The sequence below is a fragment of the Microcebus murinus genome, chromosome 2 (genome assembly GCF_040939455.1).
Source record: "Microcebus murinus isolate Inina chromosome 2, M.murinus_Inina_mat1.0, whole genome shotgun sequence".
NCBI classification, from domain to species: Eukaryota; Metazoa; Chordata; class Mammalia; order Primates; family Cheirogaleidae; genus Microcebus; species Microcebus murinus.
Window position 1 is genome coordinate 22937868 of NC_134105.1, and position 283602 is coordinate 23221469.

A 283602-nucleotide genomic window follows, 5' to 3' on the forward strand; every position below is an offset into this window, starting at 1 on the left:
CAATTGGCCAATTAATTTCTTTCTATTTATAGTAGAGACGGGGTCTCGCTCTTGCTCAGGCTGGTTTTGAACTCCTGACCTTGAGCAATCCGCCCACCTCGGCCTCCCAAGAGCTAGGATTACAGGCGTGAGCCACAGCGCCCGGCCATCTTCAGCTTTAAAATAGAAAATATATAGGAAGCCGGGGCTGGAGGATCTCTTGAGGCTGGGTGTTCGAGGCCAGACTGAGCAATATAGTGAGACCCCAACCTCTACAAAAAATACAAAAATATTAGCCAGGCATGGTGACACGCACCTGTAGTCCCAGCTGCTCAGGAGGCTGAGGCAGGAGCTCGCTTGAGTCCAAGAGTTTGAGGTTGCTGTGAGCTACAGATGATAGCACTGTACTCCAGCCCAGGAAACAGAGTGAGACCCTGTCTCAAAAAAATAGGCAAATAAAATGGGAAATAGAATAACGTAGTTCTTGAGAGGAATAAATGAGGTCTTGGAGAGCACATTGGAAAGCAACTTGGGAGAAGAGGAGTTTGTTGTAATTCTCACCTTTACTCTGTGAGGGAGCTACCATTTAATTCCTTTTCAGATAAGGATCTTTGGGGGTCCTTTCCCAGGCTCTAGGGCCTCTGTGGGTGTCTCTTTCTCTCTCTCTCTTCCTCCTAGCACAGCCCAGAGGCCAGTCCAGGAGCTCACTCCCTAAACCCTCAGGCAGCAGCTTACCTGGCCTCTCTGCAGTTGCCTATTCAGGTCACCTTCAGACACTCAGGCTCCTCTGGGCACTGTCTCTCCATCCCCAGGTGCAGGCTCCACCAACAAACTTCTAGCAGTTCCCACTACACCCCTCAAACTGAAGCTATATGCCCCCTCTTTATGTCTACCTGCCTCTCCCAAAACCCCATCCAATCACCTTCTCCAGAAAATGTTTCCTGGGTGCCCTTTCTCCAGGTCCACAGCCTTTGCACATGCTGCTCCCTCTATTTGGAACACCCATTCTCCCAGCCCTAAGGACTGAAATATAACTTCTTCCAGGACATCTCCTCCTGTATGGTCCTACAGGCTCTGTGCTGCTTTTATTTATTTGTTTTTGAGTCAGAGCCTCACTCCGTTGCCTGGGCTAGAGTGCCCTGGCGTCAGCCTAGCTCACAGCAACCTCATACCCGGCTCAAGCGATCCTGGATCCTGCTGCCTCAGCCTCCTGAGTAGCTGGGACTACAGGCGTGCACCACCATGCTCGGCTAATTTTTTCTATATGTATTTTTAGTTGGCCAATTTCTTTCTTTCTTTTTTTTCTCTATTTTTTAGTTGGCCAATTAAGTTCTTGCTATTTTTAGTAGAGACAGGGTCTCACTCTTGCTCAGGCTGGTTTCGAACTCCTGACTTTGAGCAATCCGCCTGCCTCAGCCTCCCAGAGTGCTAGGATTACAGGCATGAGCCACTGCGCCCAGCCCCTGTGCTGCTTTTAAACAGGTGGCAGGATAGGAGATTTCTTGTTCAGTGTGTGATCTCCTCCCATTATATAGTGAAGCCCCTGAGAGCAGGAACCTCATCTGTTGGTGGCTCGGGAGGGCTCCGTGTTATGCCCAGGCCCTAGCCTAGGGGCTGGAGCAGAGGGAACACTCAACAAATGCATGTCCAGTGAATGAGTGATTCTTCCCAGCTGGGTCCACTCACTAAGCCTTCTCAGCCTCAGCTTAGAGGCACATGCACAATGACATAAACAGAGAGCCACACAATCGACACAGTCACACACACAGGCACAAATAACGCATGGATGTTCTAGAGGCACATGCACAAAGCTGAATTCATCTGTGCTCATTCCACCTTCTCTGTGTCCTAGGTATGTGTTCACTTTCTCCTTTTGTGACAAAAGTTGTGTCCCTTTTACCAGCCTAGTAGCCCATAAGAGTGGGTGAATTGCTCCCATCAGACTGAGAATCCCAGGGGAAGTTCTATTTTCCCAGCTAGTTTGGGGGCCTGGGCCAGGGGGTGTCTCCCTTACCAGCAGCCCAGGAGCTCTTGGATCAGGCTGTTTCCCACATCAGACTTGAGCCCTTGGGCCATGGCCAAATCTCTCCTACTAACTAGGCTTGGAGCCCCCAAGGACAGAATGGGTCTTCCCTGACTTGGTACTCCAGAATTAGAGCTGAGCTGGACCTCCCCCATCAGGTGGTGGCTCCCTGACCCCTCTCCATCTCTGCCACCTGCCCACCACCCAGACCCTCCTACTGTGATATAGCAGTTAGGGCTAGACTAGGCTGCTGGGGCTTCAGAAGCAGCAACACAGGACCAGTGAAAGCCTGGTCCTGTACGATCCTCTAGAAGGTGGCAGGATCAGAGACTCCAGCAGGGGTGACCTGGCCCATCTCAGTATTCCAGGCAACTCATTCATGGACCAATCTACTCACCAAACCAGTCCAGAGTCCCTGGGCCTGGCCTTGCAGCACTTTCCCTCTATTATGTCATTCAATTCTCTCACCAATCCCGTAAGGTAGATGAGGAAATCGAGGCTCAGAGGAGTGACTTGCTGTAAGTCACATAGCTGGGAAGTAGTGGAGCTGGGCTGCCCACTGCGCAGGTCACCTCGCCCCCCCCCCCCCGAATTTGAGAAAGGAAACGTTTAGGAGATACATTCTGCAGAGAGGGGTGTGAAGGGGGACGCCCAGGTTTCTGGCTTGGAGCCGGTGGTGCTGGCTCCTGAGACAGGGACTGCCAGGGAGAGGGAGTGCCTGTTAGGGAGACTGGGAGCGGTGAGGAGGAGCAGGGTGGCCAGGCAGCCAGCCAGGGCAGGCGGGAGGCGGGCCTGGGACCCAGGCTCCCGCGTTCCTGGCAGAGCATCACCTCCCCACCCACCTCCCCACTCCGCTCTTGGCACTGGAACCCTGGGTTCGAGTCCCATTCATCACCGACGCCTCTCTAGGCCTCACTTTCCCCATCTGAGAAGCAAGGGCACACACCTGGTGAGGTCAGCCCCTCACAGTCCTGCTCCTTTAAGCCCTTCCCAGTGGAAGGTGTGGCCCTGGCCGCAGGTGAGCGGAGTTACCACATCAGCAGGGCGCGCTCCGCCCCCGCCCCTGCCCCTCCAGCTGGGGACGGAGGCCCCGGAGGCCCCAGAGCACGGTGGGAAGTGGGTGGGGAGAGAGGGCGGGGCCTGGTTGGCTGGAGAGGAGGGGAGGGCCCCAGGGGCGGGTGAGAGAGTCTGTGTGTGAGTGCACCTGGCCAGCCTCTGTGTGTTCCACAGTGCACAGAGTGTGCACTAAGTAAATGCGTGCTTTGACTGTGAGCGTACAAGTTTGTGTGCCAGAATGCACGATTGGCTCACGCCCGTAATCCTAGCACTCTGGGAGGCCGAGGCGGGAGGATCACTTGAGCTCAGGAGTTCAAGACCAGCCTGAGCAAGAGTGAGACCCCGCCGTCTCTACTGAAAGTAGAAAAATTAGCTGGCATCATGGCTCACACCTGTATTCCCAGTTAGAGCAGGAGGATCCCTTGAGCCCGAGAGTTTGAGGTTGCTGTGAGCTAGGCTGACGCCAGGGCACTCTAGCCCCAGATGACAGAGCAAGACTCTGTCTCAAAAAAAAAAAAAAAAAAAAAAAAAAAAAAAAAAAAAACCATGAATGTCTGTGAGTACTTCTTGTGTGTGCCTTTGTGTCTGAGGTGGTGTCCACAATGTGCAGGAGTGTGAATGTGTCTGTGTGTCTCCCAGATGCCTTTATGCAGCCAAGTGGATAGTCTGTGTGTGACTCTGTGTGTTCCTAACAGAGTCCTCTCAGAATTAGTCTGAACCTTTGTGAGTCCACATCTAGTAGCGCCCCATCCTTCACAAGCCCAGCCCCTGAGCCCCCTTGCTCCCTTCCTGGTGACTTGCTGCCCTACCTCTTTGTCCCCAACCTCCAGAGCCTCTGCCTCGCTCTCTCCCCACCTGAAGGGAGGCTCTGTGACCAAGGAAAGAGGGACCTCACATTATTAGCTAAGTATCTCCTATCATACCCCCATTTGACAGATGAAAACACAAGGCTCAAAGCACTGCAGTGACCTGCTGCAGGTCACACAGCAGGCACGTATGTTTGATTCCATGATTCCTTTTTTTTCTTAGAGACAGGGTCTCTCTCTGTTGGCCAGCCTGGAGTGCAGTGGTGTGATCGTAGCTCACTGCAGCCTCAAACTCCTGTGCTTAAGCAATCGTCCCAACTCAGCCTCCTGAGTAGCTGGGACTACAGGTACACACCAACTCACCCAGCTAATATTTTTTTTTTTTTTTTTGAGAACAGAGTCTCGCTTTGTTGCCCAGGCTAGAGTGAGTGCCGTGGCGTCAGCCTAGCTCACAGCAACCTCAAACTCCTGGGCTCAAGCAATCCTCCTGCCTCAGCCTCCTGAATAGCTGGGACTACAAGCATGTGCCACCATGCCCGGCTAATTTTTTGTATATATATATTTTAGTTGGTCAATTAATTTCTTTCTATTTTTAGTAGAGACGGGGTCTCGCTCAGGTTGGTTTCGAACTCCTGACCTAGAGCAATCCTCCCGCCTCGACCTCCCAGAGTGTTAGGATTGCAGGCGTGAGCCACCACGCCCGGCACCAGCTAATTTTTTATTTTTATTTTTTGTAGAGACAGGGTTTTGCTATTTTGCCCAGGCTGGAGTGCAATGGCACAATCATAGCTCACTGTGGCCTCCAACTCCTGGCCTCAAGTTTGCCACCTTGGCCTCCGAAGGGCTGGGATTACAGGTATGGGCCCCTGCACCCAGCCTGTTTCCATGACTCTAAGATCCCCGGCCTTGTCCAGCCCCATCAGTGGCCCCAGCCCATGGCTCTGGACCTGGATATAAGAAAGGGAACTGACATTTAGTGAACCCCCAGCCACTTGCTTGGCCCTTCCCATGTCATCATTTCATTCTCTTCAGTCTTGTTCAGAGAGACGAGGCAGCTTGCCTAGACTCACACAGTTAGGAGGCAGGATTTGAACCCAGGCCTGTCTGGCTCTGGAGCTCATGCTACAAGGGGTGGTTGTGGTGGGGTTCCATCCATGGCTGACTGGCCTCTAGTCCAGAGGGAAAGGAGGAAAGCACCATGAGACCCGGGTAGAAATGGGGAGAGGACCCGTGACAGTTCCTATTTGACATCAGGCAGGGCTGAGATGACACAGTCTCATGTGAGCCCCATCAGCTGCCCCCAGCAGAACTTCCTGTTCTAACCAGAGTCGGGCTCCCTGCCATCGTGCCCCTGCCCTAGGGGGAGAGGGCTGGGTTGGGGGAAAACGTGACTAAGTGGGCCCAGGCTTGAGCAACCTGCCCCACAGCTGGTCACAAGTGTTTGAAATTCCACCATCCCACTGACCTCTGTCCCCTGAGGCTCCTCTTTGAGAGCAGAATCCCAGGATCCTGGGGATGTGTCTAGAGTCCCCAACCCAGCCTGGCCTGTCTGGCTGGAGCACAGGACAGCAGGCCTCTGGGGAGGCTGGGACCTGCTCTTCTCACCATACTCCCATTTCATTCTCCCAGCAGCCTCTGGGGCAGCAGATGTTACTCCCATTCTTCTGATGAGGAAACTGAGGCTCGGAGAGGTGGATACACAGCAAAAGCAGGACGTGAATCTCACCTTGAGACTTCAAGTGCAGGGCTCTTGCTAGCATGGGTGGCTTCCTCTGGATCCTAGGGCTGGCTTTGGCTAGTGGAAGAGGCTGGAGAGGCAGGGATGTGAGAAGCAGGGTTTGTTTGGCTATTTTGGGTGACAAGGGCCAGAGAAACGCTCGCCCAAGGGCTTCAGGGGACAAGGCCTTGTCATGAGGCTACATGGGAAGTAAGGCAGACAGGGACGGCGCCCCTCACCTCCAGGCCTCGTGGAATCCTCGTGGACACTCGTGAAGCAGAGCAGCTCCACTGACCTGGGTGTCTCGTCACTGCCTCGGCCGCAGGCGCCCAGGGCTCTCAAGTCTGGGCCTGAGTGGTCACAGAGGCGGGCCTCTGGGGAGGCTGGGACCTGCTGGGGTTTTGCTTCTGTTTGACTCCTGCTGCCCTTGATCCTGGCCCCTCAGCTTTCTCTGGATCACTCCCTTCCTCCCCGAGAGAGGATCCACTTGGTTCTGTGAATCTGATTCCTGCAGGGCAGTTCAAGCCAGACTACTTCATGGGCCACAGGCCAGCTGGGCGAGGGCCAGGCCCTGGGTCAGGCCCACCTCCCGTCCAGTTAGTGGCAGGCCAACAGGGTCACTTGGTGACCTAAGAAACTCTTAGAAAGCACTGTGGGCAAGGCAGGCACTTACAGCGCGAACCACTCCCTTGAATCCAGACCCTGATTTCAGCCACTTCCATGATGTACCTTTTCATCTCTTTGCCCCAGTGCCCAACACTGGGCTGGCAGAGTTAAGTTTCAGTGGCTGTGTCAAAGGACAAGTGATGACGTCAGCCAAGGAGCCCTGAGGCTGTACTGAAGGCCATGGCTGTGCAGTGGGGTCTGTGGTTCCTGTGTCCTTGTCCAGGGCTCTCCGGGGTCTCGTCATCCTGAACCTCCTTGCTTCTGGGCCTGTGGACTTGGATCCCGCACGTGGGTCTGCTTCTCTGTGTCCTGAGGATGCCAGGGGCACTTAGAGCTGTCTGGTGCCAGCCCAGACTCGGGCTGTAAACACAGCCTCTCTGCCTGCAGGTCTGACTGTGTGTCCCTGACCCTGGACCTCTCAGCCTCTCTCCCTCGCTTCTCTGCTGCCTGACTGTCCTTCTGTTTCCGGCCTTCATGGGTGGCCTTGCCTGCCCCTGCCCTGGCCTGAGAGGTGGGGTGGGGGTGAGAGGAGTATGCACAGTGCAGCTCTTGTTCAGGGATCAGGGTGGGGCCGATGCCTGCTCTGTGTTCCAGCCCATGGCTTGTGTCTTGGCAGGGCAGAGGGTGAGTGGCCGCTCTGCCTGCAGCATCATCTCCACCTCCTTCCACTGGCAGCGCGGGCCCAGAGCCACTGTGGAAGCTGCCCAAGAAAGCCCTTAGCTGTGCGCTCCTTCCAGGCTACTATCGATCCTTTTGCCTCTGGCTCTTCTATCGCACAGCCTGTGCCCTGGGCCATGACAAAGACAAAGATGTGGTTGGTATGGCTATAGCCAGACCAGAGACTGGGTGAACCAAACACTGGCCCTGGGCTGCAATTTGAAATGCTTCATCTGGGAACTGGAGGTTGATATTAACAAGGCTTGATGAGGGAGATAGGGTATCAGCGAGGGGACGGGGCTCAGTGAGGGACAGGGCTCAGTGAGGGACGGGGCTCAGTGAGGGATGGGGCTGAGTGAGGGGATGGGGCTGAGTGAGGGATGGGGCTGAGTGAGGGATGGGGCTGAGTGAGGGATGGGGCTGAGTGAGGGACGGGGTTGATTGAGGGGATGGGGCTCAGTGAGGGATGGGGCTCAGTGAGAGACGGGGCTCAGTGAGGGACAGGCTCAGTGAGGGACGGGGCTCAGTGAGGGACAGGCTCAGTGAGGGACGGGGCTCAGTGAGGGTACGGGCTCAGTGAGGGATGGGGCTCAGTGAGGGATGGGGCTCAGTGAGCGATGGGGCTCAGTGTGGGATGGGGCTCAGTGAGGGTACGGGCTCAGTGAGGGACAGGCTCAGTGAGAGTACGGGCTCAGTGAGGGAATGGGCTCAGTGAGGGATGGGGCTCAGTGAGGCATGGGGCTCAGTGTGGGATTGGGCTCAGTGAGGGACAGGCTCAGTGAGGGACAGGCTCAGTGAGGGACAGGGCTCAGTGAGGGATGGGGCTCAGTGAGTGATGGGGCTCAGTGATGGTATGGGCTCAGTGAGAGACAGGCTCAGTGAGGGACAGGGCTCAGTGAGGGATGGGGTTCAGTGAGGATGGGGCTCAGTGAGGGACAGGGCTCAGTGAGGGAATGGGGCTCAGTGAGGGGATGAGCTCAGTGAGGGAATGGGGCTCAGTGAGGGAATGGGGCTCAGTGAGGGGATGGGCTAATGAGGGGATGGGGCTCAGTGAGGGATGGGGCTCAGTGAGGGACAGGGCTCAGTGAGGGAATGGGGCTCAGTGAGGGGATGAGTTCAGTGAGGGAATGGGGCTCAGTGAGGTGATGGGCTAAGTGAGGGGATGGGGCTCAGTGAGGGGATGGGGCTCAGTGAGGGATGGGGCTCAGTGAGGGACAGGGCTTAGTGAGGGAATGGGGCTCAGTGAGGGGATGAGTTCAGTGAGGGAATGGGGCTCAGTGAGGGGATGGGCTAAGTGAGGGGATGGGGCTCAGTGAGGGGATGGGGCTCAGTGAGGGAATGGGGCTCAGTGAGGGAATGGGGCTCAGTGAGGGGATGGGCTAAGTGAGGGGATGGGGCTCAGTGAGGGGATGGGCTAAGTGAGGGGACGGGGCTCAGTGAGGGACGGGGCTCAGGGAAGGGGATGGGGCTCAGTGAGGGATGGGGCTCAGTGAGGGAATGGGGCTCAGTGAGGGAATGGGGCTCAGTGAGGGGATGGAGCTCAGTGACGGAATGGGGCTCAGTGAGGGGATGAGCTCAGTGAGGGAATGGGCTAAGTGAGGGGACGGGGCTCAGTGAGGGATGGGGCTCAAGGAAGGCTTGATGTTACAGAAATGGGTAGACAAGACTATGGGTCACATTAACTTAATGGTCCTTTCCTACCCCAGCTCTGGTCCCAGAGTCTACTCCTGGTCTACTCTCAGTTTAACTGTGAGGGGCATGGCTGGGTACCTTGGCATCAGGCAACCTGTGTCTGCTGGAGAGGGACCCAGACAGGCAACAACAAACAGTCCTAAGTGGAAACTGGGAGGCCTTAGAGGGTAGGGGCCAGGGCTAGGACTGAGCCGCTGGAAGCCAGGGAGAGGGAGGCCTGGCCTGGGCCCTGGAGGGCAGGGGAGCCATTATTTCCCTAGAGGTTCCTGGAGGCTTTCTGGAGGCTGGGGGCAGCTTCCAGAAAGGCATTCGGAATCCTGGGAAAAGAGGTGGCCCTATCCAGGGACATCAGGGATGCTCCTTCCCCTCCTTATCACTAAGCCCCATTTCTTTTAGCAATGACCTCCCTCTTGACTGAGCCCACTCTCAACCTCCGAGTCCCAGCTCTCTCTGAGTCTCTGTCCCTTTACTGAGCCCAGATCCCCCTTGAAGAGCCCTCACTCCAGTACTGGGGCCATCGTTCAGTTGAATTGTTCAGCACCTCCCTGTCTCACCTGTGAGAAGGGCTGTCTTAACACAGGTCCCATCCACTCTGGCTGGGCTGAGGCCCTATTGTCCAAAGAACTACTCATTTTCATTCATTTACATAAGATATTTAATATTCAAATGTCCAAGGCTGGGCTGGTGAGGAATGGCTGCATGTATGCATGCTGTTTGCATACTTTCCTTTTAGTGAGAAAATACCCAACCCTCTCTCCTCCCTACTCCTCAAGGGCACCCTGTTCTGAGTCTGACTTGAGGAGAGCCTTGGTCAGGCCCTGCAAAGAAGGTCCAACAATGCGGAATGTTAAATAGGAGCTCGTGTGGGTACTGGATCCCAGCAGCATGCTGACAACACAGTGGCTACGCAGCATATACACACTACCACTACTCATCTCTGCCTCCACGCCAACATGATTAACTGATCATGGCACTCTCTCCCTCTGAGCTCAGAGCCACTTCATTTGGGGCATGAATTGGCATGTGACATTAAATCTATTTGTCTTCCCTTATTAGTTAAACCCTTTCCTTTCCAGATAGGGAAACAGAGGCCCAGAGAGAATGCAGAAAATAAAGATTATATCCACCATGAACACCACTTCCCCCGCCTGGAAGCACATGGGACATTCCTGTGGAGGGTGGAGGAGGGCCATTCTACTCTGGGTAAGAAAATCATCACAGAAAGGTACTTCTGGGTGCAATTACAGGTGATTTTTTTTTTTTTTTTTTTTTTTTTTTTTGAGACAGAGTCTCCCTTTGTTGCCCAGGCTAGAGTGAGTGCCGTGGCGTCAGCCTAGCTCACAGCAACCTCAAACTCCTGGGCTCAAGCGATCCTGCCTCAGCCTCCCGGGTAGCTGGGACTACAGGCATGTGCCACCATGCCCGGCTAATTTTTTGCATATATATCAGTTGGCCAATTAATTTCTTTCTATTTATAGTAGACACGGGGTCTCGCTCTTGTTCAGGCTGGTTTTGAACTCCTGACCTTGAGCAATCCGCCCGCCTCGGCCTCCCAAGAGCTAGGATTACAGGCGTGAGCCACAGCGCCCGGCCTTACAGGTGATTTTTATTCACAACTGTGCTTTTCTGCCTTTCCCAAATATTCTTTGAGCATGAATTCATTTTGTAACCAGACATCCCTCAATAAATGGCTGGAAAAAATAAAAAATAAACGGCTGGGTGCAGTGGCTCATGCCTGTAATCCCACCATTTTGAGAGGCTGAGGCAGGAGGATGGCTTGAGCCTAGCAGTTTGAGGTTGCTGTGAGCTGTGATCGTGCCACTGCACTCCAGCCTGGGTGACAGCGAGACCCTATCACCCAAAAAAGGAAATCTCTCAATAACAATACTAGCTATCTTTTATTTTCTCTCTCTTTCTTTCTTTTTTTTTTCTTCCTACAAGCAGTAAGGTGAAAAATAGTAGCTATCTTTTAAAACAACACCACCACTATGTGGTACTTGCTTTAGGCATTATCTGATCAACACTGACAACCACTCAGGGAGGGAAGTGTTGTTGTTATTTCCATTTTATCTTTTTTATTTTTATTTTTTACTAACCTCCAGAAAGAATATTATTTCCATTTTAAAGAAGAACTCAAGACTCAGGGAATTCTAACAAATTTGTCTCAAGGTCACACAGCAAGTGGCACAGCTGTGATTTTGGCCACATTCTGTACAATGAAATCAGTCAAAAGTTAATGCCAGGAACTGGGCATGGAGGCCAAGTTGGGAGGAAAGCTTGAGGCCAGGAATTTGAGTCCACCTTGGGCAGCACAGTGAGACCTTGTCTCTAAAATACATAAATAAAGTTAATATCAGAGATGGTTGGGTCTGTGGAAGGATGCTGATTTGCATGCTCTTGTCTATGATATTTGTGGATGCCCCATTCTGGGGGGAGCAAAGTGACTTGCCCAAAGTCACCCTGCACATTGTGTGAAAAAAGCAGCTAGGGTCCCAGGAATGGCTGCTGAGCAGCCTAGGGAGAGATCAGAAGCCCAGGTATGATCTGACCCCCCCACCCCCAAGGACCTGGACACCTCTCTCAGCTCAGGACAATGGGAACACTATGCCCCAGCAGAGTGCAGGGTGGCAGGAGGGCCTGCCAAGGCCCCAGCTATTCCTCTCAGCAGGAGGGGTGGGGAGAGGCTGAAAGATGCTGAGGAATGAGGCGGAAGATTCAGAGCACAGGCAGCCACAGAGGGGCAGTGGGTGGGGGCGGAAGGACGGCCTCCCTCCACTGGGACTTTGGGAAGGGGCCATGTTGGCAGGAGCATGGGCCTGTCCTCCCACCACCCAGCTTTGGCAGTCATTGCCCACTGGCATACCTGAGCCCCTGGGCACCTTCGTTCACTATCTTGACACACCACTCCCTCCTGTGTGCCCAGAGCATGGCATGGGGACACCAGTGGACCAGCTCTCCAAATCTGTGTGAACTCGCACAAGCCACTTAATCTCCCTGAGTTTCCTCACCTGTGAAATGAGGTGATCAGTCCTATTTCCCAGGGCTGTTTGAGCGTTAAAGGCAGTCACAAAAGCAAAGGACTCCAGCCTGAGTGCGTGAGGCAGCCTGGCAAAGACTGGCCATTAATGACAGAGGCTCTTGTCCCCTAGCCTGCCCTGCACAGCTGGCAATGGCAGGACTGGGCCGGAGAGAGCCAGTGGGGGAGGAGCCCTCTTCCTTCCTGCCCCTTCCAGCTGGGTATCAAGATCTGAGACCAGATGTGCCGCTGAGTGACTCAGCGCTTTCCTGCCTGGAAACTCCTCCCTGCCTGCCTCGCCAGGCTGGGCCGGGCAGGGTGAGACAGTAGATCAGATCGCTGGTGGGGGCGGGGGTCCTCAGGGCAGCCTTGGAGGGAGTGGGAGAGGGAGGGAGGAATGAGGATAGTGTGTCTCTCGGCCTGTAAAGATGGGGATGGGATGGAGGAGGTGGGACACTTCCAAGGCTGTCACAGTCAAGGAAGAGGTTAAGGGTGTCCTTGTCTGTCTAGTCGACCTAAAATATTCCAATCCTCCCCCTTTCCTCCTCCCCCCAGCTCACATCCCATCCCCGGTATTTCCAGGCCAGCCCAGACCCATTCCTCCAGCTCCCCCTGGGCCCGCACACCTACAGGACACCCCCTTCCTTCCCTTTTCTCTCTTCCTCTTCCCAGCCAACCACCTCCACTTCCTCACCTCCCACTCTGCAGGCCCGGTTACTAGCATGTGCAGACAGCTCTCTGGAAAGTTGCCTTCTAACTGCCAACCCCCTCACCTAACCTAGCTTCATCTCTCAGAGGCAGTGGGCACTGCTGACCTGGCCCCTCTTGGAGCTCTTTTCTTGGCCTCAAATGTCACCCTGCTGGTTTCCCTTCTATCTCTTGAACAGTTCCTTCTCTAATCTCTTCTTCCCACTCTCACTCTTAAAGGTGTGTGTTCTCTAAGTTTGGTCCTTTCTTGTCTACCATATGGAGGAGGGATTAAGTGCATGGACTTTGGCTTCATGTGGTCCTGTGTTCAAATACTGGCTCTGCCTTCTACCAGCTGTGTAATCTTGGGTGAGTTAGTTTGCTTCTCTGAGCCTCAGCTTCCTCCTCCATTGAATGGGTTGATATTACTCACCTCCTGGGATCTAATGGGATAATGCACATAAAGTATTCAGCACTGGGAGTGGCACATAGTAAGGATTCAGTTAATGGCTCTTGCAGTTAATATCCTTTCTTCCTAGTCAGTTTCTGCCCCCAACTCCTAACTACTGGGCATGCCATGTTTAGCTGGATGTCCTAGGTGCACTTCAGATTCCAAATGGTGGAAAGCAAAATTCCATCCCTTCTTTTTCCTCCCCAGACACCAACTTCTCTTCCTGCCCCCACTTCTGTTAATGCCCCACCATCTTCCACCAGGCCCAGCCCTCAGGGATGTGGTGCATTTATCCAACAAGTACCAAAGCTATGCGCACGGAAGACAGACTTGAAAAATCATTGTCGTTGCCCTTAAGAAGCTCACAGTCTGGTGAGAGAGACAGACAGACAAACAATTAAATATAATAAGATATCAGCGTGGGCAACATAGCAAGACCATGTCGCTGCAAAAAATAAAAAAAAAATTAGCCAAGTGTAGTGTTGCACACCTGTAGTCCCAGCTATTCAGGATGGCTTGAGCCCAGGAGTTTGAGCTTACAGTGAGCTATGATGCTACTACACTCCAGCCTGGACAAGAGTGAGATGCAATTTCTAAGAAAGAAAGAAAGAGAGAGAGAAAGAGAGAAAAAAAGAGAGAAAGAAAGAAAGAGAGAAAGAGAAAGGAAGAGAGAAAGAAAAGAGAGAGAGAGAGAGAAAGAGAGAGAGAGAGAGAGAGAGAGAGAGAGAAAGAAAGAAAGAAAGAAAGAAAGAAAGAAAGAAAGAAAGAAAGAAAGAAAGAATAAATATAATAAGATAATTGGTCTACAATAGGTTTGTATGGAGGACATTGTCTGCTTAGGAGTGCTTAAGTCTGGCTGGATAAATCCAGGAAGGCTTCCTAGAGATGGAAGCATTTGGGTTGGCACCTGTAGGCTAAGTAGGAGCTTGAAAGGTGGACAAGTCAGGGACAGCTGAAAAATTAGCCATAGGCAGAAGGGTGGCAGTGTGAGGTATGAGAAGGCTGGGACTGGAAGGTCACATCTGTGTTTTAGAGAGCTCCCTTGGGGCAGCATGGAGGATGCTGGAGGAGACAGAAATGGAGACAGCAGAGAGGCCCAGGAAGAAGATTCAGGATACAAAAGTTTACTCTTGCTCTGCTGTGCACAGGCTGTGCACTCTTAGGAAAGTTACTTGAGCTCACTGAGCCTCCATCCCTCATCTGTCAAATGGAGATAATAATAGGCACCGTGGGGAGGCTGGGGAGGGCTGAATGAGCTAATGGAAGGGAAAGTGCTGGATGAAGGCGAGCTGTTATTATTATAGAGAATCCACCAGGGCGGGCTGTGTTCCAGCCACAGCCCCACCTCAAAAATGGCCTCCCTGAGCCTCCTCTGAGTGGGACCCATGTCCTCCCCAGCTGAGGGGTGAGTGCAGGATGCAAGGAGGGACGTGCACACACCTGCCTCTGGATCCTGGCTCACTAGCTATGTGACCTGGGACCAGTGTCTTCCCCCTCTGAGCCTCATTTCATAGAGCTGAGAACCCAACCTTTAGGGTTTCTGTGAATTCCGTGGTACCTGGCAAGTGATCATTAACTGTAGACAGTTCCCTGTCTCCTGCTCTCCAGAACCCTCCTCCAGGGCCTGGCACCAAGCTAAGCAGAGTGGGAAACAGTAAATATTTAATAACAGATGGGCAGAGAGCTCCTAACTGAAGGGGGATGTGAAGGAGCCAGAGGACACCTGCTTTCCCAGCAGGGACCGCTGTGCAGACAGGCCATCCCTGGGCTCCAGGGGCAGCGACAGCCAGATCCTGAGGGAATTCTTGCTTTTGGTGACTTCCTGGGGGAGTCACAGCTAGCAGGGCCCTCCCAGGATACCCCAGCTCCCCAACATGTCTCTCCGACCCTCTCTCACTCTACCACTCAGAGAAACAGCAAATGGATGGGGACCCACTCAACAACCATTCACTGGGCCCCTCCCCACTGTGCCAGGCCTGTGCTGGCCCCGTGGATTCAGGGAGGAAGAAGGCCAGCCCTTGCTCTTCAGGGCTTCCTGCCTAGCAGGGAGAGTGATGGAAAACATGTTTGCTCAAATGGGATTGTATGTGGCTTGGCTAAGGTCTGACTTTATCTTGAGGGACTTAAACTCTCCAGGCCTTCACTTAGCCACCTGTAAAATGGGAACAGTAGTTCTTGCCTCCAGCAGGCTGTTGTGAAGATTAAGGGAGGTGATTATGTAATGTAGTTGGGCAGGAGTCAGTCCCTCAGCGGGTATGCTGTGATGGGGACCGTAAGTCCTATGGTGACCACTGCAGCGCAGACTCAGGCCAGGGAGGGGTGGGAGGATTCTACATAGGGAAGTCTGTCACCAAGAGGGGCATGTGAGCTGGTACTAGAGGATGAGAAATGCTTTGTCAATGACAACATGGGGAGAGGCGGGTTGGGGGCAGACAGGGAAGGACCCTGCATGCCCAAGAGACTGGGATTTACCTAGAGACACAGAGGGGGGTTCTGCAGTGGAGGGACAAGGTCCAGATTTAGCCTTAGGAAAGGTCCCTCTGGGGCAGTGTGGAGAATGGAGAGGAAGGGAGTGGGCAGGACACTGGGGCAAGCTGGTGTGATGGTGCTGGGGTTTGGAACCGTGCATGTCATCACTTAGTCACCTGCTTGGTATCACCTACGAGTCAATGATTTGTCAAAGGTTTCCGTCCTAGTCCTAGGAAATACATCTGCCCCTTAACAGGAATTTACAAGGACAACGCCTTTGACCAGAAGAGCCACACAAGGGACTGAGAATTGGGCCCCAGAGTGATCAGGCAGAGAGACTGGCCTTTTCTTTCCTTCCCAGCCCAGAGGTGCTGTCCCTCCTTCTGGTCCTGCGCCTCCCCTTTGTGCATTTGCGTCTCTGGGGTTGTCTGTGGGCTGAGGCAGCAGCAAGAGTATTTAGGAGTGAGCCATGACTAAATCCAAACCCTGGTTCTGCTACTAACTAGCTATGTGACCTTGGTCCCATTTTTTTCTCCTCTGTGAGTCAGTTTTGTGGGAAATGTTCACATTTGCAGTATTTTTATATTCTTGTATGTAAATGTACAGAAAAAGGCCGGAAGGGTATACCCTGCCCACTCAGGTTAACAAGGGTTGGGTGGGGCGGGGAAGGTGTGAGTAAAGGGGAATGTTCACATTTTACCCTATTTACTTCCGTATCATTTGGGCCTTTTATAATCATGTACATTTTTACATTATTGCATTTGTAAAAAGTGGGGATGATCCTAACAACTTTGGATATTATTGGAAGGATTTTAAAAAGATCCTACAGATAAAACTCCTTTCATGCTGCCTGCTGCAGAATTGGCTCTCACCAAGTCTTAGTTTCCTTTTCTTCTCTTCCCTTGCATGGATCTGTGTTTCTACTTGCAACTGTTTGTCCCTTTGTATCTGTGTGTAACAGGTCTGTGTATATCTCTGTCTGTGGTTTATGAGCTGCTCTGTTTTCATATGGGTGAATGTCTGTGCATCTGGGAGTGTGTGTGCGTTTGTGTTTGTATGTTTGTCTGCACAGCAGTGTGTCACTGTACAAGTGGGTATGTATTTGGGCGTGTTAGCAGCATGTATGTGTGGGGGTGCATCTGTGTATCTGAGCTTGTGTTTCTGTGTCTGTTTATATGTGTTTAGATGTCAGTCTGCCTTAGCATCCGTGAGCATTTACTGGTATCTAGATGGCTCAGTGTGTATCTGTGCATCTGGATATGCCAGTGTGACCCGGTGCATATATGGGTGTGTCAACCTGTGCGTGTCTCAGTGTGTTTGTGTTTGTCCCCGTGCAGATGGGGGATGAGGGCACGGGTCTCTGACAGTCCACATCCAGTTGTTTCCCTCTCTTTGCGGGCAGGCAGCTCTGCCCACACATCTCAATCCCTCCTCCAGCTTCCAGAAGGCCCTGAGTGTGGGTGTTTCCCTTCTAGCCCTGCCCTTGGGCACAGGGCCAGGCTTGCTGCCCAGGACTGGTGGAGTGGGTGTCTGCAAACACCTAGAGAGGGGCCTCAGCTAGCAGGCCCCCGCATGAAGCCTTACCAGCCGACAGGGCAGGCTGGTAGTCTTCCTGTTTCAGAGAACTGAGCCCCCTGTCCTTGGAGAGCAGTGAGTCCTCTGAATCTCAGGGTCAGGAAATCCCTGCTCTCTCGTCCTAGGTCAGTGTCCATCTGGCTGAGCTGAGCTTTTTGTGTTTGTTAGATTCAGCCAGACAGTTGGGGAAACAAAGCATGTCTCCATGGCAACCCACCTCTGCCTTCGGACTTGGGCAGTTCAGTGGTTTTACGGGGCCCTCTTTGGGCCGAGCACTGGGATGGGGGTGGGTGGTAAGGATGAGTCAAGGCTTCTGCAAGTGTGTATGGCATCCTCAAACCCCAATGTACTCAAATGCCTCTACACACACTCCTTTCCTAAGTAAAGCTGGATGTTTAGGTTGGGGGAACTGGTGCCCAGAGAGGGCAAGCATCTTGCCCAAAAATACCCAGCAAGTTAGTGGCAGGACTGAGAGAAGAACCAGGTTAGCTGCCAGGCTCCTTTTTGCACCCTGTGGTTTTCTCATTGTAGGATTCAATAATCATTTATACTGTATATTTATCTATAAAAACCTTTTTTCTTTTTAGAGACAGAGTCTCACTCTATTGCCCAGGCCAGAGTGCAGTGGCCTGATCAGAGCTCACTACAGCCCCCAACTCCTGGCCTCAAGTGATCCTCCCACCTCAGCCTCCCAAGTAGCTAGGACTACAGGCACAGACCACCATGCCTGGCTAATTAAAAAAATTTTTTTGTAAGGGGCAGTGTCTCACAATGTTGCTCTCAAACTTCTGGCCTCAAGTGATCCTGCTGTCTCAGCCTCCCAAAGCGCTGGGATTCCAGGTGTGAGCCTCCTCGCCTGGCCTACAGACATTTTTTTAAGTAATGAAAAGCATGTCTGTAGGTACACATGTGCATTTGGGGTTCTGTGCTAACTTTTGACAGGCCATTACACTGGGCTGGCCGGATAACTTGTTTCTGTGCAGACCTCAGAATAAAGCTTCTCCTGACATGTCTGCCAAGTTGCTAAAACTCTTACCGTGTGCCCCTGCTTACCATGAAACTCACTATTTTTTACTTACCCACTAACTAAAACAGACTGCTGCAGGAATAAACCGAATGCTGGCACTCAGATAAAACCATAACCATCTCCTGTAACTCAGGGTTTCAGATTCGTAGTCCATCAAAATATCATCGCTGTTCCCACTGATTTACTTTATGGTAAGTAAAGGTTATACGTTTTCATTTATAAAATAAACTTATAAAATATTGCTTTAATCTATTTTATCCATCTGAATTTGGGGGATTTTGTTTGAGGGAGAAAAAAGTTTCTATTACTGAAAGAAAAAGTTTGAAAACCACTTTTTTCTTTTTCTGAGACAGAGTCTCACTCTGTTGCCCCAGGTACAGTGGAGTGCAGTGGCATCATAGTAGCTCACAGCAACCTCAAACTCCTGGGCTCCAGCGATCCTCCTGCCTTGGCCTCCCAGAGCGCTGGGATTACAGGTGTGAGCCACTGTGCTTGGTGAAAACCACTTTTCTACACTGTGGGTACACAGCTAAGAGAGTGACAATCTAATCATTGAATATCTGTGGTCAATGTCTCAAGCTAGAACACAGAGCTGGTGCCTGGGAGACGTTTGTTGAAAGAATGAAGGGAAACAACCTGTTGCACACGAGAGACCTGGAGTTGGGGAAGTGGCCACAATCACCTCTCTGCTCCTTCCTTTCTCCCTTCTCTCCTCCCATGGCTCCCTCTCCTCTTCCCCCTCCTCTTTCCTTCTGTCCCACAGCCTCCCAGAAGCTGGCACCAACTCAGAGCTGGGGGCTCATAAGATTGTGAGCTCCGGGCCACCACTAACACCTTGAGTTATTTCTTCTCTCAACCCAGTGGGGGGGGGGGGGGAAGAATGGGTTGAATTAGGTTTGGGGCCTGATTCTAAGAAAAGCTGGGAGGATCAAAGAAGACCTCAGCGGGGAGGTTGTTTGAAATGTTAACACGGCTGCCCAGAGCCCAGGATTAGGGGACTCAAGAATGCTGGCTGGGACCTGCAAACTCGCCCACCAAACCTGAGGGTCTTCAACTTTGGAGGACTGCTCTGCCTTCTGCTCTACTTCTGGCCCCTCCAATTGGTCTAAGAACTGAGAGAAGCCACAGGTGCTCCCATACCCAGGCTCTCTGGCCCTTCCTGGTCTTTCTCATAAAAAGAAGGAGACTCAGCCACACTTTGGCCTGACTGCCCAGGCTGCAATGAGGAGCCTGTGCTGGAAGAGGCCAGGCCCTGCAGGGGACAAAGCTGGCTCCTGTGGAAGCAGGTCTCCCAAGGAGGTGGTTGGGGAGTGTGGGAGGGCGACATTGAGGTGGTCCTGGGCTTTCCAAGAACAGAGGGGCAAAGCTGGAGGGCCCTTGGACTGCTGCCTCAAGCCTGCTTATTGCTGGTTCCTCCCTGGGGACAGGTTGGCAGTTTCCTGCCTGGTCAGGTGACAGCCTGGCTCCAGGTTGGACTTTGGGCCCTGTCAGTCGGACTGCATGGAAGCCAGCTCCCTCAGCTGCCTGCAAGGCCAGTGGAGAAATGTGGCTGAGCTGAGCAATCATTAATCCAGGGGCAGGATTCAGCTGCCACTGGGACGCAGGCTGGCCCTTCCCAGGCTAGCAGGCCCTCCCTAGGTGTCTCTTGTAGGTCAGAGGGCAAGAAGGAAGGCTGGGGCTGCCAGTCTGAGGGTGGTACAGGCTGGGGGGTGAGAATGTCTGAGTGCTGGAGTTAGGAGCAGGGAAGGTAATACAGCCCTGACTTACTCATTCGCCTCTTTCCTCTCCCTATCTCTAAATCAGGGGCTCCAATGTGTGGGTTGACTCCTGGGGAGTCTAGTTTGAGGGGAGCCTTCCCTGAGGTATTAGGAACCACTGGCAGGGCCAAGTTCTTCACAGGCATGTGCATTGTACAGTCCCACATGGCCCTGTGCTCAGAAAGGCCCTGTGATTGAATGCTTGGCTGTTGCCTCTTGAAATTCTTAATACTTTTTGAACAAAGGACCCTGTAGTTGCATTTTGCAATGGGCCCTGCAAATTATTTAGCCAGTCCTGGCCACTGGGGAAAAGGAGGTGCTGCAAGGGTTGATGGGGGGTGAGATTAACCAACATCCCTCTCCTGACCACCCCTTCCAAAGGCCAAGGTATGTTTGCTTTCCTCCCTTCTCTGTGCATCCAGAGCCTTCTGTCTCACAGCCTCCCAGAAGCTGGGAGGTTGGCCTGATACTCAGGCCAAGGCCCTGAGTATCACTCTCTCTCTGCAAGTCTCAGCCCTGCCTGTAACACCGTTCCTTCAATGCTTACCAACTAACAGAGGAAGAGGTGGGTCTTCCCTCTAACCATCCTACAGTGTGACAGTGAGTGCTGTCTACAGTGTGTCAGGGCTGGCTGGGCTGGGAGCGCCAGACAAATGAGCCCTGCCCCCATGGAGGCCAGAAGAAAGCTGTGTGACCAGGGTCAGGTTGGGTGACAAACTATAACCAATGGGATAATCACAAGGCCCTTCTGGGGACAGAGGAGAGGGTCCAAGGGTGCTGATCCCACAGCTGCCCCTTGGGCAATGTCTAGTGCTTGAAGCCTCGGATCTAGGGCTTGAAGCCTCGGATCAGAGACAAGACCCAGATGCTCCTCTTGGCTCTTCTGCTGCTAACCACCTCTGTGCTCTTGGGTAACCCCTGTCCCCTCTTGGCCTCAATTTCCCTCCTGTACTAGGGGTAAGGCTCCCTGCTCTGCCTCCATCTTAGCTTGTTGTGGGATCAGGTGATATGGAAGGGCTTGGTCAGCTATAATAAAGAGCCAGAGGCCTGGAGGAAATGAGCACAGCATTTTCAAGATTCCTGAAGGCTTCCTTTCCCACCAGCCTCCCCAGTCACACTTCTCACCTGCCCAGAGATCTGCCCTCATCAGGGTCCAGGAGTATCTCGGTGTGAAATCCCTGACCCACGCAGGGTAAACTGAGGAAGGACTATCCCCAGCCACCAAAAGGTGAAGCAGGGACCCAGCAGGCCTGGGTTCCAGCAGTACACTGAGGCTTGTTGCAACCTGGGGGAAGGCTTGGTAAAGAGCCAGGGGCGACTCCCAGTCCCAGAACGGAGGGAGAAGCCCCTGTAGGTCACAGGTCCTACCTGAGGCCTCTGTTCCTCCAGTAAGCCCCCCAGTGCCGAATGGGTCCTGGAAGGAATTCTCCGAATTCCCTTATTCCAGCAAAAGAATTCCAGAATCCCCCATCTCTTCCCAAACTCTCCTGGGGTCCCACCCCAGCCTTTCTCCTTCCCTTCGCGGAGCCCTTCCCCTTGCCACCCCCACCCCCGTGCCACCCTCTTCCGAACCCCACTCTCCGTGGTGCCCCCTCCGGGACCGGCCTCGCGACCCCGCCCCCTCGGGGCCCGGCCGCCGCACGCCGCCGCCCCCGGCTCCCGGGACCCCCTTCTCCGCGGACCGGACCTCGCCCTCGCCGGGCCGGGGAGGCGGGGAGGGGCAGCAGGCAGCGCCGCTCCCGCCCCGCGGCCGCTCCCGCCCCGGCTCCTTCCCTCCGGGCCGGCCTCCGCGCCCCGCCCGCCCGGCCCCTCCCGCGCCGCTCCCGCCGCGCTCGCTCGGCCTCCGCCGCCCAAACTTTTCTCCCCGCGCGTCTCGCCGCGGCGGCCGCCCCCGGGCATGGGCGCCGCGCCGCAGGGGGCCTGACCCCGCGCCCGTCGCCCGCCGCGCCATGGCGGCCCGCGCGCCCCCAGCCGCACCTGCGGCCGAGGAGCCGGGGGGCCCGGGCGGCCCCCAGCGCAGGAAGAAGTCCCGCTCCGGCCTCCGCCGCGTCTTCAGCTGGCTGCGGGTCAAGCGGCGCAAGAAGAAGGCGGCGGGGGCCGAGGGCGCCGAAACGGCCGCCCCCCGCGCCAAGAAGGCGGACGACAAGGCCAGGAGGGCCAAGGGCAAAGGCCGAGGTAAGGCGCCCGGGCACCTGGGCTGAGCGCCGGGCGGCGCCCGGGGTGCGGCCGGGGTGGCTACGCCGGGGGTCCGCGGCATGTTGGAGAGGGGTGACTCCCTAGGCGCCGGTGCTGGGGGAGCCCTGGACTCAGCCCGAGCACCCCCATCCTGCACCGCCCCCTCGCACTCAGCCCCGCCCCACTCTGAGCAGAGGGACCCCTGGCTGGGGCACGGATCCCCCGGCTTAGGCAGGAAGTGCTGGCAGTCTGGCTCTGGGGCGGTGAGGCAATTCCCCCTCCCCCAGGCTCACCCTGGTTCTGCCCTCTGCTGAGTCAGGGGGTGAGAGACTTGACTCTGGCCAGGGGCCAATGGGAGAGGCAGGTGGCCTTGGGTGGAGGGGGGGGTCCCTCTGGGTCTGGAAGGTCAACTGCACTCGGAAGGAGTTGCAGCCCTTTAGGTGGCTGAGTTTCCAGCCCCACAAAGAACCCAGCGCGGAGCGTAGCATGCCTTAGGTTCTCAGCAGTGTTAGCTTTTCCCACCTGGCCCCCCTCACCGCTCACCTGGGCCAAACCACAAGCATCCACCCCTGGGGTGGTGAGCTCACCATGGTGAACCAACCACCCGTCCCCCTCTCTCTTTCCCCCAGCCCTGGTAGAGGGGACATGCCAGAGTCAGGAGTGTGCTTACGGAAAGGGGAAACTGAGGCCCAAGCTAAACGGAGAGGCTGTACCTGAGCTGTGGTGGGTACTTAAAACACAACAGTTAGTTCCCCGTCTTTCTGAATTTGAGCACCTGGGCTTCCCCTGATAGATTGGGCAGCAGGAAAGGAGGGGACGCTGACCTGGCCTATCCGTACTGGGGTCATTTTACTTTTGGCCACTTGCTTGGGTCTTCCTCGTTTCCCCATTTCTGTCTTCTTTTTGGTGGGGAGGGCGTCAGTTTCTGCATGAAGGTGGGGCTCAGAAGTCTACCTTTCCTATACTCCTGCTGCAGTTGCTGGAGGTGAGGAAATGGCGGGGTGTGTGGGCCCATCCCATTCCGCCTGTGTTTACCCTCCCAGTGTCCTTTAACCACCTCCTCTGGAGGAGAATTAGAAGGAACACTTTAAGGGTCAGGAAGAGGGTGGAAAGCCTCTTGTGTGATTGCATCCGGCCTGATCTTCCTTTTGGATAAGGGCCCTGCTCCCCTGCGGCCCAGCCACAAATAGAAGTCAGGGCACTGGGGTTGGGATGGCCGGGCCAAGCTCTGAGGGAAGGTTTGGGTGAGGGGTATTTCCAAGGGCTTTGCAATCCTAACAGGACATGGAGTCTGTACCAGGGCTGCTCCAACTGGGATTCAGTCTAAAGTCATTTCCATCTCTCTCAAGTAGACATGGGTCAGAATTGCAGCAGTCTGGATTGTGGTCAGACTGTCAGGATTGGCAGGCAGAAGGCTAGTGGACTAGTGTTGTACCCCAGGGCAGATGGGTCTGGAGGCAGGGGGCTGGAAAAGCTGAGCCTGTAGGTCCCAGCTACAACAGCCTGGCTTTGGGGTCATTGGGTCATTGGCCAGGCCTCCCCCAGCCTTGTGTTTGGTATTTGGTGGCACTGGGCTTTCTGGGCAGCAGGTCGGCCTTATGTGAGCCCACGTGCATGGGAGACACCTCCCTGCCCCTGGCTGTTGTTTCCCCAGGGCTGGAGGTGGCCCCAGGTACCACTGGAGGAAGTCCTGTTCCCTTTTGCTCCAGTCTCCTATTATTGCAATTGTTTCCTTGTCACCTGCCTGGCCCACCTTCTTTTCTGTTTATTAAGAGAAATAAATCTGATCCTTCTAATCTCCACTGGACTGCTGGCAAGGAAGGAGAAGCCTGAAGAAGGCTTAACTCTTTCAGGGAGAATGTTCAGAATGGAGACAGGGTGGGGGGTGGGGGGAGGAAGACTACATGGAAAATTCCTTGGGGGGGAGTTGTCAGGGGCCTTTATCTCCTCTATTCCAATCTCTGAGCCAAAGACATAAGAGATGCGGTCTTGACTGCTCTAATCTGACTCTCCTACTATGAGATGGGAAAACTGAGCTAGTAATAGAATGTTGAGCACCAATCTTCTGGGATCTCCTGTTTCCCCCACTGCCCTGCATAGTCTTAGAAAAAAAGAGGAAATCTGACATTTATTAATTATTCTGAATGTGTCAGGAGCCCTGTATCCATTGCCTCATTTGATCTTGTTTGCAGATGTAAAAAACTGAGGCTCAGGAACAGTGAGTGAGTGATTTGACCAAACTGGGATTTAAATTCAAATCACCTGCTGCCTCCAAAACTGGTGCTATTTTCATGACTCTCCCAAGGACATAGAGCAGGGTGTAAAGCTTAAAGATCTTCTCATTCAACCCACTTTACAGATGAGAAATGACCCAGAGTGATGTGAGGAGCTTGACAGAGGGGGGAGAGTATCAGAGTCAGGCAAATGAGAGTTTAAATCCCGGCTCAGCTACTAGCAAGCCCCATAACGTTGGACAGCAACTTCTCTGGGGCCTCACTGATTCCATTATTGTCTCAAAGGGGAGAAGAAGGGTGTCACAGGGGTGGTCCTCTGGCTGGACATTGCCTTGATAGGTCTATGACCTTTCTGTTTCACCAAGATTCTCATGAGAGACGATATGAAAATTTTAATTTTTAAATTTTATATTTTTTGTAGAGCTAGGGTCTCACCATGTTGCCCAAGCTGGTCTTGAACTCCTGACTTCAAGTGATCCTCTTACCTTGGTTTCCTGGCCAGATATGAATATTATATGAAAGAGAAGTCACCATAGAAATGAAAGGGGTTTCTATTGTTGTGTTTGTTAGTTTAGTCATCTGAGCTCTAAGAGCCCCGTCTGGAAGGAATGGGCTCTGGCTGATGGGAACAACTCTGCTGCCCTCTCAAGCTATGTGAAGCTGGCAGGTTATTCACCCCTTTAAGCCTCAGTTTCCTTATCTGTAAAATAGGGATAATAAATCTTGGCTTTACAGGGGTAGTTCAAGGATCAAATTAGATAGCAGACATGCAAGTGCTTTGTGAATTGAAGAGCGTGATGCACAAGGTAGCAGGTTTCTGCTGTCGTGATGCCGAGGACTTGGGCATTGGCTACGTTCCTCCTGCTCCATGTTTGGAAAACAACTCACTTGGTTACCCCATGATGATGATTACTGCGGGGGATTCACAGAAGGTGGAGTCTCACCTTTGTGCCACGGGAAGACTCAGATGTAAGATAAAGTTAAAAAAACAAAAACAGGGATCCATATTTTCCAGAAATATCACCTGGACTCTAGACAAGTGTGTGGGAAGGAAGTGTTTCTGGGACAGGTGCCAGGACTGGAGCCCAGCAGATAATCAGGGGAGGCTTTCTGGAGGAGGCGGGCAGACTGTGGAATGAGAGCAGGGTGCTGGCTGATCTGCAGAAGAGAAGTAACAGGAAGGCTATCTGCCAGACCCTGCCCATGCTTTTTTTTTTTTTTTTTAATTAAAAAATTTTTTTTGGAGACAGGGTCTCACTCTGTTACCTGAGCTAGAGTATAATGGCATGATCATAGCTCACAGCAACCTCAAGCTCCTGGGCTCAAGCAATCCTCCTGCCTCAGCCTCTTGAGTAGCTGTGACTACAGGTGCGGGCCACCACGCCTGGCTGATTTTTCTATTTTTTGTAGAGACAGGGTCTCGGTATGTTGCTCAGGCTGGTCTTGAACTCCTGGCCTCAAGCCATCTTACTGCCTCAGCCTCCCAAAGTGCTTGGATTACAGGCAGGAGCCACCATGTTGGCCTAGCCAAGCATTTTCATGAAAGTCTTCCCTTGTGCTCCAGACAACTCGTGAGGTGGGCAGTTATCACCATTTGTGTGAAAAAAGGCCCTTTCAGAAGGTAAAAGTAAGTTGCTCAAGGTCACTCAGATTCATTCATTTGAAAAAGACATATTCTTTACTGTGTAGTGTCAGGCATTGTTCAAGGTGATGAGAATGCCTGAGGACAGACAGGCAAGGTCCCCACCTGTGTGGAAGTGATATTCACAGGGCAGTAATGACAGAGCCACTCAGTCTGCCTCCACACTCCACACGCAATATGATGTTGGATGTGTTTCTGGCTCTGGAGGGGGGTACCCTCCGTAGAGTCTTAGGACCAGCTCTGGAGAAAGGAGGATGTAGCTCTTCTGAGGGTTTCTCTCAGGCAGTGGGCAGTGGCTGAGGGGTAGGAGTGGGGATGGCTCTCATTCTGAGGATTTGGGAGCCGCTCTGCCAGGCCCGGCTGACTTAACCCTGTGAACTCACTGCAGCCTCCCCAAGTTCCTTCTGGCCACCCTTCAGGGACGACTGTGCTCGGTGCGGAGTTGTGGAGGGACCCCTGAGTTTGAGTTCTGCTCTGCTGCATAGCAGGACTTGGGTAAGTCCTGCTCCCCTTTGGGCCAGACATGCCTTATCTTGTGGGCTTTAATGGCCTCTGAGATCCTTGCTAGTTCTGAGATTCTGTGGGTTTGAGGATAGGCTGCAGGAGCAAGCCTGCCTTTGGACAGCTAGATAAGACACTGAGACCTGGATGTCATAGGAAGGTGGGTAAGGAGAGTCCAGTATGAATAATGCCATTTCTCCCTGCTGAGGAAGAGGGTAGGTAGTGCTAAAGCAAAGGGTCTCCTGGGGTAGTGGGCACTTTGTGTCTCTGAGGTCAAAGTGGTGTCTGTTTGCCTTTCAACAAACACTCCATTTAGGCAGGGCGTGGTGGCTCAGGCCTGCAATCCTAGCACTCTGGGAGGCCGAGGTGGGCAGATTGCTCCAGGTCGGGAGTTCAAAACCAGCCTGAGACCCCATCGCTAATAAAAATAGAAAGAAATTAATTGACCAACTAAAAATATATATACAAAAAATTAGCCAGGCATGGTGGCGCATGCCTGTAGTCCCAGCTACTCGGGAGGCTGAAGCAGCAGGATTGCTTGAGCCAGGAGTTTGAGGTTGCTGTGAGCTAGGCTGAGGCCATGGCACTCACTCTAGCCTGGGCAACAAAGTGAGACTCTGTCTCCAAAAAAAAAAACAAAAAAAAACAACACTCCATGTATTTTCACGTTCTGTGTCATCACATGTGCTGTTTTCCCTGCCTAGAATGTGCTTCCTTTCACTTTCCTTTTTTTTTTTTTTTTGAGACAGAGTCTCACTTTGTTGCCCAGGCTAGAGTGAGTGCCATGGCGTCAGCATAGCTCACAGCAACCTCAAACTCCTGGACTCAAGCGATCCTCCTGCCTCAGCCTTCCGAGTAGCTGGGACTACAGGCATGAGCCACCATGCCCGGCTAGTTTTTTTTATATATATTAGTTGGCCAATTAATTTCTTTCTATTTATAGTAGAGATGGGGTCTCGCTCTTGTTCAGGCTGGTTTCGAACTCCTGACCTCGAGCAGTCCACCCACCTTGACCTCCCAGAGTGCTAGGATTACAGGCATGAGCCACCGCACCCAGTCTCTTTCACTTTTCTATCCAGTGAACTCCTATTCATCCTTCAAGGCCTGGGAATCATCATCTCTGTGATACTCCCAGGAAAAATTATTGCCCCCAGACTCTAGAGCAGGGTGCTTAAGAGATTTGGAGTTGGGCTGTATATGCTTTCCTGGCCACCACCTTCTTGTGTAGGGGCATATCAGTGTCCTCAGCCTGTGGCCTGGACCAGTGTAATGGGGCAGAGTTCCTCTGCTATGGGATACATCCAAAAGGGGAGTGGGGGAACTTGGGGTTCCTCAGTAAGAATGTGACAGGGTGGCTGCTCTGTCTAGCTCTCCCAGGCTCCTATGTAAGGATGGGCAATACTTGGCTAGGGTCTAGATGGGACAGGGAGCCTGACTCATGTATTTCACAAACATTTCCTAAGTACCTGCTACGTGCCAGGCACTCAGCATGAACAAGAGAGACAACGTCTGGTCCTCACGAGCAATTTCAGTATATGTGGAGGGGGATCAGACATTGAACAAGGAATTATGGGTCAAAAAGTGTGACAAAGGAGAAAGCCCCATGATCCCTGGGGGTGAGCAGGGATGGCTTTCCCAGGGAGGTGACACTGTAGCTGAAATTGAAGGATGAGGGGAAGCTGGGGTTGAGGGACTTGGCGCTGGAGTCAGGCAAGGCACCTGCGAGGGCCTGGGACCAGCCGGCCATCTGGGGTTCTGTGGGCACAGATATGGCCATACCTCACTATTCTGAGTACCCTGAGGGCAGAGGCTGGGTTGACTGCCACTTCCTTCTGCCTTGCCCAGCACAGGGCCTGGCACTAAGTGGCTTTGGGAAAGGTGGTGATCTGATATGGGCCCCCAGACATGGGCATCTCTGGGTCCTAGATGCTCAGAGTTGATGGCCTGAGATGTCATAGGGAGCCCTCATGGCACACATAGACGGGCAGCTGAGGCCCAGAGGAGGAAGTGACTTGCTCAAGGTCATACTTTGGCAGACCAGGAGCCCACACCTGCCAGGCAGACTGCAGCTTCCCTACTCCTTTGTTCAGACTTTAAAAGGAAGATCCTGTCCCCAGGAGGTGCCTCTACCAGGGGTGGGAAGAACTGAGAAGGAAGTGAAGGCTAAGGGTACCTCCCCTTCCCTCCCCTACCTTTGACACCTTCAGGGGCTGGTTCCAACTGTCTCTCCCTCACCCTTCTGGAAATTCCCCTCAGGCCTGGGAGGGGCACTAGATCAGTGTATCCTCCCCCCACCATTGGATCCCTGCAGTTCCTGAAGCAGGGCTGCCAGCAAGGTCTGCCAGACTGGGGTGGCTGAGCCCTGTGGCCTCCAAAATCTACACTGTTGTCAGCAGAGGCAGATTGAGAGCCTCCCCTCCCCGCCTGCCCCTTGGAAATCCCTCTCTCTCCAGACCCTCAAAGCTGTTTCAGCTGCTCACGGCCTCTCACATGCTGAAGAAATCTAATGAGAGGAGGCATTGTATATTGTTCGGGCCACGGTGAACATGGTGGGGCTGGCAGAGCAGGGACACACACACCTTCCATGTTTATACCCCAAGGCCACCTCCAGCCCCTTAGCTGACTTGGAGAAGTCAGCCAAATCCCTGCAGCTTCCTTGGGCAGGCGGGGTGAAATCTCAGTTCGGCTCCCCAGAATCGTACCGCACTGTACTCTATGCCCGTGTGCTCCACCGTCCTAGGGGAGAGCTTCAACAAAGGATTGTGAGCCCCACTCACAGGGTGCCCGGCTGTGTGTGGGCCATGGAAGGGGAGATAGAGACAGCTCAGCCCACAGAGGGTTTAAACCCAGAATCTTGTTGCAAAGTGCATGATTCCCTCCAGGCTTCTGGTAGGAAGATTACTAAGTAGGGCCTCCTTTCTGCTTGGGATACTCTCCTCCAAGTCTCTAGTCTGCGGAGGCCTTCATCACCATTCTCCGAGAGAGTCAGGAGGCACTCAGGCCCAGTCCTGAGGTTCCTGGGGTTTTGGTCCATATGCCTCCTTCACTGTGCAACACCACCTCTGCCACCACCAGCAGCAAACAAGTGCCATCATCACTACTACAATAGTACACGGTACCCAAGCCCACCATCTCCACCAGTTTCTTTCTTTTTTTTTTTTTTTCTGTTGCCCAGGTTGGAGTGCCGTGGTATCAGCCTAGCTCACAGCAACCTCAAATTCCTGGGCTCAAGTGATCCTCCTGCCTCAGCCTCCCAAGCAGCTGGGACTACAGGCGTGCACCATTACCTCCAGCTAGTTTTTTCTTTTTTTTTTTTTTTCTTTTTTTTTTTTTTGAGACAGAGTCTCGCTTTGTTGCCCAGGCTAGAGTGAGTGCCGTGGCGTCAGCCTAGCTCACAGCAACCTCAAACTCCTGGGCTCAAGGGATCCTCCTGCCTCAGCCTCCCAAGTAGCTGGGACCACAGGCATGTGCCACCATGCCCGGCTAATTTTTTGTATATATTAGTTGGCCAATTAATTTCTTTCTATTTATAGTAGAGACAGGGTCTCGCTCTTGCTCAGGCTGGTTTCGAACTCCTGACCTCGAGCAATCCGCCCGCCTCGGCCTCCCAGAGAGCTAGGATTACAGGCGTGAGCCACCGCGCCCGGCCAGTTTTTTCTATTTTCAGTAGAGACAGTGTCTCGCTCTTGCTCAGGGCTCAGGCTGGTCTTAAAGTCCGGAGCTCAGGCGATCTCTCTTCTGCCTCCCAGAGTGCTAGGATTACAGGTGTGAGCCGTTGCGCCCAGTCTACCACCAGTTTCTATTCCACACATATGGTACACCTGCTCTGTGCTGAGCTTGGGGTTGCTAAGAGGAGTGAGACAGTTACTGCCCTTGAGGAAACTGTTCTGGTTGAAAAGGCAAGTGCTGTTGTCTAAAGGAAAGTGCTGGGATGAGCCAGCAGGGAGGTGGATCACTTCTGTAATCTCAGCACTTTGGGAGGCCAAGGTAGGAGGATTGCTTGAAGGCAGGATTTTGAGACCAGCCTGGGCAACATAGTGAGACCCTGTCTCTACAAAAAATAAGAAAAATTAGGCACAGTGGCACACAATTGCTTGAGCCCAGAAGTTGGAGGTTGCAGTGAGGTATGATTGAGCTACTGTACTCCAGTTTGGGTGACAAGAGTGAGACCCTGTCTCTCTAAAAAATAAAAATAAAATAAAGTGCTGGAATAGTGTTACCCAGGTGCTGGGGAGCGCTGAGGTGTGATCAGTACTGTATCAGAGGGCAGCACTAATGGCTGTGGGAGCACAGAGAACTGAGCCAAGGGAGGAGGTGATGCAAGGAAGACTTCTAGAGGAGCAGCCTGTCGAGCAGGGTCTTGAGTATGAAAAGGCATCTGCCAGCAAGAGTGGAAGAGGAGATAGTAGGTGTGGAGGCCCAAAGGTGTGCACTGGGGAGTGGCAAAAAGCTTTGTGTGGCTGGGCTCTGAGAATGAGAAGGGTATGGTTGGAGATGAGGCTGAACTGATGTGCGGGGGCAGCTTCTGCAAGGCCTCCTGTGAAGGCCAAGGCACCTGCTACACTCCAGACATCCTTTGAGGTTCTTCGCATACCTGTCCTCAGTCAATGCATGCCAAGAAATTTAGACTTTACCCTTGGGTGTTCCCTCTGCTTCCCTGTACCAGCTGTCCTCTTTATGGGCCTGCGTTTTCCTGGCTGTAAATCCAGGGTATCGGGCTAGCAGATCTCTGAGGTCTTTTTCAGCTTCCATACGAAGACCCTCTTCTCTATGCAAAGTGGGGAGACTGGTGCACACAGCTTGGTACACAGTATATGCTCAATGTGTATTTTCTATGGATGAATAAAATGCCAGCCCTTCAAGGACTGCACTGTTATCAACCTCAGACTCTGAGCAAGAGATGGGCCTGGGAGAGGGTTGGGATGAGCTCTGATGCTTCCATTTTACAGGGAGGGAACAGGGTGTCCTAGAGCCAACAGGAAGAAGAGGCAGCATGGTGTAGTGGAGGGGTTTGCCCAGGTGGCAGAAAGGATGAGCCACATGGGTACTAGAACTTAGGGCTCTGGACTCCCAGCCCAGTGCTCTGCCCAGCATGCTGCCCAGAGTTGGAGAGATGGGACAGAGTGATGGTAAAGGAGAGTCACTGCCCAGGCAGTGGGGTCCTGGTCAGGTTCCTGGGCCCAAGAGCGCCTGTGATGAGACAGAGGTGGGAGCCTTGGGTAGCCTTGAAGGCTTTCACAAGAGGTAAGGGGTGGCCTGGGTTTTGAAAAACAAAGACTCGTCTAAGAGGAGATGGGTAAGAGGCACACAACTTCACCGGCACACAGACACGGGGGGTTTCACATATGTTTACCTACAAGTTCCATTATTTACACACAAACTGTAGATATAGGCATACACTCAACAAACACAGTTGCAGTCATACCGACACACAAAAAGCAGAGGTAATTTACACAGTCTTATAGACAAACTTATTTACACATACATGCATATCGGCAAACTGTTATACACTTAAATACACAAAATCAGTGATATTCAGCCACTCTGAGATAGTCACAATTACATAGGCAAATACATAAAAGCACACACCTAGACATGAAAACAGAATCAATTTTTTTTTTTTTTTTGAGACAGCATCTCACTGTGTTCCCCAGGATAGAGTGCTGTGGCATCAACCTAACTCACAGCAACCTCAAACTCCTGGGCTTAAGTGAACCTCTTGCCTCAGCCTCCCAAGTAGATGGGACTACAGGTGTGCACCACCACGCCTTGCTAAATTTTTTCTATTTTTAGTAGAGACAGGGGTCTTGCTCTTGCTCAGGGCTCAGGCTGATCTTGAACTCCTGACCTCAAGCTATCCTCCTGCCTTGGCCTCCCAGAGTGTTAGGATTACAGGCGTGAGCCACCTCGCCTGGCCTAGACTCAATTATATCGATACAGTCACACACAGTTGATTATACACAGAGGAACCCAGATGTTTAAGGTCACAGATACATACATAGGTTTACAATTACACAGCCACATTTAAGCACAGTTATACACAGGTGTCCAATTACATGTCTTCAAGGTCATGCAGAGACACATGAGCTGGAGAGGTGGTAGCATGGAGCAGTAGGTATCAGAGTCAGTCTGGGTTTGAGTCTTGGCTCTTAATGCTATTTGACTTTGAATCAGTTGACTTCAAGCAACCTCAATTTCCCTGTCTGTAAAATGGATATGATTTCCACAGTTGTCTTGTGGATGAAATGATATGTAATGAATGAAAGCAATTAGCATAGCGCCTGGCACATACCTGGCACATAGTAAGCACAAAATAAAAGGGTTCTACTATGATTTTGAACACCATAACTACAGAAATAGTTCAACATATTTGTACACACAGGCACGTGACACTCACGGGGTGGTGGCTGGTGGGGCTTAGCAGCAGCCGGGCTTCGAACTTACCTGTGTGGAGCCTGGTCCCTAGTTCTCCCAGCTCCACTGCACTCTTCAGAGGCAAGCCCTGGGCTGAGAGAGCGGGCGACCCGCTTGCCCCACCTGGACCCGCCCGGCCTTTCCCTGAGCGCTCTGGGCTGGGCAGCTCAGCCTGTCTCCCAGGTCCGGGGAGGGGCGGAGCCGACGGGACGCGCGCCAGGCCCCGCCCCTGGTCCGGCCCCGCCCCCAGCCCGGCCATTGGCCGCAGAGCTCGGGGGTGTGGCTGAGCTGGGGCTGGGGGCGCCTGCGGTGTCCGCCCGCGCGTCGCGCTGCCTCCCTACCGGGGCTGCGGGCCCGGCGGCCGGGCTGGCTGGGCCGCGCTTGGGCTCCCCGCCGGCTCCCGCGCCAGCCATGGGCAACTCACACCACAAGAGGAAGGCCCCCAGCGGTCCCCGGGTCCGCAGCTTCTGGCGGTTCGGGCGGTCGGCGAAGCGGCCGGCAGGTAGGGGCCGGGGGTGGGGGCGGGGCAGGCATGGAGGAGGGTCTCTGGGCTGCAGCCGTCGCTACCGCTGCTGCCCCCTCCCGGGGCCTGGTGGGTGTGAGTGTGGGGGGCCGGGAATCCCCGCGCAGACCCCACCCCTCACGTGTACACAGAGACACACATACACAGTAATACCCACGGGCGGGCACGCGTACACGGTCGCAGTTTACAGTCACACACCTAACACCCACTCGGATGTACGGACTTGCAGACACAAAATACATCCACACCATTGCAGTAGGTTCCACAGATCCTGAGACCCAGGTACATACATACCTGTGCCTGCGGTTTACACAGCCACACGAACTGCACCCACGCACGGATTCAGACGCACGGGCAGACACAGTCCTTCACACACATCAGTCATGTAGGTACGGTTGCCCAGCGTCTTAGGCACACATGTGTACACAGTTTCTCAACTGCACGACCAACCAGACTCACGCAGGCTCACAGGCAGACCCTCAGGCACTAGTACACACACACACTTGTTCCCTAGGTCTTAGCCCCCAACAGGATGAAAGTTTGCAGGAGGGAGGGGAGACCAAGGTGGAGGGGAGAAGCAGGAAACCCGGGGCTAGTGGCTCGGGACCGCCTCCATCTGGCGCGATCGGGAGTCGGACTGGTTTTTTTGGCTCCCTCTCTACCCCTACCCGCGCCACCGCGGCCTCTCCCCTTCCCCCCTCCACCCCTCGTTGTCCCCGCGATCGCCTCCGCATCTCCCCCCTTTCAATGCAGCCACCGAGCTGGAACGCAGCCCTTCCCGGCTGCTGCGGGATCCCTCCGCGGGTCACATTCCAGCCTCCAAGGGGGAGGGGAGGGAATAGGGAAGGCCTCCAACCCCAGGGCTGGGAGATGGGATTCTTGGTTTCCCCCTACATGTGTTGCAGTTCAGTGGAAAAGGGTGCTGGAGGAGGGGCCATTGAGGGTGCCCAGTTTTCTCACCTGGTGAATCCAGAGATGGGGGAGGGGCGGGGTGATGGAGCCAACCCTCCCCTCCCCAAGATAGGGGGTCTCCGGAGGCAGGTACCCTGGGAGTACCTGCTGGTCCGGGGTGGAGGGGTCGGGGGTGGAGGGGCCCCGCAGTGTGGGGAGAATCCACCAGTGTTTCCCAGGATGGCCCACATTCCTAGAGGTTCAGAACCGCAGCCTGATGATCTCATGCTCCGTGTAGGGGGTGATGGAAAGAGCCAGGGCTGGGAAGTAGGGGCCTGTGTTTTTGTGTGGCTCTGGCACAGACTCTGGCGACCTTGAGCGATTCCTTCTGCTTTTCTGGACCACCCTGGCTCCTACAGGGGACATGGCTGTGAAATCTGGAGGGCTTAGCTTTGGTGACTTCTTGGGACCTTCACAGTTCCTAGCTATTTCCTGGATGAAGAGATTGAGGTCCAGGGAAGGGGGTGTGGGGTCTCGTACAAGGTCATTAGGCACAGTTTGAGGAACAGTAATGATAATCAAAATAACAATAGGAAAAGGTTAATTAAGTTCAGATTGGCTCTTTGAGGACTCCTCAAAAGGTGGATGATGATGAGAGACTCTAGGACCTTCCAGTACTCTCCCTGCCCCCACAACCCTGAAGTCCTGGCTGTGCCCAACTCTCCCTCCTAGAATCTGCAGGGAGCAGGCAGGGCTGGGGCCCTTCATCTCTCCTCTGATGGTCACTCTGATCTGATGGTTTCCTGAGAACCAACTGTGGGCCCAGACTTGTCACCATTTGTGATGGAGGAGAAGATAAAGCTGTGTTTACAGTGTCCTGTCCACTGGTCCTTGCGAAAGAGGCCTGGGGCTTCTAGTAGCCTTTGTGCACTTCTAGTCCCTGCTGCAACTCAAGGGTCAACCAAGCTTTACTGTGTTCCTAAAAAACTAGAAAGCAATGTCAGGGCAACACAGAAGTATGTGTAGGGGCTGGGAAATATTCTAGGCTGTATATCAAAAAGCTTCTGGGTTAGGATCAGCTTTAGAAAACTGAGGACTTGGTCCTAACTTGGTCTTTGAAGTCGCTGCAGGATTGGAATTCATCCTGAATTGTTGATCACATGAGAGAATATGAGCACGGATTTGTTTCAGCTGTGGGGCATGGTTGTGAGCAAAGGCATGGAGTGGAGACTGAGTATGGAGATTGGAGAGAAAAGTAGTTAAGGGTCCTTCCTTAACTGGGCCTGCTGTCACAGGCCCAGGTGAGGATTGGAACTTGAGTACTTACCCATTTGATTTGTCTGTGAGAGGAAAAGGGAGAGAGTGCAAGGCAGGCAGAGAAGGTTGGGGGTCTATGGACCATAGGGAGCCAGAGAGGGTGTTTAAGTAAGGGAGGAGCCTACAAAAGTGGTATATTAGGCAAATGGCTCCAGGGTGGGGACAGGTGCAGACAGGACAAGTTGGGGGATGGGGTGATGAGAGTGGAAGCTCAGCGGCTATTGCAGTAATCCAGGGGAGAGGTGATGAGGTGAGGGCTGGGGACAGGGTAGAGGCTGGGAGCTAGGATTAATCAATTTTGGGGAGTAAGGGCCAGAGAGGGCTGTGAAGGCTGCTGTGCTTGAGGTTGCTTGGCTGGGATGGTAGCAGAGATAAAAATAAGGCCCTGTGCTGGCCCTTTATATCGATTAATTCATTTGTCCTTTGCCTGCCCTTCAGCAGTCCAATGGTGAGAAGATTTTGTGCTTCCCATTTTACAGATGAAGAAGCTGGAGCTCAGAAAAGTGAAGTCAGTTGCCCAAGGCCACACAGAGGCTGCATCTCGATTCAAACTCAAGCCTGTCAGATTACACAGCCTGTGCTCCTAATCAGTTTATGGATAGATGGGTGTCACTTTATGATTGAGGGGCCTGCGAGTCCTCTGGGCAAAGAAAGCCGAGGCCTGGGGGATCTGGACTGTGTGGAGAGCACAAGTGGGGGAATGGCTATGGGGAGGGGCGAGGGTTGAAGACTAAGCATTGAAGGCTTGCCTGCCCCCCAGCTCAGAGCAAGAGCAGGTGAGAAATGGGGAACTGGGAAGGGAAATGAAGACACCAGGAAGGATTGGTCCAGCAGATCAAATACCCCTGGAGGGTAGAGATGGGTGGAGGTAGGCCAGGCATGGCGTCCCCACTGCTGGAAAGACATTGTAACCTGCTGGGATTGTTTGGCCTTGGCACACAGGCATCCAACCCAACCCTCCCGTCCCCGTTCCCTCCCCAGGCAGCTGGGTACCTGGTTCTGGGCAGGTTGGGTGGAGGATGTGAATTGGGAGCCAGGGAGACCCGCCCACCGTACCTCCCTCCTCCTGTTCCCATGCATGTGCTGTCAGGTTTACACAGAGGGGCTGCCTTCAGTGTGGATTTATTGTTCCCATCTTTCAGATGGGGAGACTGAGGGAAGGGCCCAGTGGATGACTTTTCTTTACTTCCCTCCCCTTGCCTCTAGACCTCCTAGAGGGGTCTTTGGTAGGTTCCACAGCTGGGAGAAGGCCCTTTCCCCTACCCCACTGTGTCTTCTCTCCTTTCTTGGGGCGGGGGACTTGCTTATGGAAGCCCTGTAAGGGTCTGACCCAGCTCTCTCTGATCTGAGGGATCTGAGATAAGCTGAACCCCCTTGCTGCCCCAGTCCGTGACCTAAACTGGGGAGCCACTGCCCTCCTTCCTTCTAGTGGCAGAGTCACACATGCTGAGGGCTCTTTAGAGATCATCTCTCCAACCCTCCCACATCACAGATAGAGAAACTGAGGCCCAGAAAAGGGCAGTGCCTGGCTCAGGACCAGGCTGTAATGAAGGGGTAATGAGAGCTCAAACCTGGGAGTCCTGACTCCCTGGGCAGTGAGATATCTGGTCTGGGCCTGGAATTCCCTTCCTTCCCAAGCCCGGAAGCTGGATGGGGGCTGGTCGGGGAGAGAGATAGGGAGCTGATGTTAAGTGTTCCTTATCTGACCTTATCTTAATGGTTCTTAACTCCACTTGAGGCTTGGAGTGAGCTCTGGAAGGGGGTGGGGTGGAGGACCTCTGGTGGCCTGGTAAGAACATGGTTTTGCAGCCAGTCAGAGCTGGGCTTGTATCCTGACTCTGCCATTACTGGCATTGTGACCTTGGGCAAGTCACTGACTGACCTTTGAGGAGTGCATTTGTATGATGAGGGGGATTTAGTGAGACCCAGGATTTCTCATTCCATTGGCATTCAAGAAATGCTAGTTTGGGTCTGGCCAGGTGGCTCATGCATGTTATCCTAGTGTTCTGGGAGGCCAAGGTGGGCTGATCACTTGAGCTCAGGAGTTTGAGACCAGCCTGAGCAAGAGTGAGACCCTGTCTCTACTAAAAATAGAAAAATTAGCCCGGCATGGTGGCGCATGCCTGTAATCCCAGCTTTTCGGGAGGCTGAGGCAGGAGGATCACTTGAGCCCAGGAGTTTGAGGTTGCTTCGAGCTACATGACATCATTGCACTCTACCCAGGGTGATGGAGTGAGACTCTGTCTCAAAGAAAATCCAATGAAGTTGAGTCCCCTTCCTCACTCCCCCCTACTTTAAAAAAAATTATAAAGAAAAAAATAAATGCTAGTTTGTTGTTTTTGCATTGATTGTATGTTGGGAAGGCAGAGGGCCCTTTCCTCGCCCTCACACCCTGGAGAGGCAGAGGCTTCCCTGATTGCAACACTTTGTGTCCACTCTTGGTTGTGTGGCTTTCTTTAACTTTCTTTTTTTTTTTTTTTTTGAGACAGTCTCACTCTGTTGCCCAGGCTAGAGTGCTGTGGTGTCAGCCTAGCTCACAGCAACCTCAAACTCCTGGGCTTGAGCAATCCTACTGCCTCAGCCTCCCAAGTAGCTGGGACTACAGGCATGCGCCACCATGCCTGGCTAATTTTTTCTATATATTTTTAGTTGTCCGGCTAATTTCTTTCTATTTTTTTTTAGCAGAGACAGGGTCTCGCTCTTGCTCAGGCTGGTCTTGAACTCCTGAGCTTAAATGATCCGTCCGCCTTGCCTCCCAGAGTTCTAGGATTACAGGAGTGAGCCTCCACACCTGGCTGTTTCTTTAACTTTTCCAAGCACTCTGTGAAGTGGGTATTAGTCCCACCTTACAGATGAGGAGACTGAGTCCCAGAGAGGCCCCAGGAATTCAGATCTTCTGATTCCCAGCCCTTTCTTCTCCAACTTCATGGTGGCTGCCTCTCTGGCATCCATAAAATGGGGATAATCATGCCTGGAAGGAACAAAGGAAAGGGTTTTGGAAAGTCAGAATTGTGCCCTGGCCGAAAGGGATTATTATGTCATTGTTGAGAGCAAATACTGGCCCAGAAACTCATTATGACATTTATTATTATTGTAGCTAATTCCTCCCTGCATTATTGCCTCTTCTTCCCCCAGGGCACCCTGTGGGATGGGATCTCCCCTCCCTGCTCCAGGCACTACCTGGCCCCCAATATTTACCTTAGAACCTGCCAGTCAGCTCTGGCAGGTCAGCTCTGTCCCAGGTGGGGTGGGGTCTAGGGTGGGGCCTGGGGTGGGGCCGGACGCTTAGGGAAGGAAGGAGCAGATTCCCTTTCTGCAGAGGTGGGGTGCAGAGCTCCTCATTCTGTGGGCAGAGATTGAGGCTGTGGCCCCTCCTTACACATTAACTTTCTCAGACTTAGGATCACTAAGGCTTTTGTATCCAGGTTCAAATCTGGGATTTGCCACTTCCGGGTTGGGTGACCTTGAACAAGTCAGTCACTTTCCCTTGAGCCTCCTAGTGCTCATTTGTGAAAAGGAAACTTCATTCCTGCCTTCCAGGTTTCTTGTTAGGTGTGTTCTGGGAGACTGGAGAAAGTGTTTTGACAACTATAAAGCGCTTCTGCTTCTGCCTGAAAGTTTATGTTCATTTCCCTTTGTCTTGCCTCTGTGGGAATAAAATCTGCAAATGCTCTAGGCTCCTGCCTCCTGGGGAAGGCCCTGGTCCCCCTGGGCCTCCTTTTGTCCACCTGTGGAGGGCCTCTGAATATCCTGAGTCCTGGCTCATGGGCTGGCCAGGGGCAGTTAAGACAGGAACAGGGGGTGGGAGGTACCTGAGCAAGGCCACCTGGACAGCTGTGCCCTCCCCCCTCATTCTTCTCCCCTGAGTCAGGCCTGCCTGGCTGTGGGTGCGCCACCTCCCCCACCCCTTGCTCTGTAATGGGCAGGTTGAGGCCTCACCCTGTGGAGGATGTTGCCAAGACAGCAGTGTGCGCATGCACCTGGCTTTGGGAGGCAGGGGGTTCCTCCCCCATTCCTCCCTGTCCCCAGGCTCAGGAAAGCCCCTGAGTGGTCGGTACATGCACCTGCCTTTCTGTACACGCAGCCTCTTGGCTGTGTGAGTCTCTGCAGTCACTCGTGCATGAGGAGGGCATAGACTAGGGTGGCCTAGGTGTGCTTTGTGGGTGTGTTCCTGAGAGCGCCCACCTGTAGAGTGGCCCCAGTGGGACGTTCTGGAGGTGCATGCCTCCTGAGTATCTAAGCTCTGGTGGACTGTATCTAAGCTCAGGAGCTTGCATGTCTGCTTCCTGGTGTGCCCTGCATGTTGGGGGGTGAGGGAGTGGTCATGAGCTAGGTGTCTTCTCAAATCTGGGAAGCTTCCTCTCTCAGTCAGGTGGGGGAGGCCAAGGCTGTCTACTACGCTTCCTTCATGGCCTCAGCCCCTGGCTGTACCTCTGTACTTCCGGGGCAGAAAGCTCTGGAACAGGGACTCTAAGTTGGGCCTTGGGCAAGGTCCTTCCACTCTTTAGACCTCAGTTTCTTTTCGAGGTGTCCCTCCCCTTCTCCACCTGAGACCAGGTTGCTGAGCCCCTCCCCAAGCAAGCCACAGGTGTGTAGACCTGGGGTAGCTTAGTGAGGCTGCAGGCTCTGGGTAGGTAGGGGGAGGGGTGTTGCTGGGGCAACCAGATGTTATCAAATATGAGAGACTTGGGTCGTTAGAGAATTTGCAGCTGTGACCCTGATTGCCAGCTGTGGGCCTGGGACCTTGATGAGCTGATGTTCCCTCACCCCTAACTTGGCAGGAGCTCAACCCTTAGTTCCCCTGGTTAGGGGGAAGCTGAAAATGACTGTCCTGTGTGGTTAAAGGCTCCAGTTTTGGAGCTTGCCAGAGCTAGGGAAGTCACCTAGCTCTCTGGGCCTCACAGGTCTGTGATTAGTTACTAGGAGAGTACCTTTGAGTACATGCCTTGAAGAGCTGTTCTAAGATCCATGAGGACAGAAACGAAGTTTTGCCTCCACCAGGACCTGGCATGATGCCTGGCATGAAATAATCACCCTGCAAGTGTCGGTCTACTGCTCTTTTCTGTTTGTGTGGGACTGATAAGAAGAGGGGTGGATGGGTCTGGCCTAAGAGGCAGAGGAGAAGGCCACTGGGTGGCCCAGCTACCTCCAATTTGTAGGGATGATGAGGTCCCTGACCCTTGTTCAGAAGGGAGATCAGGTTTGCGGCTGGCACAGCGGACAGAGCGTGGCTTTTGGATTCAAGCTGTTCTGAGTTGGAATGCTGCTCTGTCATCTATTCAGTGGAGGCCAGAGGGGGCAGCTGTATAATGTTTGCCCTCTATTTCCTCATCTGTAAAATGGGAATAAGAGCATCTACTTTTTAGTATTGTTGTCCAGATTTCAATGGTTTGTTGGTGTGTGCTATCCAGCTCCACAAATGTCTGTTCCAGAGAGCAAGGGCTCTGCCTTGTGCTTGAGTGGCTCTGAGAGGCCAGTGCTGGGCGGGAGGCAAATGCAAATGCGGAAGGAGCTGCAGAGGAGTCTTGTAGCTCCGGAGCCACTGGGAGTTCTTAGATCTCTAGGACTCATAGAGAAAGGTGCTAAGGGGCGGGGTGTCTTTCGGGTACAGCAGGGTATATAGTTCACAGACTCTTACACAGTTTCTGCTATACTTTTTAGAGTTGCCAGGGGGGATTTTTTTTTTTAACAGTGCCACTCCCCAGCTGAAACCCTCAAAGGCTATGTGGCCGGGACCTGATCTGTTTCCTGCCCATTTCTGATCCCATCTCCTGCCATTCCCTTGCTGGAAACTCTAGCCACACCAGCCTCCTCTCTGTCCCTGGAAACCCACCACCCCTGCTTCGGGCCTTTACACATGCTGCTGTCTGTCTACAAGGCTCTGCTCCGTACCTGCCCGGCTGGCTTCTTATCATTCAAGCCTCAGTTCCAATGTCCTTTTCTTAGGGGGGCTTTCCTTCACCACCTGTCTAAAGGCCTCCCCTTCCTGCTGCAGCTTCTTAGTCTTCACTACCTAAAATTGCATTGTTAGTTTACCTCATCTGTGTATTCATCAAATATTTATTGAACTTGTAGCATGTGCCAGGCACTGATTTAGGTGCTGGGTATACACCAGTGAACAAGATAAAGTTCTTTTCCATGAACTGTAGCCCCTAGGACTAGCTTACTAGATGTTTGCTGATCAAACGAATGGATACAACAATCTTATAAAGAGGAATTATTGACCTTGTTCTCATAGGAAGTCATGACTTTTGCATGATGGAGTTGGAATTGGACCTGGACCTGACTTCCCTCCCAGTACTTCTCCCTTCCCCTCCCCTCCCCTCCCCCTCCTGACTTTTACTGCCCTGGCCTGTGGGCTGTTTCTTGGCTAATTCTGTTCTGCCTGCTCTGGTGATTGATCCAGCACAGGATCGAGCACAGAATCACCGAGTCACAGAGTAGGGCCAATGGGCAGAATCCCATGCTGGGAGAGCAAGAAGTCTGCTTTGAAGTCCTGCCTCTGCTGTGTGACCTTGGAGAGTTCACTGTGCTTCTCTGGGCTTCTGATGTCACATTGTCAAAGTGGGAAGAAAGTCCTTTGGAACATATGGGGCTGAACATACACATGTGGGGTTGTTGCCACCAGCCACTGTGATTCTGCTCTGGGCATCTCCCTGGCTTCCTGGTACTGTGTTCCAGCCGGTGCTGGCTCTCCAGGAGCCTCTGCCCACAGCCCGACTGCTCCGTGCTCTGAGCTCTTTCCCAAGGGAATTGAGCTCTTTCCCCAGGGAATTACCCTCACTGGCCAGGAGAGCTTGGGGTGGGCACCATGCCAAGTCAGTCTAGCCTAGGATCCCTTCCACCTACCATCTGGCGCTGGGACCCCTGCCTTAGCTCTGGCTCCTGAGTATTTTGATGAGGACGTTGGGGCAGGTTAGTGATCTGCCCCTGAAATTGAGTGTCTTCGTCCCCCCCTAGTCATACTCTCCGCCGGAGCGGAGCACACACAGACTCCGGGCCTCAGTTTCCACTTGAGGGCGGGGTCCGCAGATGGGCGGGATCAGTGGCGAGGTTGGGAGGAGGACCCGGAGAGCTGCCCCTCCTCCTCTGCCTGAAGCCAGCGCTCTGCGGCGGGGCTGGAGGGCCCTCGTCCCCTTAGTGCCGGGTTACGGTGGGAGCGCTCAGCGCTCAGCGCTCGGGGAAGGTTGGGGTGAGGGACGATCCCGAGTGGCGCCTGCAGTCATGGTGGTGTTCCTGGGCCGCCACCTCCCGGTGCTCCTCGGGCTCTTTAAGAAGAAGGGTGAGTGGGTGTGGCTGGGGGGGAGGGGAGGGGTCCTTGACACCTCTCTTTGCCAGACCTTTTTGTAGAATGGGAGATCAGGGCTGGGAAAGAGTGATGGGGTGGGGCGCAGGGGCTAATAACGAGGCCAGAGTCGCCAGTGCTGTGCTTTTTGTCCAGCTGCTTTGTTGCAGCTGCCTTTGTCCGGGCCCTGCTTGTGCTTGGGAGGGTGGATGCAGGTGTTTCTGACCTTGAAGCCTGCAGCCCTCCGGAAAGACTGCCTCCCTGCAGGGTTACCCACACTTTACTGGGTACAGCCCAATACCCCCGTTCAGAGAGAGAGCAGCAGCATCCTGGGGCATCCCAGTGTGCAGGGGGGATGGGACATGGGGCACAGAGAAGAGAGGAAAGTAGTACTGCTGGCAGTGGGGAGCTTGGCCAGGGACTTCAGGTTTAGAGACCTGGGAGTGGAGAAGTTTTGGAGGGAGGGGCTTGTGCCCACTCCCTTCTCCTAGTCTGGTGTGATCCAGGACTCCCCTCTGAAAACCCAGAGTTTAGTCCTGGCTCTTTCTGACTCCTGTTTGCTGGGTGATGTTAGGCAAGGCCTTTCCCCTTTGAACCTGTTTCCTCACTTGTAAAATCTGGGGATTGGGAGAGGTGATCCGATCAGATCTGCTGGGGAACCTTCCCACTCTGACCAGTGGGATTCCTGTGGGTTCCCTAGGGCAGGAGCTCTGGCTGTTGAAGAATGGGCTGAGGAGGGAGGAAAGGCCAGTTTCTGAACTAAAGACCCTGTCCCTGCCGCATGGCCCTTTAAAGGGCTTGTTTTGTTCCTGTCCCTTTATAAGGTGCTACCAAGGTCATGTGACCCTTCCAGCGCTTTTGCTTATGTTGTGGGTTTCATTTAAAGGGGGGCTGGGGCTGCAAAATGCTGACACAGGCCCCCATCCCCAGGATTAGGTGACCAGCCCCTCCATGGGCGGGGCTTGTAACAGGATCCTTTGTAATGGATCCCTGACTCCTGCACCAGGGGCCAGGGCCAGGGCCTCCCTGAGAGGGGGATACCTGGGACTGTTCCCTTGGGAGAGACTGGCGCTCCCTTGGCTAGGTTGGAGGGGTCTGGGTCCCTCTGCCCATCCTTTTACTAAGGGGCAGCCACATGGGTGAGTAGGGGACCCAAGAGGCCATATCCCTCCCTAGTCTGGCCCTCTTCTGCCACAGGATCTTCTGGGAATCTGGTTCTGACCCCTCTGCTCCCTCTCCCTTCCTAATTTCTCATGGTGTCTTCCTCCTGGACCTGGGCCAAGGGTTTGTATGAAAAGGGTGGTTTGCTTTCCTGTGAAGTGGGTTTGAGGTATGGAGACAAGAGATACGTATTTGCTATGGACTGGGGCCCTGAGTGACATGTGGCTACATAGTTGTGTACGTACTTGGGCATTGTTTGCATACGTACTGATTGGGGACTGTGGGTGTTGTGTGTATGTGTGGGGGCTGGGTGTGCGCAGTGTGTGTACCTATGGGTATTTATACTTGGATGCCCCGTGTTTGCGTCCGTCACTGATGCCTGGGGGGGTTGTGTGCATGTACAGTAGACCTGTGTGCCATGTGTGTGTGTGGGTACCCAGATATATGTACAGTGTGTATTGAGTGTGTATCCCAGAGCTGTGGTTGTGTCCAGATTGGGGCAAGTGGGCATTGCATGTGTGCCATGTGCAGTCTGGGGACTAGGGGTGCCCTGTTGGGTGCCTGTGCATCGCCAGGGCCCAGATGCCTTTGGGCCTCACTTCCCTTCCTCCTCCATCCCACTAGGCTCTGCCAAGGCTGAGAGCGACAAACGTCTAAGCGTAGGGCCCGGCCAGGGGCCAGGGTCTGTAGTGGATGAGCACCAGGACAATGTCTTCTTCCCCAGTGGGCGACCGCCTCACCTGGAAGAGCTGCACACACAGGCACAGGAGGGGCTCCGCTCCCTGCAGCACCAGGGTAACCTCGCCGTCCCCTTCCCACCCTCCCCGCACCTCCCCACACCTCCCATGCTACTCTCTCAGCTCTCAAGTTCAGGGGCCTAACCCAATACACCTGTCTGGTGTCTTCCAGAAAAACAGAAACTGAACAAGGGTGGCTGGGACCATGGAGACACCCAGAGCATCCAGGTGAGCCCTGCCCCCGAGCTCAGTCCTGACTCTACTCTTCCCTCCCTGCTTGACCTCTGGCAAGTGTCTTTGAAGCTTTCTGGGTCTCAGGTGCCTAAGACCCAGGGCTAGACTAAATGAACCCTGGGGGCGAGTCCAGGGTTGCTGCAGCTGATGCCTGCTCAGTGCTAGGTGATGCTGGGGGCACTCTGTGAGTCAGAAGTTCCAGTGGGGAGCCCTGAGGAGGCTGCCTCACTTGGGCCAGGGTCTGATCTCTTTCTTCCCCCATAGTTGTCCCGGACGGGGCCGGATGAAGACAGCATCTCCTTCTGCAGCCAGTCCACGTCCTACACGGCGGAGAGCTCCACCGCAGAGGACGCTCTCTCCATCCGCTCAGAGATGATCCAGCGCAAAGGTGTCTGCTCACCAGACGGTTTCATGGGCAGGGGAGAGGGGATCGTAGGTGCCACTGGGTCTCCGTACCTGTAGCCCCTTTTCCTCCTAATCCAGTGTTTCCTTAGTCTTTGTGATTCAGTGAATTCAGGAAACACCTGGAGATTCTTGATGCACATTAACTATAAAGCAGGACAGTTAAGAGTTGGAAAATCTGGGGTTGAGGCCTGGTGTTGCTGTTTACCAGCTGTGTGACCTTGGGCAAACCCTTAACCTCTCTGAGCTTCTGTTCGATATTCCATAAAAATGAAGATAATGAGTAATTACCTTATTGGAATGAATGCCAAATGTTTAGCATGCTGACTAACACATAATAATATGTTCACTAAATAATAATAAGCTGTCACTAAATGGAAATTATCACTGTTGACTTAGTGGCCTTCCAGAAGTGTTACAGAATAGAAGGTTCTAGTTTGTTTAACCTAGCTTTGCCCATACTAGTTGCTTGTGGAAATTGATTCTTGCAGAGCTATATTAATATTCTATAAAAGTAGTGCTCTGCAGAATGTGACCCAAGTCCTTCTGCTGTAACAGTTTTTCTCCCCTGGTCTGGTCCCCAGGCTCCACCTTCCGACCCCATGACTCATTTCCCAAATCATCTGGAAAGTCAGGGCGGCGGCGGCGGGAGCGGCGGAGCACGGTGCTGGGGCTGCCACAGCACGTGCAGAAGGAGCTCGGTGAGCCCTGGGTTAGCGCAGGGGTGGTGGGTGGGGTTAGGGCAGGGGTGGAGGGTGGGGAGCCCTGGCCAAGCCATCTCTGCTGACCCCACCTCCTCCCTGTCCATTCCAGGCCTACGGAGCGAGCGTGAGGCGCCAGGCACTCCTCGGCCTCCTGGCCCTCGGGATGCTGTGCGCATCCCCACGGTGGACGGCCACCCGGCAGGCCTGGCCTCAGGGATCGGGGCCCGGGTGTCCCTGCAGGCGCTGGAGGCAGAGGTGGAGGCTGGCACTGAGACCGAAGCCATGCTGCAGCGTCACATTGACCGTGTCTACCATGATGACACCCTCATTGGCCGGTCCACAGGGGCCCGGCCCCCACTACTGAACCGGCCCATGTCCCTCGCAGTGCCTGGACTGACAGGAGGGGCAGGGCCACCAGAGCCCCTGAGCCCAGCCATGTCTATCTCGCCCCAGGCCACCTACTTGTCCAAGCTGATCCCACATGCTGTGCTGCCACCCACAGTGGACGTGGTGGCCCTGGGCCGCTGCAGCCTGCGCACGCTGAGCCGCTGCAGCCTGCTCTCAGCTAGCCCGGCTTCCGTCCGCTCCCTGGGGCGCTTCTCCTCAGCCTCGAGCCCACGGCCCCGCAGCCGCCACCCTTCCTCCTCCAGTGACACCTGGAGCCACTCTCAGTCCTCTGAGACCATCGTGTCTGACGGTTCCACCCTCTCCTCTAAGGGGGGCTCTGAGGGCCAGCCAGAAGGCTCTGTGGCTAGCAATAGTGTGGCAGCCCCTCCGCAGGGGGGGAGCGGGAGGGGTTCCCCCAGTGGGGGCAGCACTGCGGAGGCCTCAGACACAGCCAGCATTCGGAGCAGCGGGCAGCTGTCTGGCCGGAGCGTGTCCTTTCGGAAGCTGAAGCGGCCCCCACCCCCTCCCCGCCGGACCTACTCCCTCCATCAGCGGGGCTCGGCAGCACCTGATGGGCCCCTGGGGTTGCCTCCCAAGCCTGAGCGCAAGCAGCAGCCACAGCCGCCTCGGCCTCCCACCACCGGGGGGTCCGAAGGGGTGGGGGCAGCACCCTGTCCACCCAGCTCTGCAGGCAGCTGGGTGCCTGGCTTGTCTCCAAGTGGCTCCCGGCGCCCCCCACGCTCCCCAGAACGGACACTTTCACCCTCCAGTGGATACTCGAGCCAAAGTGGCACCCCTACCCTCCCTCCCAAGGGTCTGGCAGGTGCCCCTGCTTCCCCAGGCAAGGCCCAGCCCCCTAAGCCAGAGCGTGTCACTTCCCTCCGATCTCCTGGGGCCTCCGTCTCCTCCTCCCTTACGTCTCTGTGTTCCTCCTCCTCTGACCCAGCCCCCACGGACCGCTCTGGGCCACAGATGTCAACCCCCCTGGGTGATAGGTTTGTCATACCTCCTCATCCCAAGGTGCCTGCCCCCTTCTCCCCTCCTCCCTCCAAGCCCAAAAACCCTAACCAAGCTGTCCCTGCTCCAGCTGCCCCTGCTGTGGTCCCTGGGCCTGTCTCCACCTCTGATGCCACTTCTGAGTGCCCTCCCACTCCCCAGACATCCCTGACCCCACCACAGAAGTCTCCCGTTGTCTCCAAAGAACAGTCACCCCCACCATCCCCACCTCCATCTTATCATCCACCCCCACCACCTACTAAGAAGCCAGAGGTGGTTGTGGAGGCACCATCTGCCCCAGAGGCTGCTGAGGAGCCCCTCCAAGATCCCAACTGGCCCCCACCCCCGCCTCCCGCGCCTGAGGAGCAGGACCTATCCATGGCTGACTTCCCCCCACCCGAGGAGGCCTTCTTTGTGGCTGGCCCAGAGCCTCCAGGCCCCCCAGAGCCTGCCAGCTCCCTGGCTGCTTCACCTTCCTTGGCTGCTGCCCCTTCCCAGAGCCAGCCCCATGACACCCCAGACCCTCCTCCAGCTCCCCCCGCCCCACCTCCTGCTAGCTCTGTTTCAGGGCTTCTGGCCAAGCTCCCTCAAAAGGAACCCGCAGGCTGCAGCAAGAGCAGCGGGGTTCCCAGGGAGGATGCTGCTGCACCCCTGGTCACGCCCTCACTCCTGCAGATGGTGCGGCTGCGCTCGGTGGGCGCTCCCACAGGGACTCCCACTCCAGCACTGGGGCCGTCTGCCCCCCAGAAGCCACTACGAAGGGCCCTGTCAGGGCGGGCCAGCCCAGCATCCTCCCCCTCAGGGCTCCATGCTGCTGTCCGACTCAAGGCCTCCAGCCGGGCTGCCAACGAGGGCCTGGCAAATGCCCAGCCCAATGGACCACCAGAGGCAGAGCCACGGTGTCCCCAGTCCCCTGCCTCTACAGCCAGCTTCATCTTCTCCAAGGGCACTAAGAAGCTGCAGCTCGAGCGGCCCGTGTCCCCTGAAGCCCAGGCTGACCTCCAGCGGAACCTAGTGGCAGAACTTCGGAGCATCTCAGAGCAACGGCCACCCCAGGCCCCAAAGAAGTCACCTAAGACTCCTCCACCTGTGGCCCGCAAACCCTCTGTGGGAGTCCCTTCACCCATGTCCCCCAGTTTTCCTCGGGCTGAGCCCCTTACTGCTCCTCCCACCAATGGGCTCCCTCATGCTGAAGACAGGACTAAGGGGGAGCTGGCAGAGAATGGAAGTGTCGTGCAGCTGGCGGGCCCGGAGGGGAAGATGGGGCCCTCAGGCTCAGGTACTGTGGCAGTGGTGGGTGTGGGGCCCCTCACTGATGGTGGGAAGTAACTGCTGTCCCACCATTAGGGATTTGCTCTTGGATCTCTAGGATTTCTCTGGTCTTGGGATGCCGGGGAAGGAGCATGGCTTGTGGGCTTGGGCGGCTTTCTCTAGCCTTCCTAGGTGTGTGCGGCAGTGACACCTATATTATGGTGTCAGAATGTTTGGGAGGGGTCCAGCCCAGTGCTGTGGTCAGTAGATTGAAGGGGCAGGAAAGGTTGGGCAAGGGTGTGCATTGGGCTCTTAGTGCCAGAATCAAGCGGGAGGCCCTTGGCTAAGTGTGCCTCCCTTTTGCCCACAGACCCACAGAAAGAGCTGGTCTGACCACCAGGCACCTGACCGGCACTGCTGACCCATCCCAGGAATCCAATCTCTCAGGGACCTGAGCAGCTCCAAGGACGAGAGGATACGGCAGACACAACCTAATAGAGAGGGCGCCTGCAGCCTTAATCTCCACGGCCTTCGATATTTATGCAAGCCTGGTGTTGCTCCTGTCCTGTCATCTGCTCTCACGTCTTTCCCAATGGATTCACCTCTGGCAGCTGCTGCTTCCGTCTCGGCCTTAGCCTCACCTGGAAGGAGGTAGCTGTGGGAGTGGGTGGCTGCGCCCCCTGCTGGCCCTGCGGCCACAGTGTTGGAAGCAGAACACCTCACTTTTGTTTTCATTTTTTTCATGTCTAAATCATGCACATACTGTAGTTCAGAATCAAAGCACTTTTGAAAAGTGGCTGCATGTCCATCCTCCAGGGCTCATGAAGCCACATTCCAAGGGCCTGTTTACATGGCAGCAGTATCATTCCCCTGTAACCAGTCCATAGCTTGGAACCTATCTGTCCCCTCCCCTAATCCAGTTTGCTCCTTTTCTTAGTTCTTGGAGGTGGGGAAGTCATTGCATTCCCACAGGCTCCCCCAAGCTGGGGGCAGGAGTGGGGCTGTGGAATTCCAAAGCACAAAAGGTGCAGTGGGGGCAGCCCTCCTGTGCCTCAACTCACCAGCCACCCTCCTGCCTTCCGGCTCTGCCAGGTGCTCCATGCAGGGGACAAGTAGGAGACTGCCAGGGCCTAAAGGGCTTGGGGAGGAAGACCCAGAGGAGAGGTCTGCAGGCTCTCTGTCCACAGGAAGCAGAACAGAGTAGGGAGTCATCCTGGCGGGCACTGGCAGTGCCAAGCGCCTGCCTCTTGTTTCACTTGATCAGGCTGGCGTGGGTGGGCATGACCCTTGACACTGCAGGGGCGGGAGTCCGTGAGGAAGCACCGAGACGAAACGGCGGGGGATGGGGAGCCTCTGGCAGGAGAGAGCTTACTTGGGCAGTGGGCCCAGACCCGGCCATGTGGACATCATTCTTTGACCTTTCTCTTTACTCTTTGCGGTGCATGTCCTTTCTGCAGCTGCCTTTTGGCACAGGTGGTTCCACTGGGGGGAGCTGACGCTGAGTGACAAGGATGGGAAGCCAAAGGTGCATTTTACTCAACTCTTCCTGGCACACCCTGTGGTCCTAGAGTAGGCTGGGTGGTTGTCCCCTAGGTGTCAGCCTCTGCCACTGCTGTCTCCTCCAGGCATTTTAACCTTTCTGTTTGCAGCCTGTGTCGCCTATCTAGGTAAAGCTGGCTTCCCACAGGCCTCTATGGCTCCAGAGGCGGCCTAGTGCCTCCCTCCACAGCAGTGTATCTGCCACCCCTTCTTGATCCTCTTTCCTCAGCAGTGACTTGGGCTGGAGCCTGGCAAGGAACCTCGCCTTTAGTTTCTCCACCACCAAGGAGAGAGGTTGACATACTGCCCCCGCCCACCCGAGCTGGAAACATAGGGTATGTGGTGTGAGGGCCCAGGCTCCTTTGGCCTCCGCCAGGGGTTCTTAAGCTTGTCACTGTCTTCTCCCTGTAGCTATAAACCAATGTCCTTCCCTTGCCCTGTGGGTCATGGAGAGCTGCTGCTGGGTGTTCGCTGCGCCTGCCTGGTGAGCTGGGGAGAGGATGATCAGTAAGCACTGCTCTGCTCAGAGCTCCCGGTCTCCTGCTGCCAGCAGCCAGGACCCAGGACCCAGTCAAAGCTCCATGAAACCAGGCCCTGGCAGCAGCCTGGGAGCTGCTGGGTGTGGGAGCCTGACTTCTGTCTCTTTCTCTCCCCTCTCCTCCAACGTTACTGGAGCTCTTGTTTCCCCACTGGGTGGGACGAGTACAAAGGAGAAGGGAGGATCTGGGAGAGGCAACCCTTTGTCCTCTGGGGTAAATGAGCTTGACCTAGAGCAAATGGAGAGACCAAAAGCCTCTGATTTTTAATTTCCATAAAAATGTTAGAGACATATATATATATATTTCTTTAAATTTTTGAGTCTTTGATATGTCTATACAAACAACCCATTCCCTCTGCCCTAAAGCCTGAGTGAGACACATGAAAAAGCTTTGTGTTTCATTGAAAGGTGTTAAATAATTAAATGATTGAAACTTGGCTGTGGCTGCTGCTTCTTAATGGGGGAGGGACAGGGCAATGGTATGGGCCCACATTTAGAAGGGGAGAAGTTCTGTCTGTTGCAAGCATTGCACTCAAGAATGGGCCTCTTCTGCTTAGTACTGCCAAAGGCAAAGTCAAGGTGTCTGTCATCCATTCCCCCCACCCCCGTTACAGGGTCAAAATTCCAAGATACATGCATCCCCAGGTTGGGTGAGGGGCCCAGCAGCTGCTTCACGCTTGTGTTCCCTCCTGCTATAGTCCAGCTCACAGACAGGCCCCGTCCAGACACCCTTGTTCAGACACTTTATTTAAGTTTATGACAGTGATGGTTAGTGATTTGACTGAGATGCCTTATGGAGAAGTACCCCACCCTCTGTGAAAAAAGAACCACTCTGTGCCATCCATTCCACCCCTGATGTTGTTAAACACACAGCTGGTTTAGAGAGTGTCCCAACCCAGCCAGATCAAGAGAAATTCCAGGAGCCGTGGGGCAGGCCCTGCAGCCCAATGCCAAGCCTCAGGGCAGGCAGGCACCGGGAAAGCTGCCAACCACTTGGTAGGCCACTGGGTTCTGTTTTCCCTTCCTTTTCCTTTTCAAATCCCACAATTTCCTGTTGGGGAGAAGCTGTAATTAGCCCAGTCCAGCTAGATCCCAGCTAGAGGCAACAGCTGCTGGGTAACTCCAAGAAAACCTGGGAACCAATATTTTTCCAATTACAAGGACTGTGGCATAAATGTTTTCTGTAAATTGTATTGAAACCAGATTTCTCAAGTCAGCAGCCAAGGGAACAAGGCAGAGCTGGACTGCTTGCTGCTGCCCACCCCTCGTCGTTACTACCCGAGGGGGTCAGTCTCACTGCAGCCAGCCAGGATGATCCCAGATTCTGGGAAGGGGGAGCTGCCCCTTACTGAGTTCTGCACCTAAGCAAGAGCTCGAACCTGCTGCTTCAGTGTCCTGAGAGGTGGATAAACGGGTGATGGATGGAGCAAATTGAAGAGACAGCAGATGACGCGGGATGGTGGGAGAAGGGAGAAAGATGCCGGGCGGGCTAGCTTATGTTCCCCCCTTTCAGCGATTTACAGGAAATGTGCCCCAGCTTGGTCATGAAGTTAACTTGCTTCCACTGTGCGATGCACTCCTCAGAAATTTTAAAGTCAGCCTGGACAAGATAGACAGACAAAAGAGATTACAGTGATGGAGGGACTGTAAGAAAACTCTTATACCACCAGTAGTGTAATCTGCCTCAGCTTTTCTAAGAGAGCAGTTAGTTAAGAGCTACCATGTTGATATCTTTTCACCTAGTTAAGTTCATTTTAGGGATTTAGTTTAAGATAACACTAAATAAGTGCAAAGAGCTATATACCAAGGCATCCATGACAGCATTCTAATAGTGAAAATCTGAGAACAATGTTTGATAAGGTTTTAGTTACATTATGATAATTATGATAGAATGTTATACAATATGATCTACCTTAATGTTTAAGAAGGGGAAATTTTTCAGGAATAAATTTAAGAAGCAGAATAAACATTGAGTATGAATCAAATTATAAATATATTATCTATGCATAGCAAAAGACCAGAAGGAAATAACCACTAATGACATTTTTTAGTATCTTTAACTGGAAGGTCCCATACTCCTGCCACTTAGAGATACTTCCTTCATTCCCCCTCACCTTGATATTTTAGACATTTTCTACAAAGAGAACTTATTTTATAGCCAGAAAAAAATTAAGTGATTCATAAAGTCAGCCTAGAAAACCAGGACAGGAGGGAGTGAGCAAAGCCATCTGCCTTGTGCAGGAAGATGGAAAGGCAGACACCACTGTCAGTGTCCTCCAAAGGCACTTTGTCTAAGTGAGGACACAAAGTATTAACTATGTCAATGTCTAGAAGACAGGAGACAATGAGTGCTCTAAGTTCAATCTGGGTAGGAGGGACCCTGGATTGATGCTGGTTCCATCACTTTTGGTGGCCCTGTATGGCCTTGTCAGGTATCCTACCAGGTAAAATGGGGATAATCTCCTATCACAGACTGAAGATCAAAGGAGGAAATGTCTCAAGTCCCTCACACAGGGCCTCAACTAGTCTGTCAGTGCTCAATACAGGCCAGGCCCTTCTAAGACCGCCACGTATCTCGGGCACCTTGCTTTTAGAAAGGTCTGGAATGAAGGAAGAGAGGGGTTCAGAAGCAGGGAGTCTCAACTGGGAAAGGGTCAGCTGTGGATTCTGTAACAGATCACTCGGGACACAGTCCAGGCAGCCCCGGTAAGAGGGGGAGCAACTGCAGCCTTTTACCTGCAACTTCTCAAAGACTTTCTTCTTGGGCTTGAGCTCCTCATCTGGTTGGCCCTTCTCATAGCCCTTCACAAACACTCGCTCCCCAGGAGCAGAGCCTGCAGGAGGGTCCAGAGGTTCAACCTGGCGGTTCAGCCCTTCTCTGGGAAGACACACAGGACAAGGAGAGGGTGAGGCTGTGGAGGCCAAAGCAATGTGGGCCTTAACACAGGGGCCCTGATGGGATCTAGGGCATTCTCAACACTAGAGCCCCCAGAGGTCCTCATTGCTTTCCTACATCTCTGGATATTACCAGGGTTACATTCACCAGGGCTCTACCAAAATCCCCTGTCAGGAGAGATACCAAAATCTGAGTTTCTAGGGGAGGAGGTATGAAATAACACAGCAAGGACTTTAAAGCCATCAGGGTCTGAATCCTCTCTCTACCTCTTACTAGTAGTGAGACTTGGGCATGTACACATTGCTTTGACTCCTCCATTTCTATTTTAACAAAATTAACTGCAGGTAAGGTGCTTTCACAGTACTTGTGCGATAACCTTTACACATCATCTTTTGGTATCAGTGAGGAAGAGGCACGTATTCTCAGGGCTCCCACCTGGCATGTGGAAGGGCATCGAATGGGCCAATTCCCCATCTTCTTGGCCTCCCCAGGTCCTGTGTCCCACCCCAAGCCCTCACTCACATAGAAGCACACAGAAGCATGCCTTGGGACTCAACTCCTCGCATCTTCTGGGGCTTCAGATTGCACAGCACCACCACTAGCCTGTCCTGCAGTTCCTCTTTCGGCACAAACTGCACGAGGCCGCTCACCACAGTCCGGGGTTCAGCTTCCCCTACGTCAATCTTCTCCACGTACAGGCTGTCTGCATCTGGGTGCTGCCAGCAGGAGATGTCAGGTGGGAGAATATCATAACAGAGTAGATCAGGGGCCTGCTGAACTCTCTAAACTCCAGAAAGGGGCACCCACTCCTCACAGAGCCCCCTGGAAGGACCCCCTAGAGCTAACCCTCTTTCTGGGTCTCAGACAGCAGACAGGAGAATGGGCATTGAAGGTATATTCTACTCTCAACCAAAAGGCCAAATGTGAGTAAAATGAACCTAAATGCTGGTGTAAGAGATGGAAGAATCTCTAACAGAGATTAAACGACCCGGACTGTCTAGGTGGCTACCATCATGGCACATGGGCTAGGTGGGCTAGGAGATGGGATGAAGACAACTGTTGACTTCACCTTCTGATGTGAGAGCATCAACAGCTATCTGGAGGTAGTTTTGGTGGCTGGGTATATATAGTGAAAAACAAATCGATGCTGAGGGGGAAAAGAGCCCAGAACAATGGTCCCAGGCCACTGGATGCATAACCTTCTGTCCAGGGGAAAAGGAAGTCCACCACCTTTTACCACTTTCTGAGGGGGGCAAACAAAGTGGCTGATCCAAGATAAGGCCTGTAGCTAGTCCAGGCAAGCTGGTGGAGACCAGGTGAGTGAATCAGACCAGATTTAACAGATAAATAAGTTCCCTCTGACTAACATCCTCCCCCTACTCTGAGTTCCTGACTGTGTTTGGTCGCATAAGGTCCAAAGGCAGCAATTGCTACGGAAAGCCTGATGCCTGGAATTGGATGCCTGGGTTCTGACCTGCAACATGACCTCAGGCATGCTGCTTCCCATCTCCAGGCCAGGTTTCCTCCACATGGAAAGAGACAAACCTGACCCCCGTCTGCCTCTCTGGGATGTGGTGAAAAATGAGTACCTTCTCCACACTGATGATTTTTCCCACACGGATATCCAGCCGGGATGGGATGACCTCCTCTGGTTCTGAATTCTTGGCAGGGCCTTTGGCAGTTGGCTCTGGGAATGAGAAGAACCCCATGGAGTAGAACCCTCCTCCTCCGTGGCAGGTCAGCTGCTGACCCCACCAAATGAGGACACTGAGATTAGGCAGGACTTAGTGTAGCATTCCCAGAGACTACCCACTGAATTATACCTTCTTTCAATACAGGGCTGGCAACTCTTCTGAAGTGACATACTGGAATTTCAAATATTTTCCAGTGTTCCAAATATATTTCAGTGTTTAGGCTGGAGGAGAGGGAACAGTAGTAGTTTTGCCACCTTTAGGTGTTTCCATTCATGCACTGCATATAGAATTTACTAAGTCTTTTGGGGAGGGTCACACAAAGTTATCAATGCCAATATCTCAGCATCATGGATAAGCAGTTGTACCTTTTATGACATGGTTTTGAGTCTATTCCTGTCATGACATCCTTCCTTTCCCAACATGCTCTAGGTTATCAAATAAACCTCTTAAAGTTCAAGTCTAGGGCTGAAGGTACAACCACACTGCACTCAGAACAGCAGAGAACAGAGTGAACTATCACCTCCCTGATTCTGCACTCTATATGTCTACTTCCATAAGCACATGGAAGGGAATTGGGAGAATCTAAAGATAAGCTTCTCTAAGAAGCTCTGCAGGCTCTGTGCAAGCAGTTGTGTAAGAGACTATCACCCTATATACTGACTGGGTATAACAGGTCTAACTCCATCGCTCTCCTTAACGGAGAGGCAGATTTAGTGCACAGACTAGAAGGATCAAAGTACATGTCTCACACCAGCATCTCTCAACAGTGTGGACACAACAGGATGTAATCACTTCCTGTTATCAACCAACACCCATATCAAAATGACTCAGGTTCTATTCCAGGAGTCAGTGGGACATGTCATGACTGCACTTCAGACCCCCTGGGTTCTTGGGCCCTCAATTTAAGACAGACGTTTTTCTGAGGCCCACTGACAGGCTCTCCCTCCTGACAATGTCACCCTTTCCCTGGCCGGCCTTACTCTGCTTCGAGGGATCTGGGTAGGCAGCGCTGGTCAGTTTCTTCAGTGCAGGGGTATTAAACTTTTCCCGGATGGGATCCAGCAGCTTATTTAAGGCGACTTCAACAGAATTCTTTAGGTCTCCAGGGTGTACAACCTGCAGAGGACAACAAGACCTGGTGAGATGAGGTCTGGAACAGTGCACAGGACACCTGAATCTAAGAATGCGCATACGGATTGCAGGGAGTTTTTCCCAGCAGAGTTTTACAATCTTGCGAGGAAGGTAGAGCATAGAAGGGAAAATTGATTCAGAAGGCTAACTTGTCAGAATCCAGGTCTTTTGACTCTGAATATCACACTTCAGAGGGTGTGTAGAGGCTGAATGTATTTTTTAGTCTAATTCTTATAGTCCCCTCATTTATGTTTAGAGTAGTGGCATAAACTCAGTGCTATTTGCAGGCAGAGCAACATCCCATAGGTAAGCCAAGACCACCTGAGGGAGAGAGCGGCATGAGAGAGAGGAAAGAAGGGCTCTGGACTTCGACAAACCTGGATGAGATTCCCAGCTATCCCCAAACTAGGCCCTTAACTCCTTTAAGCTTTGTCTTCTTTGCTTATAAAATGATTATAACAACAGCTCTATCTCACAGAGTCAGAGTGAGGATTCAGACACCTAATGTGGGTGAAAATGGTAACAGCAGTGTTGGTACATAAAAATAATTCAGTAATTCAATTTTTCTTATTGAGTCCTGTGACTACCTTTTCTTATATCCCAAACTTGGCCTGAAAGAATCTTCTAGATATTCTGAGGGGATTTGTTTGGGATATTATTTCATCATTTCCTTAGAAATGTTTAATTTTCAATACAAGCTCTAGGCTTGCTGTTATCCAATATGGTAGCCACTAGCCTCGTGTAGGTATTTAAATGTGGATTAAAATTCAGTGCTTCAGTGGCACTAGCCATACTGCAACTGTTCAACAGCCACCTGTAGCCAGTGGCTTCTGTATCAGGCAGTACAGACAGAACATATAAATTGCCACAGAAAGTACTATTGGATAACGTGGGTGTAGACCTTTTTTCTGAGGCATTTAATCTATTCCATTTCATTATTCCTACTGTGATTGTGGTTGAGAAGTGCAGTGTGGGTTCTGTACCCCGCCTCAGATGGCAGAGAGGTTTCTGAGCACTGGCTGTAAAACGTCCAAAAATGGGCCTTAAGCGCCTTCAGAACTCAGAGGTCAGAGTCTTTTCCTCCATTTGACGCTCAAACCCACATATGCCATTGCCTCTAAGTGCTCCGCTAGCCTCCGCCTGAACAACTTCAATGACGGGTGATGCAAGGTTATGTGAGGCAGCCCTGTCCACAGCCAAACAATTGAGGTCATTAGACCTCATTAGAAAGGTCTTTCTAGGATACAGTGTACGCTATTCTGGTGACAGGCACACCAAAAGCCGACTTCAACATTATACAATTAACCTACGTAACAAAAACACTTGTACCCCTTTAATATTTTGAAATAAAAATTATAAAATAAATAAATAATCTGGTGAGAAACAAAAAAAGGTCTTTCTAATGCTGAACTCAAACATGCCTCCCTGGGGTCCCTACCCTCTAGTCCTACTTCAGCCCTCTGGTGCCAAGAGGAGAAACCTGATCCCCATAAAAGTCCTCCTCATATTTAAGGACAACTGAACACATACTTGCTCTCCTGCTAAAAAGCCCCAGTTCTTTCAATTGCGCCTTTTGTGACATGGTTTTGAGTCTATTCCTGTCATGACATCCTTCCTTTCCCAACATGCTCTAGGTTATCAAATAAACCTCTTAAAGTTCAAGTGTAGGGCTGAAGGTACAACCACATTGCACTCAGAACAGCAGAGAACAGAGTGGACTATCACCTCCTTGATTCTGCACTCTACATGTCTACTAAACCCAAGATTTCAATAATATTTCTTTTTCTTTTTTTTTGAGACAGGGTCTCACTCTGTCATCCTGGCTAGAGTGCAGTGCTGCAATCATAACTCATTGCAGCTTCAAACTCCTGGGCTCAAGTGATCCTCCCACCTCAGCCTCCTGAGAGCTAGGATCGTAGCTAGGACTGCATGCACATGCCACAACCCAGCTCATTTTTCTTAATTTTTTGTGTGTGGAGATGGGGTCTTGCTATGTTGCCCAGGCTAATCTAGAATTCATGGCCTCAAGCAATCCTTCCACCTTGGCCTCCCAAAGTGCTGGGATTTCAGGCATGAGACACTATACCTGGCCTATATTTCTAAGAGCCCCATCAAATTGCTGATTCAACCTGAATTCAGAGTCAATCAGAATCTCCCACTTTATTCCATATATATACTATCACCGTCTTCCCTTAGCGACCTGGCCCTACCTTGTCTTTCCCACAATGCCCCATCTCACTTTTTAGACTCTAGTCAGGCCAAACTACTGTGAGTCCTCATATACCATCCTATTTCTTCTTCCTATGTCTTTGCATAGTTTATTCCCTCACAGATTTCTCATGAACTCCTATTCCTCAAGCAAAACAGTGCTCGGATACTGTCCTCTCCACAGACTTTTCTAGAGAGCTAGTTAATCACTTTCTCCTGTTTTATTTCTGTTCTCTCTCTCTCCACGTATATATTCATTGTGCAGTATAACAGTCAGTGATAGGCTTGTATGTCTGCTCTCCTGCTGGACTGAGCTTCATGAGGATTTAACCCTCTCTGTAGTAGCAGTCTTTAGCATGGTGCCCAATACACAGGCATCCGGTATGTCTTTTGTTAAAGTGTTTGTTGAAATGAAGAGTAGCTTCTATTCTGTCCTTTTATAGTTGTCTCTCTTTTTTGAGCCTCGATTTTGCACTTATCTCTGAAATAGTTCATCTTGCTGGGTTTGGCCCTCTATTCTTACATGTTAAGTCCTTTGGAGAGTGATTAGGTCGTCACTCTTTGTACCATTTGCCCATCTAATCTATAAACCACCAGAATCCTCATCTATGCTATTAACAAAATGTACAGCACTAGAGAGCGTAAAGACAGAGCCTTGTGCCACATAACTACAAACCTGGCTAGGCCAAGATGGAGGGATTTGTCAGAATTCAGCGAGGATTAGTTTTCCTCTAGTATTACCTCATCAGCAAAGTCCTTTTCCAGGTCCATGTAAGCTGTGTAGGTTTTGTTTCCTCCCCATTTCTCATCTCGAAGGATCACAAACTCTGTAAGAAAAAGGATCCATGCCAACAAGCTTATCAACAATGGCAGAGTCAGCATTCCTAGCACAAATGCATGAGTTGTTTCTGCCATATATTTTGAACTTATAATGACGTTTTATTGTCCTTAAAAATTGGATAAGTGGCAATACTGCATACCCAGCTAGCATCTCAGCCCCTTAAGTGAAAAGATCACGGCTTATGTATTTTTTTATATTTCTCTAGTTCAACAAGTCTAGTCCCTGCCCTCATTTCTAACACCCTTGCCTATCCTGACACCCCCACAGAACTGAGCCTGGTTAACGAACATATGGACAATTAAATGATATCCTAACCTCATCCATACATTAATACATGAGAAATCAGAGCACAGAATCAGGGCAGCCAGTCCCTGGAGGAAAGTCTGTGACAAATCACAAGTATGATCACAGCATGAGGTTTGCTATTCTAGCCTGGCCTCTGAGAATAAAACAGGGAGTGTCTTACCAGACTTGAGGGGAAAGAGGACATGCTTGATGAAGGACAGAACCCCATTGTTCTCTACATTTCCTGGCTCACAGAATGCCTTCTTCAATTTTTTCTTCACGTCTTCCTTCCGATCAAGGAGATCAATCTTGGATTCCTAGAAGTCATGAAAGGGAAGAGGACCTCTAGTGGTTGGAAATGTAAATATGTATTAAAAACAAAATATGTATTAAAAACATTTTTTTCCTTTCTTTTTTCTTACTAACAACTATACAAAAGAACATTAAAAAAATTTTTTTAACACAAATTTTAACATGGCTGTGCTCGGCGGCTCATGCCTGTAATCCTAGCACTCTGGGAGGCTGACCGGGGAGGATCACTTGAGGTCAGGAGTTTGAGACCAGCCTGAGCAAGGGCGAGAACCCGTCTCTACTAAAAATAGAAAAATTAACTGGGCATGGTGGTGCAGTCCTGTAATCCCAGCTACTCAGGAGGCTTAGGCAGGAGGATTGCTTGAGCCCAGGAGTTTGAGGTTGCTGTGAGCTAGACTGATGCCATGGCACTCTAGCGCAGGTGACAGAGTAAGACTCTGTTTCAAAAAAAAAAAAAAAAAAAAAAAATAACATTAAACTATCTTAACAAAAGCAGAATTAATCAGAGTAAAGAACCATTCACAATCCTGCCACCCAACAAATTAAACTATTTTAATGTTTCTGTGTTCTTCCCAGGCCTTACCTATAGCATATAGAATTGTTATAAATTTGCAGTTACAGAAAAAATGTCTATCTCATCTTAAGTATTGCTGAGTGGTGACCTAGTCTTCATTTATAATTTTTATGCTACATTATAGTCCCTATTATTAGTAGCACCATAATTTAATAATTTCCGCCGAAATAAAAAAATATTTCCAAACTATTAGATTATATCCCATTTTTAAAAATAAATTATATATAATGCTACATTGAACCTCTTTGCAGAGGCTTTTTTCCCCTTTTTTTGCCATCTCTAGAATTATTTCCTTAAGCTACCCAAAATTGCTAGGAACAGAATTGTTTCCTGAAAGGTATACTAATTGACATTGCCACCAGCAATGTATGAGGATACTTGTTTCACAGCAATCACCACTTTTCCTTTTTAGGTAATAACTCTTTGTTTCTTATTTCGGAGTGACTGAGTTCATGGTCATGTGAGTTCAGTGGTTACAAAATTCTAGCCCACATATGACTGTATATGAATCACCTGGGGTCCTTTTAAAAAATACAAATTACTGTGCTCTACCCCAACCTAAATGAGTCAAAATATCTTGGGGTTGAGCCAGGCATTTGTATATTTAAAAAGCTCTACAAGTGATTCTGATGCACAGTCTTGTTTGGGAACTGCTGCAAGGCCTGATTCTAGAGTTATGTTGAATATCACCAAATAGGATGAGTGATATGATATTAGGAAGAGGAATAATAGACACATGGAGCATTTTAACATGAGTGAAAAAGGAATGAGTATATTTCTTAAAAATAATGACAATAGTATACATGCATATATTCACTAATCCCTAATCAAAGTTCGAGAAGTCAGACTTAAAGAATAGATGAGTTCCCAAATGTGACTGACTTAAGTCAGAATCACCTAGTCGGATTTCAGAGAAAATACAGATTCCTGACTACCTCCCAGAACTACTTTATCAGAATCTCTGTCGATAGGGTCTAATCAATGCTTATTAATTAATGTTTTAAAAATAGGCCGGGCGCGGTGGCTCACGCCTATAATCCTAGCACTCTGGGAGGCTGAGGCAGGTGGATTGCTTGAGGTCAGGAGTTCGAAACCAGCCTAAGCAAGAGCAAGACCCCGTCTCTACATATAAATAAATTAATTGGCCAACTAATATATATATATATATATACACACACACACACACACACACACACACACACACACACACACACACATACATGGTGGCACATGCCTGTAGTCTCCGCTACTTGGGAGGCTAAGGCAGGAGGATTGCTTGAGTCCAGCAGATTGAAGTTGCTGTGAGCTAGGCTGATGCCACGGCACTCATTCTAGCCTGGGCAACAAAGTGGGACTCTGTCTCAAAAATAAATAAATAAATAAAAAAAATAAAATAAAATAAAAATAGGTGATTCCAAAGGTCAGCCATTTTTGGCAACCCAGAACTCAACTTTTTACATCTTTGGATTCCACTAATCCCTCTATTCTGTGCCTCTAATGATCACAACAAAAGTGTACTTTCCCTAAGCAGGACTCTTAGATGTTAAAATATATCATATTTATAATATTAGTTATAACAAACATCCTGGGCTGGGCACAGAGGCTCATGCCTGTAATCCAGCACTTTGGGAGGCTAAGGTAGGAGGATCACTTGAGGTCAGGAGTTTGACATCAGCCTAAGCAACACAGTGAGACGTCTCTACAAAAAAAAATTAGAAAGATTAGCCACGTGCAGTACCTATGTACCAGCTACTCAGGAGGCTAAAACAAAAGGACTACTTGAGCTCAGGAGTTGGAGGGTATAGTGAGCTATGATTGTGCCATTGCATTCCAGCCTGGGCAACACAGTGAGACCCTATTTCAAAAACAAAAACATATTGGACTGAGGAGGTCTTTTGGCAAAATGAATAAAAAAAATATTAAATAAGAATTAAAAGAAAAATCTAAAATTAAACGAGTAAGAAAAATTTAAAAAATTTTTTTCAAAAACAAACAAAAATAAAACCAAAAACATAGCATCCCCCTAAGAATCAAATGCTAATTGGTGAAACAACCATGGTCCTCTCATTAATAAGGCTGATTTTTTTTTTTTTTTTTTTTTGAGACAGAGTCTCACTTTGTTGTCCAGGCTAGAGTGAGTGCCGTGGCGTCAGCCTAGCTCACAGCAACCTCAAACTCCTGGGCTCGAGTGATCCTTCTGCCTCAGCCTCCCGAGTAGCTGGGACTACAGGCATGTGCCACTATGCCCGGCTAATTTTTTATATATATATATCAGTTGGCCAATTAATATCTTTCTGTTTATAGTAGAGACGGGGTCTCGCTCTTGCTCAGGCTGGTTTTGAACTCCTGACCTTGAGCAATCCGCCCGCCTCGGCCTCCCAAGAGCTAGGATTACAGGCGTGAGCCACAGCGCCCGGCCAAGGCTGATTTTTATCAAAGTTGTATGAACAAATTACTTTAGCTTGTGTTTACTGTTAAAATTATAATTGGATCCCATCAGGACTACTTCTGGGTCCTCCAGTCAAGAACCACTGAATTAATTGAATGACATAAGGCCCCTTTATCACTCAAATATTTGAGAATTCTAGTTAGCCAGGTTATTCTTTTTTTGAGTCCTCGATCTCTCCATCTCTTGCTGAAGATTTCTAAACTTAAGTCACAGTTGGTAACTTACCTCTTCTGAAGAGCTCATTTTACTGCCAGTTAATCCTGGAACCATAGGATTCATCAGATGGACCCGTTTTGAGTAGCCAAGTCCAGGGAGGTACTGAGAGATTAGAAAAAAATACACAAAAGCAGGTATTAGTATAAATTCCTCCTAAGTGACCCAATCTCATCTAACTTGGCCAGCAATTTAACAGTTTGACATATTCCTTCCAATCTTTCTTCTGAATATATATAGTTTTCAGTAGTGATCATAATGTAAGCAAAGTGTTTTTTCTTATTGCTTTTCTATGAAGTCTTACATTGTGAGGCTACTGGACTTACCCTCCCATAAACAATTATAAAAGCTGGAAATACATAAAACAACCACTTGCAGGCATCAGATAGCAATCAGTGTAGGGCCACAAATCTTGAGAGAAGGGGAGTGAGGTGACCCCAAACTCACCCTGGCTTTCTCCCTGAGGGCATTTTTTTTCAAACCAGATGTTGAGAAAAAGGGACCAAGCAGACAGCAGCTGACTAAGCAGAGAAGACAGAGATTGGAGTTCAGGGCTGCAGGAGGCTGAGGTTTGGGATGGGTTCTAGAGAAGGAAGTCCCCCCACCAGTAAAAAAAGAAAAAGAGGCCGGGCGCTGTGGCTCACGCCTGTAATCCTAGCTCTTGGGAGGCTGAGGCGGGCGGATTGCTCAAGGTCAGGAGTTCAAAACCAGCCTGAGCAAGAGCGAGACCCCGTCTCTACTATAAACAGAAAGAAATTAATTGGCCAACTGATATATATATATAAAAAATTAGCCGGGCATAGTGGCACATGCCTGTAGTCCCAGCTACTCGGGAGGCTGAGGCAGAAGGATCACTTGAGCCCAGGAGTTTGAGGTTGCTGTGAGCTAGGCTGACGCCACGGCACTCACTCTAGCCTGGACAACAAAGTGAGACTCTGTCTCAAAAAAAAAAAAAAAAAAAAAAAAAAAAGAAAAAGAAAACTATGTCAAAATTCCCCATCAATTTCTTGGCTGACTCATGGCTGTGTGTGTATGTGGTGAGGCTCCAGGAAGCCCGGCAGAGAAGAGGCTCTGGGAGGCTAGAGATCTTAGCAGAGATTTCAGAGGCCACACAGTACTGAGTAGAAAGTTGAAGTTTACAGCCAAAGTACAAAGGGCTTTGTGAACACCCTGAGATTTCAGTTTGAGACCCCAGAGAGGCCACACCCTAGGAATAAGGACCACATTGTAGGGGTAAGGAGATGTGTTCTAACAAAATGTAAAACCAACACCTGACAAGACAAAGGTGATAAATCAGTAATTTAGCAGCCTACAGAAAACAGCACTCTGCAAACATAATCCAGAGCCTCTACAATGTATCTATATTCTCTTTGATACAGCAAATAGGAAGCAGAAAAAAGTGACTGATAGACTTGTGGCCCCAGATACTCAGGAAGCTCAGGTAGGAGGATTGCTTGAGCCCAGGAGCTCGAGGCTGCAGTGAGCTATGATCATGCCAATGCACTCTAGCCTGGGTGACACCCTGTCATTTAAAAAGAAAAGAAAAAGACTGATAGGCAAGAGAAAACAGTCAATAGGGGCTAGGCATGGTGGCTCACATCCATAATCCTAGCACTCTGAAAGGCTAAGGCAGGAGGATCACTTGAGGTCAGGAGTTTGAGACCAGCCTGAGCAAGAGCAAGACCCTGCCTCTACTAAAAATAGAAAAATTAGCCAGGCATGGTGGTGTGCACCTGTAGTCCCAGCTACTCAGGAAGCTTAGACAGGAGGATTGCTTGAGCCCAGGAGATTGAGGTTGCGGTGAGCTATGATCACACTACTGCACACTAGCTAGGGTGACAGACTGAGACTCTGTCTCAAAAACAAAAACAAACAAAACCAATTATTATAAAGTCTTTGAGATTTAAAACATACGCAAAAAGTAAAATATATGGCAACAATAGCACAAGGGCAGGAGGGAGTTAAATGGAATAAAACTGTTGTAGATTCTTGCATTGTAGGGAAGTGGTAAAAATATCTAACTTAAACTCTAATAAATTACAAGCTATAATCTCTATAGCAGGGGATAGCAAAACTTTTCTGTAAAGGTCTAGATAATAAAAATTTTAGGCTCTGTGGGTCATATGTGATCTCTATTGCATATTCTTCTTCACTTTTTTTGGATACAAGGTCTTGCTCTGTTGCTCTAGCTATAGTGCAGTGGCATCATCATAGTTCACAGCAACCTCAAACTCCTGGGCTCAAGTGATCTCCCTGTCTCAGCCTCTCAAGCAGCTGGGACTATAGGTGCACGCCATCATACCCAGCTAAGTTTTCTATGTATTGTAGGAATGGGTTTTGCTATGTTGCTTAGGTTGGTCTTGAACTCTGGGCCTCAAGTGATCGTCCCATCTTGGCCTCCCAAAGTGGCAGGATTATAGGCATGAGCCACTGTCCTTGGCCCACCTTTTTTTTACAGTACTTAAAAAATGTAAAAACCATTCTTAGCTTGTGAATCACACAAAAACAAGGTAGGTATGGGCCAAATCCCTGACGGAATAATAAAAGAAGGTTCAACTAGAAAGTTAATAGAGTAGACAATATGGAATAAGAAATAAACAATTTACATTGTAAGCAATCCCCATTCATAAAATATATCAAAAAACTATTATTTTAATATTGTATTAGGACATTAAATATGAAACATCCAATTTTGAATCAAAAGCGTAGTTTATTAAATCTCAAAGAAGCAGTACAATTAATCAAAGTATGTACCTAAACTATCAACACAGTTTTGCCATCTTAACGATAGCTTATTTATGCTAGCAATGAAGAAACCTGGAGAGCAAGTGGTGATGAAATTGTTAAAGGCATTTTCCACAGCTTGTTGAGAATGGAATATTTTTCCTTGCAAGAAGTAGTCCAGGCTGGGCGTGGTGGCTCACGCCCGTAATCCTAGCACTCTGGGAGGCCAAGGTGGGAGGATTGCTTGAGGTCAGGAGTTCAAAACCAGCCTGAGCAAGAGCGATACCCGTCTCTACCATAAATAGAAAGAAATTCATTGGCCAACTAATATATATAGAAAAAATTAGCCGGGCATGGTGGCACATGCCTGTAGTCCCAGCTACTCAGGAGGCAGAGGCAGCAGGATTGCTTGAGCCCAGGAGTTTGAGGTTGCTGTGAGCTAGGCTGATGCCACAGCACTCACTCTAGCCTGGGCAACAAAGCAAGACTCTGTCTCAAAAAAAAAAAAAAAAAAAAAGTAGTCCAAAGCTTGGAAGAAATGCTAGTCAGTTGGTGCAAGGTCTAGTGAATATGGTGGATGACAGAGAGTTTCCAAGTCCAGCTTCTGTAGTTTGAGCAGCGTTATTTGTGCAACATGTGGTTGAGCGTTGTCTTCCAAAAGGACCGGCCTGTCTCTATTGACCGATCTTGACTGCTTAATCACAAGCATCCTCATCATTTCATCCACTTGGTTGCAGCAGACATCCACTGTAATCAACTGACCAGGTTTCATGAAGCTGTAGTGGATAATACCAGCACTGGACCACCAAACAGACATCATTAGCTTTTTCTGATGAATATTTGGTTTTGGCACTTCATCTTTATCCAACCATTGTGCCAAATGCTTGCAATTGTCCAGAAGAATCCATTTTTTGTCACATACAACAATACAATATAGAAATGGTTCATCTGTACGTAGTGACAGTGAAGAAAGACAAGCTTTGAGATGATTTCTCTTCTGACACTTGTTTAATTCATGTGGAATCCATCTATCTAGCTTCTTTACCTTGTCCATTCATTTCAAATAGTCTAATATTGTTGGAAGGGTAATGTCAAACCTTGCTGCTAATTCACATTTAGGTTGAGATGGATTCACTTCCACTCTAGCTTTCAGGTCATCATTATCTACCTTGGTCTCAGGTCACCCACATGGTTCATCTTCAAGATTAAATTCACTAGAATGGAATTTCTCAAACCATCGATGTCCTGTGTGTTAACTAGCCACATCCTTCCCAAATACTTCATTGATATTTTGAGCTGTCTGCGCTGTATTGGTTCCACCACGGAACTCATAGTTGAAAATAACACATTTTTTTACCTATCCATGGTTTCACAAAAATAAAAACAATTTGAAAGATAATCACAAGCCAAAATGTGCATTTGAAAGACTGAGGATGTACCTTCACAATAAAAATAAAATAAGAAGTCAAAGTGAAATGTTAGAGATACCAACTGTCAAACTTAGTACTTAAGGATATTAGACATTTCATACTTAATAACGTAATATAACATTCCATTGTGAGGCTTATCATAATGCATTTAACCAATACTTTGTCATTGAATATGTTTATATCCAGATTTTTGCTTTAAATTGATAATGTGATAAGTACTCTGGTTTTTTTTTTTTTTTTGAGAAAGAGTCTCATTCTGTTGCCCGGGCTAGAGTGCCGTGGCGTCAGTCTAGCTCACAGCAACCTCAAACTCCTGGGCTCAACCAGTCCTTCTGCCTCAGCCTCCTGAGTAACTGGGGCTACACCATGCCTGGCTAATTTTTTCTATGTATTTTTAGTTGTCTGGCTAATTTCTTTCTATTTTTAGTAGAGACAGGTCTCGCTCTTGCTCAGGCTGGTCTTGAACTTCTGACCTTGAGTGATCCTCCCGCCTCAGCCTCCCAGAGTGCTAGGATTACAGGCATGAGCCACCATGCCCGGTCTGGTAAGTACTCGTATACATAACTCTAGTTGTACTTATTATTTCCTTAGGACAAATGTCTAGAAATAAAATTTTTAGGTCAAAGGGTAGAAATATTTTAGGGCCGTCAAATCATCCCTCAAGAATTTGTATATCCATAAGCAATGTTTTCGCCACATCTTTGCCAATATGAGGTTTTTTAGAAGCTTTCAAAAATACCACACACTTCCTCTTAATCTAGTGATGGCTAAAACAAAACAGAATAAACCACATACTTCTTGGTAGCTCTTTTCAACTTACTCAAGTTCTTTCCCAGAAAATAACTATTATGGTTTTGTGCTAACAGCCTCCTAACTCCTAATAAACCTCATCTCAGAGGTGAGCAGTTTACATAACATGCAGGTCGAAGTGGACCAAATGTTCTTGAAAAGAACAGTGGTTCTGACTAGTAGTGCATCTCCCTGGAAACTGAGCTATTAGGAAAGAAGCGAATCCTACAGGTCCTGGGGCAGTTTCCTCGTGGTAGCAAAAAGCATGGACTTTTGAGTCAGACAGATCTGGGTTCTAATTCCTACTCAGTTATTAACTGTCTGATACTGGACAACCTTCTTATTCTTCTACTTCATTTTTCTCATCTGCAAAACAGGGAGAGTAATTCCTACCATAAAGTATGATTATGACTGGTGGGACTGGCCCATCATAGTTCAATGATCTTCAGTTGCATACCTCCGAGGCCCAAATAAAAACAAGACAGGAGGCCGGGCGCTGTGGCTCACGCCTGTAATCCTAGCTCTTGGGAGGCCGAGGCGGGTGGATTGCTCAAGGTCAGGAGTTCAAAACCAGTCTGAGCAAGAGCGAGACCCCGTCTCTACTATAAATAGAAAGAAATTAATTGGCCAACTGATATATATATTAAAAAATTAGCCGGGCATGGTGGCGCATGCCTGTAGTCCCAGCTACTCGGGAGGCTGAGGCAGGAGGATCGCTTGAGCCCAGGAGTTTGAGGTTGCTGTGAGCTAGGCTGACGCCACGGCACTCACTCTAGCCTGGAAAACAAAGCGAGACTCTGTCTCAAAAAAAAAAAAAAAAACAAGACAGGAGAGAGGACACTCACCTTCTCTGCAAAGGTGAAAATCTTTCTCTGATCAACACCTCCAAATTGGGCATCTACTTTTAAATACTCTTCATCCAAAGCCTGTGGAAAGAAACACAGGAGCATAAACATCTACCGTACTTCTTCTATATGGCTCTGAGATATCAATAACTTCCGAAAACCACTAGATTTTTTTCATTAAGTAGAGACAGGGAGAAAATAAACAGCTTTTAACCTCCCCATTGGCCTCAAGAGCTGTATAAACAGTTCCTGACTGCCTGCATGAACATTATTACACAAGAATAAAAAATAAGAAGAGCTGTGTCTACCCTCGTAGTACTCATAATCTGGTAGGGAGGGAGAGAAAACAAACTATCGTCATGTCAGAGGTACCCTATTGAATAAGGCAGCCTGTGACAAATGTAAAGTAGCATAAAGAATTAAGTTCTGTGAGAGCTCAGAAAAAAGGTAAGACTGAACTAATAAACAGTGACTGTCACCTCTGACATGGCAGGCCTGGTGCCAGCTTTGTGAATGCCGAGATAACTCAGACCTAGACTCTCCCTTCAAGAAGCCCAATTATCCAATTGGGGTCATTTCAATACAGCGAGCTAAGGGCTAACCTAGATGTTCATACAAGGAACAGCACTAACACAAGGAAGAAATTACCTCCTCTATTTAGTAAGATGGGTGTGGGGAAGGCTTCCTAGAATCAGATTGTGGGCTATGCTTGGTTTTAAAGAACATATAGATGTTTTTCACCGTGCAGACAAAACAGAATATGACTAGGCACAGAGGTGTGAAGTGCTTAGGGAAATTATGAGTGATTCAGTCTGCAAAAGCACAAACTTCAAGGAATGTAGGAAACAGTGATGAGGACTGGGCACGGTGGCTCACGCCTGTAATCCTAGCACTCTGGGAGGCCAAGGCGGGTGGATTGCTCGAGGTCAGGAGTTCAAAACCAGCCTGAGCAAGAGCGATACCCGTCTCTACCATAAATAGAAAGAAATTCATTGGCCAACTAATATATATAGAAAAAATGAGCGGGGCATGGTGGCACATGCCTGTAGTCCCAGCTACTCAGGAGGCTGAGGCAGCAGGATTGCTTGAGCCCAGGAGTTTGAGGTTACTGTGAGGGAGGGAGGGAGGGAGGGAGGGAGGGAGGGAGGGAGGGAGGGAGGAAGGAAGGAAGGAAGGAAGGAAGGAAGGAAGGAAGGAAGAGAGAGAGAGAGAGAGAGAGGGAGAGGGAGAGGGAGAGAGAGAGAGAGAGAGAGAAAGAAAGAAAGAAAGAAAGAAAGAAAGAAAGAAAGAAAGAAAGAAAGAAAGAAAGAAAGAAAGAAAGAAAGAAAGAGTGATGAGGTTACCATTTCATGGTAAAGACCATGAAATGCCATGCTAGGGGGCCTAGTGTTATTCTGGCCAGTGAATGGTTTTAAGGAGGAGAGAAATATGACAAGCACTGTAGAAAGATCACACTAGTAACAGGGCAGGGCAGGGACTGAAGGCCTGTGGATTGGAGACAAAGAAAAGAACCAGAAGGTTGTTGAGAGAGTCTGGGTGAGAAATAATCATGAACCAAAAGCAGTAAAGATGCAAAACAATAATAAATGTAAGAAAATTTTTTTTTTAAGACTAGTCAAGTGCAGTGGTGAGGAGGGCGGAAAGTAGTAGAACAAGGAGTTCAATCTGTAACTGACTGTGAACAATCAAGTGAGATAACTCACTACCTTTGGACCAGCCAATTTAAGAGATTTTTAAGAATTAGAATTGATAACATTTAGTGTATGATTGGCTGGGGGGAAGAGGAAGAACAGGTAGAGGAAGAGAAGGTTGAACAAGCAGAACAATCTAGAACAGCATTATTCAACAGAACTTTCTGTGGTGATGAATATGTTCTACGACTGTGCTGTCCAAATAGTGACCAACTGAGAACTTGAAATATAGCCAATGCAGGCTATATTAGTGGCAAGGTTTGAGAGGGTTGACTCTTAATTTTGAAAGAAGTTCTACTGTGTGTAAAATACCATCAAATAGCATTGCATGCTACAGAGAAATCTTTCATGAAAGGAAGAGTCAAATCAGTGTGGCAAACTTCATTGTTGTCTTATTTTATAAAACTGCCACATCTACCAAACCTTCAGCACCCCCTCCCTGATCATGTCTGTAGTCCTAGCACTTTGGGAGGCCAAAGTGGGAGGATCACTCGAGCCCAGGAGTTTGAGGCTGCAATGAGCTATGATTGTGCCACTGCACTCCAGTCAGGGCAACAGAGTGAGAACCTATCTCAAAAGAAAAAGGAATGGCCGGGCGCGGTGGCTCACGCCTGTAATCCTAGCTCTTGGGAGGCCGAGGCGGGCGGATTGCTCAAGGTCAGGAGTTCAAAACCAGCCTTAGCAAGAGCGAGACCCCGTCTCTACTATAAATAGAAAGAAATTAATTGGCCAACTGATATATAAAAAATTAGCTGGGCATGGTGGCTCATGCCTGTAGTCCCAGCTACTCGGGAGGCTGAGGCAGAAGGATCGCTCGAGCCCAGGAGTTTGAGGTTGCTGTGAGCTAGGCTGACGCCACGGCACTCACTCTAGCCTGGACAACAAAGCGAGACTCTGTCTCAAAAAAAAAAAAAAGAAAAAAAGAAAAAGAAAAAGGAAAAGAAAGGAAATAGCCAATGTGGGTAGGGCGTGGTGGCTCACGCCTGTAATCCTAGCACTCTGGGAGGCCGAGGTGGGAAGATCACTTAAGCTCAGGAGTTCGAGACCAGCCTGAGCAAGAGTGAGATCCCATCTTTACTAAAAACAGAAAAAATTAGCCAGGCATCATGGCACACACCTGTAGTCCTAGCTACTTGGGAGGCTAAGGTAGGAGGATTGCTTAAGCCTAGAAGTTTGAGGTTCCAGTGAGCTATGATGATGCCACAGCACTCTAGCCCAGGCAATAGAGCAAGACTCTGTTTTAAAAAAAAAAAAAGCTAACAATCATCTGAACCTCCAGCAAGTCTTAATCTTTTTGCTGGTGGAGAGTCTTGCCTTGATGTTGATGGCTGCTGATGGATCAGGGAGGGGTGCTGAAGGTTGAGTAGATGTAGCAGTTTTGTAAAATAAGACAACAATGAAGTTTGCCACACTGATTTGACTCTTCCTTTCATGAAAGATTTCTCTGTAGCATGCGATGGTGTTTGATGTATTTTACCCACAGTAGAACTTCTTTCAAAATTAAGAACCTTTCCACTTTCAAAGGTCCTTTCAAACATTGCCACTAGTAATAATGTAAATTCTTGGTTGTCATTTCAACAATATTCACAGTATCATCGCCAGGAGTAGATTCCATCTGAAGAAACCAGTTTCTCGGGCCAGGAGCGGTGGCTCCCGCCTGTAATCCTAGCAGGGAGCCCGAGGCGGGAGGATCACTCAAGGTCAGGAGTTCGAAACCAACCTGAGCAAGAGTGAGATCCCAGTCTCTACTAAAAATAAAAATAAATTAATTGGCCAACTAAAAATATATATAGAAAAAAAAAAAAGAAACCAGTTTCACTGCTCATCCTTAAGAAGCAAATCTTTATCTGTCCAAGTTTAAAAAAAAATTTTTGGAGATGGGGTCTTGCTCTGTCACCTAGGCTGGATACAATGGTATGATCCCAGCTCCTGCAGCCTCCAACTCCTGGGCTGAAGTGATTCTCCCATTTCAGCCTCCTCAGTAGCTGGGACTACAGGTGCTTGCTAACACCCAAGGACTATTTTTTCATTTTTTTATAGACAGGGTCTTGGTATGTTAGGCTGGTCTCAAATTCCTGTCCTCAAGTGATCCTTCCACCACAGTCTCCCAAGTTGTTGGGATTACAGGTGTGAACCACTGTCGCTGGCTCCTGTTCAAGTTTTATCATGAGATTGCAGCAATTCAGTCACATCTTCAAGTGCTACTTCTAATTCTATTCTCTTGCTATTTCTATCACATCTGCAGTTACTTCCCTCAGTGAAGTCTTGAACCCCTCAAAGTCACCCATGAGGGTTGGAATCAACTTCTTCCAAACTCTTGCTAATATTGATATTTTGACATCCTCCCATGAATCAGGAACGTTCTTTTTTTTTTTTTTTTTTTTTTTTGAGACAGAGTCTCATTTTGTTGTCCAGGCTAGAGTGAGTGCCGTGGCGTCAGCCTAGCTCACAGCAACCTCAATCTCCTGGGCTTGAGTGATCCTTCTGCCTCAGCCTCCTGAGTAGCTGGGACTACAGGCATGCGCCACCATGCCTGGCTAATTTTTTTTTTTTTATATATATATCAGTTGGCCAATTAATTTCTTTCTATTTATAGTAGAGACGGGGTCTCGCTCTTGCTCAGGCTGGTTTTGAACTCCTGACCTTGAGCAATCCGCCCGCCTCGGGCTCCCAAGAGCTAGGATTACAGGCGTGAGCCACAGCGCCCGGCCAGGAACGTTCTTAATATCATCTAGAATGTTAAATCCTTCCAGAAGGTTTTCAATTTATTTTGCCCAGATCCATCAGAGGAATCACTATTTCTATAATCTTAGGAAATGTATTACTTAAGTAATAAAACTTGAAAGTTGAGATTACTCTTTAATCCATGGGCTGCAGAATGAATGTTGTGTTAGCAGAGATGAAAACATTAACCTCCTTGTACATCTCCATCAGAGCTCTTGGGTGACTAAGTGCATTGTCAATAAGCAGTAATATTTTGAAAGGAATCTGTTTTTCAGAGAAATAGGGCTCAATAGTGGGCTTAAAATATTCAGCAAATCATGCTGCAAACAGATGCGGGGGTCATTCAGATTATGTTGTTTCATTTATATAACATAGGCACAGTAGAGTTAGCATATTTCTTAAGGGCTCTAGTATTTTTGGAAAGGTAAATTAGCATTAGCTTCAGTTTAAAGTCAGGAGCCGCATTAGCCCCTAACAAGAGAGTCAGTCTGTCCTTTGCTGCAGCTTCTACATCAAGTTTTTTTTTTGAGACAGTGTTTTGCTTTTGATGCCCAGGCTAGAGTGAATGCTGTGGCATCAGCCTAGCTTACAGCAACCTCAAACTCCTGGGCTCAAGCAATCCTGCTGCCTCAGCCTCCCAAGTAGCTGGGACTACAGGCATGCGCCACCATGCCTGGCTAATTTTTTCTATATATATTAGTCGGCCAATTAATTTCTTTCTATTTATAGTAGAGGCGGGGTCTTGCTCTTGCTCAGGCTGGTTTGGAACTCCTGACCTTGAGCAATCCGCCTGCTTCAGCCTCCCAGAGTGCTAGGATTACAGGCGTGAGCCACCTCACCCACCCTACATCAAGTTTTGAAGCCAGGCATTGACTTCTCCTCTCTAGCTATGGAAGTCTTAGATGGCTTCTTCTTCCAACAGAAGGCTATTTCATCTACATTGAAAATCTGTTGTTTTAGGCCAAGCACAGTGGCTCATACCTCTAATCCTAGCACTTTGGGAGGCTATCGTGGGAGGGTTGCTTGAGGCCAAGAGTTTGAGACCAGCCTGGGCAACATAGTGAGATCTTGTCTCTACAAAAAAAAAAAAAAAAAAAAAATTTGCCAGGCATGGTGGCTTACACCTACAGTTATAGCTACTCAGGAGGACTGCTTGAGCCTAGGAGTTCAAGGCTACAGCAAGCTATGACTGTACCACTGCACTCCAGCCTGGGTGACAGAGTAAAACCTTGTCTCTTAAAAAAGAAAATGTATTGTTTAGTGTAGCCACCTTCATCAATGAGCTTAGACAGATCTTCTAGATAACTTGCTGCAGCTTCTACATCAGCACTTGCTGCTTCATCTTGTGCTTTTATGTTATGGAGATGGCTTCTTTCCTTAAATCTCATGATATAATCCCTGCTAGTTTCTTTTTTTTTTTTCTTGAGACAGAGTCTCACTTTGTTGCCCAGGCTAGAGTGAGTGCCATAGCGTCAGCCTGGCTCACAGCAACCTCAATCTCCTGGGCCCAGCGATCCTACTGCCTCAGCCTCCTGAGTAGCTGGGACTACAGGCATGGGCCACCATGCCCGGCTAATTTTTTGTATATATATTTTTAGTTGGTCAATTAATTTCTTTCTATTTTTGGTAGAGATGGGGGGGGGTTGTCTCACTCAGGCTGGTTTTGAACTCCTGACCTTGAGCAATCCGCCCGCCTCCCAAAGTGCTAGATTACAGGCGTGAGCCACCTCGCCCCGGCCCCCTGCTAGTTTCATACTTTTGTTCTCCAGTTTTTCTCCTCTCCCAGCCTTCATAGGACTGAAGAGAGTTAGGGTCTTTCTCTGGATTAGGCTTTGGCTTAATGGAATGTTGTGGCTGGTCTGATCTTCTATCCAGACCCCTAACACTTTCTCCATATCAGCAATAAGGCTGTTTCACTTAACATTTGTGTCTTCACTGCAGTGGCACTTTTAACTTCCTTCAAGAACTTTTCCTTTGTATATACAATTTGGCTGTTTGGTTCAAGAAGCCTCACTTTCAGCCCATGTCAGCTTTCAATATGCCTTTCACACTAAGCTTAATCATTTCTAGCTTTTCTGTCACTTGAACACTTAAGAGGCCACTTAGGGTTATCAACTGGCCTAATTTCAATACTGTATTGTCTCAGAAAATAGGGAGGCCAAGGAGAGGGAGAGAGATGAGGAATGGGTGGTCAGTGGAGCAGTCAGAACACACCTAACATTTACTTATTAAATTCCCCATCTTATATGGCCATGGTTTGTGGTGCCCCAAAACAACTATAACAATGACAACAAAGATGACTGATCACACATCACCATAACAGATATAATAATGAAAAAGTTTGAAATATTGCAAGAATTGCCAAAATGTGACACAGACACAAAGTGAGCACACGCAGTTGGAAAAATGGTGCTTATAGACTTGCTTGATACAGGGTTGCCAGAAACTTTCCATTTGTAAAAAACGGATTATCTGAGAAGCACAATAAAAGGAGGTATGCCTGTAGTTAGAAACACAGCAGAAAAGGTAACTGGAGGCCACTCTATTGCTATTAAGTACCTGTAGTCCAGGGTACAACAGACCACTCAGCAAAGGGTGCTCCACCTGCTTTACAACTTCAGCTCCAGCTTTCTTGGCATCATGTTGTGTGACCACGGATGAAAGTCTGTACACATCTAGCGTGTACTCTCTGAAGAGGGAAGGAAGAGGGGACAGTTGTAAGTCAGAGCCTAGGCCTCAGTTTCCTAGGGCAATCCTAACGCACATTAATTGACTCCCCTAATCTTAGAACATTCAATGAGAACACCTGCCTGGCAGATTCTATAATGTAAGAGATCTATCTTTCTATCCAAAATATTACTTTATTTTATGTTTTCCCTTTTATTTTATTATTATTATTATTTTTAGATAGAGTCTCACTTTGTTGCCCAGGCTAGAGTGAGTGCCGTGGCATCAGCCTAGATCACAGCAACCTCAAACTCCTGGGCTCAAGCAATCCTCCTGCCTCAGCCTCCCGAGTAACTGGAACTACACACATGCGCCACCATACTCAGCTAATATATATATATATATTTTTTAGTTGTCCAGCTAATTTCTTTCTATTTTTAGTAGAGACAGGGGTCTCGCTCTTGCTCAGGCTGGTCTTGAACTCCTGACCTTGAGTGATACTCCTGCCTCGGCCCGGCCTATGTTTTTCCTTTTAAAAGATGGCTTTAATTAATATTTTTCTTCATTTCTGGAAAATGTTCTGCTATTATCTCTTGAAATACTGCTTCCATGCCATTCCCCTCCCATGTCTTAATCTACAACACCTATTCAACAAATATCAGAATTTGTTAATCTATTTTCCATGCCTTTTTTTCTCTAAAAACTTAATGCATGCAAGAAATAATGAACAATACAAAGAACAGTGTATCCATTTTGCAGTTTAAGAAAAACGACCTAACAATTATAATATTTGTGAAGCTCCTGAGCACTCCTTCATAATTCTGTCCTACTTCCTCTTCCTTCAGAGTAACCACTATCTTGAACTTTCGTGTTTCTTTCCAGTTTATTATGCTTGTATCTCCAAACAATATGTTGTAAACATCCTCATGCATCTTGGTATACATGTGCACGTTTCTTTATATATGCCAAGAGTAGAATTTCTGGATCATAGGGGATCTGCATCTTGAACTTAAGTGGATAATGCCAAAGTATTTTCCAAAGTGGTTTTTATCATTTTTATTAGTTGATTTTGTCATTATTTTTATTTTTTGACAATTTGGTGAGCATGGAATGGTTTCTCATATGGTTTTTTTTTTGAGACAGAGTCTGGCTTTGTTGCCTAGGCTAGAATGAGTGCCGTGGCATCAGCCTAGCTCACAGCAACCTCAAACTTCTGGGCTCAAGCAATCCTTCTGCCTCAGCCTCCCAAGTGGCTGGGACTACAGGCATGCGCCACCATGCCCGGCTAATTTTTTCTATATATATTATTTGGCCAATTAATTTGTTTCTATTTATAGTAGAGACAGGGGTCTCACTCTTGCTCAGGCTGGTTTCGAACTCCTGACCTCGAGCAATCTGCCCGCCTCGGCCTCCCAAGAGCTAGGATTACAGGCATGAGCCACCGCGCCCGGCCCTCATATGGTTTTAATCTATATTTCTTTGAATAATAACCAAGGAGGTTAAGTATCTTTCCGTATGCTTATTAGTCATTCAGGTTTCTTCTGTGAAATGCCTAGGTAAGTCTTTTTCTACTGGATTGACTTATTTTTTTTTAACAGTTGATTCTTGCTAGGCACGCTGGCTCATGCCTGTAATCCTAGCACTCTGGGAGGCCCACGCAGGTGGATTGTTTGAGCTCAGGAGTTCAAGATTAGCCTGAGCAAGAGTGAGACCCCCATCTCTAAGAAAAATAGAAAGAAATTAGCTGGATGACTAAAAATATATATAGAAAAAATTAGCAGGCATAGTGGCGCATGCTTGTAGTCCCTCTCAACTGCTGGGGAGGCTAAGGCAAGAGGGTTGCTTGATGCCAGGAGTTTGAGACTAACCTGAACAAGAGAATGACCCTGTCCCTACTAAAAATAGCCAGTCTAGCCGGGGTGACAGAGCTACATTCTGTCTCAAAAAAAAAAACAACCCACAAACAAAAAACTTTATTCTTTCTCTGCTGATCTTGAATGCCAGCTCTGTCATAAGCCAAGTTTCCATAGTTGTAAGGATCCATTTCTCAACTCTCAATTCTGTTTCATTGGTTAATTATCTGTCCCCAGGCTAATTCCATATATATAAATGACAAAGAATTTGGTATCCAGAAGACATAAATAAGGAACTCCTAAAAACAATAGAAAAGTGGGCAAAAATGCTTGCATAGATACTTCACAGAAGAGAAAACCCAAATGGCTGATAAAAAATGAAAATAAAATTTTTCAGAGGAATATTTTCAGGTATTTTACCCGCTACTTGTGTGGTAATTTGGCTGGGTATATATTTTTAGGTTGGAAATTTTGTTTCCTTCCGAAGTTTAAAGGCATTGCTTCATTGCCTTTTGGGATTTTAGTGTTCCTTTTAAGAAATGCAAAGGCATTCTGATTCCTGACAATTTTTACGTGGCTTCTTTTGTCCCTTTGGATGTTTGTCCAATACTTTTTGCCCCTAGTATTTTAATATATCAAGAAAACACACTTTAAAGTATGTTTATTTTCATCCATCGTGCTAGGCACTTGATATGCCCTTTCAACCTGGAAATTCGTGCTCTTTAATTGTTCTTATTTTCGTAAATTATTACATTGATAATTTCCTTCCCTCTGATTCTGTTATTTCTCTCTCTCTCTCTTTTTTTTTTTTGAGACAGAGTCTCACTTTGTTGCCCAGGCTACAGTGAGTGCCATGGCGTCAGCCTAGCTCACAGCAACCTCAATCTCGTGGGCTCAAGCAATCCTTCTGCCTCAGCCTCCCAAGTAGCTGGGACTACAGGCATGTGCCACCATGCCTGGCTAATTTTTTCTATATATATTAGTTGGCCAATTAATTTGTTTCTATTTATAGTAGAGATGGGGGTCTCACTCTTGCTCAGGCTGGTTTCAAAATCCTGACCTCGACCAATCCGCTCGCCTCAGCCTCCCAGAGTGCTAGGATTACAGGCGTGAGCCACCACACCCGGCCTCTCTCTCTTTTTTTAAAAACAGAGTCTCACTCTGTTGCCTGGGCTGCAGTGCTGTGGCGTCAGCCTAGCTCACAGCAACCTCAAACTCCTGGGCTCAAGCAATCCTTCTGCCTCAGCCTCCCAGGTAGCTGGGACTACAGGCATATGCCACCATGCCTGGCTAATTATATTCTATATATTTAGTGTTCTGGCTAATTTCTTTCTATTTTTAGTAGAGACGGAGTCTCACTCTTGCTCAGGCTGGTCTCAAACTCCTGAGCTCAAAGGATCCTCCTGCCTTGGCCTCCCAGAGAGCTAGGATTACAGGCAGGCATGTGCCACTGTGCCCACCCTCTGTTCTCTTTTTTGAAATACTTATTATTCAAATATTGGACCTCCTGGCCTACTACTCTAATTTTCTTATGTGTTTTCTCATTTTTTCCCCATTGTGCTCTGTGAGTCTATGAAAACCAAAGTTCAGGAACATACAATTCAATGAGCTCCCTTAAGGTACAAGTCATCTTCAGTGTTCCATTTACAATATTTTACAGATTCTACGATACATATTTTTTAACATTTAACATCTTTAAAATCTAAATGAGTCTTATAAACAATGGCATGTTATAGATTAACAGTATTTTTAAAGGTATCTTAGATCGAATGAAATACAGTATCTCTTTGTATTCTCACTGTCATTCTTTTTTTTTTTTTTTTTTTTTTGAGACAGAGTCTCGCTTTCTTGCCTAGGCTTGAGTGAGTGCCGTGGCGTCAGCCTAGCTCACAGCAACCTCACACTCCTGGGCTCAAGCGATCCTCCTGCCTCAGCCTCCCGAGTAGCTGGGACTACAGGCACAAGCCACCATGCCCGGCTGATTTTTATATTATATATATTAGTTGGCCAATTAATTTCTTTCTATTTTTATGGTAGAGACGGGGTCTCGCTCAGGCTGGTTTTGAACTCCTGACCTTGAGCAATCCGCCCGCCTCGGCCTCCCAGAGTGCTGGGATTACAGGCGTGAGCCACCGCGCCCGGCCTGAGCCACCGCGCCCGGCCCTCACTGTCATTCTGACCACCGAGTATTCTTTTTTTTTTTTTTTGAGACCGAGTCTTGCTCTGTTGCCTGGGCTGGAGTGCTGTGATGTCAGCCTAGCTCACAGCAACCTCAAACTCCTGGGCTCAAGCAATCCTTCTGCCTCAGCCTCCCAGGTAGCTGGGACTACAGGCATGCGCCACCATGCCCGGCTTAATTTTTTTTCTGTATATTTTTAGTTGTCCAGCTAACTGCTTTCTATTTTTAGTAGAGTTGGGGTCTCATTGTAGCTCAGGCTGGTCTTGAACTCCTGACCTTGAGTGATCCTCCCGCCTCGGCCTTGCAGAGTGCTAGGATTACAGGCGTGAGCCACCACGCCGGCCTGACCACTGAGTATTCTTAATTAACTTGTCAATATATCGATACATTTAGTTTAGAAAAACATTTTACCCAGCATATTTAGTTGTTTTCAGCAGGAAGTTAGGTCAGAATACCTAGTCTGCCAGATTGCTGGAAACAAAAGTCCTCATCCATATCTCAATTACTCTTACATTTTTTTTGCCCATCTTTCTAGGCTGCATTCTGGATGAATTTCTTAGTACAGCCTTTCAAATCTCTAATTTTCTCTTCAACTGTGTTCAGTCTAGAGTTGATTAGATCTATTCAAGGTTGGGCTTTTCCCCCCCTTTATTAATGGATTTTTACATTTCTAAGATTTCTATATGATTCTTTTTATTTCTATATATTCATGTTTCATTTCTACCTCTCTGTCCTTTGGTTTTTTTTTTTTTTTTTTTTTTTTTTTTTTTTTTTTTGAGACAGAGTCTCACTTTGTTGTCCAGGCTAGAGTGAGTGCCGTGGCGTCAGCCTAGCTCACAGCAACCTCAAACTCCTGGGCTCAAGCGATCCTCCTGCCTCAGCCTCCCGAGTAGCTGGGACTACAGGCATGCGCCACCATGCCCGGCTAATTTTTTCTATATATATCAGTTGGCCAATTAATTTCTTTCTATTTATAGTAGAGACGGGGTCTCGCTCTTGCTCAGGCTGGTTTTGAACTCCTGACCTTGAGCAATCCGCCCGCCTCGGCCTCCCAAGAGCTAGGATTACAGGCGTGAGCCACAGCGCCCGGCCTGGTTTTTATTTTTATATTTTTTTATCTATTATTGCTGTGTTTAGAACAGAGGGAATGTATCAGTGTGCACGACAAAACCATCTTCCTTTAAAGTCACTTTTGTATATAGAAAAAGATGGAGAGACTTTGAAGAAAGATAGCTTAATTTATCCCACCTTCCTATATCCCAAATTCTGTTAAGTTATAAGAGAAAAGAAACCTTGCCTGTGTTATTCACAGTTATAACTCCAATGCCTAGAACAGTGTCTGGCATACAGTAAGAACTCAATACATGTTTATATGACTCACTCCCTCATCACTTTCAGGTTTTTGCCTAATGACACCTTATGAGAGAGGGCTTCCCTAACCATCCTATTTAAATAGAAACCCCTACTCCCCGAGAACTTTCTCTACCATGGCCTATCTACTTTGTAGCATCTATCACCATCTAACACTCTCTCACACACACTCTCTGTCTCTACACACACACACACTTGTTTATTTGCTTACTGTCTGTTTTCCCTTGGTAGAATGTAAGCATCATTAGGATAGCAACTTTCGTTTTGGTTTACTTTTGTATACCCAGCACCTAGAACAGTGCTTATTTTATAATAGGGGACTCTCTAAATATCTGTAGATTAAATGTTAAAATAAATAAAATCTCAGGCACTCATCAGAGGCTGTAGATTCAAAGACTTGTTTATATAAAGATGTGTATATGCTTTATTTAAAGCTCTAAATGGGCTGGGTGTGGTGGCTCATGCTTGTAATCCTAGGACTCTGGGAGGTCCATGTGGGAGGATTGCTTGAGCTCAAGAGTTTGAGACCAGCCTGAGCAAGAGCAAGAGCAAGAGCAAGAGCAAGACCTCATCTCTACTAAAAACTGAAGAATTAGCCAGGTGCGGTGGCACATGCCTGTAGTTCAAACTACTTGGGAGGCTGAGGCACAAGAATCACTCAAGCCCAGGAATTTGAGGTTGCAGTGAGCTATGATGACGCCACAGCACTCTCCCCAGGGTGACAGAGCAAGACTCTGTCTCCAAAAAAATAAAAATAAATAAATAAATAAATCAGCACTAAATGTCCAATAGTAGGGAATGGTAAAGAAAATTATATTAGATGAAGTAAAAAGCAAGGAATCTGGGTTCACATCCTGACTCATCTAGATGTATGAGTTGGGATACATTACTTAGATGTATGAACTTACTAGATGTATGAACTTGGGAAAGTTAAATCTGAATCAGTTTCATTATCTGTGAAATAGGATAAAGCAACGCTTACCGTAACCCGGCCGATACACCAGCTCCTACATAGTTAACAATGGTCTACGTAGGAGCTGGTATACCAGCCCACGGCACTTTTCACCCTAAATGTAAAGCCGATATTTCGGCCCACCGCACTAAGAGGGTTAAAAAGTTGTTTTTAGGGTTTAAATGTAAAAGTGACTAGTAGAGTGATACATGGTATGTAGTTATAAAGGCTTATCTGAGAGGCTTTAAAAATTTTAAATGCAGAGACTATGAGGCAGCATGGAGAATTACTTAATAGTAAGTTAAAACATTAGAATACAAAATTATATCTATGCTAACATTATAGATATAAATAAAACTAACAAAGAAGCAATAAAAATTGTTAGGGAGGTAAGAAACAAGTGAAATATTTTTATTTCATCATTTGTTTACGTTGGAAGAGAAAAGGAGGCTGAATTGTCCAGCATCACTCTCCCATATGTTGTGTGCTTTGCAAGGCCAAGTACTTCATTAGGATTACATTTATATCTCCAGCAAATAGGACAGTACCTAGGCATTTATTAGTCAATACATTTTTGATGGATAAATTAAAAGGATATAAACTTTTCAGTGGTTCTTAACAGGTAGTGCCAAATAGCTTCTAATCCAAATTTAAATAGTGCCTAGACTCCACAGGCCTGTAATTACTAGAAGTACAAGAGCCACAAGGAGAACAGATGATCAAGCACTTACTTGCTGAGCTGGTAATCAGTGCCTTTGACGAACTTGAGCTTCTCCAAGGGCACACCAATGCTCTCCAGCATTGCCTTGATCACATTCTCATAGTAACTAGCTCGGAGTTCTAGAAGTTCCCATGGGGCTTTCATGTTATCCAGGTATGCATGAAGATCCGCAAATAGAATTGTTACCTGGACATAAGGATAAGGGACCACTAAAATGTGAATTTGTTCAAGTATCTCCAATCTACCTCCCCAAGCTCCCGCCCACTCTTACATCTCTCATCATTATGTCATCTCATTAGTTCTTTTTTTTTTTTTTTTTGAGACAGAGTCTCACTTTGTTGCCCAGGCTAGAGTGAGTGCCATGGCGTCAGCCTAGCTCACAGCAACCTCAAACTCCTGGGCTCGAGTGATCCTTCTGCCTCAGCCTCCCGGGTAGCTGGGACTACAGGCATGCGCCACCATGCCCGGCTAATTTTTTTATATATATATCAGTTGGCCAATTAATTCCTTTCTATTTATAGTAGAGACGGGGTCTCGCTCTTGCTCAGGCTGGCTTCGAACTCCTGACCTTAAGCAATCCGCCCGCCTCGGCCTCCCAAGAGCTAGGATTACAGGCGTGAGCCACAGCGCCCGGCCTCCATCTCATTAGTTCTTACCTCACATCCTGCCTTCAAGAAATCTGCGATCTTCGACATGGGCACAAAGTAAGCCACATGTGGCTTGCCTGTGGTTGCCGTTCCCCAGTAAATTTTAAGTTCCCGCTCCTTCAGTATCTCCTTCAGCTTCTCTTCCCCCAGGACCTCCTGTTGTGGAAGCAGAAGAGTTGGTTTAATGCCAGTGTCCCACCTTGCTCATCCTTTACCCTGTGACAAGGAAAACAAAGGCATGTGTTACTGAGAGTCCAGGCTCAGAGCCAACAGGGAGGTCCAGCCATGCACTCAGTGTTGAGAGCCAATCTAAGTTGGTGCTGTTGCTCGTATCACTCCTGTAAAATGACACTGCTGTTAGGGGAGTGAGGGCATGTCCCTACCTGCATCTTCCCCTCCAGCTGCCTCTAACTCACTAACTCTAACTCTTTACACAGCCAACTTCTTGAAATAATTGCCTTTTCTTCTGGTCTCCTCCTCCTCTCCCATTCCAATTTGAACTTCATACTACATTATACTACTAAGTTCCATACAGCATCACAGATATTCTTGCTAAGATTACAGAGGTACTCCAAGTTGCTAAATTCAATGAATATATTTTAGTCCTCACTTTCTCCCTGTAACACTCTCCTCTTCTGGTCTCCCTTATTTTATTCTCTTAGTTTTCCTCTTTCTTCTCTGATGGCTTACATTTCTTTGCAGCTGCTCCTCTTCTGCCTAATCATTCAATATTAGCAATCCTTGGGGCTCTAGTCTTTCTTCTCATTACTCTACATTCCCCCTAACTGATCCTCTTCAGTTGCTTCAATTACTACTTATGAGCTAGTAACTCCCAAGTCTCCTGCTCACACTCATAAACAGAACTGTGTGTACTTGTTAACAACCAAATAATTCAAACTCAACATGTTCAAAATTAAACTCATGCTCTTGTCTTCTTACCTCACTACCCAACCATCTTTTTCACTTGTAGTTTTATCCCTAGTTCAGTAAATGGCACTATCATTCACTCAGTTGCTCAAGGTACTCCGAAGAAACAGCCCTTAAATCCTCCTATTTCTCTCTGCCTCTACATCACCATCCTAATCCAGGCCCCATCAGATCGCATCAGAATTACTGTAAGTCTCCTAACAGGTATCCCAAATCTACTCTTACTCCCTCCAATCCATGTTCCAAAAGGTGACCAGAGATCTTTAAAACTCAAAGACTTTTTAAAAACTCATTTACCTATTTAAAACCTTTAATGATTTCCTTTTCTTCTATGAAAATATTGGAAAAATTCTTTTTTTTTTTTTTTTTTTTTTGAGACAGAGTCTCAGTCTGTGGCCCAGGCTAGAGTGCCGTGGCGTCAGCCTAGCTCACAGCAACCTCAAACTCCTGGGCTCAAGCAATGCTTCTCCCTCAGCCTCCTGAGTAGCTGGGACTACAGGGATGCACCACCATGTCCGGCTAACTTTTTCTATGTATTTTTAGTTGGCCAATTAATTTCTACCTATTCTTTTGGTAGCGACAGGGTCTCGCTCTTGCTCAGGCTGGTATCTAACTCCTGACCTTAAGCGATCCTCGTGCCTCAGCCTCCCAGAGTGCTAGGATTACAGGTGTGAGCCACCCGTGAGCCACCGTGCCGAGCCTGGAAAAATTCTTAAGGCTGGTATGCCTCTGATTAAAGATTTTAGTATTGCCTTACATTATTGTTTTGGGAGGCTCTTAGAAACCATGATAGATTGTTCTCCTGGTTTGAATCATTTATTAGCAGAACTTATTAAAATCTTGTACTACAAGTCTGTTGGCAGCTGATCCTGCATTCTCCAGAGCTCCTATTGGACACTTGGAGGGAAATTTCCACCCAAGGAAAGGTCACATTACTTAGTCTTTAAAACAAGTGAGTCAATTCCATTAGCTTTGTGTATCCTTTGTCCCCAACCAGTACTATTTTATTAAGAGAGGCTAGGAAACAAAGAATCTGGCTAAGAGGAGCATGCAAAAATCTCTGGTTAAGATCAACCTGAGTGGGCTAGACATGGTGGCTCATACCTGTAATCCTAGGACTCTGGGAGGCCGAGGCGGGAGGATCACTCAAGGTCAGGAGTTCGAAACCAGCCTGAGCAAGAGTGAGACCCCCGTCTCCACTAAAAATAGAAAGAAATTAATTGGCCAACTAAAAAAAAAAAAATATATATATATATAGATATATATATATATATAGATATAGTAGCTGGGCATGGTGACAAGTGCCTATAGTCCCAGCTACTCGGGAGGCTGAGGCAGTAGGATCGCTTGAGCCCAGGGCCACAGCACTCTAGGCCAGGCAACAGAGTGAGACTCTGACTCAAAAAAAAAAAAAAAAAAAAATCAACCTGAGTGGAACAACCCAAAATGTCCATCAACTGATGAATGCATAAACAAAATGTGGTAAATTGATATAATGGAATATGATTCAACCATAAAAATGAATGAAGTTCTGATAGGCCCAACATGGATGAACCTTGAAAATGTTACACTGAGTGCAAAATGTCAGATGCAAAAGGGGACATATTATATCCCATTATATGAAATGTCCAGAATAGGCAAATACCTGGAGACATAAAGTAGACTAGACTGGTGTTTCTGTAGGGCTGGGGATAATGGGTAGTGACTACTAAGAGGTACAAGTTTTTGTGGGGGGATGAAAATGTTCTAGAATTTTAAAAAATAAACCAGGAGATGTGGGGCTCCCCTGCAATCCCAGCTACCTGGGAGGCTGAGGCAGGAGGACCCCTTGAGCCCAGGAGTTTGAAGTTGCAGTGAGCTATAATGACACGGCTGCACTCTAGGCCACTGTACTCTAGCCTGGGCAACAAAGTGAGATGCTGTATATATTAAAAAGTCATTTCTGGAATTAGACAGTGATGATAAGTGGACAACTTTGTGAATATACCAAAACCCACTGAACTGTATAATTTAAAAGGATGAATTTTATAGTATGTAAATTATATCTCAGCCGGCACGGTGGCTCACGCCTGTAATCCTAGCACTCTGGGAGGCAGAGATGGGAGGAATGCTCAAGGTCAGGAGTTTGAAACCAGCCTGAGCAAGAGTGAGACCCCGTCTCTACTATAAATAGAAAGAAATTAATTGGCCAACTAATATATATAGAAAAAATTAGTTGGGCATGGTGGCACATGCCTGTAGTCCCAGCTACTCGGGAGGCTGAGACAGTAGGATTGCTTGAGCCCAGGAGTTTGACGTTGCTGTGAGCTAGGCTGATGCCACAGCACTCACTCTAGCCTTGGCAACAAAGTGAGACTCTGTCTCAAAAAAAAAAAAATATATATATATATACATATATATATATGTATATATATATATATCTCGAAAAAGAAAAGGAAAAAGCTGTGGCCCGACTGATTGCTCAGAGAATAAAGCCTTCAAGGCCCTCATGACTTGGTCCCAGCCTACCTCTCCTAAACAAAGAAACAAGTAAAATGTATATTATATCAGATGGTGATAAGTGCTATGGAGGAACAACAGAAAAAGTGGAGCAAGGGATGAGACAGTTCTGTTGGCAGAGGGTTTGTTATTTAAATAAAGTGGTCAGAAAAGGCCTCCTCCTTGATAAGGTGACAATAGTCTAAAGACTGAAGAAGGGAAGGAAGTCGAACTTTTCCCACTTTACTGCAGCCAAATTTGCCTTCTTTCTCTTTGAACCACGATGTTTTCTGTTCCCCCTATCTGAAATGCTCTCCGCCATCATTCTTCCATTCTTCTCCTCCTGGCCACAGTAGGAACACACACGGAAAGAAGGGGTTATCTGCTACCCTCAGGGCGCAGTTTAGGAGTCACTTCCTCAGGCAAGCACTCCCTTCACTCCTTTTCTTTTAAAGCTAGCTCCACGTACAGTACCTTCCAGTACTTGCTTCACCTGTAATGGTTCGGCTTATGGGTCATTTTAACCTTTGATCCCCTCCAGACAAGCTCTAGGAAGGCAGAGTCCCCACGTTATCTCCAGAGTCTAGCACTGCGCATGGCACATAATAGGGTGGGTGGGGTGGGAGTCCTGGATTCAAAGCCTGGCTTCAAGGTAACTGCACGGAAGAGGTTAGCCCTCTGTGATTTCTCTGGAACCCAGAAATTTCCCTGACTGACTGACCAACCAGCAGTAAGGTATGCACACTCTCGGAGCTGTCCCGGCGCGGAGTCCCCAGCCCCACACACTTAGGACCCCTTAGTGGGGATCAAAATCACTGAACCTAGGGCTCCTGTCTCCAGCGGCGCATTTCCAACCTCAAGGCCTGACCTGTAGGTTTCGGGTGATAAGGTGCAGCTTCTCTTCAGGGCTGGGAGTGTCCCCCATGGCTCTACTACGCCTGCTTCACACACTGAGCCCGGCACTCACGCCCCTTCCTCAGTCGCCGCCGCCGCCGCGTGCGGGGAACTGTCACGCGAGTCCAGCCAGGTTGCATCAGCTGAGCTCGTCGCTCGACTTGCTCGGCCTGGACTCCTCTCCACCCGGCCGTAGCCGGGAAAGAGTCAGGAGCAGCGGAGTGTCGAGCGGGTCGATGAGACAGGAAGGGGTGGAACCAATAGGGAGGGAGGGCGGTGCGGGGGGCGGGGTTGCGGCGCCTGCGGGGGGCGCAACCCACCTAGAGGCGGGGCGGTTTCCTGCCAATCACTGTTTGTTGCCCTCCCCCTGGTGTTGGCCTCGCTGACTCGGGCTGGGGGAGGTCGGGGAGGGGGCGATAAAATGGCGCAGGGGGCACAGTGAGGCGCAGTCGTTCGCCAGGCTTTGGCCCGACTTCCAGAGGTGAAGAGCGGGAGGGATGAGAGGGGGTCGGCGTTCCTCGGCCGGGAGGGGGATGGGGGCGCCTGTTGCTTCTTCCAGGGGGCCGCGCAAGCCGTCAGACCCGTTGAGGGGTTGGAGGCCCACACCCTGCTTGGGAGAAGGGTTTGTTCTCGCTCCTGAGGTGATGATGGGGGAATGTCCCTGCCCCCCACCTCCACGTCCGCGGGGTAGAGATGCCCCTCACGCTGCTGAGGAAGTGGGAAGCTGTCTGGTCATCTGAGAGGCGGGAGCTACGTCTGCCGTCCTTGCCCAGTGGGGGTGGGGGCCATGGATGTGTAGGGGGGGGAGGCCTCTGTCCCCAGCCGCCCGGCTGGAAGGTGTAGCAAGGGGGCTTTCCGCCGCCTCTTGCGGGTGGGGGAGGGAGAGGATGACCCATCCTCCGAGAAAACGGGGATAGTGTGGTCCAGCTGAGGTGTGGCTGTGGGCGGCCATCCTCAGGGAGAGGGATGTGCCGCCCGGGCCTGCTGAGGGGCCGATTTTGCCTCTACTGGGGGAGGGGTGGGAAAAAAAACCCGCGCTTCTCCCACTTTCCGCGGGGAGGCGGGAATTCACGATTTCCCTGCCGGAGGGAGGAGCTAGAAGGGAGGTGCAAAGGCCCTGCCTGGAGGGCTATGCCCCTGGTGGTTGCCTTTTTGAAGGAGGGGGGAGGGCAGGCCGTCTCCTTCGAAGGGTGGGCCTGGGCCACCCTTCCTCCTGCTCCTCCAGGGCTGGGGGCAGCGTCACTTGCCCACATCAGTTACTTCCTGGGCAAGAGAGAAGGCAGTGGGCTCTGCATGGTGGGCTCTGTAGAGGGCCTAAAAGTGATTTAACTGCTCACAGAATGCCCTAACCTGGATCTACAGTGTTTGTGGATCTATTAGGGGATTCAAGCTTTAGCAGACCCGTCTAAATTTTTAAAACACATTTTCTTTTTAAAAAGAAACCTGTTGCTGCAGCTTAGTAAATCTGTTCTCTGTGCCCATGTGGGAGGAGAGTCCTGGCACCCTGATCTAGTGAAATGTTACCCAAAGCAGAGATTTCCAGCCCTAGGTTGTTTTTCGATCGTACAGTGTTTCCAATTACCTCAAAGCATGTTGCATATAATTTCAGTTTGATTTTTTTTTAATGTGCCCATTTTATGGAGTGGCAACAAAGCCTACTCTGTGCCTTTGGTGCTTTGCGCTTCACATGTATTGCATGTGAAGGTTGGAAATCAAAGGCCAATGGGAAGTCCTGTCCTTTGGAAATAATCTTTGCTCTTGGCTGTATCTGTCAGACCTTGCTTGGTAATGGTCTTGATTTTAGAGCCTTGAAAGAGGGTGTAGGGTTGTGCATGGTGTTGGAATTTTAGTGGCCTGAATAAAATAAGGCTTTATGCCCTAAGGCAGGTTTTCTGAGGTAAGATAAAAATAGAAGGGGAACCAGTTTCTGAGGTTGCAACTAGGAGGTTGGAGAACAGAGAGAGGGGGTGGTAAAGTGAAGTGTGAAGAAGGGGGTGGACAGGTGAGAGAGATGTGGAAGGACAGAATAGGGTCACAGAAAGGGTGGGGAGCAGAGAAATTAAGAGAGAATTGGGAGACGGGAAAAATATTCTTACCTTAAAAATAAAGGGGTCTCCACATTTTAAGTGGAGGTTACCAGGCAAGTGCCAAGAAAAGCAGGTAATGGTAGAATGGCAGAGAAGTAACTAAGACTGTCTTGTGGAACTTCACATAAGAATTTCAGTTTTATCTGAGGATTTTCCCCCTTGCAAATTCATTAAATATCAACTTTCATTGGTATAGAGCTTTTAGGTCATGTACATTATCTCATTTGATCTTCATGATAATTTGCTTTTGAAGTTAACTGAATATTTATCCCCCTTTTTTCAGATGAGTGTTCTCATCTATATTGAGGTTCAGAGACTTCAAGTAAATTGCTGTGGTCCAGTGCCCTCTATACAAGATATTTCAGTGAGCATTATTTTGCAGAATTTGTCTGATTTGAATGTCCATCTAATCTGCTGTTTAATTTAGTGACAATATGATTGAATGTTGTTTGAAACTCGAAGAGAATAGAGCATACTGGATAATTCCAAGCAAGGTCTAGGGGAAGTTCCCTACCAGTTTAGCAATCTTTTCCCTACCATTCTTGTGCTTTTCTTAAGACTCTTTAAGAAAGAGTCAGGCCGGGCGCGGAGGCTCACACCTGTAATCCTAGCACTCTGGGAGGCTGAGGCGGGCAGATTGCTTGAGGTCAGGAGTTCGAAACCAGCCTGAGCAAGAGCAAGACCCCCGTCTCTACTATAAAGAGAAAGAAATTAATTGGCCAACTAATATATATATAAAATTAGCCGGGCATGGTGGCGCATGCCTGTAGTCCCAGCTACTCGGGAGGCTGAGGCAGAAGGATTGCCTGAGCCCAGGAGTTTGAGGTTGCTGTGAGCTAGGCTGACACCACGGCACTCACTCTAACCTGGTCAACAAGCGAGACTCTGTCTCAAAAAAAAAAAGAAAGAGTCGGGAAGATTTTTTTTTTTTTTTTAAATTTTTGTAGAGATGGGGTCTTGTTCTTGCTCAGGCTGGTGTCAAACTTCTGGCCTCAAGTGTTCCTTGTGCCTCAGCCTCCTAAAGTGCTAGGATTACAGGCGTGAGCCACTGTGCCTGGCCACTTATGTATATGTTTTAAATTTTCTATAACAAAAAATATTTTTGAAAATGAGGAAATAAATTGTGAAGGGAATGATTTGTGCAAGTTAAAAATTATCCCTCTCTCTCTACATATATAAGCATTGTTTTGCATGCTTTTGCTCTCAGACCTATTGGAACATTCTTTGAGAGAAGCTCAGAAGAGCCAGTTTTATGCATCTGAATGTCATGTCACATAGGAATTGATAATTGCAATGGTTGTGAAGTATATTGGTCCTATGTGTGCAAGTAACGTTTGCAAGTAGTGTTTTTCTTCCAGTGATGTTTGGCCACATTCAGGGGTATTTCTCATGTTCTTCCATTCTACCTGGGAGGCCAAGGGTAGGCTTCCATGCATAATAAGGTAGCTTACATTATTTTTTTGTAAGAGCCCAAAAACCCTCTTTGGTATCTACATCTTCCACAATTTATTAGAGATTGTGCTGAATTTAGAAGGCCTGAGTTTGGATTCTAGCTCTGCCATTTCCTGACCAACCCTGGACAAGCCTGTCACAAGGGTGGTAGGAAAAACGTTGCCTTTGGAATTAGACCTGGGTTTGGATCTTTGCTCTAGCATTATTAGCTATGTGTACTTAGTTAAGTTACTTAATGGCTCTAAACTTAGTTTCCCAAGAGTGAAAACCTGTTGAACTCTCTATTTGGCTAAGCAAGTGCTTAGACTGAACCTTTTGGAAAGAGTTGGGATGAGGGGCTAGTAGCCCAGAAAGGGCTTCTAAGAAATGTAGCTGCTTAACCCCAGTGCTTGTGATATTTGTGCCTGACAACTACAAACTTTCTTTTTTTTTTTGAGACAGAGTCTCGCTTTGTTGTCCAGGCTAGAGTGAGTGCCGTGGCGTCAGCCTAGCTCACAGCAACCTCAAACTCCTGGGCTCGAGCGATCCTTCTGCCTCAGCCTCCCGAGTAGCTGGGACTACAGGCATGCGCCACCATGCCCGGCTAATTTTTTATATATATATCAGTTGGCCAATTAATTTCTTTCTATTTATAGTAGAGATGGGGTCTCGCTCTTGCTCAGGCTGGTTTTGAACTCCTGACCTTGAGCAATCCGCCTGCCTCGGCCTCCCAAGAGCTAGGATTACAGGCGTGAGCCACAGCGCCCGGCCCAAACTTTCTTAAATCAAAGAAAAAAATTTTCAACCTTTTTCTTACTGGTGCCTAAAGAAATAACTTCACTCTATAAAATAAGTCATACACTAGGCAGAGACATTACTTTTCATAGAGGCACCTGCTTCATTGCCTGGAACTGTCTCACAACGATTGGTAGAATACAGTATTGGTAAAATAAAAGGTATTAGTGACTCTAAGTTTAAATATAACAGAAAACTTTGTTTCTTTGAATTCTTTCAGTTTTACAAAGTTGAGTTTGAGGGATTAAATTAGAGTTGTAAAATGTGTCTTACAGTGCCTAGTTTATAACAGATACTTGACAGTTTTTTGTCCCATTTCATTTCTAAGATGAGTAAGTTTAACTAGGTTCCTTCTAATTCTAAAATTCTATAATCCCTTCCCTTTCCTTCTAACTCTTTCTCTAGTACTTTATTGTCCATACAATTTTATATTATCTCATATTGGTGCTTAATTTTCTATGTTGTGTCCCTAGTAGTGTTATACATTCCCTTGAGGGTGGGAACCATATCTTTATCTCAGTGCTGTGTGATGATTGTAGCTCAGAATGTGTTTTCTGAAAGAATGCATGAACTGAAGCTAAAACTCAGGGTGTGGTATGGAGCTATCTTGGAGGTGTAGAGTGGCGGAAATTTTTACAGTTAAAAGGCTACAAGGAATTTTCCAAATTACTTTCATTGTTTAAGCGTTTCATTTTTTCTTTTCTTTTCTTTTTTTTTTTTTTTTTTTTTTGAGACAGAGGCTCACTCTGTTGCCTGGGCTAGAGTGCCATGGCATTAGCCTAGCTCATAGCAACCTCAAACACCTGGGCTCAAGCAGTCCTTCTGCCTCAGCCTCCCGAGTAGCTGGGACTACAGGCATGCACCACCATGCCTGGCTAATTTTTTCTATATATTTTTAGTTGGCCAATTAATTTCTTTCTTTTTTTTTAGTAGACACAGAGTCTCGCTCTTGCTTAGGCTGGTTTCCATCTCCTGACCTCGAGCGATCCTCACGCCTCAGCCTCCCAGAGTACTGGGATTACAGGCGTGAGCCACCGCGCCTGGCCTGAGCATTTCTAATAGCTTCTCAGATATGATATGTGAAATAATCAAGTTTTCTCACCTTTCCCATCTGGAAATATAATTATAGATTAAGCCTGTCATTAGCTACTAAAAAACTAGGTTTTACTTATATAAGTAAAGGCTGAGCATGGTGGCTCAGGCTTGTAATCCTAGCACTCTGGGAGGCCGAGGCGGGCGGATTGCTCAAGGTCAGGAGTTCGAAACCAGCCTGAGCAAGAGCGAGACCCCATCTCTATTATAAATAGAAAGAAATTAATTGGCCAACTAATATATATATAGAAAAAATTAGCTGGGCATGGTGGCACATGCCTGTAGTCCCAGCTAATTGGAAGGCTGAGGTAGAATTGCTTGAGCCCAGGAGTTTGAGGTTGCTGTGAGCTAGGCTGACGCCACGGCACTCACTCTAGCCTGGGCAACAAAGTGAGACTCTGTCTCAAAAAAAAAAATGAGAGTTTTGTGTGTGTGGTCATGATTAATTTTTAGGTTTTGGTGGAATCTTAGATATTCCCTAGTTCCCTTTATCCCTTTCCCTTTTTTATAAATGAAGAAACAAGTCCAAATGGTTGAGTGGCTTGCCCAAGTTACTAGAGCTGGTTAGTGACGCAACCAGGACTACAGCCCAGGACTTTGGGCTCCTCAAGCAAGTATTCATCCTGCTAAAGTAAATAATACTCTTAAGAAAGTACAGATTGTTGGGAGGAACAAAACTAGTTCATTTAGTTGCATAATTTTTTACTGTTAAAGATTTTTCTTTGGTATTCTTGACTCAAAAGAATCCAACTTTGTGGTATTTTAAAAAAATCAAGATCAAAATTAATAGATGGAACACCTTAAAGCATAATACAGTTGACTTCGTAATTAGCAGAGTTGAAAGTGATGAGAAGATCCTTTAATTTTCTTTGTACCTGCAGGAAGGTGGGAGTCAATCATTTTGACAAGTCTCCTGAAAGAACAGCTAGCAGGAGCTGAAATCTTTTTCCACTTGGTCTCGTGGCAAAGGCAGAGATTGCTCCAGCAGCTTCACACAGTATGGAAGACAATTATTTATCTTTTATTCTTGAATTTTTTTTAATTTCGAAAGTAATACATATTTATTTTTTTAAAGTGTAAACTGCGAGCGTCCAAATATTTTACATAGTATATTTGTTTTGTTTGTATGTTATAGATATCATTCCATGATAGTACATACAGATCTTCTTCATTGTGTTTTTAAATAGTTGAAAAATACTCCAGAGCATAAATATACCATGATTTTAATGAACAGTTTTTTGGGTGGGAGAGTATTTAGGTTGCCTCCACTATTTGGCTACTTTGAATAACACTGCTTTGAACATCCTTATATAAGTATCCCTCTTGCTCAGGCTGGTCTCGAACTCCGGAGCTCAAGCAATCTTCCTGCCTCAGCCTCCCAAAGCACTTGGAGTACATGCGGGAGCCACCATTCCTGGCTCCTGTCATCTTAATTATTGCCATTTTGGGCAGGGTGCGGTGGCTCCTGCTTGTACTCCAAGTGCTTTGGGAGGCTGAGGCGGGAGGATTGCTTGAGCTCTGGAGCTGGAGACCATCCTGAGCAAAGTGAGACCCCATCTCTACAAAAAGTAGAAAAATTAGCTGGATGTAGTGGTGGTCACTTGTAGTCTCAGCTACTTGGGAAGCTGAGGCAGGAGGATCACTTGATCCCAGGTCTTTGAGGTTGCTGTGAGCTATGATGATGCTACTGCACTCTAGCCTGGGCAACAGAGCTAGACCCTGTCTTAAAAAATAAACAAAATAAATTATTACCATTTTGATAGGGGAAAAGTATCTGATTGTTCTAATATGTATATCCATGGTTTGGGTAAGGTTAAATATCTTAAAATTATTTCTCATGTTATGAGTCACAGTGCAAAGATTTTGAAATATTAGGATACCACCCCTATAAACAGCAGATTAGAATTGATATAGGGGTATTAACTATTCCTCAGTGAAACTGCCTCTTATTTCTCTAGATATGATGTGCTCACTAGTGCCCTCTGGACAGTCTTCTGGTACCTCTCTCATACCTAAAGACAATGCCCCGTTTTCCTGGGGTTCCTTGGATGAGGATGAATTGGATGACTCTTTGCTGGAGCTGTCTGATGGAGAAGAAGATGATGGCCATTACAGTTACACAGAGGAAGAGATTGAGGAGCTCTTAAAGATTGATGAGCCATCAGATGACCATTCTTCTTGGGAAGGAGAGTTGCGTAAAGATGACAGCGGGCATGTTGAAAAGGAAGAAACAGAGAGTCAAATTCTACTTGATACTCCCCAAGAGAAAAATTCATTATGCAGCTTAGGACCAGTAGCAGAGACCCCTGGCTTCTTTAAACTACCTCAACTAAGTACATCAGTTGGTCATGGACCAGCTCCCACTAAACCATTAAACAGATGCTCTGCACTAGAAAAGAATTTTATAAAAGCAACTGTTGCACCATTTAATCCAACAGTCTGTGATGTTGTGCTTGATAAGGACAAAACTGATTCATCCAAAGATACTGAAAAATCCTCCTTCCTTGGGGAAGAGTTGAGAGAAGATGGTCTTATCCTGAATGAGAGCAAACTTTGCACTGAATCTGAAGGGATCAGCCCCAATAACTCTGCTTGGAATAGGCTACCATACTCTTCTCCTTCAAACAATAAATTTCAGCAAACTGTCTCTGATAAAGATATGCCTGACAGCCAGAAATCTACACCTACGTTTTCTCAGATCTCAGACCATTCAGAAACTCCTAATATGGGGTCATCCTGGAGAAATGGTGGATCACATAAATCAAATTGTGAAATGAAGTTTCCCGTTGTTTCTAGTTCATCAAACAAAGTAAGTATTTTTTTTATGGTGAAGTGAAAAATGAAATTATTTTCACTCAGAAGCTATATAGTAGAGTTTCCATATGTTCCCTGTCCCCACACAGGCACAGCCTCCCCAGCTATGGACATCCTGTACCGCAGTGGTATGTTTATTACAATATAGCAGAGCTTTGTATTCAAATTGGGATTTGAATCCTGATAGCACTGTGATCCTGAATCAATTATTTAGCCTCTATGTTCCCCCATAGTTCTTTTAACAGTTATAGTTGCTGTCTCATTTAAAGCACTACCAGAAGTATCTGATACACAGTAGTGCTCAAGTACATGCCTTTGTAGACTCTAGTTTAAAAATATTTCCATAAATAAAAAAAAATTCCATAAATAATGTTCTCAATGGTTTTCATACAACTAAGAGCCATATTTCCTTTTGCATTCCTTCCACTCTGAAAAAAAGCAGGATGTTCTTGACAAGGATTCTGGGAAGATGAAAGGCCATGAGAGAAGACTAGGCAAAGTCTTTCCTGTTCCACAGACCAAAACCAGGTAACATAACAATATAATTATATATTCTGGTTTCTGTTGGTTTTCTTCAATCTCTTTCTTCCTCTCCCCAGTTCCTCCTTAGTGTGGAAAACCTGCTCCAGGAATCAGCAAGCTTGAGGTACTGGCACTACCAGCTGTGTGACCTTGGGGAAATTAAATAATCTCTCACCTGTGGTCTTTTTGTTTTTGTTTTGTGTGTGTGTTTTTTTCTTTTTTTTTTTTTTGAGACAGAGTCTTGCTCTGTTGCCTGGGCTAGAGTGCTGTGATGTCAGCCTAGCTCACAGCAACCTCAAACTCCTGGGCTCAAGCAATCCTGCCTCAGCCTCCTGAGTAACTGGGACTACAGGTATGCACTACCATGCCTGGCTAATTTTTTCTGTATATTTTTAGCTGTCCAATTAATTTCTTTATATTTTTAGTAGAGACTAGATCTCACTGTTGCTCACGCTGGCCCAGAACTCCTGAGCTCAAACGATCCACTCGCATTGGCCTCCCACAGTGCTAGGATTACAGGCGTGAGCCACTGCTCCCAGCCTTATTTTGTGTTTTTGAGGCAGGGTCTTGTTCTGTCACAGGGGCATTAGTATTAGCATCATCATAGCTCACTGCAACCTCAAACTCCTGGGCTCAAGTGATTCTTCTGCCTCAGCCTCTCAAGTTGCTGGGAGTACAGGCATGCGCCACCATACCTGTCTAATTTTTCTGTTTTTGTACAGACAAGGTCATGCTCTTGCTCAGGATGGTCTTGAACTCCTGGCCTGAAACTCCTGGCCCTCAAGCAGTCCTTCTGCCTTGGCCTCCCAGAGTTGCAAGGATTATAGGTGTGAGCCACTGTGCCTGGCTCACCTCAGTTTTTATGCATAAAATAAGGCTAGTGATGCCTTCTGGTGCCTCACAAGGTTATTTTGAAAATAAAACGGACATACTAATAAAAGTACTGAAAGTTAATGTATAAATGTAAAATTTCTCCTGTGTATGGGGAAACCTGTCCACATATATGATAGGAGGTTAGAATAATTTTAACAAAAATGTTAAAATATAACTGTGGAAAATAATTTAGCCATCTCTCTTAACTTGCATGCACCTATCCTCTGGGAAAAATTCTAGTAGGGGTTGTGGATTTGGGACATCTTTTCAATATATTCTCTTGTTGCCAGGAGATGGCAGTGTCTCTACATGGGCCTTTTCAATTGAATGTACTAGAAACGGTGTTTTTTAGGTTGAATCAGATTGGCTCACTTACAGAGAGATTTAAAAAAAAATTTTTTTTTTTTTTTTTTTTTTTTTAATGAGAGACAGAGTTTTACTCTGGCACCCAGGCTGGAGCTTAGAGGTGTGATCATAGTTCACTGTACTCATAGGCTCAAGAAATCTTCCCCCTTCTGCCTCCCAGGTAGCTAGTACTACAGTGCCACTAATTATAGCCCACTACTTTTTTTTTTCTTTTTTCTGGATAGAGACAAGAGTCTCACTATGTTGCCCAGGCTGGTTTTGAACTCCTGGCCTTATGTAATCCTCCCGCTTCAGCTTCCCAAAGTACTGGGATTATAGGCATGAGCCGGATCACCCAGCCCTAGATTTAAAAAGTTTTTTGATTATACACTAATTACATGTTATATTTATTTTGCTTAAAAGTTTTAATTATTACAAATAAGGCCACCCCAATCCCAATTTTCTGGGTTTTTTTGTTTTATTTGGATAATTGAGGGAAAACTTGTGAATTGTTTATAAAGGAAAGCTTATCAAAAGAACACAAGTGAGCCTACTTTGAACAGTAATAAATTTAAGATCTCAGTATTCTCATCCACTGACTCTTTAGGATAGTCATCCATATCAGCAAGGGCCAGAAATTGCTCTTGCCAAGGTCATCATTGCCAGAGTTGCCAGATCTAGCTGGTTCTATTCAGTCTTTATCTCATTCAACTTTTCAGCTTGGCTCTATGAAGTTAGGTATTTCCTCACTAATCCTGAATTACTCTACAATGCTTTCTTTCTCTCGATACCAGGTAATCCTTTTTCACCTCCCTATTCCTTGTTAGCAGGAGGTTGTATCTATTTCTTCTCTCTTTTTTCTCTCCATATTTGATTTCAGCTTCATATTATGTGACTAAGACTATATGCTGTGTCTGAATCTTAAAGAAAATTTTACCTCTGAAACTTAGTTGTTCTAATCAATCAGCAGTATATGACTTCCAAAGCATTATACTCATGGTTTTAATGGACTGTTTTTCCTCCTCTGGTTTGCTTTGTTTAAGGACTGATGTTCAGACGTTTTCACAATCAAATCTAGAACAGCAGAAGCAAATTTATCTCAGGAGTGTCATTGCTCATATAGAAGACCCAGTGGACTCTAACAAAGGTAACATGGTAACCCAAGAATGGGACATGTGATGGGACTTCTTTCCAGTGTAATGTAGCTTAAACTGGGAGATTTTGAATTTTCTTAAATTGGTGAGAAAGATAACTTCCTTACCTATAGATTTTCACTTCAAGGGATTGCTCCTTACCTATACATTTTCATTTCAAGGGATTGCCTAACTAGATAATCTTTAGTTTGTCTAACCAGTATTATAGAGGGATCTAAGCATATTATACCCGTACATGAAAAGTGCTTACGTATGGTTGAAGGCTGTAACTTAGACCTGTACGTTTTTGCTGGTGATTTTTTTGTTTGAAATATAATAGAAGTGGATGATCAGGTGCTGCTTATTAATCATCATTATTTTTAATTTGAAATTATTTATTTTTCCTGTTGCCATCAACATTTAAATGTAAGAAGCAGACATTATAACACCATCCTGTATTTTGGTTTTTGAATAAAAGCTCTTGAAACATTTGACTTATGTTCCAGATCCTTCAAGCTGCATTCTCCCTACTCCATTAGAAACTGTTGCAAACCCAAGTGGCTAGATTCTTTCTCCAGCCCTCAGGAGACTACAGTCCATGTTATAGTTCAGCCTAAACTATTGGCTGATGGGAAAATTCCTAAAGGGAAACTTGTGGGCAGAGCTAAAAGTGCAGAGGTTAGAAAGGTTTTGTAATGATAAAAGAATTCCTTCTTAGAAAGATAACTCCATTTTCTGTCATCTTTAGCTTTCCATATTCATTAAGCAAACTTTCTTGAGTACTTTCAGTTGTGCTAGAATTGAAGATTAGGAATTGGAAACAAAGAGAAATGAGATAGGGCTTTAGCCCTCTGGGAATTCATAGTCTAGAGAAGGAGAAGATAATTACACCACAATATTGATTAGTGCTCTAATAGAATTACATATAAGTGCAGTAGGAGCAGAGAAGGAGCCCTTCTACTTATGCTTGGGAAGAGTGCAAAATGGAGAAGGAGAATACCTTAGGTAGGTTCCACAGAGAAGATAATTAGTTTAATTACTCTAAGATCTACTGTGAATCACTTTGGTGGCTTTTAGAAATTTTGATCCTTCTGCAGAGGAGACTCCTCTTTCTTTTGATAAATTCTGAATTATTTAGTAGTTTTTTCTTGTTTGTTTTATAAGACTATGAGTGAAAGGTTTAGAACCCTGAGACATCAGTCAGAAGAATTTTTATTCCAGATCCTTTTATTTTTTACTCAGGATTTCATTAAGTAGTCAGATATTACTCTTAGTGGTTTCTCAGCCCTCTGTGAGATCCCTTTGCTTGAACTATTTTAGATCTGGCAGAAGTAGCGACACCCTTCCCTGTGTACACCACCTCCTCCCCCAGGTTTTATTAGAGGGGCAGATTTAAAAGAAATTTATCTGTGTTCAAGCTCTGTGGAAGAGGCCTACTCACTGCTTTTCTTTCCATGAGTGAATTTCCCTTTTTTATATCCTAGGGAGTTGACACTGATGATATCAAGTTAAATGTTTGCTTTCTTATTTGGGGCATTTAAAGAAAATTTCTTTAGAAAAGCAAAGAGTGGCTGTTCACATTACAGCATCTTTTCTAACCTCTTCCCCATTCAGCATTTCTTCTCCCAATATTACCACAACAATCCCTTAAGGAACAACTAGAATAACTACTATGATGGAAAGGCAGCATACTTTAGTGATTGGGAAAATAAAGCCTAGTCTAGATATGGGGTTCATATCTTGGCACTACTGCTTACTTGCTAGGTAAGTCATTAAAAGGTCATTTATAAAATGGGGATAATAATGAAGTTAGCTTACGTGAAAGTTATATATGTAAGTACAAGTATATTATGTAGAATAGTACCTAGCTCTAGCAAGTAACATTTATTGAATACTTACTATTATTAGCAAGAAAGTATATCTTTTCATACTGAAGTTATTTTTTATAGGTAAAATCATGTGATATCTGGTGTTTCTTTTTAAATCGCAAAAAAACCCTGGAAAATTAGATGAAACACCTTTGACAAAATGTTGATAAATGAAGCTGAGTGATGAGTACATGAGGGTTCATTATACTGTTCTGTACTTTTGCATATATTTGAAATTTTCCATAATAAAAGGTTGTTTTTTAAAAAGTGCATCTTTAGGGCATTCCTTTTTTGACAGCTAAGGATTTTTTCTTTTTTGAAGGGACAGAGTCTCACTCTGTTGCCCAACTAGAGCACCGTGGCGTCAGCCTAGCTCACAACAACCTCAAACTCCTGGGCTCAAGTGATCCTCTTGCCTCAGCTCCCGAGTAGCTGGGACTACAGGTGTGTACCACCACACCTGGCTAATTTTTACTATTTTTAATAGAGATGGGTTATCACTCTTGCTCAGGCTATCTCAAACTCCTGAGCTCAAGTGATCCTCGTGCCTCGGCCTCCCAGAGTGCTGGGATTATGGGCATGAGCCATCATACTCGGCTGACAGCTAAGGATTTTCAACATCATCAGTTATTCTAAAAATTTCACAGGCCTCTGCCTTTCTTCTGTCTTCCAGAAATTTAGTGTAATGTTAAGTTTTTGCATTACTTCTCATTGCCTGGTATTGATATATCCAAAATGTTAAGATTTTTATATATCATACTGTAAAGGAGAGAGTGTTGTATTCTTCATCTTTCATTTATATGTGAATTACGATACAGCCAGAAGCAAAAAGGTGAGTGTCACTGGGTGCTGTGGCTCCCACCTGTAGTCCTAGCTTTTTGGGAGGCCGAGGCAGGTGGATAGCTGCAGCTCAGCGGTTCTGCACCAGCCTGAGCACAGTGAGACCCCATCTCTCTCTTAAAAAAAATTTTTGGCCGGGCGCGGTGGCTCATGCCTGTAATCCTAGCTCTCTGGGAGGCTGAGGCGGGCGGATTGCTCGAGGTCAGGAGTTCGAAACCAGCCTGAGCAAGAGTGAGACCCCGTCTCTATTATAAATAGAAAGAAATTAATTGGCCAACTAATATATATAGAAAAAATCAGCCGGGCATGGTAGTGCATGCCTGTAGTCCCAGCTACTTGGGAGGCTGAGGCAGGAGGATTGCTTGAGCCCCGGAGTTTGAGGTTGCTGTGAGCTAGGCTGATGCCACGGCACTCACTCTAGCCTGGGCAATAAAGTGAGACTCTGTCTCAAAAAAAAAAAAAATTTTAGAAGACCAAAAAAAAAATGGGGGGGGGAGCATAGTGCCTTTTATACTCCTTTTTTTTTTGAGATGTTTAGTGTTAATTCACCTTGAAAAAGTGTAATTCCTCAGGTTCTTATTAGAGAAATTAGTAGGGAGTAAATTCAAATGTAGTTCTTGCCGGTTCAGTTTGAATTCTGTCCATTGGGTTAGTCATCTCCTTGCACTTTATCAAAAATGTGTATGTCATTGATATAGGACATAACAAAATAAATCATCCTTCAACTCCCTTATTCTAATATAGGTATCATTTCTTTGGTTTAATGTCACTTGGATTTTTAATAACATTTGCAAAGAAATACCAACCACTTCCTTTCTGGTATCCCAGCAGTGGAAAACTCTGTGGAATTATAAGTTCTTAGAGTAGAAAGGGACCATTAAGCTCTTCTCTTTAATCTCCTAACACGTAAATCTGTCTATATATCTTTGCCAAGTGACCATTTAGCCTTTGCTTAGAGTTCTAATAATGTAAAACTCATTACCTCATGAGGGTGGGTCATTCATTACTTGGAAAATTCTGATTGTTTATAAAGTCATGCCTTACATTGAGCCAATCTTGGCTTCCCTGTAATTCTTAGTTCTGTCCTCTAGGATCTCAAAAAATAATTTTCTCTCTGTTTCATTTTTAATTATTTCAAATATTAGAAATAATGATCCTGTCTCCTATAAAGAAAAAAATGGAAATCAACTATAAATCCACCCTGCCACCTAAAAATAACAATATTAACATTTAGATGATTATCTTTCTTACAAGGTAGAATATAAGCAGGGAAATTACATACTAGTAGTTTGTAATCTGCTTTCTTTTTACTTAATGTATTTTAAGGACCTTTCCATGTTAAATATTTCAAATTAAGATTTTTTAATGATTATGAAGTGTTCTGTTATATAATTTATTCCATCTTGGTTAATTAGGTTATGTCCCTTTTCATTAGTAATGCTTCGGTGAACATTCTGGTCAATAAATATTTATGTGCGACTCTTATTTCTATAGGATGAATCCCTAGAAATGTCATTGCTGGGTAAAGTATATAAATATTTTAAAAACTTTTGTTACATATTACCAGATTGTCCTGCCCAAAGAAATTCTATTAATTTTTATCACCAATTTGATAGGTAAATTTTAATATATGTTGTTGTTGGTTTTTTTTAGGTTGAATTTGCATCCCAATAATATATGTTGTTTTAATAATTAGTGAGGTTAAACATTTTTATGTTTATTGGCAGTTTATATTTAATCATAATTTTAAAAAGTCATCTAATACCTAGTCAATGTTCCAGTTTCTGTAGTTATCCCCAAAATGTCTTTGTAACTTTGTTCCAATAGCATCTAATCAAGATTCACATGTTTAGTTATTGTCTCCTTAATCTCTTTTAATTTAGGTCACTTATTTTATAGATTATCCCATATTCTGAATTTTTTTTGATTGTTTCCTATGGTGTCATCTAATTTGTTCCTCCATTCTGTATATTTCCTGTAAACTGGAAGTTGGGTCTAGAGACAGGATTAGATTCATCTTAAGAATTTTTGGCAGGAATAATTCATAGGTACTATTGTATATTCATCGTGTATCAGATTAGGAGGCATATATGAGACCTAATGATGTGTTGTTCCACTAATAGTGTTACTAAATTTGTTAAGGTTTTAACTGCCATATTTTTCCATTGTAAGGTACATCTTCCTCTTTGTAATTGGTAAATCATCTGTGGGGTGATCCTTTGGTACCATGTGAATATCCTGTTCCCCAACAACTAACTCCTTATATGTTTTCTTATTTTTTTTTATAGAGATATATTGCCCAGGCTGGTCTTGAACTCCTGGGCTAAAGCAATCCTCCTGCCTTGGCCTCCCAAAGTGCTGGGATTATAGGCATGAGCCACCACCACTGGCTGGATTTTTAAAAATCAATATGTTATAATCAATTATAGTTAGTTACTATTCTTTCTGATGCTCAGTTTGTCTCAGATTTGACCAATGGAAGCTCTTTCAAGCTGGCTTGTTCCTTTTGACATGACTGCATTAATCTTTTTTTTTTAAATTGTGGTTAAAAAAACATTAATTTTACTATCTTAATTTTTAAGTACATAGTTCAGTAGTGTTATGTATACATTGTTGTGAAACATAGCTCAGAAATTTTTCATCTTACAAGTCTGAAACTCCATACCCATTAAACAACTCCCCTTTTCTTACTTGCCTAGTCTCTCATAACCACCATTCTACTTGAGTTTTTATGGATTTAACTACTTTAGATACCTCATAGAAGAGGAAGCATAGAGGAATTATCTTTTTGTGACTGGCTTATTTCACTTAGCTTAATGTCTTCAAGGTTCATCCATATTGTAGCATGTGACAGGGTTTCCTTCCTTTTTACGGCTTGTATACTACATTTTGTTTATCCATTCAGCTGCCAATGGATATTTGGGTTGCTTCCACCTCTTGGCTGTTGTGAATAGTGCTGCTATGAATGGGGATCTACAGATACCTCTTTGAGACCCTATTTTCAATTATTTTGGATATATATCCAGAAGTAGGATTGCTGGACCATATGGTGAGTCTATTTTTAATTTTTTGAGGAACCTCCATGCTGTTTTCCACAGCAGTTATACCATTTTACAGTCCCACCAATAGCGCACAGGAGTTCCAATTTCTTCCCATCCTTGCAACATTTGTCACTTCTGGCTTTTTTTCTTATTAGTAGCTATCTTAATGGTTGTTAAATCAGTATTTATTGTTTGTGTTATAACTAAGTAAATATTGTTCACCACAAAGCCAAGTAGTATACTATGGTTTCATTTTCTTTATGAATTATTTGTTTTTCTGGAGTTGTCACTTCTTTTTTTTAACTACAAGCTAATTTATCCTTATTTATTTATTTATGTATTTTTTTACAAATGCAGCTTACATTCTAATTAGTGTTCCCCTCAACCCCTATAAATGCTTAAATGTACCCAGTTATATGTCAGTTCCTTTTAAATTTTTTTCTGGAGACCTTTTTGCTAGAGCCCACTAATCTGCTTCAATCTGTACTGCCTTTTCTTTAACCCTGCTACAGAGCTGTCATCCTAGGATTTCCCCTTGATACTCTCCTGGATTGAATCCTCTCTCTTGGATCCCATTTCTTCCTCTTTCTTCATTTGGTTTTAGTAGAGGACATCCTCTAAGAATTTTGAAGAAAGGAGGTATAGGAGATAAATTTTGGGGGGGTCCCTACATAGCTGAAAATGTCTTTATTCTATTCTTGACTGATAGTTTGGTATAGAATTCTAAATTGAAAATCACTTTTCCTTAGAATTTTGAAGCCATGCATTCAGAGTTGTTAAGAAGTCTGTTATTTTTATTTTTATTTTATTTTATTTTATTTATTTTTTTGACACAGAGTCTCACTTTGTTGCCCAGGCTAGAGTGAGTGCCGTTGCATCAGCCTAGCTCACAGCAACCTCAAACTCCTGGGCTCAAGCAATCCTCCTGCCTCAGCCTCCCAAGTAGCTGGGACTACAAGCATGCACCACCATGCCCGGCTAATTTTTTCTATATATATATTAGTTTGGCCAATTAATTTCTTTCTATTTATAGTAGAGACGGGGTCTCGCCCTTGCTCAGGCTGGTTTTGAACTCCTGACATTGAGCAATCCGCCCGCCTCGGCCTCCCAGAGTGCTAGGATTATAGGCGTGAGCTACTGCGCCCGGCCAAGAAGTCTGTTATTAATTTAATTTTTATTTCTTTGTATGTGACCTGTCTTTTTCTCTCTGGGGAAGTTCTTAGGATTTTCTCTTTATTCATTGTATTCTAAAATTTTTTTTTTTTTTTTTTTTTTTGAGACAGAGTCTCACTTTGTTGCCCAGGCTAGAGTGAGTGCCGTGGCGTCAGCCTAGCTCACAGCAATCTGAAACTCCTGGGCTCAAGCAATCCTCCTGCCTCAGCCTCCCAAGTAGCTGGGACTACAGGCATGTGCCACCATGCCCGGCTAATTTTTTCTATATATGTATTAGTTGGCCAATTAATTTCTTTCTATTTATAGTAGAGACGGGGTCTCACTCTTGCTCAGGCTGGTTTCGAACTCCTGACCTCGAGCAATCCGCCCGCCTCGGCCTCCCAGAGTGCTAGGATTACAGGCGTGAGCCACCGCGCCCGGCCTAAAATTTTGTACTGATTATTGAGATATCTTGGTTTGGGTCTTATTCCCTTCCATTTCTTATACTAGGTACTCAGTGGGCCTTTTAATCTGGGGCATATATCTTTCATACATCTTTAAGAATTTTTTGCATTTTTTTTTCGAAACTGTTTCCTGTCTGTTTTTTCTCTCAGGAATTCTTAATAGTTAGATAGTGATCTTTTGTTTCTCTTTTCTTTCTTTTTATTTTAAGAGACAGGGTCTTGCCACTTTGCCAAAGCTGGCCCAAGTTTCTGGGCTCAAGCAACTCTCCTGCCTTAGCCTGTCCAGTAGCTGGGGTTACAGATGCACACCACTATGCCCATATTCTAACTGCCTTATTTTTTCTTTCCTTGTTCTGCCTCTATCTCTCTTTCTATTTTGGGGGATATTTTCTCAACCTTTTCTTTCTGTCTTTTTAACAACTTCTTTGTTTTTACATTTATGATTTCCAAGAGTTCTTTCCTGTTTTATTTTTCATATCATCTTCTTATTTTATGATTTAATTTCTGTTCTCAGAAGATATTTTTTATTTTTTGAGCTATAATTGATATATAACATGCTATACATATTTTAAGTATACAATTTGTGGAGTTTTGAGATATATATGCATCTATGAAATTATTACCATGATTAAGAAAATAAACATACCAGACCCCAAGGTTTCTTTGTAATTCCTCCCTCCTAACTTTCTTCTGTCCCGTCCAGTCCCCAGGCAACCACTAGTCTACTGTCACTATACATTAGTTTGCATTTTCTAGAGTTTTCTATAAATCGAATCATACAGTCCTTTTTTTGAGCCTGGCTTCTTTTCTCTCAGCATAATTATGTTGAAATTAATCTGTGTTGTTGTATATGTATAAATAGTTTGTTTCTTTTTATTACTGAGTGTTATCCTATTACTATATAGATATATCACATTCATTGTTTATCCATTCACCTATTGATGGGAATTTGGGTTATGTCCAACATTTGGCTACTACAGATAAATCTGTTAGGAACATTCATATGAAAATCTTTTTGTATGGCGGCATGCACCTGTTGTCCCAATTACTTGGGAGGCTGAAGTAGGAGGATTGCTTGAGCCTAGGAGTTTAAGGCTGCAGTGAGCTCTGATTGTACCACTGCACCCCAGCCTGGGCAACAGAGCAAGACTCTGTCTTTAAAAAGAAAAATCTTTGTGCGGATTTGCTTTTATTTCTCTTGAGTAAGTGTCTAGGAGTAAAAATGACTGGGATATATGGTAGGTGTGTGTTTAACTTTTCAAGAAACTGCCAAAGTGGTTATACCATTTTTTTATGTGTTGTTCTTTTATGTTGTTGCTGAGGCAGGGTCTTGCTCTGTTGCCCAGGCTGGATAGAGTACAGTGGCATGATCATGGCTCACTGAATACTGGGCTCAGGAGATCTTCCTGTCTCAGCCTCCTGAATAGGTGGGGCTACAGCACGTACCACCATGCCTACTAATTTTTCTTATATTTTTTAGTGACAGGGGTCTCGCCATATTTCCTAGGCTGGTCTCAAACTCCTGGCCTCAAGCAATCCTTCCAGCTCAACCTCCCAAAGTACTGGGGTTATAGGCATGAGCCACCATGCTCAGCCCCATTTTATATTCTTGCTAGCTGTGTATGAATTGTAGTTGCTTTCATCCTTAGTGGTACTTGATATGGTCAGTATTTTAAATTTCTCTCCCAATTTTTTTTTATTTTGGTAAAATATACATACATATTACCATCTTTTTTTAAACCCCCTCCCCCGCCTTTTCTTAACCATTTGAAAGTATACAGTTCAGTGGTAGAAAGTACATTCATACTGTTGTGCAGCCACATTGCCACCATCCAGTGGAAAAATTTTTGGTCTTCCAGATCTGAAGCTCTATACTCATTAAATAGTAACGGCCATTCCCCTCTGCCCCAAGCCCCTGGGGCAAATATAAAAAAAAAATATATATATATATATATAGAGAGAGAGAGAGACAATGTGTCTGTCACCTGGGCTAGAGTGCAGTGGCACAATCATAGCTGTAACCTTTTTTTTTTTTTTTTTTTTTTTTGAGACAGAGTCTCACTTTGTTGCCTAGGCTAGAGTCAGTGCCATGGCGTCAACCTAGCTCACAGCAACCTCAAACTCCTGGGCTCAAGCAATCCTGCTGCCTCAGCCTCCCAAGTAGCTGGGACTACAGGCATGCGCCACCATGCCTGCCTCTAATTTTTTCTATATATGTTAGTCGGCCAGTTAATTTCTTTCTATTTATAGTAGAGATGTGTTCTCGCTCTTGCTCAGGCTGGTTTCGAACTCCTGACCTCGAGCAATCCACTCACCTTGGCCTCCCAGAGTGCTAGGATTACAGGCATGAGCCACTGCGCCCGCCATAGCTGTAACCTTGAATCCTGTGTTCCAGTGATCCTCCTGTGTCAGCCTCCCACATAGCTAGAACTATAGGCATGCCACCAAGCCCAGCTAATTTTTAAATTTTTTGTAGGGAAGGGGTTTCGATATATTGCCCAGGATGGTCATGAGCTCCCTGCCTCAAACAATCCTCCTGCCTCAGCCTCTCAGAGTGCTGTAATTATAGGCATGAGCCACTGTGCCTGGCCTCTATCTATCACCATTAACTATTATGTTAGTTGTAGGTTTCTCTTGGATATCCTTTATCAGCTTGAGAATATTCCCTCCTTGCCTAGTTACAGTTTGATGAGGGTTTTTATTGGGAATGAATATTGTATTTTGTCAAATACTTATTCTGCATCTATTGAGGTGATCATATAGTTTTTTTGAAAGTCTATTAATATAGATAATTATATTATTTGATTTTCCAATGTTAAACCAATCTTGCATTCCTGGTCTTATTTATTCCCTACTTGGTTTTTGAAGTATTATCCTTGTTATAATATTGTTAAATTTGATTTGCTAAAATTTTGTTAAGAATTTTTACACCTGTATTTATGAAGGATATTGGTCTGTACTTCTCTTGTAATCTTTATCTGGTCTTGGTATCAGAGTGATCCTGACTTGGTATCTCTTTTTGGGTGAGCTTTATAGTTTATGTCTTTCAAGGAATTTGTCCATTTCATCTGAATTGTCAAATTTACTGGCATAAAGTTGATAGCATTCCCTTACTCACCTTTTATTATCTATAAAATCTTAACAATGTCATCTTTCCCTTTCTTGGTGTTGGTTATTTGTACTTTACTCATCTAATCAGTCTGGCTAAAATTTATCAGCATTATTAATCTTCTTTTAAAAACCTCAGCTTTTTTGCTTCCTGATTCTTGGTCAAAAAAAATAAATAAATAAAAACCTCAGCTTTTGTCTTGCTGATTTTCTCTAATTTTTTGTTTTCTTTTTTTTGGGGGGGGCTGCATAGTGAAATAGACTTTGGCTAATTTTTTGTTTTCTATCATTGATTGCTATTCTGATATTTATTAATTTCTTCTTTGGGTTTCATTTGCTAGTTCATTTCTTTTTCTAGTTTCTTTAGATGGTTGCTACAGTCATTGATTTGAAACTTTTCTAATTTATTGAGGGATATTAGGAGCAAGAAAAGATATACTCATGAAGTCAAATTGCTATCTTTATCTGGAAGTATGCCTTGACTTTTTTGTTTAAATCAACATTACTGAGGTATACTTTACATGAAATAAAATGCACCCATTTTAATTTAATTTTCCTTACATTGATATGCTAAAGTTTAGTCACTTGTTCATGGACATTTGGTTTCTAGTTTTTTGCTATATTAATAATAAAACATCTATGAACATTCATATACAGTTTTTTTGTGCATATGTGTGTTTTTATTTATCTAGAGTAAATAATTAGGAGTGGCTCTGGCTAAGGCTGGTCTTGAATTCCTGGCCTCAAGCAATCCTCTCACCTCCCAAAGTGCTAGGATTACAGGTGTGAGCCACCACACCCAGCCAGTTTTCTTGTAATGTTTTCTTCTTGTTTAAATGTCATGGTGGTGCAGGCTTACTAAAAAGAGTTGAAAAAGTATTTTCTTCTCTGTTTTCATAGTTTACATAAGATTGGTATTATTTCTTTCTTAAATAGAATTACCAATGAAGCCATCTGGACCTTTTTTTTTTTTTTTTTTTTTTTGGCAAGTTTTCAAAAAATTACAGATGTAATAGATATAGGGCTTTCAGAATTTCTTTATTGTCTTGGATCCATTTTGATAATTTGTGTCTTTCAAGGAATTTGTCCATTTTGTCTAAGTTGATTAATTTATTGGCATAAAATTATAACATTCCCTTATTATCTTTTAATTACTGTAGGATATATAATGGTATTCACTGTTTCATTCCTAATATTTGTAATTTGTGTCTCTTTTTTTGTCCCCTTAAATAGTATAGCTAGGAGTTATCAATTTTATTGGTTCCTAACGCCCCCACACACCTGTAAGTTTTTAGTTTCACATTTCCATATTGTTTTGGCCATTATGTTTACTGTTTCATTGATTTTTTTTTCACTTATTTCCTTTTATTGCCTTTGGGTTTAATTTCCTCTTGTTTTCTAGCTTTTTAATGTTGGAGCTTAGATCATTGATTTGATTTCCTATTTTCTGTAATCATTTAAAGCCACAGATTTCTCTTTTAAGCACTGCTTAGCCGCATCCCACATATTTTGATATGTTTTCATTTAGTTAAAAGCAACTTCTAATTTACCTTGTGATTTCTTCTTTGGCCTATGAGTTACTTAGAAGTATGCTGTTTAATTTTGAAATAATTGGGAATTTTCAGATTCCCAAATAATATATCCTGTTACCAATTTCTAGTTTCATTCAGTTGTGGTCAGAGCATATCATCTCTATGATTTCAGTCCTTTTAAATAGACTGAGACTTAACTTTATAGCCCATCATATGGTCTTAGTTAATGTTACGGTGCTCTTGAAAAGAATGTATATTCTGGGCCGGGCGTGGTGGCTCACGCCTATAATCCTAGCACTTTGAGAGGTGTAGGCAGGAGATTGCTTGAGTCCCAGAGTTCAAGAACAAAACCCATTCTCTACAGAAATAATGGAAAAATTAACCAAGTATCGTGGCCTGTGCCTGTAGTCCCAGCTACTTGGGAGGTTGAGACAGGAGGATCACTTGAGCACAGGAGTGTAGGTTGCAGTGAGCTTTGAGGAAGCCACTGCACTCTAGCCCTGGTGATAGAGCCAGACCCTGTCTCAAAAAAAAAGGGTATATTCTGATGTTGAGTGGAATGTTCTCTAAATATCATTAAGGTTTTATTGGTTGATGGTGTTCAATTCTAAATCCTTACAGATTTTCTTACTGAAAAGAGGAGTATTCTTATCACCAGTTTTAATTGTATCTTTTTCCTTTTCAGTTCTGTCAGTTTTTGCCTCTTGTATTTTTAAACTCTGCTATTGGATGCATACACATTTAGGAATATTGCATCCTTTTGATAAATTAGCCCCTTTATCATTATGAACTATTTTGTTTTACCCCTAGTCATATTCCTTGTTTTTGAGTCTACTTTGATATAATATAGCCATTCCAGCTTTCTTTTAACCAGTATTTGCACGATATGTTTTTTAATCCTTTTACCTTTGACGTATTTGTGTCTTTATGTTTAAAGTAGATGTCTTGTAGGCAGCATACTGTTGGTAGTTGGATCTTGCTTTTTTTTTTCCAGTCTCACAATCTCAATCTTTTACTTGGAGTGTTAGTCCATTTATATTTAATGTACATCCTATATGGTTAGATTTAAATCTACCATCTTGTTACTTGTTTTCTATTGGTTCTTTGTTTCTTCTGCCATCATTTCCTGGCTATTTATCTGTGAGTTTATTTTAGTATTCCATTTTATCTCCACACTTGAAATAAATATATTACCTATACCCCTTTATCATATTTTCAGTGGTTATCGTAGGGTAGTAGTTCTCAAAGTTTTTGGTCTCAGGACCCATTTAAACTTTTAAAAGTTATTTATGGCCGGATATGGTGGCTCATACCTGTAATCCTAGCACTTTGGAAAGCCAAGGTGGGAGATAGCTTGAGTTCAGGAGTTCGAGACCAGCCTGAGCAAGAGTGAAACCCAGTCTCTATTAAAAATAGAAAAAATTGGCCAGATATGGTTGTGTGGGCCTGTAGTTCCAGCTCCTCAGGAGGCTGAGGCAGAAGGATTGTTTGAGCCCAGGAGTTTGAGGTTGCTGTGAGCTAGGCTGATGCCATGGCACTCTAGCCGAGGCAACATTGTGAGACTCTATCTCAAAAAAAACCCAAAAAGTTATTTATATTTTTAAAAATTATTGAGGACCCCAAAGTGCTTTTGCTTGTGTGGGATATATCTATACTCAACCATATTGAGAGTTAACACTAATAAATTATTAAAGTATTTATTAATACATTTTTAAATCATAATAAATCCACTGCATGTTAACATAAATAATACATTTGTATTAAAAATAACTATTTTCCTAACACAGATGTAAGGAGAAAAATAACCACTGTTTTACATTTGTACAAATCTCTTTAATGTCTAGCTTAATGGGACACTGCTAGATTCTCCTATCGATATCATATGTCACATAGCCTCCGGAAAATTCTACCATACACCTGTGAGAGAATGCAAATGGGAAAAACAAATAACATCTGAGTGTTGTTATGAAAACAATCTTGACCTTGCAAAGCCTTGACAGAGTCTTGGGACTCCCAGGGATCCATAGACACACTTGAGAACTGTTGCTGTATTAACATACAGTATACATCTTGAATTTATCACAGTATACCTTCAAATAATATATCACTTAACATATAATGTAAGGCTCTTAAAAGACACTTCCAAATCTCCCTTCTGTTGTTTTGTGCTATTGTTTTCATACATTTTATATATGTACAGTTAGCCTTCCATATCCATGAGTTTTGCATCTGCAGATTTAACCAAGCATGGGTAGAAAATACTCAGGAAAAAAACAATACAACAATAAAAAATAATTAAAATTTTAAAAAATATAGTATAAGAACTATTGTCATAACATTTACATTGTATTAGATATTTTAAGAAATCTAGAGATGATTTAAAGTATATGAAAGGATGTATATAGTCATATGCAAATACTACAAATATCATTTTATATAAGGGACTTGAGCATCATGGATTTTGGTATCTGTGGGAGGTCCTAGAACCAATTCTCCATGGATACTGAGGGACAACTGTATTATAAACCCTTCAGTACATTATTATTTTAACTTAAATAGTCACCTACCTTTAAAAGAAGTTTTTTAAATGAGAAAAATATTTATATTTACTCACATATTTACCATTTCTATTGCTTTTGATTCCTTCCTATAGATCCAAGTTTCCATCGGGTATTATTTTCCTTTTTCCTGATGAACTTTTAATGTTTCTTGTAGTGCAGGTGTACTGGGGATAAAGTCTCTCTGCTTTGGTTTATTTAGAAATTGTTTATTTTGCCTTCATTTATTTTTATTTTTTTATTTTTTTTCTTTTCTATCTAGAATTGGGGTCTGTGTTCTTGCCTTCATTTAAAAAAAACTATTTATTTTGAAAAATTATAGACTCTTAAGTTTCAAGGCTCACCTTAATTGTTTCCCTTCTCTCAGTATCACAATTCTGAGTAGTCTGAAAGTAGTTGTTTCATATGTTTTGCTCAGTTTCTATTAGTAGTTGCTTACAATGGGAGGTTAAGTCTCACATTCATCTTGGCTAGAAGTGGAAGTCTCTGTTTTGACTTTTATTGATAATCATAAACAGCAATGGTTATATAAATTCTGATTCTGCATTTGCCGAGACTGTTGAGGACATTCATATATCACTTAGTATCCCTGTTATCACTTCAGAAATGAGTTATATAATAATTCCTGTTTCTTTTACTTTTTGCCTTGCCTGCAAGGAAAATCAGTCAAGATTTCTACTAGATCATCGCAGTTTTGTTGACCTAGAGGTGATACATTTGCATTCTTGCTTTCTACTTATTTTTTTCTTTTTATTCCTATTTTGTTAATCTATATAAAAGGCCATGCCCCCTGTAACACATATTTTCTTTCCTTCCCTCTTCATTTCCTCCCCTGTATTAAGTATTTTAGATTGCATGGAATAGAAACATTATTATTTAAGTAACTGAGTTTAAGGATTTACAGGAAAAGATGAAGATTAGATTAGACTCTCAACAAACAACATAGTCAAAAGAATCAGCTGTAGAGCCAAGCTCCATGCCTCCTCATAAATGAGTACTTTTGTTCCTATTCAGGTTTTCCTTAATCTTATCTATCTCTGTGACCTTTTGCTGCTATTAGCTATCTCTTCCCTCCTAGAGCCCTGCCTGTATAATGTGCTGTTTTTTCTCATTCTCATTTTCACATACCAAAGGAGAGTATCTGATTGATTTACTTAATGACCTGTTGGTGCCTGGTCACCTTCTAGGTCATTAGGTAGTTAGCCAGCTGCAAGATTCTCTGTTCTTTGGTCATGTGTCACACTTGTTTGAGTAGGGTCATGTGGTGACTTATAAAACCTGTGAGAGGGTGGATGTGGTGGCTCAGGCCTGTAATCCTAGCACTCTGGGAGGCTGAGGCGGGCGGATTGCTCGAGGTCAGGAGTTCGAAACCAGCCTGAGCAGCAGCGACACCTATCTCTACTAAAAATAGAAAGAAATTAATTGGCCAACTAATATATATAGAAAAAATTAGCCGGGCATGGTGGCACATGCCTGTAGTCCCAGCTACTTGGGAGGAAAACACCTGTGAGAATTGGCATAGCAGGCACTCAACATTATCCATTCTCCTCCATTAGCATATAACAATTGATTCACTTTAAACTTATTAATGACAATTATTAAACTAGATTTTCCCAAAACCAGTCAGTTTAATATTTATAGGTTAAGATTTAGATGAATTATTTATCTCATTCCTGAAATACTGGGATTTTTTTTCCTTCCTAATTTCATTCTTAGATAAATTTCATCTTAGTCACAAAGCAAAGGACAGTCTTTACCACCTTTTAGCCACAATTTAAAATAAATCCATGGTACTGATTGTTGGTCCAAGAGAGCCCATCTGTTAGAGACTACGAAGAGAGGAAAAAATTCAGATGTTTCCATTCTTATTAGCATCTCTAAATTTAGAGGAAGAAGAGGTTGAAGCTATGAGCTAAAATGAAATTTTTGGATTATTAGCCTCACCTGGGTTTGAATCTTGGCTTTCCCATTTACTAGATGATAAATGAGTACTTTTTCTAAGCTTCAGTTTACTTATGAATAAAATTGAGATTGTGGTATTTGCCACCTGTGATTCTTGGAATTAAATGATAGCATCATGTAAAGCAGTTAGCAAAGTGGCACATAAGAAGTGCTTGATAAATGTTAACTTCCATTATCTCTAGATCATTAAATATTTTTGAGACAGAGTCTCACTCTGTTGCCCGGGCTAGAATGCTGTGGCATTAGCCTAGCTCACAGCAACCTGGGCTCAAACTCTTGGGCTTAAGCAATCCTTCTGCCTCAGCCTCCTGAGTAGCTGAGACTATAGGCATGTGCCACCATGCCTGGCTAATTTTTTCTATATTTTTAGTTGGCCAATTAATTTCTTTCTATTTTTAGTAGAGACGGGGCCTTGCTCTTGTTCAGGTTGGTCTCAAATTCCTAACCTCAAGCGATCAATCCTCCCGCCTCTTGGCCTTCCAGAGTGCTAGGATTACAGGTGTGAGCCACCATGCCCAGCCGAAATCTTTTTTTTTTTTTTTGAGATAGAGTCTTGCTTTGTTGCCCAGGCTAGAGTGAGTGGCGTCAGCTTAGCTCACAGCAACCTCAAACTCCTGGGCTCAAGCAATCCTGCTGCCTCAGCCTCCCGAGTAGCTGGGACTACAGGCATGCACCACCATGCCCGGCTAATTTTTTCTATATATATTATTAGTTAGCCAATTAATTTCTTTCTATTTATAGTAGAGATGGGGTCTCACTCTTGCTCAGGCTGGTTTCGAACTCCTGACCTCGAGCAATCCACCCGCCTTGACCTCTCAGAGTGCTAGGATTACAGGCATGAGCCACTCCGCCTGGCCCGAAATCTTATTAATAATAATAAGGGTTATCCTAAGCCAACAATAAGCTCTTAGTGCTAATGAAAACTAACATTTTTTGGTACATGAGCTGAGACCTGATTATTGAGCCCTTGTTACTCATGCTAGTACTAACAATAGAGCTACATGATTCTTACTTTCTAATCTCAACTATGAAATGTCAGTCTCAGAAAAACTTTTAAGGAAACTCAGCCCTATAATAGTTTTATATTTTTGTAATTCTGGCTATATCACTAGCTTTGTGACCTTGGGCAAATATAACTTTTCTGTGCCTCAGTTTCTTTACCATTTTTTATAATTTTGTCTGTAAAATGGGGAAATGCCTTTTAGAATTGTCATAAAGAATAAATGTATTGTTATATGTAAAGCACATAAGATAGTGCTGATACATAGTAAGTGCTTTGTAAATTGCTGCTGCTGGATTTTTTTTTTTTTTTTTTTTTTTTTTTTGAGACAGAGTCTCGCTTGTTGCCCAGGCTAGAGTGAGTGCCATGGCGTCAGCCTAGCTCACAGCAACCTCAAACTCCTGGGCTCAAGCGATCCTTCTGCCTCAGCCTCCCGAGTAGCTGGGACTACAGGCACGCGCCATCATGCCCAGCTAATTTTATATATATATATTAGTTGGCCGATTAATTTCTTTTTCTATTTTTATAGTAGAGACAGGGTCTCGCTCAGGCTGGTTTTGAACTCCTGACCTTGAGCAATCCGCCCGCCTCGGCCTCCCAGTGCTGCTGGATTTTAATTAACTCCTAGCAGTTGAGTATTTGAATATTAGGCTCATTGGGCCTAATTGGCTACTCTTTCTTCTCTTCTTTTAAAATGAATAGAAAACTTTGTAGGAGGTTTATAGTATATTTTTAGTCTCCATTGCCAGGGCAATTTTATAGAATCCAGGTGATGAGATGAGTGAGCTGAAGAACAGATAATCTTGGGGTTCTATTTTGGTGGACACAAAATTTCCATATATTGCCAGCCCTCCTTTGGTGATGCTTTGGTAAGAAAAGTGTATCTTGAAATTTTTACAAAGCTGATTCTCTCCACCCCACCCCTGCTGAGATGTCCTTTTTGAGGAGCTACAGGGAGTGGAGTGCTAGCAATATGAAGGTGTAGGGTATTAGAAAAGCAATTCTAAGGCCCAGGCTGGAGGATGGCTCAAGGTCAGGAGTTCGAAACCAGCCTGAGCAAGAGCGAGACTCCGTCTCTACCAAAAATAGAAAGAAATTAATTGGCCCACTAAAAAATATATATAAAAAATTAGCCAGGCATGGTGGCACATGCCTGTAGTCCCAGCTACTTGGGAGGCTGAGGCAGGAGGATGGCTTGAACCCAGGAGTTTGAGGTTGCTGTGAGCTAGGCTGACACCACGGCACTCTAGCCTGGGCAACAGAGTAAGACTCTGTCTGGAAAAAAAAAGAAAAAGAAAAGCAATTCTATGGCTGGGCGTGGTGGCTCACACCTTGTAATCCTAGCACTCTGGGAGGCCGAGGAATCTGAGACCAAACTGAGCAAGGGAGAGACCCCTGTCTCTACTAAAAGTAGAAAAGATTATCCAAGTGTGGTGGCTCACGCCTGTAGTCCCAGCTGTCAGCTACTCAGGAGGCTGAGGCTACTCAGGAGGCTGAGGCAGGAGGATCACTTTAGCCCAGGAGTTTGAGGTTGCTGTGAGCTAGGCTGACACCATGGCACTCTAACCTGGGCAACAAAGTAAGACTATGTCTCAAAAAAGAAAAGAAGAAAAGCAATTTTAATGATTTTTTATATGTTCCTCTGGTCCCAAGAATGGCCAGAAGGATATCAAGATCACCAAGAATAATTTAGAGGTTGCCAAGGACTTATATAAAAATGTTTGCAATCCGACTAAGAACTCTGACATTTAGAGAAGGAAAAAAAAAATAGAAAAGCAATTTAATTGAGACCTTTGATTTTAGCTTAACAAATCCAGCAGACAAAGGAATTAATCAATAGTTCCCTTAAAGGAGAAATTCATTTCTGATTTATATTTCATTCTCAAGTATAAAAGTAATATGGCTTTTTTTCCATATGAGTGAGACTGAGGATTCTTTTCACATATTTATTGATCATTTGTATTTTATGAATTGCCTGTGCATGTCCTTGACCCCTTTTTTTTAATGAAGAGACTTAAGAGGACATTAAACTTTTGCCAAATGTGTTTCAAATATACTTTTCATTTTGTCAATTATCTTTTACCCTTGGTTGTGCTTTTTTACTTTAAACATATATAAACTTTTAATTTTAATCTAACAAATCTATAAATTTTTCCTGAAAAGTATTATTGTGGTTAGAAAAAAATTTCTGAGTGCCATAAAACATGTCACAGTTTATGTATAGATGAATCCATTTAATAAATGCTTTTCCTTAAAAATAGAAGGTGATTTGTCACAGGATTTGCAGTCTTTGTGAGCTTGAGGCCTGAGGCTATAACACCATTGTAATAGCTACCACTCACTGCACACATGCTGTGTGCCAAGCAATATACTAGGTCTTTTATATACAAAATTCCTAATACTCAACTTCATGCTAAATAATAATATTGTCCACTTTTCATAGATGAGTAATGAGGCTTGATATAGCCTTGTTAGACTGCTCTTGGTTCCTGAAAGCATAGAAGATAAAGTAATGAGAAACTTGTAAATTAGCAGAACAAAAGATCTCCACTGCCCAGGGCAGTGGTTGTTAAAGTGAGGTTTTCAGTAGTGAGGTTTTCAGACCAGTGGCATCAGCATCACTTAGGAATTTGTTAGAAATGCAAATTCTCAGACCTTACCCAGACTGACATAATCAGAAACCTTGGGATCTGGGTCCTGCAGTCTGTTTAATAATACTTCCAGCTGATTATGATACCTGTTAAAATTTGAGAACCATTAGTCTAGGGAAATTATTTCCTAACTAGTGTTCTATTTCTACTGGGTTTCAGCCTAAGTCTCAGCCCTTAAGTGCAAAGTTAGCATTGTTGCATAGTAGCAAGAGTATGGCATCACACAAGAGCTAGTTGAAACCTGGGTTATTAAGCATTTAAGGGAAGTTCACCTCCCTGAGCCACATCTCTGAAATGCTATTAATAACATCTATCTCCATGTAAGATATTTTTTAGAATTAAGTAAGATAACATGTAAAGTACCTGATACATTGCCAGGCTCCCAGGTGTTTGAGAAATTGTCTATAGCAATTTTTCTTGTTAGCAAAGAGCATCCATCTCTACTGTTCTAAACTCCTTTTGTTTCTTGAATGTATTTGCTATCTTTTGTCTCTGGGCCTTTGTATTGACTATTTCTCTTGGACATCCAACCTCCTGCCCCACTTTACCTCACTAACTTTTAGATATCCTTTAGATCTCTTTACTCCTCCTGGAGGGTGCTTTTCCTAACACCCACTAGTCTCTATCACAGCCTGTATTTCTCTATAACTGTATTCATCACACTGTTTGGGAAATATCTGTCTCCTTTATAAACTTCATTGAGGTACAATGTATCGTTCACTGCCATATTCCTAGGGACCAGTAAAGTTCCTCACATGTTTTAAAAGCTAGTAAATGTTGAATGAATGAATCGTGGCTACCATTATTGCTCACCATCATCACTGAAGGGCTGGCTTCCCACTCTGGTTTGTAGTCTTTATGCTGACTGTTTATGCAAATCATAAGTAGATATTATTGAGACCAGTGCCTGTTTTCTCTTTCCCTGAAAGCATACACTTTGAGCTTGGCTGACATAGTTGTTCACTTAGCTGCTTCCTAACCACAAATCCCTCTGTATCACAGGTCCCTGGCAGGAGCTGTATGCCTTGATGGAAGTTCATCATATGCAGAACTCAAAATGGCAGCATCCTTCGGACCTCACTATGAGGTGAGTGGATGATTAAAAGGAGGAAAAAAGATAGAATTTGGCTGTAGGAGCAATGTAGTGGGGAGGTGGGGTTGAAATTGTTTCATCTGAGAGGTGGAAAAAAAGCAATGCATTATAATGGAATAAGAACTGGACTGGGCCGGGCACGGTGGCTCAAGCTTATAATCCTAGCACTCTGGGATGCCGAGGCGGGAGGATCGCTCAAGGTCAGGAGTTTGAAACCAGCCTTAGCAAGAGCGAGACCCCATCTCTACCAAAAAATAGAAAGAAATTAATTGGCCAACAGATAGATAGATAGATAGATAGATAGATAGATAGATAGATAGATAGATAGATAGATAGATAGATAGATAATATATATAGAAAAAATTAGCTGGGCATGGTGGCGCATGCCTGTAGTCCCAGCTACTTGGGAGGCTGAGGCAGAGGGATTGCTTGAACCCAGGTGTTTGAGGTTGCTGTGAGCTAGGCTGACGCCACAGCACTCTAGTCCGGGCAACAGAGTGAGACTGTCTCAAAAAAAAAAAAAAAAGAACTAGACTAAAATTCAGGAAACCTAGGTTCTAATACTAGCTTTACAATTTTTAACCAGCTACGATTTTGATCAAGTCACTTCACTTTTCTCTGGTCCTCACATCAGTACAATGAAGATGTTAGACTACTTGGTGTCAAAGAACCTTTCTAGTTCTAAAACATGGATTTTTGAGGCAATGTGGCTTTACAGATTTATTCAGTTATTTGATTCAGTTACTCAGAAACCTTGGAATCATCTTTGATTCCTTTCTTTCTCACCCCATATTCAGTCCCTCAGCAAATTCTATAGGCTGTTCATATATAGTTGTCCCTGGTATCCGTGGATGATTACTTCCAGGAGCACTTAAGATACCAAAATCCTCAGATGCTCAAGTCCCTTATATAAAATGGTAAAGTATTTGCATATAACCTATACACATCCTCCTGTATGCCTTAAGTCATCTCTAGATTACTTATAATACCCAATACAATAAAATGCTATGTAAATAGTTATTATATTATATTTAGAGAATAATGACAAGAAAAAAAGTTTGTTCATGTTCAGTACAGATGCAACCATCTATTTTTTTCCTGAATATTTTCAATCCACGGTTGGTTGAATCTACGGATATGGAACCCATGGATATGGGGAGGGCCAACTGTATATCCAAAACCTGACCATTTCTCATCATTTCACCTAGATTATTGCAAGTTTTCTAAATGTTCTCCCTGCTTCTGCCCTTGCCTGTCTACTGTTCCCAACTCAGCAGCCAAAGAAATTCTTGTAAAGCATAAGTCATATTTGCTCAATATTTTCCAGTGGCTTCTCAGCTCACATCTTCCCATTGTCACAATCCCCTACAGAAGCCTGTATGCTTTGGCCTGGGCTCACCAAGTTCATTTCCTACTACTCTTCCTCTTGCTCACTCTACTCTAGTCATACTGGCTTCCTTGCTGTTTTTTGAACATGTCAGACATGTTCCCCTCTCCAGGGCCTTTACACTCACATTTCCTCTATAGTTGCCAAGTCAGCAGTTCTCAGAAGGAAAGGCAATGTAGTGTAATTTTTATTAGATAAATTCTGGAGTCAGATGTGAATTCAAATCTAGACTCTTCTACTTACTCTGTGTGACCTTGGGCAGGTTATTTAACCTGAGGCTCAGTTTCTTTACCCCTGTACAAGTAGTTAATGAAACTACTTTTCTAGTAGTTTATTAAGTTGCATTAAGTTCTAGTTGCATTAAGAAAGACAAGGCCTTTTAAGAATTCAGCAAGTATATAGGGATAGATAAATGTCAAATACTGTTAAAACTACTGTCAAGCCTGGCTATTCCTCATAACTACCTGTGCAGATAACCCAAAAATACAGATATTCAGGCCCTGATTCAAGGGATTCTAAGTCATTAAGTCTGGGAGGAGGGAAGGGGCAAGAGTCCATGTCTAAAAGGCTTCCCAGGTTGATATCAGGAGCAGTTCTGGAGTTGAGAATGAGATCAAATTATCTCAGAGCGTTTTGGTCAGAACTCCAGCCTAGCATGACTAAAGGAGACTTAAGAAAATTTACTTTGGCCGGGTGCAGTAGCTCACACCTGTAATCCTAGCACTCTGGGAGGCCGAGGCAGGAGGATTGCTCGAGATCAGGAGTTCGAGATCAGACTGAGCAAGAGTGAGACCCCATCTCTATTAAAAGACAGAAAGAAATTAGTCGGACAACTAAAAATATATTTAAAAAATTACCTGGGCATGGTGGCACATGCCTGTAGTTCCAGCTACTTGGGACACTGAGGCAGAAGAATCGCTTGAGCCCAGGAGTTTGAGGTTGCTGTAAGCTAGGTTGACACCACAGCACTCTAGCCAGGGCAACAGAGTGAGACTCTGTCTCAAAAAATATATATATAGGCCGGGCGCTGTGGCTCACGCCTGTAATCCTAGCTCTTGGGAGGCCGAGGCGGGCGGATTGCTCAAGGTCAGGAGTTCAAAACCAGCCTGAGCAAGAGCGAGACCCCGTCTCTACTATAAATAGAAAGAAATCAATTGGCCAACTGATATATATATATAAAAATTAGCCAGGCATGGTGGCACATGCCTGTAGTCCCAGCTACCAGGGAGGCTGAGGCAGAAGGATCGCTCGAGCCCAGGAGTTTGAGGTTGCTGTGAGCTAGGCTGACGCCACGGCACTCACTCTAGCCTGGGCAACAAAGCGAGACTCTGTCTCAAAAAAAAAAAAAAAAATATATATATATATATATATATGAAATTTACTTTGAGTCTGTGCTATTAATTTTTCAGTCTCTAAACTTGCAATGTGATACTCATATGATGACTTACCTTCTCTGGGAATTTTATTCTAATTCTAACTGCTGTGTCCTGAGCAACCTTGAACCATGTCAGACAGGTATAGGTCTGATGCAAACAATGAAATATAGATCCTGCTGTAAATTCTTCTGGAGGGATAAAATTTTTTCCTACCTAAACATTATTCTACATTAGTTTTCTTTAGAACATTGAGTATGTGGCACATACTACCTTAATACCTATGTGGGAATTAGGTAGCTTTGGGAATCGGAAGGAAATAGCACCTATGATGTGGCTTTCATATAAATAGTATAAAATTTCTAAAATTTGAGAATCAAAATATAAATAAATATCTTTTCCAAAAGAAAAGAGATGCTTAAAATAGTTGTGCTGGCCTTTATTTGTGTACAAATAGCTATTACGGCTGAAACATTCGTTTTGTTTTTACTCTCTCTCTCTCTCTCTTTCTCTATAGAAACTATGCCCGCCGACAGAAAACTCTGCAAAGATACAGTCTCACTCAGTGGGTTGACAGGAACATGCGAAGTCACCATCGATTCCAGCGTCGCCAGGATTTCTCCTAGAATCCATTTATCTCATCCCATCAGCAATGAAGGTCCCTATCCAGGGTCCTGTTCAGAACAGCATCTCCTTTTCCTCCGCTGTTTTGTGCTTCGTAGAATTTAAATTTCATTTTTTATAAGATTTTTATTTAAAGAAATTGTCACCTTTTGGAAATGCCCATTGCTGACTTGAATTTTTTTTGTATGAGCTCTCTCCTGATTTTATGTGTCTGTCTGTGTTTAAGCAGTGTTAAGTTGATACAATTTTTTTGTTTTTATTTAAATTGAAGGTGGCTACTTCCTGAAAGCCAGCATTAAGCCAAAACACCCAGGCTCAAGCATAATACCCACCTCTGTAGAGGTGAAATCTACTTGTGGTGCCCAAAAGAAGTCATCTTTTAATCTCCTGTAAGGAGGAGATTCTTTACCAGGCTATAAGCCAGTGTTAATTATTACTGATGACTTGTGAATGGATATAGGTCACTTTTAACAGCCCCTCTTTTATTTGAATCTCTGAATATCCTTTAGTATTTTAAAGTTGGCAATCCAGGAAATTTGGAGTAGGAGAAAAATCCTGTTGAAAGGACAAATTAAAAGTGTAAGTCCTCTCCTCTCCTTTCTGTACCTACTAGCTGCCATTATTTATTTTTTATTTTTGGCTTTTTTTCATTCCTCATTAAACTTATTTTGCACAGTAGTGTTTACAGATCTTATACATTTTAACTCTGACAGAATACTTATGACTAACCCCTGACCCCTGTTGAATACCTTGTGGTTTTGTGACTGGTTGTCTCCTCTGCCTTTCTTCAAGGATTTTCTCCCCCCACACACACACCTAGTGATCACTCTGTTCCTTAGGTTCTACTGGTAGTACTCCTTTCCTGTATCCTGTGAGACATGGATATGCCCCTTCAGAATGGCCCCCTTGCTGTCTTTATTGAAGAGCTGCCCAGAGTCTTGACTGTAGGACAGGCCAGTACCATTTTGTGGTCAGTTGGTCTTCGGTTTCATCTGCTAAATCCCAACTTTAAGCATGGGTTGATGTGTCAAATATGGGTGTTAGTCAGGGAACCTCTATCCTGTGAGAGAAATTTTGGAGAGGTACTCTTGTCTTCATTATTAGTTAACAAGAGGTGCCTTTAGACCCTGGCTGTTACCATCTCATTTGGTCAAGCCCCTGATGCATAATTTCATATAACTGCTAAAGTGGGTCTAATACAGTTGTGACTAAGCCTATGCACAAAAGCATTACCTAATCTTAAAGTTTGGTATTCTAACTGGAGTTGACAGACTTTGTGCATCTGTCTTAATGGATGTCTTAGGAGTTTGTTATTCTCTCTTTGCAAATAGCTCAACACATCATTTTGAGAAGTTTTGCAGTCTGGCATTTTTGCTACTATTGTTTATTCTCTGAAGTTGTTCATAACTGCTATAGCCCCTATCTTGTTTTATACTTTTATCAACCCCATCTTTGTATATGAGTAACACATCTTAAACATCCAATCCCACTTTAGAAACTGACTTGGGAATACCTTGGTCATTAAGATCACCAGTAAATTCAGATGGATATCCCTAAGTATTTACTGTTTATCCAGTTAAGGATTCTCTTTTCCTTAGACATTGGTTTAGCTTCTAGGACCAAAATGCAAAGAAGAGGTTCTGTTGAAAAGTAGTAGTCAAAAGTCTATTATTTCAGTTGGCACAATTGGCATTTACAATGTTAGTCACTTCTCCAGGCCACCCTAAATTAGCTTGGAGTGAGACGTGCCAAATATCCACCTTTGGGACCATAGCATAGTTAAAATTAAATGAAGCTGGAATAGCTAGCATTGCAGCTGTCAAGTTCCCACAGATAACTCAAGGAGTAAAGGGATAGCATTTTGCTTAGGCCAAATTCTGACTCACGTTCCTGCCCTCTTGGTACAGAGGGGTTTAATGAATGTATAAGGAGAGCACTGCCTTTGCCAAATCAAATGAGTGACAGGTTAACTAGGAAATGTGACAATCACATTTCCTCTTAGCTCAAATAATTGTTTTTCCAAAGCTTTAGCAGCTTAATTAAATCTGTTGGACTGGGGGAGGAGAGAGCTGTTCTCCTAGTGGTTAACATGGTATTCTTTAAGAAGAAAACACAAAGCCAAAGAAAACTCATTATCTGGCATGTTCGCCTTAAAGATGGTAGTGGGTAGAATCTGGAGTTTTAACAACTTTTCAAAGCTGTATATCTCTTGTATTTGATGTGGCCTCTAAGTCTATTATTTCAGGTAGAATTCTTGTTGTATTTTTTATTTTAGTAAGGGTTGTATGCATTTATTTAACTGCCTGCCTAGCTTTCTTCATGACTACATTCCTTCACCACAGGGGTCTTGACAAAGCAGAGTAAAAATGTGCTGTTTACATAGTTTACTTGTAAGTAAGGAGCCTGAAATAACCTGTAGTTTTGCATCTAATACAGGCCCTGATTTACTTGTGTTGTTGTCAGGATCAATTATGAAACCGAAGTTTGGTGCCTCCTCTTTATCATGTTTTTTCCCTTGTAGCAGTTGTGTTTAATGTCATTAAAAAGAAATAAAAGTTCTGTCAGTGGCATATATACTGTGGCAGTCTGTTGTGGGCTTTGAAGGAAGGTTATTTGCCTTCTTCCTTGCGTGGGTAGGCAAACCTTAGTGGGGTATGGGAGGGGGCGGCAGTTAGTAGAATGTGGTACTGGGAAGATGAGGGTGCTTGCTCCCTATTCTTGCGAGGGTAAATTACAGTGTGGAGAAGGGTGTTCTAGCAGTTAAGAAATGTTGAAATTGATTGGGATTTGCAGCTACATATGGTGCATGTCAGGAGCCTGACATAGGGAGAGCCTGAAATACCATTGTGCCACTGTTTGCAGAGGGGAAAGATGGCTCAGCCCTGATCGGGTAGGCATTCCCTTGCATTTCATTCCTCCCTGTGGCTATGTGGTTAGCTTCTGTGTCTCTTCTTCTGCAGAGCTAGCACCAATTAAGGAGGAAGCCATGCTATCCCAGGGCATTTTCCCTTTGAACAGGATGTAAGAAACTAGAATCAATGGTACAAAATTGATAGTTGTTCTTAACCCAACTTCTCCAGAAACTTCTCCTAGAAACTGGGTAAAGGTTGGATAAGTGTGGGTAGATGTGGGAGACACAGCATTCCTTAGATCCCTTTTGTGAACCTAAGCTTCTTAGACTTACCTTCAAGAGCAAGGATAAAAGGGAAGGCGATAATAGTTTGTCACCTATATTAGCCAATGCTTTTAATATCTCAATTCATGCTGAGAAAGTAAGTAGCAGCATGTTTGGATAGGCTCTCTAAGTTTTGTCTAGCATATATATTCTAGATGAAATATATATTCTATGTACAGGCAAAAGGCTCAATATAAGTGTGTTTGTTAAGTACTCAGCAATATTCTGTCTTTTTATTTTAAAATTTTTTTTCCTTTTTAGAAAGCCTTCATATCATGAAGCAATTTGATATTCTGGTCTCAATCTGAGGTACCCTTCTTGACCTATACAGATCTATTTTGTTCCTGTCAGATATAGATACCTGATCCTTTGTTTATGTTAGGGAAAAGTGAGCAGGAAAAGGAGAAATGGTCCTTCTTTAAGATGAATGGGGTCGTTTTCTAACCAGCCCATTTTGAACTTTTATAGGAAGAAAAAAACCCAATTACCTAAAACTAGAAAGCAGAGTTCTCTGCCTCTCTTAGTGTTGTCCTGCTTTTCTAAGGGAAAACAGAATTATTCCTAAGCTGATTCTAGGGTGTGCTTGCTTTGTATGCCAGAGCACCTGTCAGGAAAAAAATTTCCACTTGTCACAGGAAGTGTCAGCTGGTCAGTGATGGAATAACTTAGTGAACAAGCTCCTGCCTTGTCATTCCTCCCCACCTGTCCTCCCCCTAGGACAAATGGAACATGCCATAGACAGAAAATCTGGCCCTCCCCAGCACCCATTGAGAAGGGGGTGGAATGTAATCTTTTAGGTAATCTTTAAAGCAGTCTAAGTGACAGTCCCGAAATGCTGTATCACTAAAGAACTATTTGTACACAAAGATCTCCCTCAACTGAGCTTCAAGCTGCACTTGAGGGTTCGGGACTATTTTGTACTGATGGAGCTTGGTGGGGCTGTAGCTGGCGGGGGAGTGGGGTGGGCAGGGTGTCCCAATTATAGAAGCTGTTTGTTCCTGGAAGCTACTTCTTAAAAGCAAAATCCAAGAAATGTCAAATAGGTTTAAAGAGGGTAAGAAATAAAGTAGACGTCTAAAACATGTGAATGGATTGGTGAGATGTTATATATTTCTATAAAGGGCTGAATTAGAGATCTTAAAAATGGATTCTAAAGGAGATCTATACTAAAAATCTAGGGGTTGAAGGAACAGGAGTAGGAAGAGAAAAGGACTTCTCCAATAGATAACTTACTAATCTGTCTTCCTCCTCTCGGACCCTGGGGTTTCCCTCTTGTTCCCAAGAGCTCTGGGAATCTTCTCTTGTAACCCCTCTGTTTTTGGCAGCTCAGGAAGCCAAGGCCTAGTCTCAGAAGTAACTTGCCTGAGGTGTTAGGTGATTACAAGGCAAGGTCTCCTGCCTCTGAGTCCAACATTTCCTCCCACAGGCCTGCTGTGGTCTGCAAGTAAGTTCTCAGTCTCAAAGACCTGCCTGTTCCCTTCCATGATTATGAGGAATTTCTGTGGATACATGTGAGTGGTGGTAAAAGGACCACACATCTAGCTGCAGACATCCTCAAACTATCAAACTATGGCCCACAGGCCACATGGGGGTGTTATTTTGTTTTTTTACTTCAAAATAAGATATGTGGCCAGGCACAGTGGCTCCCGCCTGTAATCCTAGCACTCTGGGAGGCTGAGGCGGGAGGATTGCTGGAAGTCAGGAGTTTGAAACCAGCCTGAGCAAGAGTGAGACCCCATCTCTACTATAAATAGAAAGAAATTAATTGGCCAACTAATATATATAGAAAAAATTAGCCGGGCATGGTGGTGCATGCCTGTAGTCCCAGCTACTTGGGAGGCTGAGGCAGAAGGATTCCTTAAGCCCAGGAGTTTGAGGTTGCTGTGAGCTAGGCTGACGCCATGGCACTCACTCTAGCCTGGGCAACAAAGCGAGACTCTGTCTCAAAAAAATACATATATATGTGCAGTGTGCATAGGAATTTGTTTATAGTTTTTTTTAAACTATAGTCCAGCCCTCCAACGGTTTGAGGGACAGTGAACTGGCCCCCTGTTTAAAAAGTTTGAGGACCCCTGAGGTATAGGGTTCAACTTTGCAACTACAGTTGATTCAGGAAAAGCTCAATCATTGTCGGACTTGGAGGTTTAAGGAAGCAACTAAAGGGAATGGAGTTTTATCTAAGCCAGGAGTATTATTTGCTTCTCTTCCCTCATACTCTTTATGATGTACCATAGGCACAGATTAAGTTGAAGGCAGGAACCCCCCATTAGCAGAGTTCCCCAAGCCCCAGTGACAGCTATTTATTTACCTAATGCTGACTCTGGGGCTTCATCATTTAGCACCAGGTGGGCACAGAGGCCTTAGAAAATATCTCTCTGAGGTTTGGCTTAGAGTTCTGTGTGCTAATTGGTTTCCCATTTTCCCAACCAGCCTCTAAGCCCTGTTTTTCCCTCTGCTTTCAGAATCTGCTTCTAGAACAGCCAATGCAAACCCCTGCTCACCTGACTTTTTCTCTCCAAGCTCTTCCAAGCCCTGGACAGGAATGTTTGAGGTATCCCATTTACTGGTTTGGTCACTGGCTAATAGCATCATCACTCTACCTTTCAGCCTGCTGTTAAAATCATAATGGTGTTCCTTTAACAGCCCAGAACAGCACACTGTGCATACTGAGCTGTAGAGAGCAACTTTTGCAGTTCTTCTTTATGTCCTTCCTTACCCCGAGGAGAGACAAGAGTGTCTTCCTTTGGCCAGGGAATGCACCCAGTCCCATCCTGAGGGGGAAACCCTTTGTTTTAAAAACTGAGCACCAGCCTGCATACCTATCCAGTGAGGCAGCCCAAGCTTGGTTTGGGAAGCCTCAGTAATAGAATGATGGAGCAGCTATTTTCTTCTCCTACACGTGCACCCCCATCTGTTCGAGATTTCCCTTCCAACTCCAGCTTGGCTGGCAGGCATGTCCCTAAGAAGCTGCAGGCCAAAATGGAGAGAGAGAACTGACTCCCTCCTCCACACATCCTGACTTGCTGCCAATTGCCAGAAAAAGAGGGCAACATTTGGGCATTTACCAGAAGACAAGGATGTGCCTTTTCATTTGTCTTTTTTATTTTACATTTAAAAAGTGGTTATTGCTCTAACTGGATCAGAGGTAAGGACCTCTCCCCTAAGGAGCCTTGGCCTTGCAGCCCCATTCAGCAGGGATGGAAGTCACAAGACAATGAGTGGAGCCTCATGCCCTCCCATGAGGAAGCCCTTAATATTGCTGACATCTGCCCTTTATCCTGTCTCTTCTCCCCTGTGCTGCCACACTTGGGCAAAGCAGAGTGGTGGTGGGCCCAGCCTTGAGAGCTCTTGTAGACCGGAAGGAAGGAGCGGTCATTGGGTGATGGCTTTCGGCTCTCTGGCTTGGGGGCCAATGCTCTTATCATTCAGTTCAACAAATATTTACCAAGTGCCTACCGTGTGCCAGGCTTGTACTAGGTGTGGTACGCCCACACTCCCATCCTTGGCCACCAATAGAAGATTCAGAGGTCCACTTCTTGCCACGCAGGCATTTGGCAGCCATAACTTGTCAGACCTAGGGAGGAGTCTATTTTCCCTCATCAAGCACCATTTTTTTTTTTTAACCAGAAAGGGGCAGTGGAGAGAGAGACCTGTCATCTCATACCACTCAGGCTCTAGGGAAGGACATGAGGACCTTGGGTACCTTTCACAGAACCCTGGATGAGATGGCAAGATATGAGGACCCCAGAGGCCAGTGGTGATAGCCAGGGCTGCTCTGCCTGTCCATGGAGAATGGCTCATGCCTGCCTTCCAGCAGCTTCCATGCCAGAGTGGGTGGTTTATCAGCCCCCAGAGTGCTGAATGTGCCTTTTCAGTTGTCCAAACCCACGTTGCTAAAACTCCAAAAGATGCTTCCTAAAAAAATGAGACCAATGCCTTCTAGGTCTTCTTAAGACCCCAGACTGAAGACAGAGGGTACAGACAACCAGCTCAGTCCTTGTGGGAATCCCTCTACCCTCAGGAGTGGAGCCCTCCAATTTTGTTTTCCAAAAGAAACAAAACAGGTAACATCTTACACACATACAAAGGTGTACATCACACCACAAACAAGTCCTTGATGGCTAGATCCAGAAAAGGCTTGATGGCAGCCATGAATGACCCTGCATGGCAGGCAGCCCCACGGCTTCCCTGATGTTCCTTGGTCTGAAAGACACAGCTTGAGTCAGTCTTAGTGCTTGTCATCTCCCAGAGCTTTGTGCACTTCCTCAAAGAGGAAGCCAGTCCAGAAAAGGTGAGGAGGCAGAAGGCTGTGTCTCATGCAGCTTTGCCTTTCCAGAATGGGGCCAGGCCTTTTAGTTTTGTGGCTTTTTTTTTTTTTTGCAGAATTTGGGTTTGTAGTTCAGCCTCCTTCATCAGACTAGGGCAAGGGGAAGAGGGAGAACTGTGCAGCTAGCTGTGCCTCCTCCCCACTGCTGCAGTCATCCCTTTCCCTGTGCCCATGGAGCTGGGAACCAGCAGAGAAGAAAAATGGAGTCCTCCTCTCTGCAGACAGGCAGTCACGCTTCAATGATGTTCACTGAGGGCTTGTTTGGAAACTGGGAGGAGAAAAATGAGAGAAGCGGCCAGGGCTAATTGAATAGGCTTTTTGCAAGGCTGGAAACAGAGGATAGAAGAAAGGGAGCAGCACGGCTACAGCCTAAAAGCCAGGCTCTTGTCCCTTGTGGAAAGAAAACAGTAGCCCTGCCCGGATGTCTTGTCTCTCTGCCTTTTCAAACCCAGCCTTCGGCCTCTTTCAGCTGAACGGCCAAGACTGGGTCATGGCCCCTGGGCCCATGGCCCCTGGTACCCAGTCTTCCCCCAGCGGTCATCCCTCTGAGCGCAGCCTCAGCCACTGACACTGTTGAGGTGCTTCTGGAGATGGGGGTTAATAAGAGGCTTCAGGAAAATGTGCCAGAGAGAGAGAAGCCACGAGAGAGGACAGTAAGCCAGAGGGTACAAGGAAATGGAGGGAGGAGGAGATGTATAGAGGGCCAGATGTTTGTTGGATAATCATCATCAGAACCATGAGATCCTCTCACATTCTCTACTGTCTTCTGAACTGCTCAGGGCAAGCACTGAAAAGGTTTTCATATCTGTTTTACAGAAGAGGAAATGAAGGTACAGAGGTGAAGCACCTGCCCAAGGTCACATGGCACAGCAGGAGCAGGAATGAGCCCAGAACCCGCCCCCCTCATGCTGTCCCACACTAACCAAGAATTCTGTCCTCCCCACTGGCTACCTTTTAATTTTTTTCCCCAGTGTGGGCCCCTGGCACCCTACAAAAGGAGAGGATCCAAAATCAATTTGCAGAGTTCCCTGTGTCACATAGGCAGCAGCCAAGTCTGGCTCTGCCCAGTTGCAGCCACGCCAGGCCCTGAGCTGACCCCTTCTGCAATCCAGGCACTACCAGTGCACACGGGGCTGCCTCCCCAGGCCCAGGTCTTGCCCTCACCTTGCTGCGGAGAAGACCCCCACCCTGGTGCTCTGGTGTACTGGTTTCTGATGCGCTCTTGGTTTTTTCCTTGTTGTTATTGGGTTCGTTGTCCTTGATAATGTCATACTGGCGGCAGAAGAGGGCAATGACACCTGGGCAGGGGACAAATGGTAGCAATCAGGGGCCAGGGCCTGAGTTCTTGCCTTACCCGCTTCGTTCCCACTTGTACAAAGTCTAGTGGGAACGATGGTTTCTCCAGATGGTCTCTCACCTGCACTACTACAGCAGCCTCCCTCTGGTTGTCCCCACCTGACCTCTCACCAGCCATCCCTTTCCCTGCTGCTAGGCTGACCTTCCCACAACATGCATCTGACCAAGTCTCCTCCCCTCCTTTTCTTTAAACCTCTGACAGCTCCCATTTTCCTTGAGAGAAAAATAGAAACAACAATAGCATTTGTCGACCATGTGCCAGGCCCTGTGCTGTGCACTGACATGTTCTATCTCACTTAATCCTCACAGCTCTAGGAGGGTACCTATTATTATCACTCCCAGGTCACAAATGAGGACACTGACGCAGAGAGTTTAAGCCCAAGGTCACACAGTGGTGGAGCTGGGATATGAACTCCAGGGCCCACAGTCTGTTAAATGTTTCATTTTATCAAACTAAATAATACATGAACATAATATGTTTTGAAAATAAATTATTAAGGCAGCCAACTCCAAAATTCTTTTAAGTGTTTTCCCCATTTTACCTCTATATCTATAGTGTTATTTCTTGATCTGTTTTAGATATCTGTTGACTTCCCACCATGGTAGATAAAGCCTAACAACTTACCCTGCTTCCCTCCTCATCATTCTAACATAATTACATCACAATTTTGGGTTAATTCACTGTTTATATTGTTATGATTATGTAAACATAGTCTGCGTAAAGCAAACCTCTTCTTTGGTACAACCTTTCCCCCCCTGCCTGTTTTTTTGTGTTCCTAAGAAACACTTTTTTCCAAATGCTTCTACAATAGAGCCTGCCTTCTCAACCACCATGCTAATAAAGCTTTAGCATGGTATTCAAATCCCTCAATAGACTCCAGTCTGTAGCCTCACCATCCTTTACTCCCCCACTTTCTACCTTCTTTCTTGGATGGCAGCTGCACTGAATCAGACTGAGCTTGATTTGTATCTTGAACACACCCTGCTCCAAATACCCTTTCTCAGCAGGGCGCAGTGGTTCATGCCTATAATCCTAGCACTCTGGGAGGCCGAGGCAGGAGGATCACTCGAGGTCAGGAGTTCGAAATGTGCCTGAGCAAGAGCGAGACCCCATCTCTACTATAAATAGAAAGAAATTAATTGACCGACTTAAAAAAAAAGAAAAAAAAAAAAATATATATATATATATATATATATATAGAGAGAGAGAGAGAGAGAGAGAGAGAGAGAGAGATAGATAGATAGATAGATAGATAGATAGATAGATGATAGATAGAGATATATAGAGAAAAAATTAGCTGGGCATGGTGGCACATGCCTGTAGTCCCAGCTACTCAGGAGGCTGAGGCAGAAGGATTGCTTGAGCCCAGGAGTTTGAGATTGCTGCACTCTAGCCCAGGCAACAGAGTGAGACTCTGTCTCAAAAAACAAACAAACAAACAAAAACAAATACCCTTCCTCTTTTGGCTGCCTGGTGAACTCCTATTCAACCTTCAAAGCTTGATTCCCATGTTATCTCATGTGTTTTCCCGATTTCTTCTCCTAGCCTCAGAATTAATTCCTTCTCTGCTCCCATACATGGTACAATTAATTATAGCACTCATCACACTGAATTATAGTTAAGTTCAGGCCTGGGTTCTCTCAGACTGAGTTCCTTGCAAGCACAGGGCTCTTCTTGGTCATGATTGTGGCACTACTCTTTGGAAGGGAGTGGTTGTTCAGTAAATGCTGGTTGAGTACAAAGATTAATGAAACTTGGTCTTTATCCTTAGGGAGCTCACAGACTGAGGGGAAGAGAGACATAAGCCCAGCTAACTTATAGAAGGAGGGCTAAAGACAGAGGTAAACAGTGGGAGCACAGAGGCAGGAGGGCCATTCTAATGGATGGATTGGAGGAGTTTTCATGGTGACTGTCTCAGAGCTAGGTCTAAAAGGATGAGTAGGTTAAGAGAGTGTCCCAAGCTTAAGGCCATGCAGTGACTTTCCCTAAACTGCCCAGGTCTAAAGCCTCTGGAGAGGCCGGGCGTGGTGGCTCACGCCTATAATCCTAGCTCTCTGGGAGCCCGAGGCGGGCGGATTGCTCAAGGTCAGGAGTTCAAAACCAGCCTGAGCAAGAGCGAGACCCCGTCTCTACTATAAATAGAAAGAAATTAATTGGCCAACTGATATGTATATAAAAAATTAGCCGGGCATGGTGGCGCATGCCTGTAGTCCCAGCTACTTGGGAGGCTGAGGCAGGAGGATCGCTCGAGCCCAGGAGTTTGAGGTTGCTGTAAGCTAGCCTGACGCCACGGCACTCACTCTAGCCTGGACAACAAAGCGAGACTCTGTCTCAAAAAAAAATAAATAAATAAAAATAAAGCCTCTGGAGGCACAGCACCCCACAGCCATGGCCAGAAGGCAAAGGAACCATGGATGTGTCCACCCCCAGGAGGCTGAACCACTTCTGAGAGAGCGGAAAGGCAAGAACTCATATAATCCTATAAGGTAGCTATTAAGCTACTATTATTTTGATGAGCAGGTTAGAGTAGGGCTCAGATCTGGTCCCCAGTGCTGTCCCAGGTAGGACTTGAAGACTTTTCACCTCTTAGGTATCTCCAGCCCCTTATCCTCTGTTTCTGTGAGAGAGGGGACCTGGTCAGGGTCCTCCATCTCCCAGGGGCGTGGTAAAGAAGAAGGGCTTAGAAGCCAGACTCACCTGCCCACATGAACAGGACCACGACAATGATCAGCACCTCGCCCGTCCGCAGCTGTTGGTTCCTCCCCATCTCCTTCATGGTCACCTCATCTGTGGGGAGAGGAACACTAGGGCTGGGGCTCCTTTCCTCCCCTAGCAATTCCTCTAGGCCAAGCCCAAGACAACAGTGCTTATTTCTATGGGTGCCCACACATCTAACAGAAAGAGATTCTAGAACATACTGATGGCTACTTACGGTGGCAGCAATAGGACTCAATCCAAAGGCAGGAGTTTATATACCCAATGTCTTAAGGGATTAGGGGGAACCTTTTCTCTCTCAGGTACTGCTTTACTTGGTGGTAGGGGGAAGGGGGAGCAATGGGGGAGATAGAGTGTTCCTCAAGCCACCTACTGCCCTGGTCCTGACCACCCCTCACCCACCCCTGTTCCTCCTCACAGTGACCCGGGCCTGCCTTTGTTCTTGGAGGCCATCTTCTCCGCCTCACGTGGAGTCTTGAAGAGCACAGGCTCGCTAGCCGGGCTCTGGCCCTGAATGGAGATGGCCTGCACATGCACGATGTACTCAGTGTCCTCCTCCAGGTCCCAGAGGGCGCATGAGCGCGTGGTGGTGTTCACCTCCTGGATGAAGCGCAGCATCCGCACGTCCTTCTTCTGCAAAGGCAAGCGCCAGCCCGCTGTTGTCAGCGCCCAGTCGTCAGCCCTGCTTCTGCACACCTCCCAGTAGTGACAAATCCTTTACATACACAATCTTAATCATCCTGTCACCTCTGCTCTTTACCTCCATTTTATAGGGAAGGAAACAGGTTCAGAGAAGTTAGGGAAGTTGCCCAAGGCCACACATCTAGTGAGCACTGGAGCCAGATGTGTCTGAGATCAAAGCCATGCCCTCAGGCCGGGCACCGTGGCTCACGCAGGGAGGCCAAGGCAGGAGGATTACTCAAGGTCAGAAGTTCGAAACCAACCTGAGCAAGAGCGAGACCCTGTCTCTACTATAAATAGAAAGAAATTAATTGGCCAACTAATATATATAGAAAAAATTAGCTGGGCATGGTGGCGCATGCCTGTAGTCCCAGCTACTCGGGAGGCTGAGGCAGAAGGATTGCTTGAGCCCAGGAGTTTGAGGTTGCTGTGAGCTAGGCTGATGCCATGGTACTCACTCTAGCCTGGGCAACAAAGTGAGACTTTGTCTCAAAAAAAGAAAAAAAACAAAAAACAGCCATGCTCTCAATTCCTGTGTTCCAGTTGAGAGTTCCTGAACCCTTCCTCACTTACTGATTCTCTTCTGGGACCCCAATTTTAAGCCATGAGTACAACTTGCTGCTTCTCTCTCTTGCCCCAGGCTCCTTTTGCTTTTGATTTCTCCACCACCACCTCCACCAAACCTCCACCTGCATCTGCCACTACTATTTTGATGGGTCTTTCCCTCCCAAGGACCATCGAGGGTTACCTGCTGAGAGATGGCAAATCCGATGACAACCTCATCCTCTAAGACGTCCCAGCTCACCACTGCAGAGTTGGCCTTGAGGTGCCTGACAGTGACGTTCACTGGGGCAGAAGGACTGTCTGGGGGTTGGGGAGAACACCTGAGCCTGAGTATCCCCTGCTGTGAGGCCCAGATCCACTGTCTTACAAGTGAGAAAGGGAAACTTGCGGAAGGCCATGCAGTGGGGGAAGGAAGAAACCAAGTCCTCAAATGGGGTCAGCAACATGGCTCTCAGTTCCTCAGTGGGTTGAAGAGCCAGGCCTAAGAGGCTCCAGGCTCCTGTGAGGATGGAAGCTCCTGCTAGCCACAGCCTGGCCCCACTAGGGGTCCAAGGCTGTAATTGATGGGCTTGGGCCAGGGCTGGATCTAAGGAATGGGTGGTTAGAGTTACAGGGACAGGTATGGAGGGGACTAGGTGATCAGGGTTGCATTGCAGAAGCTGAAGGTTAGCTGATGAAAAGGACTCTCAGTCCAGGGCTCTTTCTATAGTACTGCACTGTCAAATGACCTTGAGAGAAGGAGAAAGACCCAGAGGTCGAGAAGAGCCAGGCGAGCGTGAGCCCTAGGATGGGAGTGAGAAGCAACAGAGGTACCCCTAGAATTGTGGTAACCCAGGCAGAACGAAGCTTGGGGAAGGATCTATGTGAGCCTCTTTTCCACATTCCACCAGCCCCTAGAGGCAGGTGGGGAGGTGGCAGGTGGGGAGGTGGCAGGGGAAGATGGGGTCGCTCAGAGCAGGGCTGCTCAGTGGAGAGTCGAGAGGACAGGGTAGGGCCTTCAGGGGAAAGGGGATGAATGGGGAATCAATCAGTCGGGAAGACACAGGAGGGAAGTAGGAGGGAGAGTGGCGGGGGGAGGTGGTCAGAGAAGAAAGAATCTTCCAGGAGAGGGACAGTGGAGTCACACAAGCCTCTCTACTCCCAAGGGACAGGTGCTGCAAGCGGAAGACCTGAGCCTGAGCAGTATCCCCTCACCCTTCAGACGAGTGAACTCAAGGCCCAAGGGGATGGGCTTGGGGCCTGGGGGGGAGACAGAGCCAGACATGGAGATGGAGACAGACAGGTGGCGTGGTGGCAGATGCGGAGCCAAGGAACAGACAAGTGGGGCATCAGAGACAGACACAGAGACGGAAACAGAGAGAGGGAGCACGCACGCCTGCGAGAGCGCTGAGCCACATATAGACAGATGGGTAGAGTGAGAGATGAGCGAGGCAGTGGCAGCCAGAAGGGACAGAGACAGGGCATCAGGAGAGGCTGGGTGAGGATGAGGCCAGGCCCCATGGGGTAGGCCGGGCACTGCACCAGCTTGGGGTGTCAGGGGTCCACCCCCACCCGCCCTGCACCCTCAGGTGCCAGCCCCCATCCCCTTCACACACGCTGTGCACAACAGGATCCCATCTGCTCCTCCTGCGGAGTTGGCCTGCAGGGCTTTGAGAGGTCTTTGGGGACAGGGAGGGAGGCCCAAGGTGGGGGACTGATGTCCTCAGCTGCTCCCTGGGCCAAAGAGGAGAACTAGGGACCCTGAGGTAAACACTTGGGGTTAAGGGAATGGGTTAGGGGACTGGGGGTCACAAGATCCTACAAAACTCCTGGCTGAGGCGATGGGAAGGGGTTTGGAAGCTGAAGGACGGGTCTGGGGGTCAAGGAGGCAGGGAAGAGGTTGGGGCAGGGAAACAGTGAGCAGAGCGAGACAGGGGGTCCCTAGGGAGCAGGGAAGGGAACCGAGGACTCCCTGGTGGCTGGGGCGGGACAGTGGCCCGCCCGGCGCCCCCCGCCCGGGCCCCCTTACCCGCCTGCACCAGTGCGAAGCAGACGCAGCCCAGCCACAGGCGGAGCGCGGCGCGGGCGCGGGGCGGCCAGGCGCTCGGCGGCCCGGGGTGCATGGCTGCTCCTCCGGCCGGCCGGCCCGGGGCGGCGCAGGGGGACGCGGCTCCGGCGGCCGGCGGCCGCTCGCGCTTGCGCTCCGGCCCGCGGCCCGGCCGCCCCGCGCCGCCCCGCGCCGCCTGCATGTCGGCTCCGCGGACAGCGACTCCCGCGCGGCGGCGGCGGTGGCGGCGGCGGCCGCGTCCACGTCGGGCGCCCTGGGGGCGGGGCGCCCCCGCTGCGGGGAGAGGCGCGGGGGCGGGGTGAGGGCCGGAGGGCGCCCCAGTCCCGCCCCCGCTCCCTACTTGGTCGGAGGCGGGGGGCCGGGGCTTCGCGGACTGGCGGCTGCCACCCTCCGGTCTCCGAGAGCCCCAGCGGGGTTCTCTGCGCCCACCGCGGTCCGCCCCCCGCCTCGCGGCCTCGCAGCCCTGACCCGCCCCGGTCTCTGCCCTTTCCCAAGGGAGGGGTGGACACGTGCCGCCGAGATGCCCATCTGTGCCCCGACCCACCCCAAAGCGGACCTCGCCTCCCCGGGCCTGGGGGTTCCCACCCCTGCCTCCACCCAGACTTGAGGCATTGCGGGCCAGGGCGGAGGGGAGCAGGAGCAGGGCTCGGGTTGTCTAAGGAGTTCTAAGTAGGTGCTCAGTGTTTACAATGGGGCTGAGAGGCGGGGCTCTGACTGGAGGGTCTAGTTCTGTGTCCTCAAGCCAATCCTTTTCCTTCTGTGGACCTTCACTTTCACCTCCGTAATGACAGCAAAAATGAGCATCTGCTAGCTGCCAGATAATGTGCTGAGCTTTATTTGCACTATACGGTCTAACTCTCACAGCGACCCTGTAAGGTCTGCCTTGTGCACACTGCACGCGGGAGGAGACTGCAGCTGGACAGGCCACCGGACATGTCCAAGGGCCCACAGCAGAGCCAGGATTTGAACCCAGGCCGATCTGACTCCCAAAGCTGTGCTTGATCCAACTGTCTCCCCACCCAGAGTGACTTTGCCTGGGGATTCCTGAGTTCTAGAATTGGCCCGGACTGGCTCCTCCCCAGCCAGAGAACAATCTGGAACAATCCCTTTCTAAGAGCAGTGTGAGAGAGGAGCAGCTCTAGCACCCTATGTCCCTACCCCCATGGCTTCTGGCTAATGGCTCTATTCTCACCCTACTTTGCAGCCAGAGAAACAAGGTTGAGAAGAGGCGCATGGACCAGGGTTCCAGGGCCCCTGACATGGAGGGGCTAGCCATCTCTCCAAATGAGCCCCTTCCCCTTTCTATCTAAAATTCCACCATGGGGAGGGGGCGGCATTCCCTAGAGGCTTAAAGGTCTGGCTTTCCAGAGGCCCTGGAAGAACTAATTTTCTTTGGAAAGAAAACACTTTACAAAGTTATCTCACAGAACGTCTTCAAGAACTTCCTGCCCATCCTCTCCAATTTCAGATTAAGAAATGGAGATCCAGCAATGGGAAGAGCTTGTTGCAAATTCACACATCGAGGCAAGAACCCCAATAGAACAAGCCTCATCTCCTGATGCCCATGCCAGGACTCCTTCCACTGGCCCCCACATTTCTTCTTGGTCACCTTGAAAGGGGTGGGCTGGCCGAGAGCTCAGGGGCTCTCTTTGAGCAGCAGAATCTTACTGCCCAGCCCCTCCTCCCTCAGGCCTGCCTCAGTTGGCAGGTGGACACTGCCCGGCCCATTATTTCCTCAGCAACATACCTTGTCTTGGGGGAGCCTCAGCTGCGACCTTGACCTGTTTGGGATAGGAGCCCGGGAGCCAGAGCACCTCTTGTTCTCTCTCCCTTTTCTCTTCTCTCTCTTTCTCTTTCTCTCTCCTTACTATCTTCCCCCTTTCTCCCGGCAGCTGCTGCCTGCCCCACCCCGCCCCGCCCCGCCCCACCAGCTGCGGCTTAGCCCCTGGGGACCCCCCTTCCCCCAACCCATCAGGCAGAAGCAGACAACCCGAAAGCCTGCAGGAGCAACTGGAGCCTCCTCAGGCCTGCATCGCAGGAATCAGCAGGAAGGAGAGGGTTCAGTGAGAGGACACAGCATCCACTTCTGTTCCTGCTATGGAGAAAAGGAGGGAGGGAGAGGGTCTGGTGGGGTCTGGCCTCTAGGCCAGCGCTGGGGAAAGGGGAGCTTCAGCGCCACCTGCTGGCCGCTCCAGGTAAAATCCCACGTAGATGTAGGGCACTGGGAGGAGGGGAGATGGCGGTGCCTGAGGTTGGAGAGGGATGGGGAAAGGTGGCTGGAGGAGGAGGCATGGAGGACTGGGAGGGTTTGGAGAGTTACGGCTGTGGGGATGCAGCCTTCCCAGGCCTTGTGATGCATGGGGTGTTTGGGCACTATCTTAATTCTGGGAAAAGTCCTGGTGCCTGCACCCTGGCAGCCAGTGGGAGCTGGGTTGGCAGTGAGAATTGCTAGGAGCATTTCGAGGTGCCCTGGGTGAACTTGGGGGGCCCTGTCAGGGCCAGTCACTTTATGACACCATTTGTAACCCTCTCTTAGCACAGGGCCTAAGATGCAATAGGTGCTCATTAAATGTTAACTGTATGGAATAATTTGTTCTGCCAACATATATGTATTGAGCACCCGTTATGTACCAGGCTCTGTGCAACATTCAGAAATAAGGCAGTGGCAGAATGAATGAAGCGATAAAGGAGGAGCTGGGTGGGGGCTAAAGGGTAGACCTCTGTCCTCCCAAACTGTACTCACTGGTCCTCATATGGACAACTCCACAGACACCTACTAGGAATCTGGCTGGTCACTTACACATTGGCACCTGGTGGGGTCACCAGCACTGGGACCTTCTGGGTGTCCATGGCTGTCCAGAGTCTCAGCACCTAACTCAGGCTGCAGGTGCTCTAGCCAGATCCCAGGCAACCATTTAGAATTGAAAGGTTCCTCTTCGTGTCTTAGAATGGTCATGGCCCCAGTCTAACAGAAAGATTCAGGAGATGGTTAGGAATTGTTTTGGGGATAACTAATTGAACACCTACCAAGGACTTGGCTCTTTATCCGTGTTACTTTGAGTCTTAGGTTGGTAAGTGTTATTAGTTCCCATTACATATCAGGAAGCTGAGGATCAGAGAGGTAAAGGGGCTTGCTGTGGGTCACACAGCCAGTGAACTATGTCTCAAATTCAGTCATGTGGCTCCAAGTTTATGGTTTGATCCAGTCTGCCTACCACTTCCCCTCACCTCCAGGACCTCTCAGGACAAGAGTCCAGGGCCCAGGGCTTACCAGAGGACATCAATACCCTTCCCTGGAAGGCTCGAGCAGGCTTGTTGCTCACAGAGGAAGTTATTAAGCCCAGGGCCAAGACCACACCAGGGAAGGAATCCACCACTCTCACCCAACACTTTCTATATAGTGGCATGTTACATACAGAACTCTGAGAAGTCAGGATTATTATACCCATTTTACAGATAAGGAAACTAAGGTTCAAAGAGAGAAAGTGGCTTGCCATGGATCATACAGATGGGAGACACTGGTCTGGCCTTTCTAATCTCCAAAATCCCCATTGCAGCAGTGATATGAGGCCAGCCCAGTTCAATGTGTCCTGAGTGCCTATTGCCGGGCCAGCCTGGGGCCGGGTCTTGAGGACACGGTGATGAACCAGACTGCTCATAGTCCTCGAGGAGCGCCCATGGTTGGGGGAGAGGAGAGAGAGATACTCTAAAAATACAGAGAGGGGACTTCCTTCTGGAATAGGAGGGACCTGGGGCCAACAGGAGCAGAAGAGAAGATTAACTTGAGAAGACAGCAGGGAGGGTTCTGGAAGAAGGTGATGCCTGAACTTAATAAAAACTGACAATCAGGTGGAGATCAGTCAAGTGAGGGGAAAAGGACAGAAGGGAAAAAGAATCATTGACCCCGAGGCCTGGGAGAGCAGAGTGTTTGTGTGGGGTGGCAGGGAGGAGTGAGGGGAGGTGGCTATAGGCTCTGGACTGTGACATTGGGATCAGGAAATATAGGACTGCATTTGAAATATTGTTCCGAGCTTGCAAGGGAAGTTGGGGCTTTATTTATTCAACAAATACTTATTAAGCACCTACTAAGTGCCAGAGGCTATGTTAGGTCCTGGTGACACAGCTGTGAACAAGATGACAAATTCCTCTCCAAGGTTCCTGGAGAGACAAGCAATAAACAAGTGAGCTAGTGACTAAATAAATGATCTCCAGAGACTGACCGGGGCCAAGAAAAAAAATGGAGTAACATGGTGGAGAGTGGCTGAGGGAGGCAATGTTGGGTAGTGTGGTCTGAGGGGGCGTCCTCTAAATTAAGACTTGAAGAAGGAACAGGAGGCAGGTGTAACACGGCACAGGAGCAGCAGGTGCAAAGGCCCTGGGGCAGGAGCAAGGTTGGCATGTTCAGAAAACTGAAAGAAGCCATGAGACTGGAGCTTTATGAGCAAGGAGGGGGAAACAAGGGCAGCTGGGATTGGATAGCACAGGGCCTCTGGAGTGGGGAAGAGAGTTTAGATTAATTCCACTCACAATGGGAAGCTTCAAGGAGAGATGTGATATGCTCTGGTTTACATTTTAAAAGGCTCACATTGCCTGCTCCATCCAGTGTGCAGGCTGGACTGCAGAAAACGGGTTGGGGGCCGGGTGACCTGGGAGGAGGCAAGGAGGCTGCTGCAGTCCTGTGGCCAGAAATGATGGGGTCTTGGCCTGGCTGGTGGCAGGGACAGGGAGCAAAGCTGATGGAGGATTCGGGACATTTTCTGTGGAAGGAGCTGAAGAGTGAGAAGCATAGAGGGAGTGAGGAGAGAGGAGGAAAAGAGGAAGCAGGGTGGGGGCAGGATACAGACTTCAAAGTCTGGATTCTGAAGTCAGAAACTCCTGGCTGGGCCCATAATTCCACCTCTCTGAGCCTCACCCGCCTCCTCTTGAAACGGAAGATCACAACAGTATCCAGGAGGGGGTGGGGGTGGAGAGACTAGGAAGAGAAAGGAAGGGAGGAGGAGGGACCAGGAGAGCCTTCTAACTGGGTAAAGGACCCTCCTGGAATCTCTGCAGTTCTGCAGAGTCCACAAAGTCCCATTGACAGTGCTCAGAGAGGTCGAGAATCTTGGCCCGTGTCACACAGCCAGTCGGTAGCAGCTCCATGCCTCAAACTCTGGCCCCCCTCTTTGCCTTTGGAGACAGACTGGCAGCTGCACGCCACAGTGGCCCAGACCCCGCGAGAGCAGCGCGGCCAAAGGCCCTATTTTGGTGGCAGGAAGTAGGGACAGCTGGGGTGAGACCTCTTCCCTAGCAGGGGCGGGCAGCAAGGGGAGGCGGTCCGAAGTGAAGGTCGGAGGCTCACAGTCCGCCCCAGCTCCTGCATCCCGGGTCCCCCGAGGTCTGTCTCCCTCAGCGCGAGGGAGCATGGCCCTGCAGAGCCCGGGCGCGGCCAGCAGGGGGCGCCCGCGTGGGCCAGGGCTGCCCAGAGCAGGAAGAGCCCAGGAAGGAGAGCGGGGCTGGGAGAGGCTGCCCTGCCTGGGGCTTTGCTCCCTGCAGGCCCGGCCCCAGGACTCCGGCTCCCAGGGGGGCAGGCCACAGACTCGGCAGACAGGCAGAGTCCGAATCTTGCAGCCATTGCGTTGTGCACAAGTCACTGCACCTCTCTGGGCCTCAGTTTCCTCATCTACAAATGGGCCTAACAGTAGTGCCTGCCTCAGGGGTTCTGCGAGGAGTCAGTGAAGATCAACCATACTGGGGCTGAAGGCACAGCAGCAGCTGCCATTTGTACCAGCAGCAGTGGCAGTCAGGTCGTGTGTTAACGTGTCTGACACAAAGGCTGTGCAATCAGTGGTAGTTACAGTGATGCCAAGGCTGCCACTGCTGCTGCTGCAGGCACTCAGTCATCATTTGTCCTGCACTTCCTCACCAGGGAGCACGCAGTGCCCACCAACCTGGGATGCTCCAGCGATGGGGAGGTCACTACCCACTGGCCATTTTCACCTCTGAAAGCTGCCTCCTGGAAGACATCCCTGTCCACACAGCTCCCTGCTAGGGTGACCGGCCTGGCCCAGCCTCTGGCCTCAGGTCCCCTCATTTCCCCAAAGTCTACACAAGAGGCCTGGGAGGAGGCCTTTGTTGGAAAGGAAGCGAGCTGACAAGTGAACCCAGGCGGCCTCCCCAGCAGCAGGTTCTCAGTGGATCTTCTTCTTGCTGTTCAGAGTTCCCTCCACAGGGAAGGACTAAGTGCAAGGAAAGTCCCTGGCATCTTCGGGACCTCCCCTTACTCCGTTGTCCTGAGAATGACTGGAGGCTGGAGAGAGAATCTGATGGCCCAGAGTGACAAGTCCAGGAACCCTGGTGTTTTCTGTGGGAAGCCTCGGCTCTGATCCCACCTGCTGCCAGATGCACCCATCTGTGCTCGTGGGCCCTTGGGTCCCAGGGTGAATGCTCGAAGTTCTGGCATTGAGGGGTCTGGTGAGGCAACAAAGAGCTCAAAGCTTGGAGCCAAACAGTCCTGGGCTCGAACCTTGGCTTGGTCTATCTCTGCTGTGTGATCCCAGGCAAATCGCCCTACCTCTCTGAGCCTATTTCCTCAACTGGCATCACTATCCTAGAGAGGCATTGTGGGGGGAGTACAGGAGTTGTTAACATGTGCAAAGAAAAATGCAGGACCTGGCACGTGGTAAGTATCTATAAATGTTGCAGTGAGTATTATAAAGTGGGAGGCCCTTATTTCCCCAAGACCCACTCTGCATCTGAGTGGACCAGGGTGGCTGTGGGAGTGGGTCATATCAAGTACTCCCGGGTCAGTGGGCCAGGGCTTGGAGCATTGTGCACGTGCCTGCATTTACAAGGGGTGTGTGTGTTTGAGGGGCAAGGGTGTGCATGTATGTACAAGGGTGTGCACGTGTGTGCATGCACCAAAGGCTGCCTCATCCCAGGGATTCCTGAGGCAAATGTGTATTTGCAGGTACCAGTGCAGTATCCCTGCAATGATTGGGGAGGCCCCTCTGTGCACTGTTACTATGGCAACAATGAGGCAATCCCCAGTCTCGGGAAGAGCCTAAGGTGCCAGGAATGAGAACAGGCCCGTTCTTCCCTGGGAGAGAGACAGATTGGGAGCATGAGTCCCCTGGGCCCTCAGCCTCTGCAGGTGGAGTTCTGGAACTCTGGGCACCCCTGGGCCCTCTGAGAAGCCCTCACTCTTCCAGCCTGGCTCACTGGAAAGAGCTCAGAGACAGAATTGGGTCCATCTTGGATCTGGCTCTCACTCCATGCACAGTCTTGGGCAGAGAACTTCATTTCTTTGTACCTCAGTTACATCTTCTATAAAATGGGGAAAATAGCAGATGCCAGCAGAAGTCTAGGGCTGGAGTGTGACCTTTCCTCTCCCTGGGGGCACCTGCCCCCAAGGGTATATAGGTGTATGTCCCTGAGCCCTGAAGGGTCACAAAGCAGCCTCCACCATGTGCAGTACCCTCCAGTGTCTTAACCCTTTGCACTTGCTTGCTTTTTTCTCATTATCCACACTCGACATCCGAGTGCAAAGGGTTAAGGGCTCCTCGCAGGCAGCTCTGGAAAGGAGGCATTTCACACAAAGTCTGAGGCTCTGGGAGGACATGGCTGGCCAGTGGTGGGGCTGGGTCTGCTGCCCCCCAAGTCCCCCTGGCCCAGCCACATTCACAGTCCCTCAGCTCGTGAGCCTCATCACAGAGGTGGCTGGGAATTCCAACCACTTTTCTGGGTTGTGAGGAGCAGGGCACAGGTACCCGGTGCAGCATTGGGCCTGGGCAACCCAGGGCAGAGCTTGGCTGCTGGAAGCTTCTGGGAGGCAGAACCCAGTTTAGGAGAAATTTTCTTTTTAAAATCCTGAGTCTTTAGATTTTGATCCAGGTCTCAGATGTCCGGCATGTTTAGGTTATAATACATTCAGATGGAATTGCATATAAAGTCACAAGTGAACACTCAGCCTCCTGCCCTCCATTCTGCTTCCAAGAAGTGACCGTTCCCCTTGCTGTGACCCCAGGAACGATGTTCAAAGGGTCCAGTCCAAGGTAGACCAAGAGGAGCGGTGGTATCCAGCTCTGCAGTGACAGAATTGTGTAAGAAAGATATGAATGTTTATCAGAGAGGCCGTGAAGTGTCACTTCTGATTGGGGGAGGGGCAAAAGCCTGGCCTGCCTGAGTGACCTCAGGCAAGTCACTGTCCCTCTCTGGCCAACCTCTGAAGCCCAACCAGCTAAGGAGTTGCTTTCACCAGCAGAGGCAAGAGCAATGACTGCTGGGCAAGGGTTGTCTGGGATGTGACCCAGCTGTTGGCATTACGGCACCCACCCCCACCTGGCTCAGATCCCACGTGGAGAGATTAGGGGAGGTCATCTGGTCCAGGGGGCTGCACTGGTGGGGAGTCATAGAAGGAAGGACGGTGGAGGAAGAAGGGCCAAGCACGTCATGCCTCAAACGTCCACGTACCCTGGCAGGCAGTGGGGAGCCATGGAAGCGTATTAAGCAGGAGGAAGATAATCAGATTTTGAGAAACTGATCATAGCAGGGGAGCTGTGAGAAGGCCTGAGCCATAAAGCAGGGCAGATCTGACCAGGAAGCGGGGGTTGCAGGGGGAAGAGAGGACAGGCCCCAGAGACCCCCTCTGCTGCAATGGGCTGAACTTGAGAAGGGAGCAGGTGGAGGGGTGAGCAGGGAGGGGTCTGAGGTGGGGTGGAGCCTTGGGCTCGTTTGGATGGACAGAGGGGGACCCAAGGGCAGGCCAGGCTGGAGGTGGAAGGAGTCGGATATTGGCTGGCTTGAGTCCGCGTGTCTGTGGGCTTCTGGCAGCAAGTCCAGGAAGCAGCTGGAAATGCAATAGGGTTTTACAGAGAATGAGCCAGAAGGTCAGAGAGGTTGTTTTTGCCGACTTTCTTCCAAAAAGGAAAAGGCCATGTCAGGATTTGAACTCGGGTCTGTCACCCTCCAAAACAAGTCTGTATTCTCATATTGAGGAAACCTCAGTCCCTGACTCTGGGCTTGGCATAGAGCTCAAATGCCTTTACCCAGGAGTCGGGCTCTTCTTGGGGAACGTTGCAGCCATCCCCTGCTGCAGAGCTCAGCAGCCTCGGGCTCTGCCAGCAGGGTCTTCACACCCTCAGCCTGCTCTGCAGAAGGGCCATCCCCACCCAGCCCCAGCCTTCCTGGTCTCCCAATGCCAGGACTTCCCTTCTAGCCACCTGGAGCCACAGGCTTGTGGCAGCCAGCGCTAACTGGGCGCTGAGGGGGTGCAGGCCCAGCGCCAGGCAGTCACAGGCTTCCTCTCTCCTAATCCTCACAACAGCCCCTCCAGGGAGGCGCTATTATTATTGTTTCCATTTACAGATGAGGGAACCAAGTGAAGCTTCAGGAGGTGAAGGGCCTTGTCCCCGCTCCACCACGTGGTGGGTGGTGGGTCAGAGAGCCAAGGCTGCTATGTGACCTGGGTAGGCATGGCAGCTCTCTGAGCCCCCATGTAAAGTGAGGCTTCTCTTGAGGGACCCAGCCCCCCAAGCCCCCGCAGCCCCGCCCCTGACTTCAGCTCTGCAGTTCCAGCTCCCAGGACTCCCCTCCCCAATTCTGTTCCTGGTGGCCCAGCTCTCTTGGGAACAGCCAGGCCCGCCCCCTCCCCCTCCCAGGCTGTGCTCCTGGCAGCTCTGCCGCCCTGGGCTCTGGTCCGGGGGTGGTCCCTGGCAGAGAGGAGGGTGGGCAGAAGCTGGGATGCTTGGGCTGAGATGCCGGGCATCCGGAGACCCCCAGGCCCCCACCTCAGGGCCCATTGTGCGCCAGGCTGGGGTGGGTAGGGCCTTTTGGAAAGGGGTGGCTTGAGGTTTTAATCACTTTTTCAATGTTTGTTTGTGTAATTCAGCCCCGAGATGCGTTTCCCTCCATCTGTCCCCACCATCTGCTCCCATCAGGATTTTCCAAACCGTTTGGGACCAAAGAGGCAAGGTGGGGGGGATGGGGAGGCTGGGCCTCTGGGGGGGGAGGAGCCCCCTCCACCCACTTCACTGCGAGGCTTCCACGGAGGGGCCGGGCCTCCCAAGGCACACAGAACTGGGTCCGGATGCTGACACTGTCACTCTTGCTGTATTACCTCGGGCAGGTGACTCCACTTCTCTGAGCCTCGGTCTCCGTAGCTGTAAGTGGCAGTGGTGGTGTTGATTCCTCAGGATCATTGAGGATCAAGTGAGGTGCTCGGCAGATACTCTGTCTCTTTCTGGCATCTCGGGAGCTGTTCTGTCCCTCTTTTGTGGTAGACCAAGGCGGCCACCCCTGAGTGCTCTACCCCCCACTCCCTCCGCAGATGCTGGGGACCCCCCCAGACTTGTCTGCTCTTCCGTGGACCTTGCCTTGCAGTCACCCCTCCACCTCTACCCCAGGCCACGCCTCTTCTCCTTTCTGGATGCCTCAGTGTGAGGCAGGACCCCCCAACCATGATTCCAGGGTCACTGGCGCCTCACCCGTGCTCACATCACCCATCTGACCTCTGTGTTCAGAAAGGGGAAGAGCCATGCCCTAGGTTGTCCAGAGTGACACCCAGGCCTCCTGGCCAGCTGCTCCCCCTTCCGGGGCTATATCTCAGGGCACTGGGTCTTGCCAAGGGCCTAGTGTGTAGTGTGGGGAGCCCCAAGCATTCACCTTTGAAGGCTCCCAGCGCTGATCAGGCCCCCTGCAGGGTGGAGGTGGCTGACCAGAAGTAGCCAGCAGAGCCTATTGGGGGCCCAAACTCTGCCTCCAGATCCGCCCTACTCATTTCAGGTGCAGGAAAGGCAAAGGGACCTGGGGTCCCAGGGGAGGAGAAGACCTAGTCCTGCCTTCTGAAGCTCTCATCTATGGGGGAGACAGAATGCAGACAAGGGGTCCCCAGGGCAGGGAACCAGCCACCCTCCTAGAACAGAAGGCAGGGTGGGGAGGGAAGTTCCCTCAGGGTGTAGGGGAAGTAGGGAGGAAGCAGAGAGAGGGGTTGAGCAGCCAAAAATGGGGGCAAACTGAGACCACCCCCCCAAACATGGAGAGGAGGACTCAGAACAGGCAGGAAAGAGAGGAAGGGGTGATGGGGGAGGAGCTGAGGGAGTGACTTCAGGGCAGACACCTCTCCCTGACCCTGATCTGAGCACAACTGGCCCTCCAGGCCTGGTGGGGAGAGGGTAGGGAGCTTGTCACTGGATGGGCCTGGGGTGGGGGCTGAGCAGCAAGTCCCTCCCAGCCCCCCATCCTCAGCAGGAGGCAGCTGGGAACCACCCACGCTTGTCTGGCATCTCTCACGCCTCTACTAGGGGTCCCAACATCAGAGCCAAGGCACACAGTGAAGCCCATGTTCCGGAGGGCCCAGCTGTCCCCACCCCATCTCAGCCTGCCTCCTTAGCTCCTCCAGTTGAGACTTCCCCACTTGCCCCCAAGCAGGAGGGACAAAGGCTTGACTCTGAGGACCTGAGAGGCTTGGTCTGGGAACCTGGAAGGGGAGATTTAGTCCGAGCCCCGGGGAGCTAGGAGGGTCTGAGCTGCCGGCCCTGAAAAAACACTCGACTAGAAGGGGCTGTCCGGGCTTCACCTTCAAAGTGGGTCCAGAAGCCAGATCCACCCCTTGGTCATTGCTCACCCTGAAATGCCCCCTGCTCCCCTCCCTTGCCCCAAGTCCTCAAAGTCTGCTTTTTGTTTTTCTTTTAGAGACAAGCTCTCACTCTGTCACCCAGGCTGGAGCTCAGTGGCAAGATCATAGCTCACTGCAGCCTCACAGAGCACTGGGATTGCCACGCCCTCCCTCAAAGCCTGTTCTTGACATAATGGCCCCAGTGAACTGTTAACATGGAAGTCAGACCCTCTCATGCTGCTTAAAGCCCAAGAACTTCCCATCTCACCTGGATTAAAAATCTGAAGCCCTTGGCATGGTCCCCAAGTCTCCTGATGTGCCACCATCCCAACCTCTACACCCCAATCCCAACCTTTCCAAAAACACTTAGCTAGTACACGATGGAATTGACTTTTATATCATGTCCGGTGTTTATTGTCCACTCTTGTAACCCCACTTCTTAGGTAGAACAGTGCTGGCTGCAGAACTAGTGTTTTATAAATACTTGTGGAATGAATAAATGAGGGCACACGGATCCAAGTCCAAGCCCTCCCCTCATTAGCTGTGAGACCTTGGAAAAATCATTTAACCACTCCAAGCCTCAATTTCCTCATCTGTAAAGTAGGACAATAAGCACCACCTCCGAGAGATGGAGAAAGGACAAAATGTAAGCCCAGGATGTGGGGACTGTTGCTGAGGCTCGGGGGGAGGAGAATGCAACCCCGTATGGGCAGGAGGAGCTGTGAGTTCGGTCCCTGACTCTGGAGGGAGCCGTCCCATCTGCAGGGGCCCAGGCACGGCAGAACCTCCAGGCTGGAGATCTTCTCCTGTTCTCACCATCCTGCACAGGGAGGGGCTGGGAAGGGGGGGAGGGGGTCCTTGATTGGAGGGGGGAGTGGGAGGAGCAGTTGACATCGATGTTGGGAGGTGGGATTACCCTGAGAGGGGCTGGGGGATGCGATGGGAATGATGGGCAGGAGATGGGGGCGGGCTCTCCAAGGTGGAGGTGGGGCAGGGGGCGTGTCTGGCCCCCTACAGCGAAGACCTCACAGACTGTAGGGATGGACGCTCCCCCCTCCCCAAAGAGCCCCCCGCTCAGTTAGTTCCAGAGTTGAGGCGCGGGGGCAGGGAGGGCGCCTGTCGAGCCTCCCAGGATCCTGATTCCGCCCTCGGAGCGACGTGCAGCTCAGAGCCCAGGTGGGGATGGGGGAAAGAGGCAGTGGAGCGGCCAGGGATTGTCCCCGGCTTAGGGAAGAGGTCTGTGGCACTGACCCGCCCCTCCATTCAGGCTACCTGAGTCGAGATGCTGAGGAGATGCGGGCCTCTGTCCTCCCCCGCTGGGGTGCTCCCTCGAGAGGGGGCCCGGGAAGTGAGGGCGTCCCCTTCCCTCCCCGGCGCGGGGGCGGGGGCGGAGCCTAGCGCACCGCTCCCCCCACCCCAGGCTGGAGGGGACCCCCCCAGGGGAGGGCCTCCGGGTGAACGCTGCGGGGCGTCTCCCTCCCAGTCCCGCCCGCCCCTCCGGCCGCCCCTGCCGCCGCGCGCCGCAGCAGCGCCGCCTTCCCTGCGCAGTCGGTGTCTCCGCGTCGCTGGGTGAGTGGGGGCCGCTCCGGCAGGGGCTGGGGGATGCGGACGGGGGCAGTCCGGAGCCAGGGGGCCACGTCCAGGGCTCCCCAACCCCGCTGCTCCCGCGCCTCCCGGGAATCCTCCCCCGGGGGGCGCAGGGGTCGGGGACTCCCCCGGGAACACGCGGTGCTCTCCAGGGTCCTGACCGCCGGTGGCCGGCCCCGAGGAGCCGCGTTTCGGCCGCCCGGGAGCGCCCCCTCCAGGAAGGGCCCCGCGCCGGGCGCTCTGCGAGTGCTGGAGGCATTGAGGCGGAGGCTCAGGGCCAGAGCTGGGGAAGCTTTGGGGAGGGTCTGCGGGGCGGGTTTCTCAGGTTCTTCCCATTTGAGGGACTGGAGGTTTTTGCGGGGACAGCATTATCTTCTTTCAATTGGGAGGGGCAACTCCGAGGGTGGCAAGGAGGAGGGGGCACTGGAGGAGCTCTCCTGCCCAGCGCATCTCTCTGCCCCTACCCTGGTGACCCAGTTCTCGGACCTTGAGGAGGGAAGTAAGGGAGTAAGGGACACACTCCCTCACCCCAGCCCTGTGCATTTCCTTAGTCCTTTCCCACACACTTGTTCGGTGGGTTCTCAGCCTGGGTCAGAAGAGGCTGATCTAGAAAGGAGGGGCACCAACTTACCCAGAAACATGCATGTGACACACTGCTGAGGACACACACAGGTCCCCCAAGTGGCCACACAGGCACATTCCCTCACACTGTGACGGGTGCATACCTGGTCACACGAACATATAATGCACACGCACAGACATGGATGGAAACATGGGAGACAAATACAATGCAGAAACCAGGGACACGCGTCACGAATAAGCACACGCACCCTCACACACACGCCCACTCACATGTGCACAGAGCTTCGTGCACATGCACACACAAGGAACCCCCCGCCCCGTCTCACTTGTACCCCCTAGCTGGGAGGGGTCACCTGCACACAGCCCTATGTCCCTGCCCAGAAATGCCTGGCTGTCTCCTCTCCATTGCCTTCCCCTCAGCCTCCACGCTCTACCCCCTGCACTGAGGGGACCTTTCAAGACTAGATTAAAAGTATGTGTTGGGGAGGGTTGGAGGGCTAGGTGTCTCTCTGGAAAAGGGGGCCCCAGCAGGTCTGGAAGGGCTACAGCTCCCTCTCCTGGGACCTGGCAGCATCCCTGGGGAAAAAAACAGAAAAATGGCAAGGGTGCCTGAAGGTCCCACGTGCCACTGGCCATGTGAGAGGTGTCGACATGCGAGTTGGCGTGTGATGGCATGTGTGAGACATGTGCGGCTGTGGGCTGGTGTGTCTTGGTGCACAGGGTATGGGAGTTGTGCGTGGTCCCGTGTGTCAGTACATGTGAGTTGTGTAGTGGAGGGAATGTTGTCATGTGTCCAGGCATGGTGACCCCATGGGTGGGTGTGGGCTGGTATGTGAGTGGCATAAGACCCAGTGTGTGGATGTGGTGAACCATGTAGCATAATAGCTATAAGTATACGTTCGTTTCGTTTACATAGTGTTGTGCATGAGGTTTTTGGCACTTGGGTGCATGTAAGTCGTTTTTATTTATCTAACACTTAATGTAGCACTCACCTACGCAGGCATGGTTCTAAGAGCTTCACATGTATTAATTAATTTAATCCCTACAACAATCCTAGCAGGTAAGTATATTATCACCCCACTTTACAGATGAGACAGAGAGTTTAAGGAACATGCCCTAGGTCACTTAGCTGGTAAGAGGAAGAGCTGGGATTCAAACCCAGGTGATCTGGCTCTGGAGCCCAGACCAGTGTCTACACTATGCTGCCTCTTGTTTGCATACACCTGTGGGGCAGAGAGCAGGGCAGTGTCTGAGCTGCAGGTGCCTTTCATGGTAAGCAGGCACACGTGCAGCAATGAGGGGGCAGTGAGTAGGAAGGAGTAGAACCAGGTCTTTCTGCACCTCCAGGGCAACTGTGGGAGTCGGCCTTGTCATGCCATGGCTGTGTGACCTGAAGCACGTCATCTCTCTTCTCTGAGAACGCCTTCTCATGTGTAGAGTGGGGCTAAGCCCATACTTCCCCTTGGGAGGGCATAATGGCGTGCACTGGGGACGCCTTAGTGGCTGGCACCGAGAAGGGCCTCAGTAAATGTCAGCCCCCTTCCCTTCCTCCCTCTCCAGGTCTGTTTCCCAGGGAATCTAAGGTCTGGGGAGACAGTGTGGAGCATGTCACAAAGGCAGGGGGCTTGGGTGCAGGCCATGTGACCCTCGGCCAGTTCCTCTCTCTCACTGAACCAAATGAGAGGCTAGGATGGCTGGTGTTAGGGGCCCCTTCTGGAGTGGTTTCAAGTGACCAGGAAGGCCTAATCACTTCTCTCTGTCCCTTTACCCCCTTGGGGACCCAGGTGGGACTTGGCTCGGTGGCCATGGGCAAGCAGAACAGCAAGCTGCGGCCGGAGATGTTGCAGGACCTGCGGGAGAACACAGAGTTCTCAGAGCTGGAGCTGCAGGAGTGGTACAAGGGCTTCCTCAAGGACTGCCCCACGGGCATCCTCAACGTGGACGAGTTCAAGAAGATCTACGCCAACTTCTTCCCCTATGGTGATGCCTCCAAGTTCGCCGAGCATGTCTTCCGCACCTTTGACACCAACAGTGATGGCACCATCGACTTCCGGGAGTTCATTATTGCACTGAGCGTGACCTCGCGAGGCCGCCTGGAGCAGAAGCTCATGTGGGCCTTCAGCATGTACGACCTGGACGGCAACGGCTACATCAGCCGGGAGGAGATGCTGGAGATCGTGCAGGTGGGCTCCTGGGCCCCTGCGCATGCCCGGTGAGGGGCCCGGCAGCTGGCGCCCCCTCCCTTTTTGATCTTGTAGGCAAGTAGTGGCAGGGGCTATTCTTACAATGCCATTTAAACATTTTATTAGGAAATATTTCCTACTTAAAGAAAAGTCAAGAAAACTCCCATATACCCTTTGCCCAGATTGACCAATTCATATTTTGCCACAGTTGCTTTATCATTCTGTGTGCGTGTGTCTGTGTGAGCGTGCACACATGTGTGTAATGTTTCCTTGTTCTGAACATTGTCCCTTTACCCTTGGATACATCAGGATATATTTCCTAAAAATAAGGACATTCTCTTACATAACCCATAATATGATTATCAAAGTCAGAACATTGAACATAGAAACAATGCTATTATCTAATCTACCGATCACATTCCAATTGTGCCAACTGTCTCCATGTCTTCATGGCATTTTTGACCCCGGTCTAGGATCACACATTGAATTTCATTGTCATGTCTCTTTAGTCCCCTCTAATCTGGAATAGCTCCTCAGTCGTTCTTTGTCTTTCATGACTTGACATTTCTGGCAGAGTACAGGCTACTTGCATTTCATTGATCCTCATGTACTCAGGAGAAAGTGGATGCTCAGAGAGGTAAAGGCTCTTGCTCAAGGCCACACAGCCTGTGAGTGGGCCACCTGGCTCCAACGTCTACATTCCACCTGGAAACGTAGCCACCTCCCAACTAATTGAGGGCCCACTAAGAGACCAATACTGAATGAGGTGTTTATATCCATGAGCTCAGTGCATCCATACCCCATGAGGCTCAGAGAGGTGGAGTAACCTGTCCAAAGTCACACAGCATGGAAATGGAGTCAAACTGAGGCTGGCCACCATTCAGAGCTGCCTTTTGAGGGGGCTCTGGACTCCCAGCCAGGAGATCTGGCTTCCAGTTCTGCAGTTGCTCATTTGTAAAGTGGGGGTGGTGATAGTGACCTCATGAAAAGATTTAAAGAGCTGTTATGAATGCCCTTTCTTAGTACAAATGTAATAGTGCTACATGTTAGCTTTATTTCAAAACCTCCCAGAGCAGCCAGATCTCAGCCCAGCATTGAAGACAGTGAGGGCTCCGGTTCCATTTTACCTGTGCTGTTCCTGAGCCTTTACAGGTTTCCTTGCCTATAATGCAGGGGTGCTAAGCCCCTACCTCACATTATCGTAGGGCTAGAGCAAGACAGGGACTCCGACAGAGGGCCTGCATGTGACTGGTACTTGGGAAACGTCAGTGGCTGTGCGTTATCATTGTCTCCTCCTCACAGCCTCTGCTCTAACCAGAATGGCCTTTTCAGCATCCCTGAAATGTGCTGTGAGTGATTCTGCCGCACAGCTTTGTACAAGCTCTTGCCCCCTTTCCTTCTGCAGCTCCCAGTCCTTTCCCTCTGGTCTCTCTGTCCTACCAACTACTGCCCCTTCCAACCATCCAGCATCTGCTGGACTCTTGGCTTTGGCTCCTCCTCTCCCTAAGGGTCTGGGTCTGCTCTCTCCAGCTTGAGTAGAATGGGCTTCCTTAGAATGTGATGTATTCCCTATGCCTATGGCTGGGGGGAAAGCCTTAATGTTTGTCACTGACTCCTGTGGGCCCGGCATTAACTCTGTAGTTGCTGGATGGTCCTGATGGAAGGGTCAGGGTAGCCAGGGTGGTGGAGGATCACTCAGGACTGGGCAGCAGTTGGATAGATGGCATCCAACCTGGAGGGATGTTCTTGTCTTACCATTTAGTGTGGTTGCACTGGTATGCACTGGCAGACCTCAGTCCTGCTGGAGCCCCCAGGGCATCAGTCAAGCCAGCCCCATTCCTGGGCATCCTCAGGATCCTTTCTGGCTGGTTTCTGCTGTCCAGGCCCTGACTTCATTTATGGTGGCCTGGCGGCCCTAGACAGTGGTGCAGACAGAGCTCTGCAAACTCCAGTACCTGATTAATGACAGGTTGGCTCCAGTGAAACCATGAGCAAGCAGCAATTCCAGACAATTAATCTGGAGGTGCAGGAGAATGGCTGTCACCATGCAGGGAATGGTCACTCTCTAAGTCACTTAGTCCTCCTCAGGACCCAGCCCTATGCCAGGTGGTAGACAGAGTGGAAGGGAAAAGATTGTGCCTCTTGGGTTTCCCACGGTGGTGGGAGAGACAAATGTGCAGGCTGTACTGATCAGCTCAGTGACAGTGGGTAAAGGTGACATCTGGGAGCACTGAGGGACAGGGAAGACCTGAGGATGTGCTGGATGAATAATGACTATAACATGAGCTGCCAATTACTGACCACCCACTCTAACCGGCCACTGTTCCAACTGTCTACGCACATAACCATATTTACTCCTCTAGGCAATCCCAGTGAGGGAGATATGATTACTCCTATTTTACAGATGAGGAAACTGAGGCTCACAGAGGTTAAATACTTGTCTGAGGCTACACAGCAGGTGAGTAGTGGCACCAGGATGCCGCTCCAGGCCCATCTGACTTCAAAGGCCCTGCTGGTCCTCACCACCCCACTCTGCCCAAGCCCACTCTGCCCAAGCCTCCATCCAGCAATTAAGAGGGGGCAGGTTCAGATCCAGTCGCTGCCATCAATTCCCTTTCAGAGCCTTGGTTTCGTATCTGGAAAATGGGGATCTTGATACCTGCTTTTCAGGGCTGATGTGAGTTTAGAAACAGTGCATGTAAAGTACCTGGCACATGGTGGGTGCCTGATAAATTGTGGCTCGTATTAGCATTCCAGGCAGAGGCCGTAAATGCTGGGGAATCTGAAAAGCCCAGTGTGTGTGTTTGTTGTCAGAATCACGCTGCGGGGGGGGGGGCCTGATGGGGGAGAGGTCAGCGTCATGCAGACTGTGAAGTGTCTTGAGTGCCAAGAGAGGGCAGAATGATTTGGACTTGGTACAGAGGGCACGGGGAGGTGCGAATAGCTGGTAAGCAGGGGAGTTCCTGCCAGGTGCCAAGCACTTTATTAGGTTCTGGGGATTTGGGCACTAGCCAGACATCCATGGTCCTTACCTGTATGATGACCAGGGACAATCCTGAAAAGACATAATTCCGGAGAGGTGGTGCCTTCGAAGGAAAAGTCCAGGAGGCTCTGGGCCTGTGTATGCCCCCTGACCCAGCCTGGGTCAGAGGAGGCCTCGCTAAGAAAGCATCATGTAAACTGAGCCCCCAGGAGGAGTGGGCGGCAGCAGAAGGAGCGTGGGGCAGCATCCAGAAGGAACTGGGTGCATGATGGGCCTTCGGGGAGGCCTGTGTGTGAGGGGAGCGAGGGGGTGGCATGCTGGGCTGGGGACGTGGCAGTGGAGAATCTGTGTTTGGAAAGAACTTTCAGCGGCAGCGTGGGGGACAACCCACAGGAAAGAGGCTGGAAGAGACCAGCGCGGAGGCTGAAGCTGGCTCTGAGGCAGGACACGTTTATGAGATGGGAAAAGGGAGGCTTCTTGGAAGAGGTGTTGGTCAGGAAAACATGGAAGATTGAGGCGACCAGTCTGGTCCTTGAGCTCTGGGGCCCGGGCCCGGGGATCCCACAGGCCAGGCCCTGCGTGCTCTGTACTTTAGAGTGGAAGCCCTAGGTCCGGCACAGTGGCTCACGCCAGTAATCCTCTGGGAGGCGGTGGCTCATGCCTGTAATCCTAGCACTCTGGGAGGCCGAGGTGGGCAGATCGCTCAAGGTCAGGAGTTGGAAACCAGCCTGAGCAAGAGCAAGACCCTGTCTCTACTAAAAATAGAAAGAAAAATTAATTGGCCAACTAAAATATATAGAAAAAATTAGCCGGGCATGGTGGCGCATGCCTGTAGTCCCAGCTACTCGGGAGGCTGAGGCAGGAGGATCGCTTGAGCCCAGGAGTGTGAGGTTGCCGTGAGCTAGGCTGATGCATATGGTACTCTGGCCCGGGCAACACAGTGACACTCTGTGTCAAAAAAAAAAAAAAAAAAAAAAAAAGAAGAAGAAGCCCTCCTGCGCGTTGCCTCCGGAGCTGTAGCTCCAGGCGGCTGCAGCCCTCCGCCCGCCCGGCAGGGCCCGGCCGTCCCAGCCCCGGCGGAGGCTCCTTTGCGTGCGTTTGCATAATGTCCCCGCCCCCTCTGGGCCCGGCGCCTCGGGAGCCCGACCTTCCAGGCCTTCGCTATCTGGGTCCAACGCCCCCGACCCCTGCACCCCCAAGTTCCCGGCGCCCACTCGGAGCGTTGGCGCTGCGGCGCCTTTGTTCCCTTCCCACCTGGCCCTCCACGGGAACTCGGCCAGGGCCCGCTCAAATAGCTCCTCTTCTGGGAAGCTCCTTCCCGAACCCCGGCTCCGCACGCCTCCGCGACCCCCACTCCACCTCGCCCCGCCAGGGCGGCAGACGTCAGCGTGCCTGGGGCGTCTGGAACCCGGGTCGGTCCTCTCACTCCCTGCCTTCCCCTCCCGCCCCCCAGGCCATTTACAAGATGGTCTCGTCCGTCATGAAGATGCCGGAGGACGAGTCGACCCCAGAGAAGAGGACCGAGAAAATCTTCCGCCAAATGGACACAAACAACGACGGTGAGAGGGCAGGGGCGGGACGGGGCGGGCGCCACTCCCTCCCTCTCCCACTCCTCGCTCCGCTGCCACCTTCTCCGCGGTCACAGCTCCCCTCGCCCCGCAGGCAAGCTGTCCCTGGAGGAGTTCATCCGCGGGGCCAAAAGCGACCCGTCCATCGTGCGCCTGCTGCAGTGCGACCCCAGCAGCGCCTCCCAGTTCTGAGCGAGAGGATCCAGGTCCCCCCTCTTCCCTGCCTTCACCGGCCCCCTCCCGGCTCTCCGCTTCCTCTCTCTTGCCTCCTGTCCAGGCTGGGGCCCAGACTGGGGGACCCCCCCCCCCCGGTCTGCACTTTGGGGGGCCTCCAGAGAAGAGAACCCTGCAGTCCCCCCAGGCCCAAGCAAGCAAGCTATTAGTACACCCCAATCCAAGAGGCAGTGACAGAGAGACGCGGGCTGGCCTGGTCTGCCTGGCAGAGTCAGCCCACCCTTACCGGAAGGAACTCAACCATCTCTCACCCGCACAGCAAAGAGGGCAGACCCCTGCCCCAACCCCCAGGCACGCCCCGCTCTTGCAGGTGGAGGGGGTAGTCATGCCCAGGTGAGGATCCTGTATTTTTATTTGGAGGGGAGAGAAGGATTCCAGGAGTGTGGGGGTTTGAGGAAGCTTCCTTGAGCCACCCTTCCCCTGCGGGAGAACCTCCACCCATCCTGCCCCAGCCTTTGCTGGTCTGGAGGCCATGATGCAAAGGCAAACCTCCCAGGATTCCACGGGTCCTTTAGCACTTGGATGAACACAGCCAGCCACACACAGACCCCCCAAACCCTCTGTGTTTTGCCTCTCTCATACGTGTACACACACAGACAGACGGACAGATGCACCTAGAACCCCGTCCACAGCATCCTGGGTTGGAAAGAAGCACGGCCCCCCTGGCTGAGCCCCTGTCCCTCCCCCATATTCCCCCTCACCCCCCGCATGCAGCCAAGTGGAGCAACTCTGTTCTTTTTAATAACTTCAGAATAAAGTCTCGTTTCAGTGCAGTGGGCTGGATGGCCGGGGAGGGTGTTGAAAGCCCCACTGGGTCCCCAAGGGTCCACTGGGCCCTCTTGGACCAGCTCCAGGAATCTTGGCCTGGTCATGGGGCAGACTTGGTTGCAGTGTCCAGTGGCCGTGGGTGAGACATCAGCTCTCAGATGGTCAGCAGCTCAGAGCTGGTGCAGCTCAGCAGGTCCCGGTCCTCCACAGGCTCTGGGCTCTCCGGAATCTGCAGAGACACAGGAGGCTGCCAGACCCACTGTGCCTGGGCCTGGGTCTCTTCCTCCAGGACACCCAGGGAATGGGAGGAGGGGAGGGGAGGATCTCTGGGGGCAAAAGGGCATCATTACTCACCCCCATGCAAGAGCCAGGCCAGACCCTTGGAGTACCCCGCCCCTCCCCACCCCAGCTCAAGCCCAGATGCCCCTCCTCCTCCCTCAAGACTCATCCTGGGCCCTGGGAGAGCCAGGTGTCAGGTGTGTGACTCAGCTGGGAGATCTGGCCTCTCTGAGCCTCTCCCTTTGCTCCTGGGGAGAAAACTTTTGCCCCACCCCAGTTCTCAAGGTGGGGGCCCTGAACAGAGGGGTGGGGCAGACAGGCCTGAGCTCCCCAGCAGGGCTGGCAGGAAGTAGGGGAAGTCAGGGCTGTGGAGGGGACTTACTGCATGGTGGCTGCTCTTCCCCCACCAGGGCCTCAGTTCCAGCAGCTGGTGGGCGAGCTGGGCGCAGCGCACAGCAAACACGCTCTCCACCATGCAGAGCACTAGTGCGATGGCCCAGAGGCACAGGCTGGAGCTCTGCGGGGCACAGGGGGCAGAGACAGCTGTCTGGGCTTGGGGGCGGAGGGCGGACTTGGAGAACCTTTCCCAGCCCTGTTGAGCACCTGGGTTCCCTCCCGCCCCAGGTCTAGGAACTCACGTAAATGCGCGTGGGGTCGAAGGGACAGTCAGGTGTGAGGGCCAGTAGTTCAGGGCTCCCAAAAGTGCAGTCGGCCAGCAGTGCCCGGCCCTGGGTGGCAAAGGTCACAGCGATCGAAGCCAAGAGGCCGATGGCACAGGTCAGAGAGAGGAGAGCACAGGCCACACTCGAGCTAAACACTGTCCAGCGCTGGGTAGGGGAGGCCACTGGTCAATGGACATCAGGCTGGTCCCCATGGGCATCTCTGGCCTACTGAGGGTCAGCCTCACCCCCTCCAAGCAGGCCAGGCCCTTGGGCATAGCTGCTTCCCTGACCCTACCCCCACAGTCCCATCCCAGGAGGTGTGTAACATACCAGAGGGGTGCTGGGGAGGTAGCGTGACAACACGATGGCTGCAATGCCAGAGGTGATGACCTGTGGGAAGGCTCAAGTCAGCTCTGACCCCCTGCAGCAGGGGAGTGGGCAGGGGGTCAGGGACACCCTTGGGTAAAGATTCCACCAATGCCGACCCTGGCCCTCCAACCCCCCACCCCAACCCCTGCTTAGTCTTGGCCTCATTACTGCCATGGACATGAAGCCACTGCCTCCTCATGGTCCAGCCTTGGAGTGATGTTACTAAAGCAGTCACTCCCTGCCTACAACCTTCCAAGACTCCCCACTGCCTACAGCTGTGAGGCTCAAACAGGAACCTGTGTATCCCGGGGCTACAGGGGCATGCCAGGGGGTATGCTAAGCCACAGAATATATGTGACATATCGCCCAGGAATGGGAAAGATTTTAGAAGAAACTAAGTAACCCAAGCAGCAAGGAACTAAAAAACCAAAATTGTTATATTAAAACAAACCAGGACACTTTATGGAGTAGAATTCAAATCTCTGGGAACATTTTAAATTATTTCAGGCTCTCAGTGACCAGGTCCCAGCCCTGTCAACTTCACCACCCCATCCTGGGCCACTCTGCCTGCTCACTGCCCTGGATGTGGACACCCACACATGGCCTGCTCCGGATGCTGCCACACACACCCTCTCGCCAGGGACACCCTTCCCATCCTCTGCCTGTGCAGATCCTACAAGCCAGGGGTCCTCAAACTTTTTAAACAGGGGCCAGTTCACTGTCCCTCAGACCGTTGGAGGGCCGGACTATAGTTTAAAAAAAACTATGAACAAATTCCTATGCACACTGCACATATCTTATTTTGAAGTAAAAAAACAAACGGGCAAAAACACCTGCATGTGGCCCGGGGGCCGTAGTTTGAGGACGCCTGCTCCAAGCCCTGCTCGGGTCCTCCTCGTGCAGGTTTCCCCAACCACCCTCCGTCCCAGGGGCTGGGATTACCCCACTGCTCAGCCCAGCAGCTGCCCTCTGGATCTTCGGACTGATCCAGCCAATCGTCCTCCTTTCGTTCCCTCCCTGGACTGGGCACAGCTGGACCCATGGGAGGAAGGTGGTAAGATGAGGGTGCTGAGTTCCAGGCCCCAATGTCTTTAATTTACTGTGCAGCCACAACTCAGTGCCTCAACCTGTCTGAGCTAAGCCCCTCTCTGCAGGATGAGCTCCCAGAAGGACGGTTGGCTTTGGTGTCAGACACAAATAGGTTCAAACCCAGTTTGGCTTCTTCCTATCAGCAGGATGTTGGGTGAATCCCTGGCTCTTGGTTTCCTCTTACATAAAAGGAAGATAATAATGGGCCATGTTACTGGGGGCCATGCGGACTGACTGGGTAACCCAGGGCAAGACTGCAGGGGTCCGACCCAGACCCTGTCACTGATGAACCCCCTAACCCTGAGCTTGCCGCCTTCTCTGCCTTCCCCACAGGCTGGCAAGAGGAACACACAATGTCAGTAGGAGTAACGCCAAGCACACCGGACACATCTGTGCCACCCAGGCCTGTCCCACTGACAGAGGCTCCCCTACTCGCTGGGGCTATGATCCCCATCCCCCCAAGCCCTGAGGCCAGCAGGCTGTCTGAGCTTCATTTTGCAGGGGGTGGGGAACAGGATTAGAAAGAATAAGTCCCCCACTAGGAGGTGGCAGGGATGGAATCCAGGTACTGATGTGCGTGGGGATGTTCCCCTTAGGGCTGCGGCTGCCTCTGCTGACAGGCAGGAAAGAGCTTTATAAATTTGAGAACACCAGGCCCCTTCGTTCTCGTGTTAATCACACAGGCACTGACATGCACTCACAGTCATGGCTACTATTTACTGAGCAGGTACTATAGGCCATGCCCAATGCTAAGCTCCTGCTGTTCAGTTCTCCAGAACATTCCCATGTCCATACTTTGCATCTCCCATTCTCTGCACTTGGAAAGCCATCCTCCTTTCCTTTCCTGCCTACTAGTCCCAGCAAGCCACACATCTAGGTTGTGCTCATGGCAGCCCATCTGGGAACTCCTACTCATCCATCAATACCCATCTCAGAGAGACCCTCCTGGACTCTCCCAAGCTGATCTGATGCTCCTTCCTTCTGTCCAATGGCACTTTGGATATTTATTGTAATAATAACCTCAGTTCACTGTGGTGAGCACTAATACTTCATGTGGACAACATCGATCAGTACTCACTAGGACCCTCAGGTAAGCACCGTCACCATCACCATTGTACAGATGGGGAAGCTGAGGCAAAGCAGATGAGGGACTCGCGCAGTTGGTAAGTGGTTGGCCAAGGGTTAGTGCCCAGGCTCTCTGCTTACCCATCAAAGGCTCTGAGAGGAGGAACTTGCTGAAGACCTTTCAAGCCCCCTCCAGCCCCCTCCCGCCAGCCACCCTCCCAGCCTGGCCATACCACGATAGCGGAAGTGACAGAGAGGATGTTAACGGCACAGTACTGCAGAGCCACAGCGTCGTGCGGGGCAGTCACATAGCGCAGCACGGTGCCATGGAGCAGGGCGGCTGTGATGAAGCTCACGTGGCCCAGCACCACCAGCACCAGACCTGTCTTCATCAGCACCTTCCGGAAGTCACACTCACTCAGGCCACCTGTGGGGGACAGCTGTGTCAGGGCTGTGGGTGGGGCTTATCCTTCTGGGCAGAAGAGGAAATCGAGGCCCCGGCAGGAGTGAACATTGAGTCCTAAATATTTCTGGATGACTTGGAGCCAGTAATTTGTCTTCTCTGAGCCTCAGTTTTCTCATCTGTAAAAGGGGTTCATGATACCTTTGTGAGAGGTAAAAGTCCTTGGGAAAGCACACAGTTGGTACTTAATAAAGGATAGTACTCTTATTAGCACTCAAGGTCATGCGTGGCGGGGCTCCAGCTCAGGTCTCTGGATCCGACTATCCTTCCACTAAGCTCCCCATTCACTGATTCATTCATTCAAGTGTTCATCACACAAATGTTCACTGAGTGCCTGCTCTGTGCCTGGGGCACCACAGTGAGCTCAACAGTCACTGTCCAGGCCCCAAGGAGCCACAGTTCACTGGGCAGGGATGGGGCTCTGCTGGGTGGCTAGGGCCTGGCACACAGCAGCTGCTCAACACACCACTGCTGAATGGGACTGTCTCAAGCCAGGTGACTCAGGACAGGTAGCTCTGGCCTCTGAGTCTCCCTGTCTCCATCTGTAAAATGAGAACAAGGACCCTTGTCTCCCAGTGGGGAGGGAGGGTCTATGAGGAGATGGATGAAAGTGGGGCACATCCTGAGGGTGCTGGGAAAAGCAAACTCCCAGTGTAGGGGCACTGGGTGGGGACAGGGTCAGGGTAGGGGGCTGGGGGCAAAGAACACTGGGACTCATGCAGATTCTGAGTGGCCAAGTGGCTGCCCAGCCCCCATCTGCACATCCCCAGGAGGGGGGGGCTCCTCCCTGGGTAGCTCAGCCTGTTCCCTATCTGCTCTCTGAATTTCCCCCACGGTCCGGGCTCCGCCCTCAAGGACACACAGCACCCTGGCCCTGCTGGCCCCTCACTCTAGCTGGCTCTGAGACTTGAAGACCATGGTCAGGCCCCAAATGGCACAGCCCCTTCTTCCTTTAGCTGCTCCTTATGGGATCTAACTGTGAATCCCTTCCTAGACCCCACCGTCCCCATCTGTGGCAGAGAGCATTGATCATAGTTCATATATGGGAGTTCTGCAGGTAAAGAAAAAAAATTTCTAGACTGACTGTTCTCTGGGGCCCTGTGCCAAGAGGCAATCCCCAGGGAGCAAGGAGGGAAGGGGGCCATTCAGTCACAGACTCACTGTGTGACCTTGCGCCAGCCCCTCCCCTCTCTGGGCCCTAATTCCCCATCTACAAAAAGGGGAGGGGTGCGTCCAGCAGGTCTCTGAGACCCCTGGAGCCTGCAGGACCCTCTGGAGCTGGTCCAGGGCTAGGAAAAGCAGGCGATGGCCTGGAACAAACTCCTGAAGATGAACTCTGGCCAAACAGGAAGGGGCATGGCCACTTCATCCCAGGTAGGTGGCCCATCCGCCCACCTACCTGGCAGCCCAGCTGAGCTCAGTAACAACAGCAAGACTTCAAGGACCAAGACTCTGGTCAAACAGGAGGGACAGTGCCAGCTTGGGGCTATGCCTGGAGCCCTGGACAGAGTCCAGGACAGTGCCTGGCTTCTTTATTTCGAAGTTAACTTCTGGGAGCACCTAGCAGCGTGGTTGGCACCGTGCTAAGCATTTCACTCTTAGGAACTAACTCCATTCTCACCATGGTCCTAGGAGGTGGGTGCTACCGTCCCCATTTTACAGATAAGGAAACTGAGGCTCATAAGTTCTCTCAGCTAGAAAGTGGGGACTTCCCAGGACTCTCTGATGCCCCAGAGCGGCATCACTGTGCCCAGGGAGTGGAGGGAGGGAGTGGAGGGGATGGAAGTGGGAGCCCTTAGCAAGGCTGAGGAGGCTGAGGCTGGGGCCCTGGTCCCCTGGTCCCCGTCCCTCTGGTCCCTCTGCGCTCCCTTCTGGGTGGGTGGGGGTTGCTGCCGCCAGCATCTCTGTTGCCACCCGGGATCCAGGAGGGCAGCCACATCCCGCCACAAGCAAAGAAAGTGGGGACGAGGGGCGGAGGGCCACGTGAAGTAGACCCCGCAGCACTCCTCCCTCCAGCTCCCTGTGGAGAAACTGAGGCCCAGAGAGGGAAGTGACCTGGCCCAGGACGCGCAGGCAGCCAGCGGCCTGGACCCCGGGGTCGGGCTCCCGTTGCAGTGCCCGCCCCCGCGCGAGGCTGGGCGGCCGTGGCCCCGCGCGGTCTCCCCGCGGCTCACCGAGGCGCAGACACATGTCGGCTCCTGCGCGGGTCGCCGCGGCCGCCTTCAGCGGGGCTCCGGAGGCTGCGGGCTGCCCGGGCGCCCGGCTCCCATCCTCGTCGCCCGCCGCCCGCGCCCGCGCCGCCGCCCGGAGCGCGGGGCTCGGTGGCGCCGGCCCGGCCTCCCTTCCCGTCACCCCCCGGGCGGCCGCGCCCCGCTCGGCCCGGGCGGCGCGTTTGCATCGCGGCCGGTCGGACCGGCCGGGCCGCCCGCGCGGGCTGAGTCAGCGCCCGCCCCGCCCGCCGCGCTCGGCCCATTTCACCGACGGAGCTGAGCTCGGCCCGGACGCAGAGGGGCTGCACGCGGGTCCGCTGCCGCTCTCTGACCTGGGGCGCCTGGGCCGAAAAGCCCCCGGGGTGAAGGCTGGGCGGGGAGAGGGGAAGCGGTGGTGGTGAATGAGCGGGGTCTGCTCCTGAGCCCCCCTGCGACCTTAGCGAGTCACCTTCCCTCCCCAGGCTTGCTTGCTTGCAAAGAACACGGCCCGGCCTGTGGGTCTTGTCTTCCATGCTGAGCAAGGTGCTTGACCTCTCCGTCCTGGGGGGTCTCACTGCCCTCTTTGGAAAATCAAGGAAAATAATTACTGTCCCCTAAGATCATGGTGACACAATATTAGATACAAAAATGAGGTAAGAAAACACTTAGGAAGCTCTCCAGAGTGTCCTATGTCTAAGTGTAAACCTAGCAGGAGCACATAGTAGGAGCTTTACTATTCCTGCCTATGGTGACTGGGCCCCTTTCATGTGCCAGGATGAGACACAGAGAGAGAGAGAAATTGCACAGTGCCTGTGTCAGTCCTGCATCCCCGCTGGGAGGTATACCATGATACCATGATGCCATGATGCCATGCCTGGCCCTTTGGTTCAGGGGGTTGACTGCTCACCAAGAGTACCCAGCAGGAAGTGAGGACATAAACAGGAGCCTGGATGTTCCTGAGCCAGGTTCCTATCGGAGCCTGAGTTCCAGAGTGGCCATGTTGTGGCTGCCTCCTTGGGCCCTCTAGGTCCTTGGAACAGGGCTCTGGGAGGCATTTACAGTGGTCTCTGGGCAACATCTGCTCACAGTCTGCCCCCTCACCCCGATGGGCAGTGGTCTGGAGGGCAGAGGCTGGCCTGATGCCCCTGGGTGGGTAGTTGGAGCCTGGCACATGAGCTGTCCACCGAACGAATGTGTGCCTTTCCGCACACCTGTGCTGACACCTACTATGTGTGGTTGAGCCTCTGCAGTTTGGAGAGCACACTACCAAGGGAGGGAGCGGAGCCAGTTCTCCCAGGAAGACCCCTGAGCCTGTCTGGTAACCCCGCAGCAGATGCACTTCCCTGTCATCTGCTGTCTGCAGGGGGACGATGTGCGGGGAGTGCTGGATGGAGAGACAGACTTGTCAGGTGGAAGGGAAGGTGGGCGCAGTTCACTAAGACATCAGGCTGGCATTTGAGTGTCATCCATGGGGACAGCCTGTTGGTAGGGCGATTGGGCAGTATTTATCCATATTGTAAATGGTCAGACACTTGTAATTATGGCCCAGCAATTCCATTTCCTAATAGCAAGCAATGGTGATAACCAAGAGTGATGTGGCCCTGAGCAGAGAAGCATTTTGCTTTTTTTTTTTTTGAGACAGAATCTCGCTTTGTTGCCTGGGCTAGAGTGCCGTGGCATCAGCCTAGCTCACAGCAACCTCAAGCTCCTGGGTTCAAGTGATCCTGCTGCCTCAGCCTCCCAAGTAGCTGGGACTACAGGCATGCGCCACCATGCCCGGCTAATTTTTTCTCTATATATTTTTAGTTGTCCAATTAATTTCTTTCTATTCATAGTAGAGACAAGGAGGTCTCACTCTTGCTCAGGCTGGTTTCAAACTCCTGACCTTGAGCAATCCTCCCACCTCAGCCTCCCAGAGTGCTAGGATTATAGGCGTGAGCCACCGCGCCGGGCCACATTTTGCTTTTTGTTTTATGCATGGCTGTATGGTTGGAGTCTCATAATGAACATTTATTCATGTCTTGCTTTTATTAAAAAGAAAGGAAGAGCCTCCTCCCCGTCATTGCCCTGCCCCCACTCCACCAACAGCTTTGTGATTTTTCCCAGCATCCCTTCTGGTGAGGCCATGTGGTCACTGCAAAGCCACTATCATATCTTGCAAACATGTGTGTGTGTGTGTGTGACTTCTCTGTCAGTCAATGTCAGGTGGTGCCATTGACACTGAGCCTCACTGGAGGCTTCTGGAAGTAGGTTGGGCACCAGACCTTTTAAATGCCTTTGCTTTCTGGATGCATAGATGATGCTTCTCTTTTTTTAATCCTTGGAACAACTCTGAGAGTTAAAGACAATCCCCATTCGACACATGGGAAAATTGAGGCCCAGAAAGGTAGAGGAATTTTCAAAGATCTCACAGCACACCTGGATGGTAGAGCTGAGACTTGGCTCCAGGCCTGGCTGACCGTGAAGGCTGCCCCTGACTTCTGAGTGGGTGTGTTGGGGGATGGGGACAGCCCCAGCCCTTCGCCTGTTCTCTGGGGCCTCTGAGGTGGAAGAACCTGCTTCTCTCTAGACCATAATTTCCCATCCATGGGCCAACCTCAGCGACCTGAAGTTATTGCCACTTCTTTTCCTTATTGCATGAGGCCAAAGTCCACCAGTTCCAGCCACCCTGGTCCCTTGCCTCTGCCCCACCTCTGCATACATGGCTTAAGGTTCTGGAAAGAACTAGTCCTCCACCAAGTCACTATGCCATCCTGGCAGCTTACTGCCATTCCCTGGGCCTCAGTTTTCCTATCTGTCAAAAGAGGATAATGATTTTCCTTCCAGGCTTTCCAGATTTCTGAGGTGTAAGTGACTTGAGAGATATGGAAGTGGGTTGAAACCCAGCCAGAGAAATGCAAGTAGCAATTCTCTTCCTGGAACATTTAACGACTAGGTGTGGCCCAGTGCTCAGCTGGAGTCTGGGTCTGCCCGGGGTATGGCCTCCCCACCTGGCTGCTCAGCCAGGGTGGGGTTCAGGCTTCCAGTCCCTGGACAGCCCCTCCTGGCTTTAAGGAAGCTTCCCTTCCTCCACCCCCATTTTAAGAACTGTTCTTCCATGCAAGAAAAGCGATCAGACACAACCGTGCCAGATTCTATTTTATGTATGTATGTACATATATATAAAACTAAAGACCAACTGCCCATGCTGTCGCAGAGAAGAGGAGGCAGTTAAAGGGAATTTTGTGGCCCGGTGCGGTGGCTCATACCTGTAATCCCAGCACTTTGGGAGGCCAAGGCAGAAGGATTGCTTGAGGTCAGGGGTTTGAGACCAGCCTGAGCAAGAGCAAGACCCTCTCTCTACAAAAAATAGAAATATTAGCTGGGTGTGGTCTCAGCTACTCAGGAGGCTGAGGCAGGGGGATTCCTTGAGCCCAGGATTTTGAGGTTACAGTGAGCTACGATGATGCCACTGCACTCTAGCCTGGGCAACAGAGTGAGACCTTGTCTCAAAAAATAATAATAATAATTTTTAAAATGGCTGAAGTTTTTTTTTAAAGCAAATATGACATGTTTACAATAAAAATTCTGGATATGTGAATGGGGTGTTTGTTACATTATTCTTTGCAATTTTTTATATTTTCGGAAAGAAGTTCATTGTAGAAAATTGCAGGAAAAAACCAGGGAAGTATAGAGAAGAAATTAGAACTGCTCATAATCCTCCCCACCCCCATGGATAACCACCATTTACATTTTGGAGGTTTTTTTTGTGGTTTTCTTTTTTCTACATGTACGTATCATTTTCTCCTCCTCTGAGACTCCTGCCAACTGGTCCTCCTCCTCCACCCCTCCTCACCACCCCCATCTTCACCCTCCTGTCAGCGCTCTTCATCCCGGGACTTGGGTTTCTGTCCTGTGGTCCTGCTCGTCTGTGTGGGTGACCTCTCCAGCCCTTCCTTGACCGCTCCCGTGGCCTTCCTCGTGACTCCGCGCTCCCCCCACAGCCACGCCTTGCACAAAGGCCTCTGGGCAGCGTGCCTCATGCTGAGCCCCACCACCCATCCTCTGACTTCCCGAGGCCGTGACCCTTTCTGGTTTCTTCCATTCGGTTGCCCCCTGCTGGCCTCTTCTCCACCAGGCTCATACCACAGGGCTGGGCATCCGAGGGCCCTGGTGAGATGAGACCCTCGGAGGAACTTGGATGTGGCGGAGGATAGTGGCTGTGGAGACGGAAGGAAGAGGGGAGATTTGGGGTTAGCACCTGCAAAGCCTGTTCTACGTCCCCTCACCTCCTGACTCCTTCTCTGCCTGCTCCTCCAGCTCCACAGGGACCCCACTCCATCCCCACCCTCTCTCTTTCAGCTGCATCCTTCTGTCACCTGTAGACAAACCCAAGTCTCTTCATCTCAAAAAGCACAGCTCCCCTGACTGCTCACCAAGAGTACCCAGCAGGAAGTGAGGACATAAACAGGAGCCTGGAAGCTTTCCATTTCTAGTTCCTGCTTTTCACCCTTGTTGCCTCCTCCTCCACGCTTCTGGAATGAGCTCTCCTCACCTGCTGTCCTCACCTTGCCAGCACCCACTTCCTCCTCAATCCAAAGCAGCTGGAAGAGCCCCACTGAAGTCACCCGTGACTTCTAACTTGGCTGGATCCAGTGGAAGCCTTTCACTCCGTGTAAGTTGTTATCGTTGCCACCCCTCTCCGCCCCCCGCCACTTGTAGAGCACGCCTCTCTCCCAAGCTTCCTCCTGCCTCTCTCCTTGTTCCTTCTCAGTCTCCTTTGCGGACTTTTGGTCATCAGCTCAACTTTTGAATGCTGGTATTCCTTTGTGTCCGTTCTGGTCCCTTTACTGTTCCCATTGGTTGGTCCATGCACTGTCATGGCTCCGATGGGATGAGTCCCAAATCACTGCTCCCAGACTAGAAAGCTCCCCTCAGCATCATACCCAAATATCCCATTACCTCGCCCTGCCACCTAGGTGTCCCAGAGTCACCTTACGCTCCACAGGTGCCAAGTGATTGCTTCATCTTTTCCCCTAAACTGTATTTTCTTATGTTTTCTATCTCCATTGGTGGCATCATGATATACCCAAGCCAAAACCCTGAGAATCATCCTTTATTCTTCTCTTTCTTTCTACATGAAGTTAATCACCAAATCCTGCTGATATGCATCATACATATTTCTGTAGTGACTTCCTCTTTGTCTCGCTACCATTGCCCTTGTTCATGTAGCATCTCTAGCCCCTGCAGTCATTTTCCACAAGACTGAGTAATTTTCCTAAAGTGTAAATCAGATCATGACATTCTTCTGCTTCAGACCAGTAACATAAAAGAAATTAAAGAAGACCTAAGTAAATAGAAAGACATCCTGAGTTTTTGGATTGGAAGACCTAATACTGTTAAGATGGCAATTCTCCCGAAACTGATCTACAGATTCTGTATAATCCCTATCAAAATCCAAGCTGCCTTTCTTGCAGAAATTGATAAGCCAATTCTAAAATTTATATGAAAATGCAAAAGATCTAGAAGGTGCCAAAACAATCTTGACAAAGAAAAACAAAGTTGGAGGGCTCACACTTTCCCGTTTCAATTTATTACAAAGTTGAAGTAATCAAGGCAATGTGGTACTGGCATAAGGATAGACACATAAATAGATATGAATAGAATTGAGAGTCCAGAAATAAACAAGAAATAAAAATACACATATGTCAATTGATTTTTGGCAAGGGTGCCAAGATAATTCAAGGGAGAAAGAATAGTCTTTCAACAAATGGAGCTGGGGCCGGGTGTGGTGGTTCATATCTGTAATCCCAGCACCATGTGAGGCTTAGGTAGGAGGATTGTTTGAGGCCAAGAGTTTGAGAATAGCTTGGGCAACATAGTGAGACCCTGTTGCTACAAAAAATAAAAATAAATTAACCAGGCATGGTGCCATACACCTGAAATCCCAGCTACTCTGGAGGCTGAGGCAGGAGGATCCCTTGAGCCCAGTAAGTCAAATTCAAGGTTGCAGTGAGCTGTGATAGTGCCACTATACTCCAGCTCTCCAGTCTGGGTGACAGAGTGAGGCTCTGTCTCTTAAAAGAAAAAACAAAAACAAAAAAACATATGGAGCTGGGACAATTGGGTATCCACATACAAAAGAATGAAGTTGGTCCCCTACCTCACACCATATACAAAAATTAACTCAAACTGGATCAAAGACCTACATGTAAGAGCTAAAACTATAAAACTCTTAGAAGAAAAAATAGGCATGAGTCTTTTTGATCTTGAATTAGACAATGATTTCTTAGTTGTGACACCAAAAGCACAAGCAACCAAAGAAAAATATAGATAATTGTGATTTCATCAAAATCAAAAAGTTTTGTGCTTCAAAGGACATCATCAAGAAAGAGAAAAGACAACCCACTGAATGGGAGAAAATGTTTGCAAATCATACATCTGACAGGGCCTAGTATCCAGAATACATAAAGAAGTCTTACAACTCAACAACAAAAGGACAAATAACCCAACGAAAAATAGGCAAAGAATGTGAATAGACATTTCTCCAAAGAAGATACACAAATGGCTAATAAGCACATGGAAAGATGCTCAACATCATTAGTCAATAGTGGAAGACAAATAAAAACTATAGTAAGATACAACTTCATATTCACTAGGGTGGCCGTAACCAAAAAGATAGACAATAACAAGCCTTGGTGAAGCTGTGAAGAAACTGGAACCCTCATGCACTACTGATCGGAAGGTAAGATGGCAAAGCCAGTTTGGAAAACAGTTTGGCACTTCCTCAAAAAGTTAAACATAGAGTTACCCTGTGACCCAGCAATTCCATTCCTAAGTATGTGCCCAAGAGAATTGAAGACATATTCACACCAAAACTTGTGTATGAATGTTCAGAGCAGCATTACTCATAGTTGTATCACCACATGCAGAACAGGAACCCACACTCTGCCTTCTTCCCTGTCACCATGAGTGAAGTCCTCTTGTTCCTTTCTAAGACTAAACTCTCTCCTTATCAAGGGCTTTGTTTCTGCAATCATATCCTTTTTCTCCTGCACCATCAAGTGTTCTCTCTCCAATAGATCATTCCAATCAATAAACATGCTATATATTTCCATCTTAAAACAACACACACACAAAACAACAAAACCTCCCTTGCCTTCTCTCCAGCTATTACTCATTTTCCCCCTTCACTACTATTTCCTCAAATCTCATCACTCTTCAACCAACTCTCTGTGGGCTTCCAACCTCACGGACTCCACTGAAACTGCTCTTGTCAAGAACACCAACATCTGTCATGTTGCCAAATCCAGTGGTCACACTATTCTGTTGTCATCTTAACCTCTTGGCAATAGTCAATCAAGATGACTTCTCCTTCCTGCTGACGACATGCCTCTCTGATTCTATGACCCCACATCCTTTAGGTTTTCCTCTGACTTCTGTATCTGTTCATTCTTGGTCTCTTTAGCTTGATTTCTCTCTCCCCGATTTGAGCTTCTAACTCTGGTCCTCAACAACCCATTTTAAGATCAAACCCTTTACCTTGTCACCATCAATAACTATGCTAGTTCTAAGACCTTACATTTCAGCACCCTACTCCCCAACACCCATCTCCTATCTTTCCAGCTCACTGACTGTGGTATCTTCTCAACAATTCTTCAGCTTCTTGAACTCTCCAGTCTCTTGACTCTTCATGAGGACATGCCTGGGAATATGGCCAATGCCCTCTTCTTTTCTCTATCTACACCCTCTTCCTCAGTGACCTTATCTAGTCCCTTGGCTTTTATGGTATCAATGTGTCAATGACTCCTATATACCGTCATCCTTCAGCATCTGTGGGGGACCCCCCTCCAAGGCCAAAATTCCTAGATGCTCAAGTCTCTTATAAAAAATGCTGTAGTATTTGCATATAACATATGCACATCCTTTTGTATACTTTCAGTCATCTCTAGGTTACTTGTAATACCTAATATAATGTAAATGCTACGTGAATTTTTGTTATATTGTATTTTAAAATTTGTATCTTTATTGTTGTATTGTTATTTGTTTTCCAAATGTTTTTGGTCCACAGTCGGTTGAATCCACAGATCCAAAGGACAAACTATATATATATCTAAACTATATATATATATACATACATACATACATATATATGTATATATCCAGCTCTGACTTCTCACTAAGTTCCAAACTTGTGTCCCCAACTGCCTACTTGACATCTCCACATGAATGCCTAATGGCTACCTAAGCTTAATGTGCCCAAGAAGAGTTCTTACCATGTTTCTCCAAAAATAAGATCTACCCATAAAATAAGCCCTAACAGGATTTCTAAGCATTTGCGCAATAGAAGCCCTACCCCGAAAATAAGACCTAGTGATGGGCGTGGCTACACAGCGTATCTGCACAACCCATGCATTTCTTCGAGGCGGGATAAAGAAGACGAGCAGCCCTTCTCATCTGCCCCATCGTAGTAGCAGCTACTATCCCAGAGGTGACCGGAAAGGTGCGGGCAGCCCCACCAACAAGGTCAGCTCCCCTGTCAGGTCCCGGCCATCCTGTGCATGCTGCAAACTGAGGCTTTGAGGGGAAAATAACACATCCCCTGAAAATAAGCCCTAGGGTGTCTTCTTGAGGAAAAATAAATATAAGACCCTGTCTTATTTTCGGGGAAACACGGTAGTTCCACTCTGCTCCATTTGCTCTTTCCTCAGGCTTCCTTCTCTCAGTAAATGGTTCTATCATCTACTTAGTGGCATCAAGGCCATTCCTGATTCCTCCCTTTTTCTCCTTTTCTTTGTTCTATCCATCTGGAAGTCCTGCTTCTCTGTTTCCAGAATTTATCTTAAATCTTTGGTCCCCAACCCTGGGCCACAGACTGGTACCAGTCCGTGGCCTATTAGGGACCTGGCTGCAAAGCTCTGTGACACCCCCTATTGCTCCCTTTTCTGTGGAAAAATTGTCTTCCATGAAACTTAGGGGGGGGGAGCACACAGGAGGAGGTGAGCAGTGGGCGAGGGAAGCTTCATCTGTATTTACAGCCACTCCCCATCTCTGGCATCACCGCCGAGCTCCAAGCGGTTTCCATCTTAGCATCTCTGCTCTTGCGGTTCCCTCTGCCTCCGAGACCCTGTCTCCAATCTTTCGTGAGCTTTGCTCATCACACAGACTAAATCAGTGCTGTGCAACAGAACGTCCTGTAATGAAGAAGACGTTCTGTGTCTCCACTGTCCAATATGGGAGCCACTAGCCACATATGGTTATTGAGCACTTGAAATGTGGCTTGTGTGACTCAGAAACTAAATTATTCAATTTAATTAATTAGAATTTAAATTGAAATAGGCATGGGGGAGAGTGGCTACCGTATTGAACAATCAAAGGGAAATTGCCCCCAAGTCACTCTCTCTTAAATTATCCTGTTTTATTTTCTTCAAGGCAAGTTTCTCTAGATGAGATAATCTCGTTCATTTATTTATTCATTTTTTGCTTCTGTCTACAAGAATTTTGGTTCTATGAGAGCAGAGGCCTTAAGGATCTTGTATGTAGCTCACCTCTTACTATTCAGGGCTTAGCATAGTGTCAGGGACATGGTAAGCACTTGGTAAATATTAACTGATGAGTAAAGCACCATGCTTGGCCAGATTTAGCATAATTTTTAAGAGCCCTAGGATTTTTGAAATGGTAAATGAGCATTGATTTCAACTTAAATTCAGCAGCTGCTCTGGCCCCTAGCAAGAGAGTCAGACTGTCCTTTGAAGCCAGGCATTGATTTCTCTCTAGCCATGACAGTCCTAGATGGCATCTTCTTCCAATAGGAGGCTATTTCATCTATATTCAAAAGCCGTTGCTTAGTGTAGCCACCTTCATCAATGAGCTTAGCTAGATTTTCTGGATAACTTGCTGCAGCTTCTACATCGGCACTTGCTGCTTCACCTTGCGCTTTTATGTTATGGAGATGGCTTCTTTCCTTAAACCTCATGAACCAACCTCTTCTAGCTTCATACTTCCACCTGCAGCTTCCTCACCTCTCCTCAATTCCTCTCTTCATGGAATTGAGGAGAGTTAGGGCCTTGCTCTGGATTAGGCTTTGGCTTAAGGGAGTGTTGTGGCTGGTTTGATCTTCTATCCAGACCACTAAAACTTCCTGAACATCAGCAATAAGGTTGTTTCACTTTCTATCATTCGTATATTCACTGGAGTAGCACGTTTAATTTCCTTCAAGAACTTTTCTTTGCATTTACAACTTGGTTTACTATTTGGCCAAGAGGCCTAGCTTTTGGTCTATCTCAGCTTTTGACACGTCTTCCTCACCAAGCTTAATTGTTTCTAGCTTTCGATTTAAAGTGACAGACCTGCAACTCTTCCTTTCACTTGAACACTTAGAGTTCACCATAGGGTTATTAACTGGCCTAATTTTAACATTGTGATGTGTCTTGGAACAGGGAGGCTGGAGGAGAGGGAAAGCCCCAGCGGGATGGCCGGTCAGTGGAGCAGTCAGAATATACACATTTATGGATTAAGTTTGCCATCTTATATGGGTGTGCTTCATGGGGCCCCAAAACAATTACAGTCACGCGCTGCATAACGACAGCTCGATCAACAACAGATTGCATATACAACAGTGGTTCCACAGGATTATATTGTATATTTTCTGTACCTTTTCTATGTTTAGATACACAAATATTCACCATTGTGTTATAGCTGTCTGCAGTATTCAGGTCAGTAACATGCTGTACAGGTTTGTAGCCTAGGAGCCATAGGCTGTACCATATGGCATAGGTGTGTAGCAGGCTGTACCATCTAGGTTTATATAAGTACACACTATGATGTTTGCACAATGATGAAATTGCCTAATGACACCTTTCTCAGAATGTATCAGTAGTGAGTTGCTCAAGGTCAGACACAACTAGGTCTATGCATGTTTGTGTCTTTCCACAGGATCAGAGCTTTACTGATGTATATTCAGCCATAGAAAGCCACAAGCTACGTGGTGTTCCCAAGGAGGTAATCCTTCATGGTACTGTCTGGTCACCTGGTCATCTGAGCCATGAACACACAGGTTCAAGTTGATCCACAGGTCAGTCACTATTGTGAACCGTACATAGTAGTATGCTTAATATATAAATGTTATTATAAAGTCAAATTTTCATATCAAGCAGAGTAACATTTACATTTAAGAGAAAAGGAGGCTGGGAGCGGTGGCTTATGCCTGTAATCCTAGCACTATGGGAGGCCGAGGCGGGCGGATCATTCAAGGTCAGGAGTTCAAGACCAGTCTGAGCAAGAGCAAGATCTCGTCTCTACTAAAAAAATAGAAAGAAATTAGCTGGACAACTAAAAACATATAGAAAAAAATTAGCCGGGCATGGTGGCGCATGCCTGTAGTCCCAGCTACTCGGGAGGCTGAGGCAGAAGGATTGCTTGAGCCCCGGAGTTTTAGGTCGTTGTGAGCTAGGCTGACGCCATGGCCCTCTAGCCCGGGCAACAGAGTGAGACTCTGTCTCAAAAAAAAAAAGAGAGAAAAGGGGATAGGAAAAGAGATTAACAAACCAGTCCAAGGAGAGTGTCATGGACAGGGAGAGTGTCCTGGGCTGATCCAGACAGTTGTCAATGTTTTGCAAGGAAGAGTCCTTGATTTGAGCAGACTCTTTGGCAGCAGGTGCTTGGTGCTGATCACGAGTGACAGCAAGACGGTGTCTATTGAAATAGCCATGTCAAACTGGCGAAATCCTGCTCTTTTTCAAGTCCCCGAATCCTCTGGTGAGGGCTGATAGACAAGAATACCCTTGTCTGGTTGGGTGTAGTCTCCGTTCATTAGGAGAACATCTGGTCCCTGTTAGCATGATGCTTTTCGAAAGAGAAGATGGAGTCTTTTTCTAAGAGTTACTTATGTCAAGAGCACTGTACACAAGTATCCCCATTGTTAAGTGACACTGACTATACAATAGTGACATCAAAGATCACTGATCACAGATCACCATAACAGATGAAAAATAATGAAAAAAGTTTGAAATATTGTGAGAATGACACAAAACATGACACAGAGGCACAAAGGGAGCACATGCAGTTGGAAAAATGGAACCAACAGACTTGCTTGATGCAGGGTTGCCACAAACCTTCAATTTGTAAAAAATGCAGCCTCTGCAAATAAATAAATAAAGTGAAGCGCAATGCAACGAGATGTCACTGTACCCTTTTCCAGCTATATATGTGTGTGAGACTGAATTTTCTTCATGTACTTCAACCAGAACACCATTTCTCAACAGACTGAATAAAGAAGCAGATATAGGAATCTAGATATCTTTCAGGAAGCCAGAATTAAAGAGATTTCCAAAAATGTAAAACAATGCCATTCTTCTCAACCATGTTTTTGATTTGAAAATGCAGTTATTGTTCATTTAAAAATGTGTTCTGTCTCTACTAATGGAAAATGGCTGAAGAAAAAATAAAAATGTATTCTCTCTGTTAACATCAATGGGTTCATCATTTTTGTTTTTAGATAAATATTTTTTAAATTCTTAATTTGAATTTACAATATGGCAAATATCAACAATATAAACCACACAAACAAAAGCTCTTTCAGGTCTTCAAAAGTTTGTAAGAGTGTAAAGGGGTCCTGAGATCAAAAAGTTTGGGAAACACTGCTGTAGATAAATACTAAAGTTAATCAGCCCCAAATACCCTGGTACATTGGCAGAGGGAAAACAAGATGATATTTATAAACAAGCAATCTCATTTGGAAAACCACAGAAGGGGAACATGGGATATAGTATTTTAAGAACAGCAAGGACTCCATGCCTGGCCAGTCTGCCGTGTTAGAGCTCTCCCCTATCCACACCTTAGAAGGATTTGAGGCTTTCCTGTTGGTACTGTCTGGGGCGGGGACACCATCTTAGGGATTGATCAGTCACAGGCTTCCATTTGCCAGGATTGGGGTTTCTCTGGTAAAACCACTCCCTTAAAGATGTAAGTTTTCTGATCTATTCGCCTTTGGATGACACCACGGGCGAATAACAAAGTCAGAAGAATTGTGAATTATAGTTCCTGAATTTAGACTTGGATCTTGATTAGCTGGGGGAAGGGAGGGCATCTGTCTTAGCAACAGGAGCCACCCAGGGCTCAGGTCAAGGCCGCCCTGTTCACCTCTGCCTTGGAGCAACGGGAACCCCAGGCACGGGGGCAGCAGCGCAGCCGGCCTGCACCGACCTCCCGGCCGCGTCCAGTGGAAAGCTCTTCACATAAGGCTGATCGTCCTCTAAGTGGGGAAAGGTCGGAAGGGCTTGGCAGGGGCTGCGTGGCTCCCACTCATTTTAGCTCTGACGTCAAGAGATGAGCTTTTTCAATCCTGCAGAGCACATCACCACCGCACCTCGAATCAGCTCGGATTGTTGGCTACAGGCCGCGTGTGAGCACAGCTGTGGGAGCACAGCAGTGGCCCCGCTGCTCGGATTCAAGTCGTAGCTCTGCCATGGTCTAGCTCCATGACCTTGTGCAATGATTTTGTGCCTCGGTTCCTTGACTATAAAATGAGGAATTCTTTATGCTATTGTGAAGATTAAATGAATTAATATGTGTAAAGCACTTAATATGGTGCCGGGCACAGAATGAGTATCTCATAAATGTTAGCTTTTTATTACTTTTGTTATTCTCTCTGCAACATTTGTCTCTTTCTGGACTTTGAACTGAAGATTTGGGAAAATAGCCAGGCACATTGTCACCTCCTGATGTATTTCTCCCAAGTCCCCTAAAGCTATGTAAGGTACATGATCCGAGCTTCAGGACCCCCTGGCTGGGCGGTTGCATCTCGGGGAGGGCACAGCCGCCTCCCAGCCTGGGACTGGGGCATCCTCACCATTCTGCAACCCCCTCAACTCAGACAATTCCAAGTGTGACAGACCGTCACTAGCAATGTGTCACTTCTTGTATCAGTTGGAACTTCTGTTCAGTCACAGGTGACAGAATCCTAACTGAAATGGGCTTTGGGTAGAGGGACGAAATTTGTTGGATTATGTCACTAAAAAGTTCAGGCGCTGTAAGCATGGTTAGATTCTGGCATTAAAATGATGTTATCTGATATAGTGAGACGAAGTCCTGTCTCTGGCCCTCTCTCAATTTCTCAGCTCTGCTTTCCTCTGTGTTAGTTCCAATATCAGCAGTCTCTCTCCACACAGTGGCCTCTGGAAGATCCACTCTTACATCTTCTCAGCTCAGGAAACCCAGGAGAAACCAGTCTCTACTCTGCTGGGATGCTAGAAAAGTTTGGGTTTAATTTAATTTCTCCAGCTCTAGCTGAGTTCTTTAGCCTTGTCACATCCCAGAGTGACGTCACATGTATCCTCGGAGGACTGAAACTGCACAGCAAGGAAGGGGAGGAAAAGACTGATATTTATCAGCCATCTGTTTGTAACAGCCATTTTATATCTTCTTGTTGTGCAGAGTATCCCCTTTTGAGAAGGAAACTCAGTCTCAGGGTCATCTCCAGCTCCCCTTGAAGCTGGCAGGGGAGAGGCCCTTTCTCATGTTCACGGCCAACCTTTCTGCCTATGCCCTTGATCTCACTCCTCTTTCTCCCTCTATCTTTTTTTTTTTTTTGTAAACAAGGTCTCACTCTGTCACCCAGGCTGGTGTGCAGGGGCATCATCGTAGCTCACTGTAACCTCAAACTCCTGGGCTCAAGCGATCCTCCTGCCTCAGCCTCTCGAGTAGCTGTGACTACAGATGTGTGCCACCACACCCAGCTAATTTTAATTATATTTTGTAGAGACACGATCTGGCTTTTTGTCCAGTCTGGTCTCAAACTAATGGCCTCAAGCGGTCCTCCAATGTGCCGGAATTACAGGCATGAGCCACCTCACCCAGCCCCTCTACCTTCTTAGGGACAGAGCACCATTCATTATCTTCCTCTATCTTCACTCCCTCCCTCTCCACTGTTTTTTCCTGAGCCTCCCAACATATTTAAGTCTCTCCCAGTAAAAAGTAATCTTCCCTTCTTACTAGAGAGCTGTCTACCATCTCTACCTCATCGTCTACTCACTCCTCAACAAGATGAAATCAATTTTCTATGGCTGTCATCTTCTGGAATTGCTCTCTCTAAAGTGACAAGTTACTTCCAACGTGACAAATGAAGCCCTAGGCCAGGTTGGCCTGTGTTGCGTGTCAGCTAGCCACGCTTTCCCTCCTGAGACTCGCCTGCCCGGCCGCTGTTGCCCGTCCATTCCTAGCTCTTCTCTTCTGGTTGCTCCTTTCCTGCACTCATGGGTTAAAGGTTTACGAGAAAAGAAAGTCAATTCCCTTCTCATTCATACCTGGTTTCCAGTGCTGTTTATTTTATTTTATTTTATTTTTTTGAGACAGAGTCTCACTTTGTTGCCTGTGCTACAGTGAGTGCCTTGGCGTCAGCCTAGCTCACAGCAACCTCAAACTCCTGGGCTCGAGCAATCCTGCTGCCTCAGCCTCCCGAGTAGCTGGGACTACAGGCATGCGCCACCATGCCTGGCTAATTTTTTGTATATATATTAGTTGGCCAATTAATGTCTTTCTATTTATAGTAGAGACAGGGTCTCCCTCTTGCTCAGGCTGGTTTCAAACTCCTGACCTCGAGCAATCTGCCCACCTCGGCCTCCCAGAGTGCTAGGATTACAGGCGTGATGTTTTTTTTGTTGTTGTTATTTGTTTGTTTTAATTCAGGATATTATGGTCCCCGGCCTGGTTGACTGTCCGTGGGTATCCCGATAACTGTGTCCAGCTCAGGCCCTGAAGATACAGCAAATAGTGAATGAATTTCCTCCCAGGCAGGTGCCTGACGAGGCCCTCGCAGGGAACCATACCCAGATCTAGACTTGTATCCAGAACCGCTCACAGAGGCAGATCCCCCAAAATGAAGTTAGCAGCATCTGCAGTGCAGGTTCTGGGGAAGGCCAGCTCCCCTGTCCTTGCTGGGTCCTTCTGATGACAACTGGGGCTGCAGAAGGCAACCACGCAGTGTCGGCAGTCTGCTCACATTGTCTCGCTCCACTCGGAAGCCCTCTCTCTCAGGCCGGCAGATGGCCAGGCCAGGGCACGTACAGCGTGATGTCTAGCACATCAGGGCTGGGTTTGTGGCCTGCTTCTTTTGCAGTGTGGCTCTGTCTTTTCCAGAAAATCAGTGGCCAGGTTCCGGTATGTTCATGAGCTCCTTCAGGAGTGCGAGGAGGAGCCAGGCTCAGACGACGTTCGGTAATGGGGGCTGTGGTAAGGACACAGAGGAGCCAAGGTTCTCGGGGGACCCTCTCAGCAGTCCCGAGCGTGTCCCCGGAGAACAGGCACAGTGTCCGAGATCGTGCTGTGGCGCCAGGCCCTCTGGGCGTGCTCCCAGCACGAAAGTTCCCCATCCCAGACAGTCTCACACGGGCTGCTGGCCTCCGTCTTGTCTAGCTTGTTCACAGTAGCATTTGGCTTGGGCCCAAATTCTGTGTCCAATCAGCTACAGCGAGGCTGGCAGGGCCTGCCTCATTCGATGTACGTGACCTAGATCACAGTGATTCCATGAAGCAAGATCAGCTCAGGTGGGGAGGAGGCTGAGGGAGGTGCAGGCGCTCAGCTTCATGGTTTTGTGTCTTCCTCATTATGCCTTCATGTCCTTCTCTGTTGAATGAAGGGGTTGGATCGGAGGATCTCAAAGGTGCTTTCAATTATGCCTTTCTAGGCATTTGTCATTATTACAGTTCAGCTGCACATCATTGGCTCTAGCAAACTGAAGTATCATGTCCTTGCTCTGAGGGTTCGAGTGATGCTGTTTATAGGAAACAGAAGTCACTCTAATTATTTTAAGTAGAAAGGGATTTAATATGGGGAATTAGATGTTTAAACAAATAGCTGGAAGGGCTGAAGGGGTGGGCTTCAGGATGTGGGCTCTAGTAGTGGGTTCCAGGAACAACTCTCAGGACAAGACTCCAAAATAGCTAGTGACTGGCATGGTCAGGGAGGTGACAAGTCAGGAGGCCGCTGCTGGGATTGAAGAACACACTGCATTGAAGAACACACCAAGAGAAAAGACAGCCCACACAATGGGAGAAAATATTCGCAAATCATGCATCCATTAAGGGACTTGTATCCAGAATATATAAGGAACTCTTACAACTCAACAAAAAAAGGACAAAAAACCCAATTAAAAAATGGGCAAAGGATTCAAATAGACATTTATCCAAAGAAAATATACATGTGGCCAATGAGCACATGAAAAGATGATCAACATTAATCATTAGGGAAATATGAAGACCACGAGATACCACTTCATATCTACTAGGATGGCTGTAAGCAAAAAGATAGAAAAAAACAAATACAGGTGAGGATGTGGAGAAATCTGAACTCTTGTGTATTGCTAGTAGGTAAAATGGTGCAGCTGTAGGAAAAACAGTAGAGTAGCTCCTCAAAGAATTAAAATAGAGTTAACATAGGATCCAGTAATTCCACTTCTGTGTATGGTCCCAAAAGAATTGAAAGCAGGTATTCGAACAGATATTTATACACCAATATTCACAGCAGGATTATTCACAATAGCCAAAAAAGTGGAAACAACCTAAATGTCCATCAACTGATGGATAAACAAAATATGGTATATCCATACAATATCCATGCAATACCCAGTGAAATACTATCAGCCATAAAAAGGAATGAAGTACAGATACATCCTAACAACACGGATGAACCTTGAAAACCTCCCGCCAAGTAAAAGAAGGCAGGCACAAAAGGCTACATATTGTATGATTCCATGTACACAAAATGTCCAGAATAGGCAAATTCATAGAGACAGAAAGTAGATTAGCAGTTCCAAGGATGGAGGCAAGAGGTAGTTAGGACTGATTGCCACTAGATTTCTTTTGGGGGGATGACGGAAATGTTCTGGAATTAGTGGTGATAGTTGTACAACTTTGTGAATGACCAAAATCTACTGAATTGTATAATTTAAAATGGCGAATTTTCTGTTACACAAATTCTATCTCAGTGTTTAAAAATAGGATGGTTAAACACCCCCCACCCACATACCGCACTGTGGCTGCAATCTAAGGATCTGAAAGCTACCTCTGCTGCTGCAGCTGCTTCCTGACACCCACAAACTAGTGAGTGGATGTTGCAGTGCTGCTGAACAGTAGCCCAAAGTTGCCACAAACCTGCAGCAACAACCACACAGCTGGGAGATGGCTTTGGCCTCAGTTTCCCCTCCCAAGTCTTATATAAATGGTTGCAATCTGTTGAGCCTAATATTCTTTTAGGCTAATTAATAGTGAAATTAATTACTTTATTTATTTGTAATTTATTTAAATTATTTTAATTTATTTCTAGTTTTAATTGTAAATTGACAAATTATAGTTGTATATATTTATGGAGCACAAAGTGATGTTATGACTTATGAATACAATGTGAAAGAATTAAATCAAGCGGATTAACATGTCCATCACCTCAAATACTTTTTGTGGTGAAAACATTGGAAATTTACTCTCTTAGCAATTTTCAAATGTATGATAATACGCTATTATTAACTATATTCACAATGCTATGTGATAGATCTCAAAAAATAAAAAATAAAATAAACTTATTCCTCCTCTCTGAGCCTTTTACCATCATTCTTCCCAACCACAACCTCTAATGAGCACCATTCTATTCTCTGCTTCTATGAATTCGACTGTTTTAGGTTCTACATATAAGTGAGAACATGTGTTTTCCTGTGCCTGGCTTATTTCACTTAGCATGATGTCCTCCAATTCCATCCATGTTGTCACAAATGACAGAATTTCTTTCTTTTTTTGAGGCAAAATAGTATTCCATTGTGTGTATACACACACACACACACATATATACACCACATTTTCTTTATCTATTCATTTGTCAATGGGGTAGACCCTAATTTGTATGCAGAATGGTATCTTCAGGGGAGTGTGGGAAATGAAGTGTTTAACTTTGTAGTCTCTGCAGTACGAGGAAGTGGCTGGAATGGACGCTGAGAGTGAATTCACCACATCTACACCAATCTACTCCTTTGGCCTTTAGAGCTTTAAACTCCCTCCTTAAAATGAGAGACCCCAAATCCCATCAATCACATGTCTGATCCATCCCTGGGTGATGTTCATTCTGGCCCAGTTACAATTCTGCCTCAATAGCCTGTAACCTAAAGACTAAATTATCAAGTTAGCAGCAGTAACACACTTCTTATACTAGGGAAATGTTGAGGGGGGAGGAGTTGTTTATAAATACATACACAATAGAGCAGGGAAGAAAATATGAAGTGCTAATCTAGTCCTCATTTCTCAGCTTTTCATGGATTCATTGTTTATGTTCATATAGTTCTCTCTCCATCATTCATTCCATGTTCTTTGCCCTCAGCCAGGACCTCAGCTGGATGAAGTTCTTTACCTGGTGGGTGCCCCAACTCTTTATTCCTAAAGGAACTGAGCCCTTAATGGTCTAGCCTTTTAGCATTTTTGCTCCTAAATATGACAGTACTAGAAGTAGCCTTGGAAGCTCCTTAGGTTCTAGCATACCCCTTCCTGCCCCCGCTGGGCAACAGGAACCCCGTTTCCCTTGATGATTGGGATCAGTCACTCTGTTTTGGATGAGGACCCCCATTTGGCCAGAAAATTTCCTGTTCAATGGACTCATTGTGCCCTGGTGGAAATATTTCTCCTCTGAGTATTGAGACTTCTAAACTAACAAAGACCAAAGTCACAGAAACAAGAGGCAGAAATTTTGTGAGTGGTTATTGGGAGTATTAACAAGACATGCCATTACCCACTTTTATCCCTTGGTTCCTAGACCCATAAAGCCTGACTATGGAAGAAGAGTACCATATATTGGTCACTGGTTCAGAACATATACCTCATCCTATAGGACAGAACTTCAACTTCACAAGGTAATTCCCAGCTGGTGCTGTACACGAGTCTTTAGTGAGCCATTTCACTATTTCGTGAAGGCCAGTTGCTTTGGGATAGTCCCATGGGTTTAGCCCCTTGCCTCACTTGCTGAGAGGCAATATTGCGTGCAATACCACGCGATGATAAGGCACCTGGTAAGTTCTTGTATAATAACGATGACAAGGATGATGATGATCATGGTAATAAATGACAAAAATGAGGCTGGCACATCCATACAGTACTACAGGCACAACAGTAAGAGATAAATGTAGCCATTTAACCCTCACGATCCCAAATGAAGAAACCGAGACAGACAGGTTAAATAATTTGCCCAAGGCCATAAACTCCTTAAATGGTGGAGTTAGAATCCTAACTCAGGCATTCTGGCTCTGGAAACCATCCACTTAACCACTAAGCTTCTCAAAGTGAACATATAATCAAATTGAGGATAATTGGGGGGGAAACATCTTTGGTTTGGTAAAATTGGGATTTTTCTCATTTAAAATATATTCTTGGTGAACAGTTCAGGCTTGGCATGCATGGAAACAACCCACACCTAGAATGGGTGTCTCTTACAGTGAGGACAATCGCCACCATCTCTGTGACGGAAGAGACCTGTCATAATCCAACTGTTAGCACGTGTCCAGCCGGTCTCCCCAGGGCATGAAGCAGGGCTCAGTAGAAAGCCCACATCAGGCCGGGCGCGGTGGCTCAAGCCTGTAATCCTAGCTCTCTGGGAGGCCGAGGCGGGCGGATTGCTTGAGGTCAGGAGTTCGAAACCAGCCTGAGCAAGAGCGAGACCCCGTCTCTACTATAAATAGAAAGAAATTAATTGGCCAACTAATATATATAGAAAAAATTAGCCGGGCATGGTGGTGCATGCCTGTAGTCCCAGCTACTTGGGAGGCTGAGGCAGAAGGATTGCTTGAGCCAGGAGTTTGAGGTTGCTGTGAGCTAGGCTGACGCCACGGCACTCACTCTAGCCTAGGCAACAAAGTGAGACTCTGTCTCAAAAAAAAAAAACAAAAACAAAAACAAAACAAAACAAAAAAAAGCCCACATCAGCTTCTCAAAAGGAGAATAGCCATTGCCGAAGATAGCATGGCTGGACTCCAAAATCTTAAGGCCTTGTGCTGTGCTTCTCCTATGGAAGTGAATACAGCATCCTCCTTTGCCAAGCGACTTCACACACCACTGGATCTGTTAGGTCCTAAAACCCAAACTGCTTACACTGCAGCCTGTATCAACAGGTCAGTATTCTCTTCCTCTGGGCCCATCAAAACTTGTAGCCTTATGGGTAACTTGGTAAACAAGTCAGTGCAGCATAACCAAACCTGTTGTGTGTCAATGCGGAAATCAAGAGACCCATCCAGGCCAGGCGCTGTGGCTCACGCCTGTAATCCTAGCACTCTGGGAGGCCAAGGCGGGAGGATTGCTCAAGGTCAGGAGTTCAAAACCAGCCTGAGCAAGAGCAAGACCCCATCTCTACTATAAATAGAAATTAATTGGCCAACTAATATATATAGAAAAAATTAGCCGGGCATGGTGGCGCATGCCTGTAGTGCCAGCTACTCGGGAGGCTGAGACAGAAGGATCACTTGAGCCCAGGAGTTGGAGGTTGCTGTGAGCTAGGCTGACACCATGGCACTCACTCTAGCCTGGGCAACAAAGTGAGACTCTGTCTCAAAAAAAAAAAAAAAGAGACCCTTCCAGTGTTCGGGATTGTTCTTAGTGGTGGGGGTGTACAGCGCAATGACTCATCTTTTACTCTAGAGGGAATAACCTGCTATCCTCCAGGCTACTTCTCTCAACCCCTAAAAACTTCATGGAGGTGGAAATTCCCCTCATTTCCACAGAGCTTATCTCCTGTCCTCTAGAACATGTATTTTACCAAGGCATTTAGATACCTGCTACTACTTAGGTCCAAAAACACATAGAACAATGTTCTAGAAGATGTGAGATGATTAAAGTGCCTGCAGATTAGACCTTGGCAGAGCTGCAGAGGTGATATGACCCAGAGGGAGGACAGTAAGATAGACTATTGACTCCGACAGGTGAAAGTAATCTGCTTTGGATGTTTTTTTTCTCTTTGGGCTAGAGGAAAAAGCATATTCCAGGTCAATTTTTTTTTTTTGAGTCAGAGTCTCACTCTGTTGCCCAGGCTAGAGTGCTGTGGCGTCAGCCTAGCTCACAGCAACCTTAGACTCATGGGCTCAAGTGATCCTCCTGCCTCAGCCTCCTGAATAACTAGGACTACAGGCTTGCGCCACCATGCCCGGCTAATTTTTTCTATCTATCTATCTATCTATCTACATATATATATATATATATATATTTATTTTTTCTTTTTTTCTTTTGAGACAGAGTCTCACTTAGTTGCCCAGGCTAGAGTGAGTGCCATGGCGTCAGCCTAGCTCCCAGCAACCTCCAACTCCTGGGCTCAAGCGATCCTACTGCGTCAGCCTCACGAGTAGCTGGGACTACAGGCATGCGCCACCATGCTTGGCTAATTTTTTGTATATGTATTTTTAGTTGGTCAATTAATTTATTTCTATTTTTAGTAGAGACGGGGTCTCGCTCAGGCTGGTTTCCAACTCCTGACCTCGAGCAATCCGCCCGCCTCAGCCTCCCAGAGTGCTAGGATTACAGGTGTGAGCCACCGCGCCCGGCCTCTATATATTTTTAGTTGTCCAATTAATTTCTTTCTATTTTTAGTAGAGACGGGTTCTCACTCTTGCTCAGGCTAGTTTCGAACTCCTGACCTTGAGCGATCCACCCGCCTCAGCCTCTCAGAGTGCTAGGATTACAGGCGTGAGCCACCGCACCCGGCCTCCAGGTCAATATTTGTATTCACTTGCATGACTACAGATGGCAGGAGCAGGTGTTTATTTGCTTCATAAAGAGATTATATCTGAAATAACAACTACAAATCAAGTCCTGCATAGGCCAAGCAAGTATGTGGATAAGATAGGAATCATCATTCCTGAGTTTCTCAGACTCCAATGGTGGCACCAATATCCATGCTTCCCTCTTGCTTTTGATTTATGATTTTGGTGGGAAAGGGCAATGCCAGGGGTTCACTTTGCTCTCCTCACCACAAAAGCTTTCACTCCATGGGCCAGTCAGTCATTGTGAAGATTGTACCATTGCCAAGTGTGTCTATTACAACTGTGCCTACAGGAACCAGGGAATGACCACAGAATAGGTATGTGAGATAGACCCACGCCCAAACTCCTTTTTATCACTCAGCCCCCATGTATTAGTTTGCCAGCACTGCCATAACTAAGTACCACAAACTGGGTGGCACACACAACAGAAATGTATTGCCACACAGTTCTGGAGGCTGGAAGTCCCAGATCGAAGCATTGGCAGGGCTGGTTCCTCTTGAGGGCTGTAAAGGAGACTCTGTTCCACGCCTGTCCCAGCTCCTTCCGGTTTGCTGGCCATCCTTGGTCTTCCTTGGCTTCTGCTGCATCACCCTAACCTGAGGTATTGGGGGCTAGGACTTCAATATGATTTTGGAGGGGCACAATTCAACCCATAACACCCCCAAATCCCCTATTCTAACTAGTGGATCATAAAAACCTTTTAGGTCCCTTGGGACTTGAGCTGGTTTAGGGCCATTCTCCAAGGAATGCCTAAAGGCTTTTGTATTTCCATTGCCCTAAGCGCAGGTGCGAAGGTAGATGGCTTAAGACCCCTCTGGGGAAAACTAGATTTATGATACAGTTATGGTGGTATTGCTGGGTGCTTCCTTCAGGGTGCCCTGCACCCCTTTATTCAGTGACCTCAGCTCTGAGAATTGAGTATCCATAACTCTCCATTTTGGTGACTCTAAATAGGCCTCTTATTTCCCTGAGTCTTGTTTTGTGTTATATAAACCAAGTGGGACCTTAGCAGGTTACCATATATTTCATCACTCCAGCTCTGCTGCTGTGGTACTACCCCTTGGCCCCGTCACTGCAGGCTCCCGTCATCCCTACTGATACATAACAGGGATCCCATCTCAATGGCAGCATCTCTTAGCTTCATTCCCAGCACTATGCACTACAGCACTTGGCAAGATGAGGTATCTCCATTATTTATGTACTTTCCAATTCTTCAGTGAAAGGAATAACCTCTGGGCAATTTTGGACGGCAAAACCTAGGAGATAAGTAGGTCACACATATGATATACATCTATAACCAACATTTCTATCACCATGATTTTGATTCTTCTTCCAATGCTGTACTAAGGAATTCCCGGCATCTCAATTTCATTGAGTATAGGCCACTTTAAAGTCCAGGGTTCATCCAACCAACTGGCTAAGAGCCATTCTTACCTGCTCAAGCCAATATACTGAATCCAGAATCTCTGTATGCCTATATTGATCAATTCAACCGAGACTAAAGTAAATTTTTGATCCTTTTTTCTGGGTCTAGCAGCTTTAGAATCCAGTCCACATACACTCCCCAGGCTTCTACTGATACAAATTAGCAAAATCTTACAATTCTGTAAATCTTCTTTCAGATCAGATGTTGTTTGCCTTTCAGAAGCATATTGGGATCTGAGTCTAGTTAGATCTGGCAGCACGGAGAGGGAGTGGGTGGGGCATGAGAAGTATTGGCATCCCTTTCAAGGTAACTACCCCAGGGTCTCCACGCAATAGAATCAGCCATATCTGTGAGGGGAAGAAGGGCTGCCTCTGCTGGTTAAGAGAAGCTAGGTGGAGATTGTGGGTTCACAGCAGTAGGTCCTACTCTTTCCCAGACAACGCCCTAACTTTCACATAAGAGGCCTAGTAAAGCTATGAATTAAGCTTATGTTGTAATTCAATGACCCAGATCTCCATTTGATTTTCATGTACATCAGCCTTGCAGCTACAAGAGATAAAATTCTTTTTGGGCTCTCCTGTGCATGCCTTAAACTTAAAATTTAGAACTTTCTATGAATGACTTCTCTTCTAGCTAACTGGAAAAAAAAAAGATTAAGTAAATAATTTTTTAAAATTAAAAAGAAAAAAATAGAAGTTTCGAGCTTTTCATTTTCTTCCTTTAACCCCTCTAGCACAGTCACCACCATCTAGGTCCTCATTTCTTACATGATGGTCTATCACAGCAGCCCCTTGATCTGCCAGTCTTTCCTCCAAAAGATATTTCAGGTGACCACAGGCATAAGTAACCTTTGCCTACCAGTTTACAATTATCATTCTCTTCAAATGTAACTCAGTCATAACTAATCCAAAAGTCTCATCTTTGAGGACCTGTTGCCTGTAACTACTTTTGGAACCAAATACTGTATTAGTCAGTAATTGCAGGAAACAATACTCCTCCATCAATTTTTTTTTTTTTTTTTTTTTTTTTTTTTTTTTTTGAGACAGAGTCTCGCTTTGTTGTCCAGGCTAGAGTGAGTGCCGTGGCGTCAGCCTAGCTCACAGCAACCTCAAACTCCTGGGCTCGAGTGATCCTTCTGCCTCAGCCTCCCGGGTAGCTGGGACTACAGGCATGTGCCACCATGCCCGGCTAATTTTTTTTATATATATATCAGTTGGCCAATTAATTTCTTTCTATTTATAGTAGAGACGGGGTCTCGCTCTTGCTCAGGCTGGTTTCGAACTCCTGACCTTGAGCAATCCGCCCGCCTCGGCCTCCCAAGAGCTAGGATTACAGGCGACCTCCATCAATTTTAAGTAGAAAAGGATTCAATACAGGTAAATTAGGCCTGGGCAAGGGGGTTGTAGGCTAGTCCCCCAGGAGATTCCCAGATCTAGAACTGGCCTACATGGGAATTGCTACTTCTGCCACCACTGGGGAAATGAGGAATCGGGCCACCACAGGCTGACTACAAGAACACATACCACAAACTGCCACTTATGGATCAGAACACCTTCAACACCACAGAGCTATTGATGGACCTTGAAATGCTGTTGACAAGAAACCTAAGGTCTCTACATCTTGCAGGAGCAATAGCCAAACTAGCTAAAGATAACCCCTGACTCACTTCTTCCTTTCACATCTTCTTTATGCATCTAATTGGCAGAAATTAACCACCTTAATTATATCAGAACCTTCGTTTCAAGGAAGTCAAAGACATGAAAGTTTTTTGCCTGGCAGCCCCTGTATACAAGGCGGCACACTAGGAGGTCAGAATAAATGAGAACTACCCATTTACTATAGCCACAAGCTTCTTTACAACAGCCTATCCCAGCAGGACTTGTGACGAGACACGCTCCTTTCCTAGTTTCAGACCCCTTGAAAGTTTACTGCAGGCACCCATCTGTCTGGCTTTGAAGACGATCTCTCTTCTGGCCTCAGAGAAATCTAAAATTTCCTTGTCTTCAGAGTTTTTTCTTACTAATCTACATAATCTTGCCCCCAGCTACCTCTCCAATCTAATCTACCAGCCTCCCTGTCTTTGCCTGCTTTGTCCAGCCATATAGGCCCCTTAGTGTGTTTTTTTGGAAACAGTTCAAGGATGCTCCCCCAACAGGCCTTTGTACTTTATTCCTCATGTCTGGTGTGCCCCTCTCCTAGATAGTCATGCGATTCTCTTCCTTGCTCTGTTCAGGTCCCAAATAAAATGTACCCGTATCAAATACGACTAAAGTGGCCATTTAAAGTAGCACCATTTACCACTCTCTTCCCTGTCTTTTCTTTTTTTTTTTTGAGACAGAGTCTCACTCTGTTGCCCAGGGTGGAGTGCCGTGGCATCAGCCTAGCTCACAGCAACCTCAAACTCCTGGGCTCAGGCAATCCTTCTGCCTCAGCCTCCCAAGTAGCTGGGACTACAGGCATATGGCACCATGCCCGCCTAATTTTTTTTTCTATATATTTTTAGTTGGCCAATTAATTTCTTTCTATTTTTAGTAGAGACAGGGTCTTGCTAAGGCTGGTTTCAAACACCTGACCTTGAGTGATCCTCCTGCCTTGGCCTCCCAGAGTGCTAGGATTACAGGCGTGAGCCACCATGCCCTGCCTTCCCTGTCTTTTCTTTAGTGTACCTATCCTCATTCAGATTATATATCTGATTGTTTCCCCCCTCACTCGAGTGTAAGTTCCATGGGGCCAGGAATTTTGCAGTTTACTTATTGCTGCATCCCATACCAAAATGTAGTATATATCAGAATGAATGAAGGCCGTATAAAGAAGAGGAAATGAAACTCCCTATTTTCCCAGCTGAGAACTTTTCCAATGCATTACTCATGTTCTCCTCTAGGTGGTGCCAACAGGCCTTTTCATCTGCTTGTCTGGGCGATACAACAGCAATGCTGCAAAGGATTATTAATAGAATGAACCTAAGTTATTCATAGCCTCTGGCCTAGAGTTCTAGGCTTCCTTTCTTATGATACATAGAATCTCTAATTTATTTTTTCTTATTCCTGCAGGAGTGAAAAACACGAGACTTTACCAAAGGCATTTTCAGTATACCATCTCACTCTTTACACGCCCATAATTAGGATTATCATCCCCATTTTGTCTAAATGAAAACAGACTCAGCTCATTATGGTGTGGAGTCTGGAGACAACACACAGAAATGGCACCTCAAAATGGGAAGGAAAAGAAGGAAGAACAGGTCATAAGCCTTGGTGGCCGAAGGAGAGAATGTATTTGGTGTTTGCCACATCTTTGTGTCCTTCAGTGACACCTTTGCTCATGTCACTGATCTTTCTGGCAAGGAGACCCTCTGCCAAGTGACTGGTGGGATGAAGGTGAAGGCTGACCGAGAGGAATCCTCATCATGTGCTGCCATATTGGCTCCCCAGGAGGTGGCCCAGAGGTGCAAGGAGCTGGACATCACTGCCCTTGCACATCAAACTCCAGGCAGCAGGAAGAACTAGGACCAAGAACCCTGGATCTATTCAGGTATGAAGACTGGGTGGATTGAGGACATCACCCCTGTCCTGTTCGACAGCACCCACAGGAAGGGGGGGTTGCTGTGGTCACTGTCTGTGAACTGGGCTCCTCATAATATTTCTTGTTAATAAATTGCCTTTGTGTAAACTAAAAAAAAAAAAAAAGAAAAAAAAAAGGAAGAAGAAGAAGAAAAGAAAACAGACTCAGATAGTAAGCTGCCCAAGCAATTAGGATTGGAACCCAGGTAAGAAATACAGGTTTTGCTGTAAACTAGTGCCCTTCCATCAGACTTCTTTTGATTTTACTCAAGTTAATTTTTCTCTTGGCGATGCTTCAAGAGAATTGCAGTTTTGAGGTGATAATTTGCATTTCAGAGATTTCCAGACTGTCTGCCTCTTTTTCAAACAAGTTCCCTTTTTCACACAAGAGCACCCTTAGGACACTTTCTTCCAGAGACCCAAAGAAGCATTTGCTGTCTCAGGTGCAGGAAAATGTGCTAAATCTGGCTGCAGTACCCAGGAGATAAGAATCTTCCAAGTTGGCTGTTGTCCAGACTGGTCATCCTCCTTGTAGTAAAACACTGGCCAGAAAGACAAAGAACAGGTACATCTGTGAAGGAAAACAGAAAGCCATCTGGTCCCCAGGGAAAGGATGTTTTCAGTTCTTCCTCTGGGCCCAGGGCTAAGGTGATAGAGAAGTATGGCACTGGATGCTCCTTAAATATGGTCTGAGAGTTGGAGAAAGTATAGGCATGAGAGAGTAACTGGCTCACATAGTCACAAAGTGAGTTGCTGCCAGATTTGGAATCTTACATCATGTCTCATGAGCCTTTTAATTTTCTTGTTATACTGTGTATGAGCTTTCATTTCTAAGGACATTATTCTAGACAGAACCAAAACTCCAAGTAGTATGTAGCTCAACTCTGATGAATTAGTAAGGTCAGATAAGTATGTTCACAGATTTTGATTGTATGTCTCCCCTCTCCTTTCATTACAAATCTCAGATTCCTTAGTCTTTCTTATTTAAACCAGATTAGCAAAACTGAGAAAGCTTTTTGGAACAAGGAGCATTGTACCTGAGAGCACAGTAAACACCCATGTTATTGCTTGTTCATTATGCAGTATCAGTATATTTCTTCCTCCAATAACAGAATATTCTGTTCTGTTGTAACAATAACTGGGATCTCTCTTAAGAGCTACCTGGGACTGCCACTCCCTTCCTCCCCTGAAGCACAGGACTAACAGTGACTATCATGCAGAAAGGGTAAATAAAGCTTTAACAGTAAAGTGCACAGTTGCCTCTAGAGGGCAAACAAGGTTCGATTTAATCTACTGCTTCCCTACTTAGCTGACTCAGCTAATAATGCTTCAGTCTGACTACAACAGGCCAAAACAAGCCTAGCTTTGCTTCCTGTCAAGCTAGGAGTCATTGGTTTAGAGAGGACTCCCGCAGTTGAATTTAAATACAATCCTTCTTCCCTGGGATTAGAAAAACTCAGGTAGAGACTGTCAAAGACTAGTGCTCTGTTTAAAACACTTGGCTCTGTAGGACTACCCAAGCCAAGGAAAATGAGATAAGTTGAATTACGACAGAAATCTTTATTAAAATGTGTCCTCCAGTAATATGTTTAGCATACAATATACACACATACATATGTACACTCTTTGACACACCTCACAGATCGCCACCGATCAGTTTAACCAATAAATTAAAACTAAAAAAGGGGGGGGGGGAGGGCAGAGGGACTAAGGGCAAACTTTTCGTGTTTTATCTGGTAAGAAATTGCAATTTTCTCAGAATTTCCCTGGGAAACCTAGGACCAGAGAATCTTTGAAATAAAATACATAAATCCCCTCCCCACCCCCTCAAAAAAAGATTCTAAAAGATGCAGTTACAACAAGTGTGCTTCTCAGAACAGGAGCATTCATTCCACTTCATACTCTGACTTCTGCACCTTCCGGCTTCAAGACAATCTGTCCCTCAGCTGGAGCAGAGAGGTTCATATGGGCACTTGGGCTCGGTGCACCTTGGGCTCTGGGGGTGGAGGGACAGGCTGCAGTATGGGAGCGAGGGGAGCCACACTCATCTGAGGTGATGTCTGGCACATCGTCTGACTGCGTGTCAGAGCTCTCCAGGTCACTGCGGATGCTCTCAGGCTGGGCCAGGCTGATGTCCCAAGGTTTGCTGGCCAGGCAGTCTTTCTGTTCACAGCTTTGGTGTTTGCAGGGGGGATCCTCTTCACTGCCTCCGCCACCACTACCTTCTTCATTCTCTGCCATCTGAGCATGAACGTGGAGCGAGTCCTCTGTGCTGCTTCCACTCACCAGCTGGTAGTGGCTTGGTTTGGCCTCAATGTCCACTTGGATTTCCATATTGTTGCATTCTCTGTGGAGACAAAATCCACTTTGCTGAGTCATGTATAGGTCATGCTATACCTGTTGGTAAAAGCAGTTTGTGGGTTCAGGATTAGGAAATTTAAAAAATAGTTAAACAGTGGACTAGATCTCACTTTTAGCAAAAATAAAATTTTAACCTAACACTCAAATAACACAGAAAAGAGCAATTAGATCCTTTTTGCTGATTTAATATACACACATGCATGTACACACACACATACATACCTCAGCCGATCTCTTTAAACATCTAAAAAGAGCTTCCAAAATTCAACTAAGCTCAGAGCCTCACACTAGCTCACTCGAAATATAAAAGTGAAAGATTTATAGTTTTTTACTATTGTGTCACAATAGAAGAAGCCAGAATTCCTACAGCAGGAGTACCATGATAACACCAGATGCACTAGCTCCTCAAAATGAAAGAGAAATAGGCTATGGGAACCCTATTCAAGCAGAGGACGACCAAAAACCCTAGACTCACAAACATCAGTGAACACCAATCTAGCCCTTTAAAGTGCCCTGTAATTATACATTGTTGCAATAGCCAAGAAAACACACACACACAAAAAGAAATGAAAAGAAAAAACCACTAAAAGAAAGGAAGAAAGAAAGAAATCTCTAAAAATCAAGTGCTAACAAGAAGAATCAAGAGATGCTAAATACTCCAGTACGTGCTCAGTGAATTCACAAGGTATATACCCTACTAGATGGTACATAGAGCCCTGACATGAGGCATTGAACTTAAGACCTAGTACCCAACCAAAAAATGCAACCTCTCTCCTAGGCATCTGACTGTTCACATACCTGTCCTGTGGGTTGTAGGAACTGATTATGGAACCGGCCATAGCACGAGTGCTTGCGTTGTCACTAATTGCACCAAGACTGGCTGTGTCTTTGGGGAAAATTTCCTTTTGGACATCGGCTTGGACTTCTAACCTGTGTAAAGAGGGGACGTTCAAGTTAATGAGAGACCTGGGTATTCCAAGACAGTCTGCTTCCTGGCACACATCTCTTCCATTATTCTTCTGTAAATTGTGGTGATCTGTCTGATCTTCTCTAATTGTCAAACAGCTCAATTAGATGCCCACACATTTTTTCTCTTAAATACCTACTGAAATCGTCCCCTCCTTTCTATCCCCACTGCTACTGCTTAATTTCATGCCCTAAGTGTCTCCTGCTGGATGATTACAACTGGGTTCCCTCTCCAGTAGCCCCTGAGTCCAAGTCAAACAACCTCCAGACTAGTGCCAGTGTAGACAAAGACCTATTCGCTCTAACAATTCTCTCATTCCTGGATCCCTACTGCCAACAGGCATTTAAGGTTTTCCTGATCTGCCAGGGAGCTCTCTGTCCAGTTCCATTATTCACTATGGATCCGAAATCATAGTCACTCTGAATTTTTTCTTTATTTAGATATCTATACACATTTTATACCTCCATGACTTTGTACATGCTATTCCCCCTCTCTGGAAGTTTCTTTTCTCTACCAAATTTATATTCAGTCCTTAACAACAAAGTCCAAACAACATTTTCCCTCATTCTCCCAGCAAACCACTCACTTCCAACTAAGTACTCCCACAGCACCTACCAATTTATCAACTTATGCACTTTTTTCCATTCCTCTGTGAACACCACAGAAGGAGAGACCACAACTCATTCACACTTTACCCTCCCTGCCTTGCACATAATAGGAACTCAAACATTTAGCAATCAAATTACCTCCAGGCTATGAGATTGAAGGACATGTAGGAGTCAACCTCCTCCCTCCTCTTAGAGCAGCAAACTTTCCCAAAGTGTCTCAGAGCTAGGAACCCATAACTAATTCCTTTCTTGGCTCCAACACCATTTTGTTGCACACTTAAGTATTTCCTCATAATGGGTTTCACAGTCAAACCCATCTGACTCATTCACTTCCTATAAAAGAAAGGCTTTCATAGAACTGGAACAGCTGGACTGGCTAAGCTGCAGTTTCAGCAAGTCAGTCTCCAATTACGTCTGTCTGCTTATTTACAGGGGTGTTGGTTTTAAGAAAGCCCGGCAGTGAATACTCCAGCATGTGGGGGCGGGATCCCCTAACAAGAGACAAGCAAGTCAGAGACAGAGCCAGGTCAGTAGCAGCCTGCAGCTGCACATTCAAGCAGCCTCCATCCTGCTGCCTGGTGCTTTTGCTCTGCTGCTCCAGCCTCAGAAGCCCTTCAAACACGTGCGAAGGCCCAGGAAAATGAGGGAATACAATGGAAAGTACATGGAGTCAGAGGACTGGGTTCTAGTTTCAGCTCTGTCACAGAATCACTCTGAGTTGGCAGAGCCCTTCACAAAGGCCACCTACTCAGGTAGTTCTCAGATGCAGGTTCGTGCAATGGCTGTGCTAGGGCCGGGCGTGGTGGCTCACGCCTGTAATCCTAGCACTCTGGGAGGCCGAGGCGGGCGGATTGCTCAAGGTCGGGAGTTCGAAACCAGCCTGAGCGAGACCCCGTCTCTACTAAAAAAATAGAAAGAAATTAATTGACCAACTAAAAGTATATATACAAAAATTAGCCGGGCATGGTGGTGCATGCCTGTAGTCCCAGCTACTCGGGAGGCTGAGGCAGGAGGATCGCTTGAGCCCAGGAGTTTGAGGTTGCTGTGAGCTAGGCTGACGCCACGGCACTCACTCTAGCCTGGGCAACAAAAAGTGAGACTCTGTCTCAAAAAAAAAAAAAAAAAAGAGAAAAAAAATGGCTGTGCTAGAATGACCTAGGGAGCTTTATCAAAACACAGACCACCCTCCAGGCCCTACTCCACAAGACTCTAAGTTATTAATTCTTGAATAGGGGCCTGAAATATATTTTTAAGAGGCTCCTAGGTGACTGACAGGCACTCAGGTATGGGATCTAGCCTACCTGTCATCTTTTGCTTGCATTCTTCTAATAATCAAGTGGCCATCTGGTCCACTTTAAACACTTCCAGGGATAGGCAGCTCAATATCTGCTAAGGTAGCCCTTTCCTTCTTTGGGTTTTTAAATAGCTTTTCCCTATATTCTCTATACTGAACCAAAATTAGTTTCCATCTAGCTTCTGCCAAGTCATCTTAATTTACTTCTTGGCATGAGTCACATAAGTCTAATCGTTTTCCTAGTTAATGGTCCTTCAGATATTTGAAGGCAACCATCTCCCCCCTCCCTTCCTGTCCTGCTTTGCTTTACCTTTACCCCTCCCCAGGCCTCTCTTCTCTAGTGCATTCAACTAACTACTTCTCATGTAACATCTGTCATGCTCCTCTGAATATATTCTGTTTTGTCTAACTGCTGAAATGACCAAGAAAGTCACAATCTTTTTATTTATTTTTTTTATTTTTTTGAGACAGAGTCTCACTTTGTTGCCCAAGCTAGAGTGAGTGCCGTGGCGTCAGCCTAGCTCACAGCAACCTCAAACTCCTGGGCTCAAGCAATCCTTCTGCCTCAGCCTCCCGAGTAGCTGGGACTACAGGCATGCGCCACCATGCCCGGCTAATTTTTTCTATACATATTAGTTGGCCAATTAATTTCTTTCTATTTATAGTAGAGACGGGGTCTCGCTCTTGCTCAGGCTGGTTTCGAACTCCTGACCTCAAGCAATCCGCCCACCTCGGCCTCCCAGAGTGCTAGGATTACAGGCGTGAGCCACTGCGCCCGGCCTACAATCTTTTTAGTCATTAGCTTCACATATTCTCTACACAAGTTCATAGAATTGATTTTCCTTATCTATCAAAAGAGAATAGAAAGGTAAAAAGGATCACAGTACCAATAAGCCAAGGTACAGCACAAACGCTATTCAACTGAAAGCCAATGACAAGCCTAATGGACAGCACAGCCTTAGGAATTCTGTAAAAATGCCTGTTGTCCCTTCCTGAAACAGGCAGCCTAATGTAGTTGAGGGAGGAGCTGAAGTCAGGATTATTCTTTATATAGAAGCAGCTATGATGCAGAGGAAAGAACACTGAAGTGCATAAGTCACTTAACCTTTCTAAATCTATTTCCCATTTGTAAAAGTTAAAAAAAAAGATAACATTGACAATTACATCAAAATAAGATGATATATAGGACATGCCTGGCACAGAGACATGGCTCAATATGTTACTTATAATTCCAATCATTTCTGTGAGAAATTATCTGTTTACCTGCTGTATTTTCCCTTGCCACTGGAGAGAATGCCGCCACTTAGTGTGCCCCCTGACAGAGCTGCAAAGCTGGCTGTTTCACTGTAGGGACCTTGCATGACGCTGAGCCCATCAGTAGGGCTTCCACTAGTGCTCAATACACTAGTCAGGCCTTCGATGCTGCTTTCCCCAATGCTGGGATTCTTGAGAGCTCGCCAGGCATCTGCCACTGGGGATAGAACCAAACATCTCAATTCAAGATAGCACAGCAACAAAACAATCTGGTAGGCATATTCCTGCAATGACTCTTCAGAGTTGAGGATTTCCATGTAGAAAAGTAGTAAGGTATTCACTTAATGAATAGCTACTTTGTGCAGCTACCACATACCAGGTGTTTTAGCATATGTTTGTTTTTAATCCTTCTAATAACTAGGCATTAATAGCCTCAATTTTAGTTGAGGAAACTAGAATTTAAAACTAAATGACTTTGTCCAACGTCATGGTTAGTCACACAAAATGACAATTTTGATTCCAAATTCATTATCCACTTTCTACTACATTGTAGTTGCCATTTAATCGAGCAGGAAGATTTCAAAATATGTTTAGATCATGTGCTGAAGCAGAAGCTTCTACTAGGAAGCTTGAAAAACCTTTGGGGTTTTTGTGCCCCAGGTTAGTTACTATGGTAAAGAAGAAATGACACTAAAGTAGAAGTCAGAAGACTTGCTTTAGTCTCAGCCCTTGCAAAAGCTCTTAATAGATATTGAGACAAAAGCTCAAAGAAGTTCCCATTTAAGGTGGGATAATGATAGCCCCGCCCTCCCTCTTCAGAGAGCTGTTGTAAAAAGTGAGACAATAACTGTGTAAAGTCCTCTGAAAATTATAAAGTACTGTGCATATATAAGACTTTATTAAAATCACTACTACTACCAGCATATTTGGAATTACTTGGAATCCTACTAGTTTGTACCTGCCACACAGAAGCAAGTACCAGAGGAATTAACCTAATAACTCTGGAACAAAGAAATGAAAAGCTAAAAATACTTTACCCCCTACAAAGCTCATTATCTAAAGTAATCCAATGACAGTCTCCCTGTAAAATATGCTAAATTTTACTGATTTTTATCTGTGTACCATAAATTCAAATATAAATAAAATTCCTTTCCACCTGTGATTGGACCATCATCTTCATCAAACTCAATTTTCACTCCTTTTCCGTTGGCTGTGCTAACTCCACAGCCACCTCCACGACAGAGAGAAATGGGCACAACCCCGTAGACGTATGCCAGCATAATGGGGACACCAATACCTGGGGGAAGAGAAGGAAACATGTCAGCAGGCCATCAGGTTCCAACTGCCCTGAATTCTTTTTCCCAGCCTGGGCATGGACAAACCACTTTATAAAGGGTCAAAGAAAGACAGAAGATAGCTACTTGGAAGAGGTTGCCTGGTATAATAGACAATTTACTGGCTATATGAGCTTGGACTTATCTTCCCAGAGTTGTCAGTGATCAAATGAGAATGCACATACAGTGTCTACCACAGTAAATATGTTTTCATTTCCTCCCCATCTATTCACTGCTAAAGTGCTAACCTAAGAACCAATCAAGAATCAAACATTAAATGGGTTTAGGATCCTTGAGGATGTTAATTCCAAAATTTTACTGCTGTGTGAGGTAGAATGGCTTAGTTGTTGAGAGCATAGGATCTGGCCAGGAGAGCAAGGTAGTTCACACCTGCTTAAGTTCAGGAGTTTGAGATCAGCCTGAGCAAGAGTGAGATCCTGTTTCTACTAACCACAGAAAAATTAGCTGAGCATTGTGCTGTAATCCCAGCTACTTGGGAGTCTGAGGCAGGATGATTGCTTGAGCCCAAGAATTTGAGATTGCAGTGGGAGCTACGATGACACCACTACACTCTACCTCAGGTGACAGAGCAAGACTTTGTCTTAAAAAAAAAAAGCACAGGATCTAAAGGCAGACTGCCTTGATTCATATCCAAGCAAGTGACCTTGGGAAAATGACTGTACTTTTCTGTTATAATTATGCTGCTTTTTGTGAGGATTGTGAAGATTAAATAAATTAATATATGAAAAAATACTCAGAACCACTCCTGGGACATAGAGAACTACATTAAATGTTAGTTATATTATTATTATTATAAAACTAACACTCATGCCTCCCATAATACTGCGAAGCTATTCCAGAGAGGTTGCCTAGTTTAACAGAATGATGAGCAGACTTGCCATCAGAAAGACCTGGATTAGAATCTTGGCTTCAATTTAGTAGCTATGCGACCTCGGAACTATCTTCCCAGGGTTGTCAATGATCAAATGAGAATGTATGTACAATGCACACATTTAACAAATGAAAATAAAAGTACCATGGCAAGTGGTGGAGGAGGAAGATGAAAGGTAAACTAAGGATTAAAGTAATTTTCTTTAATTCAAACTTTCTATGTGCCAGATGGTGTTCTAAGGCACTAACTTAAAAACAAAAGATCCCCAACTCTGATAATTGGTGTGGCTAAAAAACTAAAAAAAAAAGTCATAATAATGGTGCCTAACAGACTCAACTACCAAGAAGGGTTTGGCATAAAATGTAGTAGTCTCTGGAAACACCTGGCTAGCTGGCTAAATTGCTACAGTCAGAAAGCTGATAGAGAGGAGTCATTATTATAATTAGCTTACCAACACTAACTGCAGCAATAACTGGGGACGCAATGACCGACAAAGTCACTCCTCCTGTGATAGCCAAATTTCTCTTGTGTTTGGAGGTTTTCCTTCCCTCATACCTGCTGTGAATCTAAGACAAAAAAATCCAGGTCAGCAGGTTAGGACATCGGTCTTTTGCCAGAGGAAAAATGGGGACAAATGAATATTCATTTATAAGTTATCTATATTAAAACATATCCTTCACCCCAAAGAGGAATCTTTCTCAAATTTTAACCTAACTCAGACCTGAAAGATATTAACTAATGCAGACAAAGTTACTCCAAGAAGGGACAAAATATAACTTAGGGGAATGAAGTAAGCATTTTACCTTTAAGTCACTGAGATAAACCAGGCCCAGGATGTTAATGAGAACTTTCAGATCTCATGGGGGTTTATGAAAATCCATTTAAGAAATTGAGGTTATCTTTATCTAAGAACCAGTTGGTTTTTAGGCAGCTTTGAAATATTATCTCCTTTTCATTTCCCTCAAACCTTTACCAAAAAACCTAACGCTAGAATATGCACACAATCCAGCATGTCTTACCTTCCTTCCCACATAAACAGGAATGCCAATGACCATGGCAGGAATGGCAATGCCAGCAATAAGGGAAATCCCCACCGGAGCACCGATCAATGTGCCCAGCTGCCAAAGAATTTTCTTCTTACGGCTCCATGGCTTCTTGCCCCAGAATGTACAGCCAGAGGGGCTGCAGAGGAAACATGCTAAAGTTAGTGTCAATATTACAAATGTAGCTACTGTCATCAGAGGGATTGATAAGAGCAGCAACCTTCTTTTCAATACGAGTGATTCACAGTTACAAGAGGTTACAGGAAATGAATATATTACACAAGACAGAGCAAAGGACAAGGCCAGATTATTAGAACCCTGGGCTCTTTTAACTTTTGATTTCTTTTTCTTTTGTAAAGGCAAGCTTCCAGACTTGAAACTCTTTTTCCATTCTTTTCTGCTGAACTTGGTCTTCTCTAATCCACCAACACAGATCTAGATTCCTTGACTGACAATACTTGGGATCTTGGATAGCCTGTGCACTTGATGTCTTAGATGATATCTCATCCAAACATTGTGTCTTATAGCTAATGAACACTCTGATTTGTGTTAGTTTTCTTGGCATATGTTCTACCACACTTAATAGATACTGCAAACCATGTCCCTGGGAAAGGATATAAAAAGAATCTGGCCGGGCGCGGTGGCTCACACCTGTAATCCTAGCTCTTGGGAGGCCGAGGCGGGCGGATTGCTCAAGGTCAGGAGTTCAAAACCAGCCTGAGCAAGAGCGAGACCCCGTCTCTACTATAAATAGAAAGAAATTAATTGGCCAACTGATATATATATATAAAAAAAATTAGCTGGGCATGGTAGCGCATGCCTGTAGTCCCAGCTACTCGGGAGGCTTAGGCAGAAGGATTGCTCGAGCCCAGGAGTTTGAGGTTGCTGTGAGCTAGGCTGACGCCACGGCACTCACTCTAGCCTGGGCAACAAAGCGAGACTCTGTCTCAAAAAAAAAAAAAAAAAAAAAAAAAGAATCTGTTGCACCTTTTATGTCAATCTGGTACTCTTTTTTTTTTTTTCCTTAGGAGATAGGTTGTCGCTATGTTGCCCAGCCTGGTCTTGAACTCCTGGCCTCAATGGATCCTCCAGCCTCAGCCTCCAAAAGAGGCTAGATGGGGTAAGCAATTTTGAAAGTAGGGATCATGTCTTATTCACCCCTGTGTCCCCAATGACTGGTACATAGTAAGTACTCAAATGTTCATTAAATTGGAAATGAAGGGTTCATTTACATAATGAATGCTGTTTGTCTTTAAATATGAACTACTCCAGAACAATATTTTAACATTATATCAATGAATTCTTTGGAAACTCACTACATGTAAGAAATTGTAAAATAGTCATAACTCCAGTCTCAAGATACTCATAGTTTATTAAGATTAGACATGTACTTAAAGTACCATTTATAGTTTAGTAAGATTAGACATGTATTATCATCATGGTGATGATATTTATAAGGAAAGAGATAAAAGAATGTCAATAAAGAAGAATGAGGCAAAGTTATATGAATGAAATGGCATTTATGTGGCTTTTAAAGGATGGATAAGACCTGAACAAGTTGAGATAAAAGGGAGATATTGGAAGGTGATGAGAAAGCATTCTAGGCAAAGGAAAGAACATTAACAAGTATGGAGGCAAGAGAGCAAAAAGAGACACAGGACACAACAAGCCCAGATTATCTGAAATATAGCATGTATAAAAGCAAGATGGAAAAAGCTAGAAAAGTAGATTAGTGCCAGATTGTAGAAAGCTTTAAAAGCCATCCTAGGAGTGAGTAAGATATGGCCTGGAAGGTGATGGAAACAGTCCCTGGAGGTTGTGGAGCTAGTGAAAAACCATGATCAAAGGGGCACAGCAGAGGAACGTCTTACAGCTTCTATATTCTGTAATGAGAGGACAACTATATCTCCTTTATTTTTATTTTTTTGTTGTTGTTGCCCTGGCTAGAGTGCCGTGGCATCAGCCTAGCTCACAGCAACCTCAAATTCCTGGGCTCAGGCAATCCTCTTGCTTCAGCCTCCCAAGTAGCTGGGACTATAGGCATGCGCCACCATGCCCGGCTAATTTTGTCTATATATTTTTAGTTGGCCAATTAATTTCTTTCTATTTTTTTTTTTTTTTTGAGACAGAGTCTCGCTTTGTTGCCCAGGCTAGAGTGAGTGCCATGTCGTCAGCCTAGCTCACAGCAACCTCAAACTCCTGGCTCAAGCAATCCTCCTGCCTCAGCCTCCCAAGTAGCTGGGACTACAGGCATTCGCCACCATGCCCGGCTAATTTTTTGTATATATATTAGTTGGCCAATTAATTTCTTTCTATTTATAGTAGAGATGGGGTCTCGCTCTTGCTCAGGCTGCTTTCGAACTCCTGACCTTGAGCAATCCGCCCGCCTCAGCCTCCCAGAGAGCTAGGATTACAGGCGTGAGCCACCGCGCCTGGCTCTATTTTTTTTTTAGTAGAGACAGGGTCTCACTCTTGCTCAGGCTGGTTTCAAATTCCTGACCTTGAGCGATCCTCCCGTCTCAGCCTCCCAGAGTGCTAGGATTACAGGTGTGAGCCACTGCACCCAGCCAAACTTTATCTCTTTGATATCCTTTTCCCTAGAGATCAGTGAGAGAATAAGACTACAAAGGCAATGGACACATTTCCCATCTTACCTGAGGTAATGCAAGTCTGAGATCTCTTTCATACAAAGCCAGCAGAATTCACAGCCACATACTGCACACGTCATGTGATTACAGCTTCCATCATTCATTTTGATAATGTAAGCACTGCATCGGGGGCATGGCTTGATGTCATCTGCTAAGGGAGGAAGAAAACATGGGCAGAAAAATACCCAGTTAAACCTCGCTTGACTTAATTATTCCTAAGAATACATACAAGAAATGAAGTGGCAGTCAAGAACTCTTGACTTAGCGTTCCAAATTGTGCAACCCACTTTACTGAAGGTTGGCTATGCCTAGACCTCAGAAATTTTCATAAAACATATCCTTTCTTATATTGAGCCGTCTATCCCAATAACTGGCACTTACATAGCACTTGAGCCACACTCTGAGCAAGGACGCTTCCCTAGAAAAAAAGATGTTGCCAAGAACAATGAAATTTCTACCAGTCAATAGGCTGGCAGATTCAAAAGCAGAATCCTACAGGAAAAATAGTCTGCAGCATAGAATTGTCTTTAAGTTTTGAAAAACCCATTAGTTCAGGAAACTAATTTTTCAAGTTCAACAAGTATCACTGTAATTTGCTGTTAACACAACCCACAATCCCTTCCCATGACACTTTCAAATTCAAAACCAAAAAAAAAAAAACCTGAGTATGCTATGTAGCATACACCTGGTCATTTTCACAGCAAGTTAAGAACTATCTTGTCAAAATGACAATGTAGGAGATTATGTGTGCTAGGAAAAAGTGAATGGTACTTCACTATTTTTTTTTTTTTTTTTGGACACAGAGTCTCACTCTGTTGCCTAGGCTAGAGTGCTGTGGCGTCAGCCTAGCTCACAGCAACCTCAAACTCCTGGGCTCAAGTGATCCTCCCACCTCAGCCTCCTGAGTAGCTGGGACTATAGGCATGCGCCACCATGCCTGGCTAATTGTTTATTTGTAGTTGTTTGGATAATTTCTTTCTATTAATAATAGAGATGGGGTCTCACTCTTGCTCAGGCTGGTCTTGAACTCCTGAGCTCAAGCAATCCTCCCACCTCGGCCTCCCAGAGTGCTAGGATTACAGGCATGAGCCACCGGCCCAGCCTGGTACTTCACTTTTTAAGTGCTAATCAGAAAGATTCTGACTAGCCTCTCCCCAAATGACAGAAATGAATAAAGCACAAGGCAAATAGTAAATTTACTCTGACTTGTCAAGGTTGGAACTGAATGTGTGACATTCTTCCTTTTAAGGTTAATCATTAATCCATACTACTGTTACTTCCTTTTCTTAAATCTATACCCCATTTCCGAAAGTGGTGATGCATTTACAGCTTGAAGGCAAATAGTACAGGTTTAACACTAATTATCTTTCTGCTCACAATGAAAATTTTGGGTGAAAAAGCCCCTAGCAACAGGACCTAATTGTCCTCCAACCTGAGACACATTACTAAGAAGGTAGAAACTAGGTAATTCAATTTTGCTGCATTCCAATTTTATGTGGGTTGGATAACCTATAATGGTCAGAGAGAGAAGCTATTTATCAAACATAATATTGAAAGTATTACTAAATGATATTTTCTACTCTCTGATCCCTGGGAATACTTGGGTTGTACAGTAAGATAAGCTCTTCCAGCTTTGAGCTCACAGAATAAAATACCAAATAAAGAGGCAATGAGATAATGCCAACTCATACCTGGTCCAGATTCTTGCCCATAACTGAGACCTGACGTGTGTTTGGTCCGAACTCGCAAAGTCTGAGCCCTCTGTTGACGGGCCATATCGCATGTCTGATTTGGATGCCATATCTGCTTGCAGTGGTAGCAGAACTCAGTCTGGCAGCCTTCTCTCTCACAAGTTAGCTTTGGGCAGCTGGCACAGCCATAGGCAATAACAGCATAACTGGGTAAGGAAACAGGAAGAGATACCAGTAAAGTTAAGAATGATCTAACCAAGACAGACATTATTCATCAGGATTAACACTGTTTGGCACCACCCCACCACCATATATGATGCAGAGAAAAGACCACACACACACACACACACAAAAAAAAAAACAAGTACAACTGACCAGTTATAAAACATATCCCATGTGAGAAAGTAAATTTCTTCTTGGGATTCCAAACACAAGTCACATTTATTTCCTTAAAAAATAGAGGGAAATATTATATCAGTCTGAATTTCTATCATTTACTCAGTCATACTTTAAGCTGCTTTAGGAGCAATTTGCCACAGCAAGTTTCATAAATAACAGGGTACAACACTATTACCTTTCGATAGTTTGCTATATTTAGAGAGATTAGAATTTGTTTACATGAAAAACTGAACATTTGTAAAGACCTATAGCAAGAACTAAAAGCAAGTATACTTTTTTCATTTTTAAGTTCCACTGTGAAGCTGATCTGACCATAGCCAGAGAGGCAATAACCTTAAATAGACTTATGATCAATGTCTCCTATTGAAGTTCACCTTATCTTTCCATACGTTTTTTTTTTTGCTTACAGCAACTTCAAACTCCTGGGATCAAGCAATCCTTCTGCCTCAGCCTTCCAACTAGCTGGGACTGCAGGCATGTGCCACCATGCCCAGCTAATTTTATTCTATATATTTTTAGTTGGCCAATTAATTTATTTCTATTTTTAGTAGAGATGAGGTCTCCCTCTTGCTCAGCCTGGTTTTGAACACCTGACCTTGAGGGATCCTCCTACCTGAGATTATAGGCGTGAGCCACTGCGCCCGACCTCCATACATTCTTTTTTCTATTTCTTATTCTTTTCAACTCAAATCTATACGTTGAAATGTCATCTTTGTTGACAGGCTCCAGAATCTAAGAATACCATGGATCTCTCTTATTGATTAATATAGCATTAAGGCCACATATCTCCCTTTTTCTCTTCTGACACATATTCTTAGTATAAAGATAAGCAATTCAGAATTTATCAGCTCTGCATCCACCATTTCTTCGAATTCATGTTCATTTACCAAGAATTAGTCTCCCACAAACAATCTAATATATTTATAAATCTTAGCCTTTCTGATTAATTCTAAACAGGTCAACTCAATGTTCAGATTTCTCTAACGAGTGGGTACTTTAAAATAAAATTTTCAAAAAAGTAATTTAAAGAAACAAATAGAAGGCACGGTGGCTCACACCTGTAATCCTAGCACTCTAGGAGGCCGAGGTGGACGGATTGCTTGAGGTCAGGAGTTTGAAACCAGCCTGAGCAAGAGTGAGACCCGTCTCTACTATAAATAGAAATAAATTAATTGGCCAACTAATATATATATATAGAAAAAATTAGCCGGGCATGGTGGCACATGCCTGTAGTCCCAGCTACTCAAAAGGCTGAGGCAGCAGGATTGCTTGAGCCTAGGAGTTTGAGGTTGCTGTGAGCTAGGCTGATGCCATGGCACTCACTCTAGCCTGGGCAACAAAGTGAGACTCTGTCTCAAAAAAAAAAAAAAGAAACAAATGGAAAACTGCAAGGTCATCACGATTTTTTTTTTTTTTTGAGACAGAGTCTCACTTTGTTGCCCAGGCTAGAGTGAGTGCCATGGCGTCAACCTAGCTCACAGCAACCTCAATCTCCTGGGCCCAAGCGATCCTACTGCCTCAGGCTCCCGAGTAGCTGGGACTACAGGCATGCGCCACCAAGCCCGGCTAATTTTTTGTATATATATTTTTAGTTGGTCAATTAATTTCTTTCTATTTTTAGTAGAGATGGGGTCTCACTCAGACTGGTTTTGAACGCCTGACCTCGAGCAATCCGCCTGCCTCGGCCTCCCAGAGTGCTAGGATTACAGGCGTGAGCTACCACACCAGGCCTCATCAAGATTTTTAAACAGAGATTATCAATGATTGTATGATTACATGTTGCCATCTGCACTTTGTTATCCCCTATTCCACCCCCAATATCCAAAGACCTCAAACAATTCATGCAAAAGACTAATAACATTTTTCTTTGTTCTACAGATTTGTTCTACAGTTTGCTTCTTTGTTTGTTTTCATTCAAATTATTGACCAAATATTGTTTATTTATTTGAATGCACATTAGATGTCCATAATAACAACTCAAGTTCTCAGGTTTATCATAGATTTTGCAAATTGATTTGAGAATGATTTTGAAATATAAATGACAATATATCCCCTATGTTATATAATACATGCTGTATTAAAACTCTTCTCGGAAAGCACAAGGTGAGAATAGGTCAATGTGTGAATGCAAATGATTCATATCCTGTAGGAGTTCTGAGCAAATTTACCCCACTTCACTGCAAAATAACTACTAAAGATAAACAATGTGTCTCCTGAAGAAAGTGACTTGCTTGCTATTTTGTATTAAATGGGAAAGTTACTAGATGACCTCAGAAAAGTATTAAGTCAACTTCTGAAGACACAAATTAAATAGACAGCCTGTCAGGAATCCTTGAACACTTCATGATCCATTCCTGCCTCACATGATGGAAGTAAATATTTAATAACAGATCCTTTCCACCCTGCTTTTTTAAAGAAGAGCATTTGATAGAATTGACAATGTCAATTTTGGGAGTGTTATTTGGTTCCAAGGAAGTGAAATAACCCAAAATATTCATGAATCCACAGCAATTTATTACTATGACAAAGAATTACTCAGGGCACGAGACTTAGCATTTCTGTTTTTGGGCGCCTGGCCAGAGCTCTTGCCTGTGACTCATACTGCATGACATTGAGCTAGTTAAAATCTCCAAACCTTAGCTTTTATTCTTCCAAATGGAGGTATAGGTGCTTGTCACCTCCAAGGGTAGCTAAACACGTTCTAAAACTGCACTTGAGATCTTGCCCAGAAGGATGGTATAAAAACATAGCCCACTTTGTCCTATTTCCCAGCCTTTGCAAATTGTATTTCTTCTGCCTAGAAATGTCTTTTCCTTACTTCTTGCCCTGGCAAATACCCATGTAAAAACCAGCTCATATGTCATCTTCTCTATAAAATCTACTTAACCTCTCCAGGCAGCTGGTTGCCTGCCTGTGCACAATTATTTTATAACACTTACCACATTATATTGGTTTTTTTTGTTTGTTTTGTTTTGAGACAGAGTTTCACTTTGTTAAATAGGCTAGAGTGCTGTGGTCTCAGCTTAACTCACAGCAACCTCCAACTCCTGGGCTCAAGCGATCCTCCTGCCTCAGCCTCCCAAGTAGCTGGGATTACAGGCATGTGCCACCATGCCTGGCTAATTTTTATATATATTTTTTTATTTGGCCAATTAATTTCTTTCTAGGTCTCGCTCTTGCTCAGGCTGGTTTTGAACTCCTAACCTTGAGCGATCTGCCTGCCTCAGCCTCCCAGAGTGCTAGGATTACAGGCGTGAGCCACCGCGCCCAGACTATCACGTTATATTGTAATTATCTGTTTATATGCTTGCCTCCCCAACCACACTGGACTTAAGACTTAAGGAGAAGTATCACCCATTGCTTCATCTCCAGGGTCTGGCACACTGGTTCAGGCTCGAAATACTTGTGTTGAATGAATGATAGAGACCCTCTCTTGTTTCTGTTGTTTGACTTTCCCTAGAGCATTCTAACTCTTCTCCTCGTCATCATTTTGCTCTAAAGCAATCTTTTCAACTTTTCCATGTATTTATTGGCTTACTACATGCTAAGCACTATAAATCCTAAAATTACATATAAACTCATTTCAGGGGTAAATCCCTAAGTTCTGAATATGGCAATTTTCTTCCCCAGTAGTTGAAAAAAGCCATCCTTGAGACCAAATCTGCCCTAACAATCTTTTATTTTTTTCTTTTTTTTTTTTTTTAGACTGAATGGGTCTGTGGAATGCCCTAACAATCTTGTTCCTTCTCTTCCATATCCTACACTGGAGCATCTCTCCTATTATGCTCTTTTAGATTAATCAAACATCCAAGCTTGCTAATTAGAAGCTAAAAGGAAGGTGTACGAAATTACATGCTGCTAAGAATACAGACATATCCCTCCAAATTCATACAACTTTTACTCATTTTATTAATTTCCCAAGTCTTCAGAAACATCATAATATGATAAGCAAAATCATAGCACTACATAACTTAAGCCCTGAAGGAAAAGTTTTCCATTAGTATATATTTGATTATGTTCCAACAGACCCTGGTAGTTAAAGAAATGTGTTCCTATATCATGTCTGGACTTCCCATCCCCAAGTCATATAATTTAACTCAGTTACCTATTTACAAATAGAACCTGATTCTATTGGATGTAAGGGTGGTAGACATGGGCCAAGTTGTCACAATGAGCTGTACCCTTACTATCTCTCTTTTTCCTGCCCTATTTCAGACCCACCTATAAGGCCAGACAACTGCAAAAGCCTCCTTCCTATCTGGTCTATTCTATTCTATACAACTCAAATTCTATTCCAGAAGGTCATCTATCATGAGGTTACTCTTTTGCTTAAAATATTTCGAAGTCCTTCAACCCTAAACTTATTTGCATGACTTAGGCCTTATCAATCTGAATCTAGTTTACCTTTCCAGATTGATCTCTAGTCACTTCCCAGATCATGCTCCCTATAATATGCATGCAGAGGCTAACCAAACCAGACTCCAGATTTAGTATTGTCATGTATTTTTAGACTTTCATGCACTTTCTCTTAACACTATGGTTTAAAACACTTTTTTCTCTATTCTCATCTTCGTCTGCACGATATAAATTCCTACTCATATTCTTGAAGGCCCAAATCAAATATCATTTCCTCTCCAAAGTCTTTCTTGAAACCATCATGAAAAACCTATTGTTTTTTCATCTATAAAAGATGCACTTGTATTTTCTTTAGTATTTACCACATTACATTTATAATTTCCTATCAATGAATCACCTGCCTTCTTTTTTTTTTGAGACAGAGTCTCACTTTGTTGCCCAGGCTAGAGTGAGTGCCATGGCATCAGTCTAGCTCACAGCAACCTCAATCTCCTGGGCTCAAGCAATCCTGCTGCCTCAGCCTTCCAAGTAGCTGGGACTACAGGCATGCACCACCATGTCCAGCTAATTTTTTCTATATATATTGGCTAATTAATTTCTTTCTATTTTTATAGTAGAGACGGGGTCTTGCTCTTGCTCAGGCTGGTTTCGAACTCCTGACCTCGAGCAATCTGCCCACCTTGGCCTCCCAGAGTGCTAGGATTACAGGCGTGAGCCAACACACCGGGCCCTGTCTTCTACACCAGGTAAAATTCCCCATCAAGAGGACTATGTCTAAGTCCTTTAAGTAACACCCAGTACTCATGCAGGTTCAACACTTTATCATTTTGTCTGCTGAATGATCACTTATCTATTCTTGCCCACCCTTCTCATCTCTGTTCCTTCTCTAAGAACTGTGCTGCTTGTATTCCTCATCTTTCTCATCAAAAATCTCCCATGCATTCCACTCTTCTGGGACCTAATTGAAAGATTTTGTACATAGAATTGTAGAAATAGTCAGAATATAGAAATCTTAGTCTAGACAAGTGAGCTCTCCATCTACTCAGAGCAAAAGATTCATTGTTAAATAAGGATACTTAACCAAAGGCAGGACAGAGTGACAACTGTTAAAGCAGTTTAGAAAATGGCAAAGAGTCAGGGAAAGTTTGAGTTAAGCCTTTAAGATGCCACAGAAAAACACAAAAACATGTTCCCTAGTGATCTAAGTTGAAGAAATTATATGATATTAAAGATTGCATATTAGCATTAACAAGATTTACAGTGCATATTAGCATGTTTAAAGACTCTAAGAAATTCATAAGTAAACGTGTTTTATTTTGTTTAACCCAATATTTCCCAAACTTACTTGATCACAAAATATTTTTCTTTCAAGTAATGCCTGTAACATATCTTGGAAAATATTCATGTAGATGAAAAATAGAAAATAAAATCAAAAGATGGCTAGAGACTATAAAGGAGCTTAAACGATAAGGGTAGATGAAATAAATATGTTCTTAAAGACATAATGATGGCTGGGCACGGGGGCTCACGCCTGTAATCCTAGCACTCTGGGAGGCCGAGGCAGGTAGATTGCTCGAGGTCAGGAGTTCAAAACCAGCCTGAGCAAGAGCAAGACCCCATCTCTACTATAAATAGAAACAAATTAATTGGCCAACTAATATATATAGAAAAAATTAGCCAGGCATGGTGGCACATGCCTGTAGTCCCAGCTACTCGGCAGGCTGAGGCAGAAGGATTGCTTGAGCCCAGGAGTTTGAGGTTGCTGTGAGCTGGGCTGATGCCATGGCACTCACTCTAGCCTGGGCAACAAAGTAAGACTCTGTCTCACAAAAAAAAAAAAAAAAAAAAAAAGACATAACGAAAAGTCATCTTCTAGGTCTGGTAGTCAACGAATGAACAGTTTTAGGGGGGATGCAGGGAAAAGTTGTAGAACAGGAGGTTGGAGCCAGGAAGGCTTCAGAAAGGAAAACCCTCCTTCACTGACTGTGAAACTTATCTTGCTCAGGGAGCTTGCTCTTCCCTCATAAAATGTACTAGGGATGATCAGAAGCTTCCTATTTACGGGTTGGTCTAGTCCAGTTGTCTGGGAAGGCCAATATCTGACATCTCCTGGGATCAGGTGGGAGGAGGGAATCTGCAGAGGACAAAGGCAGCAATGACAGGCAGGAATGGTGGACCTGCACAAAGAATTTAGGTCAAGACAGCCTTATCTCCTATTCATCTGTATAGGAGATCTGCACCTGTATGCTAGGAAATTTTCTGTTGTCTACTTTGCTCACTCCGCAGTCTTTTAACAATTCGAAAGTCTTTAAAGATTGGCAACAGGGCACTTGACAGGTAACTATTACAGTTACCTGATTTGGAGGTTTCTGAAAAGACATGCTTGAGCAGAGACTCAAAAGGGTAACAGATTGCGCCATTTATTAGCTATGAGACATTGGGCCCCATACTTAAACTTCTCTGAACTGGTTTCTCCTTTATAAAATGCATTTACCACAACCTAACTGTATGAGACTAAAATGAAATTATGTCTGAATAAGATTATAGTCTGAAGACTTTAAAGAACTATAAAAAAGTCAGTTATTTGTATTTTTTTTTTTTTTTTGAGACAGAGTCTCACTTTGTTGCCCAGGCTAGAGTGAGTGCCGTGGCATCAGCCTGGCTCACAGCAACCTCAAACTCCTGGGCTCAGCGATCCTACTGCCTCAGCCTCTCGAGTAGCTGGGACTACAGGCATGCGCCACCATGCCCGGCTAATTTTTTGTATATATATTTTTAGTTGGTCAATTAATTTCTTTCTATTTTTTTGGTAGAGACGGGGTCTCACTCAGGCTGGTTTCGAACTCCTGACCTTGAGCGATCCACCCGCCTCGGCCTCCCAAAGTGCTAGGATTACAGGCGTGAGCCACCGCGCCCGGCCAGTTATTTGTATTTTGAGCTAATTTTATCAATTTGAAAGTATGTTTTAAAAATTATACTTCATAATATTGTTCTTAGTTTATTAAATAATGTGAATGTTTCCTCACTGAAATTGGTTCTTTTATTTATGTATAAAATAAAATCTTATTCAAGTATGAGAAAAGAAAAATTCAAAACTTTTTGCTCTGTTCTACAAATATTTTGTAAACAAATATCTTAATATATGGTGTTCTCATTATCATGATTAATCACAATAAAACTAATGATCAGAACTCTGTAAGATCACTCAACATGCCCCCCCACCCTATCAAATATACACATACATATACGAAGCAGAGGAAGGTCTTGATAAATTGGTTGGCAAGAACTTTATCTGTATAGGCAGTAAAGATGGTCAGATATGGGAATAGGAGATAACTGGGGCTTAGGTTTCTTTGCGAGTACTCATCCATAATTTTTACCAGGCCCAAAAGAATAGAGCAGTTTGATTAAAAAACAAGGGAACCACAACATTCAGTAAGAACACAGAAGATATTTTTCTCCTGACATTAAAAAAGAAGCAACAAAATCACTGGCCACATTTCCAGGGAACTCAGACACCTGTTTGGAAAGTGACAGAATTTTTAATGTTACTCCCTGTTTATCTAACCACCTTCAACTGAAGATCTTAAAACACTTTGCGAACATTAGGCAAGCCCCTCCAGTCAGGAAAGGATTAGGCTTATTTCAGTTAAGAAAAATAAAGTAGGTAAGAGGCTGCCAACAATAGGAATAAGAAAAGAAATTAGATTCTAGCATCCTTGGCTACACTGAACAAAATGCACCCAAACAATAGCACCCTCAATGATGAGGGCTATGCTGACAAGCCAGTGCTTTTTATAACAAAGACTAAAGCTGGGTGCAGTGGCTCTTGCCTGTAATCCCAGCACTTTGGGAGGCTGAGGCAGGAAGACTGCTTGAGGCCAGGAGTTCAAGACCAGCCTGGGCAACATAGTGAGACCCCCTCACTTCTAAAAAAAAAAGAAAATTAACCAGGTGCAGTGTCATGTGCCTATATTCCCAGCTACTAAGGAGGCTGAGGCAGGAGGATCACTTGAGCCCAGGAAGTCACGATGGCTACGATGAGTTGTGCCACTGTACTCCAGCCTGGGCTATAGAGTGAGACTACATCTCCAGAACAAACAAACAAAAAAGAGCAAAAAGCAGAGAGACTGAGTGGATGAGTAGAAAGAATATTAGCCTTGGTTGGTGTTAAAATTAGTGTTCCAAGCCTAGTTCTATCACCTACTAGTTATACGACCCTGAACAAGTGGCTCAATTTCTTTAAAATTCAGTTTCCTTACCTATAAAACTATTATCAAATCTATCTCACAATGTTATGAGGATCAAATTAAATTATGTATGCCTGGCACACAGGTACTCAGATACCAACTTGCTTTCTTTCCCCAAATTTCACCTGAAGCCTATAGATGATACATGGAAAAATTATGAGATTGTTATAATTATTTTAACTAATTAAAAAAAATTAACTCTCAATGATACTAATCTAATACTAATCTAATACTTGGTCAAAATAAGAAATGGCCTACTTCTTTAATAACTTCCAAATCAGTAATGGTTTAGAGTTGCCTCCAACCTTGCAATGTAAGTTTCTGTTAATTTTTATTCATGTGAACAAAGACAGAGATTGATTTCAGAGAAATAAAAACAAAGGGGGAGCTTTTCCAGAGAGATGATCAGTGATGCCACATTTCTTAGTTAAAATTCAAGGAAACTCACATCTCAAAAAGGAGTTAATGTACTATTCCAAATTAACTATGCAGTGTTCTCTTAAGTTAATATTCCTTCGGTTCAGAAAATAGATCAACAGTATCTATGAAATTTTAATATCATAAAAATTAACCCTGTAGATCCAGTAAGACCACCGCAGACCCTTCAGAGAACCTATAAGGCTCTTCCTGATACTCACTAACTGAAAGTGAAATTGAGCTACCATAAACAAGGTACCTTTGACCACACTTCAAAGTAATTTAGAAACCCCATCTCAGTGTGGTTAAATAACACACCCATTTCTTTCTAAACAAGTTTGGCAGAATAAAAAAACAGAAGTTAACTCTTCTTACTCTCCTAGATACTCTAAGACAGCTCCTTTTGAAAAGAGACAAACAGCAGCATCATGGAAATCTCAAAACATCTTTGATATATAGGCTACAATTAAAAGTCCTTAACTCCTTTGAAGCAAAGATCACACAGATTTTTACTAGCATTATATTTATACACTGCAAGGAGTATCTATCATCTTTTTGTCCCCAAAACATGACACACAAGAATAAAATTCTGTCCAAGGTCACAGAGCAGGTAATGGCAGTTTGATTCCCAACCATTTATTCTTTTTTCCCAACCATTTAGATGAGACCCTTCGATGTGTGCAACCATTCATGGGATGTACTGACAGCAACAACCAGACTTTTAAAAGGCATAATGGCACATAGAGTCTCCACTGAATGCTTCAGATAGAAAAATCTTGTGGTATTAAGTCCAGCTATTGCAGATATTGCATATTTCAACTCATTGACCTTTAGAATTCAACATACATGGTGCATTAAAAAGACTGTCATCAAGAACTCAAGATCAAAGGAGTTAGGAAACACATTTGCTCCTGCTGTACCAACCTCTGCGCATTCCTATTCTCAGTGCCCCATTGATTCTCTGTACAAAGTAAAGGTCTGTCCACCCCTCACCCTGCCCAAGGCAGCAGGGTAAGAACCAGAGTGTCTCCCAATAGTTCGGTACAGAACAGATAGTGCCCAGGGTGCTCCCAGAGCTCTGCCAGTGAGCTGTCCTTTTTTCCAAGTCAGCTCAATCCCAACTTTCAGCAGTGGTTGTCAGGAAGAACACGCCTTCCCCTGCAATGATGCTAAGTCTGCCCCTAGCCAGACGGACACGCCCCTCCGAAGCGCTGCCCCCTCAGAATATTTTCATTCCTCTTTTGCCAAATATCCCCTTCGCACTCTCCTTCAGAGATACCCTCCCACCTCTGGGCAGAGGGGCATTCACCTGACAAAAAACTGCCTCTCCCTGTCTCCTGACTTGATGGACAGCTCCCTTCCCCTCACGGACTGCTCAGCCCCCACCTCAAGCCCTAGAGCACGGGTGGGGTGTTTGTTGGTGCCTTCACCCCACTAGTCTGGGCTTGCCTGATGGTTACCGGTTACCACCCCGCCGCAGTTACCGCCTTCCTCTCCCCCTCACAGGCATCCCTCACCTCCTCTCTTCTTGGGACACATACAGACACACACACACACACACACACACACACGCATGCACGCGCGCGCGCAGTGCGGAGGGCTGCCTCTCGCATGGCCCCACACAGGGTCCCCGCAGCCCCCCGCCACGCCCCTCCGCCGCAGCCCGTCGCCCCGGCGGCCACGCCCCCGCGCTCACCCGCAGTCCGGGGCCGGGCACCAGCGGCAGTCGGGGTCCGAGGCTAGGTATCGGCGCAGCATGAACTCCTCGTACTTGTGCATGAGCGGCGGGTCGGCGAGCAGCAGGCGGATGTCGTGCGGGTTGAGTCGCTCGCTGCACTCCGGGCAGCTGATGGGCACCCGGCTCTCGCTGATCTCCAGGCGCAGGTAGTGGCGGAGGCAGTCCCGGCACGAGCGGTGCGGACAGCTGAGGAGGCGCGGGGCCCGCTCGGGCGGCAGCCGCATCAGGCACAGCGGGCATTCCACCTCCTCCGCGCCCGGGCCACCGCCCTCCGCCGCCTCCTCATCGTCGGGCCCGGGCCCCGACGCCGCCGCGGCCTCCGCCTCGGGCTCGGCGGCCGGCTCGGTGGGCAGCGCCTCGGGCGGCGGGGCCTGGGCCGCGTCTGGGGCCGGGGCGGGCGGCGGCGGCGCGGCCGGGGGCGGCGGCTCGGCCTGCGGCTTGGCCCGGGCGCGGCGGCCGCGGGCCGAGGCGGAGAAGACGCTGTGGAAGGTGAGGCGCCGGCGCCGGCCGCCGCTGCGGCACTTGGGGTCGGGCGCTGCCGCGTGTAGGGATGTTGAGCGCGGCGACTCGGAGTCTTTCTCAGAGCCCATGGCCCGCAGAGGCCGAGGGGCTAGGGGCGTCCAGCGCCGCCACAGCTCCCGCCTCAGCGCCCCCCAGCCGGCGCCCGGGCCGCCGCCGCCACAGCCGCCCTCCCGGAGATAGAAACCCAGCGGCGGCGACGAAGTGGTTATAAAGCCTCCGCCCCGCGCGCCGCTGCCCACTGCGCAGGCGCTCACCTCAGACACCTCACAACCCGCGCCGCCCCTGCCGAGGGGGGCGCTGGGCGGGGCCGAGCGGGGGTGGGGGCCGGCGAGCTGGGAGGAGCTCCGCCTCCTGCCGGTCAGCTGGTTTCAGGGCAGCCATGTTGCAGAGACTCAGAGAAACCCACTCAACTGCTTTCCTTGGGGCCCGCCCCCAATTCCAGCACCCCTACCCCCATCATTCCCAAGGTGGACTTTTCGGTTTGCAGTTCCTCACAGGCTGAGGCCACTTCCAGTAGGAGATGCTTCAGTTACTTTATCTGTAAAAAGCAGATAGAGGTTGATCAGATGGTTGAATCCCAACTGGTCCGTCTTCCAATATTTCTGTTGTTTATTTAGCAAACAGCATTAATTAATAAATAATACATTCTTTCATTGAGCATCTACAAAGTGCGAGGCATTACTGGATAAGACAGACAGGGTTCCATATCCGCAAGGGATTGACAGAATAAAGTACAAATTTCTTAATATAGCACTCAGTGCTCTCTATGAGCTGAAAGACTGTATTCCTAGAACCACCTCCCATTCTATCCTCCTGGTAGCTTGGAAAATCACCAAGCTTGCGGAAGGAGGCCCAGGATTTTCTTGCCTGGAAGTGCCTTTTTTCTGTCAGTTCCCCACTCCTCTGACTGAGGGAAGACCTGAACCTTTAGGCTTCCTAATGGGAGGCATGCAAACAGCTTCAACAGCAATGGGAATGTCAAGTTAGGATTAGATTCAGTTGTAAATAGCAAAAGGAAAAGATGGCTTACAATAGAAATTTCTCTCTCTTTCCATGAAATTTAAGTCCAGAGATAGGCAGTTTAGGGCTGCTAAGCCATCCTCAGTATTTGGTTTCCAATCTTAAGGTCACCTTACTATAGTCCACATTCGAAACAGTGGTTAGAGAAAAGGAAAGAAAGGCGAACCCTTTTCCTTCTAAGAAGACATCCTTGGAAGTCCCGCACATTTTTGCTTACATCTCATTTGCCAAAACACAGTCACATGGCCATACTTAGCTGCAAGGAAGCCTGGGAAATGTAGTCTCTTAACTAGGTACAATGTACCCAGCTAAAAATAGGGGTTCTGTTATTAATAAAGAATCGTAGAATGAATATTGGAAGGTAACCAGCTACCTTTCTCATAGGTGGTATTAAAAACCAGGTCTCTAGAACTTCAATTTTTTGAGATAAAACAGTGGAAGAAGACCCAACAAAGAAAACTGAGAAGTAGGGGCCAGTGACATAGGAGGAAAACCAAGCAGGCATGATGTCACAGACACTAAGATAAAGTGTTTCTAGGAGGGAGTGGTCAATTGTGACAAATGCTGCTGAGAAATCAAAAGATAAGAATAGAGAAGTGGGCCGAGTGCAGTGGCTCATGCCTGTAATCCTAGAATTCTGGGAGGCCGAGGCAGGCAGATCACTCAAGGTCAGGAGTTTGAAACCAGCCTGAGCAAGAGCAAGACCCTGTCTCTACTAAAAATAGAAAGAAATTAATTGGCCAACTAAAAATATATAGACAAAATTAGCCGGGCATGGTGGCGCATGCCTGTAGTCCCAGCTACTTGGGAGGGTGAGGCAGAAGGATTGCCTGAGCCCAGGAGTTTGAGATTGCTGTGAGCTAGGCTGATGCCACGGCACTCTAGCCAGGGCAATAGAGTGAGACTCTGTCTCAAAAAAAAAAGAATAGAGAAGTGAACACTGGATTTGCCAATACCAAAGAGTCCTATAAGAAGGGGGAGGGTTTATTCTCAAGGAGGAAAGTTTGGATGGATAAAACAACAAATAATGTCTATATGTCAGTCAGAATAGGCTAGGCTCTGCTGTGGTAACAAACAATCCAAGTATCTCCATGGCTTAACACAACAATTGCATATTTTTTCCTACTCATGCAAAACTAGCTGGGTGTCAAGGCACTGTCCAGGGGAGCTCTCCTCCACTCCAATGGGTAACTCAGAGATCCAAGCCACTTCTGTCCTGGGCTCTGCTCTCTCAACGCAAGGCTTTCAGGATTGCTTCAACAAGAGACAGAGCTGGATTGTTGTGCACCAGCAATTAAATATTTCAGGCTAGAAATGACATACATTACTTACACTCGCAGACCATTAGCCAGAACTTGTCACATGAGCCCAATCTAACTGCAAGGGAGGCTGGAAAATGTAGGGGAAACCATAGGCTATTTAGTAAGCAATATTTTCTCTGCCTGCTCCTTACAGTCATCTTTGACTCTGTTCTCAGTGCCCAATGACCTGACCAATTGCAGGCCCTGGTAGAGGATGTATATGCTTATGGTGGGAACAGAGGGTGGGAGAAGGGGGCTGCCTTGTTCCCTGGGTCAGATTGTGCTCAAGGAGATGGAGACCCCTGATTCCAAGCAGACCCAGATAGATGCCTTTTAGATGCTTCTTCCTGTGCAGCTGACAGAAACGGCTATCAGAATCCTATGTTGCTGAAAAGCTCAACACCACCAAATGTTTGCTTGTCTTGGCACTGGCTCTCAAACAGCTCTGCCTCAGCTCAAAGCTGTCACCAATGTTTTGGCGGGAAGCTGACCTCTCATAAATGCCATTGAACTTTTCAGTGGCCCCAATTCTACTGGGTTGTTTTCCTTTCTGAATCCATTACCCTTGAATAGAGAGACAAAAGCAATTCCTCCCACATTTCCTTCAGTGTCTCTCCTTGATAGAAACTGAGTAGTGGCTGGGTGCGGTGGCTCACGCATGCAATCCTAGCACTCTGGGAGGCCGAGGCGGGAGGTCAGGAGGTCAGGAGTTCGAAACCAGAAAGGATTCCCACTGATCTATTCACTCATCCAGTAAACATGTATTATACTTACTTTGTGCTAGGCTTTTTGCTGGGCACTATGGAGATGAAAAACAGTCTAATGGAGGTTACAGGCGAGAAGGCAGGTCATCGGATGCTAAATGGTGAGGGCACTCAGGAAAATCGGGATAGGCCAGCAAAGGGCATGGAAAGCTCTCCTCAGGGTGGCCAGGGATGGTTTTCCTGAGAAGGAGCCCTTTGAGCTGGGTCTCAAAGGGTGAATAAGAGTCGACAAGCTTGTAAGAAGGGAAAAGGACATTCCATACTGAGGGAGCCAAGAGGAAAGGCATGGGGGTACAAATGCAGGATCAGTCTGAGGAAGTGTGAGTGGCAGGGTATGATGGGAGTAGAGAATATTTGGAACGACATGAGAGAGAAGTGAGAATGCAAATGTTCTGTATTATGGCTCCATTGGATGCAAGGAACAGAAGCCCAACATGAACAAGCCCATGCCAAAGGAGTGAATTTTGGTTCCTGGAACCCTTTGAACACTTGTACTACAGCTGCTGGGCCCAAAGACCCACTGCATGCAGGAGAACCCCCAGCTCCTGCACTCCAGCATTCATCTTTGCTTTTCTGCACGTCAGCAATTCTTTCTCTTTATTGTTATAAAATATCTATAACATAAACACTACCATTTTTACCCATTTTAAGTGTACAGTTCAGTGACATGTACATTCCCATTGTCGTGCAACCATTACCACCTCTTTAGAACTTTTTCATCCTCCCAAACCGGAACTCTGTACCCATCAAACACTAACTCCCTCTTCTCCCCACTTCATTTTTTCAGACCACTTTCTCCTCCGAGTTGGAACTGTGCCCAACAGCAGTCTCTAGTTTGTGCCTCCTCATCAGAGAGGAGACATTCTCTTCCCTTTGTTCCAAACCCCTGAAATCCTACAGAAGGACTCTGACTGACAAGACTGGGTTATGTGTTCCCTCGCACCATGGTCGTGGGAGATGGGGTGCCATGATTGATAATCCCCACCTGAGCCATATGGCTGGACCTGGGAGTGGAAGAATTCTCCAAAAAGAAGTGGCTATGCTTTCACAAGAAGAAAGGGAGGGGCCAAACATGAGCAGATGAAATACGAAATGTTCGCCAGAGATAGGTTGGGGCCAGGCCACAGGAAACCTTGGACACCAGACTTTATTCTGGTAGGTAGCAGGGCATTGTGAGAATGTTTTGATCAAGGAGAGCCATACAGTGAAGCTGCCCTGCAAATCCTGTTCTTACTTGAGGCTCTACTTTTGTGCTTTCTCTTACCTTTCAATATTGCCCTTAAAGGTACTTTTAATCAGCTGTCATTTGAATACTGACTGGCCCCAGCTCCTTACTCTGTTCTTGGGAGTAAGGCCTACCTGTTGTGATCCCCACCTCTTCCCTTTGGATCAGGAGTGATAAGTGCCTCTGTCAGCCTGATCTGGGCCACATACTGTCTCCCGGGTCTCCTGTCCCTTCCTCTTCCCACCTGCCTCAGTGAATGGCCTCCTGGAAATCCTCCTGCCTCTGACCTATCCTCCAACCCCACATCCAAGTCCTAGTCATTTTACTCCCAAAGTGCCTATGGAGCCTCAGCCCTCTCCCCAGAGCTGACTGGCACTGCTCTGTTCAGGCCTCATCATCTCTCCCACCTGGACTTTGGCCCCAGCTTCTCAATTGGTCTCTTTTGCAAAGCTATTGGCTCCTGTCTACTCCTGATCAACAGCTTTCCACAGTTCCCGCTGCAGAAAGCATCATCTCCTCCCATGCCTCCTGGACTCAAGACATTTGGCCTTCTTGATGTTATCTAAACATGCTTAGAATTATCAAGCCTTGCTTCTTTGCAAATGCCGGTCCCCCTCCCTGCTATGCCCTTCCCATCTCTCTTTACTTGGCATAATCCTGGGCATACTTCCAGGTTTGTTTCCATGGTTACTACTCCCCCTTTCTATCATCAGACCCAACTCCTTCCGGCCTCTGTGTCCCCAGGGCACAATGTAGATAATTCTAGTGTCACATCTATTACTAGGGTGGCTACATAATTTACTATCCAAATCAGGACATTTTTTGAGAATGAAAGGAACTGCTATTAACTGCTCTGGTTTAACAGGTGTCAATTGGTCTGTTCTGGGCAAACTGGAGGGTATGGTCACTCACTTACACTCAGCATTGCTGTAAAAGCTGGCCACTGGTGCTTTCATTCATCTCACTGATAGCTCTTTTTTTTTTTTTTTTTTGAGACAGAGTCTCACTCTGTAGCCCGGCTGGAGTGCCGTGGCATCAGCCTAGCTCACAGCAACCTTGAACTCCTGGGCTCAAGCAATCCTTTTGCCTCAGCCTCCTGAGTAGCTGGGACTATAGGCATGCACCACCATGCCCACCCGCTAATTTTTTTCTATGTATTTTTAGTTGGCCAATTAATTTCTTTATATTTTTAGTAGACACCGGGTCTTGCTCTTCCTCAGGCTGGTCTTGAACTCCTGACCTTGAGCGATCTTCCCACCTCAGTCCCCCAGAGTGCTAGGATTACAGGCGTGAGCCACCATGCCTGGCCTCATTGATAACTCTTAACAGCCCTGCAAGACTAGTATTGCTATCCCTATTTTTATTTTATTTATTTATTTTGAGACAGAGTCTCACTTTGTTGCCCAGGCTAGAGTGAGTGCCATGGCGTCAGCCTAGCTCACAGCAACCTCAAACTCCTGGGCTCAAGTGATCCTCCTGCCTCAGCCTCCCGAGTAGCTGGGACTACAGGCATGCGCCACCATGCCCGGCTAATTTTTTCTATGTATATTAGTTGACCAATTAATTTCTTTTTTATTTATAGTAGAGACGAGGTCTCGCTCTTGCTCAGGCTGGTTTCAAACTCCTGACCTTGAGCAATCCGCCCGCCTCAGCCTCCCAGAGTGCTAGGATTACAGGCGTGAGCCACCGCGCCCGGTTTATCCCTATTTTTAAGATGAGAAGATGGAGTCTGGTGGTGGCTCACACCTGTAATACTAGCACTCTGGGAGGCTGAGGTGGGAGTTTGAGACCAGCCTGAGCAAGAGCGATACCCCGTCTCTACTAAAAATAGAAAGAAATTAATTGGCTAACTAAAAATATATACAAAAAATCAGCCGGGCATGGTGGCACATGCCTGTAGTCCCAGCTACTCGGGAGGCTGAGGCAGGAGGATTGCTTGAGCCCAGGAGTTTGAGGTTGCTGTGAGCTAGGCTGACAACACAGCCCTTTAGCCAGGGCAACAGAGTGAGACTCTGTCTCCAAAAAAAAAAAGAAAAAAAAAAAAGATGAGAAGATGGAGCCTCTGAGAGAGAGAGGAGACTTGTGGTCACAAAACCAGAAGGCAGCAAAGCCAGATCATGAGATTCTAATTTCTAGACTCTTCTGACTCCACACCGGGGAGTCTTACTGTCTAGGTCTGTGACCTATGACCCCCTGAGACAGCGGGGGAAGGGAGAAATGGAGTCTTACTCATCTTGTGCGCTCGCCTCCCTCTAGGGCCTGGTGTTTGTTGGGTAGATGACTTCTTGAGGATAGAAACTGTGTTTTATCTTAAAATCTGTGCCCCTCCTCCCTCCACCCAGCACACAACTTTCTATTCATTCAATTAACATTTATTAAGTACCTACGACGTGCCTGGTATTGCGTTGGTGATACAGTGATTTGCAAAACAGCTCCCGGTCACGTGGAGCTCACAGTACAGTGGGGAATCCGTACAAACACAATCACACAGACATATAGATGCAAATCAGGACAAACACTAAGAAGAAGAACTACTGGGTGTGAGGTGTAAGAAACGTTTTGGAGGTAAATTTAATAGATTTGATGGGGAGACTGAAAGATGAAGATGGCTTTCGGGTTTCTGCTTGAAGCAGAGAAGAGCAATCTGGGGAGAGATAATGAGGTCGGTTTGGGTGTGCGGGGCTTGAGGCGTCTGCGGGATTCCCCCTTTAATCTTTGCCATCTCCAGCAAGGTCGATTTGCCCAAAGCCGAACAATTACGGCAAGTAATGGAAACCTGTCTAGGCCAGCCTCCAGGTAGGTAAGGCAGGAAGAGAGGCAGGTGGGGGAAGGAGGGAGAGACGCAGAAGAGAAGGGAAGGGAGCAGGGGAAGGGAGGTGCTCATGGAGACCTCCCAAGCTGCAGGAGGACTGCGGGGAGCTGCCAGCACCCACCGCGCGCCACACGCAGCGGAGGGGACATGACTCGCCCCCTCCCGGCCCCGGGCAGGGCCAGCACGCCCCTCGAGCGCCCGAACGAGTGGAGGGGGCCGCTTAGTGCCTGGAAACCCGACCAGCCCGGCTCGCTCGGCGGGGGGGACCCGCCAATCGGGCTGCGCCTGGTGGCGGTGCCATGTGACCAGCCTCCCCTCCCCGGCCTTCCCAGGAAGACGGGCATCCCCGCCATCCTGCCACCCCCGCGCCCCGCCCCCGCCCCTCTCGTGCCGCAGCGGCGCGGGAGGCGGCTCAGCAAGGGCCCGGGATTCCGCCGCAGTCCGCTGCGGCGCGGGGAGGGGCGGGGCGGCGAGCGGCTCGCAGCCGCAGCTCGCGCGGCGTTTTCCGTCAAGGTCAAGCGTACCTACTAGCCGGCAAGGCTGCCTCCGAAATCCCTCCCTCGCGGTCCTCCCAGCCGTTCCCTCCGTCTTTGCTACTCGTTCAGCCGCAGCATCCTCACCCTCCTGGACCACTGCCCCAGCCTCTCGCCTGACTTCCTGCGGGGACACAGGGGCTGGGGGCCCGGGGCTGGTGTGTGTGTTTTGCGGGGCGGGGGATCTGTGTATCCTACCCCGCGGGCTTCCCAGCCACCTTTCTCATATGCATAGCTCACCTGCCTTACACTGCACGCTGGCTCCCACTGCCCCATAAGAGAGCATTTAGGCCCTTCATAACCAAGCCCCCCCAACCCTCACCGCCCCACCGCCGCCCCACCGCCGCCGTGCAGCGGGGCCCCATCCCTCTGGATCCCTCGCCCTTCCAAGAGCAGCCTCGCTTTGTGTACCCAACCGACTGCTCTTGCTGCACCTCTGCCTGGGGTTCCCTCTCCCCCTTTGTGAGCAGAGCAAATTCCTAGACCCCGCTTAATTATAATAACGCAGCGGAGGGTAGAAACTGCCACTAACCTGCCTCTTAGCAAGGGTCACAACGTTGAAAGCCTACAAGGCTCAGGAAGGAGAGAAAAACAAGGCCGGTGGGCCATGGGCCTAAGACAAGCTCGTCTAAAGGGCAGAGACTGTGCTCTCCGCTCCGGCTAACAGGCTTCCTGAGGGCAATGTGGGTCTTACCATGGCCGATTTTTTTTTTTTTTTTTTGAGACATAGTCTTGCTCTGTTGCCCTGGATGTGCAGTGTGGGTCATTACAACTCACTGCAACCTCAAACTCCCGGGCTCAAGCAATCCTCCTGCTTCAGCCTCCCAAATAGCTGGGACTACAGGTAAGCACCAGATGCCCAGCTAATTTTTCTATTTTTAATAGAGACGGGGGTCTCACTCTTGCTCAGGCTGCTCTTGAACTCCTGACCTCAAGGTATCCTCCCTCCTCAGCCTCCCAGAGTGCTAGGATTACAGGCGTGAGCCATTGCGCCTGGCCATGTTTTCTGAGTTTATAAGAAAAGCCACAAATCTAGATTTTTATGTGTAATCTCTCAATTTTTAAATGCTTTGATTTTTTTTTTTAAAACACCCCTGTGGACCAGATGCAGCTCATAAACCCTCAGTGCATGACCTCCCCTCCCAGAGAAGAGGATGGCTTTCACTAGGAAAATACTATGAAAAACTGTTCAGGGTGAACATGTGGTCTTGAAGGTCCAAGAGGCAGCAACAAAGACGAGGACCTGACTCTGGATGCCTTAAGCAAGAGGTGTCATATATTGGGAAGCTGTGGAGGGCCCAGAGTTTCTAGCAGAGTCTGAAGGACTAGATCTGGGGAGTGGACAGAAACGAGGGTGCTGAAGAGAGGGAGGCAGCAGGAAGCCAGCCAGGGCCAGTATTGGCTGCCATGAATGATGGCAAATGTCTCCTCCTCTCCTGTGGGGGGCTACATGAAGGCCAGAGAGGGGCCCTGTAGAGCTTTTCACTTGGTGGTGGTGCTGGGGAGATCTAAGGTTTCACACTGTGGGATAATGCCTGGAAGAGAAACTCCCAGAGAGAAATGCCTGGAAGAGACAGGTAAAATACCTGGAAGAAACGCCTGGAGAGAAACACCTGGAGAGGTCCCTGGGAAGAATCAGTGGGCAATGAATAGCCAAACACAGGCAGATGTCCTTTACCAGGAGCCAGGAGCTGGCCCACGGCATAGGGGCTGTCCTATGGAGGGAAGAGAGGCTGTCTTGAGAACCAGGGTTTTTCAGTTTACACTGAGGTTTTTGTAGCTATGATGTGATCTCCTCCTCTGCCTCCCATCCCTGGAAATCTTCAAGAAAATCTCCTCCATTCACCGAGGCTGCCCTGACTGGGGTGTTTGTGGAAACAGTTGAAGAGGCCAAGTCTTACCTCTGGTTTGGTGTAGTGCTGACCAAAGATGGAAGCAGAACTGGACCAGGAGAAACAAAACCTCCCAGGAATTTGCAGTAAATTGTAGAGGGCTTGGAATGGGTACTTAGGCACATCCCACAAAGGTCTCAAGGGTCAGGAGGCTCTAGCTGGCCTCTGGATTACAATAATAAAGGACCAGCTACCATTTACTGAGCATAGGTGGTCCCCAACTTACAATGATTCATTTTACAATTTTTGACTTTTTGATGGTGCAAAAGCAATATAAATTCAATAGAAACTGTACTTTGAGTTACCCATACAACCATTCTGTTTTTCATTTTCAGTGCTGTATTCAATATAGTACATGAGATATTCAACACTTTAGTAGAAAATAAACTTTGTGTTAGATGATTTTGCCCAATTGTAGACTAATTAGTGTTCTGAGCACATTTAAGGTAGGTTAGGCTAAGCTATAATGTTCAATAGGTTAGGTGTATTAAATGCATTTTCAATTTACAATATTTTCAGTGTGCAATGGGTTTATTGGGATGTAACCTCATCGTAAGTTGAGGAGCATCTGTACTTCCTTGTGCAAGACACTGTGGTAGGGCCGGGCGCGGTGGCTCACGCCTGTAATCCTAGCACTCTGGGAGGCCGAGGCGGGCGGATTGCTCAAGGTCAGGAGTTCGAAACCAGCCTGAGCGAGACCCCGTCTCTACCAAAAATAGAAAGAAATTAATTGACCAACTAAAAATATATATACAAAAAATTAGCCGGGCATGGTGGCACATGCCTGTAGTCCCAGCTACTCGGGAGGCTGAGGCAGAAGGATCACTGAGCCTCAGAGATTGAGGTTGCTGTGAGCCAGGCTGACGCCACGGCACTCACTCTAGCCTGGGCAACAAAGTGAGACTCTGTCTCAAAAAAAAAAAAAAAAAAAAAAAAAAGACACTGTGGTAAATGTTTTATGTACATTTTATTTGTTATCGCCACAGTGATGGTATGAGGGAAGGACTATTATCATAACGCCCATTTTACTGATGAAGAAATTAAGGCCCTGAGAGGTGAAGTGATCTGCCCAAGGCCACAGAGATAGCAAACAGTGGATTGGACCTGCTCTCCAGCCAATTGCCTCCAGCAGAATAAACTGTCAGCTTGTCTGGTGTTTGTGTCCACTCAAAGACAGCACTCACCATGCAGAGTTACAGGTACTGTTGTGATTTGCAAGTCTGTCCTCTCCACTACTCTGTAAGGGGGCAGGAGCTGCTGATTGCATATGCCCAGCTCACCAGCAGTGCTGAGCACATGTTTAATCCATTCCTTTAGGAAACAAAAAGAAGCGCCTTTGAGTCTCAGGTCTTCTTGCCCTTGGACAAGTCATTCTGGGTCTCAGTTCCCTTATCTGGGAAATGGGGATTATATTCATAATATAGACTCATAGGGATATTGTGAGACTTAAATGAGACCAGGTTATGGAATTTTGTAAATTGCTATACAAATGGCAGCTGTCATTCCTACTATAAAGATGATGATGGGCTGGGTGAGGTGGCTCTTGCCTGTAATCCTAGCACTCTGGGAGGCTGAGGCGGGAGGATTGCTTGAGGTCAGGAGTTCGAGACCAGCCTGAGCAAAAGTGAGACCCTGTCTCTACTGAAAATAGAAAAAAATTAGCTGCTCGGGAGGCTAAAGGCAAGAAGATTGCTTGAACCCAGGAGTTTGAGGTTGCTGTGAGCTAGGCTGATGCCATGTCACTCCCTATAGCTCAGACAACAAAGCGAGACCCTGTCTCAAGAAAAAAAAAAAAAAAAAAAGATGATAACGATAGGCATTGAAGAAGGAGTGGGGAAGGAAACCAGATCTGGAAATACCAGAATTATATCAGCTCAGGCAGGAAATTCTCAGGAGACCCAGCCAGTTTGCAGTGTTTCTAAGACTACTGTGTTTTCATTCCTTCTTCATTGATGCAACACCTCCTGTGTACCAGTGCTTGATCTCATTTCATTCAAAACTCTGCACAGCAGATATTCAAATTATCCTCACTTTACAGGTGAGATGACATGACTTCCCAAGGGAACACAGCTAGAAAGTGTCAGAGGCAGGATCTGAACTCAGATCCGTATGGTTCTTTCTGCTTTCTACTCCACAGCTTCCTCAGTCTGCCCTTCATTCGAATACCAGATTGTTTTTCAAGCATTAACTAAGAGGCAGGCCTTTTGCAGGGGGCAGGGAATATGAGATCCAGACTCTGGTTTCTGGTTTGGTTAGGGAGACAGACAACTCAATGGGTGTTTACATTTCAGCATGACAAGCTCTCTCTTCTGGTGGAAGTGCAGGTGACTGAGGAGTGAGCCATTGCTTTGGACTTGCTTTTCTCTTTGACCCATAGACCCCTGAGGCACATCTCAGACTCTCCAAGGGGTTCCATTCAAATCCTCTTCCGCTAAAGTGAGAAGGAAACAAACCCTCACCCCTGCTGTCTGGGGGTGGAGAGGAGTATTATGGTAGGGACCACACAGGAATCAACAATTCTCTGCAAGAGAAATCCCTCTCAACTGGCATCTGTTCTCCCTCTCTCTCCCATGGGTGATGAGGTAATGCTGGTCGAACTGGTTTCTCCACCCTTCAGCATGCCTGGGTGGTCTAGCACCTTGATTTAGGGTGTACTGGCCCTTGGCACATGCTGCCTCTGCCCCAAAGCCAAAATAACAGGAGGCTTGCACTTAACATCCTGTTACACATGCATTAAAATGAAACCCTGGAGAGTCAACTCAACTGTCAATAGTGATTATCTCTGGGTGGTGAAGTTATGTGTAATCTCTATTTTCTTCTTTTTACTTATGTGCTGAAAATTTTTTTCTACCACAGACTTAATACTTTTATAATCATAAAAATAAAAACAGGCCGGGCGCTGTGGCTCACGCCTGTAATCCTAGCTCTTGGGAGGCCGAGGCGGGCGGATTGCTCAAGGTCAGGAGTTCAAAACCAGCCTGAGCAAGAGCGAGACCCCGTCTCTACTATAAATAGAAAGAAATTAATTGGCCAACTGATATATATATAAAAAAAAAAATTAGCCGGGCATGGTGGCGCATGCCTGTAGTCCCAGCTACCTGGGAGGCTGAGGCAGAAGGATCACTCGAGCCCAGGAGTTTGAGGTTGCTGTGAGCTAGGCTGACGCCACGGCACTCACTCTAGCCTGGGCAACAAAGTGAGACTCTGTCTCAAAAAAAAAAAAAAAAAAAAAAAAAAATTAAAAAAAAAAAATAAATAAATAAATAAAAACAATTATTCTCCATTTTAAGGATGATTTGTGGTCCCACAGATGTCTATGAGAAGAGGTCTGTTAGACAGAGAGGTCTATTGGACGCACTCTCAGAGGAGCTTCATCCTGAGAACTGGCAGGACTGGATGAGGCAGCACACCAAGAAGAGGGAAGTGAGAGGTTGTCCAGGATTAAAAACAAAAGTCACCTTTCCCTGAGTCCAGCTCCGTCATAGCCCTTGATATATGTATCTCAGTTAATCCTCAAAATCGGTTTAGGAGGTAAACTATTATTTCACAGCTGAGGAAACTAAAGGTCCACTCTGTAGACAAAGAAACCAAGACTCAGAGAGGTTCCATTCTTTGCTCAGGGATACACAGCTAGAAAGTGATGTAGGCAGGATTTGAAGCCAGATCTAGGTGACTTCACAGTCTGTGTATTTTTAACCTCTGGACTTTGCCCTTCCAGTTGCATGATGCATATGTAGTCCTGTACTCCCAGCTCTTATCACACTGGCACTCGGCAATATTAGTACTATTGTTATAGCAAGTGTTACAGCGGGTGGTCTCAAGGGGCACACAGAGAGTCGGAGAATCAAAGTTTATTCGCAGGCGGGCTCAGAGGGGTCTCACCACCAAATTCTGAGTCCTGTCTACCTGATTTTTCCCACCTTTATTAAGTTGGGGTGGTCCGAGGGGTGGGGTATCAGGTGTAGGTAAGTTGATGTGTCAGGTAATAGGTCAGTATTATGTTGATGCGTTGATGTGCCAGGTGATAGGTTTAGTGTTATGCTGATGCCAGGTAAAGGGTTAGTATTATGCTGATGCGGTCCTCCGTGAGTGGTGGGGGTCTCCAGTGGCTGAAGCCAAGTAATAGATGGGGGTTTCCCTTATCACTATCTAGAGCAGCCAGTGAGGTGAGGATCATCGTCCTATTTTCCAGATGGGAAAATTTAAGACCAGTGTAGTCAGCTGAGAAGTGGTGGCATTCCTTCTAGAATTTACATCTCAGTCTCCTTTCTCTCCTCAGTCAGCCCTCCTCCTTCCGCTACCTTCTGCCAACTGCTGAGGCTTCCTTCTCGAAACAAATGACTCAAGGTAAATCACTGGCTGGACTTCCCCTTTCTCTAGACACAGGAAGTCTGTGTTGTTTGCAATCCCTGTGGGTGAACAGTTTCAGCTCAGTTATGAAGTAGGCGTGGCCACATAGAGGATTGGGTCCTGCAGGAGGCAGGGCTCACAGCTACCTGGGCCAGCACACCTGCTTTTTCCCTTCCTGAACGTCATGTCAGTGTGTCTGCCAAGTCAGGCTTGAAGTCCCACCCCAAAGAGCTGTCTGCACTATTATGGAATTTAGAAAAATGAGCCCAAGAGTTAAGGGGGGGGCACCCTAGCAATAATAATAATATTAATAATAACTTACTATTATTAAATGTTTATGGTACATTATCCTTTCTACCAGGCACTGTGCTAAGTGGCTGACACATGAACCCATTTGAGCCCCATAATATCCCCAGGAAGAGGGTCCTATAGCTCTGGAGCCAAATAACACTGGATTTAAGTCACAGCCATGCCACTTTCCAGGTGTGTGACCTCAGGGAAGTTATTTACCTTCACTGAACAAATATTTTTAAGCACCTACTATGTGCCACACACTGTTCAGTGAACAGAACAAAGATTCCTGCTCTCATGGTACTTACATTCTGTGAGGTGAAGCAGACAAGTTGCAGCTGTAATAAATATTATAAATAATAAATAAATAGAAACACAAACATTATGTTAGAGAAGCAGCAGAGCTGGTGAGGAGATAAGGAGTGCTGGTGCAGGGAGGGGAGGGAGGAGGATGAGAGGGTAAATGTGGTGTCAGGGGAGGTCTCACTGAGAATGTGATATGCATATGAAACCTTAAGGAGGTGAGGGAGTTAGCCACGGAGGTAACTAGAGGAAACTTTTACTAAGTAGGACAAAGGAACAGCCAGTGCAAAAGCTGTAAGCAGGCCAGGGGGTTCCACAGCATGGCTGAACAGAATGGGCCAGGGACAGAGTCCTCCCTACCCACACTGTTGCCCCAGTCATTCTTTTTCATGCCATACTTTGTGCTTCCTTTATCGGTCTTACCATAATTTGTAAGTATTTAATTTATTTGGGTGTTTGCTTATTTCTTGTTTGTATCCTCCACCAGCTCCTTAAAGTCAGAGGCCACGTTAGTCTTCTTTGCTGGGGATCACAGAGCCTGGGCCATAGAAAGCTCTTGAAGCATTTGAATGAATGAAAGAAACCCATTCATCCATCTGTCACACTTATGAAAGAATTTTCCCATGAGGTAGAACACTGTTTCTTAGGGTAACTCATTCGGAGTTCTAGTTGAGGACATGAGGAACAGAGACAGTGGAGCAAGACTGCATGGGTTCATCCCTGGTTCTACCACCTACTACTGGTTGTGTGATCTCAGGCAAGTTAGGGAAACCTCTCTGTGCCTAAGTTTCCAAATCTATAAAGTGGCAAAATAATAGCATCCTTTTCCAAGCATTGTAAGCACTCTAACCAGTGCTGGGGTTATAGTGCTCATATATGTGTTTTCCCCATGCAGCCCAGCATGGGAGCCAGGACTCTTACTTCTTTCCTCCTGTACTGATCCCAAAAGGGAAGAGAAAAGGGCCAGGGGTGTCACGGTGGATGTGAGCCTCCAGGGCATCCCTGGTGCATGCTACCACATCTGTGCTGTGTGCTGTGGCTGAGGGTGGCTCTAGGGTCTCCACTAGAGTGGCACTAGGGTCTCCACTAGAGTGGCACTCTGGGGATATTGTTCTTGTACAAACTCCCAGACTGATCCTCTGGCCTTTTCTGCTAGGCAGCCTAGAGTGAAGTCTGTTTATGAATGAGAAAGCTGACTGATACAGATATTAATACTGAGTACCTACTTCTATACCTGGTACCTTGCATTCATTATTTCATTAAGTCTTACTCAGATCTGTAAAACTCCATTTTACAGATGAAGGAACTGGCTCAGAGAGGTGGAGTAACTTGGCCAAGGTCACATAGCCAATGAGTTGGAGAGCCAGGGTTCAGGCCTGGGTTGCTCTAAATTGCCTTCCCAGTGAGACTAAAGGCCCCTGCGGGATTTTCTTCGTCAGCACTTGCTGCTGCCTGTGATGACAGGCCACAGCTCAGCTCTGCCTGGAGAGAGGGAATAGTGTGAATCTGGTCCCTAAGCCAGACAGATAGATGGGCCAGGGCTGCCTGGGAGAGCTCCAGGACCCAGAGGGGAACTGACCATGCCTGGCCTGGGTCAGTGCTTCAGCACGAGGAGCCTTTCTCCTACTGCCCCTTAGCCCAGAGACATTTTCTCTCTGAGGTCTGAGTCCAAGTATCGCTGGGTGGCCTGATTCCCATGGAAATGTGGAGATAGAAAGCATCTGGGGTGGCTGCAGTTGCCAGGCAACAATCAGCCACTCACTCCCTTGACGGGATCAAGGCAGCTGTCTGTTGCTGACAGAGATACTTGGATCTGGGGCCTGGAGACCTACATTCTGGTTCTGACTTGCTGTGTGGTCTTGGGCAAGTCCCTGTCACTCTCTGGGCCTCAGTTTCCCACCTCTTGTGTAAAAAGCAGTCAGACTATATAAGTGGCAAGATGAGTAGACACCAGATGGTCAGAGTTAGAGCGATAGTGGGGTACAGGTCATGGGTGAGGGAAGACTTGGTTCTCCTGCCCACCCTGCCCCTGGCTGTCCTGGCCCTGGTTACCAGCTAAGGGCAAGGGACATTTCCTTTCCCACCCTGAACTAATGCAGGCCACCCAGACTCCATCCCACTCTTGCAGCTCAGAGTCTGGGAATTGTCTTTGTACACACAAGTCAGCGCAGCCACCGCCTACCCGGCGGACTTTTCCCCATGGGGAGTTTCCCCAGTTCTTGCCGAAGCGAAGCCTCCCAGCTCTGGGTGTTTCCCTGGACACCCATCAGAGGACCTGACCGGGACTGCACTGATGGTAAACCCTGAGGGTGGTGTCGTGTTTCGCAGCTATCGGCAGAGTTAACACGTTCCTTTTCACATCCATTGCAAAATATAATGACAGCAGCTGCCGTTTGCTGGGCCTGGCACAGCCCCAAACGCTTTATGTCCATGATCTCATTGATCCTCACACAATGCAAAGGGATGGGACGAAGGCCCTACAGCACAGAGGAGGAGATGGCGCCTCAGACAGGAGAAAGAATTTACCCAAGACCCTAGGAGATGGTGGAGGCAGGACTCCTGCTCGGGCCACAGCCAGGGGTTTACCCACCCACTATAGAGCACTGCTTCCCTCAAGTCCCATCAGAGACTGTCAGAGTTGGAAGGGCTCAACCTGTGCCCCAACCTGCTCCCTTGCTAAGTCAAGGCCCAGACAGAAGTGACTGGCCCAAGGTCACACAGAAAGTTAATGCCAGAGCAGATTCTAGGACCGCTCCCCACAAAGCCTTATCACACATCCCAGAAAACAAAAAGCGCCCCAAGCAGAAGCAGTGGATAAACAGGAACTCTCAAGTCTTAAGCAATATCATTTCTTAGGAAGTCGAACAGTGTGTAGGGTTTACAGGCAGGAGCTCTCAGAGGTTTTCGGGGTTAGGGTGGAGTCTCAGCATTTCTCTGGGCAGCAAGGGGGCTTGGGTGCACTATTTGGGGCCTACAACTGAGGCTGCAACTCCAGCTACTTGCTCAGCGGTATGTATGCCCAGAATTTTCTCAATTGCCTTGCCTGGCTAGTGTGCACCTGTCTCCGGGTGTTAGTTCAATGCCACCTCCTCTGGGAAGGCCTCTGTGAGCCCCCAGCTTCTCCTCACGGCCCCAGCTCTTTCCCACACAGCACTGGCCTCAGTTTGCTCTGTGGACTTGTGTCAGGGGCACATTTAACTGACACCAACTTTAGAACATCCTCCAACCACTGACCTCCAAAGATGCCACCCTAGAATTTGGTATTATCCTCACACAACCAAATTAATCTTTTAAACATGAACTAAGATAATAGATGCCTAACATAAAAACAGATTGGAGTCACCTCTGCCAGGAACACTCCAGAAGTCTTTGCCCAACCCCAACTCATCCCCAGAGATGGGGTCACTTTCTTAAAGGCAGAGTGGCTTTGGTGTTCAAATATCTCAAGTTACTTCTTTTTTTTTTTTTTTTTTTTTGAGACAGAGTCTCACTTTGTTGCCTAGGCTAGAGCGAGTGCCGTGGCATCAGCCTAGCTCACAGCAACCTCAAACTCCTGGGCTCAAGCAATCCTTCTGCCTCAGCCTCCCAAGTAGCTGGGACTACAGGCATGCGCCACCATGCTCGGCTAATTTTTTCTATATATCTTAGTTGGCCAATTAATTTCTTTCTATTTATAATAGAGACAGGGTCTCGCTCTTGCTCAGGCTGGTTTCGAACTCCTGACCTCGAGCAATCAGCCCGCCTTGGCCTCCCAGAGAGCTAGGATTACAGGCGTGAGCCACCGCGCCCGGCCTCAAGTTACTTCTTCCAGCCCAGATCACTAGTTCTCAGACATGAGCTCCCAAAAGAATTATTGTGCAGCACAAGTAATTTAAAGACTTTAAATGTAATTTTGAACAATATGCTCTTTCCATGTGACTGCTGACTTTAAAACTGAACCCCCTTCAGAGACAGTGCATTATAATTATGAATGTGAAAGAGTATTGAATTTCTGCACCACCCGCCCCACCCCCAGACCAAAAGCCCCATGAGAATTTGTTTGGCTCTTCTCTCTGTCCCCACACCCAGCACCATGCCGGGCACAGAGCAAGTACTCAGTCTGTGTTTATTGAAGGAGTGAATCAGACATGCTTATTTGTGGAAATAAGACCAGATGCGGTTTGTGTGGGTCTAGGTGGCTACAGGTGCTCTCACTCTTCAAGACCAGAAGTCACATGTGCGCCTCTGCGCACTGCTCCTGCGCAGGCGCAAGGCCAGAAGCAGTGTGACTGTGAACGTGGATGTGTGTGTTTATTCACTCACTGTGAAAACCAGAGGCACTTTTCTATTTTGGGTAATTAAATCCATATCAGCTTCACAAACTTAGTGGCTTAAAACAAGACGATTTTATTCTCTTACAGTCCTGGAAGTCAGAAGTTCCAAATGGGTCTCAACGGAGGCTAAAATCAAGGTGAGGGCAGGGCTGCATTCCTTCTGGAGGCTCTAGGGGAGGCTGGTTTTCTTGACTTTTCCAGCTTCTGCAGCTGTATTCCTTGGCTTGTGGTCCCCTCCTCCATCTGCAAAGCCAGCGACACAGCATCTTTAAATCTCTCTCTGCTCTGTCTACACACTTCGTCTTCACTCTTATAAGGACCCTGTGATTCTATCGGGTCCACTCAGCTAATAATCTAGGATGATGTCCACATTTTCAGATCCTTAATGTAATCGTATCTGTGAAATCCCTTTGCCATCTAACGTAAACGTCACAGGCTCCAGGGATTAGGACCTGGTATGTTCAATTGGCCATTATTCCGCCTACCGTAGCATATCATATCCTTGTTCTATTGAGCAAGATGCTCAATACATGTTTGGTGAATTGCATCATAACAAAGGGAAAAATTACTGCCCCAGCAGATAGCCACAACCTGAGGACCCTGGAACTGTAAGAGCTAGACAATCATGGGCATAGTGTAACCCAAACCCCCTCCCAACATAGTGGGGAGGGACTGGATCATCACCCCCTCCATCCCCCAGCCCATTGCTGTTTCTCGGCCCTGGGATACAGGAGACTCTTGCTTCAAACTCTTCCAAAGATCAAAATTTTTGTTCTTATTTTATAGCTTGAAGAAACAATTTGCAAGTTTTATTGTTACCAGTTAGAATCTTGATTTCTATTTTTCAATTAATTGAGAAAAACAACTGATGATTTTGGTTAAGGATGAACTTCGGCATGAGAAAGACCTGGATTTGAACCTTGGCTCTGCCGCTTAGCTGTAAACAGTAATTTTACCTCTGTGAGGAGCCTCAGATGATGTTTTTGCTTTGTTTTTTGTAAAATGGGGATGATAACAGAACCTCCATCATGAGATGGTCGTGAGTGACAAATAAGTAAGATCATGTATATTGGGGTTCTCAAAGTGTGTCCAGACTAGCTGCTTTAACACTACCTGTGAATTAGCCCTGGCCTTGCCATACTGAGTCAGACTCTGAGCATGGGACTCAGTAACCTGTGTTACAATCTGCCCTCCAGGGAATCCTGGCGTAGCTCAAGTTTAAAAACTACTGATATACATGTGATGTGCTAGGCATAAGAGCCTGGTACATAATCAACACTCAACAAATGATTCTCATTGTTATCACTATTGTTTACCATTGATGGTTCTAGCACATTCCCTCTAAGATGTTGAGTTGGTATGTATCTCCCCGCTCATGTCCTACAAACGCTGTACATATTAGGATGGTCAGCTAATGCGATCTATCACCCACACACCTGCCCTTTAATGAAGTAGTTTTCCAGCCTCCTTGCATACTTCCAGTAACAGCTCCCTGATCAAGCCCTGCCCATACCTGCATGCCAACCGTGTGTGTACTGTGACAACCTTTCCCTAAAGGCCTCTTCTCCAAGGTTCCTCAGCTGTGCCCAGGTCTCTCCCCAGCTTCAGGGCAGCTCTCCTGTGTGCCTGAGCCTCAAATGAGGTCTGACCAGCTTGGAGGCAAACGGGAGGTTTCCTTCTCAAATCTGAGACTGTGTTTCTACTTGTTTGCTTGTTGTTTTAGCAGCCACTTCACCCTGCTGACTCACTCTGGTCTGAGGTCAACCAAAACCCCCAGGCCTTCTTCTCAGGAACTGCCTGAGCTCTGGTTGGTCAGGTCACCCCAGTCCTTGAAGTGTGCAATTCATTTCTTAAAAATAACATTACTTTCGGCTGGGCGAGGTGGCCCACACCTGTAATCCTAGCAATCTGGGAGGCTGAGGCAGGAGGACTGCTTGAGCTCAGGAGTTCGAGACCAGCCTGAGCAAGAGCGAGACCCCATCTCTACTAAAAAACAGAAAACTTAGCCAGGCGTTGTGGCTAATAGTGCTTGTGTCTGTAGTCCCAGCTACTTGGTAGGCTGAGGCAGAAGGATCTCTTGAGCCCAGAGTCTGAGGTTGTTGTGAGCTACCATGACACTGTACTCTATGGGGGGGGGGGCAAATGAGTGAGATGCTTGTCTCAAAAATACAAACAAACAAATAAAAAACCCCAAAAAGGTGCACACCAAAAAATTACTTTTGAATTATAAAAGTAATACATGTTTGTTAGGAAAACACAAAAGGGAAAAAAGAACCTCACTGGTAATGGTCATTTTAATATTGATCAATTTTCAAAAAGTGATCTTATATTTGTGTGCTGGAGAAGAAAAAATAACCCCACACTTAAGCAATTTTCATTTTTTTTTTTTTTTTTTTGCGACAGAGTCTCACTTTGTTGTCCAGGCTAGAGTGAGTGCCGTGGCGTCAGCCTAGCTCACAGCAACCTCAAACTCCTGGGCTTGAGTGATCCTCCTGCCTCAGCCTCCCGAGTAGCTGGGACTACAGGCATGCGCCACCATGCCCGGCTAATTTTTTATATATATATCAGTTGGCCAATTAATTTCTTTCTATTTATAGTAGAGACGGGGTCTCGCTCTTGCTCAGGCTGGTTTTGAACTCCTGACCTTGAGCAATCCGCCCGCCTCGGCCTCCCAAGAGCTAGGATTACAGGCGTGAGCCACAGCGCCCGGCCAGCAATTTTCATTTTTGAAGGAAGAAAAAGAATTGGAGAAAACAAAACTAATGTACCGTTGGAATAATTATTAATTCTAACATATATCTCTTGTCTTATAATTCAAATGTATGTCAATGTGTAACAGTGTAAACTCATCCCCAGAGGTTGCCATTGCTGATGTTTTAGGTATAGCCTCCCAGCCTTGACAGTTAACACCCTGAATTTTTAAACTTAAATCTGGGTCTAAATTTAGCACTAGATTTGGAGATACATGGAGTTGGTTCAAATTCTAGAGTCTACACTTACTGCTTGTATTACTTTGGACAATTCACTTAACCTCTGGAGCCTCAGTTTCCTCATCTATAAAATGGGGGTGATAATATCTACTTCCCAGGATCATGGTAAAGATGAAAATTAATGGGAATAAAGCTTCTGGCACACAGTAAATGCCTGCAAAGAGCTTATATTGGGATTATTACTATTAACTTGTCACCTGGCCAACTGATGGTACCCCACCCCCATCCAGATCAGATGCTACCCCCTGCAGGCTACCGGTCTTGCTGCTGTCAAGAGACCATCTCTGAGTTACAGCATCAGATGCACGCTGCTGTGCCTACACTCCTCCAGGGCAGGGACCACGTCCATGTGCACCTTGTTCGTTTCTGGGCCCCCAGAGGGTCCAGCAGAAGGTGCAACCCAATATGGCTGTTAAGTTAGAAGGGGCTGGATAAGAATTTGTTGGTGGAATGAATGAACTTTGGGGAGATTGAATGAGAGAATGGATGAATGCATAAATGAGTCAGTGACAGCAGGTGTCACCCACCAGCCCAATCCTCTTTCTCCTAGGGGGAGAGAACCCTCCACCTACCAGGGCGGGGGTCGGGACTCCTGCCTGGGGACTGGGATGAGAGACCGCTGTCCCTCACCGCAGGCGCGTCCCTGGGGGCGGAGCCTTCCAAGGCCTGGGGTGGAGGGCGTGTAGGGGACGGGCGGGCTGGAGCTGTCCAAGACTTGCAGCCGGGTTCTGGAACGGCCCCAGCCTAAGTAGGCGGGGCCAGAGTCCGCGCACCTCCACATCCAAACGGGTTTCCCACTGCGGCTGCGCAAGCTCAGCTCCCACAGTCTGTGCGGCCCCGCCGAGACCGAGGGGATGATCCCTGGGAGGTCCCCGGCCTAGATAGCCGAGAACAGGCACTAGAGATGGGGGCGGTAGCCCGGCTGGCCAATGAGTCAAGGTCCCAGCCTGGCAGGTGCTTATCGCAGTCAGTGTGACCCCAAGCCAGTTAGTTCACCTGCAGTGTGACCTTAGCCAAGACTTGTCTCCTCCCCCATCCGCCTCTGTTTCCCCGTCCGGGGGGAGTCTTCCTGCTTCGGCACGATTAGGAATCTTAACTCTCTTCCAGGAAACCTCCAAAAAATCTTCCCCGAAAGCAAAACAAGAACCAAAACCTGATATTCAATACCTATGTTGAGTCCACTGAGCAGCCCCTTAGGAGGAGTACAGGGCTCCAGCCACACCGAAGAGCTGTGTGACCCTGATTTCCTTCCTGGTCTGGTCCTCAGTTTCCTCACCTGTAAAGTTGCAGTTGCTGTAACTGTTTCCGCCCCCACAGGATAGCCGAGAGGATTAAGGGAGCTGCTGTAGGTGAACCGCTCAGCAGGGGTTGGGAGCCTGTTACCCTTACCCTCAGGGGCGGGGTTTGGGCCCAGCCCTTCCTGAGGCGGACCCCACCCCCCACCGTGTGGCAGTGACAGAGATGGGAGGCCCTCCTGGGACATTCCTGAGCCTGGTGTGGCCCCAGCTAAAGAAGCTAGTCTGGGTATACTCTGTGCTGAGAGCTTGACTGGTCTGGGGCCTGCGGGGAAGGGAGTTTTTAGAGAAGGAAATGGTTGTGGTGAGGCAGAATGATGGAGCAACTTCTCAGGGATCTGGGTGGAAAGCCCCTGAGTCCTGGCGTGTTCTCATGGTGGGATGTGGGGCAGACACTGCAGCCCTGCCCCATCCTCTATCACCATAGAAAGTACCTAGTGTGCATCTAGTGCTGGGAAAGAGCAGCAAGCCGGTCTTAACTCCTCAGGCCTCACACCCGCCACTTATGCATCTCTGGGCCTCAGAAACTCTTTCCCCTGAGCAATCACCAGGGTCATCTGGTGGCTGGTTCCCACCAGCCAAGCCTCCATCCTGCTGCTCCAAGGGAGTAGCCTTTGGAGTTAGCTGCTGATTTGCTGGGAGACATGGAGGTCCTTTCCCCTCTGGACCTCAGTAGAAGTTGTATCTGGCTCTGCAGTCACAGGATCTTGACCCCAAGATACTGTGGCCAGACCAAGTATTTTGTAAACTCTGAGCTGTTGGATAGTAGAAAGGCTTAGATTTGAGGAGGAGTGAAAAAAAACCCCAGGACAGTTGGAGGTCTTGGTCACTATTCACTGAGCAGCTTGGACAAGACCCAACCTGTGTTTCTGCTTCCTCATCAGCAAAATGGGGACATTCTCCTTTGTCCTCTCCTTCCTTCTATGTAAAACAGGAGGCGGTGAGCTTCAAGGATCTTGGGCCCTGTGATTCTGCTTCCTGGCTGTGACTCTGGGGAAGCCACTTCACCTCTGTATCTCAGTTTCTCCGTCTGACCAGTGGGTATTTTCCCTCCCTCATGCTCAGGGTTGCTGAGTTCAAATGGGGTGATAGGCACAAAAGTGTTTTGAGTGGGAAAGTAGAAAGAATTCCTGCTGAGGCAGTTTCTTTGAAGCCCCAAACCCTTTACCTTCACCTCTCCTCCTAAGAGGGTACAAAGCTTTTTGTAGAGTCTCACCTAAAACAGAGAGGCCCCTGGTTAGTGCCATCCCCAAGCCCTGTTGGGTTATCTGGCCCATAGCCTAACCTGGCTGGTGACTGATTGCTTCTCTCCAGCGGGCATAGCCCTGGAGTCCAGGCTGGGAAAGGAGAACCCTGGATCTCTGCCCAGTGGCTGCTGCAGCAAAAGGTTCTCAAGTCAGATGATCTGGGTTCGAACCCCAGCTCTGCCTCCTTTTAGCTGTGAGGCTGTGATGGTTCATTTTAGCCATTTGACAATTTGATGGTGTCAGTGTGACTGGACCATACACTGCCCAGATAAGTTTGGACTCAGATTGGAACTAAACCATTGGCTCTCCTGGATCTCCAGCCTGCTGACTCACTCTGTAGCTCTTGGGACTTGCTGGCCTCCATAATCACATGATTATATATAAACCCTATTGGTTCTGTTTCCCTGACGGAGGCCTTGGGCAATTTGCTTGCACACTCTAAACCTCTGTTTTGAAATCTGTACAAAATGGAAATAATTCCTAATACAAGGGCTACTTCCTTGCTTTAGAATTTCCATTATTTACTAAAAAAAACCTCCAAAGCTTCTTTGCAAGCATTTCAACGCTATTCTCTGCCTGCCTGGCCAGCCTTGCCAAGGCTCATTTCCTCCGTCATTGACTGGATTCCCTTCCCAGCCCGAATGCCTTTGCACAAGCTGTTCACTCCCTTGAAATGCATGCTTTCTCTTTTGTCTAGCTGGTAAACTCTCAGGCATCCCTCAGCGCTCATCTTCAAAGTGTACTCCTCTCAGGGCCCTCCCTGACTTCCCTGGGAGTTGTCTGTGTCCTCCCAATGCCTGGCACACCCCTTGGCTATTGACTATTTGGGCTGTGTTGGGGTTGTGGGTCTGTGTGTCTGCCTCCCCTCAAACTGTGAGCCCCTCGAGGGCCTAGCCTTGCAATCACTCATCTCTATATACAACAGAGTGGTGGTCTCCCCTTCCTTGTGTGGATTCAACACTTTTCAGTGTATGGAGCACTTTCAGATCCATGGTTTCACTTAAACTCACAGCAACTCAGGGAAGAAGGTAGAGCCAGGATTAAAGCCCCCAGTTAATCCTTCCTCCCTGGCCAAGTTCAGAAAGGAGTACTCTGGTGGGCAGTGGGGTGGTTCTTTGGCTTCTGAGACCTCCAACACAGCAGGAGTTGAGGGAGGTTGGGGTCTCCAGGTTGGCAGAGGGTACAAGGGCAGATGGAGGCTACAGGAAAGGGCTGGATCTGATTATCAGATGTGTACCTCTCTGTAGGGCCTTGGGTAGTTCAGTACATTTCTCCATCTTTAATCCCTTTAGCTCCACCAAAGGTAGCTCTGGGGGTCGATGTGGAACGTATGAGATAACCAATGGGTGAGTGCTCTGGGAAGGAAAGGGACTGAAGAATCTCTATGGACACAGCAAATATATGCTCCTAAATATACTCAAACACTTCAACTGTTCCCATCTTGCTGATAAACAATCTGTTATTGTTAGAACCCTTTCCCAGAGGTCCAGAGTATTCCCCCAAATCCCTCATCAGAACCCAAAAATCCTCTAAGGACCTAGAGACCCTCCCACTGGGACCCAGAGGCCTTTGAATGGGGTCAAGACCCTCTTAGGGCCCAGTGCTCAAGGGCTGAGAGCTTCCTCCAGCTATCAGGTCTCTCTGGTCATGGCACCCACATCCCCTAGAGATCAAAAGGAGAGGCCTGCACTGGCTACGCAGTGTGGGGCTTATAATCTATTTCATTCAAAAGCAGTCCTGTTTGTGATCTCGAGAAAGAATCATAGTCTGCTCTGAGAGTCTGCAAGGCTGAGAAGACAGCTGCTTGGGGTCTTTGGGCACCTCCAGGCTCAGGATAGGGCTATTCCCAAGTCGAACATATCTCTTATATCCCTCCAGGAAGTTGTTTCCCAGGAAAGTCCCTTGGGTATCTGTCATCCAGGGGCGGCCTGGCCCAAGGCGAAGCTGGGAAAGACAGTGGAAGTTTTCCTCCATGATCTCATCAGGTTATCTCAGAGCCTAGAGATGTGGGTTCTTGTCCTAGTTCTGTGTGCACATGGGTGAATCACTTAGACTTCCTAGGTTTGCCTCTGAATGGGGAGTGTGGGCTCTAGCTCACAGAGGATCCAGCAAGATCAAAGATATGAAAAGCCTTCTTTGTTGTTGACACTTGAATGATGGGGGAAAAATACCAGCAGGAGGGAACTGCGAGGCAGTGGGCCTGGAGCCAGACAGATCAGATTTCGGCCCTGGATCCCCCTTACTGGCCAGATGACCTCAGACAAGTCACCTTGAACTTGGTAACACTCTTCCCCTTGCTGCTTCAGTAAGCTGGCCCTCTGCATCCTCAGGTTCAAACTGCAACATCATTCTCTTAGGAATACCTTCCCTGGCTGTCCAGAGAAGTCAGCTCCCTGTTATAAAGTTTTCCAGCTACTTATATTTTCTTTTTTTTTTTTTTTTTTTTTTTTTTGAGACAGAGTCTCACTTTGTTGCCCAGGCTAGACTGAGTGCCGTGGCGTCAGCCTGGCTCACAGCAACCTCAATCTCCTGGGCTCAGCGATCCTACTGCCTCAGCCTCCCGAGTAGCTGGGACTACAGGCATGCGCCACCATGCCTGGCTAATTTTTTGTATATATATTTTTAGTTGGTCAATTAATTTATTTCTATTTTTGGTAGAGACGGGGTCTCGCTCAGGCTGGTTTCGAACTCCTGACCTTGAGCAATCCGCCCGCCTCGGCCTCCCAAAGTGCTAGGATTACAGGCGTGAGCCACCGCGCCCGGCCTACTTATATTTTCTTAAACAACCAAAACATACATCTACTTGAAATTGCTTGAAAAAAAAAACAAACAAACAAACAAACAAAAAAAAAAAACAACCAAAACAATTGTAAACAATTAATTATTGGCATGATCACGTTTAGCTAGACGGTGGGCTCCTGGGAGGAATCATGTCTGGCCTGTTCTCCAGAGGCCAACATAGGGGTCTGGCCCATAAATGATTAATAACTGTTTCTGTATCATCTATGAGTTTTTTGAGTTGCAGCTGCCTTTCTAGGCTGCTAGAGAAACCCAGAAGAGAAGATGTGGCCCACAAGTGTGAGGCATTTGGCATGATTGGACTGCTCTGTGAAAAGCTTTATGTGAATTTGTTGGGTGCAGAGTGCCCTGAACAGGAAGGCGCAGGGTGACCTTTGGCCTCCAGGGAAGGGAGGAAGTGTGCAAGACAGACGGGGAAATGTAAGCAGCAGGGGAAAAGCATTACCAAGCTGGGACTCTGGAGGCTGGGGCCCTCCCCAGTGTCTGCAAGGCCTGGGCATGTGCCCTGCTCGTTCTAGCCTTGGAGCCTTCAGCTGCGCTCAGGAACCTGGCGCTCAGTTCAGCTCCTGCTGCCCCCACCTGCCCCTTTACTGCCATCTCCTTGCACTCACACACACTCTCCTCCCTACCATCTACCATGCGGAGCTCACCCTTTCCTCAACAGACCAGGTTCTTCCTGCCTCCAGGCCTTTCCACAGGTTGTTCCCTCAATAGGAATGCACACCCCCTTCTCTACCTGGAAAATGCAAGACATGATTTAGCTCTATGTTCTTCCTATTAGGAAGCCTTCCAGGCCGCTGCAGGTAGAGTCAGTTGCTCCTTCCTTAGAGCCCCGCAGCCCTCCAGGGACCCTTCTCTCCATGCAGCTGGGCTGATGGTTGGTTTTCCTGTCTGTTCCCCTCCCCCACAACCAGCTGGGAGCTACTTGAAGGCAGGGATCAGCTCAGCTCCTCTCTGTGGCCCCAGTGCCCAGCAGGGCCTGGCACCAACAAGAGATCCTAAGTAACCTGGGGTCTGAGTTTCTAGGCGGGAGGGACTACTTTGTGGAACCCTGTATGTCTAGCCTGTCATAGGTGATATTACGAAGGAAGGTCAAAGACAGGGGTAATCTTATTCATTTACCTTCCAGGAACCTGTGGCCCATGGAGGGTGGGAATTTGCCCAAAGACCCATAGCATATCAAGCACCAAGCTGGGCCTGGAATTCAGGGATCCTGATGCTTCGTCCCCAGCTCTGTCTGCAGCAGCCCTGAACAGTGTCCAGGCATCGAGCCAGGGTGCCTGAAGGCCCCAGGGGCCCAGGCCCTGCAGCTGCTCACTCCACTCTGGCTTAGCCCCTCTGGCTGGGCTCTCAGCCAACTGCAGCGCGAGGCTTTGGCTGCCCCTGCCAAAGGTCATGCTGTCAGCAATTTGGGGAGGCAGCCAGGCCACTTCCCTAGGGGCAGCTTACACACAGCAAGACCTGGAGCTGTGTCTCCATTGGACTATGGGCTCTGGGACTGGTCTCCCATGTAAACAGTATCTTTCTTGCCAACCTGATTAGGACCTGATTAAATGTTAGGTAACTCTGAAGAGCACACAGCAAAGCACAGCATGGAATATGTGCTCAGCAAACAGTCGTTAGCCTAGCATTGCTGTTATCAGTATGATGATGATGGCAGCCCATACAGCACAGGAACTAAAAGCACAGGCCCTGCAGTGTGCCAGCCAAGGTGCAAAGCCTGGCTCCACCACTTACCAAGTTACGCAAGTTACTTCTTTATGCCTCAGTTTTTGTATCTTTAAATAGGGATAATAGTAACATCTGTCTCATAGAATCATGGAAGAATTAAATCATTTAAAATGCATAAAGTTGGCCGGGCGCGGTGGCTCATGCCTGTAATCCTAGCACTCTGGGAGGCCGAGGCGGGTGGATTGCTTGAGGTCAGGAGTTCGAAACCAGCCTGAGCAAGAGCAAGACACCGTCTCTACCATAAATAGAAATTAATTGGCCAACTGATATACATAGAAAAACTTAGCCGGACATGGTGGTGCATGCCTGTAGTCCCAGCTACTCGGGAGGCTGAGGTGGTAGTATCACTTGAGTCCAGGAGATTGAGGTTGCTGTGAGCTAGGCTGAAGCCACGGCACTCACTCTAGCCTGGACAACAAAGCGAGATTCTGTCTCAAAAAAAAAAAAAAAAAAAAGAATTAAAATGCATAAAGTTATAGTTAGAACATTCATCGGGTATCGGGCAGAAGAGAGGAGGTGGAGGGGATGGGTATATACACACATAATGAGTGTGATGCACACCATCTGGGGGATGGCCATGCTTGAAGCTCTGACTCAGGTGGGGCAAGGACAGTATACATAACCTAAACATTTGTACCCCCATAATATGCTGAAATAAAAAAGAAAAAAAATACATAAGGTAATTGCAATGGGGTCCCTGTAATCACTGAATATGTGTTAACTGTTGTTATTACTATTAAGTGGCCAAAATCTTTGTACTAATACAGCAGCCCTGGCCTCAATACCATCATTTTCCCCTCCACATTAAAACATAAACTGGCTGGACATGGTGGCGCATGCCTATAGGCCCAGCTAATTGGGGGGCTGAGGCAGGAGGACTGCTTGAGTCTAGGAGTTTGAGGTTGCTGTGAGCTAGGCTGATGCCACGGCACTCTAGCCCAGGTGACAGAATGAGAATGTCTCAAAAGAAAAAAAACAAAAACCCAGAAAAACATAAATTGAGCTGGGCACAGTGGCTCATGCCTGTAATCCTAGCACTCTGGGAGGCAGGAAGATTGCTTGAGGCCAGGAGTTTGAGACCATCCTGAATAAGACCCCATCTCTACAAAAATAGAAAAATTAGCCAGGTATTGTGGTATACACCTATAGTCCCAGCTACTCAGGAGGCTGCCGCAGGAGGATCACTTGAGCCCAGGAGTTTGAGGTTGTAGTGAGCTATGATGAGGCCATTGCATTCTAGCCCTGGCGACAGAGTGAGACCCTGTCTCAAATGAAACAAAACCCCTCCCAACCTCCATAAACTGACCACATCCTTGCTTCCCTGCTTGCAAAGTTTGGATGATTGGCTCTAAAACTTGTGTCCAAACTCCTTAGCATGAGGGTAAGTTCTGCTTTTCCTTGGCCCCTGCCCCCACCCTCCAGCTTCTGCTCTCAGCCCCCTTCCATTCCTTCCAGATTCCTCCAGCCATACTCATCCTAAATGACCTGTAGCATGATGTGCCTTTTCCTGCCTCCATGCCTTGTGTAAGCCACTACCTCTCTTGCCTTCTTTCACAACCCAGCAAATTCCTGCTTAATTCCCACCAAGTGCCCAAAGTAGTTGCTCTCTCTTGTGTTCCCATCATCCCCCAGATGTCCTTTTATCCCAGCACTTACCACCTAACATTGCAATGAGCTATTTACACGGGAGCTTCCCTCTGGACTGCCGGTGCTTCTTGTATCCTCTGCAACTGACTCCACAAGAGCATGCCTAAGCCAAGAGCAGCTCAGTGTTTGTGCAAGCAAAGGACTTCTGACCATCTGCCCAGAGACGCAACTCTGGTCAGTCCAGGCTACACACTGGGGAAGCAGAGGAGACTGAGACCTACTCTTTGTCCTTGAAGGAGACCCATTCACCTGGGGAGGCAGGATGAGAGCATGTATTTACAAATAAAAAGGTGCTAAGACTGTGTGAGTGGGATGTGGGCCAACCATGTTTCCAGCAGACAAATTGGAGGTTGCCAGGTGGGTGTGGAAAGGCAGGGAGGTACTGATTTCAGAGAACTCTAAGTGGCTCTGGTCTGCCAGAGCATAAAATAGAAGAGGAAGATGAAACCGAACAGGTGTGGTGTGGCAAGCTGGTGAGCCTAGTTTAGCTCTTGGGCAAACCCCCCTCCCTGGCCCCCAATTCTAGGAACCCCTAACCTGGGGAGGGTTTTTTAGGGCATTTCTTTGTTTCCCACAGGAGCAACATGCACTCAGGTATGAGCCTAGCATGGGAAGCTGCCCAATTTATAAAACACATTTGGCATAGCTCATCTGATTCTCACAAAAACACTGCCCCCAGTGGCTGCCTGGCAAACTCCTACTCATCCTTCCAGGTGTGGCTCAGATGTCCCCTACTCTGCGGCCTTCCCTGATCCACCTAAGCTAAGTTGATCACTCCCTGCTCTGTGTTTGCCACTGCCCTCCATGTATGTCTCTGATTTTACATCTGTCTCCTCTGCTAGCCTGGGAGGTCCTTGAGGGCAGGCATTGTCTCACTCATCTTTGTTTTTGGGTCCCCAAGGCCCAGCATAGACAGGGCAAGAGTAAATTTGTTCAATCAATAAACATGGTAGGTATTATTGTGTCTATTTAGCAAATAAGGAAACTGAGGCTCATAGAGTGTGAGTGATACATTCAAGGCTGCTTAGTAAAGGGCAGAACCGGGATGGAGGCCAGGTTTGAGGAGTCCATCTGGTGGGGAGGGAACAAGGTTGCAGGTGGCTAAGGTCAGAGTTTGGCAAACTTTCAAAGGAATCGTGCTTTGGTTCTGACCCCTGCTGCCCTGGCACAGCATGGCTGAGGAGGGAAGAGATATATTGAGAGCCTACTGTGGCATGGGTCACTGTCACATATACAATCCTAGTTAACCCTTGAAGAAGGCATCCTTATCCCCACTGCGCGGAGAAGAAAGATGAAGCCCACAGAAGTGAAGTGACTGGTCCAGCATTCCCCAGCCAGGCAGCAGAGCTTGGATCTGAGCTCCAGCCTGGGTGCCTCCAGACCTGGAGGACAGGGTCTCATGAGCAGAAGCAGGGGCTGGAGGAAACTCTCAAAAGGGGAAGACCTGGTTTGGCTTTTGGGTGGGCCTGGGGGCCCAGACCTGGGATTGTGCCTTCTGGCTCTGGGAGTACTATCATTCCTGCTGCTCTCCTAGTCTGGCCTGGGGCATGTGAAGGACTGCACTGCCTGAGCCAAAAGCAGGGGAGGCTCAGTGCTTGGCCATAGTGGCCACCAGAGCAGTGGGGATAGGAGGCTGACCTACAAAGGAGTGACATTAGTCCAAGCCAGCACCCTGAGCAAGGGGGACTCTGGCCCGCCTTCACACTAAGGTCACAATGCCTTCTTTTTTGTCTCTCAACTGACCTGAAGGGAAGGAGTGTGGACTGGGATGTGGAAGAGGAGAGGACCCCAGAGGCCCTGCTGGGCAGAGCTGGCACCATCGTGTTTCACATACCATAGCTCTGACAAAGGCCCTCAATTCTTGCAGGACCATGTCCAGGGTCTGTGCTAGGAACTCTGTCAGGACTAACTCATTACTCGCACTGGCACTGTAACAAACCCGCTACCCGAATGAGGGAAATGAGGCTCGGAGAGGCTGTGACTTTGCCCAGGTTACACAGACAAGGCACAGAGAAGCTGGAATTTGTGCTCAGTTAATCTGGCTCCACAGCTAATAATGTTTTTCTAGCCACATCATTTTGGGAGTCCAGACTCCTGAGTTCTAAACTCAACTGCTTCCTTGGGCAAGTCTCAAACTCTCTAGGCCTCAGTTTCTGCTCCTGTACAATGAGAATTACACCAGGTAAATCTGAGGGTTCTAACATTCTGAGTCTATGATGTTCTCCCAGCCCTCAGAGGAGGTCACCAGGGCAAGTATAAAGGGAAATTCACTGTGTCAAGCCCTGAAGATACAAAGATGAAGTGCAGCTCTTGTGAGAAGCTCACAGAAGTCTAGTGGGGAGATACTCCTAGGTGTGATTCAATATTGCTAAGAACTATAATGTGCTATGGGAGCTCAGGCCTTGAACTGGCATGAGGAGGCAGGATTTGGATAGGTGGGGTGGAGAGGAAATTCTGGGTAAAGAAGACAGAATGAACAAAGGCTGAGAGATGAGACTCTGGAACCTGGCTTCACACTCTTCAGTGCCTTTTTGATAACCTCTGAGGTCAGGCCACTCACTTCATTAGTGTACAAACTTCCTGGGTAACGATGGCCCACTTCACTCACTACCATCGTGGCTCTAGGTGAAAGCTTCATAGGTAGAGATGCCAGATCCAATTCCCAATGTCAATACTTACTGTGACCTCTGGGTTTCAGTTTCTTATCTGGGATAATGATACCCCACTTGCAGGTCATTGTGAGGGTCAAGGGTTGTTTAGTTTATCAAGAGATGTATTTAAGCACTTATATGTTGATTAGGACCCTGCTACATGCCAACACTATGCTGGGTGCTAGGGACTTAACAACGAATAGCTTTGATGTGGTCCTATTCTCATCAGGGAGCTTATAGCATGGCAAAAAGAATTAGGGATTAGAGTACCTGCTTTGGGAGGCAGCTCTGATGTTGAATTTAACTTGCTCAGCATCCATCCTCCCCCTTTGGATAGCAGAACCCTGACTTTTCTTTGGGAAGCCATCTAAAGACCTGGTCAATTGACCTAAGCCTGGCCAGTTGGCATATTCCATGCTCCTGGCCAAAGAGACTAATTCAGTAATGGGCATGAGGGTCAGCCCTGAACTGCAAACTTAAAAAACAGGTCCTGTCCTTCCGCTAGGATCACTAAACTGGGGAAACACAAACCTGGGTTTCCTTAAGCTAAAAACGAGTAGTAAGACTAATTAAGCTCTGAGACTTGGTAGCAGCAAACTTCTCTGACTTCACCCATTCATTCAGCTAGACACTATCAGTCCTCCTCCCGTGCCTGGCCCTGTGCTGCGTGATGGGGAAAGAGGCATGAGGCAGACATGGCGCCTCCTTTTGAGCTCAGTCTAGAGAGAAGGACAAATGAATAAGTAATCACAACACAGCACAGCCATACTAGGAGTCATCAGAGAGCACCAACTCAGCCTGAAGGTATTCGTTTTTTGTTTTTAAAACATGCAACACATTAAACATAGAAAAACTAGACGACATAATAAAAATTTTAAATAAAAATCTCCCTTAGTTCCACCACTCAGCTATGATCACAGTTAATATTTTCATCTATAACCATCCAGATGCTTTTCAATGTATATAAACTATTAAATAACAAAAATACTAATACAATGTGATATAAAGGGTTGGATCCTGCAACAGAGAAAGGACATTAGTGGAAAAAATAGTGAAAACCAAAAATAGCCATAGTCTAGTAATGTACCAGTGTTAACCTCTTAGTTTTGACAAACATACCAGTTATGTAATGTGTTAACATTAGGGGAAACTAGGTGAAATGTACACAGAAACTCTCTGTACTATCTTTGGAACTTTTCTATAAACTTAACATTACTCAAAAATAAAAAGTTTACTTTTAAAAATAGAATCCCATTCTGTATTGTTTTAATAAACTTTTGTTTATTCACCCAATAACTTATGGCATTTTTCTTCTCTTTGGAGACAGGGTCCCACTGTCTTGCTCCAGCTGGAGTACAGTAGCATAATCAAAACTCACTGCAGGCCAGGCGCTGTGGCTCACGCCTGTAATCCTAGCTCTTGGGAGGCCGAGGCGGGCGGATTGCTCAAGGTCAGGAGTTCAAAACCAGCCTGAACAAGAGCGAGACCCCATCTCTACTATAAATAGAAAGAAATTAATTGGCCAACTGATATATATATAAAAAAAATTAGCTGGGCATGGTGGCGCATGCCTGTAGTCCCAGCTACTCGGGAGGCTGAGGCAGGAGGATCGCTTGAGCCCAGGAGTTTGAGGTTGCTGTGAGCTTGGCTGACACCACGGCACTCACTCTAGCCTGGACAACAAAGCGAGACTCTGTCTCAAAAAAAAAAAAAAAAAAAAAAAAAAAAACTCACTGCAGCCACCAACTCCTGGACTCAAGTGATCCTCCTGCCTCAGCATCTCACAGTGGCAGGATTACAGGTAGAAGCCATCATGCCCTACCTTTTTCTATGTCTTGAAATGATTTATTTCATGATCACATACTATTCCATCCCATGAATGAATCAGTCAGTCTCGCCAACTCTTGGAAATTTAGTTTGTTTCCAATTTTTACCATTATAAAAAAATGCTTTTTGCACATGCTTAGCCATTTCCTTAGGGTAGGTACATGCACAAACTGGAATTGCTGAGCCAGACCTGCTAGCTAGGAAACACTGAACACTACAGGCATCGCTGTTCTAAAGCACCTGACATATTAATACATGAACTTGTCCTGCCCATTGCACCAAAAGCGGGGTGCTGTTCTCACTCCCTTACCATAGGCCAGTTTTTAAAACATGAGTCAACAGAGTCTCACTAAGACTCTTTCAGCCCACTCCAGCATCTCCCTGGTGTCACATGCAACCAAAGCACACAGATCTATCCCAACGTGCTCTTCTGTGCTCCTAGCCATTTTGGCCTCAAGGAGGGCTATTCCTGCAGGCAGCCATCAGAGTGGGTCTGTGGGATCAGAGCAGGTGTTGCCAGCCCAAGGTGTGGTTTCAGCAGCAGTTCCTGTTCTCATCTTTTAACTACAGAATGTCCTACTCCATGAGCTTTAGGCTTTGTACCCACAAGACTATCACTACCTGGTTGGTTGCCATGTCAGGACCACACTGTCTCCTGCTAGTCTGGAGCACAATCAGCAGCCCTGGGGAAGAGAACTCCTATTCCCATCTCCACCCAGGGGCACATTTGGCAGCTCAGGAAATAGCCCAGTGAAAAGTAACCCATTTTGGTTTGGTACAGTATTCCAAGGGGGGACAGAGGTGGCACTGGGGAATAGGTAAAGATACCTATTTTGAAATACCTGGTACTCATGGTAAGGTCCTTTTTTCCCTTGGCAAATAGAAAGATTTATTAGGCAACTGCTATTTTTCAATTCATATGAACTTCAGCACCTTTCTAGAAGGGTGCTGTGATCCTCATTTTATAGATGAGTTTTTTGAGGCTCAGAAGTTAAGTGTTTCCCTCAAGGCACATAGTGAACTACCGTCAGTGTCAACATCTAACCACAGATCATCTTTGTCATCCCCAGAACCCATGCCCTCACACCACTAGACACATGACTGGAACACAGCTGACAATAAAATTGAGGGACTCCCCCCTCTTCAGCCCCAAGCAAAGAATCACCTGATTCATGGTCAAAGCATAGATTGTTGCGTGTTTGGGGAAGGAGAGAGTAAGAACGGCACATGGGCTGAGCTTGAAGTGGACCATCAACTCTGCGTACATATCCTTGTGTTCTACCCCTCTGGGTTCTTGACATTATTCATATGCTGAAAAACTTCCCTTCTACTGTCCCTGTACTTTGTTTGAAAAATGCTATTTCCAACCCGTTGTAGGTTTCCCAAGGACTCTAGTGTTCTCTAGGTTAGAGCAGCCCCAAGTGCAGTCATAGCTTCCCTTGGGCTGTGCTCTACTGGAATGCCCCCATCCTCTGCATGAAGTCACCCTCTTCTCTGCAGTCTGACTGGCCACCTGTACTGCATAATTAGCCCTTACTTTACATGCTACTTCTCTTCCAAAATGGACTCAAGGCAGTTTACAACACACATATGAGCACACAAACACTAAACCTAAAACTGACATTGGGCTGGGGTAAGGATTTTATTAAGAACTCCTGGCATGAGGTGGGAGGATTGCTTGAGGCCAGGAGTTTGAGACCAGCCTGAGCAACATAGCAAGACCCAAGCCAGCCTGGGCAACACAGCAAGACCCAAGGAAATTAAAAAAAAATTAGCTGAGTGTGGTGGCACTCACCCGTAGTACCAGCTACTTGGGAGGCTGAGGCAAGAGGATCACCTGAGCCCAGGAGTTCGAGACTGCAGTGAACTATGATCATGCCACTGTAGAGTGAGATCTTGTCTCTAAAGAAACCCCCAGAAACCCTGGCAGACAAAGATAATTGAACACAAGACTTAGTATTTTGGACATGCTTGAAGCTCTTACTCAAGGGGGGAGGGGGGCACGGGCAATATATGTAACCTTAACACTTGTACCCCCATAATACGCTAATATACAAAAAAGAAAAAAAAGACTTAGTCTTTATGTAAGGGATACCATACAATGAAATGATTTGTTTCATAGCAACTTTACCCTAAAAGTGCAGATCTGTTTGGCTTACTGATCTGAGGGCTACCTGCACAGGATCTAGGTCTTGTCTTGCTTTGATTGACACCTTGTCCTTCCACTCCCATCTGCTCTCTGCTGGGGGCACCTCAAGCAGACCAGGCATCTGAAGGGACCCTCTGGGAAAGAAGCTCATCACTACATTGCCCGATGACTCTAAACAGAGCTGCCGCATTCCCGAGACGTCAGGACAGTGCTCCCTCCGGAGTTATGAATAATGCAACACCATTAGCCATACAAAGCTGCAGTCTGAGAGGGCTGACTGAAGCAGAGCCAGCACACACACCTTCCCATTGGCACCCTTTCCAGAACTGGGGGGTGGCAGGTGGGGGGAACTGGCCCCTTTTCCCTATGGTAACTCACCCCTCTGGAATAAGGGTGGTTCCAGGAGCTTTGCCAATCCAGCACATTAGAGCTGTAGCACCAATAGTCAGGTAACAGTAGAGAATGACAAAATAGAAAAAGGCCTTACCTGTGGCCACACTCCCCACTCAGGTCCTTCACTGTGACAACAAACCTACTTGAATTTCTTCCTCTTTTGTTCAGATCCACAGCTTGTAGTCTTTTCTGTATCACAGGTGCCTTTGAGTGCCCTCTCCCCAGCAAAGTGTCAAAGCCACTGACACAGAGGTCAGGGGTGTGGAGCCACAGGCTTGGGCGCTGGCTCTGCCGTTACCAGATGTATGAACCTCAAAGTCCATAGACTTAACATGGAGATGAGAGCAGTACTTATCTCCACCGGGCTTTTGAAAAGAATGAGAGAATGTATGCAGAACCTCACAGTAAGCATTCAATATATATTAAGCTGTTATGAATTATGAAAATATAAAAATAATTCTGCATACTATTTCAGAGGCCCATGATTTCTAGGGCATCCTCAGGATGGTTGAGGATCCTTAAGAATCTTTTGCCTGGTTCCAGGTGGTGAGGAAGACAATAGCTCTCACCAATGCCCACATTTTCTCTCCAAATCCCATCAGCACACACTGAGCATCTGCTGTGTACTGGGCAGCCCGACTCACATGGGTATCTTCGTCACCAGCACACCTGAGGGCTAGGAATCATTCCCATTCTACTGATGAGGCGAGATAACTTGCTCAAGGTCTCACGGTGGAGGCGCTGCTGTTGAAATCTGTCTTCTGACTCACTGAGCTGTCTTCATCTGAGGAAAAACTTGAGGCTTCTGAGGAGGCTGCTCTCCATTGTGCTCTGTCAGCGACACTTTGTGCACACAAGAGATCCTAAGACACACATACTGGGTCCTCAGAATTGGCAGTGGCTTCTTCAAAATCAGTTCTGGCAGTGTGAGTGTCCATGAAAAAGAGCTCTTATACAGAGGGGTACTTCTTGTTCATAGGGCTACAGAAGTCACTAAATGACTTCAGCAATAGGGTCAAGGGGCAGATGGGCATCAGAGACGGTGTTTGAGTCTAGACTCATCTTCTTTTTTTTTTTTTGAGACAGAGTCTCGCTTTGTTGCCTAGGCTAGAGTGAGTCCCGTGGCATTAGCCTAGCTCACAGCAACCTCAAACTCCTGGGCTCAAGCAATCCTTCTGCCTCAGCCTCCCAAGTAGCTGGGACTACAAGCATGCGCCACCATGCCTGGCTCATTTTTCTATATATATTAGTTGGCCAATTAATTTCTATTTATAGTAGAGACGGGGTCTCGCTCTTGCTCAGGCTGGTTTCGAACTCCTGACCTCGAGCAATCCGCCCACCTCGGCCTCCCAGAGAGCTAGGATTACAGGCGTGAGCCACCGTGCCCGGCCTAGACTCATCTTCTTATGTATGACCTCAAGAATGTCATTTCCCTCTAAGTCTTGGTTTCCTCACCTATAAAACAGGAGACAGATGTAGTCCCAGCTACTCAGGAGGCTGAGGCAGGAGGATCGCTTGAGCCCAGGAGTTTAAGGTTGCTGTGAGCTAGGCTGATGCCAAGGCAGTGAGACTCTGTCTCAAAACAAACACACAAACAAAAAAACAACAGGAGACAGATACTTCTGACTGCATAGGGTGCTCTGTGAGGGCTACGTGAGGTTGAGGGTATAAAGCCTCTGCATAGTACCTGGCACAAGACACCAGTCTTCCAGGAGTGGTAGTGATTCTTATCTCACCCAATCTTACTTGGCAGATGAGGAAACCAAGACCCAAGGAAGCAAATGAATAATAGTTTACCCATATGATCCACATTTGAAATTAAAAAAAAAAAAAAAAAAATAGTTTACCCAGTCGACTGTTTATTCTTTTCAACCGTACCATGATGCTTTCCAGGCTGGTTTGACAAACATTTCCCCCTACTGGATGCACAACGACCAAGGGAGGGAAGACTTTCACGGGGCATTTAAACAGCTCAGCAGGCCGGGTGTGGTGGCTCACGCCTGTAATCCTAGCACTCTGGGAGGCTGAGGTGGGCAGATCGTTCGAGGTCAGGAGTTTGAAACCAGCCTGAGCAAGAGCGAGACTCCGTCTCTACTATAAATAGAAAGAAATTAATTGGCCAACTAACACATATAGAAAAAATTAGCCAGGCATGGTGGCACATGTCTGTAGTCCCAGCTACTTGGGAGGCTGAGGCAGGAGGATCGCTTGAGCCCAGGAGTTTGAGGTTGCTGTGAGCTAGGCTGACACCATGGCACTCACTCTAGCCTGGGCGACAAAGCGAGACTCTGTCTCAAAAAAAACTAAATAAATAAAATAAAAAATAAACAGCTCAGGAAACAAAAAGATCAGAGCAAGTCAGTTACACTGACACCTGAAAATGACTGAGATGGAGAAGTGGTGCAGCAGAAAAGGGAGGGGCTGGCTCAGGGAGCAGGATTTAATATGCCAGGGATGACTCTGCCTCTCTCAGTGACAAGATGCCTGAAGAATGGTGGCACTTCCAGCCCAGCTCCCTCTTGTTTGGGGAATAGCAGTCATTTCTCAGAAACCTCACTGGCAAAGGCAGCCCTTTCCAAAGCATGACAGCTTCAATTTAGACAAACGATTTAAACTCACTTTTGCTGTGGAAGAAATGGACTAAAACTAGGACACAGAAAGAAGCAACCACGGTGGCTAAAGATGCAGCTGAAAAGGTAGCCAAAGATCCAGCTTAGGGATTAGGAGCACTGGCTTTCTAGACTGTGGATAACTGCCCATTCAACAATTAGCAAGCCCAGCAGGAAGCAGATCTTTTTCTGTGTATGTTTGGATCCAACTAACATTTATCCAATGTCTGTTGTGTGCCAGACACGAAGCAAAAAGCTGCTTCTCATAAACTTCATTTAATGCCATTAAGTCTGAGAAGGCAGCATTATCAACTTCCTTTTTCAGATGAGGAAATAGGAGCAAAATGAATGGCTAACTGGCTGGGATTTGTCCTAGGTTCCTTGAACTCCAAGAACAGTGTTATCTCCACTAGTTCAAGCTGTCTTATTCCTGGGATCAAGAAAAGTCTGCATAGGAGCTAAAGGTCAAGAGGGCATGGGCTTTTCCATGAGCACACACTTGGACCCCCCTAACCACACAGCTACTAGTGACTACAAGAAAGGGCTTCCAAGCCAGCTCCAGAATTCAATGTCATTTTTCTAGCCTAGATTCTCTCAAAAAATGCCATAACAGGGAATACAAACTTGTAATATATTTTATTGATTTAGGGGCAAAACAAGGCAGCATTTGGTCAGTTAAGAAAGGCACCTCATTGAAAGTAATACATCACAGTATTGTTGAGTGATCCAGTCACAGGATTTGAGGATGGAAAGACAATCTTTGGATGATAAAGCTTAGGACACTTGCTCATTTATTTAAAAATGTCCCTTCACACACCATGGATAAAAGAAGGCAAGAGTGTAGGATTGTGGTATGTGCTGGGTGGCTGCTGAGCGCTTATCCATGAGAGCAGGTGTACTGGTGAATCAGCGGTAAGTCAGAGGAAGGGAGTCAGTCCAGCCTCCCCTGCCCTCGACTCCAGTAAATTTCATTTGCTGAGCCACCCCCCCCCCATAAATACATCCCATATCTCTTTCAAATGTGAAGATTATTTTTTGATCTTATGGTATAGGGAACCAGGGTCAGTAGTCAAACCCTCCATGTTCCAAGCTACAGGACAGATAGGACAACAGTTTGATTTCCTGTACTCTTGGTCTGGCAATGCATGAGGTTCTGAGATGAAAGCTGAGGTCTTAGGGCATTATCTTTAAAAAATACTGTTACCAGTCCAGAGTAAATGAAAATCCAATTCCTTAGAAATAATACTGTTCCTCACTATTTCTACCCATATCCTCCAAGCACAGTGGTTTTTTTAAAATTAATTTTTCCCTTTACTTATACTTTGAAGTTACCACTCATGTGTAAAAGAATCTGCCTCACTAAAACAACACTGCTGCTCTTCTAAATACTCCTCTTGAGCCCCTCACCAGCCCTCCCTCTCCATTGTCACCCTGACCACTCTTCCCCTCTGCCCAGCACCTAAGAGCAGGGATCACGCCGCGGGGTGATGAGCAGTGGTGCAGTCTCGCCTGGCCTTCTGTTACTAGGCTGAAATAGAGAGGAGACAAGAGAGAACAAAATGGGTTTTTAAAAACCAATATCACAGAAGGCTGGCATGCACATCCCAGCAACCAAATTCACTAAACACTGGACATTTCTCTGCCAGGTGAAAGCTCTCATGCCTGCTGAGGTTAACACTCTAGAATTAAATTAAGCAAAAATATAATCCTAACCATACTGAGAAGGGCATATGCATTCTGTGATCTTCTAGTTCTAACTGGCAGCCCAAATATCACATGCACACAGTGTGTGCCTGTATGCACACATTAATGTACATAGAAGGATGACAAATATTTGGGAAAGGACCATGCACATTCAATTAGCAAACATTCAGGGACCCTAACTTGAGGTCAAGTGCCTGCAATTGTCCCTAGTCAAAGGGGAGTTGAGTCCAAGATTCATGATACCACCTTCACCCAGAGAAGGATGCCAGACTCCTGCAGGCATGAGTGATAGTTTTGGTTTCATTCCTCTTTCTTGCCCATTCCCAGAAGTCATGTGCTTCCCAGAAACACACAAAGCCACGCTGAGTTTCTGTTGTAAGTGGGCAGAATTAGTTTAGAGCCAGGGAAACAAGGCAGGACAGAGGCAGCAGACATTCACTTGGACCAGGCAAAGAGGGAAGTAAGATGGCCACATATCCATGCCCAGTTGCCATGTGGGCAGAAGATAAAGCTTCTGGTAGTTCCACAGACAGCAGGAGAGCTCAGGTCAGATGGGGACCAGCAACTTTAGAATCCACTGCACAGAGTCAGCAGCAGATTATGCTGAGGCAGGAGGCATTATTTACTGGATCTGTCACTGACTTTCTAATGGTTTTTCTAGAGGCTGCTGTTTTTGTGGTCTTTCACAGCAGTCTATTATTTTATCTGTTTGCCAAAAATCAAACCAGAGTCCAAAAGGCACAGCATGGACCCTAGGAAATGCTTAATAGCTGGGGGACTAAAGTTATAAATAAAAGCTGGTTACCCTCATAAGTGGTCTTATTTTAGGGTGATCTTTTCTTGGCTAGTCTGAGGCTACTGCCATCATAAAATAAGGTGCAAAGGACTGGATCTTTGAGGGAGAAAGTGTGGGTTTAAAAGGGACACATCTGATTTGAGATTCACATCCTAGAGAGAGACTAGGTTTGAATAAATTCTGACCAAAATGAATCCAAGAACAGATCACCCCCAAAATACTGTTTTGTTCACACTTGGAAACAAACAAACATTAAGAATAAAAGTAAATAAACCTACCCTGGTCTCTCTTGGGGGAAGTAGATTTGGCTGCTCTCAGATGTTCAGCCTGGATGTTCAGAAGGAAATCTGACTTCAAAAGGACCTTTCGCCTGGTTTAATCCTTTGGCAACAGTTCAGGTTTTTTTTTCCAGCATATTATGGGGGTACAAATGGGCAGTTCAGTTTTTAAATCAAAGTCCTGAATGATCCCTACTTTACAGCACCATGATATACATCACCAAAATATTCCAACTTGGCCTTGCTCTTTCTACAGTGATACACTCTCCCAGTAATCTCTGCAATCTGTAATATAAGTACCTTTTTTCTTCCATTTATGGGGACAAAATTAATGATCCCTATCCATCCACTGACTTATGTGGCTTTTTATTGTGGGCTAGAAAACAAGTGGAATTATCTGCCAACAATGTGCCATCAAGAACTATGACCCTGTCTGACTTCACATGATCCTAGACTTCTCCTAAACAGCTGCTGGAGATGGAATAAATATTATGAAGGTTTGGAATTGGGGTGCCTGGCAGATATCTGGGATTATTTTGGTCAAAAAATTAAACAATTCCTTGCTGCTTTTGATGGGAAAAAACAAAAAGAAAAATAAATATTAAAAAAAAAAAGAAAGAAAAAGAAAAAAAAATAAATGTTTAAATAAATAAAAGAGTCTGCTAAAGAGGCAAACAGCTGGTAAAGTGACCTACCCTAAAACTTACAAAGTGGGAGAGTGAACACATACTTATGCCAACACACACACACACACCACACACACACACAAAGATGAGATGAAAGTTGCACATATGCCAAAGATACATCAAGCAAGTGCTTTTTTAATCAATACATCAAATGATATTCTTGCTAGCATGAGGAAGCTTCCCTCTGCCTGCCCTGCCATTCCCACCCACTCCCTCAACAGTGATAAGAAGAAATTCCTTTCAGACCCAATATTAGATAAACATAACCAAGTCTTTACATGTGGCTTTGGAGAAGGCTGCGAGGATGGACGCAAACACAACATCAGGGGTCTGGGACGCATCAATGGCAGAGTGGATCCCCCGTTTTCTATAGTACTCCACGAGTGGGGTGGTTTGAGTATGGTAGCTCTCCAGGCGGATTTTCAAGGCCTTCTCATTATCATCTGATCGACGGATCAAGGGTTCCCCAGTAATCTGAGAACAGGAAGAGGGCAATGAAAGGCCAGGCCTATTAGCAACATTTCCTTATCCCACGTCAGATGCATATTTGAGATGGGACCATTCTGTCCAGGATGCTGTCTGATCCCAAAGCCTATTAAAGGCAAAGACAGGCAATCCAGACTCTCTCCAATAACTTTGCTACTCCGAGGAACAGACCAGCTAGTCCAGAGAAGTCAGGAAGCCTGTCAGAAACAGCAACAGTGAGACGGGCAATGCCTTCCTCACACAGCTTTGTGCTCAGGCTGTTCAGCTTCCAAGATGAATGCTTCTAGGGTCAAAAGCAAAGAAGTCAAAGGCCTCTGAGACCAGAAGAATATGTCAAAATCAGAGATCCATTAGTAATTGTAATCTTAGCTGTCTAAATATTTAGTGTATTTACTAGAGTGTCACCAACCAACATTCTAAAAGTGGCAAGTGAAATGAGAACTCTGAATGGTATAATTACCAACTTTGCAAAACGTGACTAAGTTGATTCAATGGCTCTGAAAACTATATTTATAGAACCTGGATAACCTCATGAACTTGCCAAATGACAAAGGTAAACCCAGGAAATTCTTACTGTTGCCTACATGCTCTAAAATAGACCACACGGACTCCTTACGGTAAATCATACAGTGACCACGTATGAGACCCCAGGACACAGTAGAACAGTCACTATGGAGAGGATATTCTTCTGGAGGACTGATCAACAAACTTCTCTTCAGTACCATACCCCCCACTTCCTAATGCTGTGCTTTCAATCAACCTTCTTCTGATTAGTTGACCCCTTAGGTGGCCATGATGCCAGAAAGGGGCTGCTCCTGACAGAAGACAGGCACAATCTGGACACTGGGAAGTAGTGGGCGCAAGTAGCTACTTTGAGGTCAAGCAATTAAACCATCTAGGGAGACACTGAACAGATCTGCCACAGGCTGTGTGATTTACTTGATAGCGATATTTTCCATGGTTTAGTAATATTGGTAATATTGGTAATTTAGTTTTATTGGCAATAAAAGAGAAAACAGCGAAGAAAGAAAAGAGGAAAGAAAAAGAAATTTCTTGTCCTGAGTTTACATACGTCATCTTTCATGGGCTCCTTTGGGGGGTTGAACTCCTCGTGGTAAGAACGGCCACTCTTGGGGTGAATCAGCCTGAAAGACAGCAGATGAATACGAGTCAGGTTGACTGAAAGTACCCCTCCCCCCCCCGCACCCCAGGGGTTTCCAGAATGACAAGCAGAGACATAGAAGCTAGAGGTCAGGACCCAGTACCCAGCAGAAAACCCAGCTATAAGCATTTCTTGCTTAGGAAAATAACTGTGCTTCCAGGAGAGCTTATGCCAGTGGCAGAGTGAGTACATTTTCTATTTTGACCAAACATGATAATGAGTAATTGGCAGAAGAGGCAAACTGCTGGCATGACTACCTAATTCAGGGCTTGAGAGAAAAAACTCTAGTGCTGGTCTTACACAGCCATCCATTCTATTCACCCGTTAAGTCAGCAAGCACTAATAAATGCCTAGTGTGATTCAGTCTGTAAGCTGAATCCAGGGGCTACAAAGCCATGAGTCAAGATCCCCGCTCACAAGTAGTGCTTAGTGGGGGAGACAAATGTGGAAATAAATAACTACAACAAATATGATAAACTGGCAGCTGCTGCCAGAGATTTTACAAAGTGCTATGGGGATAGAAGACAGAGAAATGAATCCTATTTTCTAATCTAGTCTGGTTATAAAACCAGAAAGGTGCTAACAGGAAAAATATGTCCCAGAGATGCAACCATCACAAGACAATGCAGTACACCCTTCTTATCATGAAGATGAAGGACAGCCTCATCATTATGGAGCAACACTCAAGTCACCAGGAAAAATGACATATTAAACAAGTCATGGAATAGAGAGCCCAAGAATAGGCATTTATTTGGCACTGAATGTGTAGCTGGTAGCAGCATCTGTACTGATTCCCCATAGGCAACAAGCCCATTTTCCTGACTGGGAATGGTCACACCACAGGAGCCTAGAAACCTAAAAGGGGAGGGAGGCAGGTTAAACTGCATGGTGGCCAAGGCTTGCTTGAGTTCTGTGGTTTCCCAATTCTATGCTCTGCTTGTGAAGCTCTGTTAGACCAGACCTTCCTCACATTTTCACCTCTTGGCATGTACAGAACTAATATTTGTACAGTACTTGGGGGGCTTGCTCCTCCTGGGGGAGTCTTGACTACCACAGGCCTGCCTAGTTGCTTTGATGGCCAAGGGGATCAGTATCTCAGCACATCACTGAAGCCACACCTTAGTACAATGGGATATTTAGTTTTTTGTTTTTTTTTTTTGAGACAGAGTCTCGCTTTGTTGCCCAGGCTAGAGTGAGTGCCGTGGCGCCAGCCTCGCTCACAGCAACCTCAAACTCCTGGGCTCAAGGGATCCTCCTGCCTCAGCCTCCCGAGTAGCTGGGACTACAGGCATGCGCCACCATGCCTGGCTAGTTTTTTCTATATATATTAGTTGGCCAATTAAGTTCTTTCTATTTATAGTAGAGACGGGGTCTCGCTCTTGCTCAGGCTGGTCTCGAACTCCTGACCTCGAGCAATCCGCCCGCCTTGGCCTCCCAGAGTGCTAGGATTACAGGCGTGAGCCACCGTGCCCGGCCGGATAGTTTTAATCACAGCATATTTTCAGCGGAACAAGATGGTCCATTCATGGCATAAGGTGGCAGTGATAGGGATGAGGTAACAGCCGAGAAAATAAGCTACAGTGTTGTCCCTCGGTATCCATGAGTGATTGGTTCCAGGATCCTCCCTCTGTGGAGGACAAACCCCAAGGATGCTTAAGTCCTTTTTATAAAATAGTGTAGTTATTTGCATGTAACCTACACACATCCTCCTGTATACTTTAAATCATCTCTAGATTACTTTTTTTTTTTTTGAGACAGAGTCTCACTTTGTTGCCCAGGCTAGAGTGAGTGCTGTGGCGTCAGCCTAGCTCACAGCAACCTCAAACTCCTGGGCTCAAGCAATCCTGCTGCCTCAGCCTCCTGAGTAGCTGGCAGTACAGGCATGTGCCACCATGTCCGGTTAATTTTTTCTGTATATATTAGTTGGCCAATTAATTTCTTTCTATTTATAGTAGAGATGGGGTCTTGCTCTTGCCAGGTTGGTTTCGAACTCCTGACCTCAAGCCACCAGCCCACCTCAGCCTCCCAGAGTGCTATGATTACAGGCATGAGCCACCACACCTGGCCCTCTAGATTACTTATAATACCCGATACAATGTAAATGCTATGTAAAGAGTTGTTATACTGTATTTTAAAATTGTATTGTTTCTTATTAGTTCTTTTGTTTAAATATTTTCAATCCATGGGTGGGGAACCCACAGATATGAAGGGCTGACTGCACTGAAGAGTAAGTGGGCCAGTGACTGCAATTATGTACTGTGAGGTTGGACTCTCCACTATTTGAGTCCTTGGAAGGGTTTCTCTGATGTACCCATTCAGAAATGGCATCCATTGGGAGACCCAGGGAGAGCACAGGCTGCTGGCCACAGCTGCAGTGCCTCTGGGAAGGGACAGGGGCATGTGACATGGACCATGATATTTCTTCACCCTCTAGACGGCACAGGGAGCACAGCAGCCAGGCTGCAACAAACATGACTCTCTCCTCTCCACGACTCTCACAAACTCCCAGATTCTCTCAGGCCTCCAATTACATACAACACACTGCTCTTTCCTCATTCACATCATCCTCTTAAAGAGGAATGCCAGGGCTCATTCCCTAGAAGGTAAATGAAAGAAAAAAGCCCAATCTCCAAGTTCTCAAAATGGACTGGTCTAAAGCCAACTAAACAGCTCCCTGAGCCACTTAGCCTGGCCTGGAGGTATGATCAGGACTGGGATTCTATGGTTACTGCTGCCTTGAGTGTGATACTTTAGACACCCGTTTACTCATCCACAAAATGGAGATGGTACTAAACATTACGATAATAATACCACAGAGCCAACTGGTAAGATACTCAGGATACCGAAGAGCCAGTACTGAATAAGTTAAAAACAAAAACAAAAACCACCAACCATACATATTCAAGAAACAAAACAATGACTCAAAATGATTAGAAGTGAGGTCAGAGTGAATTCAGATTGTTAAGTGGGGTCTTTATCATCTCAGACTTAAACAAGATCCATATTAAACCAACTAGTTCCTATCTCATTTTCTTCCAACCATCAGCGTGTTAGACCAGGAGGCAAAAAGCAGGCTTCTGGGGCTAGCGCTGCCACTCATCTGCTGGGTGAACTTGGAAAAACACTTTCACCAGTGATGTGCTCTGTGAGGGAGGGAGTCACACTAAACCACTCACGTCCAAACTCAGGAACTGAGTCTTCTCTCTTTCACCCTCTACAACAATCCTATAGTTTGGTCTTTAGGGTTCCTCTGTTCTCCACCACCCAACCATAGTCAGAGGCCTCCATCACCTCATGTGGGTTACAATCAGACCCTAGATGGGGTCCTTATCTTGTTCTCCTCTCCACTAGTTTAGACCCTTATAGACCAGGACCACACCTATGTTCTTAGAATGGTGTTTTTACCACAACACCCAGTGGCTCAAGAATATCTCATGACTCTCGAATTCATTATCAAGTCTATCATCATCAGTTTGGCAGACCTCCTTTGTCAAGCTCCCATCCTATCTTCCCAACAGCTCCCATCCTATCTTCCCAACTCATTCTACCACCCAGGCAGATATAGATATGTCTGCTCCTGGCCACAGCTACAGCCCCTCCCCCTACCCATACTTATTCCTACTTCTATTCCTTTCTGGGAAAGTCTCATTGAAATACTCTTCATCTAGGAAGGTCACATTTATTGTTATACCTATCCTAGGCAGCCTTCCTTCCCTGTCCCCAGGCTCTCTTCTTGGACTTCCTACTGTACTGAACACCCCCAAAACAGCCTAGCTTACACATATGTCTCTCTGAGGTCAGAGATGGGCATCACTACATTATTATTCTACAGCCTCTCCTGTTCCTTCACCCTCAAGGTCTAGTAGTGTGCTATGCAGGAAGAGGTACTCAGGAAGCTGGGCCCATCACATCAAAGGCCCCCCATGTCACCTGGTTTTGTTAACATTGGCTTTGTGCTTCAGGGACCCCAGGCCTGGTGATGTTCCTTACTGTCAACCCTACCACTTCTTGGTCTACATCAACTTTTGTCTACTCTGTGCCCAATGGGGATGCAAAGAAACAAAAGTCCCTCTATTGAAGGAAGCTATGGAATAGCTGGAAACATGAAACCTGGACATTTGGAAAGAAAATTATTATAAGGTAGATCCCACTGTATTTATTCCCTATAGCTTTCCAGGATACTTTTAACATTTACTCTGCTATCTATTCACATGTCTGCCTCTATCCTTAAAGGTGCCAACTACAGACACATGGAAAAGATGGTCAACCTCATTAGGAAATCAAAGTAATAAAGTCTAAAACAAGAAGACATTTTCCTAATTAAATCCAAAAATTTACATGCACTAAAATGGTCACAGCATCAATTTAACAGTGGCCAACTGGAAGAAACACAAATGTACAACAATAAGGGAATAATTAAGTAATGATGATTTACCTACTGTGCAATATCATGCAGGAATTAAAAATAATGGTCCTGAGACTCCATTAAAATGACAAAGACATAAAAAAGCTACAGCCCACGATAAAGAAGAGAAGAGGGTCCATTAGTGGATGAGAGCTTCCAACATATTTCTGGAAGGCACAAAGCAGATGGTAGAGTGATTAGTGAAATAGGGTACCGAAAACTGTAGCCTAAAGCAGTGTTGGTCTTTTGGAACAAACATGTTCAGAAGCACTTTTGTGTTCAACATTGAGAAACAAACATGTTAAAATGACACACACACACACACACACACAAATAATAAGGTGGCTATATTATGAGCAAATTTTTCCTCCATTTTCTAAACTTTGTCTAGATAGCTATATTATTTTTATAATAAAAAGCCTACAGCAAAGTATGGCAACTCCAACTGAAATCAAATTTAAAAAGCACTAAAATGGAGATATATATGTAAGGAATTTTTTTTTTTTTTTTTTTTTTTGAGATAATTATAGTTAGTTTATTGCAGCTTCATTGGTCCATCAGAGGCCCTTCCCTTGGCGTGTGTCTCTCTTTGGAAACATGGAATGTGAATGTATTAATAGAAAATATGCCACCACTCAAGTCTCTGGTGTTGGTCTCCGCTCCAGAACTTTTTGTTTGTGCCGAAATCACCAGGCAACCCTTCCTCAGCCTCTCAGAGAACTCTCTGCACTTCTGACTTCCTTTATCCAATAGCTTTCTCCCATTTGTGATCACCAGGCACGAGAAATGGAGGTGGTGAAGGGTTTTGTTCAGGAGCTCTCGGACCAAACTGCAGCCTGGTTGGATCGTCCAGGAAGTAGATTCTGAGACAGAGGGTGGCATTCAGTTGAGGGACGTTCTTGCAGAGAGACTCTGCTGCGAGCTAGAAGATGAGCGCCTCACCTCTGGAGAGGCGACCTAGACAAAGCATCAAGGCATCACTACACGTTGTTATCCAGTCCCCACCCCAGTCCGGCTCCAGGCATGGGCTGAAGCTATTGTAGCTCTGTCCTGAACCGGAAGTACATGCTATTCTGCCCAAGACAGTGTGGAAAAGGAGCAAAGAGAAACCTTTTCCTAAACAGGGGTGAGGAACCTATGGCTTTAAGGCCACCTGTGGCCTTCTGGGTCCTTAAGTGCGGCCTTTAGTATATGTAAGGAATTTAACATTTCTTAAACACCCACTATGAGCAGGGCTCTCAGCTATGCACATTGTCTTATCTAATGTGCACAACAGCTCCTCAAAGTGGGTGTTATCAAACCCCTTCTACATATGAGTAATTCTTAGGTTAAGAAACACACCTAAGGTCAGAGTTAAAAGGTGACAGGACTGAGAGGCAGTCTGACTTCAAATCCCTTGCTCTTCTTTCCATACCTCCATCCCATGTCACCACTTCAGTGGATGTCACCAAATAAAACCAATCTGGCACTAAGCTTCATGGCTGAGATTAGGCAAGAGCAGTTCTCATAGTCTGACAAAGTTCTGAGGAAGCATGAAAAGAAGGGACCTTCAGGAGACCAATACCTTCCTGTAATTCTCCGGATCAGCAGAGAGTCTGGGATGCTGAATTCAATCACAGAATCAAGTTTCTCTTTCCTCTTCTCCATGAGGTCATCGAGCTGTAAAAGAGTGTGTGGCCCACCTAAGCTACCAAAGCTTGGTCAGACCCATCTCCTTCAAAGGAATTAAGAGATAAAGGGCCAAGATTAGCTTACATACAATAGTGATACAAAAACTAAGCTACCTACCATTTCTGCCTGCCTCACGGTCCGAGGGAAGCCATCTAGAAGGAAACCATTTCTGCAAGATGGGGTCTCCAAATTCTTCTCAATGAGCTCCACTACCATTTCATCGCTTACCTGGAAATTAAGAACAACACAGTTTTGGGTTTAAATTCATTAACTAGGTGACATTAGCCCAATTCCGAGTCAAAGTTTGTGTGTGTAAAACCTGAGTACTCAACAGCAAGTTGTCTTGACTCCAAAGAAGCAAAAGTCAGAGCAAATGTGGAGTGGCTCCATTTGGAAGAATCGGTTTCATGATTATTTCTGTGGTTGTCACATACATGATCTCTTCCTTTAAAATACTCCTGTGTTCCAAAAATTCCACTGCTTGTCATCCCACCAGAAGAATTCTGTGTCTTAGGTTCTTAAGGCCTCTACTGACACTAGGGTCAGAGTCCTAGCCATCAGATAACAGCTTATTAGCATTCAGCTATTCTCTAGGCACAACACATAGCTGAAAGATCACCTGAGGAGAGCTCCAGGAGAGAACGGGGGTTGACCAGAGAGCAGAAAGGCACCAGCCTTCCCTGTTTCACAATTTTTTTATTTTTTTTATTTTTTTATTTTTTTTTTGAGACAGAGTCTCACTTGTTGCCCAGGCTTAGTGAGTGCCGTGGCGTCAGCCTAGCTCACAGCAACCTCAAACACCTGGGGTCAAGTAATCCTTCTGCCTCAGCCTCCTGAGTAGCTGGGACTACAGGCATGCGCCACAATGCCCGGCTAATTTTTTTTAGATATATTAGTTGGCCAATTAATTTCTTTCTATTTATAGTAGAGACGGGGTCTCGCTCTTGCTCAGGCTGGTTTCGAACTTCTGACCTCGAGCAATCCGCCCGCCTCAGCCTCCCAGAGTGCTAGGATTACAGGCGTGAGCCACCGCGCCCGGCTGTTTCACAATTTTGAATAGGCTAACAGTAATGTGACTGAGGTGTATGCTTGGTCACATATCTGAGCCATCCTGGATATGAGGCAACAAAGCTCACTGAATTGGCAAGATTGGGTCAGAACCAAGGTACTGAAAAGCCAACCCAACACACCTCTGATCCTCTCTAAAACCCCAATAAGGACCCCTCCCAACTTTCAAAAACTGGTTTTTCTCCTGTGCCTTTATAGAAAGAAAAGTCTCCAGTCTGTATTATAGTGAAGGCTGCCCATCTTGGCATCTAATGCTCTTATTTCTCAGCACTACCTGTGAACTTGGGGACAAAGTAAAAGTTCTGCAACTATATGAAGGCTAGAGATAGATAAGCAATCTCATTGCCACATCCCAATTTTTTCTTAGTACAGTTTTTTCTGCCAAGACCCAAAGTCCAAAATATCTAGCTTTCTGGCTTGACCAAGGTCTCACTGACATGAAGGGAAAGTGGGAAAGAAACAGGTGGGTGGCGGGCAGGCACAGGTGCCACACAATGTAGCTACAGAATCTCAAGCCTAACAAAAGGTAACTTGGGGATAAAAGCAAAGCCCAGAACTTTTCCCCAACTAACATTATGAAATACAAAAAGACCAGAAAGCCAAACACAAAATGACTTCTGGAGGTGATCCCCCGAGGTCAGGTTCCAGAATAACTCTGTTATAATTAAGCTCTGGGCCAGGCGCGCTGGCTCACGCCTGTAATCCTAGCACTCTGGGAGGCCGAGGCGGGCAGATTGCTCGAGGTCAGGAGTTCGAGACCAGCCTGAGCAAGAGCAAGACCCTGTCTCTACTATAAATAGAAAGAAATTAATTGGTCAACTAATATATATAGAAAAAATTAGCCAGGCATGGTGGTGCATGCCTGTAGTGCCAGCTACTCGGAAGGCTGAGGCAGCAGGGTCGCTTGAGCCCAGGAGTTTGAGGTTGCTGTGAGCTAGGCTGACGCCATAGCACTCACTCTAGCCTGGGCAACAAAGTGAGACTCTGTCTCAAAAAAAAAAAAAAAAAATTAAGCTCTGGCACTAATCAAAGAAGTAGATAATAGATTGTACTTGTCCAATCAGATCAACTGGCCTAAAACCAAGAGAAAATGCTCTTCTATCCCCCAAATAGGAAGGATTACCTTTGTCACAATTGCCAAGTAACTCTCTTGTTAGAAACACAGAACATAGAGCCACAAAAGTAGGTTAGAAAACACTTCTGTGACTTGCTGAGTCCTCTCTGGAATACATCCCTGGGTTCTGGCCTAGGGATGGCAATTTCATTTTTGGCTTTAAAATTGGGGTATATTACAAAACACATCAACACACACACACACAAAAACCCCTCAAGAATAGTCTAAGTGCCATAAATTCAGAACAGACCAAATAACTTGCTACTCTAAAAGTTCATGTAATCTGCCAGTGTATTAAAACACTCTCTAGCACAGGCTGGTCCAAGAGAACTTTCTCTGACAGTGGAAATGTCGTATATCTGTGTTGGCTGATTGAAATGTGGCTAATGCAACTGATGAACTGATGTTTAAATTAAATTTAACTTAATCTACATAGTCTACTGGCTACCATGTCAGTACAGTTCTAGACTGTGAGGAATATCAACACTCAGTGGTACCACCAAACCTACCAGTTTCCCAGCATCCATAGTTGCCTTCAGCTTTTTTCCTAGCTCTGAGCCAGAAGCCACCATGGCCCTCAGCATGTCCCCAGTGGCCAAATGGCAAACACAGAAATTTTCAGCCAGTCTGGGTGCCTGTAGAGAGGAAGACAAAAACCAAGATACAGTTAACACTGCAGGCCCTGGAGTCAGAATGCTTGGGTATAATCCTGGTCCTGCCATTTATTGGCAGTGAACTTAAGCAAATGTCTACTTCCTTACCTGGAACAGGGATAAAAGTACCTTATGTTAGAACATATAATGATTGTGGTGTTATGGTAAGAATTACATGAGATAATACACTTAAAAACAGTGCACCTAGGCTGGATGTGGTGGCTCACGCCTGTAATCCTAGCTCTCTGGGAGACCAAGGCAGGCAGGCGGATTGTTTGAGCTTAGGAGTTCAAAACCAACTTGAGCAAGAGCAAGACCCTGTCTCTAGTATAAATAGAAAGAAGTTAATTGGCCAACTAATATATATAGAAAAAATTAGCCAGGCATGGTGGCGCATGCCTGTAGTCCCAGCTACTCAGGAGGCTGAGGCAACAGGATCGCTTGAGCCCAGGAGATTGAGGTTGCTGTGAGCTAGGCTGACGCCATGGCACTCACTCTAGCCTGGGCAACAAAGCAAGACTCTGTCTCAAAAACAACAACAACAACAACAACAAAAACAGTGCACCTAGCACACAGGAAGCCATCATAAATGTTAGTTATTATCACTACTTACACTTGATATACTAGTGATACATAAGCCTCACTTTCCCCATTATAAATGGGAAGAATAAAAATAGCAGTACCAACACTCCATATGGTTGCTGTGAAGTTTAAATGAGATCATGTAGGCCAGGCACAGTGGCTCACACCTGTAATCCTAGCACTCTGGGAGGCCGAGGCGGGAGGATCGCTTGAGCTCAGGAGTTTGAGACCAGCCTGAGCAAGAGTGAGACTCTATCTCTACTAAAAATAGAAAAAATTAGCTAGGTGTGGTGGCACATGCCTGTAGTCCCAGCTACACAGGAGGCTGAGGCAGGAGGATCGCTTGAGCCTGGGAATTTGAGATTGCTGCGAACTAGGCTGACACCATGGTACTCTAGCCTGGGCAACAGAGCAAGATTCTGTCTCAATCAATCAATCAATCAATCAGATCATGTATCAATCAGCACTCAGCACAATGCCTGGCCCCTAGCATGTACCGAATAAATATTTCCCAAAAGAATGAATGTGTGATTGTCATGTACTACAGCCATGGTGCCTGGGAGACAGCTGGGAGTAGGATAAAGAAAATGAATTTGCCCCCAGGCAGAACTGGGCTCTTCCCTTTCCCCCGTCACTACTGTGTTTCCCCGAAAATAAGACCTACCCATAAAATAAGCCCTAGCAGGATTGCTAAGCATTTGCGCAATATAAGCCATACCCCCAAAATAAGACCTAGAGATGGGAGTGGCTATGCAGTGTATCTGCACAACCCATGCATTTCGTCATGGAGTGGTAAAGACGACGAGCAGCCCTTCTCATCTGCCCTATGAGAGCTCTATTGCTCGACATGAGAGATTGGGGCCAATGGTTCTAAAGGAAATTGAGACGCAAGAAATTCAGGATGGAATTTGGGGTTTGGAGAGTTATGATGATGTTCCAGAAGAGGACGACTTAACTATATTTGAATAAATGTAGATTATTGTACCATACTTAAAAAACATAACACATCCCCTGAAAATAAGCCCTAGTGTGTCTTCTTGGAAAAATAAATATAAGACCCTGTCTTATTTTCGGGGAAACACGGTAGGTAGCTGCATTAACTTCTCAAAGGCTCAGTTTCCTCATTTTTTAAAGATGAAGGCAAAAAAATCCAGCTCAGAAGGCAGCTGTGAGGATTAGATGAGATATATACAAAGAGCACCTGGCATATAATAAGCACTTACTATTAGTTTTAAGAGACATTATAGTCCTTTGGTTAAGAGCATGGGCTTGAGAGTCAAACTGCCTGGATCTGACTCCAGGTCCGTCAATCACTACATACGTGACTTGAGAAGTTTCTTCACCTTTCTAAGTTTCAAATCTCCTCTAAGTAAGATGGAGATGGTAATAGTACTTATATCACTGGGTTGATGACAAGAGCATATGGAATTTGGCATATGCAGGCCCTGGCACATCGGTAAGTGCTCAGTGAGCATTAACTATTACCATAACCCCTGCCCTAATTCTATATTCATTCATACAGAAAGAAAACATTTACTGATGTCTCTTCCAAGAACCCTGCTGGAAGCCAGGGAAAGTGATGAATAGGAGACATAGACCCTATCTTCAAAGAGCTCAGAGTTTGATGAACATACATCAGAATGCAGAATTAGAACAGGAAGAGACCCTGGACAGATCAACATTAGTTTTGTAAAGGCAATAAAGAACGTAGAATTCACAGTTCAAGGAGCTCAATCTTAGGTTTCTGGTTCAACTGTTTTATAAAATAAGTAGGTTTGGGTCCCTGTTCAAACCAGTTCACTGGGAGTCTTCTTAGGTACACACAATAAAAGTTAAACAGATGGGGCTCAATGCAGAAAATTCTGGCTTGTAATTCATGGACTGAAAAGAAATGCATTCATAGCAAAATAGAACCTAGATGAGGAAGCATTAAAAACTATGCACTTCAGAAAACCAATGAAGGTCAGGACCCCTGGCAATGGAAAACCAGGCTGGCACTGTGGCCCTATACCAAGAGACAGTGCTTTCTGCCAATCTTTCTCCTTGGTTGTTAAAATTAACGTGGGCGAACAATTTGGAGGTCGGGCTTTCTTAAGTGGAAAGGCTAACCAAAACACCACAGAGAACTGTTAGAATAGAACCTGCTCTATTTTTATCACTCCCAACTGTAGGACTCTTATGAACTGTTCCAAGTGATTAGATTCTATAGCTGTATGGAAGAATACACAGCAATGGGGAAGAAAATAAATTCTTTCATTTCCTGCTGGCTCCATGGGAGTCACTGCAGTAAGCTGCAAAGAGCATGCACTGACTTTGGAGTAAGATAGATTTACACTTGATTCCTGGCTAAGGCACTCAATAGTTGTGTGATCTTGGGCTAATTACTTAACTTCTCAGAGTGTCAGTTTCCTCACCAGTTGAATGGGGATAATGACTACTTTATAGGGCTCCTATAAGTATAAATTAAATAAAGTACCAAAAACATCAGATATGAAGGAAGCATTCAATAAATAAAAGGCCTCCTTCCACGGTCTTTCTTCTTTGCATCACTCTTTATTTGCAGACTATAGAAGCCTGATGAAATAACTTTATTATAGTCCCCTCAGACTTCAAACTTAGGCTTTGGAACAGCACTTCTCAGACTCTAAATTACTTGGGGAGTGCTGTCAAAATGCAGATTTTGATTCCACAGGGTAGGTCCCAAGCATCTGCATTTTAAGCAAGCTTCCAGGCCTGGATGGGCTGCTGGACACTGAACCACACTTTTAAGAGCAGGAGTCTTGGCTGTGCGCAGTGGCTCACACCTGTAATCCTAGCTCTCTGGGAGGCTGAGGCGGGCGGATTGCTCGAGGTCAGGAGTTCAAAACCACCCTGAGCAAGAGCAAGACCCCGTCTCTACCATAAATAGAAAGAAATTAATTGGCCAACTAATATATATAAAGAAAAAAATTAGCTGGGCATGGTGGCGCATGCCTGTAGTCCCGGCTACTACGGAGGCTGAGGCAGGAGGATCACTTGAGCCCACGAGTTAGAGGTTGCTGTGAGCTAGGCTGACGCCACAGCACTCACTCTAGCCTGGGCAACAAAGTGAGACGCTGTCTCAAAAAAAAAAAAAAAAAAAAAAAGCAGGGGTCTAGAATCCACACTCAAGCACACAATCACAGTCTGCTGCTGCTAGCCAAGGACTGTTGCTGAGCCCAAGAAACAGGCTCATCACTTCTGCGAGAACCCTGTAGTGTAGAGGGTGCAAAACTTTTTGGTGGAGTGGATGGGACTAGCTAGAACCAAAGAGGCAGCATAGTGGGTGGAGTGGTTCTAACACTTCTGTATATGATGACAATCATCTGGGACACTTGCTAGGCCCACCCTGAAAGCCTAGGATACTGTGTGTGAGCCCTGGGGTAGTGGCAAGAGGCTGGGTTTTGTAGTGGTACAGACCTGAGCTCTACCCTTTATTCACTGTGTCACCCTGAACAAGTTACATAATCTGCCAATACTCATCTATACAGTACAGATAACAATGTCTACTTTCAGAGCTATTGTGGGGATTTAATAAGATTATATATGCAAAAACATCCAGCATAAGGCCTGGCATTTAGGAAATAAAGGGAAACTATCAGTCCTCAAGATTTGATTTAATCCCAAACTCACTTGTTTTGTCACCTCGCAATCATCTTTCTGCCTCCAGTCTTTCCCATGCCTATCGCCAATGCTCCTGCACACGTAGCTAGAATTATACCCTAAAATACTGCTGGATATGATACCTATCCCCCCAAAACACACATTCAGAAGCCTTCAATGTCTCCCAGTGCAACAGGGGAGAAGTCCAAATACCTTAGCTTGGCACTCAGTACCCTCCACAATCAATTCCCAACATGTGCCAAGCTCTCCAAACTTACTTTCGCTAGTGCTGTATATGTATGTATGCCTTGCACCACCGCAGACAAGCTGCTCTTATGCATGGTCCCCAAATATGTAACATGAATGCCTCTCCAAGGAACCTCAGCTCAAGCTCCTCTCTCCACAGGAATGCCCTCTCCCTTCCCCCTACTGGTCTAAGCCCTACCCTTTTCTGTAGTCAAATTCTGAGTCTATGTCTCCCATCAAAAAACATTCCCAACTATCCCTTCTTCCTCTGAGGAATCATACCAACATCAGCTAACTCTGAGTGTCAGCAACATGCCAAGCAATTTTCCATGTGCTATTTTACAGTAGTTAGTATGCGTAATATATAATAAACCCATGAGGTAGTAACTATTTTTATCTGTATTTTACAGATAAAATTCAGAGGCAAAGTTGCCCAAAATTACACAGCTAGTAACAGCAGAACTGGCAACTGGCCCCAAGACTGTCAAGCCCTAGCTCTTATCCATACACTGTATGGCTTTTAAAGAAACAACCCACAGGGCCTTAGTGTCTATTCTAAAGGGTGTGTGTGTGTCTGGAAGGGCGCACAAGGAGGACTTCACAGTGCTGGCAATGTTGTTTCTTGATAATGGATGTAAGCTACACAAGAGTGTTCATGTTGTAAAAATTCATCAAGCTGCTTGCTTATAATACTTCCTTTATGTATATTATACGGCAGAAAGTTGTTTTGTTTTTTTTAAGTCACAGAAAAATGTGTTTGAATTTCAGCTGTCTCTTAACTTATTGGGGGATATCATTACCAACTTCATTGGGTGGACAGGAGGTTAAATAGGAGACCTTCAACAAATAATACTTCTTGGCCGGGCATGGTGGCTCACGCCTGTAATCCTAGCACTCTGGGAGGCCGAGGCAGGTGGATTGCTCAAGGTCAGGAGTTCGAAACCAGCCTGAGCAAGAACGAGACCCCATCTCTACCATAAATAGAAAGAAATTAATTGGCCAACTGATATATATAGAAAAAAATTAGCCGGGCATGGTAGCGTATGCCTGTAGTCTCAGCTACTTGGGAGGCTGAGGCAATAGGATCGCCTGAGCCCAGGAGTTTGAGGTTGCTGTGAGCTAGGCTGGCGTTACGGCACTCACTCTAGCCTGGACAACAAAGCGAGACTCTGTCTCAAAAACAAAAAACCAAATAATAGTTCTTGTTCTATATTCCTGAACTAACCCAGCATTCGCCAGCCACTCATCTGACACTGTTCACATGGCACCCTGAACTAGCAGGTATTTTTTGCATGGATATTCATTTCTGCCAATCCAACTAGATCACACAGCAATAATGTAAATTGATGACTCTGCTCAAGAGTTAGACAGACATGAGTTCAAATCCTACTTTTGCTACTATGTGTATCCTGGGGTAAAGTACAGCCTCTGGGTCTTCTTTATCAGTAAAAAGTGATGGATAACAGGAGCTACCTCTTAATGTTGTAGGATTAAATCAGATGATGCCTGTAAAGTCTTTAGCCTGGGGTCTGTCACATAACTGAGCAAAGGGTGACTATGCTGTAATTATTATATCTTCCTGACATGCATAAGGTAGGAGGAAAAATTTAACCTGGGGCAGTAGACAGCAGCAGAAAGAGCAAGAACTTTGGAGTCATTCAGATACAAGCTCTGCCAATTACTTGCTATGTACTTAGAGAACAAGCTATGTAGCAAGTAAGAACTTCATTTTGTTCAACTGTAAAAGGGGGAATAAGAGTGTGGGTTGCTGTGTTACTGCACTGACATAACCAACGAGCCTGATCTATAAGATGGCAGCTGACTGCCTAAGTGCACATGGCCTAAAAGAATTGGTGTAAATTTGACACATAGAAGAAATGAGGAAGGGCTGGCAGAAAAAGCAAGAAATGTACTTTTGGTTTTGACCACACTTCAGGACCATCCAATCCCAAAAGGGAGATAAGGAAATAAAATTATTTAAATAAAATAAGAAACCCAAGTAGTCTAGATGTTTTAAAATGCAAAAGCAGGTAGTTTTCAAATGTTTATTTTAGTTAAAAGTGGAGTTTTCAAAGGAAATATTATTTCAGCCAACATAATACACATAAAACACTGAGCTATGCAAGTATAACAGGGAATACCAGCAGGAAGAAAAAAAACATTACTGAGCAGGCACTAGTCACTAACACCATGTTAGGGATTTTACATCAAAGATTGCAAACATTGGCCGGGCGCTGTGGCTCACGCCTGTAATCCTAGCTCTTGGGAGGCCGAGGCGGGCGGATTGCTCAAGGTCAGGAGTTCAAAACCAGCCTGAGCAAGAGCGAGACCCCGTCTCTACTACAAATAGAAAGAAATTAATTGGCCAACTGATATATATATAAAAAAATTAGCTGGGCATGGTGGCGCATGCCTGTAGTCCCAGCTACTCGGGAGGCTGAGGCAGGAGGATCGCTTGAGCCCAGGAGTTTGAGGTTGCTGTGAGCTAGGCTGACGCCACGGCACTCACTCTAGCCTGGAAAACAAAGCGAGACTCTGTCTCAAAAAAAAAAAAAAAAAAAAAGATTGCAAACATCTACCAAGGACAGGGGCAAGCAGACAATGCAAATGAATGAAGTGAGTCAAATATAAGCAACAGGCAATAAAGAGGACTGTGCAGGAGACAGGAGAGCACATGGACCATGAAAAGAGGCAATGACACTCAGATGCAAGTGACTGCTACCATACTGGAATGGAGGCCCATTGCTGCCAGATCTTCTGATTTCTCAAGAGAAACAGGAGCTCTGGATTTTTAGAGAAATTTCACAATGGAAAGCACTCTGTGGTCAACTTATTTTTTTTGAAAGCCGACAACGGGAACAAATCAAGCATTTTTCCTGCCTTTTCCATACAAACCATATCACTGGGTAACCAAATAGATGGGGGGAAGTTTCTCTTTATAGAAATATTTCAGGTATTAAAGGAAAAAAGAATTACATGATTATTTTGCCATTTTGCCACCAATAATGAATTACTGGACCTAGGCACTGAATAGCACAGGCTACAAACACCACACACACACACTATGTGCCTCCTCGTGGAGCACAACACCATCTGTGAAGCAGTCAGGCCAAAAAATCGAACCTGAACCAAATTAAGTATATGGATCAAACTACCAATTTACAGGAAATAGGACAGAGGAATATGTTAAATACACCATGGGGATACAAGTGAAAATTCCCAGAATGAGTGTAATGGTACCATAAGATGGTGGTCCCATAACAAACAACTCTGTTTCTTCCACAAGAAAAAAGAGAAGGGAAACTTATTAATTAAAAGAGAGGTAAAATGACCACATTTGTAAGACAAATGGAAATTTTTTTTTTTGAGACAGAGTCTTACTCTGTTGCCTGGGGCTAGCGTGCTGGTGTCAGCCTAGCTCACAGTAACCTCAAACTCGTGGGCTCAAGCGATCCTCCCGCCTCAGCCTCCTGAGTAGCTGGGACTACAGGCATGCACCACCATGCCTGGCTAATTGTTTATATATATTTTTAGTTGTCCAGCTAATTTCTATTTTTTTAGTAGAGACAGGGTTTCAGGCTGGTCTCAAACTCCTGAGCTCCAACGATCCGCCCGTCTTGGCCTTCCAGAGTGCTAGGATTACAGGAGTGAGCCACTGAGCCCAGCCTGACAAACAGAAATTTGAACATTGATTGCTATTAAAAATTGTTAAGTTTTAAGGGGATACAATGCTTACATTTAAAAAAAAACCTTCTCTTTTAGAGATCCATACTGAAGTATTTACAAACAAAATGTTATGATGCCTGGGAGCTGCTTTATAATAACTTGTGAATGAAGGGAGAGTGGATGGGGAGCAATGACCACCAGGTGATGGTTGCTAGGGCTGGATGATGGGTACATGGGGCTCATTATAGCATCCTATCTTCTTTTGTGTATTCACAACTCTTCATAATAAAAAGTAAGGATGTGTGGGGTGTGCCTGCAGGCTAAATGCTACTGCAGGCTGCCACTCTGCAACCTCTGATTTATGAACTTTTTCTTTTTAACTCCATAAAACCACATACAACCACTAGTATTCCTATTGTCCCAACCAGGGAAAAGGTTAAATGGCTTGTGTAAATATTTCCCTTTCCTCAATTCCCAGCTCTAATCACATATCTCCTACTCCCACAAAGCCTTCTCTGACCAACTCCCAGCATACGTGCATCCTCATCAATCAGTTCATTAAATATAATTTTCTTCAAAAATTCCTGAATATTTTATACTGAAATACATCCAAGCTGGGGGGGGGGATGTGTTAGGATAAGGGAGTCAATATTTATTGAGCACTACTATATGCCAGGCTGTCACCTAAGTACTTATGGGTGCTTTATACACACCTATATAACATAATCTTTCAGTAGCCTTGTGAACTTTTAGTCTATGTGGGCAAAGACCCTGTCAGTCTTGTTCACTTATTTATCTCCAATGTTAGGTGCCCATGAACTATTAAATGAGTAAGGTAAGTATCAAGGGTTAAGTTGTGGGGATGGGAGAAAACCTAAGGCTCTCTCTATTTATCTGATACCTGGGGGTGGATGTATAGAACTGGTTTATAGACTGGGGAGCTCTGGGGAGTTCTGGTTAGGACCCTGAGTCTGAGCTTTGAGCTCTGCCCAAATTAAGGATTGGAAATGCTCAGAGGGCCTCTGCTTGGAGTTGGGACCAGAAGCCACTGAAGACTAAGCAGCTCCGGATGACTCAAATGACTTTTAGAAGAGAGGGAGCTTGAAATTTAACTTCCTCAATCAACAGGTAAGAGAAGAGGTGAGAACAACGAGGCTCAGAAATTACATAGCTTGCTAGACTATAAAGCCCTTGTCTCAGCACTGGGATGGGCTGTCCATTTCATAACTCCTGAAATCATTAACTTCAATATGAGTTAAGAAAAAAACATCAGCGCATTTGAGTTACGCTGTTTATATTTGGTCACTCAGCAAAAGTCTGCAAAGCCTGGGATTAAACATTCCTACCCTGCAGGTTACCTAATAAGTGTGGCAGCAACAGGAAAGAGGAGATGTCGACAGCACAGAAGACAAAGAGATCAGGCACTACTCATGAGCTCCAAGGAAGAAACAGCTCAGTCTATGAAGAGAAAAGAGAAAGCAGTCCCTCCTGACCTACTGCCCAGAGGCAGAAAGCAAAGTCACAGTAATGAACCGAGTGTTCTAGACCTCCCTGCTGCTCATTTCCCACATTAATCTGTGACATTC

The 283602-nt window shown here is 47.0% G+C and overlaps 8 protein-coding genes, 2 long non-coding RNA genes and 1 pseudogene across 21 annotated transcripts in view; 5 read left to right on the forward strand and 6 right to left on the reverse strand.

Moving 5' to 3' along the window:
* Window positions 1-21489: 21489 nt before the first annotated feature.
* NHSL3 (NHS like 3) lies at window positions 21490-50946 on the forward strand. 2 transcript variants are annotated; one of them, XM_012765373.2, is made up of 7 exons: window positions 21490-21753; window positions 44346-44516; window positions 44631-44686; window positions 44957-45080; window positions 45679-45795; window positions 45908-48460; window positions 48803-50946. In XM_012765373.2, exons 1-7 carry the CDS (start codon window positions 21528-21530, stop codon window positions 48823-48825), a joined length of 3270 nt encoding a protein of 1089 aa, XP_012620827.1. In that variant the 5' UTR covers window positions 21490-21527; the 3' UTR covers window positions 48826-50946. The 2 variants fall into 2 exon arrangements, with proteins under 2 accessions (XP_012620827.1, XP_012620828.1); XM_012765374.2 differs by lacking the exon at window positions 21490-21753 and adding an exon at window positions 32916-33046.
* Window positions 50947-51229: 283 nt separating this feature from the next.
* On the reverse strand, window positions 51230-88184 carry YARS1 (tyrosyl-tRNA synthetase 1). Its single transcript, XM_012765376.3, has 13 exons — window positions 87979-88184; window positions 83715-83861; window positions 83069-83244; window positions 75875-76004; window positions 68901-68981; window positions 63125-63217; window positions 59746-59881; window positions 59180-59265; window positions 56080-56215; window positions 54995-55092; window positions 53928-54121; window positions 53246-53387; window positions 51230-52109 (listed from the first exon to the last, which is right to left on the reverse strand). The coding sequence occupies exons 1-13, from the start codon at window positions 88033-88035 to the stop codon at window positions 51999-52001; spliced, it is 1587 nt and encodes a 528-aa protein (XP_012620830.1). The 5' UTR covers window positions 88036-88184; the 3' UTR covers window positions 51230-51998.
* A 174-nt stretch (window positions 88185-88358) lies between these two features.
* S100PBP (S100P binding protein) lies at window positions 88359-126319 on the forward strand. Of its 5 annotated transcripts, none has more exons than XM_012765382.3 (8): window positions 88361-88485; window positions 90375-90455; window positions 94291-94406; window positions 95368-96218; window positions 96666-96751; window positions 99007-99110; window positions 120275-120359; window positions 123643-126319. In XM_012765382.3, the coding sequence occupies exons 4-8, from the start codon at window positions 95370-95372 to the stop codon at window positions 123749-123751; spliced, it is 1233 nt and encodes a 410-aa protein (XP_012620836.1). In that variant the 5' UTR covers window positions 88361-88485; window positions 90375-90455; window positions 94291-94406; window positions 95368-95369; the 3' UTR covers window positions 123752-126319. The 5 variants fall into 5 exon arrangements, with proteins under 5 accessions (XP_012620832.1, XP_012620834.1, XP_012620836.1 ...); XM_012765377.3 differs by having other exon boundaries at window positions 88362-88485; window positions 96663-96751; XM_012765378.3 differs by lacking the exon at window positions 90375-90455 and having other exon boundaries at window positions 88359-88485; window positions 96663-96751.
* A 3685-nt stretch (window positions 126320-130004) lies between these two features.
* FNDC5 (fibronectin type III domain containing 5) lies at window positions 130005-138818 on the reverse strand. 2 transcript variants are annotated; one of them, XM_012765384.3, is made up of 6 exons: window positions 138577-138818; window positions 136753-136868; window positions 135758-135956; window positions 135306-135395; window positions 132416-132549; window positions 130005-131519 (listed from the first exon to the last, which is right to left on the reverse strand). In XM_012765384.3, the coding sequence occupies exons 1-6, from the start codon at window positions 138794-138796 to the stop codon at window positions 131481-131483; spliced, it is 798 nt and encodes a 265-aa protein (XP_012620838.2). In that variant the 5' UTR covers window positions 138797-138818; the 3' UTR covers window positions 130005-131480. The 2 variants fall into 2 exon arrangements, with proteins under 2 accessions (XP_012620838.2, XP_012620839.2); XM_012765385.3 differs by having other exon boundaries at window positions 130005-132056.
* A 12421-nt stretch (window positions 138819-151239) lies between these two features.
* On the forward strand, window positions 151240-160075 carry HPCA (hippocalcin). Of its 2 annotated transcripts, none has more exons than XM_012765369.3 (4): window positions 151240-151384; window positions 154162-154560; window positions 158997-159102; window positions 159206-160075. In XM_012765369.3, the coding sequence occupies exons 2-4, from the start codon at window positions 154183-154185 to the stop codon at window positions 159301-159303; spliced, it is 582 nt and encodes a 193-aa protein (XP_012620823.1). In that variant the 5' UTR covers window positions 151240-151384; window positions 154162-154182; the 3' UTR covers window positions 159304-160075. The 2 variants fall into 2 exon arrangements, with proteins under 2 accessions (XP_012620823.1, XP_012620826.1); XM_012765372.2 differs by lacking the exon at window positions 151240-151384 and adding an exon at window positions 151702-151777.
* Window positions 160065-166414, reverse strand: TMEM54 (transmembrane protein 54). The gene is made up of 6 exons (XM_012765368.2): window positions 166215-166414; window positions 163811-164004; window positions 161385-161444; window positions 161031-161219; window positions 160775-160909; window positions 160065-160342 (listed from the first exon to the last, which is right to left on the reverse strand). Exons 1-6 carry the CDS (start codon window positions 166228-166230, stop codon window positions 160268-160270), a joined length of 669 nt encoding a protein of 222 aa, XP_012620822.1. The 5' UTR covers window positions 166231-166414; the 3' UTR covers window positions 160065-160267.
* Window positions 166415-193595: 27181 nt separating this feature from the next.
* On the forward strand, window positions 193596-194052 carry LOC109731339 (small ribosomal subunit protein uS11-like; annotated as a pseudogene).
* Window positions 194053-195502: 1450 nt separating this feature from the next.
* RNF19B (ring finger protein 19B) lies at window positions 195503-219934 on the reverse strand. Of its 3 annotated transcripts, none has more exons than XM_012765364.3 (9): window positions 219173-219931; window positions 208055-208260; window positions 206370-206511; window positions 203692-203854; window positions 203124-203238; window positions 201603-201743; window positions 200456-200663; window positions 197122-197253; window positions 195503-196309 (listed from the first exon to the last, which is right to left on the reverse strand). In XM_012765364.3, the coding sequence occupies exons 1-9, from the start codon at window positions 219802-219804 to the stop codon at window positions 195859-195861; spliced, it is 2190 nt and encodes a 729-aa protein (XP_012620818.2). In that variant the 5' UTR covers window positions 219805-219931; the 3' UTR covers window positions 195503-195858. The 3 variants fall into 3 exon arrangements, with proteins under 3 accessions (XP_012620818.2, XP_012620815.2, XP_012620819.2); XM_012765361.3 differs by having other exon boundaries at window positions 206370-206514; XM_012765365.3 differs by lacking the exon at window positions 197122-197253 and having other exon boundaries at window positions 206370-206514; window positions 219173-219934.
* Window positions 219935-226468: 6534 nt separating this feature from the next.
* Window positions 226469-283602, forward strand: part of LOC142863109 (uncharacterized) — a 78506-nt gene continuing 21372 nt past the window's right edge. Inside the window, exons 1-3 of the long non-coding RNA XR_012914007.1 lie at window positions 226469-226611; window positions 230270-230482; window positions 233563-233630. This is a non-coding gene — a long non-coding RNA (uncharacterized LOC142863109). The remainder of the gene's footprint in view (window positions 226612-230269; window positions 230483-233562; window positions 233631-283602) is intronic.
* LOC142863104 (uncharacterized) lies at window positions 238590-246494 on the reverse strand. Its single transcript, XR_012914003.1, has 2 exons — window positions 242807-246494; window positions 238590-238783 (listed from the first exon to the last, which is right to left on the reverse strand). It is a non-coding gene; the product is annotated as an uncharacterized LOC142863104 (long non-coding RNA).
* AK2 (adenylate kinase 2) overlaps window positions 260496-283602 on the reverse strand; it is a 24493-nt gene continuing 1386 nt past the window's right edge. The window contains exons 2-7 of one of the 3 annotated variants that reach the window (XM_075996285.1): window positions 273758-273883; window positions 271184-271294; window positions 270960-271054; window positions 264901-264973; window positions 263621-263816; window positions 260496-261406 (exon numbers count right to left, since the gene is read on the reverse strand). In XM_075996285.1, coding sequence (XP_075852400.1) covers window positions 261402-261406; window positions 263621-263816; window positions 264901-264973; window positions 270960-271054; window positions 271184-271294; window positions 273758-273883 — 606 coding nt within the window. In that variant the 3' untranslated portion in view covers window positions 260496-261401. Of the gene's footprint in view, window positions 261407-263457; window positions 263817-264900; window positions 264974-270959; window positions 271055-271183; window positions 271295-273757; window positions 273884-283602 lie in introns of those variants that run through there. The other 2 variants (XM_075996282.1, XM_020290251.2) reach the window with 2 other exon arrangements.

Coding starts and splice junctions, on each gene's coding strand:
- NHSL3 (XM_012765373.2), top strand. CDS start 21,528: ATGGCGGCCCGCGCGCCCCCAGCCGCACCTGCGGCCGAGGAGCCGGGG. Junction 45,081..45,678: donor AGAGATGATCCAGCGCAAAG/GTGTCTGCTCAC, acceptor TCTGGTCCCCAG/GCTCCACCTTCCGACCCCAT. Junction 48,461..48,802: donor GATGGGGCCCTCAGGCTCAG/GTACTGTGGCAG, acceptor TTTTGCCCACAG/ACCCACAGAAAGAGCTGGTC.
- YARS1 (XM_012765376.3), bottom strand. CDS start 88,035: ATGGGGGACACTCCCAGCCCTGAAGAGAAGCTGCACCTTATCACCCGA. Junction 76,005..83,068: donor ACTGATTACCAGCTCAGCAA/GTAAGTGCTTGA, acceptor TTCCCTCTTCAG/AGAGTACACGCTAGATGTGT. Junction 59,882..63,124: donor AAATGAGCTCTTCAGAAGAG/GTAAGTTACCAA, acceptor CATGACTTCTAG/GAATCCAAGATTGATCTCCT.
- S100PBP (XM_012765378.3), top strand. CDS start 95,370: ATGATGTGCTCACTAGTGCCCTCTGGACAGTCTTCTGGTACCTCTCTC. Junction 96,752..99,006: donor GTTCCACAGACCAAAACCAG/GTAACATAACAA, acceptor GCTTTGTTTAAG/GACTGATGTTCAGACGTTTT. Junction 120,360..123,642: donor CCTTCGGACCTCACTATGAG/GTGAGTGGATGA, acceptor CTTTCTCTATAG/AAACTATGCCCGCCGACAGA.
- FNDC5 (XM_012765384.3), bottom strand. CDS start 138,796: ATGCAGGCGGCGCGGGGCGGCGCGGGGCGGCCGGGCCGCGGGCCGGAG. Junction 135,957..136,752: donor GATTTGCCATCTCTCAGCAG/GTAACCCTCGAT, acceptor TTGCCTTTGCAG/AAGAAGGACGTGCGGATGCT. Junction 132,550..135,305: donor GGTCCTGTTCATGTGGGCAG/GTGAGTCTGGCT, acceptor TCCCCTGCCCAG/GTGTCATTGCCCTCTTCTGC.
- HPCA (XM_012765369.3), top strand. CDS start 154,183: ATGGGCAAGCAGAACAGCAAGCTGCGGCCGGAGATGTTGCAGGACCTG. Junction 154,561..158,996: donor AGATGCTGGAGATCGTGCAG/GTGGGCTCCTGG, acceptor CCCGCCCCCCAG/GCCATTTACAAGATGGTCTC. Junction 159,103..159,205: donor AATGGACACAAACAACGACG/GTGAGAGGGCAG, acceptor CTCGCCCCGCAG/GCAAGCTGTCCCTGGAGGAG.
- TMEM54 (XM_012765368.2), bottom strand. Junction 161,220..161,384: donor ACCTCCCCAGCACCCCTCTG/GTATGTTACACA, acceptor TCCCCTACCCAG/CGCTGGACAGTGTTTAGCTC. Junction 160,343..160,774: donor GGAAGAGCAGCCACCATGCA/GTAAGTCCCCTC, acceptor GTGTCTCTGCAG/ATTCCGGAGAGCCCAGAGCC.
- RNF19B (XM_012765361.3), bottom strand. CDS start 219,804: ATGGGCTCTGAGAAAGACTCCGAGTCGCCGCGCTCAACATCCCTACAC. Junction 201,744..203,123: donor TATTGCTGCAGTTAGTGTTG/GTAAGCTAATTA, acceptor CTCTTCCCCCAG/GTATTGGTGTCCCCATTATG. Junction 197,254..200,455: donor GGCAAGGGAAAATACAGCAG/GTAAACAGATAA, acceptor CTCTTTACACAG/GTTAGAAGTCCAAGCCGATG.